Here is a 207930-nt window from a genome sequence, read left to right on the forward strand (position 1 = left end):
GGTGTGACTCACCAGAGCATCTGAGGGAAACAACTTGACCAGAAGTGCAGTTGTTCCTGCAAAACAGAGGTACCAACAAGAAGTTGGGCAGGGGCCGCCCTGCAGCCACACACATCCAAGGACGTGAAGAATGGGGGAGGCTGGTGGGGGTGGTGGACAGTTCTTAAGGCTGTCAAGTAGCCACAGCCTGAAGAATACCACCATTTCCTTCCTGCCCCTACCCAAACGCTCAGACCCCTCCTCATCACTGGTCCCCAGGACAGGAGCACACCTCTTGCCTAGTCTCCCAGAGGGCAACAGAAGGACTTCATGGTCCTTGCAGATCAACTGGGACATAGCGTGTTTACAGATAAGAAAGCCACACTGTTCCCACTAAGTGTCCTGAATGAATACACACTCAATGAATGAATGAACGGATAGGTGAGTGTGTGCGTGACTAGGGTTCTTCACCCCATGCTCCTTCCTAGGTGTGCTGTATTCTCCACCCTTGTCCCTCTGCCTGGGCCTTGCATATTCATATTCTTTCTCTCCTCTTTCCCCTCTTTTCTCTTAGCTCTTAGTTCCTTTTTTGACCAAAACTCTTTTCTCTTTCTTTACTCGCCTCTTGCCCCTAGCAGTCCAATGTCTAGACCCACTTAGTTTCTCCTAGTTTCCCAAATCCACAGCCCTCCCGGCTCTCCTGGAGAAGTCACCCCCACCCCTACTTCCATTTTCCCATTCAGGTATCCAAGACAAGAACCCTGCAGAACCTTCCCAACTCCAGCCACATTCCTGAGCACAAGAGCTGGACAGGAGGGGCCTGAAGGAACAGTTCAAATTGGAAATGTGGTAATGGGGGTGCCCACCTTTCTATCCCAGGAGGCTGATAGGCATCTTGAGGAAGACTAGGAAGGCACAAAGACCCTCTCTGCTTGTGCCCCAGTCATACCAGACCATCCCCAGAATCTGGGGAAGGGGCTGCTCCATTCCACAGCCCTCTTCTCTAGGAGACTCTCCAGACTACAAGCAACTTTTAGCCAGAGCAACTCAACCATCTGTCTCCTGAAATATCCGAATTATCCAAATAATGTGTGGCAGGATTCAGAGAGCACTTAGCTTGGAAAGAGGAGCCTGGTTTCAAGGCTTGACTTGGCTGCTTATTACTTATGTGACGTTGGACAAGACTCTTTAACCTTATTAAGCCTCAGTTTCCTAACCTGTAAAATGGCGATGAGTACCATTTCAAATCTTGCGACAATAATAGCCAACCTTCCATTTCTTGTGAAGAACAAATAGCAGATGTGAAGTGGTGACAGATAGGGCTCATGTGAACTGAGTTTGTAATTTCTAACTAGGAGATGTTCCTCTTTGTCCTCCTATCTTAGGCCACCAGTGTCCTCACCACTGGGATCCCAAGAAAGGAGATTTTTGCTGGACTGACCACTAGGAAGTAAGGGACGCCACTCACCTAACAGCCTCAGTAGTCCTACCTGGGCTGCCACGCCTCCTCCAGGAAGCCTCCCAGTCTAGGAGAGAGCTGAGCAAACTCCTGGGAACGGCTGAGTTTGATGTCAGTGAGGTTTACTCCCTTGTGGTGAGTGAGTCTTGGCAGAAGAAGGGAACAGAACAGGAGGAAATCATAACTGGAATGTGTACGAGATATAATACCAGTATAGTGACCGCAAGACTGTGATAATGACTACTGCTGGGATTTATGCTTGTTAAAAAGCAGTAATACTCCAAACGGAGAAATGGGCTGGGGCACCGTTGTGCCCAGAGGCCAGAAGATGGCCAAAAAGACCTGTTGACATTTCCTGAGCACATTGACCAGTGATGGGCAGATAGAGGTCTCCAACTCCCGTCACATGCCAGCCAGGCCTCCCCCTTCACAGGACCCACATCTAACTCCTGTTACCTGAGATGCCCAAGGCTCCAGCAGATCTGCAGCCCCAGGGTGGGGCTCCAGCCCTCATGGCAGACCAGGAGCCAGCCTGGCCGATCCCTCACTTGCACTTCCAGCAAGAAGTCTTCGCTGTTTATTCTGAAAGATACTGAAATCACAGCATGAAAACCACATGGAAGAGGATGGTGGGAGGGTGGGACAGGAAGAGCTGGACCCAGGACTCTGTAGTACTTGAAGAGGCCTTAATGACAGCATCTGGGTCACCCAGTGCCAAGTTCCCTGCTCCCCGGGGAGTGAGACCAGTCCCAAGAGCAGTATCACCCCTTTTGGTAGAGCATTTCAGTTTTCTATTTTAACCATGTGTTTTTAAGCGTGGTCTACCACTCATTGTCACAGAAGCCCTGTGCAATGAGTACTGCCATCCTCTCCATTCTGCAGAAGGAGAACTAAGGCATGGAATTTAAGCAACTTCCCCGAGATCACAGGGTCAGGAAATGATGGATCCAGGACTTAAGTCCAGTTCTTCTGATTTCAAATCTTGTGATAATAATAGTTACCGGTTGTTGAGTGTATGCTTTTCCCAGGCTGTTATGGACTGACTCATGTCCCCGCCCCCAAACACACACACACACACACACAAATTCATATGTTAAAGCCGCAACCCTCAATGTGACTCTATTTGGAGACAGGGCCTTTAAGAAGGTGATTAAGGTTAAATGAGGTCACGAGGGTGACACCCTGATCCAATAGAGCCAATGTCCTTATAAGAAGAGGAAGAGACACCAGAGAGCTCCCTCTCCCCTCAAGAGCAGAGGAAAGGCCCGGGGAGTACACAGGCAGAAGACAGCCATCTACAATCCAGGAAAAGAGCTCTCTCCTGAAACCGAATTCCACAGCACCTTGATCTTGGACTCCTAGACGCCAGAAAGGTGAGAAAATAAATGTGGTTTAAACCACCCGGTCTGTGGTACTTAGTCACAGCAAACCAAACAGACTACTACACAAGTTCTGCGCTAATATCTTCTCTTAGATTAGTTTGTTTTATCCTTAAAAAGTTTGTTCAGTAAATATTTGTATTTCCATTTTATGGAGAAGGAAACAGAAGCAACAAGAAGTAATGTGCCCAAAGTCACACAGTCAAAGACAGACTCCAACCTTATTCTAATGAAGTTATTCTAAGCCCCAGCCTCTGGACAGCATTGTACCTTCTGATCCCCAACTCTTACCTGGAGGGGAGGGGACAATCAGGAGAGGGAGAGTGGGGATGAGGTGGGCTGATGTTCCCAGGTCCCTAGGTGGCCCTGCTGGTCACACACTGGCTCCCACACACACCTGATCCCTCCTCCCCCATGTCCCTGGCTCACTCTGCCCCAAATGGCAAGTTTCTATCCCTCCTGCCAGCCTGGTCTCCAGACCTTGCCCCAGCTAGAGATCAGGACAGTCCTCAGGGAGCACTGAAAGCCCCAAATCAGAGATCACCTCTGCAAGGTAACACCTTGTCACCGCCCTCACACTAGAGGAGGGAAACACATATGGTTGGCAGTGAACAGATGGCCCTTCAGTGTGGGTTCTCTTGCCCCCAGCTGTGACATGTCCCTGCTGGGGAGGGAGGCCCATAGCCTTAGGGGTGCAGCCCACCTGTTTTGGGAAGTGCAGGGAGCAGAGCTTCCTCACCGCTGGCCTCTGAGCAGCTCAAAGTTATCTCCTCATCCTGCAAGGTCCCGGAAATGGGCTGAGAGGCAGCAGGACACAGATACAGCACTTTAGAGAAGAACAAAGAGAAAGGGTCTGATTTCCAAAGGAGGGGGTCAAGGTGCTGTCTCTCTCAGCCTCAGCCTCTATCTCTGCCTCTTTGACTCTCCTTTCTTTCTCTCTCTCTCTCTCTCTGTCTCTCTCTCTATATATATATCTGTCTCTCAGTATGTCTCTGTCTCTGTCTGTGTGTGTTCCCTCTGTGTCTGTCTCACTGGGAAAGATTTCCAGAAAAAGTCTGACTAAGGCCTCCTTGGATCATACACTTTGTTCTTCTTTATGTAGAGCCTAGATCCCTCCTGCTGCAATTTCACCCTTTCTCCCCTTGTCTGCACAGAGTAGTTGAGGAAGACACTTGTCCCATTTATCTTTAACACCTGCTGAGCACCTGCTTCTCCCTTCCAACCTCCCCCACACCAGAGAAGAGCCCCCAGCACTGACCTAGGAGCCATGAGCCAACACCCGCACCGGCCAGCAGCCCCAGGGCTCCCAGCACTGCACAGCCACGTCGCCTGGAACGCCAGCACACTGCCTGAGAAACTGTGGGAAAGGGCAGAAGAGTATCTGGGTCCCCTGCTCCTGCCAGCCTGTCTTACTTCACCCTAAGTCACCACCATGGGGCTAGGCACCCACAGAGCTCCAACAGGACACCTCCTCCTGCCCCATCAGCCCAGATTAGGGAGGGAGTGGGGTGCAGGAGAAGATGGAGAGGGCCTGATCACTGAAGCCCACAAATCCCACTCAATCCCTAAAGTGGGAAATGGGGAGCAGAAGCAGGTCTGGGGATAAAGAGTGAGACAGCCTCTCACCATCAATCATGTGGGGCTGACCCCAGGGAGGATCCGGGGAATGTAGGATGACTGCCCTCCACTGTCCCCACCCTGTCATTCCCCTATGGCCCAGTCTGGCCTACTGGGATGCTGCTGGTCTCCAGGCTCTTCTCTGAAGATCCCAGGTCCTGGGCCCTCCTCTGCATACTGGGCCTCCACAGGGGGTTGGTCATGCAGCATCAGGCTCTGGGGAAATAAGGGCCAGACACCCAGGATCCCCACATCAAGGACTGCTAAGAGAAGTCACAGCCCAGTCCAAGTCCCCATTCTTTAACCCGAGTCGTGATTCCATTGCCACTTGTAAACCTCTACTCATCTTGGAGACTCCCTGTATATTCCCACAAATACCTTGCCAGGCTCCCCTGTGCCCTCCTGGGGCCCCTAACCCCACTGATCTTACTCTCACTTGGCCAGTAGCAAACATTTGAATGCAGATTTGGCCCACTCCAAAGCCCGCACTCCTAGCCACTCCTTCGTCTTCCATAAACATTGAAGGCATCTGCTAAAGTCCCTCAACACCCTCCTTCAGCTTCAAGATCCCACCCTTCTTCATTCCCTCCTATCTCAGAGGAAGAAGTGCCCCTCTACCATGCACCCACCCACCCATTCATTCATTCCATAGATATTTGGTCCAAGTGCACAGGTCACTATGGGGGACACTACAGGGAGTTCAGAATAAACCAACGTGGACCACTCCCCACTCTGACTGCGTCAAAGAACCTGTAGTCTGGTCCTGAGGATAAGTCATGTAAAGCACAATATGTTAAGTGACAGAAGGAAAGTTCAGCTAAACCACCTGATATGGTTTAGCTGTGTCCCCACCCAAAATCTCATCTTGAATTGTAATCCAAATTGTAATCCCCATGTGTTGGGGTAGGGACCTCGTGGGAGGTGATTAAATCATGGGAGTGGTTCCCAAATGTTGTTCTCATGATAGTGAGTGAGTTCTCATGAGACGTGATGGTTGTATATGGGGCTTTTTCCCTCTCCACTCTGCACTTCTCTCTCCTGCCGCCATGTGAAGAAGGATATGTTTGCTTCCCCTTCTGCCATGATTGTAAGTTTCCTGAGGCCTCCCAGCCAGGAGCTGTGAGTCAATTAAACCTCTTTGCTTTATAAATTACTCAGTCTCCAGTAATTCTTTATAGCAGTGTGAGAACAAACTAATACAGTAAATTGGTGCTGCTGTAAAGATACCTAAATATGTGCAAGTGACTTTGGAACTGGGTAACAGGTAGAGGTTGGAATAGTTTGGAGGGTTCAGAAGAAGACAGGAAGATGTGGGAAAGTTTAGAACTTCCTAGAGACTTGTTAAACAGTTTTGACCAAAATACTGATAGTGATATGGACAATGAAGTCCAGGCTGAGGTGGTCTCAGATGGAGATGAGGAACGTCTTGGAAACTGAAGGAAAGGTGACTCTTGCTATGCTTTAGCAAAAAACTAGAAGCATTTTGCCCCTGCCCTAGAGATCTGTGGAACTTTGGTGGGTTTTTTTTGGGGGGGGGTGTTTTGTTCAACTTTATTGAGGCATAATGCACATTCAAAATATTACATACATTTTAAGTTCTCAGATCAAAACTTTGACAAAGGTATACACCCACATGACCAACACAGTCAAAATATAGGACATGAAGGTCACCCCAGAAATGTCCCTTCTGCCTTTTTGCAGTTAACTCCTCCCCAACCCACAGCCCTGGAAAATCACTGATCTGTTTCTCTCACTGTATATTAGAGTTCCCTTTTTTATAGTTTCATATAAATGAAACCATGTGACATATAGTCTTTCTTTTTTTTTATTTTTTTATTTTACTTTAACTTCCAGGATATATGCACAGAACTTGCAGGTTTGTTACATAGGTATACATGTGCCATGGTGGTTTGCTGCACCCATCAACCTGTCATCTAGGTTTTAAGCCCCGTATGCATTAGGTATTTGTCCTAATGATCTCCCTCCCCTTGTCCCCCACCCCCAGTCAGGCCCTGGGGTATGTTGTTCCCCTCCCCATGTCCATGTATTCTCACTGTTCAACTCCCACTTATGAGTGAGAACATGTGGTGTTTGGTTTTCTGTTCCTGTGTTAGTTTGCTGAGAATAGTGGCTTCCAGCTTCATCCATGTCCCTGCAAAGGACATGATCTCATTCTTTTTTATGGCTGCATAGTATTCCATGGTGTATATGTGCCACATTTTCTTTATCCAGTCTATCATTGATGGGCATTTGAGTTGGTTCCAAGTCTTTGCTGTTGTAAATAATGCTACAGTAAACATATGTGTGCACGTGTCTTTACAGTAAGATGATTTATAATCCTTTCAGTATATACCCAGTAATGGGATTGCTGGGGCAAATGGTATTTCTGGTTCTAGATCACACTGTCATGAGATCTGTGGCTCTTTGGACTTGAGAGAGATGATTTAGGGTATCTGGCAGAAGAAATTTCTAAGCAGCAAAGTGTTCAAGAGGAAACAGAGCATAAAAGTTTGGAAAATTTGTAGCCTGTTGATGTGATAGAAAAGAAAACCCATTTTCTGAAGAGAAATTCAAGCCTGCTGCAGAAATTTGCATAAGTCATGAAGAGCTAAATGTTAATCACCAAGACAATGGGGAAAATGTCTCCAGGGCATGTCAGAGACCTGCAGAGCAGTCCCTTCCATTACTGGACCAGAGGCCCAGGAGAGAAAAATGGTTTTGTGGGCCAGGCCAGGACCCCCTGTTCTGTGCAGCCTGGGACATGGTACTGTGTGTCCCAGCTGCATCAGCTCCAGCCATGGCTAAAAGGGGACAAGGTACAGCTCAGGTCATTGCTTCAGAGGGTGCAAGCCCAAGCCTTGGCAGCCTCCTTGTGGTGTTGAGCCTGCAGGTGCACAGAAGTCAATAACTGAGGTTTGAAAACCTCCACCTAGATTTCAGAGGATGTATGGAAACACCTGGATGCCCTTGCAGACGTTTGCTACAGGGGTGGAGCCCTCATGGAGATCCTCTGATAGGGCAGTATGGAAGGGAAATGTAGGGTTGGAGCCCCCACACAGAGTTCCCACTGGGGCATTGCCTAGTGGAGCTGTGAAAAGAAGGCCACCATCCTCCAGACCCCAGAATGGTAGATCCACGAACAGCTTGCACTGTGAGCCTGGAAAAGTTGCAGCCCATGAAAACAGCCAGGAGTGGGGCTGTGCCCTGCAAAGCTACAAGGGCAGAGCTGCCCAAGGCCATGGGAGCCCACCTCTTGCATCAGCGTGACCTGGATATAAGGCATGTAGTCAAAGGAGATCATTTTGGAACTTTAAGGTTTAACAACTGCCCTATTGGATTTCAGACTTGCATGGGGACTATAACCTCTTTGTTTTGACCAATTTCTCACATTTAGAATAGGTGTATTTACCCAATGCCTGTATCCCATTGTATCTAGGAAGTAACTAACTTGCTTTTGGTTTTACAGGCTCATAGGCAGAAGAGACTTGCCTTGTCTCAAATGAGACTTTGGACTTTGACTTTTGGGTTAATGCTGGAATGAGTTAAGACTTTGGGGGACTGTTGGAAAGGCATGATTGTGTTTTGAAATGAGGACATGAGATTTCGGAGGGACCAAGATAGAATGATATGATTTGGCTGTCCCCTCACCCAAAATCTCATTTTGGATTGTAATTTTGAATTGTAATTACCATGCACAGAGGGAGGGACCTCATAGTAGGTGATTGGATCATGGGGGCAGTTCCTCTATGCTGTTCTCATGATAGTGAGTGAGTTCTCACAAGATCTGATGGTTTTACAAGGGGCTTTCCCCCTTTACTCTGCACTTCTTTCTCCTGCCACCATGTGAAGAAGAGTGTGTTTGCTTCCCCTTCCACCATGATTGTAAGTTTCCTGAGGCTTCCCCAGCCATGCAGAACTATGGGTCAATTAAACCTCTTTCCTTTATAAATTACCCAGTCTCAGGCAGTTCTTCATAGCAGTGTGAGAACAGACTAATACACTACCATCATCATTCAAAAGAATAAGAGCTTACTTCTCATTGAGGTGATCACAGAAGGCTTCCTAGAAAAAGCGGCCTCTGAGACAGGCCCACAGGGATGAAGAGGGTTTGAGCTGATATAATGGGCATTGGTCAGTCCAGACAAAGAGGATTGAATCAGCAAAGGCATGGGGATAAGAAAGCGTAGAGCAGAGTAAGTCATATGTGTGCCTGAAGCTCATGAACCATGAAGAGGAGTAATGAAAATAAGATCTTAAAAAAAACACCAGACAGTTCAAAGCTAAGTGTGCAACCTACTATGTGAACTTGGACAACTCAAGACAGCACAGACGTCACTTCTCCAGGAAGCTTCCTTCTATGCATACGGCACCTGTTGGGCCCTATATTGTGCTCATTTACTTCCTTCTCTCTCCTTTCTCACTGGTTTTTCCATCCCAGGGCTAAGCACAGGGCCTGGCACAAAGTGGGAATTCAGTTAAAGTACATTAAAGGAGGGAAGGAAAGAAGGGAGGGGGGAGGGAGAGACAGAGGGAGGTACAAATAAGATAACGTGAATTAAAATGACTTTAAAAATTGTAAAGCCCAATACAAATGTTAAGTATAATAATATTAATAAGAACTACACCTAAGCTATGGATCCTTCCCCCCAAAATTTATAATCCAGTAGGGTTGATAAGATCTCTCAAAACTGAAGCAACTCCCATTTCCCCTGCAGACTACTGTCTCCCCTGCATCTTTCCCTGTCAACACATAGGGTTGTACCCAGTGAGGATAAAAGCCTGAAACGCTGACTCCAGGACAGTATTGGCTTAAATGTGATTTTCATGTGTCACATGAAATGTTCTTTTCACGCCAAAACCTCGCCAGTCATGCCTTCGTACTCCACTGAACTGTCTTCCTAACCCTCCGGCAGGAGGAAGGAAAGACTTTGTCAGACTCACCTAGGTCAATCACCTCCAAATTTCCCCGAAAATCATTCCACTGGACCCAGAGCACCCATGCCAGTTCAGCTCACAGACAGGGCAGCAGCCCCAACATCTTGCCTATAGAAAGAGGTACCAGCCCCACCTCCCTATTCCCTACACCAGCCACAGCCCAGGACCTATAGGACTGGACCTCCCAAGAGCTGCAGGCCTTGCTTTTCCAGGAGAAACAGAGGTCATGGTTTGTATCAAACCACACACATTCTTTCTTGTGCCTAGAGATGAGACTCACAGGACACAGGCAGTGAGGCTGGAGGACAGCAGGCTTGGGAGAGCCAGTCAAGCACCCATAAGATAGTAGAGAAGCAGCAACAGAAGGTGAGGTTTGGATTTCTTCTCTGGGGTTGTGTGATTGCTCTTGAGCTGATGTCTCTCTGAGTGGAGAGGCAGGCGTGATCTAGAGAGAATTCCAGGGCATGGCCAGTCTTTTCTTCTGCCTCAGTACCAAGGAAGCTTGGCTTTAAACCCAGCCTCTGAATAAACTGGCCTCACCTCATGTACTGCTCCACCTCAAAATTCAACTGCCCAAGCTCATGTGCTAGCCTAGAAAAAAAATGGCCTTTAAAATTATAGGACTCCTTGCTCCTCTTTTTGAGTGGAAGTTCAACGTAATAATGATTTGTTGAGCACCACGTATGTGCAAAGCACTTGATAGATCTAAGAGGGACAAAAGAGGATAATAAAGGGCAGTCCCTGGGGAGGAAACAGGAAATTGGCCACACAGGGCCCCTGCTAGGATCCAGCCCCTGTACCAGAGCTGCCTCAGGAGGCTCTGTCCACCAGCCTAGAATCCCAAGGGCAGAGGAGGGAGAGAGAAAGAAAGAGAGAGGCCACAGCAGGGATGGCACAGAGGCGTAGCCTTACCATAGGGGCCAGTGGCACTGTTGTAAAGCCTCAGGGTCTACTAGGCAGTGTTCTGCTTCTGTTCTCAGGCCAGCATTGATTAAAGCTAGCCCAGCAAGCTTGGTTGGAAGATGAGGTCTCCCTGGTTCGCACACAGCCCCTCCCTGTATCCCTACTCCAACACTCACACAGACACGCGCCACAGAGACAATGGACTCTGCTGAGGACCCATGAATAGGCCCCTTGTTGCAGGAAAAAGGGACAAGGGCTGGGCTGGGCTAGGCAACCCCAGCCCCTCCCATCTGCTAACTGGAAACTCAGAAACAGAGGAAAAGGTTGTGGGGAGGAGGGGAGGCCAACTACTGTTGCTTAGCAACAAGGTCCCTTGTGCCAAAAAGTGTGCCCCATGCATGCATGCTGGCAGAATTCTCCCTTCCTGCGGACAGAGCTGTATTGGAGAGACCGATATCAGCATTTGTTGAAACGTTTCTGAGCCCTCTGGATTTTCTTTCGCCTCCATGTGGGTTGGCTTTTCTAGCAGTCTGGGGCTGTCACCATGTTGGAATTGTTGGGATGATGATGGAAGATCTTTGTCACCTCTTGCCCGAGGGCTACATCTGTCACTCCAATGCCAGGGAAGTGGGGCCTCTACCCCTGTCTGCCCTGGGAGCCAGTTGCAGCAGGAGCCCTCAGTGCTATCTTGTTTCAAAACACAAGGTGACCCAGGTGAGCCCACATGGGGCTAAACACACCTGGGAGCAGGCACATCTCTTTAGACAAGGAGGCAGAATAGGTCCTAGGGAAGGCAAACACAGGTGGGGCTTCCTTTCCTCCAATTGGCTGCTCAAAAACCCCTCAGATGGGACAGTTAAGAATATAGGCTTTAGAGTCAGGCCTTCATCCAACCTCAGTTCTCCCACTTCCCTTACTCAGCCTCACCTGTAAAATGAGGATAATAGTACATACCTCATAGGGTTGATGTTAGAATTCATTGAGATATTGCCTATAAAGCCCATATCCTGGTGTCTAGCACAGACTGTATTCAGCAAACAGTAGCTGCTATTGTTGTTGTTGTTGTTGTTGTTGTTGTTGTTGCTGAATGTCACCCACACAGGATTTAACTTTTTGCTCCCTATTTTCCTCATACACTGTATTGTCAATTCTTGCACTGCTATAAATAAATACCTGAGACTGGATAATTTCAAGAGAAAACAAGTTTAATTGACTCACGGTTCCACAGGGTGTACAGGAAGCACAGTGACTTCTGCTTCTGGGGAGGCCTCAGGAAGCTTCCAATCATGGTGAAAGACAAAGGGGGAGTGAGGCCTCTAACATGGCAGGAGCAAGAGCAAGAGAGAGAAGGGGGAGGTGCCACACACTTTTAAACAACCAGATCTCATGAGAACTCTATCATGAGAATAGCACCAAGTGGATGATGAATCATGAAGTTTTCTTGATCATGAAGGATCCACTCCCATGATCAAATCACCTCCCATCAGAGGCCACTTTTAACATTGAGGATTATAATTTGACATGAGATTTGGGTTGGGACACAGATCCAAACCATATCATACACTCAGTGTGTCAATCTGAACTTATGGTCATCACACCAGAGCACACATAAGACAATGAAGAGACAGAGGCCAGCTGTGAATTATAGAAGGAGAAGGAGAGAAATGGTGGCTGGAACTCAGAAGCCCTTGGCTAGGCTCTGAGGTCTCCTAGGACAATACTCTTCAGACTACAAACCTGAATATCTACTGTGTGTCAGAAACTAGCCTGGGCATGGGGGATGAACAAGTCACAGACTGGGTGCTTACAGACTGGAAAAAGGGATAGAAACAGATGTATATACCCAAAGGTCTATAAATCATGCTGCTATAAAGACACATGCACATGTATGTTTATTGTGGCACTATTCACAATAGCAAAGACTTGGAACCAACCCAAATGTCCAACAATGATAGACTGGATTAAGAAAATGTGGTACATATACACCATGGAATACTACGCAGCCATAAAAAATGATGAGTTCATGTCCTTTGTAGGTATATCTATATAGGGACATGGATGAAATTGGAAATCATCATTCTCAGTAAACTATTTCAAGGACAAAAAACCAAACACTGCATGTTCTCACTCATAGGTGGGAATTGAACAATGAGAACACATGGACACAGGAAGGGGAACATCACACTCTGGGGACTGTTGTGGGGTGGGGGGAGGGGGGAGGGACAGCATTAGGAGATATACCTAATGCTAAATGACGAGTTAATGGGTGCAGCACACCAGCATGGCACATGTATACATATGTAACTAACCTGCACATTGTGCACATGTACCCTAAAACTTAAAGTATAATAATAATAAAATAAAATAAAAAAGAAACAGATGTAAGTAATTGTTATTATGAAAAGTGAAATAACAAAGGCATAAACCCAGAGGTATAGGAGAATAGAGGAATAGCTGCCCTGAGGATACAAAGAAGAGGGCTTCGCAATGGAGGAGACATTTGAACTGAGTTTTGAGAAGTGACAAAGCAATCACAGAGAAGGGTAATTAAAATATATTGCATGTAACGTCAATGAAAATGGTAGGAATAAAATCCTCTGAAAATTCCCTCCTCCCTAAGAGCAATGAGAAAAATGGCAAAAAATGGTGAGAATCAATTTTTTCAGAACTCTGGAAATTAATCAAAAGTTTATAGCAATCTGGGAAGTCTTCGTTCAAGAAAAAAAAAATGACATAATTTTAGAAAGGAGAGTGAGCCTTGTGGCATTTTAACTTGCTCCAATTCCATCCCCCTCACTCCAACTCTGCAGTAGCTTTGAAAACCAACAAACCACAATCACCATGGAAACCAGCAGCCTGGCAGCTACAAGAAAGGGTAGAACAGCCTTGGAGTTCCTTCAAAACCTCATTCCCAGAGAGTTGTAATTATTTGACCTGTCTAGTGGTTTCCTGGAAGATACCATTTGCAAGACTGTCTTTATTTCACCTGTCTCAAAGCTTGCCTGGAGTGAACAGCTTTTTCCTTAAGGGTATTTGTTGAAAACAACTAGAGACAATTGTTGGACTTTGTGGCTGCCTAAAACAATGGATAACAGTTGAGGCACAAAAAAAATAGGCTAACCAAAAACCTTAAAAAGAAAATGTGGGGGAATAAAATATCTATAAAGGGCCTTGAAAGGCTCTGAAATATCCCAAGAAATATAGAAAGCCCATATGTATGCACAGGAGGGTGCACATGCCCAGGGCTGTGCACATGTGCAGGAAAAACTAAGGAAGGTCCTGAGCTCTCACCCTGGGCTAAGCTTAAGGCTCTGCACAAGCAGGAAGGCTAAGGTGGAGTTGTCAGTGTCCTGTCTGAGAGTTGAAGGCATGTCCCAACATACACACAGAGCCACTCTGCAAAAACAAGGTGACTTATTGGTTTCAAACATCAAGGCACTCTCTGTCTAATTACTAGCTGAACACTAAGCAGAGATTTCAGTGACCACACATGACAAAAAATACAGACTTTGCAGAATTAGCTCAGAAAAGTCACTAAACACACAAAGAAGCAACATCAACAACAACAAACCCTGAGGAAGGGAGGCAATCTTATTTCCAAAGTTGCTGTATTGTATTATGTTATTTAAAATGCAGTTTTCAATAAGAAATTATGAGGCACACAAAGAAACAAGAAAGTAAGGAACATACACAGGGGGAAAAATAATTGATAAAAACTGTCCCTGAGGAAGCCCATATATTGAACTTATAAGATGAAAACTTTAAATCAGCTATTCTATATACACTCAAAGAAGAAAAGAAAACCATACACAAAGAACTAGAAAAAGGTATGAGAATAATATCTTATCAGGTAATGAATATCAACAAGGAGATAGAAATTATATATTTTTTTAAAGAACCAAATATAAATTCTGGAGTTGAGTAGTGTGATAGCTGAAATGAAAAATTTACTAGAGGGGCTCAACAGCAGATCTGAGCAGGCAGAAGAAAGAAACTGTGAATTAAACATATGTAAGTTGTATTATACAGTCTAAGGGATAGAAAGGAAAAAAGAATGGAGAAAAATGAACAAAGGTTCAGAGACATTTGAGATAACATCAAAAATATGTAGCGTGTGTGTGTGTGTGTGTGTGTATGTGTGTGTGTAATGAGAATCCAAGAAAGAGAAGAGAGAGGAAGCAGAAATAATATTTGAAAAAATAATGACCAAAAAATTTCCAAATTTGATGAAAAATACTAATCTGCACATGCAAAAAAACTCAATAAACTCCAAATAGGATACATCAAAGAGATCCACACGTAAACACATCATAATCAAATTGTTTAAGGACAAAAACAAGAAAGATTCTTGGAAGCAGCATGAGGAAAGCAACTTACCACATACAAAGGGATCCTCAATCAACAGTTTAACAGTTAAGAGTTGGCTTCTCATCAGAAACCATGGAAGCCAGAATGGCATATTCAAATTCCTTAAAGAAAAAGATTGTCAACCAAAATTCTGTATCTAGCAAAACTATCCTTCAAAAGTGAAAAAGTAATTTAGATAATCTCAGATAGACAAAAACTAAGAGAATTCATTGCTGGCAAACCTGTCCTACAAGAAATACAGTCATATGCCACATGACTGTCAACAGTGTACCACATATTCAACAGTGGTCCCACAAGATTATAATGAAGCTTTTATACTGTATTTTTAATGTATCTTTTCTATGTTTAGATACATAAATACTTAGTATTGTGTCACAATTGCCTTCAGTATTCAGTATGGTAATATGCTATCCAAGTTTGTAGCCTCAGAGCAATAGGCTATGCCACATAGCCTAGGTGTGTAGTAGGCTATACCATCTAGGTTTGTGTAAGTACACTCTATTTCACACAATGACAAAATCGCCTAACAACACAGTTCTCAGAATGTATCTCCATCGTTAAGTGATGCATGACTATACTAAAGGGAGTCCTTTAGGCTGAAATAAAAAGATATGACAGTAACTTGAATCCATATTAAGAAATAAAAAATGTTAGTAAAGGAAAGTATATAGGTAAACATAAAAGACAGTATAAATGCATTTTTTTGTTTGTAATTCTTTTTGTTCTCCCATCTGACTTTAAAGACAATTGCATAAAGCCACAATTATAAATCTGTATTGATGGGTATATGGTGCAAAAATATATAATTTGTATGACAATACAGCACAAAGTAAGAAAAGAATGGAAGTAATAAGAGCAAAGATTTTTATACTATTAAAATTAAATTGGTATTAATCTGAATAGATTGTTATAATTTAAAATATTAATTGAAATTATCAGGCTACTAAGAAAATAACTTTTAAAATGTATATAGTAAAAGAAATGACAGAGGAGTTAAAATGGAACACTAGAAAATAACTGTTTAACACAAGGCAGAAATGAAACAAAAACATATGACATAAAAAACAAATAGCAAAATAATAGACATAAATCCTACCTTATCAGTAGTTATGCTAAATGTAAATGGATGAAATTCTTCAATTAAAAGGTAGAAATTGACAGAATGAATTTTTAAAGCCATGATCAAGCTATATGCTATATATAAGAGACACATTTTAGTTTTAAAGACAAAATACGTTGAAGGCAAAGGGTGGAAAAAGAGGTTCCATGTACACAGAAACCAAAAGAGAGCTGGAATAACTATAATAATATCAGACAAAATAGACTTTAAGACAAAAATCATTGTGAGAGACAAAGTAGGACATTTTATAATGATAAAAGAGTTAATCCTGCCAGGCACGTTGGCTCACACCTGTAATCCCAGCACTTTGGAGGGCTGAGGTGAGTGGATCACTTGAGGTCAGGAGTTCAAGACCGGCCTGACCAATATGATGAAACTCCTTCTCTACTAAATATACAAAAATTAGCCAGGTATGGTGGCATGCACCTGTTATCCCAGCTACTCAGGAGGCTGAGGTGGGAGAATCACTTGAGCCCAGGAGGTGGAGTTTGCAGTGAGCTGAGATCGTGCCGCTATACTCCACGCTGGGTGACAGAGATAGACTCCATCTTGAAAAAAAAAAAGTCATTTTCTGTGGGGCACTGCCTGGTGGCTCTGGCCCCGCGGGGCCGTTGGCCCAGCCTGCCAATCCCTGAGCTCCGGTGGCCCGTCGCTGGAGGAGCTGTTCGCCCAGGGCGGGCCCTTGCAGACCTTCCTCAAGCTCCAGGCGGGGTCTGAGGCCCATTTGAAGGTCAGGAGGCCCGAGTTGGTGGCGGTGGTCAAACTGCTGAACGAGAAGGAGCAGGAGCTGCGGGAGACCGAGCACTTGCTGCACCATGAGAATGAAGATTTAAGGAAACTTGCAGAGAATGAAATAACTTTGTGTCAAAAAGAGATAACTCAGCTGAAGCATCAGAAGAAACAGATGAAAATGATTTGATCCTGGAAGTAACTGCAGGAGCTGGAGGTCAGGAGGCAATGTTGTTTACTTCAGAGATATTTGATATGTATCAGCAATATGCTGCATTTAAAAGATGGCATTTTGAAACCCTGGAATATTTTCCAAGTGAAATAGGTGGCCGTAGACATGCATCTGCCAGCATTGGGGGTTCAGAAGCCTATAGGCACATGAAATTTGAAGGAGGTGTGCACAGAGTACGAAGAGTGCCAAAGACAGAAAAGCAAGGCCGCATCCATACTAGCACCATGACAGTAGCAATATTACCCCAGCCTACTGAGATTAATTAATTGAATTGATCCCGATTATGTAATGGCCTTCTTTGTCTCTTTTGATCTTTGTTGGTTTAAAGTCTGTTTTATCAGAGACTAGGATTGCAACCCCTGCTTTTTTTTTGCTTTCCATTTGCTTGGTAGATCTTCCTCCATCCGTTTATTTTGAGCCTATGTGTGTCTCTGCACGTGAGATGAGTCTCCTGAATACAGCACACTGATGGGTCTTGACTATTTATCCAATTTGCCAGTCTGTGTCTTTTAATTGGGGCATTTAGCCCATTTACATTTAAGGTCAATATTGTTATGTGTGAATTTGATCCTGTCATTATGATGTTAGCTGGTTATTTTGCCCGTTAGTTGATGCAGCTTCTTCCTAGCATCGATGGTCTTTACAATTTGGCATGTTTTTGCAGTGGCTGGTACTGGTTGTTCCTTTCCATGTTTATTGCTTCCTTCAGGAGCTTTTGTAAGGCAGGCCTGGTGGTGACAAAATCTCAGCATTTGCTTGTCTGTAAAGGATTTTATTTCTCCTTCATTTATGAAGCTTAGTTTGGCTGGATATGAAATTCTGGGTTGAAAATTCTCTTCTTTAAGAATGTTGAATATTGGCCCCCACTCTCTTCTGGCTTGTAGAGTTTCTGTTGAGAGATCTGCTGTTAGTCTGATGGGTTTCCCTTTGTGGGTAACCTGACCTTTCTCTCTGGCTGCCCTTAACATTTTTTCCTTCATTTCAACCTTGGTGAATCTGACAATTATGTGTCTTGGGGTTGCTCTTCTCGAGGAGTATCTTTGTGGTGTTCTCTGTATTTCCTAAATTTGAATGTTGGCCTGCCTTGCTAGGTTGGGGAAGTTCTCCTGGATGATATCCTGAAGAGTGTTTTCCAACTTGGTTCCGTTCTCCCCGTCATGTTCAGCTACACCAATCAAACATAGATTTGGTCTTTTCACATAGTCCCATATTTCTTGGAGGATTTGTTCGTTTCTTTTTACTCTTTTTTCTCTAAACTTCTCTTCTCATTTTATTTCATTAACTTGATCTTCAATCACTGATACCCTTTCTTCCACTTGATTGAATCGGCTATTGAAGCTTGTGTGTGCATCACGTAGTTCTTGTGCCAAGGTTTTCAGCTCCATCAGGTCATTTAAGGTCTTCTCTACACTGTTTATTCTAGTTAGCCATTCGTCTAATCTTTTTTCAAGGTTTTTAGTTTCCTTGCAATGGCTTAGAACATCCTCCTTTAGCTCAGAGAAGTTTGTTATTACTGACCTTCTGAAGCCCACTTCTGTCAACTTGTCATTCTCCAACCAGCTTTGTTCTGTTGCTGGCGAGGAGGTGCAATCTTTTGGAGTGGAAGAGGTGCTCTGCTTTTTAGAATTTTCAGCTTTTCTGCTCTGGTTTCTCCCCATCTTTGTGGTTTTATCTACCTTTGGTCTTTGATGTTGGTGACCTACAGATGGGGTTTTGGTGTGGATGTCCTTTTTGTTGATGTTGATGCTATTCCTTTCTGTTTGTTAGTTTTCCTTCTAACAGTCAGGTCCCTCAGCTGCAGGTCTGTTGGAGTTTGCTGGAGGTCCACTCCAGACCCTGTTTGCCTGGGTATCACCAGCAGAGGTGGCAGAACAGCAAATATTGCTACCTGATCCTTCCTCTGAAAGCTTCATCCCAGAGGGGCACTCGCCTGTAGGAGGTATCAGTCGGCCCCTACTGGGAGGTGTCTCTCAGTTAGGCTACACACAGGTCAGGGACCCACTTGAGGAGGCAGTCTGTCCTTTCTCAGAGCTCAAACACTGTGCTGGGAGAATCACTGCTCTCTTGCCCAGACAGGGATGTTTCAGTCTGCAGAAGTTTCTGCTGCCTTTTGTTCAGCTATGCCCTGCCACCAGAGGTGGAGTCTACAGAGGCAGCAGGCCTTGGTGAGCTGCAGTGGGCTCCACCCAGTTTGAGCTTCCCTGGCCACTTTATTTACCTACTCAAGCCTCAGCAATGGCAGACGCCCTTCCTCCTGCCAGACTGCTGCCTCGCAGGTCAATCTCAGACTGCTGTGCTTGCAGTGAGCAAGGCTCTGTGGGCGTATGACCCACCGAGTCAGGCATGGGATGTAATCTTCTGGTGTGCCGTTTGCTAAGATCATTGGAAAAGTGCAGTATTTGGGCAGGACTGCCCCGTTTTCCCAGGTACAGTCTGTCACAGCTTCCCTTGGCTAGGAAAGGGAAATCCTCTGACCCCTTGTGCTTCCCAGGTAAGGCAATGCCCCGCCCTGCTTCGGCTCCCCCTCCATGGGCTGCACCCACTGTCCAACCAGTCCCAATGAGATGAACCAGGTACCTCAGGTGGAAATGCAGAAATCACCCATCTTCTGCATTGATCACGCTGGGAGCTGCAGACTAGAGCTGTTCCTATTCAGCCATCTTGGAATGGAGAAAGAATATAGCAGCTTAGTTCTTGACAAGTTTGGTCCTCTGTCTGCCCCTTTCATCTAGATTCTCCCTCAAGAAGGCTGGTAGTGGCTTGGGTGCTTAGTGGGGAGATCTCATATTACTTTTACGCAAGTCTTGGCAGCCAGCATCCTCCCTAACTCAGCCCCCAGCTCTGGCCATTCTCATCAGAATCAGAGAGAATGGCTGTGACTTAACCATTCTGGAGGAGGCTGTATTCAAACCTTTGGTTTCTAGTAAAACATAAGTTATCCTAGAATAGGCCCTATTATACCCCTAAGTTTCTAGGTTTCTAAGGATAATATAGCAATTTTTATGTAGATTCTAATTTCTGTTAACCTGGGTAATGAAAATGGAAAGGGGTCACTAAAGACTCCAAAATAATGATTAAAACAAAGTACAGCCAACTGTCAATTATCCAAAGATGAATTAAAACATGGAAAATATGAATACATTGTAGTCCCTGCTCTCAAAGGAGTTTATAATCCAGTTGAGATGACAAACAAATACACCAACGGGAGTGACCTGAGAGGATAGGTGGTAAAAGTAGATAGTGTGGGCTCAAATAGAATCAGCAGCCCTGAGTTCCACAGTGTCATGCTGAGGTCATGGTTTACAGTGACCGTATTGAAACGCTAACCCTGGGAATAGTGCATGGTAGCATCTGCAGGCTGACAGTACCTAACCAGGCCCTGAAGGAGTGGCTCAGAAGTCAGGTTCTGCTGGAGGGACAGGGTTTGGAAAGGGCTGGCAGAGGAATGACAGAAGGTCACCAGGGAAAGGAAGGCTGAGACAGGCCTATTTCCAAATTTTCCAGGGCAAGCCCTAGCCAGTGAACCCTGAGTTTGCTCTGGACTTGGTTTTTCCTATTGAAGATACCCAAGAAAGCATCAGGCAACATGACTGATCTTTTTCCTCACAGTTTTGGCCCCCAGGCCAATCGCTCTTAACCCTGGGTGGTTTACTGGAATCCCCTGGGAAGCTTGATACTAAAACAGTCATCCCTTGGCCCTATTTGAAACTCCCTGAAACATCACCCCTGTAAATGGGGGTCCTTGTGTCTGTTTTTACCCTGGTGATTCTGGGGAAGCACCATCTCAGCTAAGCTTCTCAGTCTTCTTTAGGCCTAGTAGCTGCAGCAGGAATTGGAGGAGGGAAAGTTGTGTCACAAAAGAGTTATTTTTAAAATCATCAGTTACCCTGAGTATCTTTCCATGGTACATGGTGTGCCATTACCTTGGACAGACTTACGTCATCTTTGTAAAAAGAGCTGTGTTTCTCCATCAGCTGCCACACAGCCAAAATTCTACTCAAAGAGATCCATTGTGTTGGAGTGAAGCATTGTGTCTCCAGTGTCTAGCACAGTCTGGTACATATTAAGCGTATAGGCCAGGATAGGCCAGGTTATGCTGTAGTAGTGAGCACCTCCCAGGTCGCAGTGGCTTAAAACAACAAAGGTTTATTTCTTACCTATGCTTCAGGTTCACAGGGATCAAGCTGGGGACTTTTGTCCACATATCCTCAGTTAAAAACCCAAACAATAGAGTAGCCTCCATCTGGAATGTTACTGGTCACAGTGGCTGAAAGAAGGAGGGTTCTGGAGGGCTTCACACTGGAAATTAAATGTTCTGGCCACTTGCAGTTCATTAGCCCAAGATGTCACATGCTTCTGCCCAACCATGAGGAGACCATGAATATGCAATCCTGCAATATGCAGCAAAGCACAGAGCCAGAAATACTTGGTGAACAGCACTAGTAACTACCACAATGGGTATTCAATAAATATTTGTAAAATAAAATAACAGATGAGCAGAAATCACCTTACAAGACAAGGTCATTAAGTCCACCTTTACCCCACAATGGCATTTTTTTTCCCCTGAGCTAAGAAAGAGGTAAGTGAAAGCAGGACTAAATGATTGAGCACACAGCTCTCCACCATCTCTGTCGCCCTGGTTGGCACAGCCCTTAGGGACTCTGGCTGGCTCTCTTCTCTCTGCAAGAGTCCCACTTCTGGAAAAAGGTAGCTCAGTTGCCCTGAGCCTCTGTAAGTCATGTCTGAGTAGTGTGAGAGTTGGCTCTGGTGTTGCGTGACAGTGGAATACTCACAATTATAGGGAGATCAGGAGCTGCTGAAACCAGCTCTGCTCTCCTTCAAGAGCAGATTTTAGATTAACCAGAGCTGGTTTATTTCTGCCTGACTACCCAATTCAATGCTATCCCTATCAAGCTACCATTGACTTTCTTCACAGAATTAGAAAAAACTACTTTAAATTTCATATGGAACCAAAAAAGAGCCCACATAGCCAAGACAATCCTAAGCAAAAAAAACAAAGCTGGAAGCATCACACTACCTGACTTCAAACTATACTACAAAGCTACAGTAACCAAAACAGCATGTTACTGGTACCAAAACAGATATATAGACTGATGGAACAGAACAGAGGCCTCAGAAATAACACCACACATCTACAACCATCTGATCTTTGACAAACCTGACAAAAACAAGCAATGGGGAAAGGATTCCCTATTTAATAAATGGTGTTGGGAAAATTGGCTAGCCATATGCAGAAAACTGAAACTGGACCCCTTCCTTACACCTTACACAAAAATTAACTCGAGGTGGATTAAAGACTTAAATGTAAAACCCAAAACCATAAAAACCCTAGAAGAAAACATAGGCAATACCATTCAGGACATAGGCATGGGCAAAGACTTCATGACTAAAATGCCAAAAGCAAGGGCAACAAAAGCCAAAATTGACAAATGGGATCTAATTAAACTAAAGAGCTTCTGCAAAGCAAAAGAAACTACCATCAGAGTGAACAGGCAACCTACAGAATGGGAGAAAATGTTTGCAATCTACTCATCTGACAAAGGGCTAATATCCAGAGTCTACAAGGAACTTAAACAAATCTACAAGAAAAATATAAACAAACCCATCAAAAAGTGGGCAAAGGATATGAATAGACACTTCTCAAAAGAAGACATCTACGCAGCCAACAAACATGAAAAAATGCTCATCATCACTGGTCATTAGAGAAATGCAAATGAAAACCACAATGAGATACCATCTCACGCCAGTTAGAATGGTGATCATTAAAAAGTCATGAAACAACAGATGCTGGAGAGGATGTGGAGAAATAGGAATGCTTTTACACTGTTAGTGGGAGTGTAAATTATTTCAACCATTGTGGAAGATAGTGTGGCGATTCCTCAAGGATCTAGAATGAGAAATACCATTTGACCCAGCAATCCCATTACCGGGTATATACCCAAAGGATGATAAATTGTTCTACTGTAAAGACACATGCACATGTATGTTTATTGCAGCACTATTCACAATAGCAAAGACTTGGAACCAACTGAAATGCTCATCAATGATAGACTGGATAAAGAAAATGTGGCACATATATACCATGGAATACTATGCAGCCATAAAAAAGATGAGCTCACGTCCTTTGCAGGGACATGGATGAAGCTGGAAACCATCATTCTCAGCAAACTAACACAGGAACAGAAAACCAAACACCACATATTCTCACTCATAGGTGGGAGTTGAACAATGAGAACACATGGACACAGGGAGGGGAACATCACACACTGGGGCCTGTCGGGGGCTGGGGGGCTAGAGGAGGGATAGCATTCGGAGAAATACCTAATGGGTATTGGGTTGATGGGTGCAGTAAACCACCATGGCACATGTATACCTATGTAACAAACATCCACATTCTGCACATGTATCCCAGAATTTAAAGTATAATTTTAAAAAAAAAGTTTCTTTTCTCTTTCTCACTGCTACACCCTTCCATTCTAGATGATCTATTTTGGTTTGCCCTAGCCATTTCTCTGGTTTGGACAGAATAACCACTCTAGGATAAGGGGAGCCTAGATGCAGAATTGAAGGACTTACTCACTAGCAAGTGGAGTGCCAGTACTTGAATTGTCTAAGAGTGAGGCCTCCTTAAATTGTGTGCCCTAGAGTGCCCTATCTTAAACTTCCCAAAGCATAACTCCTCTGAATGGGGGCCTTGGGGTCTGTATTGTCACCCTGGTGATGCTGATGTAGCTTCACTCTAGTCCTGGCCCTGCTCCCCTGCCTCCTCCCACTGATGACTCCCTGTCCCACCAGGCCCATCTGTGGATGAGCTTTGAAATTCTTGCTTCCTCTCCTCCTTTAGTCACTGTTTCGGTATTTTCAAAAACATCAAGGCTTTTTCTCAACTGTCCTTCAGATGGACCCTGCCATCTTTAAACAGGTCACAATGTCTTTCTCTTCCACCCAAGCAGAAATACCCAAGTTCTAGTTCATACAGAATTATCAGACTTGCAAAATTTGTTGACAGAGACCATTGAATCCACCACTTCTCCTATCAGAGAAAACTGAGGCCACAAAAGGTGAATATGCCACAGAAATGTGGAGGCAATTCAAGTCCAGGTCTCCTGACTCCTAGTCCAGGATATTTTCCTGTTTTCATCTCACATGCCACACAAGTCATGTATTCACTGAATAGGCACGCTCGAAGAGAAGAAATTCCACCTGTGGACCACAGCTCTGGCCAGTGCCTATGGAGTTCCATCCTGCTCATGATCTTCTCTTCCTATCTGTCAGTGGACAACAACTTCAGCCCTTGTCTGTGGATTCAAGGTTGCCCATGACCTTCCCCATCCTGATTCCCTGCACTTTCTGACTTGCTTAGACAGCCCCCATAATCACATGAACCTCTTGTAATCTCTCTCTCTCTCTCTCCCCCTGGAAATGTTGGAGGTTGCTGCTCCAGGTGGTGGTGATGAGAAAGCATGGGTCTGAGGAGATGAAAAATTGAGAATCTGAAAGCTTTGTACATTGCCCTTGGTCCCATGCTATTTCCCCATTTGTTTTCGTCTCTATCAATAATGTGTCCCTCATTATGATCTAGTCTCTATCTGTAGTAAGGTCCTCCTGCATCCACAATACCCCAGTCCCCTCAAACAAGTCCCCAGCCCCTTCAAGTTCAGTTTGTGTCATCCCGCTTGGGTTAGTTTAAGCCACCAGACCCTCTGCTGTCTTCCCACAGCCTGATGGGGCCCGACCATACAGTCTTTCCATCCTACCTTCTGGAGAGTGGCTTTCTCAATGAAGAAATGAATAATTCAGAAGTCTAAGAAGAGAAAAGCTTTAAGGAATGAAAAATTAGGAAAATATTCAATCCAGTTAACTTATTCCAGATCCAGACCATTGACTGCATATTTATAGACAGTGAACAAACCCCAAGTGACCGTTGCCATTTTACTTGCTTTAAGTACCAAAAAATGGATTAAAGTTTATTTAAAATGAAAAGAAAAATTGTGTGGTCTCATATAGTAGTGAGCTGCCTTGATTAGCATATCACATTCTTTCTTTTTCAATAGTTTTGGGAGCAAGTGGTTTTGGTTACATGGATAAGTTCTTTAGTGGGGATTTCTGAGATTTTGGTGCACCCATCACCTACCCTCAAGGAACTTATAGTCTAACTCAATCAAGCCAACAATTCTAGTGCAGTCTCTGATGGCAGAAGAACAAGGTGTCCTTAGCATGGCATGAAAGGTTCTTTCTAGGCACCCAACATACTTTTGTCCTCATCTTTAGCTCCCCTCCATTAGCCAGCCACTTGTTGTTCCTAGAATATCCCCAAAATAAGCCACAGCCCCTTTGCTCATGCTGCTCCCTATTTCTGAAATACCCTTCTGTATTAGTTGTTCTCACATTGCTATAAAGAACTACTTGAGACTGGGTAATTTACAAAGAAAAGAAGTTCAATTGACTCACAGCTCTGCAGGCTGTACAGGCAGAATGGCTGGGGAGGCCTCAGGAAACTCACAATCATGGTGGAAAGGGAAGCAGAAGCAGGCACATCTTACATGGCCAGAGAAGGAGGAAGAGACAGTGAAGGTGTTAACACTTTTAAACAACCATATCTCTTGAGAACTTTTATCTCGAGGCAGCACTAGGGGGATGGTGCTAAACCATTAGAAACTACCCCCATAATCCAATCGCCTCCCACCAGGACTTACCTCCAACACTGGGGATTATAATTCAAATGAGATTTGGGTGGGGACACAGAGCCAAACCATATCACATTCCTTCTTTAGTTATTTTACTCCAGCAGCCAGTCAATATATATTTATTGAGAATATTCTATGTGCCAGGCACTGTCCAACACTGAAGACACAATGGTGAGCAGAGACATTCATGAAACAAAGGACCACATAAATGCAAATTTATGACTTTGATAAAGTGCTATGAAAGACCAGTACGAGGTGCTAAAGAGAGTACATACTAGAAGTCTGACTGAGTCTGAAGACTCAAGAAAGACTTCCTCAAGGAAGGTAGATTCAGCTGGAATTTGGGAGAGGACAGTGAGCTCCAGACAAAGGCAAAGGCAAATTTTCTGTGTCAGGAGAGAATGTGGTGCCTCCAAGGGACTGGAAGCAGCAGAGCAGGACAGCAAAGAGGAGATGGTGGAACAGAGGCTGGGGCAATGAATGGGCCAGGACAAGCAGGGCCTTTAGTGCAGCGGTAAAGATCAGTCTTTGTCCCCAGAAGAATGGAAACCATTTTTAATAAGCCACCTAAAGACATAATCAGCTCACCACCATCCTTTAAGACCCAGGTTAAATGTCCCTCTCCCTTCCCCAGTGCCCAAGGCAACCCTCGCACTGTATAGCCCCCTCTGGAAAAGCATGCACCATGTCATGGTACATGGTGAGGGTTAACTGTGTTTGGCTCAGTCAGTGGTAAGTTCTCAAGAGCAGACATCCTATCTTCTTTATCTTTGTAGTCTCAACTGCACACAGTGCCCAGAATATGGCAAGCATTCCATAAAGGTTCGTTGAATCAACCAACTGACATGTGCAGATGCTAGTCTGTTTTCAATTTCCTCCCCTCTCTCTTCCTGCACATTCAGGAAAGTTCCATCCCCAACCCCTCACCCCACTGCCAGCAATCTCCCTGCCTCCCTTCTCTCTCCAACACCACCCATCCCCCATGTGGCTACCAGGTTTCCTTCCTAAACAGGTCAGAGCAGGCCACTCTACTCCTTACATAAGTCTTCACTGATTTCGCCATTGCTGGCAGGATCAAATTCAAATTCTTCAGGCTAATTATCCAATGCATTCATGACCCAATCCCAAACTTGTCTTCTTGGCCTCATGTTTCATTGCACTCTTTCTTCCCTGTACTCTATGTTCCAACTGCAAAAAAGCTCTAGAATATTCCTCAAGTCAAACACCCACTCCCACCTCCATGCCTTTGCTTAGGCTGTGCTCTCAGTCTAGAATGCCCTTCCCTCATGCTTCCCTAATTAGAAAATTACTGGTACCTCAAGATACAGCTCAAACACCAACCCATCCCAAAACCTCTCCTCTCATCCCCCAAATCCAGAATTCATGGCTTCTGTTTGTATAGGTATATTTATTCCTAGCACCTTTCCTAGGTGTGTAAATGGCACATCATAGTTCTCAAATTAAAAAACAAAAACAAAAACAAAAAGCCCCATTCTGTCCCTGTGCTGCAGTCTCCCTGCACCTGCCACCATGGCAGCAACAAAGAGTGGGAGAAATGGGAAAACAGCTTTCTCCTCCCACGCGGGAGCGTGCATTCCCAGCAAGCAAGGGAACACAAGGCTTCCCTTGTTACAATATACAGACAAAAAGTGACCCAAGTTGTATTCTAGGAAATTATCTCTAAGCCTACAAAGAACCATCCATTGTTTCTAGACTATTTTTCTAGCTCAGAGATAAAATATGAAGTTTATAATTTACATACTATAAATTAAAATGCTCCCCCCCAAATTGCTCATTTTGTAAAGCAGTTTTTTACTTTGTTTAAAAACCAGTTACTCTGGGAGCCTTTCAAGTTTATATGTAAAGACTTAAGCTTATAAAATACTCAGCTGAATATGGACTATGAGAACAAATCCCCACAGTCAGTGGTGTCAATATCAAACACACAAGACATTTTTTATCTGCTTTAATTAAGACACAAAGGAGCAGCAAAAAAATATTAATCATGCGGTTGATTAAAAATAACTTCCTAAACATTTGCTCTTGGTAAATAATAGCTATCGAATACTTTAAATCAATGTTTAATGACTGGCATAAGTGTAAACCCTTTGTGACTGATATAAAATAAGTCACTCCATGTGCAATCTTCTTAGATACCCCCCTTTTCACCCACTGGTCTTTTCTTTATTCTCCAAGACTGGCTTTCATCAATCATTCCAAGTCTTCTATACCTGTTTGCATACAGTGCAGGCTGGACCTTGGAGAAAGTGCTCTGTACTCCTGGAATTCACAGTCTGACTCAGACACATACATGCAGAGCATACAGACATCAAAGTGATCCCACTCATATGGTAAATACAATACAAGCAAAATCAGTTTTCTTCGTTTTTCCATCAGCTTGTGCTAGGGGCAGCTCCACTGAGGTTTGCTCTGTCTTCATGGCCATCCTGAGAGGCAAGCAAGCCAGGGATGCCCATGTCCATTTGATTAGTGACCACACTGAGGGCAGAGAGGCTAAATGGTTTGTCCAAGCTGACACTCATCAGTAAGTGACAGACCAAAAATGAAAACTAGTTCTTCTGAATGCACACCTAGAACTCTCTCCCCTCCTGTGGGAAGAACAGTGATAGCTTGATAAGGTCAATGCTCCCGGGACTGAGAGGTGAGTCAAGGACTAGGTTTTAGAAGAAGGAGGCAGGCAGAGATTGAAGGAACTCTAACAGCTTGGCTGGGTGGGATGGAAGCAGCTGACAAACCTAATGTATGGGCCATGGTTTGTAGTGAAGGAAATTTTCAGGACACTTTTAAATTATGGGAGAGCTGAGTTGATACATGGCAAGATGAGGAAAGAGGGGAATGAAGCTGCAGGGCCTTGACTTTTAGTCTATTTTCCACTTAATCTCAAAAGACACATCCAGGACAGAAAATCCTAAATGCCCCTTCAGCATCCCTCTGTTTTCGTGCCAGAACAGGAGCAAAGTTTCTAGGGCCTGGGGCAGCATCAGCAATGCCTGGAATCAACAATGAACTCTGCCAGTCCCATCTCTGTTCTCTGCCCGTCTGTGAATCACAAGTTACAAGGCAGCTGTCACAGTAACGTGGCTAATTAAATTAGAGCCCACTGAATGCTTTATTGACCTGATGCTCATTCCAGTGAGCAGGCTCACTTTGAAGGTGACTAAATTCAAGGCTGTTAGTTCACAGATTAAACAACATGGACAAAAACAATAAGGGGCCATCGGAAAAGTCTCTTCAATGTAAACACAGTGTCTAAAGCACAGCTGCCAGAGTGTGTGACCTATAGGAGATTTATTTGGTATTATGGGTTGAATTGTGCCCCTCAAAATTCATATGTCAGTGTTCTCAATCCAGTATCTCAGAGTGTGACCGTATTTGGAGGTAGGGACTTTACAGAGATAAACAAGTTTTAAAAAAAAGATCATGAGAATGGGCCCAAATCCAATGTGACCAGTATTCTCAGAACAACAGGAAATCTGGACACAGAGACACAGGGGGAAGGCCACGTGAACAGACACACAGAGAAGATGAACATCTACCAGCCAAAAATGAGAGGCCTGGAGCAGAGCCTTCCCTTTGAGCCCTTACAAGGAACCCATCCTTCAGAGACCTTGTTTTGAACTTGTAGCCTCCAGAACTGTAAGACAATGCATTTCTGTTGTTTATGCCACTCACTTTATGGTATTTTGTTACAGCAGCCTAGCAAAGCAACATCTGGAGATATATAAGAGGCAGAAAGAGCCCTGGATAAGGAGGACTTTTTGTGAGAACAATGAAAAGAGCATTAGTTCTAGAAGCAAACAAACCTGAGTTGAGACCCTGACCTTGCTATTACCCACAGTGTCCTCAGCCAAGACACCTAACCTGTCTGTGCCTTGATTTCTCCTCTGTAAAATAGGGATGATAACATTTTCCTCACAGGGGTGTTCTTAGAATAAAACATGAAAACCTACAGTCTTTGGCTTATGTAGATCCAGGTCCCATAAGGCCCCTCACAACCAGTTATAGTCACCACTGTAAATTCTGACCACCTACCAAATACTGACAATAATGAACATGAGTCACTTTTGTAAAATAACTACAAAACGCACGCTGGCCTGAGGCTGCCATGCCCTCTAGGGGATTCTGTACGTGTTATGATAAACACTTCCATTCTCAGTTCTTTCTGCTCCACTTAATTTATCACTTGCTCTGTCTCTCTGACTGGAGACCTCAGTTTTATGCGTAGAAGTCCCTCTTCGCCATTTCTTCTGCCAAACTTGGGCCAGGAGGGGATGGTCCATTCAGTAGCCCTCAGGGCCTGCCTCTCACTACCTCACTCTCATGCTCACGCTTGTAGACAGCCATATAGACTTTGAGACAAAAACTGCACTTCTGTCTTTTTGCACTGCCTGGTTTAAAAAAAAAAAAAAAGGTTGTTACTTAAGCTCTCCTATTTGCACTCAAAAATGGTAATAATCCTAATAAAACCAAATGGAAAATACCTCCCGTGACAATAAAGCTCTATTTTGTCCAGAATTGTGGGGAAATTGGCTATTTTGGTTAACTGCCCACTCCACTTAGAAGTTACCCTATCGGAACTAAGCCTAACTTTTAAAGAATTAGAATGTAAATCAAATACACCGAATGCCAAGAGGCTGGGATGGCTGGGTCTTTACTTGGTTCTTTAATGGTCTTGCAGAAATTGACGGTGTTTTGGGGACACTGTGAGGGCCTCAGTTATTGCTGAAGTGTTCTAATAACAAAAACTGGAGGTGATTTGTGCCTCCTGGTGGTATGAATTCTTTAAAATACAGGTTTTTAAATAGATATGCAAAGATAAATATCCATACAGCCAAGGGGAGGCTCTCCTGGAACCCAAAATCAAATCCTTCTCATGTTGGAGCTCTCGTGGGTTACTTTCAAGGATGCCCAGCTCACACCACAAAGGGACCCCCATTCTTTTCTCTTTATTTGGGTTGCATTGCCACACATTGTATGGAGTGACCTCAAATCAGCCCATATTTATTAAGCTTCTCTTCCCAGCTCCACAACAAGAGAAGCATTAGACGCTATTCCTGCCTTCCAAGGAGCTCCAATTTAGTTGGAGAACTACCTATGTTATTAAATTATGCATTGTGTGCGCTGAGCTTGAAGTGCTGAAGAGTTGACTTTTATGATCCCTACCCTGTGCTGCATGTTTTACATAGATTACCTCACTTAATCAGCTCATATTCTGAGTCATATTATTATCCTCACTTTACAAATGAAGATTCTGAGTCTTGACAGAGAATATGTAACCGGCCAAAGGTCACAGAGCTAAGTAAATGTCAACTTAGGTATGAAACCCCAGTCAGCACGACCCCATAGCCCGCTTCACCCCGCTAACACTGCCTCTTTCACCTGTCTGCTTATCTAAGTCCTGTAGAGCAGGTAGCCACAGCAAAAATCCTACAAAGGATCAGAACAAGCTCCTTTGTGCCTTTTTTCCCCTTCCTTTTTTCATCCCCACATATTCCACCCACAGCTCCTACCAATCTCTCCCAAGATTAGATTTTTAAAACACAGAGAACTAAGAATAAGGGCTTCTCAGGAGCCCTTTTCTCATACTCTGAAGCAAACTTCATCGCAAATTTAAAAAGAAAGTGTTTGCTATCTTTGCTTTACTGGAAGAATAACATTTTCTCTCAATGAGATCATAACTTTGTCTTTATTTAAAAAAAAAACAAAAAAACGCTGTCATATAGGTCTGCTTCTCCTCCTAAATGAACTATTCTTTCCTTCTTACTGCTTTGCTGGCAGAAATTAGTAAAAAAAAAAAAAAAAAAAAAAAAAGCCAAATAAAAACTAAGAATCTGTTGAGTTCTCAGGGATCCCAAGTTAATTTCTCACAAGTTGATAAAGTGAACATTAAACAACCAGGCACTTGGGGTGATTAGAAACAAACAAACAAAAAAAGAATCAGAACTAATACTTCCATGTGCATGTACTGCAGCACCACCCAGCCAGCTAGAAGAGGTGGCTGATATTTTTCTTAAATGAACAAAAAATTGACATAGAGGATTTCAGTTCTCCGTAAGTTAGCTAGAGGTCCCACTCTGCTAAAATCAGAATGTCCAATGTGATTTTTAATTGCCTTGCTAATAACCACCTTTCAGAAAATCAAAGAAGAGGGAATTTTTTATCCAAAATATCAGTTAGCAAAATATCGCAAATTTCACAATAGGTGAGGAAGACATGATGTGGCGTAGGCATAGGCCCCGGCTTTAGAAAACCATGTTTCAAAGAGCACAGAAAAATGCCAAGAATAATCTCACAGGCATAGAAAGACATCGTACTATGGATGAAAAGGGGAGTGAGGAGGGAGGTTTTCAAATGGAAAATATGACCATAAAATAAAATATGATGATACAATAAAAAGCAGAAGTGCAGCTGCAGATGGAAACCAGCAATAAATTCTATAACATTCTATGACAATATAAACAAGACAACAAACAGTCCCTTTGTAAGCAAAACCGTAAGAATAGCCTGAACGTGGAAAAATAATAACAGGAAAATCAAAGGCCAGAAAAGCATTATTTCAAGGAATTTGGGGTGGGAGAAAGGAGTATGGTCAGTGAAAGAAGAGGAACAAGAAAGAGATTATGCCTGAAGTTGATGACTTGATGTTAAAAAAAAAAAAAAAAAAAAAAAAAAGGAGATGCCAGAGGCCTGGTAGAGTGGCTCACTGCCTGTTATCCCAGCAATTTGGGAGGCTGAGGTGGGAAGATTGCTTGAAGCCAGGACTTCAAGACCAGCTGGGCAACAAAGCAAGACCCCAGCTCTACCAAAAAAAAAAAAAGTTTTAAATTAAATAAAAAAGTTTTAATGACAGAAAGCTGAAGGGCTCAAGCAGTATTTTCCTTTTATATTCTCTATAGAGAATGACCTTCAACTTGAAAAGGCTAGAACAAATGTAGTTGAGAGGAAAATGAAGCCTAACATAAATGAAAAGATAGGAAAAGAAGCTGGGCACGGTGGCTCACGCCTGTAATCCCAGCACTTTGGAAGGCCGAAGCGAGCAGATCACGAGGTCAGGAGTTAGAGACCAGCCTGACCAAAATGGTGAAACCCCGTCGCTACTAAAAATACAAAACTGAGCTGGGCATGGTGGTGCATGCCTGTAATCCCAGCTACTCAGGGGGCTGAAGGAGGAGAATTGCTTGAACCCGGCAGGCAGAGGTTGCAGTGACCTGAGATCGCGCCACTGCACTCTATCCTGGGCGACAGAGCGAGACTCCGTCTCAAAACAAATAAATAAATAAAATAGGAAAAGAGAACCTAGGTTTTCAGTGAGTTCACAATACCAGACCCAGAGAAATTATATCCTATGGGACTTACAAATAAAAAAAACTGCAAATGCAATAACAAAACCATGTTCCATAGTCCTTGAGATGAGCAAATACTCTAATTTTCAAAAAGGGGGCAAAAGATCTACTGTGACTTCAGACCAATGCAACTGAAGCCAATTTTACGAATGATCTTAGAACAGATTGCTACATAAATAGTTGGTAAGCAAAAGTTCTAATTTTTTTAGTTTTAAGCAATAATGTAGACACAGATATGGCAAACTAGACTGTGTTTAGGAACAGAGCTTAGTATTGAAATTAAATGAAATTTATAATAGTAAATGACATACTTAATGTTATACATAATTATCATACTGCATGGTAATCAAGCATAAATGGAACTCTTCATGCAAATAGAAATGATTCGTATTCTTTTAAAGCACCATTTCTAAAGCAGGGAATGGGGAATGGGAAACAGAAGCCAGCCAGTGGCTGCTCCACTACCAACCATTCCACTGAGACAGATCTTAGGGAAGGGGTAGCTCTGCCTTAAACCAAGCCAGACCCAGACTCCAGCCGCCATCAAGTCCTAGGACTCAGTAGGTGAAGCTGGGTAACCATGCCTTCTGGGATTCTCTGTGAAAGCAACCCCAGATAAAGTGGTTCTAAGAGTAGAAGGGATATACTCTCTGATGAAACAATCAGTAAGAGGAAAGCCTCCCGTGCAGATTTTGAACACCCAGAAGCCATGGGATTGGGTTAGGTAGAGCAAGTGGCTGAGGCAGAGGAAAGGAGCAGACAAAGGGGAAGTGGAGGCATGAGTCAGCTGTCAGCTGCTTTGGGGGTGTCTGTTATTTAATACTGAATGTTCAGGGAATGGGAGTGGAGTGGAGATACTAGGATGAGCCTAAGTGGAGAAGTGCGGTTGGGGGCAAGAGGAGGAAGGAAGACAGCTCCTGGGAGCAGAGGCAAGGGGGAATGACAAGAGCTGAAGGAAGGATGCCACAAGAGAAAACTGCACAAGAAACAACATTCAGACTATGGAATGGGTCCTGAGTTTCAAACACACTGCCTGGCCTTTGCTTCAACAATCCGCTGTTTGTGGGTTCAGGGGAAGGGAGGCAGAATAGGCACGATGAAGCATGACTGGCCGCGTGATAATAATTGTTGAAGCTGAGTAATAGGTACACGGGTTCACCATACTACTCTAATTTTATGCTTCCATTTTTTATTGTGTTTTTTTTTTCCTAAGCTACTAAGGGTTTACCATTTAACTCAGAGTTTAAAAAAAAAAAAACATAAATTCTTACACTGGTCTGTAAGGTCTGACAAAATCTTGCTCCTCTCTTCCTGTTACTGCTCTAGCATCCTTGCTGCCTACCTGCTCCCTCACTCTCTGCTATTCCCTGAGCTCACCAGACATGCTCCTCTCACCCCAGGCTTTGCAAGAATTGGTCTCTCTCCCTAGCATTGTCTCCACCCAGACATCCACACAGCTTACTCACCTTCTTAAGGAGATGCACTCTGCCCCGCCTATGGAGAACTGCAGCTCGCCCCTCTGCTCCACCTTCTCTGGAACTCCTAATCCTCATCACCCTATGTTTACTTTTTCCTAGCACTTATCATCTTCAAATGTATATATATATATATTTCATGTTTATTTTCTTTCATCACTGGAATTTAAATTACCAGAGGGACAGGAAATTTTTGTTTTGAGGTTTTGTTTTTTTTGTTGTTTTTTTCTGGTTGTAGTTCAGTGACTAGAATGCCTGGCACTCAATAAATGTAAGTAGAATGAATGTAGAAAGTTTAAGAACTACTTAGAAGCCTGTGGCAAGGGAGGGTGTAGGTGTCTTTGGCCTTGTCTTCTTCAATAGCTAGAGTAGCTAAGACCCAACTACTCCCACCCTACTCTCCTGAGCTAAACAAAAAAACTAGGGCACCCAATTTCTGAAGAGGAGTGAAAAACTTATACATAGCTCATCAGAATTATTGCCCTCCTCCCCAGCTTCTAGGCAGAGATTTCGTAACTTGATTTTGAGACATCTAAGGCTATTTCCAGCTATAGCTTGTGATATCACAAAATTCTTAACCAAGCTCTTCATGATAAAGTGAGGAATCTGTCTAAACTATAAAATAATTGGAAAACTTCTCAAAACCAGAGCTTTGTAGTTTTTTGGAAATTTTAGGCTTTGGCAAAATGCCTATTTTTAAGAGAAACTTATCACATAACAAATGTTTAAAATTGGTTTTGTGATTAGGGAGAATGTGGGCATCAAAACCCAATTTAGAACTACCTGGTGCCAAGACTTTTTGTACATGAGACAATTTCCAATAGGCTTATCCCTCCCTGCATTGACAGCTATGTCCCACGGCTAAGAAGTTACTCCTACACATCTCCACAAACCAGCTATGGAGTTGAACAAATTACTTCCTTGAGCCGGTTTTCTTATGATCACAAAAATATTGTGTGTGTGTGTGCACGTACACATCCTCACATATTTGTGTGTACCATTCTACTTTCAGAAGACGGACAAAATCTTGGGAAATCAGATAAATAATAAAATAAAACCCACCCCCAAAAAGCTGGGAATCATTGTCTTAAGTGATAGCATAAGCATTTGTAAGCATGAGAAAGGGATTATCCAAAACTCCTTTAACAGTGTTATTAATGAAAGAAAATACTGTTTGATCTATTCACAAGTGATTGCTGAGCAATGTGCTGCAGCATATAGTACAGATGTTGTTCAGAGTATGGATGACCTTTCCAGAGCTGACCAAGGTCAGAATATAAGCTCAGGGTAAAATGGTCAGGTTTCTCTGGCTTGCATTTCCACACATCAGGTCTAGATGCCTTGTGAGGCTCCCAGGCTGAGGTAAGAGTGCCATCTGGAGGATCTCCATTTCAGAGAGAAATGCGTTTGCAAAACTGACCATAAAACAGGTCACCGAGTCAGGATCCACATAGAAACAGGAACCATTATCAAATAATTGCATGGATTTACACTGTTTGCACACTTGCCTTTTTAATAAAAGCTTTCCTTTGGGAAACCTTTCTTGAATTTCATCTCTCAAAGTCATTTATATAGTTCTTGTTGCTCTTTAGGAAGGAAGTTTCTTCTACTTGGCCCATAGATCCACTGAGTCAAGCCTCTTACAGTTCCCCTTCTCCCATAATCTACACACTTTTCCTAAAAAAAGTAAGTTTGATTCCCAGGTGGGACAGGTACCCTCAAGATCCCAAGGAACTCTCAGGTTCCCCATCAGAACAGGTACCCTCAAGGGTCATGTAACAGTTGCCATGCCAACTTCCACATGCTCAATTAGATGACTCATCTCTAACCAGAATGAACATGCACTTAATCAGCTATCAATTGCCTTGACCTGGGAAGAGGATAGGGTCTGCCTACTCCATGTGCCATAATACATTACTTTTAATGGCAAAAATTGCAATTACTTTTGCACCAACCTAGTATAAACTATTCATTAGGTGAAACAGTCCCGAGGGACTGCATCTGCATAGGCTAAGAAGAGCTGCAATGCAGTTTTCTGTGTTACTGTGAGGAAGGAGTGAAAAGCATGCTTTTCAGTTACAAGAGATCCTACCTCCAAATTGCTGTACCTGTCAGGAATAGCTTCTATGAAGAAAAGAAATCTGTTGTTCTGTGTAATAGCCCTGTGATGCATTTATTTCAGTTCTACCCTTAGTTCCCCATTCTCTCAATTGCTGAGAAAAGTAATGCTACCTGAAATTACATGAATTTTCAAAAATGGGTATTTTCTTCACCTGTGAAAATGGGCCCTTCCTCCTCTCTTAGAAAGCCAACTTCTTTGTTCCTCAAAAAAACAAAGCTGATTCAGACAATTCTTTTCTGCGTTCTCATAATAGGACATGCAGAATATAGATAAATATCTTCTTGTTAACGACAGCTGAATTCTTTCACAAAAAGAAAACCAGTCTTCTCTCTTAATAGTTCTTGTATGACCCTTAAATAGGAAAAAGAAAGACTAGGCAGCCAGAATGACATGATTAAAGGGGCCGAGCCAGAACTAAGAAAAAGGTTAAGGGCAGGAGGAAGAACAGTTTTGTTCCATGTCTGCAAGGAATTGGAGGACCGTCTGCCTGCAAGGCTGAGGACTAAGGAAGCACACCCACTGGATTAGCAATTTTTTTTTTTTTGGAGACAGGGTCTTACTTTGTTGCCCAGGCTGGAGTGCAGTGGTGCAATCTCCGCTCACTGCAACCTCCACCTCCCGGGTTCAAGCAATTCCTCTGCCTGAGCCTCCCGAGTGGCTGGGACTACAGGAGCCCACCACCATGCCCGGCTAATTTTTGTATTTTCACTAGAGATGGGGTTTCACTATGTTGGCCAGGTTAGTATTAGCAACTTTCTTCAGACCGCACCTACCTCAAGAGAACCTAAAGGTCATACCCCTTATCCTCTTTTCAGGACAGAAATTGTATTTCAGTATGAAGAGATACAATCCAGAGTCCCAGACAGGTCCAGAATAACCTTAACATAATATATTCCTCCAATGGCTGCAAGGAGTTAAAAACATAAAAAGCTGAGTTGAAGGATTACCTATGTCCACCAAATAAAGGATTAGGCTATAAAGACCAGGGTCAGCATGTCATGGCACATACATTCCAAAGGAACATTGGCAACTTAAGACCTTTGCCATTTGACAGGATAAAGAAACAGTGTTGAGAAGGAGGAAAAGTCCAAGAAAATAAAATTTAGTTGAAATAGCAAAAAGTGCCAAAAATGTGTGCTTAAACAAAGTCCTAGGAGTCCCAAGAATTCTGAGAAATTATCAGGTAGTATTATGATGAATGAAGATGACCAGTCAGTGAGTCCTGTGTGACGGTCATATACCTCAATAAAAAGGATGGCATAGAACGTAAGAAATCTCGTTGGTCTCTTTTGTCAAAGCTCCCATGTTATTAAAGACACTCACCCTTAATTGTAAAAAGCAATATTTATTGGAAAGAAATATTACGAGAAGTCTCCTTAATTCCTGCAAGGCCAAATATGGTACCCCATTCCTCCCTTCCCCTCCCCCACACCCCTAAAATATCTCCCATTTGCTCAGAAATTCTCTACCCTGACCCCTGGAATCTCCCGATTCCTCACTCCAAAGCTAGCGCCTGCATTTACAATGTATATAGTTCCCAGAGGGCTCTGGAAGCAGCATGAAATAATGCTGCCTGACAGTTTGTTAGCTAATCAAAGGAAGATGGCTAGAAAGTCAATGAATTGAGGTGCTTTACTTGACAATTTATCTAATAAACAGTTCTTAAACAAAGCCTCGTACAGGCCAGGAGGTAAAACGTTCTTCTGTAAAGTCAAACTTCCAAGATATACTGGTTCACCAAAACCAATGGGCGATTCAAAGAAGTCTTTAAGGGAGTAATTATGCCAAGGGAAGAATCCACATATTCAAGACATAGCTTTCTTAAGAAGATGGAGCTATTTAATTTTAGCAAGGGCAGCTGCTCTTCTTTCTGTGTTCTGAAACAAGGCACGAATTAAAGCTTTTACTTCACTGGAAGAGAACGCAGCTGCCAGGGGTCCTTTTCCATCTGCCCACCTGCAAAACGAAAGATAGAGTTCCATTTCCTATTAGGTCTCTGAAGTATAAGCAAGACTTAAAAATTGCCTATTTGATCCAAATGCTTATTTGCTTGAAATGGAAATAAAACAAATCCTGGGCATCTTTCCTCTTCTTTATAGAACTACCCCTCAATGTGTTTGATCTCTTTGCTCACCCACTACAACTGGTTATCAGCACAGCCAGATGAAGAGACCAAGTGAGGAATATGAGACTATTCTCTCTTATTCTATACCAAGGCCTCTTTGAACTAATAATGATGACCATACTCTCACGCATTAGGCTCTATAACTGTATTACAAAGTAAGCCACAGGCAACCAATTTTAACTGATGAAGGACTAGTATAAAAATATATAAAGAAGCCCCATGAATCAATAGTGAAACCACAAACAACCTATTAGAATAAAGGGCAAAAAAATATGAACAGGCATTACATAATAGAAGAAACATGAATGACCAATGAAAAGATGCTCAACATCATTAGAATTTAGGGAAATGCAAATTAAAATGACAATAACCTATCATTGCATGCCAATTAGATCAGCTGAAATTTTCCAGTCTGACAATTCCAAATACTGATAAAAATCAGACTAAACAGGACAAATAAACTATGAATATTTGTACAATGGAATGATACGGTGGTGAAAATGAACTGCAGCTACACATACCATCAAGAATGGATTTCAGGCCAGGCGTGGTGGTTCACACCTGTAATCCCAACCCTTTGGGAGGCCAAGGCAGGCAGATCACATGAGGTCAGGAGTTCAAGACCAGCCTAGCCAACATGGCAAAACCCCATCTCTACTGAAAATACAAAAATTAGGCGGGTGTGGTGACGGGCACCTTTAATCCCAGCTACTCGGGAGGCTAAGGCAGAAGACTTGCTGGAGCGTGGGAGGCAGAGGTTGCAGTGAGCCAATATCACACCCCTGCATTCCAGCCTGGGTGACAGAGTGAGACTCTGTCTCAAAAAAAAAAAAAAAAAAAGGAATAGATTTCAAAAACATAATAATAATATTGAACAAAAGAAGCAAGTTACAGATGATTCTACTTATACCAAGTTCAAAAAAAGGCAAGTCTAAACTTTATGTTATTTAGGATACATGTAAATGTGGTAGAACTATAAAGAAAGGCAAAGAAATAAATAACATAAAAGTCAAGATAGTGGTTACCCCTTATGGAGAGCATTTGGAGAAGGGGATTCGTGGGCCTTCAAAATACTGGTATTATTTTTCTTAAGTTGGGTAACAGGTACATGAAATTTATTCTTTTTCTTTACATTATAAATACAGAGTATATCTACTGTATTCCTTCATATGTATATTTTACAACTTTAGCCTTATATTTACACAAATCTCTGGGGGAAAAAAATTTTCTAGGCAGTAAAAAGAAGTTGAGTTATACTAGTGTTAAAATTTTTCTTATAACAAGGAATTAATGATCACTCTTAGACTGCAAGAAGGCCCTTTAACAACAGAAAGAAAAATTCTTATCTGCTGCCCTCTGGAGCCTATTACTTAAAGGTGTCTTTGTTACCCACTAAGGACTTGTAAATAATATATGAATAAATCTAAGCTTTGTAGTAAATGTGATTGGAGGTATTCTGATGTGATTTTTTTCAAGCAGAGATCTCGTTTACATTGTACAAATGACTAATATTTGCAGCAAACTCAGACACATCTAGGATGACTGGTCTAATATAACCAGACATCTGTAGTAAACCAAGCTAAAGCAGATAGACAAGTACCTATAGGGATGGAGATGACCTTAAGGCCTCTACAGAGAGTCCTCTATGCAAGGTATACATACTGACCAATAGTCTACCAAGACAATATAAAATCATCCATGGATGTGTATGTAACTGACCCACATCTATTCTGTTTTGTGCAATGGCCTCTGCACACTACGATATGATATAGCATACACTCACTGGGAACAGCAACATTAACTGATGGTGTTGAGAGAAAACAGCATCCACTGCGTTTGAGAAAAGATGAATCTCTTCTAGGTATATGGTGCTTAACCTCTAAAACTACTGCACTGCCTGCAGAAAGACTGCGGGTCAATCAAACAGTAGTTTGATGCTCAATATTTCAGACAGATAAAAGTCACTTCTCTGTTAATATATCAAAGTAATTCTGAAAATGCATCCAGGCTGGCTGCAGTGGCTCATGCCTGTAATCCTAGCACTTTGGGAGGCCAGGAGTTTGAGACCAGCCTGGACAACATAGAGAAACCTCGTCTCTAAAACAAAACAAAACAAATAAATAATAAATAAAATAATAAAATAAAATAAATTAGCCAGGTGTGGTGGTAGGCACCTGTAATCCCAGCTACTCAGGAGGCTGAGGTGGGAGGATCCCTTGAGCCCACGAATTTGAGGCTGCAGTGAGGAATGATTGAGCCACTGCACTCCAACCTGGGTGACAGAGTAAGACCATGTCTCAGAAAAAAAAAAAGCATCCACTGTTCCTTAAAGTGAGCAACAATTTCCATCCAGATGTCAGAAGGCTATAATTCTTACAGTTGCCAGATCACTTGTACAGCATGCCAAACCACATACTCAAGACCAAAATAATATGGATGAGAAGTCTTTATGCTATCAAATATGGGAAAGTGGTAATGAGATCTGCATTATAATAGATCATGAAAAGGCCCCAGCTACTGCTACTCAATATGAAAGTCTTACACGAGTAACATCAGGAAACAGGGAAAAGCCCTGCTATCACGGGCACTATTACTCTCTTGTATCTATGGAGAGTTATATGCCTCTATATAAGGGTTACACATACCGATCCCCAATTTCTTGCAAGCTGGCTTGTAGCATCATCATCAATTCCTTGAATGGCATCCATTTTGGCACATAGACTGGAACCTCTTCCTGATATTTCTTGTTCTTGCTTTCTTCAGATAAAGGCGCAAATACTTGGGGTCCTTCATCCATCACTGTTTTGCATAAGGAATATAACCTATCACCATCTTCAGTAGATATGTCCTGGTTTTGCACAGAGGAAACACAATAGAATAGAATTGGGCCAGCTCAGAAGTGGGGAAAGGGCAGCAGATCTTTGATGCATGCTGTCCAGGTGGGTCAGCTACGACATGTTTTCCAACCAATTTGGAACAACTTACTAGACACTACATCAGTTCTCTGACAATACTTCTATATAAGAATGACACAAAATACGTTTCAACAGATTGTCAGTAATTTAGTTTGCCTGCATGAAAGAGCCTGTTTCTCCAATAGAATGTTGCACAGCTTGTTGCAAAGCAGGGGATGTGATTACAAATAGGGATTTAGTCAATCTATGATTTAGAGGCATCAGCTGGCCAAGTCCAGACAATTCTGAAGAATCACATGTAAAATTTAAACTGCAACAGTGTGTTGGAAAAATGGAACCTGCACAAGACTGCATTCACTTTACTAAATCAAATTATTGAGTTTACATGCAAATTAAATGACGTTACACTATACAACGCATCTCAGGACCACTACCCAGTTTCTAACTTCCTCATTCATAATCTAGATGGTAGGCTGAGAAACAGTTCAATCCTACTTTCGTATAAAAGAGCTTAACCAGTTTCTAGCAAAATAGATATAAAACAAAACTGAGAAAAAAAAATAACAGCATGAGTTAGACATAAAACATGAACAATTTCTTCAACATCACTTTCTTAGCAAAGTCACAGTCTGGGACATGAATTGCATCTCAAGGCTGGTGTAGCATCTAATGGCCCTTACCTCTAGGGCAGTAATTTTGCCAATGACCTCAGAAATTGCTGTATTGAGTAAAGTCCCCATAGCCTTGCAATATATATTCACTGGCAGGACATCCTGCCACACAATTCCAAGTCTCTTTAGTTGGTGCAGTACCTGTAGAAGAATACAGCTATTTACATGGAAGAAAGATTATTGTGACTCATATTTTCCAGATTTACATTTATCATTTGTGAGTTTATGGGGAAAGTGGCATTATGCCAAAATGAGGTAAAGTAACTAAGGATATATGCTTCTTGAACATTTAACCATAGTGATATCCCTGGTAGATGAAAAGCAGACTCATCAACCTGAGGATAGGAAAACTGCAGCAAAAAGATAAATCACTTAAGAAAGGGGAGCATTAAGATAAAAGCCAATATTTCAAATTCCCAAATCTAAGTTCAGGAATCAACTACTTGCCACAACAGACTTTCTAGGTAACAAGTTGCAATTACTGAGTCAATGAAAAGATAGTTTCCTGTTGTCTTGGTGGGAGAGGGGAAGAAAAAGTTCTTAAACATGATTGTAAAAGGTATCTAGATTTTCCAAAGGTGGGGGTGCAGGGAATCAGCTGAGTACTTGTTACATATTGTTTCCAGCTTTAAAAAAGCAAACAAAAAAAAAGGCATCTAAGGATAGAATACAAATTTCAGTGCTAGCAAGAGCCTCCTACCTGCCGGACTGCTTTACTTGCTGCAGAATAATTCTCTTCATCGTCCATATTTGAAAAGTTCCTAGCACTTGATAATCTTTCCAGAAGTTCACCTTTCTGTGCCCGCATTTGGGCCAAAAAGCATTCTGTCCCTATGATGGAAAAACAGAATAAAAAATTTTTAAAGCTGTTCAATTACACACTGCAAAACCAGGATAGACAAGAGATGCATAAACCATGTATCTGTTCTGCCTATATAAAAATAATTGCTAGATAATATCATAAAGCTGCCCTAAAGCTACTAGAAACAATCACTTTGAATACATTAGCCTGTTCCTCAAACCCCACCCTCCAGATAATAAATCTTTTCCAGTAATTTGCTTAGAGCCCGAGTCAGCTAAGAAAAATTACTATAGAAAAAAGAACTACTTATTATTCTGATATATCTCTACCACCTAAGGGAAAAGTCAAGAATTGAAAAGCTAAGTGAAACCATATAGATTCTCTGCTATGATCAACATATTGATTTACTCCACATTTCATTTCTTTTGACTTTTAGTAATCCCAAGTAAAACTAAGGGAGATGTAAGATGGGGGAGCTGTCTTGGGGTTTTGCAAAAGAACTAGCAATGACATTAGTGAGCTCTTACCAACAATACAAACAAAATTGTCACAATACAAATCCTATTATGTGAATCCTGACCTGGCAAATTCAATGCACACTAGGACTGCAGTTTGGAACTCTAACATACTACGAAATCATGTTACAAAAAAGTAAAAAAGTCTCCCACAAAGACTACAGTCACCTTATAAAATTATATAACTGGAAACACTTGCAAATTAAATGCCCTCCCACTTTCTGATACAGCTCAGGACCACCACCTAATTTCTAATTATCTCATTCAAAAACTATAAAGATACTATGTTGACAAGCTGCATAATCCATATGCTTTCCTACATTGAAGGTATCAGTTACCAAGTCTCCTGAAGCCAGGTACAAGATCCACAAAAGTAGCAGTGCCATCACAAAGAATGGGGGCAAGACGCAATCTGAACTGATGCCCGAGGGTCAGCAAGTGGTGAGCAATGTACATACAGTTGTTGTGATGAATAGCGGCCAACTGGGGAAGTTTTTGAAGGTTCTCCCTAGGCCAGAAGGAGGGGTAGAAAAACAAAGCAACCACCTGTTACTGAAGCTGGGGTTGATGAAAGTCACAACTTCTCTAACGTATTTCTAGGCTTTAATAACTGTCTAGTTTCTAAATGCTATACATAACAAGATACAATCTCATCACTCCCACTCCCAGAGGGAGGCTGTTCTGCCTGAATGGGATTTTATCCTATAAAACTATCCTGGTGATTAACCATAAAGAAAGATTAAGGGAATCAAGATGTTTGCCTGAGTCAACTTTTTGCACTGAAAACCTAGCAGAGCTATGCATAATAATGTCCTTGAAATTTTACACGGATACATCTATGGAAATACAGGTTTACTTCACCTTTCTCCAAATTCCTACTTCAGTTATATAATGAAGTGTTCAATTATTTTCTCATTCACTAGTTTTCAACAACTGACTAGATTAGAGTCATCTGGGAATTTTAAAAATACACAGATGTTTAGACTTTACCCCAAACAAATTAAATCACAAGCTCTAAGAGTGAAATCACAGCATTTATACGTTTTAAAATCTTCCCAGGTGATTTTAATTTTCACCCAGGATTGAAAATCACTACTTTAATTCTTCTACACATATTAGTCTTATCTACCCAGCTTGGGAAGAAATCTTGTCTTATATTTCTGCTATCTACCCACTAACAGTCATTCAATTAACAGTTTCTAGTTTGCTACCTCAATATAAAACTAGGATATACAAGTCAGAAGCCAACAATCTAAGATAACTAAGATAGTCCTCATTTCCGGCTACACATCAGAATCACCTGTGGGGCTTAAAAAAAAAGAAAAAAAAAACACGCCTGGGTCTTACATCAGACATAAATCAAAAGCTCTAGGAAGAGGGTAAATATGTATATTTTTAAAGCTCCATAAGTTATTCTAAAATACTGCCCAAAGTCTGGCCGGTGCAGTGGCTCACAACTGTAATACCATCATTTTGAGAGACCAAGGCAGGAGGATCACTTGAGCCAAGGAGTTCAAGACCAGCCTGGGCAACATATACAGACCCTATCATTACAAAAATAATAAACAATGTTAGACAGGTGTGGTGGTGTGTGCCTGTGGTCCCAGCTACTTGGGAGGCTAAGATGGAAAGATCGCCTGAGCCCAGTAGGTCGAGGCTGCAATGAGCCGTGATTGCACCACTGCACTCCAGCCTAGGCAACAGAGTTAGACTCTGTCTCAAAATATGAAATTAAATGAATGGAATGAAATTGAAATGAAACGAAATAAAAATACTACCAAAGCTGAGAACCATTATCTAAGGACAGTGGTTCTCAAAATGTGGTCCCATGACAGGCAACATCAGCATCACCTGGAAATTTGCTAAAAATCCAAGCCCCACTCCAGACCTACTGAATCGGAAACCTTGGGCATGGATCGAGCAATCTATGTTTTAACAAGACTTCCAGGTGACTGTGATGCACACTAAAGTTCCGAGGTTATACAAAGGAGAAAGAGAGGCAAATCTAACTCCACGACAGTGTGAAGAATGTTTCCGAGCCATGAAATGTCTAAGCCAACTGTCTTTAAATCCCCAGGGACAAGGCTGACAGCTAACACAAATATGTTTTCTCTTTTCTTTTGCTTGACTAAGTAAAAAATGAAATAAGACTGTTAAACCACAGTAAAGAGAATACAAATAAAACTAATAAGGTTCACAATAAGCTTTTATAATAAAAACAACAGGTGAGCCTAGTTAAAAACATCCCAATTATTCAAAAATCTGAACTAAAAAATACTTAAATAGTAAACGGCTTTTGTTTTTTTTTTTTTGGTTTTTTGTTTGTTTGTTTTAATTAGAGACGAGGGTCTCACTATGTTGCTCAAGCTAGTCTCAAACTTCTGGCCTCAAACAATCCTCCCACCTCTGCCTTCCAAGGTGCTGGGATTACAAGTGTGAGCCACTGTGCCTGGTGGATTTTTGTCTCTGAAATTCAGAGTTCTTGGCTAAGGAATAGCTCTGTTAACATGTTATCAAAGATATTTATAAAAAACATCTAAACATTTTAATTCAAATAACAAAGAAAACTGAACTAGAGGCTTAAAGTTAAGTAAAACAGTTCTGAAAATGCTTAGCATCAAAACAAGGTAGTTCTTTTGAGTTTTAAAATGTGCATCACGAACTACACTGCAAGATTATAATATCCTAATTAATTTAGTAATAAATGACCAAATCCTTTAAATATGCATTTTAAAATGATTTACTGCATTTTAGTGTGAATGTTAGTAATCAAAATATCTTTAGTGGGAATATAAAATATTTGTTTTAACTTAACTTCCACATCTTAGACATACAATTATTATATAGAAATGAGATACAGTGGTACTTACTTGTGATATGTTGGTACAACATCATGGAACAAATGGAAGATATTCCTCACTGAGTAGAAAAGTTGAACAGCACTAAAAAGAAAACATAGACTTAAGAGAAATGCCTAAGAATACACTAAAAATAAGAAAAAAATTTAAACTAAGTGCATCTTCCGTGAGAGTCACAAGCTAAAACTACAGTTGCAGAGAACACCTGCCTTGGTTGCTGGAAAACACCATTAATCTAGATGGAAATATAGTCTCAACCAGTATTTACTAACCAGACTACAATTCTAAACACCTGGATGCATTAATGATTGTTAAGAAGAGGAGCATTCAACCCAAAGCCTCTTTTCTATTTATCAATTTCTGTTCTGCCAGTACCCAAAGTATCCCTTCAGTAACAAATGGAGCTAAGCCTCAAGCAAATGTCACCTACTCACTGATGCACTCTGCAAAGGGCAAGGTATCAATAAAAGCACTCGCTTGGTTCTTTTGGAATCAGTCTGACTTTCAGCTTTCACCTTTTCTCCTTCTTACCTCAATGCAAGGAGGTGAATCAACATTCCTAGGATAGAATCTAGCCCTCAAGATTTTTTGCCCTTTAAATCTAGCCTTAAAACACCTACAGATTATTATGAAAATGCACTTTTAAAAGGCAAACATAAGGTTTGTGTAACTTACCTCTACATAAGAATATCTTAAGCTATGTACCTTAAAAGCTTACAGGGATTTCATAAATATTTAGGAAAATAAGTCACACCCAAAAACCCTGTTACTATTTGTTTATTATAATACCTGATTAAATTATTTCATTTTTGCTGCAGGAGCTGCTGTTTGAGTTTGATAATGAAAAAGGGGGTTGTTGTATTGTAGCTGTGGTTTTGTTTGTCCTGTTAAAAACTATTACTTTTAGTGGAAAGAATGTCCATAGTTAGTCAGTATAAAAATACTGTTTGGTGTTTTGTGTTCTCAAAAAATTTAAGAAATATTGCCCTCATCTCTAACTTCTGGTCTGATATATTTCAGGAGAGTGCCATGTGAAGAAACAGTCTTGTATTCATTTTGCCAACCGTCACTCCTATATTCATTTCTTCCTTCTTACAATTAACTTTGAATGGACATGTGAATGTAATGATTCATTAAAGCCAGGGAAGTATCTTGGGAGACATGTTCTTCCTAGAGCAGAATAAAATAAAGAGGTTTGCTCATATGTGAGATAAAAATTAAACTTGGGAAGTCCATCTAAAGATGCAATTTGATTGGGCCAAATCCTAACTGAAACTGTTTTCTCTATGAGGATAGGAAGAATGAAATTGCTAAATGCAGATTCAAACTAAAGAAGCTTTTATAAACCTGCTCTGCAATCAACTTGGTCCACGCTCTGCCATTTTCTTCTCAATTTAGTCTAGGAGTAGGGAAGAAGCTTATTAAACAAAAACAGATTCCGTATAAGATAATGGAAGAGAATGTAATTTAATATGAATGCAATATAGATTAGAAGTCATCTTGAAAGAGTGAAGCCAGATCCTTGGCATGTTCCATTCTTTTCCTTCTACCTTTGGCTGCCTAACAAATTGTTATTGCTTCAAATATAAACATTTAAAATATAAATGAATTAGGGACTGGGTTTCAAAAGGTAAAAAGAATGTTAAGCTAAAGAGCCTGAGCAAGCTGGAATAGAAAATATGACTATTATCCACTGCCAACACAATAATAAACATTTGAGTATTAATCATTTTCCAGGTAGGATTCTAAGTTCTTTGCATGTGTTTTCTCATATAATATCAGTCAATTCAAACAAAAAGTAAAAATTCAACAACAATTGAAGAACTTTTTGTTAAAAAGTGATTAACAATTTTTAATGTCAAAAAAATCCATTTGTCCATCCATACAAGGGCATCTACTTCTTATACCTTGCTCAAACATCTATGCTATTGCAAATAAAAGTCAGAGATAGATATAAATCTGTGTGATGCACTGGGTTTTTGTTTTGTTTTTTTTTCCAGAAAAAGCATTAACTTCTAGGATATGAAAACCCAAAGAATTCCAGCTAATTTTCCTGATAAACATTTAGTTAGATATGCATTTAACCAAGTCATTGCCATTTTCACACAACCCAGAATTCATACCATTGGTCACTACTGGTTGTTGCTTCTAGTAAAGTCTGATAGGCAAGTTCCATTAATTTCTTCACAGATTCACTGATACGGCATGTGGGCAAGGAAAAGGAATGTTGGTCCAATGTATTTTCAGGCTCTAAATTCATCACTTCATTGTACTGAGTATTGGACACTTTCTGTACTTCCAGTTTGTTATCCTCATCAGGAGTGGGTAACTCCGGCACATTTATCTTAGAATCAGGAATAATCTAAGATTCAAACACAAAAATATAGAAAATATGTTTTCAGAATAATTCAAATATAAGCACATAGCCGGGCATGGTGGCTCATGCCTGTAATCCCAGCACTTTGGGAGGCTGAGGCGGGCAGATCACGAGGTCAGGAGATCGAGACCATCCTGGCTAACACAGTGAAACCCCGTCTCTACTAAAAATACAAAAAATTGGCCGGGCGTGGCAGCGTGCACCTGTAGTCCCAGCTACTCGGGAGGCTGAGGCCAACCCGGGAGGCGGAGCTTGCAGTGAGCGGAGCTTGTAGTGAGCTGAGATCGTGCCACTGCACTCCAGCCTGGGCGACAGAGCAAGAATCCGTCTCAAAAAAAACAAATATAAGCACACAGTGAAGAATAAGATACTGCTTGCTTTCATGATACAGCTACGGCTCTACAGAGTAATTGAAAGATTTCAATAAATATGACAATATTTTAATGACTGCTGAATCCTAGATGAAAGCATGTCATAAGTGATAAACAATTCCCTTAATCCCCTTTACTGTGACATTCTTCTAAGCACTCTTTTTGAGACAGGGTCTTGCTCTGTCACCCAGCCTGGAGTGCAGTGGCACAATCATAGCTCACTGTAGCTTCAACCTCCCACGTAGCTGGGACTACAGGCACCCACCACACCCAGCTAATTTACTTTTATTTCTAGTAGAGAAAAGGTCTTGCTGTATGGCCCAGGCTGGTCTCGAACACCTGAACTCAAGTCATCCTCCTCCTTGGCTTCCCAAAGTGCATGGATTATAAGCATGAGCAAACGCACCCGGCCCCAAGCATTCTTAATCTTGGCTGAAACAGCGAGGCTGTGCAACTGGCCTAAGATTTCAGCTAAATAAAAAGACCTTCAAAAATCATGTCTCATACTAGACTATTAGTATTACAGAACAGCATAATTTGGGGTTCCATTGTCTAGATTCTTGAACAAATTATTTTGTACTAGGCACATGTGTTGGCTTAGTCTAAGAAATAACTCATTCAAACTAGCATATCCTCCCCTTATTAAAAAAAAAAAAGAAAGCTTCAATCGAAAATTTCCTTTGTTGGGACTAAATGAAAGAACAGTAGGCTGTGAATGTGAAAACAGTAATATTTTTTACCCTAACTTTTAACAAAGTCATTTAACCTCTCTGGATCTCAATTTTCTCATTGTAAAATAAATAATATACTAATAATGGCTTTCGAACCTTGTTTCTCAAAGATGCTTCAGGGATTAAAAAAAAAAAAAGATTAAGCATGTAGAGGCAGCAGGCAAGAATAACAACTTTGCATATACTGGACTTTGACAGAGATTTTCTGGCAGAAAATGTTCAAAGTCTAATAAAACTATTTAAGTCAGTGGACTTGGCTTTCTAATCTGTAAAATGGTACAATAATATCTACTTTAGAGAGCTGTTATGAAGTTTAAATGAGAATACAAATATCAGGAACTGGGTAGTCAAAAATTATGGCTAAGATTAGAATGATGATGAAAAAATTTACTTACAGAGATGATTTAAAATGCTAATCTTTGTCTGAAAAATAGTGGGCCTGCATACATAAGAGTCGAAAAGGTAACTTCATGACGAGGGCAAAGGAAACTAAGACAGAAGAACGTTAGACCTAATAAGATGTCTCTTAAGACAAAATGTAAAAACCAAACAACAACAAAAAACACAACTATAGATCTTTTGGGAAAACAGTGAGTACACATAGGGGAATAAAGAGAATTGAGAAACAGACCATGAAAAGCAATTAAGTTGAAAATGTTTTTTAGAAAAGGGAAGAGGAGCTTTTTTCAAACTTGGGAAGTTTAGAAAATCTAATTCCAGGCCCTAAATGCCAAGAGAAAGAACCAGCTGGAATCTAAAGCAGTGGTTCTCAATCAGGCACAATTCTGTCTTAAAGGGGGCATTTGGCAATGTCTGGAGATATTTTTGCTTGTCACGACTGGAAGAGGTGCTACTAGAATCTAGGGAACAGAGGTCCGGGATGCTGCTAAATATCCCATAGGACAGTCCCCCACAGCAAAGAATTATCTGGTCCCAAATGTTAACACTGCCACTGCTGAGACGTCCTGACCTAGAGGAAGCTACATTAGGATTTGATTACTCAGGAAAAATGCAGTTTTACAAACTCTCAAAATTACTTGAGTAGGAAACTCAGATTATCTAGTTCAATTCTCTCACAGTACAGAAGAGGAAAATGAGGTTCAACAAGGTGAGAAGATTAAGCCCAGAGTCACAGAGCAATTCAACAGTAATGCTGTTTACATCAAGGAGTTGTGAGATATATATGAATTCATTTATCAAAGGTAATCAGTAAGCACATGAGCACTGAGTACATAGTAGTAGTATGTATGTACCAGGTATTTTCTTAGAGCTGGAGATATAACAGTAAACAAAAGAGTCAAAAAAACAAAACAAAACAAAACAAAAACAAAAGTCTACCCTCATGGAGCTTACTTTCTCGAGGGAGAAACAATAAACAATTCACATAAAATGTTGGTTGATGATAAACAATAAAAAGAAAAATACACCAAGGAAGGGGTACAGGAAACAGGGGAGGTTATAATTTTTTTTAAGTGATCAGAAAGTACTTTTTAAAAAGCAAATCATGTGATCTGCGGTAAGAATATTCCATGCAGAGGTAACAAGTGGTTCAGAGATTCTGAAACAAACTAGGCCTAGCACATTCAAGGAACAGAAATAAGTCCAGGGTGCCTGCAGCACAGTGAAGGATGAATGCAATAGAAAATAGAGTCAGAGAGGCAATAGGAGGCAGATCAGATAAGGCCTTGTAGTCCACTGTAAGGCTACTGGGTCTTCTCTAAATCAGATGGGAGGACACTGGACTTTCTGCAGAAGAGTGACATAATCAATTGATATTTATGTTAAAAGAAACCACAGCCCAATTCAAGGTATATACATTATTTCATACATGTAAGATATGAAAAAAAAAAAGGTCAAAGGTCCACTGCCTTTACAGGTAATTATTTATATCCTTTTTATTTACCTTTTTATTATTTTAACTTTAAAACTAGTCTCTCTATTAGATGAAATCAACACTTTCATAATAGGATATAATTTCTGGACATAATGTAGCCCAAGTGTACCTTCACAAAGTTGTGTCCTAAAACCTTCAGAAATAAAGATGAGAATAATCTACTGTCTCACTTCAACAATAATAATCCATTACATGTATGTAGACTTTTTCAATTTATACAAGGCTTTCATGTGCATTATCTTATCTGCACCTCACAATACCCAATAGAAGAGATGGAGATTAGGACCACTTTAAAGGGGACAAAACCAATGTAAAAAAGATTAATAACTTGACTCAGCTCAACAACCGTCATCCTCTCTTCCACTTTACTATATGCATCTCAAAATGAGTTGCTTTCTCATATACAATGCAATATAACCCTGGTACCTTCACAGTGTTATGAATTTCAGAGGTCATTAGATTTCTGGCTGCCACAATCACATCCTGGCACTTCTTGTTTGCAAAATGAGAATTGATGTTACGAGCGTATTTCAGCAAATCTGTAGTATCTCCTTTTAAAAATCTCATTTCCTTTAGGGCATTTTCAAATTCTTCGGTGGATTGTATGATCTGAGATACACAAGAAAAAAAAGAGAAGAATCATATACATATATTCCATTACAATATTAGAACTTCAAATCCAATGTATAAAAAAATAAGGACCAAGCTGGTCATTTAAGTTTTAGAATGGACTATCAATTACTAGGTATAAAAATATACATATTTCCAGCCTTAAATTCATTAGAAAGAATATCTTCAATAGAAATGTCTGACTCTACTTAGTAAAAATACAAAGATCTTTAAAATAAATATACTTATTTTAGCATTCAAGGAAACACTAAAAAGAAGCAAAAAGTAAAATGTCACACAATAGCTATTTTAGCTGATATAAGTATAAGTGAACATAAAGAAAATATATTCAATAAGAAAACAAACTTCTGCAGTTAAAGAGGTAGGAAGCCAGGAGAAAAATGAAGTTATATGGAATTTGTCTCTATTCCTTATTAATAATTTACTTAAAGGTATAACTAAAGAACAAACTATCTCCAAGGAAAAACAAAAGACAGCAATAACAATCAACAGTGTCTTAAAACCTTCTGTGCTATCTCGGCTCTTTACCTCTTCATATTGCTGTAATTTGCTGCTATTTGTTGGAATCGAATAAACCAAACAGTTTTTGATGAGGTACTCAGACAAGTCCTCCCAGATCATGTCTCCAAGCATCTCAGCCAATGGGACAGTAGATGTTTTTTCATTTTCCAGGTCAGTGTCAAGTGGCAAATCTGAATTTTTTAAAAAAAGAAGTTTTAAACAAGAAACCATTCGCAGTCCTGGAATATTCTTAGGTTTTCTAGAATTCTTTAATTTTAAGATGATGGGGAAGAAAACAGCACAGATAATTCTACAGCCTTCTCAACTGACTGCGTAGGACGAATCATGACACACAATTATTATTATTTTATTTTCACTGCTCAGATGAATTGTCTGTACTATATTACTGCCTGTACTCTGTAACAATGAGGTATTAAGCCATCTACATTATAATCATCTAGTGCTAAGCTGCTGATTTGATTGTATGACAAGCACTCAGAAGTTCTGCATTCTAACTTGAAACTAGTTTAGAATAAAATCTCACTTATTTAATAATGAATAAACATACTTTTTCATCTCTGCATAGAATCTGTTTGTACTTTACAGTAAAACACAACTAGTTTATAAAATAGAATATTTCAATACCTCCTCTACAGTGTATGTTATGGTGCATTTTTCCAACACATATTGAGGATATTGTTTAGAATATCCTATTAATCAATTAAATAATAGTTAAGAACCAGGTGCCAATGTAGAAGGAAGAGGATTCATAAAAGAGACTAGCTGTTATGAGCCTAGTTCTGATTCACAAAGGAAGACTTAGGGGATTAAGGCCTTAGAAGAGCAGGGCACAGTGACAAAGCCATTCAGGAGGCTGAGGTGGGAGGATCACTTGGGCCTAGGAGTTCAAATCCAGCCTGGGCAACATAGCAAGATCAAGTCTCTTTAAACACACACACACACACACACACACAAAGATCAAGTCTCTTTAAACACACACACACACACACACACACACACACACACACACACCCCTTAGAAGAAAGTGAACATATTATCTCAAAGCCTTTAAGATACCTCACAACATCTAAAGTCTAGTCTGCATTGTCCAATATGATAGCCACCAACCACATTTTGCTACTAAAAACTTAAAATGTGGCTAGTGTGACTGAGAAATTCAACTTTTTAAAGTTTTAATTAACTGAAATTTAAGTTTAAAAATAGAAGCAGGGGGTGTGTGCTTATAAAGGGGCAGCAAAAAGGAGCTTTGTGGTTTTGGAACAGTTCTGTATCTTGATTGTAGTGGTGGTTACATGAATTTACACATATGAAAAAATTGCACAGAACTACAGAAACACACACACAAGCATGTAAAACTGGTGAAATCTAAATAAACTCTATGAATTGTACCAATGTCAATTTCCTGGTTTTGATATTGCACTATACTGCACTATATATTACTATATAATATTTAAGATGTTAACACTGTAGAAAATTGAGTGGAGGCATGAGACCTCTCTGTAATTTTTGAATGGAAAAAAATTTTTAAAGCAGCAGTATAAAATACTTTTCCATTAAACACAGTTCCATTGTTTTGATAGAACTACATTTAACTGCAACCACTGCATCACATAAAATGATACTGTTGTATTGTCAAGCACTCAACAGGCACAAATGTCATTTCTAGTATTTCATATGATACATTGCCGAACCAGTCAGTGTCAACAGACTGATTCCAACATGATTTTTTTCTCCAGACTGATTCTATCACAGTTCTTTTCCTCCATGCACTAATATAACATTGTAATGTGTTTATTTGAATATTTTATGCATAGAGCGCAAGTTATGGTGATACCTACATAAATTGTAATAGGTAGTTAAACTGAAATACTTATTTTAGTTATGATATTATTCTTTTTCTAGATTAAGAAAATATGTACAAATTTTTAAGTTTACAACAAAGCATACTATTGATACAGTCAAGTAAAGATGGAGAAGCTGGTAGTACCACTGAAAGAGCAAAGGTAAAAAAGACTAGAAGAAAGTATGTCACAAATTTCACAATCAGTGGCAGCTGCAGTTTGCTACAACAGAGCAAAACAAAAAAAGCTGCTTGCTTGTTGTATACAAAACATTTTTTTTCTTTTTTTTTTTTTTGAGATGAAGTTTTGCTCTTGTTGCCCAGGCTGGAGAGCAATGACGCGATCTCAGCTCACTGCAACCTCCACCTCCCGGGTTCAAGCAATTCTCCTTCCTCAGCCTCCCAAGTAACTGGGATTACAGGCGCCCGCCACCACGCCCAGCAAATTTTTGTATATTTAGTAGAGATGGGGTTTCACCATTTTGACCAGGCTGGTCTTGAACTTCTGACCTCAGGTGATCCACCCGCCTTGGCCTCCCAAAGTGCTGGGATTACAGGCGTGAGCCACCGTGCCTGGCTACAAAACATTTTTTAAGACAATAAAGTGAACAATATTAAGGGACATTTTCAGCAAATACATTAGGAATTTGATGCTTCCTGTGAAAAAAGAATTGACAAAATTAGTCACCTGAAATTAGAATTAAATGTCCAATAAAAAATGTGATTTTAACAGGACCTGAACTTCTAACTTTCACCAGCTATAAAATAACTTGGATTCTTGCACAAAAAAGAAAATCCTTTTTAAATGGGGAGATGGCAAAAGAAGTGATCTTGTTTTGTTTTTTTTTTAATTTTCTTAAAACCTACAAGGAAAAGACATTTTTTTTAATGTAAAAGATTTTCAATGAAGCAACCACAGAATACTGTCCATAAAATATAATATCTTTCTAACAATATCAAAGATCAATTGATTCAATTTCTGGAAAACTGCAAATACTTTTCTTTTTTTTTTTTTTTTTTTTAGTGTTTATTTTATGCACAAAGAGCCATCGTGGTTTTTTATTAGGTAGATGCCTTGGATAATCCTTTCAAGGAAGATCACTTAGTCCAACTTAATGAAACCAATATCCTTCGCATACTGACGGAGACACTGGCGGCACATACTGAGGCCATATTTCCGGATCAGACCATGCTGGCTTAAGCAGACACGACAAAAGCGAGAATCCTGGCCGAATTTTCACCAGTGGCTCCAGTACAGCTGCTGGTGACCTATCTTGCTCTCAGAAGTGCGATGAGATAAAAAGGCCAATACTTTTCTTTAGCTTTAAATCATACTTTTGATACATTTTTTCTAAAGGGACTTCCAAATTTGCAAAGAAATATTACCAATTCACAGCCTAAAAAAATCAATCTCACTGCACAGTTTTTGTCTGTTTTGCATAGGTAATTTTAATCTTTCACATTTGTCAAAGAATTTCAGCAAGATATGAAAAAATTAATTTTTATTACAATGAATAGTGTTTTAGTTCTATGTTAGAGGAAAAAAGTCCAGATTTATTGGAATTTTAAAACAAAAGACTGGCTGGGCGCAGTGGCTCATGCCTGTAATCCCAGCACTTTGGGAGCCAAGGCGGGCAGATTACGAGGTCAAAAGTTCGAGACCAGTCTGACCAACACGGTGAAACCCCGACTCTACTAAAAATACAAAAATTAGCCGGACGTGGTGGCGTGCACCTGTAATCCTAGCTACTCAGGAGGCTGAGGCAGAACTGCTTGAACCCAGGAAGTGGAGGTTGCAGTGAGCTGAGATTGTGCCACTGCACTCCAGCCTGGGCGATAAAGCGAGACTCCATCTCAAAAAAAAAAAAGAGAAGGCTAATGACTCCCTTATTGCTTCACTCTATCACGTGATAGATACCTGTGTTCAGTTTTTTATCTGAAACATACTCTATAAAAAGTTTAATGAACATTGTTAAAAGCATTCAGTTTACATACATGCAAATACTATAAATTATTGCTGGTTAATGGAACTGTTTAAAGAAACAGAAGACAATAAATATGATGAACTTATGTTCTTTGCCAATGCTCATTAGTTGAATCTGGAAGGGTTTTAGAAACATTTACTACACTGTTATCTTCAAGGCTTTGTTAAAACAAAAGAAATGCTTGCCAAATATTCAAATAATCAAAGATAAAAAAATGGCAAAAAACTTTTGTTTTCGTACTTACATCACACTGCACATGAACAAGATGTGTGTGTGGGTGTGTGTGTGTATTTGCCAAATACATATACACACACAACTGTTACGGACTGAATTGTGTCCCTGCCGAAATTCATATGTTGAAGCCCTAGCCCCCAATGTGACTAGATTTGGATATACAGGCATACTTCATTTTATTGTGTTTTGCTTTAATGTGCTTCACAGATACTGGTTTTTGGGGTTTTATTTTCAAATTGAAGATTTGTGGCAACCCTGCATTAAGCAAGTCTATGAGCACCATTTTGTCCAAGAGCATGCGCTCACTTCATATATCTGTGTCACATTCTGGCAATTCTCACAATATTTCAAACTTTTTCATGATTTGACGTTACCATTGCAATTGTTTTGAGATGCCATGAACCACTCATGTAAGACAGTGAACTTAACAAATGTTGCGTGTGTTCTGACTACTCCACTAACCAGCCACCCCTTTCCCTCATACCCCAACTCTTTCCACTCATGTCTCTATCTCCTAGGGTTTCCCTATTCCCTGAGACACAATACTGAAATTAGACCAACTAATAACCCTACAATGGCTTATACGTGTTCAAGTGAAAGAGTCACACATCTCTCACTTTATATCAGAAGCTAGAAAAGATAAAACTTAGTGATGAAGGCATGTCAAAGGCTCAGAGAAGTCAAAAACTAGGCCTCTTGCACCAGTTAGTCAAGTTTTGAATTCAAAGGAAAAGACTGGGTTTTTTTAGTGTAAACATTACTTTTATTTACTTATGTATTTACCTTTACTTTTTTTTTTTAACTTTTATATTAAGTTCAGGAGTACATGTGCAGGTTTGTTATATAGGTAAACTTGTGTCATGGGGGTTTGTTGTATAGATTATTGCATCACCCAGGTATTAGGCCTAGAACCCATTAGTTATTTTTCCTGATCCTTGTCCTCCTCTCACCCCCACCCTCCAGTAGGCCCCAGTGTGTGTTGTTCCCCAATATGTGTCATGTGTGTTCATCACTTAGCTCCCACTTATAAGTGAGGACATGCGGTATTTGGTTTTCTGTTCCTGAGTTGGTTGGAAAAGCTCTTGAAGGAAATGAAAAGTGTATTAAAAGTGTATTAGTGAACACATGGATTATAAAGTAAAACAATCTTATTTATGGAGAAAGTTTTGTTTTTTGTTTTGTTTTGTTTTTTGAGATAAAATCTTGCTCTGTCACCCAGGCTGGAGTGCAATGGCATGATCTCAGCTCACTGCACCCTCCACCTCCTGGGTCCAAGCAATTCTCTCACCTCAGCCTCCTGAACAGCTTGGATTACAGACGGGTGCCACCATGCCCAGCTAATTTTTTTATTTTTAGTAGAGACAGGGTTTCACCATGTTGGCCAGGCTGGTCTTGAACTCCTGACCTCAAGTGATCCATCTGCCCCGGCCTCCCAAAGTGCTGGGATTACAGGCGTGAGCCACTGTGCCTGGCAATTTATGGAGAAAGTTTGAGTGGTCTGTGTAGAAGCTCAAACCCACCACGGCATTTTCTTAAAGCCAAAACCTAATCCAGAGCAAGGCCTTAACTCTCTTCAATTCTATGAAGGCTCAGAGAGGTGAGGAAGCTGCAGAAGAAAAGGCTGAAGCTAGCAGAGTTTGGTTCATGAGTTTGAAGAAAAGAAGCTGTCTCCGTAATATAAAAGCTCAAGGTGAAGCAGCAAGTGCCAATGGAAAAGCTACACCAAGTTATCCAGCAGACCTAGCTAAGATAACCGACAAAGGTCTCTATACTAAACAATAGATTTTTAGTGTAGACAAAATAGCCTTCTATTGGAAGAACATGCCATCTTGAACTTTTATTGCTAGACAGAAGTCAATACTTGGCTTCAAAGCTTCAAACGACAGGCTGACCCTCTTGTTAGGGACTAATGCTGCTGGTGACTTTAAGATGAAACCATGTTCATCAACCGTTCCAAAAATCCCAGCGCCAGGCCAGGTGCAGTGGCTCACACCTGTAATCCTAGCACTTTGGGAGGCCAAGGCAGGTGGACTGCTTGAGGCCAGGAGTTCGAGATCAGCCTGGACAACATAGTGAAACCCCGTCTCTACTAAAATTACAAAAATTAGCTGGGTGTGGTGGCGCATGCCTGTAATCCCAGCTACTCGGGAGGCTGACGCACGAGAATCGCTTGAACCCAGGAGGCAGAGGTTGCAGTGAGCCGAGATCATGCCACTATACTCCAGCCTGGGCAACAGAGTGAGACTCTGTCTCAAAAAAATTCCCAGGGCTCTTAAGAATTATGCTAAATCTACTCTGCTTGTGCTCTAGAGATAGGATAAAGCCTGGATGGCAACACATCTACAACAGCATGGTTTTTCAGGATATTTTTCAAAAACAGCATGTCTTATTTTCTTTTTTGAGACAGACTCTTGCTCTGTTACCCAGGAGTGCAGTAACGTGAACACAGCTCACTGCAGCCTCCAACTGGGCTCAACTGATCCTCCTGCCTCAGCTTCCCAAGTATCACATGCCACTATGCCTGGCTAATTTTTTATTTTTTTAGTAGAGGCCAGGTATCGCTATGTTACCCAGGCAGGTATCGCTATGTTACCCAAGCAATTCTCTTACCGTGGCCTTCCAAAGCTCTTGGATTACAGGTGTGAGCTACCATGCCCAGCCAATAGCATGGTTTACTGAACATTTTAAGGTCTCTGTTGAGACCTACTCCTCAGAAAAAAAGATTTCTTTCAAAATATAACTGCTTACTGGCAACGCACCTGGTCGCCCAAGAACTCTGATGGAGATAAACAAGGAGATTAATGTGTTTTGATGCCTGCTAACACACCATACATCTGTAGCCTATGAATCAAGGAGTAATTTTGACTTTCAAGTCTTATTACTCAAGAAATAAAATTATAGCTGCCACGGTGATTCCTCTGATGGATCTGAGCAAAATAAAATGAAAATCTTCTAGAAAGGATTCACCCTTCTACATCTCATTAAAAGCATTCATGATTCATGGGAGGAGGTCAAAATAGCAAAATTAACAGGAGTTTGGAAAAAGTTGATTCCAACCCTCATGACTTTGAGGGGTTTAACACTTCAGTTAAAGAAGGAACTGCCAATGTACTAGAAATGGCAAGAGAGCTAGAATCAGAAATAGAGCCTGAAGATATAACTAAATTGCTGCAATCTCATGATAAAACGCGAATGTATGAGGAGTTGTTTCTAGTGGATGAACAAAGAAAGTGGTTTCTTGAGACAGAATCTACTGCTGGTGAAGATGCTGTAAACATTGTTTATATGACAACAAAGCGTTTAGAATAGTCCATAAATTTAGTTGATAAAGCAGTGGCAGGGTGAGAAGACTGACTCCAATTTTGAAAAAAGTTCTACTAGGGGTAAAATGCTATCAATCAGCACTGCATGTTACTGAGAAATCTTTCAAGAAGGGAAGTCAATTGATAAGATAAGCTTCATTGTTGTCTTATTTTAAGAAATTGACGCAGCCATCCAACCTTCAGCAACCACCATCCTGATCAGTCAGCAGCCATCAACATTGAGGCAAGACCCTTCACCAACAAAAAGATTATGACTCACTGAAGGCTCAGATGATCGTTAGCACTTTTTAATAATAATATATTTTTAAATTAAGGTATGTACACTTTTTAGACATAATGCTATAGCACACTTAATAGACGACAGTACAGTGTAACTATAACTTTTATATGCACTGGGAAATCAAAAAATTTATGGGACTCGCTTTATTGGGATACTTACTTTATTGCAGTAGTCTAAAACCAAACCCGCAATATCTCTGAGGTACGCTAGTAGTCCCTTTAAGGAGGTAATTAAGGTTACATGAGGTCATAAGGGTAGAGTCCTGATCCAATACAACTGGTGTCTTTATAAGAAGAGGAAGAGACACGAGGATGCAAATGCACAGAGAAAAAGCCATGCAAAGACACATCAAGAAGGCCATCTGCAAGATAAGAGAGGCTTCAGGAAAAACCAGACCTGCCAATACCAGAAGAGCAATGATGATCAGGAGAACTTAAAACTACGTCATTCAAAAAATAAAAATGTTTATACTGGTGATAAGATATAGGGGAAATAACAGCAACTGTAAAGAATTTGAAAATCCATCATCTGTAATAGGAATTAGACTCATTCTATATGGCTCCACATCATAGAAACAGCATCAATAAAGTAGACATTACAGGGTAGTATATTGTGACAAACTTTTAAAATAACTACCCTAAAGATTTAATTTGCAAAACTGGCATTTTCGTAGTACTATTTAAGAGTACAGGTAAGAAATGTGAGTTTTAAAAAACAAAACAAAACAAAAACCTGCCTGGTACTCAGAACTGCCCAGGGGCAGGATAAAATGCCTCAAGGTCTCTCTCACTATAAGTGTTCAGATTGGCTATCTGACCAATTGACGGAATATTATAGAGGAGATTCAGGCATCTGAGATATTTGGACCAAATCATCTCTCCAATTCCTTCTAATCTTTGGATGCTTTGTTTACAACTTAATTTATATCTAGTGAAAATAAAATTGTATTCCTCCCTAAGGGAAGGCTCTGGGAACAAGAAAAACTACCTTGGATTTCTGAAGTTTATGCAAGCCTTAGGATTTTTTTTCTCTGCTCTCATCAAAACTATAGAAAAGTCCTTGCTTTACATATAGATTATTTATACATAAATATACAGTATATGACTGCCAGGAAGGCCCACAAACAATAGGAGCATTTCTTTTTCACTTTAGCCACAGCAAGAATGGTTAGCTAGGCTATTCAATATGACAGCTGAGAAAAGCACATAGAAGGTAAGTCAAATAGACTTTAAAAAAAAAAAAAAGCAGTATTAAAACACAAGAGACTTCACTTTTAATGGTACAACAACCAAAAACATGATTTAAGGAATACAGAAACTGGCTGTTTCTAGTGTGAATACACAAAGATCAACAGGCTGAAATAGAATTTATTTCCTATGTTAAACCAAGTTTGTTTATATCAGATTAATAGGGGTTTTCATGGAAATATGTAAAACAACACTTGGTTCATTTCTTCTTCTCCTATAATTAAAGCACGAGTTCCAATTTGTGATGGTACTGGGAGTCCAGTGAGAGAAGTGCATCCTAGAATTCAACTAAAATAATATTACAAATACAGAATCTTGGGTACCACTGATGGCCCTACTTGTCAATACAGTGCAGAGAAAGAATGCAAAATAGGCAAAAAAAAAACAAGAAGGCAACTCCTTTGCCCCTATGGCACAATTTACTCACTTTTGATCCTACTTTCTCACACATTATAGGCATTTCTACTTTAAAATAATATTTACTTTTAAAAACAATATTTACTTTTCCAAAATATAAAAGCACTGCCTTGGAGATACATACCTAGAAGCTGTTTCTGGAGCACTTCTAGTACCAGTCTGATCTTTGTAAAAACTTCAGATGGTGATGGATATTCCAAGTTAGTCATTATAGATTCAAAACGAATAATAACTATGTTAGGCTGACTTTCTATCACAGCATGAAGGGATGGGCAAGATGCCAGAGGCCTAAGGATATACTTCAGCAGCATCTGACCTGAAAAATCATATGAACATTCATCAAAAAATCACTATAAGACACTTCTAGGCGAGGCACAGTGGCTCACATCTGTAATCCCAGCACTTTGGGAGGCCAAGGCAGGTGGATCATCTGAGGCCAGCCTGGCCAACATGGTGAGATCCCGTCTCTACTGAAAATACAAAAATTAGCTGGGCATGGTGGCAGGCACCTGTAAATCCCAGCTACTCGGGAGGCTGAGGCAGGAGAACTGCCTGAACCCAGGAGGCAGAGGTTGCAGTAAGCTGAGATCATGCCATTGCACCCCAGCCTGGGCGACAAAAGCGAAACTCCATCTCAAAAAAAACACTTCTAAAAAGTAAGCATGAAAAAAAAAAATATGAATCTTTGAACCTAACAACTACAATACATATACCATGACATTACACACCAACCATTATGCAGTGCAGGTTTTACCACTGAAGTTTCCCAGATTGTCTACAGATTTTTATTTAAATTATTCAAAAACCAAATAAAATAGGAACAGTTGAAAAAAAAAAAAAAAAAAACCCCAATCCCTTAAGAAAAAGGATAATATTTAGGACAATTCTCTTTGATGAATCAAGAGGCCAGACCCTATATTAATACTCTGCAGAGAATATTTTATCATCTTTTCTGTCTTCCCTCTAATACTGGGCCTCAGGAGATTTTGTGTAAATGAAACAAAGTAGCATGCCTTACCAAATGATTTAAGCTTGCTGTGTAGTTCTCCAAGAACAGAAAATGCCAAGAGGACAGAACTGATGGGTGGCATAGGGGTCTTCTCCTCTTTGTGTGATTGTTCAGTGTATAAATGAAGTTCAGTTTGTAGGTAAGATTCCAAACTGCTGGTATCTAAGAAAAAGGAAGAAAAATATCAGCGGTCTCACCAATATGAGATGTTCCCACTTCTATTCCTCAGAGCTCATTCTCTGATATTTCCAATGCAGTTCTATTACAATATACTCCTAATGCAACCAAATATGAATTATGACATATGTGTCCTAGGCATCACTTTAAAAAAGGAAATGACTTTTTGAGGTCAGGTGCAGGGGCTCATGTCTGTGATCCCAGCACTTTGGGAGGCCGAGGCGGGAGGATCACTTGAGCCCAGGAGTTCAAGACCAGCCTGGGCAACGTAGTGAGATGCTGTCTCTAACAAAAAATTTAAAAATTGGTCAGGCATGGTAGCATGCACCTGTGGTCACAGCTACTGGGGACAGGGTGGGAGAAGTAGTTGGGGCTGAGGCGGGAGGATCGCTTCAGCCTGGGAGTTTAAGACTGCAGTGAACTATGATTGAGCTACTGCACTCCAGCCTGGGCGACAGAGCGAGACCCTGTTTCAAAAAAAAAAAAAATTGAGGTCCTAGTTTCACAGACCTTCCTTTCTATGTTCTTTCTGCCAAACAAGTTTAACAAGTAGGGTGTGTTATAACAAATAATTCAACACACCTGCCCTCTTCTCTTAACTAATATTCTACTTGAGAACAGAATCTAAAATTTTCAGGATAACTCCCTTCAAATACCTGACACATATACACATATGCACATGTGTGTCTATGTACACACATATGTATATAATGAATTTGTAGGCCAAAGTGGATATAGGAAAGGGAACAGGGGGAGAAAGTTTCTCTTGAAATACACTAAATTTCAAAATCCAATGTTGGAAAATACACCAGGTACAATAGCATGTCCTTTAAATACAGCCTCTGAAGTTTTACTCTCAGGGCGAACAACACACCAAAGAGGGCTCATACCCAGAGGTAGGCAGAAAGGCTGAGAGCCAAGTAGCATAAATCAAAGCCAGGGCAGAAGTAATCCTATTTCTTCACCTTGCAAAGCACTCCCTAGCTCATTATTTTCCCCAAGGACTGGAAAGAAATTGAGCAAGACCCCTCCTCTACCCACAAGCCTACTGATCCATCTTCTTTCCTAAGCAAAAGAGAGAATGGCTAGATAGCTCCTTTACACTTTCCAGCCAAGATAAACCCGCTAGGATTAGGGCTATCAGGAATGGGCACATCCTACAAGGCAATGGAAACTTAATGCGGTCGCAAATTGCTATCACCTCCTCTAGCACACTCTCACCCCATGACCCCAACTACCCTATCATCTTTTCTCACATTTCTAGGGAACGGGACAGCTAAGAGGGATGTAAGGGAAGCAAGGTGAGGGCACTTTAGGGACCCAGATGAGTTGGTCTTAAGAAAGCATCTTGCTAACACAAGCGCTCAATACAGACATGGAAGATTATGAATGAACCCTCATCTACTAATACAAAAATGTAGAATATATTCAGACACTACACTGGTTCAGGCAGATGAAGCAAAGCAGTCCACCTGAGGTCAGCAGCACCTTTTGACGGTGAGAACTTCCATACAATCAGCTTCTGCCACTCTTCTCCAAGGTGATAAAGTATGTTCTGTTTCTGTATTGTGAGCTCCATGCTGAGAGATTTCAATATTTTTAAATCAAAGCATTTTCTGGATTTTAATAACTTCAAGCATTTCTGTGCCTGGTAATGAAATGGAATCACTGTTAAACATTCCATCCGGACTCAGGGCAATTAGAATATATTTGCATAATGATAAAAAATACAAAAATTACTGAAAACAAGAAGAGCACTTATTGCTCATGCTTTGGGGAGAGCATTTAGTACCTCTTCCAGACGCTGAGCACCAGTGACATACTTCTTCTCTGTTAATGCACAATTATATTCTTCAATAGCAGTGGAAAACTGAAAAGTTAAGTATAATATTTTATACATCCTATTATTTCAAGTCTGTTTGCTTTTAAATATTAAGAAATGCTCCCACTTTCCCTCCCCCTCCCCCTCTCAAAAAAAAAAAAGAAAGAAAGAAAAGAAAATATGAAGACAAAAAAACCCATTATAGTCAGGAGATAGCCATTGAATAATGAGACCTTCCCACCACCAAAACACTAAGGTTCAAGTTGAGTTTACTGACCTCCTGCAACTGTTTAAGCAAACTTAGGACAATGGAGTCTCTTTCCAACTGCTGCTTTAAGTCTGTAAATTCACCGGTTGATACATGAAGATCCCGGCGGACCTAATTCACACATCAAAAACAAGTACTTTTAAGCTATACCATATCTAAGAAATAAAAAATTTAAAGCAAATCAATAAGCTTTACTAGGTCAACATAATTCATGTTGAAATTTAAATGCTAGTTAAGACTGGAATAAAAATCACAGAATGTAGTAGGAAGATACCTTAGAGGTCCAACTAGTCCAAACCCTTATCCTATTGCAAGAATACCCATTCCTCTCAACATAATATCCTCATGTCACCATCTATTCTTAATTTAAGCAGATATCTTTCATCAGAGAGCTCATCCACCTGGATTACTAGAAAGGTATCCCCACTGCCAAGTGATAACTCATTCTAGAGTCAGACAGCTCTATTAGGAATTTCTTTTTTTTAATTGAAACAGGGTCTCACTCTGTTGCCCAGGCTGAAGCGCAGTGGTGCAATCTCAGCTCACTGCAGCCTCAACTTCCCTAGAATCAAGCAATCCTCCCACCTTAGCCCTGCCGAGTAGCCAGAACTACAGGCACGCACCACCACGCCTGGCTAATTTTTGTATTTTTTGATAGAGTTGGAGTTCTGCCATGTTGTCCAGGCTGGTCTTGAACTCCTGGACTCAAGCGATCTGCCCACCTTGGCCTCCCAAAGTGCTGAGATTGTAGGCATGAGCTACGGCACCTTGTCAGAAAGATTTAATATTGAGGCAGAATCTACCTCTCATTCTGTCCCACCTTATCAACGACTTTACATGATCAATTATTCCCTCTCTCCTAAAATCTCCAATTAACGTCCCCTAATTTATCTTCACTCATTCGTGAAATATATATTGACTGAATGCCTATAAGTGCATGGCTTATCCCATCAAATTTAAGTATGTTAAAATTTCTCCCATCTTTCAGAAAAAATTCCCTCCCCCTCACCAACCACCCTATTGCTCAGTAACTGCTTTATTTTTCTCCTCCCTCTCACAAACAGCTTCCTGAAATAGTGATCTATATTCATTGTCTTTACATTCTCAACTCTCACTCACTCTATACCTCACTGTGATCTGGTTCCTAACTGTTCTTGCCAAAAAAAAAAAAAAAAAAAACAAAAAACCACTAAACTCCTTGTTGCTAAATCCAAAGCAAACATTACTAGTACAGTCGTGTGTCACTAACAATGGGGACGCATTCTGAGAAATGCAGTTAGGTGATTTTGATGTCATGCAAACATCACAGAGTGTACTTACAGAAACCTAAATGGTATGTCCTACTATGTACCTAGGCTATATAAAACTATTGCTCCTAGGCTATAAACCCATACAGCATGTTACTGTACCATTTACACAATGGTAAATATTTGTGTATCTAAACACAGAAAACATACAGTAAAAATACAGCATAAAAATGATACACCTGTATAGGGCACTTACCATGAATGGAGGTTGCAGGACCAGAAGTTGCTCTGGGTGAGTCAGTGGGTGAGTGGTGAGTGAATGTGAAGGCCTAGGACATTAGTGTACTCTACAGCAGACTTTATAAACACTATACATTTAGGTAACACTAAATTTATTTTTAAAAATTTTCTTTCTTCATAATAAATTAACATTAGCTTACTGTAACTTTTTTACTTAATAAACTTTTTAACTTTTTTTTTTTTTTTTTGAGGAGTCTCACTCTGTCACCCAGCTGGAGCGCAGTGGCGCAATCTCGGCTCACTGCAACCTCCACCTCCCAGGTTCAAGCAATTCTCCTGCCTCAGCCACCCAGGTAGCTGGGATTACAGGCACCCACTACCATGCCCAGCTAATTTTTGTATTTTCAGTAGAGATGGGGTTTTAGCATGTTGGCCAGGCTGGTCTCGAACTCCTGACCTCAAGTGATCCACCTGCCTCAGCCTCCCAAAGTGCTGGGATTACAGGTGTGAGCCACTGCACCCAGCTCAACTTTTTAACTCTTGTAATAACACAGCTTAAAATGCAAACACACTATACGCTGTAGAAAAGTATTTTGTGTGTGGTTTTATTTCTTCTAAAAAAAATGGGATATATGTGCAGAACACGCAGGTTTGTTACACGGGTATACATGTGCCATGGTGGTTTGCTGCACCTATTAACCCGTCCTCTTAAGTTCCCTCCCCTCACCCCTCGTCCCCCAACAGGCCCTGGTGTGTGTTGTTCCCGTCTTTGTGTCCATGCGTTCTCGTTGTTCAACTCGCACTTATGACTGAGAACATGTGGTGTTTAGTTTTCTGCTCCTGTGTTATTTTGCTGGGGATGATGGCTTCCAGCTTCATCCATATCCCTGCAAAGGACATGCTCTCATTCCTTTTTATGGCTGCATAGCATTCCATGGTGTATATGTACCACATTTTCTTTATCCAGTCTGTCATTGACGGGCATTTCGGTTGCTTCCATGTCTTTGCTATTGTAAACAGTGCTGCAATAAACATATGTGTGCATGTGTCTTTATAGTAGAATCATTTATATTCCTTTGGGTATATACCCAGTAATGGGACTGCTGGGTCAAATGGTATTTCTGGTTCTAGATCCTTGAGGAATCACCATACTGTCTTCCACAATGGTTGAACTAATTTACATTCCCACCAACAGTGTAAAAACATTCCTATTTCTCCACATCCTCTCCAGCATCTATTGTTTCCTGACTTTTTAATAATCGCCATTCTGATTTGCGTGAGATGGTATCTCATTGTGGTTTTGATTTGCATTTCTCTGATTCAGTGATGTTGAGCCTTTTTTCATGTTTGTTGGCCGCATAAATGTCTTCTTTTGAGAAGTGTCTGTTCATATCCTTTGCCCACTTTTTGATGGGGTTGCTTTTTTCTTATAAATATGTTTAAGTTCCTTGTAAATTCTGGATATTAGACCTTTGTCACATGGGTAGATTGCAAAAATTTTCTCCCATTCTGTAGATTGCCTGTTCACTCTGATGATGGTTTCTTTTACTATGCAGAAGCTTTTTAGTTTAATTAGATCTCATTTGTCAATTTTGGCTTTTATTGCAGTTGCTTTTGGAATTTTTGTCATGAAGTCCTTGCCCATGCCTATGTCCTGAATGGAATTGCCCAGGTTTTCTTCTAGGGTTTTTATGGTTTTGGATTTTACATTTAAGTCCTTAATCCATCTTGAGTTAATTTTTGTGTAAGGTGTAAGGGGTCCAGTTTCAGTTTTCTGCATATGGCTAACCAGTTTTCCCAGCACCATTTTACTGAATAGCAGATCCTTTCCCCATTGCTTATTTTTGTCAGGTTTGTCAAAGATCAGATGGTTGTAGATGTGTGGTGTTATTTCTGAGGCCTCTGTTCTGCTCCATTGGTCTATATGTCTGTTTTGGTACCAGTACCATGCTGTTTTGGTTACTGTAGGCTTGTAGTGTAGTTTGAAGTCAGGTAGTGTGATGCCTCCAGCTTTGTTCTTTTGTCTTAGGATTGTCTTGGCTATATGGGTCTTCTTTGATTCCATATGAAATTAAAACAGGTTTTTCTAATTCTGTGAGGAATGTCAGTGGTAGTTTGATGGGACAGCATTAAATCTATAAATTCCTTATGGCCATTTTCATGATACTGATTCTTCCTAGCCATGAGAATGGAATGTTTTTCCATTTGTTTGTGTCCTCTGTTATTTCCTTGAGCAGTGGTTTGTAGTAAAAATATTTTATTTAAATTCATCTTCTATAACCTTTTTTCTATTTTTAAATTTTTTGTTTTAACTTTGTAAACTTTCCTGTTAAAAACTAAGACACAAACACACACATTAGCCTAGCCCTACAAAGTCAGGATTATCAATAGGTGACAGGAACTTTTCAGCTCCACTATAATCTCACAGGACCACACTTGTATATGTGGTCTGTGGTCGACTGAAATGTATTTAACAGTACTGTGTTAACTTTCCTTCCTTCTGAAACATTCTTTTCTCTTAGTTCCATGATACTATTCTCTACCGATTTTCCTCTTAGTTCTCTAGCCCTTCCTTTTTCACTCTTTTGGGAGCTTCATTTTCTGACCACTCCGTATATATTGATACTCTTTTCTTCCTGATTGTCTTACTCCAAACCAGTGGTTTTTAACAGGAAGTGATTTTGCCCCACCCTCAACCAGGGACATCTGGCAATGTCTGAAGACATTGGCTGTCACTGGTTTGCACCATGAGAGAGTTCTATTTGCATCTAGTGAACAGAGGCCAGGGATACTGCTAACACAATACGATGTACAGGACAGACCTCTACAACAAAGAATTATCCAGCCCAAAACATCAATAGTGACAAGGGTGAGAAACCCTGCTTTATATACTCTTTCTGGGCAATCTTGTCCATTCCCATGGCTTCAATTACTAAGTGCTGCTATCTCAAGTCCACATTATTTTCCTCACGTCCAAACATGTATATGGGTAAGATGATGTGGAAACTGTCCACTAAAATCCATTCTCCTTTTTTCCACATTAATAGCACCCAACTAGATTATATATTTTAGCCTCCTTCACAGTTGGGTGAGACCATGTCTAAGATCCTACCAATGGAATGTAAACAGAAGTAATGTGTACCACTTCCAACTCTGAATCTTAAGAAAATAGACGTGCCCCCTAAATGCCCTCTTTTCCCTTTATCTCCAGCTTTAACCTGGATACCAAAAGAGACCAGATTGAATCATGTAAATAATGACAAAACCCTGAGAGTAATACTTCTCAAACTGTAATGCATACACATATCACTCAGTGACTCTCAGTAAAATGCAGATTCTGATTCACTGGGTCTGGATTGAGGCCTGAGATCCTGCATTTCTAATAAGCTATCACGTACTGCCAAAGCTGCTGCTCTACAGACTTTTGGAAGACAATTCTCTAGAGGTCTCTCACATTTCTGCACTATCTTACAAGTAAGGCAATTACTGTCTTTAGTTCTGGGCTATCTTTTCAAGAATGTCTATACAGTAAACAGCCTTGGAAGACAGAGATGGTGTCTCCCTCCAAAGCAAAAGGGAGGTATGCTTGCTACCCATTAAAAAGATTCAGGTTCCTTAAACTCAGGAGTCCTTTTCTATTAACATAAAGCAACCTACTGCACAATGTCCTACAGGGAGCAGGACTGGGCAACTGACGCAAAAATGCATATACGCTGGCTACTGCTGTAAGTAATAAACTGTCCTTCATCTCTCACCAAGGAGACTCACGTCTTCTACAAATCCATGAAACTTTCCAGGCACGGTGACTCAAGCCTGTAATCCCAGCACTTTGGGAGGCTGAGGAAGAAGAATCACTTAAACCCAGAAGTTCAAGACCAGCCTGGGCAACATTGTGAGACCCTGTCCCTACAAAAAAATTTAGCTGGGCCTGGTGGCTTATACCTGCAGTCCCAGCTACCCGGGAGGGTGAGGTGAGAGAATCAAATGAGCCCAGGAGGTTGAGGCTGCAGTGAGCCTTGACTGTGCGACCCCACTCCAGCCTAGGCAACAGAGTGAAACCGTCTCAAAAAAATAAAAAATAAGAATTTTTAGGCTGGGCGCGGTGGCTCACGCCTGTAATCCCAGCACTTTGGGAGGCCGAGGCGGGCAGATCACGAGGTCAGGAAATCGAGACCATCCTGGCTAACATGGTGAAACCCCGTCTCTACTAAAAAATATTTTAAAAAATTAGCCAGGCGTGGTGGCGGGCGCCTGTAGTCCCAGCTACTCTGGAGGCTGAGGCAGGAGAATGGCATGAACCCGGGAGGCAGAGCTTGCAGTAAGCCGAGATCGTGCCATTGTACTTCAGCCTGGTGACAGAGCGAGACTCCATCTCAAAAAAAAAAAAAAAAAAAACAAAGAAAAAAATTTTTTAATTTTTAAAAATTAAAAAAAAAAAATCCATGAGGCCGGGTATAGTGGCTCATGCCCGTAATCCCAGCACTTTGGGAGGCAGAGGTGGGTGGATCACTTGAGGCCAGGAGTTTGAGACCAGCCTGGCCAACATGGTGAAACCCTGTCTCTACTAAAAATACAAAAATTAGCCAGGCATGGTGGCACACGCCTGTAATCCCAACTACTTGGGAGGCTGAGGCAGGAGAATTGCTTGAACCCAGGAGACAGAGGTTGCGGTGAGCCTAGATTGCGCCACACACTTCAGCCTGGGCAACAGAGTAAGAATCTGTCTCAAAAAAAATTTTTTTTGAAAGAATCCATGAAACTTTAGCAGGCTAACTTACCGACTTTCAAGCAAGTTAAAATCCTAGATCCCCTTCAATTCTTGACACAGACTATACTAGACTAGCTGGGCCTTAGATTGTGGAATCAGCCTGCTTACCAAACTACGATGATTTCAAAAAAAAAAGGATCTTGTTTGAGCCACTGCATTTCAAGGTATCTTTTTTTATTTATTCTTTTTACAACAGTCTAGCCTTCACCTTAATATAATCCAATTGCCTGTGAAACTCCATTTGATATCACATAGACACCTTAAATTTAAATTCCTCAAATCTCTCACAAAAACCTGCTTTCTCTAGATTCTCTGTCAGTGAATGGAATGAAACCATGACCTAGTTCCCCAGTTATCCCTGACTCCTACATCCTTCACTCCCCACATCAACAAGTCCCAAATATCCTCTCTGAAATGTCACCAGGATCTATCAATTTTTCTCCATTCCCACTGCCACTGACTTTAGGGAAAGTCACCACCCTTTTTTTTCCTCGATTATTTTAACTGCCTCTGAACATTTTAACTGCCTTCTCATATCCTGGACTCATTTCCCTCAAGTTCTTTCTTCAAACTGCAAGCAGAATAGGATTCCTGAAATTCAAATCTGATGTCACTCTCTTGCTTAAAAAACCTCTATGGGTTCCACAGTGCCATCAAGATAACGTCCACACTCTTTATCATGTTACTACTAACCTGATATGCAAGGCCCTTGCTTACCTTTCTAATTTCATCTTATGTCCCTTCCCACCAAAATCCCACATTTGTCTTATGGAATACTTGTAGCTCCCCAAAAGTGACATCTCTCTATTACCTCCATGCCTCTGACTACCTAAAACTTATGGCTACTTACAACACTCTTCCTTCCCCTGTTGCCTATCACTTCCCGTCTTGGTTTGGATGCCATTTCCTATAGGAAGCCATCCTTAGCTATATCTGCTCTCTCTAACTGTATTACTCCTATTTATTGCTGTGTCACACTATTACCAGGCACGAGATTCACACCTTGAAATAAAAAACATTCTTATTCAGCAACTACCACAGTACCTGGCACCTTTTAAGTGCACAATAAATATACCAAATGCCTGAATAAACTTCTAACATACACCTATTGAAAAAATTCTCTATTATGAACCATAAATTTGAATATTTCTCCCATATGACAGAGCTTCAAATATTGAAAATGCTTCTTCCCAAGGCTAAACATCCTCAGTTTATTTCACAGTTCTTCAAATGGTACAGTGTTCAGGGCTAAACCTTCTCATCCAGACCAGCCATCTTTCAAAATAACAACAACCAAAACTAAATAAATTTCAACAGCCAGGGTGTGGCCAGTAAAAGGTACAGAGAGCCAATTACTGTCTTGCTCCAGACACTCCATTTCTAATAGCAGTCTAATGTTGCACTATTGATATTGACTCCCTAATCAATCAACTAATTACAAATACACTCCGGGGATATTTTTTGAACTGTGCCAGAGGTACAAAGTAACAAATTGATCCACTCGCTTTGGCCACCACAAAGTGCTGGGATTACAGGCGTGATGCACCGGGCCTGGTCAAATTTTCTTCCATAAAAAATAAGTTATTTAAATTGCACTTCTGGAAAACATTTCTATTTCAGAATTGAAGTCATCCTACAATCATTTAGCTCAATCTCCATTTACCAATCAGAAAAGTGAGGGTTTAAAAAGTTGTACACAATTAAGCTGTCTTGGCAATCAAGAAGCTGAACCACCCCCCTACAAATCTACCCAATATAACAAATTATCCTTACCTCACTCTCTATTCTGGATTTCAGCAGGTCAATGTCTTCAGATAGCTTATCCACCTGGGTAATCAGGCCCTGCGCACTCTGCATGCTAGGCAGGAATTCACTGTACTTCTTGCTAATCATATTGCACACCTCACCCTAAAATATAAAACAGAATTATAATAAAAGACAGTGAAATGAGTAGAGAACTCTGATAAAAATATATTCATCTTCCACAAGGCATTTTCCATGTTAGAACCTTCTTGCCAATTGCCTATACCCATTCACTTTCCCTCCAAGTCAATGAGTTTCTTTCAAAAACACATTTCTCCCACCATGAGGGGTCTCATAACATTATTAGGGTGAAAGAAGACAACAATACCAAACATCACTATGTACTCCAAGAGTATGTACAACTATTACTGGTCGATTAAAAAATTAAAAAAAAAAAAAAGAAGACGATCACCAAACCCCAACAGCACCCAAGACTTGTACAAATGCTGGAAAAGAGAAAAGGTGGAGCCAGAAGTTCTCATATTGAACTCTATCAGACTGTGGTCACCAATTTTAATCATAAATCTAATAGAAAATAAATGGATAAATTAAATCCATAATCTGTATTTCTCAATCAATTTCTATTTTCTTGCCTATAATATTTTATGGCCTGATCTTAAAACCCTCCATTGATTTGACTTTCATCATCTCCTTTAATGCAAACTAACTTAAACAAAGTACTGAATACTGTGTATTGAATTATTTAATACCTTGAAAGATACAAGAATAAATGATGGGTCCTTCTCTGGGGCGGTCGTGCAGGCAGTCGATGTGGGAAGCCGGACTCCAGGCATCATGGGCTACAAATTGAGTGGCTTCACGTTCTAGTTGGTGGGAGCATGGATGTCAGAGGCCTATAGCCCACAGGGATTAAAGCCTGTGGTTTCCACAGAAGCACCACCTATCATATTTGCCATACCAACTAAGCTGACCTCTGATTCCACTGCATATAATTTTGCTAGGAAAAACAAAGTTCCAGAGCTGCAGAAGTTTCTCCAGAAAGCTGATGATGTGCCCGTCCACCTGAAATGAGGCTTCCCTGACCAAATGCTATACTGGACCACCATGGTGCTGACCGTGGGTGGGATACTGCCTGATCACCCTCTACATGGCTTCACAGCCCCAAAACAAATGAGTTAGCACCAATACAAATGAGGACTGGTTTACTTTTTGGCATAAACCTTTTGAATTTTCTTTTTCATTGTTTCTGTTAAATTTCTTTTTTTTTTTGAGATGGAGTCTCGCTCTGTCACCCAGGCTGGAATGCGGTGGCAGAATCTTGGCTCACTGCAACCTCCACCTCCTGGGTACAAGCGATTCTCCTCAGCCTCCCAAGTAGCTGGGACTACAGGCATGTGCCACCACGACTGGCTAATTTTTGTATTTTTAGTAGAGACAGGGTTTCACCATGTTGGCCAGGCTGGTCTTGAACTCCTGACCTCAGGTGATCCGCCCACCTAGGCCTCCGAAAGTGCTGGGATTATAGGTGTGAGCCACAGTGCCCAGCCTAATTTTTTTTTTTTTTTTTTTTTTACTCGGATGATACATGTTTGCAAGAAAAACAGACAGATATGAAGACAGTATTTTGGCTTGCTCATGAAATGGCATATGGCTTGTCAGAGCTCATTCAACAGTTAAAGCCATTGTTTAAAGAAATGATGCATCCCGGCATTGTAGCTCACACCTGTAATCCCAGCACTTTGGGAAGCCAAGGCAGGTGGATCACTTGAGGTCAGGAGTTCAAGAATAGCCTGGCCAACATGGTAAAAACCCATCTCTACTAAGATACAAAAAAATTAGCCGGGCGTGGTGGTGGGCACCTGTAGTCCCAGCTACTTGGGAGGCTGAGGCAGGAGAATCACTTGAACCTAGAAGGCAGAGAATGCAGTGAGCCGTTAACTCGCCACTGCACTCCAGCCAGGGCGACAGAGCGAGAGAGACTCCACCTCAAAAAGAAAAAAGAAAAAAAAAAGAAATGATGCTGCACTCTGTGTTTGTGCCTCTGATTTCCCTGGAGCTTCTAGATGAAGGTTGCATACAGGCTCATTAACGTCATTCTGTACATCCTCAAGTCAGGGACTTGAGGATGCTTTTTTTTTTTTTTGAGACAGAGTCTCACTCTGTCGCCCAGGCTGGAGTGCAGTGGAGCAATCTCACCTCACTGCAACCTCCACTTCCCGGGTTCAAGCGATTCTTCTGCCTCAGCCTCCAGAGTAGCTGGGATTACAGGCGCCCACCACCACACCCGGCTAATTTGTGTATTTTTAGTAGAGAAGAAGTTTCACCATGTTGGCCAGGCTGATCTGGTACTCCTGACCTCGGGTTATCTACCTGCCTTGGCCTCCCAAAGTGCAGGGATTACAGGTGTGAGCCACCACACCTGGCCGAGGTTGCGTTTTTGAGCACAGGGTACAGAAGCCTTTCTGGATTTGGATGTGGCTGAGGAAAGAAGACAGAAGCCAAAGCCATGCACATAAAATGAGGGGTTTGAGTTAGTACTCACCTGGGCTGGAGGGGGGGTGGGGGGTCCATCTTGCAGTAAAATCTTAAAAGAAATTATTTTTAGCCTGTCTCTATTCCTTGGGTGGTTCATTTCAAAGGGTTATTTGCCTCATCTCATATCTTCAGTGAAATTTTATGTGTAATTGTGTGTATTTATTCCACCATGGGAAAAGAGAACACCTGTTTAGTGTTGCACTTTAGATTGGTGTCTTGTTTGGTTAATGCAGCTGTGCCACAAATTCTCCTTCATCTTTTAAAAATGTTATGACTTTAAATTGATTTTTTTTTGCTTTTTGAGATGGAGTCTCACTCTGTCCCTCAGGCTGGAACACAGTGGCACAATCTCGGCTCACTGCAACCTCAACCTCCCAGGTTCAAGCCATCCTCCTGCCTCAGCCTCCAGAGTAGCTGGGATTACAGGCGCACACCACCACGCCTGGCTAATTTTGTTAAATTATTATTTTGACAGTGGAATAAATACATGAATTTAAAAAAAGAACAAATTATGCTTGCCCTCAAATTCACAGGTAGTAAAGATACTATATACTTGAGCAACAAGAACACAGGACTGAAATGTAATACAGCAACAAAGTTACAAAGCCTTCCAGGAGCACAAATGAGAAAGAGATCCCCTCTCCCTGAGGGAAGATAAAGACTTTTTTTTATGCAGGAGACATTTGAAATGGAACTTGAAAAATGGGTAGAAATACTACAGGTAAAGATGGACAAATGGCAACATAAGCAAAATATGGGATTAAAAAAAGGCAGGAGAGTAGAGAAAGTAATTCTCAATTGGCTGAAGATTCAAGTTGGTAAAGGAAACTAGTGAAAGGAAAGAAAGGCAGGTTGGGTCCAGAACACACAGGAGCTAGGGTAGCTTGCCATGCTAGAGTAACTTAAAAACCTGTCCTCTTTCCATCACATTAAACAGTGGTGAAAAATCAGAAAGCCATATTAAAGAAGAGATGTCAGGGATATGACTACTTAAAATTCAGGAAACTACTTCTGTAAAATCAAGAGCTGTTAGGAAGGAAGAGTTATACCTGTGCCCTCATGGTGTGTGCCAAACTTGCCCCCTTGAAACCCTACTTGACTCAGATACACAAAATTTTAAATGAAAGCAACTGAAGATGTGGACGAATACTGGCAAGGTAACAATATCAGTACAAAGCAAAATTGTGTGTGGCTACGTGCTTCCAGTTTTTGTATCAACCTCAAGGCAGCACCGTCTACGTAGGTACCACTGACACTCAGCACAGCTTCATGTGTTTGTAGATGAAGAAGTTTTAAAAATACATTAAGAGGCCAGAGACGGTGGCTCACGCCTGTAATCCCAGCACTTTGGGAGGCCGAGGCAGGTGGATCACCTGAGGTCAAGCGTTCGAGGTCAGTCTGGCCAACGTGGTGAAACTCCGTCTCTACTAAAAATACAAAAAAAAAAAAAAAAAAAATTAGCCAGGCATAGTAGCGCGCCTGTAATCCCAGCTACTCGGGAGGCTGAGGCAGGAGAATCGCTTGAACCCGGGAGGCAGAGGTTGCGGTGAGCCGAGATCACTCCAGCCTGGGCGACAGAGCAAGACTCCATCTCAAAAGATGGATGGATGGCTGGAGGGATGGAGGGATGGAGAGATGGAGGGATGGATGGATGGATGGATGGATGGATGGATGGATGGATAGATAGATACATAAAAATAAAAACATACTGAGGGTTTGAGGGTTTTTTTTAATGTCGGGGAGGAGAAAGGTGCAATCCTCCAGGCCATTTTATTCATCAACAAATGAAGGAGTGGGTGGAGGAAATAAACACTCATCGATGGAAGAAGGGGAAGAGGGATCCCGTCTTTTCTATTCCGCTCCTGCGCTCGCTCCCTAGCTTCCTCGGAGCTTCCAGCTGCTCCTCCCGCTCTGCTGGTCTCTTCAGTCTCCCTCTTCCCACGGCACACCCCTCCCCAACATAACTCCACTCCCCAGTGCTCTCCAGCCACCGCCTCTTCGTCCCCACAGTCCCAGGCCTCCTCGCCTCCTCAGTTCCCAGCCCCTGTCTGGGCCCCCCTCCAAGATCCCTCCTCAATCCACACACTCTGGGCCCCCCCACTCCTCATTCAGCCCCCACAACTAGATTTTCCCGACAGGCCCCACTCTGCTGGTCCCCACTCTGTCTGCCCTTAGCCCCTGACTCCTCTCTCCAGTCCCTTCACACAAGGACCCGGCGTCCCCTTCCAGTCAACAGACAGCTGCCCCGCTCTCACCTTGATCTCCTCCACCCGCCGGGTCAGGCGGCTGATCCGGGTCCCCAGATCCTCCTTTTCCAGCCTCCCGGAGTGTGCCAAAACTTCTGTCACGAAAGAGGCCATGGCCAAGACGGGAACCAACACTGACTGGGTCACTCTCGTAGCCAGCGCCGCAGCTCCCGTCCCGCCGGCCGTCTTGACGCGAGGCCTGCCGGGAAACGGAGTCTCGCGGGCCTCAGACCGCCGCCCGGAAGGCGAGGGGCGCACTACAACTCCCAGCAGGCACCGCGCCAATCCCGGGATGGGATTTCCACGGTGTCCCGTAGTTGGCAAACCGTAAGCAGACGCGTTTTCTTCCTTAGTTGTTTTCAAAGTTTGTCGCTTCCCGCCCGTTTTTCACTGGAGGAAATTAAACGTTTTTAATAACCAGGTCTAACTGAATCTTTCTAAATTTCAAAAGGCTTACTTGTAAAATTTTCTAACTGAAAGAGCCAACGAGCCCATCTCGATCTTTTTTCCTCAACTTTTATTGGGCCGCTGTGGCACCAGAATCTATCAATGGCGCCCTCTGGAGTTGTGTAAAGAAGTGGCGTCACCTCATTATAAATAAAAGGTTGCTTGTAATTGCATCTATGTACATATATTACATCTACGTGATACATTACACATTTACATTACCTACATTACATATTTATATTACTTAGATATACATAATATTAGTCCTGTGTGAACAAGATACTTAGTACTTTCTGTCAGATTATAAATATGTAGATGTGTCAAAAGCTTTTAAAAATGGTTTCATTATTTTAATGCATTGCATACAGAAAGATGTTCACAATATTCTATGTATAGTATGATTCCTTTTCAAAAACTTAAGTCTATAACCATTGGTCAGAAAACAAAAAGTATGTAAGTATGTATGTAAAGGACAGACATCAAATTATCCTATGGGTGGTGGATTTATGGCATTTATTCTCTTCTCTGCCCTTGCTTTCTCTATTTTTCTGCAGTAAACATACACAGTCCTCCCTTGGTATGGGGGAATTGGTTCCAGAAACCTCCCCTGCCCCAGTAGCAAAATCCATGGATGCTCAAGTCTCTTACATAAAATGATGTAATGTTTACAAGTAACCAGCACACATCCTCCCCATACACTTTAAATCATCTCTTGATTACTTATAAGACCTAATACAAATCAATCTAAATGCTATATAGTCGTTATATTGTATTTTGATTTGCATTATTTTTTGTTGTTGTATTGTTATTTTTTATTAGTTTTTTCCAGAATATTTTTGATCTGTGGTTGGTTGGATCCGTGGATACAAAGAGCCAAATGTACTGTTTTGATTAAAAGGTTTTCTGTTTTTTAAAAAGATATATTGTGAGGATTGACCCCAAGTAGGCATTGACCCTAAGATCCCTGACAATTTTAAGTGTCTGCGAGACAATCTGCTTATCCCAGTGAAGCAAGGGCCAATTCACGTGCCATGAGCAAAGGAAACAAAACTGGGATTGAGAGAGGAAGCACTGAAAACAGCCAAAACATCCTGAGAGACTCCTTTCCTTGGAAAACCAAATCAATTTCTTTTTGGTAGACCTGTCAACTTTACTTTGAATTCTAACTGCAACTAATAATAAATGCCCAATGACAAAGAATGACTGACAGATGAAAATTCTGAAACTTTGTACTGCATATTTATTAAGCAATTATCACATAGCAGACATTGTGCTAGGTCTGGGGACCCACAACATGTCAATATATAATCACAGAAAAATATGATATTTACTAATTTGTAGGTAGATGAGGGATGGATCTAGATTTAGTGGAACCTAAATCTTATACAGTTGCAGGGAGGGGAAGGACTCTTTAAGAAAAAGAATATAAAATAATGAATACAAAATTAGATGCCAGCCTTAGAAGGGGCCTGTGCAAGTAATGAGCCCTGAAGTTTAATCTGCCCCTGAGGAAGGTGCAAATGGCAGAGGAAATATTGGAGGAGGAGCACCCAGTCTCTGACTGAATTAGAAAGGTTTCACAATGTTAACATTTACAGGAGGCCATTGCTTTGGACTGAGTTCCTGCACTAAGCCCAACAGACCAAACCAAAATGGAGTCACTCATGCTAAAGCTCTGCTTCACCAAACCAAAACTAAGCTGTCTCTCTGACCTTCTGAGAAATCAGGAGAATGAGAGATAATCACCAAATTCCCAAACCTGCCAGTCTCAGTCTGCATGATAACGAAGTTCCCTCTGTTTTAATTCTTACAAAAAAGTACCTGAACTAAACTGACGCCAATCAATCAGTTATTTTTCTATTGTTCTGTTTCTCAGCTCCCACCTTACAAGGAAATTAAATTTGAAACACCCAATCTGCTTTTTGTTCTTAGTTTCTCCTTTCTTCAGCCTTTTTCTTTCTGTAAAACCAACCTCCTCTGTTCAGCTCATCGGGACACTGATTCTACTTTATGGAATGAAGTGTTGCCTGATTCTAGAACCACAAATAAAGTGGATTAAGAAGATCTTTAAACTAAAGTTTAAAGTGAATTAAGATCTTTAAACTAAACTCGTTGTAATTTTGTCTTTTGACAATGCCAATGAGAAATCTGAAGTGAGAATAAAAGGAAGTGCTACTTTGAGGTTGAGGTTCTGGGACCTCCCTCCAGAAAACCTGTGTACAGACCCACAAAACACAACTGCCTAAGCTCTTGCTTCTTCCTGAGCAGAGAGACTACTGGGTAAGGTGAAGACTGTTCCTCAAGGTCCAAGGAAAAGTCAGGGAAGAGCCAAAGTTAGGCTGAGAAAGGAGAAGAAAGAGTGTGCAGCATGGACTGCGATGGCTACACACGGTCAATGCATACAGCAATGAATGAATCTTGAATTTAAAAAAAAGAAATTAATAAATGCATGTGTTCTGTATTCCCTCAGTAACCTCACCTTCTTCATAGTTCACATTTGTCATGGCTTATATGTCTCCCAATTCACAGATGTTCACAAATCATCAGGAAAAGGCAAGGAAGTCAGGAGGAAAGTCTGAAAGGATTCCTCCTGGCCTATCATGGCTCACATACACATGACATACCTGTATTCAAGAAGCAAAGTAGCAAATGCATATTTCTGGCAGAGGACAGTACAAGCAGACAGCGTTTCCAAGTTTGCACAGTATTTGCCATCATGTTGCTATAAAAGCAGCATAAGGTGCCTACAATTTGAAAAAGCAACCCATTTGCTTCAAAATAGTATGAAAGGGAAGGGGTAGGTGCAGGTAGAAATGAAGCGAGATTGGGATGAGTGGATAATTTTTGACGTGAAATGATGCAATATGGGATTTCTTTATACCATTCATTCTACCTTTGTATATGTTTGAAGTTTTCTGTAATAAAACATAACAGAGAAAAGAGCACTTCAGATGATTCTGTGTGCCTTCCTCCAAATCCTCACACCGCTGATAAACAATGGTATACCAGATGTCTTAGGTGTTGAGCTATCAGTTAGACAAAGTCAAGATTCTCCTTTCTCAGGAGATGTCTCTTCTGTAGGGAAAAGAAAGAGAGATCAGACTGTTACTGTGTCTATGTAGAAAGGAAAGACATAAGAGACTCCATTTTGAAAAAGACCTCTACTTTAAATAATTGCTTTGCTGAGGTGTTGTTAATTTGTAGCTTTGCCCCAGCCACTTTGACCCAACCACTTTGATCCAATCTGGAGCTCACAAAAACATGTGTTGTATGAAATCAAGGTTTAAGGGATCTAGGGCTGTGCAGGACGTGCCTTGTTAACAAAATGTTTGCAAGCAGTATACTTGGTAAAAGTCATCGCCATTCTCTAGTCTCAATAAACCAGGGGCACAATGCACTGCGGAAAGCCGCAGGGACCTTTGCCCTTGAAAGCGGGGTATTGTCCAAGGTTTCTCCCCATGTGATAGTCTGAAATACGGCCTCGTGGGATGAGAAAGCCCTGACAGTCCCCCAGCCTGACACCCGTAAAGGGTCTGTGCTGAGGTGGATTAGTAAAAGAGGAAAGCCTCTTGCAGTTGAGATAGAGGAAGGCCACTGTCTCCTGCCTGCCCCTGGGAACTGAATGTCTCAGTATAAAACCCGATTGTACATTTGTTCAATTCTGAGATAGGAGAAAAACCGCCCTATGGTGGGAGGCGAAACATGTTTGCAGCAATGCTGCCTTGTTATTCTTTACTCCGCTGAGATGTTTGGGTGGAGAGAAACATAAATCTGGCTTACGTGCACGTCCAGTCATAGTCCTTCCCTTGAACTTAATTATGACGTAGATTCTATTGCTCACATGTTTTTCTCCTTATTATCACCCTGCCCTCCTACTACATTCCTTTTTACTGAAATAATGAAGATAATAATCAATAAAAACTGAGGGAACTCAGAGACCGGTGCCAGTGCAGGTCCTTGGTATGTTGAGCGCCGGTCCCCTGGGCCCACTGTTGTTTCTCTATACTTTGTCTCTGTGTCTTATTTCTTTTCTCAGTCTCTCGTCCCACCTGACTAGAAATACCCACAGGTGTGGAGGGGCAGGCCACCCCTTCATCTTCCTTTCAGGAACACCTTTGCTTTCACTTCATATCTACCACAGTGTGGAGCAGGTTAATTTGTGAATAGGGAAACACATGAGTCAGACATTCATGACTCCAGCAGAATAAATCCGTTTTCTTCTCTGTCTTGCTATAAAGACTAAGCCTCACCCACATGCTGTGTCATCAGTGTGCAGGGGCAGCTGCTGCAGCCTGGGGACAAGAACATCAAATGTCCCAGTCTGAGCTGCCTGGTTCATGTTGGATCTGTTGTTTACCAGCTGGGGGACCTTGGCAAGTTACGTAACGTGTATCACACAGTGGCAGTGTGGAAATTAAATAAGGATAAAGTATCTAGCCAAAAGTCTGGCATTTAGCCGTACTCAGTAAATGCAAATTATTTCCTTTCCTGTCAGAACCTGCTACTTGGCAGCAGCAACAAATAGGAATGGAAGCTGGTATGATTACCATCTATTTATAGGTGCTGTCCCAGCAGCAAGGGGAGCCTGGGGAGGGAGCACCTCCCTCTGGTGATATTCTGGGTCTGGGTAGGTTCCTTGGATTGAGGAATTTAAAATTATTTTGTAAAATTAACATTTGTGGGCTTTTTGTAATAAAAATATTGTGATAAATGTATAAAATGTGTAAACTGCATAGGTAAGAGCAAATAAGGAAATAAAAACTATGCATAATTTTATCACCAAAATAATCATGTTAACATTTTGTGGTCTACACATACACACACACACACACACACACACACACACGCACATAGTTCTATATATTCTTTGTCTTTTTCTTTTTTTTGAGATGGGGTCTCACTCTGTCACCCAGGCTGGAGTGCAGTGGCGTGATCTCGGCTCACTGCAACTTCTGCCTCCCAGGTTCAAGAGATTCTCCTGCCTCAGCCTGCTAAGCAGCTTGGACTACAGGCATGTGTCACCATGCCCGGCTAATTTTCTTCATTTTCTTAGTAGAGGTGAGGTTTCGCCATGTTGCCCAGGCTGGCCTCGAACTCCTGGCCTCAAGTAATCCACCCACCTCAGCCTCCCAAAGTGCTGGGATTAAAGGTATGAGCCACCGTGCCCGGCTGCATTCTGTATATTCTATATACTGTTTGGTCACTTGCTTTTCTCACTTAACAATATATCAAAAATATTTTTCAAATCATTAAAATTCTTTCTACAAAATCACTTTAAAATGGCTGCCTAGTATTAACAAAAGCTGACAATTCTTAACAATATTTCAATGGACATTTTCATAAATCTTTGTACATATTCATGATACATTAGGTAGATTCCTGGAGATAAGGTGCTGGGTCAAAGTATGCATATGTTTAAAAATATGAAACGTAAAGTCATGTTGCCCTTCAGAAAGATTACATCAACTTATATTTCCAGAACATCAATCATTCTTGTGTTCTCAGAGCTGAGGAGTGATTTTAGTTTATGAATTTATTCATCAAATATGTATTGATGTCTCCCTGTATGGCTTTTTTGCCTGTCATGGGACCCTCCCCCAGATTTCACACCCACATCTGATATTGGACACACCCCCTAAACCCAAACATTGCCAATTCCTGGCACCTGCCTCAGCTGCTGCTCAGAACACTGAATCAAGAGCCCTCTCCCAATGTGAAGGATCTTCCACTCAAGCCTCCCGAAAAGTAGTCCCTGCTAACCAGTCACTGACCCACTCGTGCTCCTTTTCTTTTTGCATCTGTGGTGGGAGTGACTATGGCCTGGAGTTTCCATGGGAAAGTCCAGCTAGGGGGGCTACTTGTCTCCCTCCTTGGCTGGGTCTGCTCCTGTGTTACCACCATCCTACCCCAGTGGAAGACTCTTAATCTGGAACTGAACGAGATGGAGACCTGGATCATGGGGATTTGGGAGGTCTGCGTGGATCGAGAGGAAGTTGCCACTGTGTGCAAGCCCTTTGAATCCTTCTTGTCTCTGCCCCAGGAGCTCCAGGTAGCCCACACCCTCATGGTAGCCTCCCATGGGCTGGGCCTATTGGGGCTTTTGCTCTCCAGCTTTGGGTCTGAATGCTTCCAGTTTCACAGGATCAGATGGGTATTCAAGAGGCGGCTTGGCCTCCTGGGAGGGACTTTAGAGGCATCTGCTTCAGCCACTACCCTCCTTCCAGTCTCCTGGGTGGCCCATGCCACAATCCAAGACTTCTGGGATGACAGCATCCCTGACATCACACCTCGGTGGGAGTTTGGAGGTGCCCTCTACTTGGGCTGGGCTGCTGGTATTTTCCTGGCTCTTGGTGGGCTACTCCTCATCTTCTCGGCCTGCCTGGGAAAAGAAGATGTGCCTTTTCCTTTGATGGCTGGTCCCATAGTCCCCCCATCCTGTGCTCCAGTGGAGGAGTCAGATGGCTCCTTCTACCTCATGCTAAGACCTAGGAACCTGGTCATCTAGGACTGGCTTCTGCCAAGGATCTCTGGAATAAAGGAATGTCCGTAGACTCCTTTCTCACTCTAGGTTTGTTTGCTTCATTTTGGGGGTGGTGGTCACTGTCCCACTTATCAAGGATGTGATTGTCTTGATGATATGGTAGTCCTCATTTCAGAATAAAAAATCAGGGCACAGTGTCTAACAAACATATTTTTCTGATTTGAGATTTTATTTAGATAAAAATGCTTTAAAACTCATAACCTTAATTACATATTTGATTCTTTTATTACTAAGGAAAAATATATTACAAAATTGCAACCATCAGAGAAAATCTAGTGTGAAGAGGCACTTACTGTTCTGTATAGGTTACAAAAATAAAACTTGAAGAAGGGGCCTTGGCAAAGGGAAATGAAGGCCCAGAACAGCATCTTAGGACAGAAATTCTCTGTGTCCATTTTCAGCCTCAGGTGTATAATTTGAAAGACAACTTCACAATATACCTTTGCTGTTTTATAGATCCTTAATATCCCAAAGAAGAGACATAGTTTTGTTTCGGCTACATCATGAGGCGATGAGCAGTCTACTCTGTCTTCCCCACCTGAAGGTTAACAGTCAGTCTGAGTGAGTGGTAGGGTGACCAACCCTCCTGGTTTGCCCAGAACAAGATACTTTCAGTGCTAAAACTAGGAAAGTCCCAAGCAAACTGGGACACAGTGATTACCTTAGAATGACTGTGTCCAAATACTGCCCAATGTGGGCATGTATATGAAAGAGGTAGCTTCTCAGAAATGTCTTCTACCATGTGCAAAATCACAGTATAAACTCCTTGAATTTTTGTTTTGCTGTGTTTTTTTGTTTGTTTTTGTTTTTGAGACAGGGTCTCACTCTGTTGCCCAGCCTGCAGTGCAGTTGCATGATCATAGCTCACTGCAGCCTCAAACTCTTATTAGGCTCAAGGGATCCTCCTGCCTCAGCCTCCTGAGTAGCTGGGACTACGGGCATGAGCCACCAAGCTCAGCTAATTTTTAAAAAATTTTTTGTAGTTGTTCTCACTCATAGATGGGAATTGAACAATGAGAACACATGGACACAGGAAGGGGAACATCACACTCTGGGGACTGTTGTGGGGTGGGGGGAGGGGGGAGGGATAGCATTAGGAGATATACCTAATGCTAAATGACAAGTTAATGGGTGCGGCACACCAGCATGGCACATGTATACATATGTAACTAACCTGCACATTGTGCACATGTACCCTAAAACTTAAAGTATAATAATAATTTTAAAAAAAAATTTTGTAGAAATGGGGTCTCGCTATATTGCCCAGGCTGTTATCAAACTCCTGGCTTCCTCTTAAATTTTAACCTGAGTGTCAGCAGACCTACACAGGTTGTGGCTACAAATCAAGTCCCTTCCATAACAATAACCTAAGTTCCTTTGCTTGCTCTGCCTGCAATGGCAGGCTCTCTCCTGACTACCCCACCTCAGGTCTTCCTCTGGCATTTCTGCAGGTACTCAAGGAGGAGCCTCCTGTTGCTCATGAACCTGTTTATCAGCTGCAATCATCCTGCAGCATCCACCTTGTTCCTCTCCCTGCCACCTGTCCTCCACTCCTGTAATCAGTTCAAGAATCACCATTGGCCCTGCCAACAATTCCCTCAGGAGAGCAGCTAAAGGGGATGTCTCCTAATGCCCCAAGTAGGTCACTTCTCCAGGTTCAGAGGTGTGCTGCATTCCTCACAGTACCAGGGACATTCCTCCCTCCCCAAGCTGGTGCTGTGCTTTGTCAGCTCAGCTCTGAGGTCTCACAACGCCTCTCGCCTCCTGATAAAATAGCCCCAATATCACGAGATAGCCATTGCTCAAGCAAGAATACACACACTACGACACAAGAGTAAACAAATTTGCCAAAGTAGCCCAGAACAGTTCCCTCCTTAGAAAAATACCATTTTTTTTTTTCTGCAGAAATGGAGTCTGCACAGGTGCAACTTCATCTTCTGCAACTCTTACCTTCTTACCCAGAGCAGATTTCTCTGGAAGTCACAGTTTCTCCAGAAAGCTCCTTCTCCTTTTATGCCTGTCCTTTTGTGTATGTCTACTTGGCACGCACAAATCAAAATGATCCCTAGGCAAATACATCTCTGAGTACAAAGCGCCAGTTTGCATCAAAGGTGTATTCTGGCTTTCTGTGTCTGGTAAGTCAGAAAATGGTTTCCAATGTCTGTTTTATTAGCTACTCTTTCTCAATAAAGTTTCAAAGCTCTTTGGACAAAGTTTCAATCAGGGGTGAGGCTCAATTATCTAAGCATTTTCTTGACCTTCCAGGGTCTACATGAAAGAATAATTTCATTATTCATCCATCTGATCATTTATTCACTCACTTAACAAATATTTATTGAGCACTGACCATGTGCTAGGAACCAGGATAAAATGGTGAGACAAAATATATTCCTGTCCCTCATTCAGGCAAATTAGGGAGACAATTTTTTTTTTTTTTTTTTTGAGACGGAGTTTTGCTCTTGCCCAGGCTGGAGTGCAATGGTGCGATCTTGGCTCACTGCAAACTCCACATCCCAGGCTCAAGCAATTCTCCTGCCTCAGCCTCCCAAGTAGCTGGGATTACAGGCGTGTGCCACCACACCCCACTAACTTTGTATTTTTAGTAGAGACAGGGTTTCACCATGGTCAGGCTGGTCTCGAACTCCTGACCTCAAGTGATCCACTCACCTCGGCCTCCCAAAGTGCTGGGATTATAGGCGTGAGCCACTGCACCCAGCCAGGAGACAAATATTAATGTAAAATCACTCAAATAAATGTAAATAGTAACTTAGACAACCTTTAAAAATTTGGAAAGGTACATAGTTCTATAAGATCATGCAATAGTTTAATCAACTTTTATGAATGTAAAAAAGAGAAAAATATATATACATAAAAAAGATCATGCAACAGGAGGGATTTAACCTAGTCAGTAATTCATGGATTCGTACTCAAAGGAAGCGATAACTGGCTGAACAGTAAAGGGTGGGTAGCAGTTCCAGATGAGGAGGGGAGAGGAAGATGCATAAGGTGAAGCTGGCAAAGTAAGAAGAAGCCAGACCTTATAGGGCCTTGTAGGCCTCAGTAAGGAACATAGTCTCTATTCTCAGGACCACGGGAAGCCAAGCACGTGGTCTGGGAACAGGAGCTTGGCTTCCAATTGACTACAGCAGTAACCTTCTCTCCCTTTTCTAATGACTTGTCTCTGTGAAATTTCCTTATCACACAGTTGTGTTGGGCTTACAAGTTTACAAAGCACTCTACAAATTTTGGTAGTTTTACTGAACATATCTTGAAAATTTTTTGAGTTTTGGAAGAGCAGATATTATTAGTTTTGCTACTGAGGAAAATGAGATTCCAAGAATTTAGGTGACATGCCCATGGTAATTAACTGAGTCAAAACTTGAAGCCAGGGTTTGGCACCATGGCAGTCTTTCTTCACCTCATCCTATGGCCTCATAGGATGGGTTGCCTAGACAATCGACCAGACCAAAGGAAAAACTCTCGCTGAAGGCCAGGCGTGGTGGCTCATGCCTGTAATCCCAGCACTTTGGAAGGCCGAGGCAGGCAGATCACCTGAGGTCAGGAGTTCAAGACCAGCCTGGCCAACGTGGTAAAATCCTGTCTCTATAAAAATACAAAAATTACCTGGGCATGATGGCAGGTGCCTGTAATCCCAGCTACTCAGGAGGCTGAGGCAGAGGCTGCAGTGAGCCGAGATCGCGCCACTGCACTCCAGCCTGGGTGACAGAGCGAGACTCCATCTCAAAAAAAAAAAAAAACTTCTCACTGAAATCGATGGAAAAACCAAAGACCTTCAAATAAAACCCTCCTTTGTGCTTATGTTGAGGTTTAAACAGGGTCTTTGTTGCCAGGTGGCTCACCTGCTCCTGCTGGTAGCTTGCAGCCCTCACCTGAATCCCACATTTGCAGGTGCTGATATTTTTTCATCAGCAAGTGATTGTGGCTTCCTCTGCAGAGAAATGGACACTAAAGATTTGTTAAGAAAATATTCTGTCTTCCCAACTCTCTTTATAAAGGACCAAAGGAATTTTTTAAATGGGTGTGGGTAGAAACTCTTGATGACATACTGGCCATATAGCCAACAGCATGTCCTTCCCTGAAAGGGAATGTGATCTGCATTCTAGTGGGAATCCACATTTAGAGAAAGAGTTTGAGGAAGGAGATGCTGTTCACCTAAAACTACCACTGTTTTTAGCCACCTGCTTTGAAGGGGGAAATAATGAGAAATAAAAATAGAACTAATTAAATCACAGCTTCAACAAAGTTTTTTCTTATATAGATCCATGGCAGATTATTCTCAAATCAAAAACATTTCTTTATTGTGGTTACACATGGAGAGGTGTGTAGTCATATGTATCAGAAAGAGAAAGAAACATAAATCAATCAATATTTCAAGCCAGAAGTATTGTGCAAGGTAGTGGAGGAAAATAGGTGCAAGGTAGTGGAGGAAAATAACTCAGGGACTCAACAAATTTGATGCAGTTAGAGTTTAGGAACTTGGTGCTATCTTCTCCATCAAACTGTCTTTGGGGTTGAAAATTTCACCATTGGGAGTGAAGGCATTCCAGAAGGTCTCTATTAAAATACTCATCTGTAACCCTTCTGAGCTTCTGAATTAGCTCTAGGGAAAAGTCCTAAGGTAAACTGATTTGGGGATGGGAAAGAAGTTAGAATAGTTTCATGGGCTTCTGGCCAGGAGATGTGTCCTCGCAGCCAGGATTAGGACAATAAGAAACTCAGTTAGGAAAATGTTTGTTTGCAGTCACTGGTCTCACAGGGAACTAAAAGAAGATGTAGTTTCCTTTCTACTCCATCAATTGATGGATTATTTTTTAACCCAGTTGTTTTTGTCATGATCCCATCTACATTTATAGGATGTGGAACGAACTTTTCTGTTGTCCAGAGTTTTGAGTAAAGCCTCAAAGCCTTGTCCCATAGGTGATAGTGCCTTATATTCTAAAGAGAGGGGCTGCTAAGAGGTGTCCAAACTGGTCCACCTTCACTCCCAACATCCTACAGGAGAGAAGAGTCCAGACTCACTAAGGGAGGATTCCTGGAAGGGAATTCATAACAGTTTAGAGTATTATTATGTTCTCTGTCCTTCCTAGTGAGGAATGGGATGGAGGTGGACCTTGAGAGAACCACTTGCAGATCCAAGTTGTTCCCAGGAGGGAAGACTGGCATCTGAGACACCCCCAATCCCAAACCTGCTGAGCCGCAGAAACTCCGTGGGCCCGCTTCTGCTGCAGCCAGAATGGAGCCCAAGAAAGCTCTTGGGAAAACCTAGGCAGAGGCCTAGAGGCAGGTGTGTGACCTCCACTGAAGCAGCCTGAAAGCAGGAGGCTTGTTGGAGTGGGAAAGCAGCAGCACCTGCACTTCTGCCTTTTACTAGGACAAGGTGGTGAACGTCCTATACCCAAATGGGTGCTGAAGAAGGCAACTGGGGTGATGTTCCAAACTGCCATTGGAAAGTGTGGATGACTAGGGCAGGACCCCAGAGGAATGGTAAGAGGTCAGCCAGAAAACCCAAACCATCAGGGAATGAATGGCGTGTGAAGGTTTTCTACAGGGCTCTCTGAAGAGCCCATAAAATGCCCCCTACAAGACCTAGTAACAAGACCTAGTAATTGGGTTCCTGTCATAATAAAGGACATTGAATCAAGAGACTATTATAAATGACAGGGTTTTTTTAATTTAATTTTTATTTTTTAACAGAGGCAGGGTCTCACTATGTTGCCCAGGCTGGCCCTGAACTCCTGGGCTCAAGTGATCCTCCCACTTCAGCATCCCAAAGTGCTGGGATTATAGGCATGAGCCACTGCATCTAGACAATGACAGTTTTTTTGTGGTTTTTTTTGGTTTTTTTTTTTTTTTGAGATGGAGTCTCGCTCTGTCGTCCAGGCTGGAGTGCAGTGGTACAATCTCGGCTCACTGCAAGCTCCACCTCCCGGGTTCATGTCATTCTCCTGCCTCAGCCTCCTGAGTAGCTGGGGCTACAGGCACCTGCTACAATGCCCGGCTAATTTTTTGTATTTTTAGTACAGACGGGGTTTCACCGTGTGAGCCAGGATGGTCTCGATCTCCTGACCTCGTGATTTGCCCGCCTCGGCCTTCCGAAGTGCTGGGATTACAGGCGTGAGCCACCGCGCTCAGCTGAGTTTTTTAAGTAAAAAATGCCCTTTGCTTTTTTCTCCTATAAACTCTCCTCCCCCAGGCTCTGAGGGAACCAAATTGGGGGTGAGCCGAAGGAATGGGGGAGGGAGAGTGAAAGAAATCCTACATCTCCTTCCTTACTGCTGGTCTCGGAACCACAGACTGAGGCCTGAACTAAGGACAGGGGAGAAGCACTGAAATGAATGAGAGTGAATTTAGATTGAGACTAGTCTGGGCTCTTTCATACATGAAAATAATTCTGTTTTCCTACTCATACATGACAATAAACCTTTGAGATCTTTTTTAGATGCTATCAAGGAGCAAGGAAGGGAAAGATCATTTTGCAAGTAATAGTGGGCCGGGCGCAGTGGCTCCCGCCTGTAATCCCAGCACTTTGGGAGGCCGAGGCAGGCAGATCATGAGGTCAAGAGATCGAGACCATCCTGGCCAACATGGTGAAATCCCGTCTCTACTAAAAATACAAAAATTAGCTGGACGTGGTGGCAGACACCTGTAGTCCCAGCTACTCAGGAGGCTGAGGCAGGAGAATCGCTTGAACCCAAGAGGCAGAGGTTGCAGTGAGCTGAGATCATACCACTGCACTCACTGCAGCCTGGGCGACAGAGTGAGACTCATCTCAAAAAAAAGAAGAAAAAGGTCGGGCACGGTGGCTCACGCCTGTAATCCCAGCACTTTGGGAGGCCGAGGCGGGCGGATCATGAGGTCAGGAGATCAAGACCATCCTTGCTAACACGGTGAAACCCCGTCTCTACTAAAAATACAAAAATTAGCCGGGTGTGGTGGCGGGCGCCTACAGTCCCAGCTATTGTGCCAGCTATTTGGGAGGCTGAGGCAGGAGAATGGCGTGAACCCAGGAGGCGGAGCTTGCAGTGAGCCGAGATCGTGCCACTGCACTCCAGCCTGGGCGACAGGGCAAGACTCTGTCTCAAAAAAAAAAAAAAGTAGTAGTAAAAACAAAAATAAAGCTGTCAACTCATCATGCCCTATCAATCAAGTTTAGGCCATTCAATAAGATGACTAAAGAAAAATATATCTAAAACAAGATAAGAGTCAGATCTGGATTTTTTGTTTGTTTGTTTTTTTAAGAGACAGGGTCTCCCTCTGTTGCCTAGGCTGGAATGCAGTCGTGCGATCATAGCTCACTGCAACCTTGAGCTCCTGAGCTCAAGCGATCCTCCTGCCTCATCCTCTGGAGTAGCTCAAGCTACAAGCATGCACCATCACACTCAGCTCAATCAGATCTGAAATACTGCAATTTTTTATCAAGCATAAGCCCCAATCCCTTCAATAACACTGTTTTCCAGTCACACTGGCTAATATGAACACATCCACTTGCCAGAGGCCCATAGCTCCCTGGATACCTTGATAATAAACTCCAATTATTTAAAACCCACCTGTGGGCCCTATGCAGGTCAGGATAACCCTTAAAATTCTTGCCCAGATGATGAATTTCCCTGTGAGAACTGCCTTTGCATCTCTGCATCTGTACACTGAGTCATTGCTGTCTATTCTTTTCTTTAACCCTTAAAACACAGCCCCCAGGTAAATATTTTCATTTTATAGACCAGAAAAAAAGGTTCAGCCAGTATTTGAACTCAGATCTGCCAGATTCCAATGTCACTATTCTTTTCATGGAACCACAACTTATAAGACATACTAATTCAGTAATGACTTATCAGGAAAGCTGTAGAACTGCTTAACCTATGAATGAGCTCTGGCTATTCCATAAGTAGAGATAGTCGAGATGACTTTGTGAACGACAATACTACTTTCAAGTCATCACTAGGGATTCTGCCCTGGCTGTTAAAATCTAAGTGCTAATTTGGGAAGATCGTCTTCACCATGCAGTGAAACATCCAGCCCATCACCAGGACTCTAGATAGAAAACCAACCATCCCTCCATGAATTCTACTCATATCAGGACCAGCAAATATTTAATTTTGAGAGCTCACTATTGGCATTCCTGGGTACCACTTTTGTGCCAGCTTATCAATTCCAAGTCATCTAAATTCTTCAGATGGTTTCTAACCTCTACTTGTACTCAAAGTTAATATTCCTACTCATTAATTATGATAATTTCTTGTCCTGCTGGGATAGCAGGGATAACCCAGGCTTATCTTCTTTTGAAAAAGAAAGAGGCGAGGTTTGTGCCTTGTTGGACCCATTCCTGGAATAGATTCTATTCTCTTGTCTATAAATGGCAATCAGATAACACAACAAGGAGATTGAGGGGTCATCATAACTAGCCAACAACTTAATGGGCAATGCAGCAATCAAAGGTGCTGTTTTGTTTTGAGACAGTCTCACTCTGTCCCGGCTGGAGTGCAGTGGTGCAATCTCGCCTCACTGCAACCTCCGCCTCCCGGGTTCAAGCGATTCTCCTGCCTCAGCCTCCCAAGTACTGAGATTACAGGTGCCCACCACCACACCTGGCTAATTTTTGTATTTTTAGTAGAGATGGGGTTTCACTGTGATGGCCAGACTGGTCTTGAACTCCTGACCTCAAGTGATCCACCCACCTCAGCCTCCCAAAGTGATGGGATTACAGGCGTGAGCCACTGTGCCCAAGCCAAGGGTGCTAAAAGGAAGACATGTTAACATCCTTAAAATCTCTTAATTCTCACCTATGCTTGTGTCCCTTTACTATACACACACACACACACACACACACACACACACCTCTCTTAAGCCAGTTCTACTCAGACTTATAGTAAATCAATGTGTCAGTTTATTGTTCGACAACTTAAGAAGGTAGAGAATTTTTTTAAAGGCTCAGGAAAAAGTAATGTAATGAATGATTAGCTCAGAACTTCAACTTACGAGAAAACCTTAAGGAACTGATGAGTTTTTGGTAATTAAAGGAAAGGCTAACTATACAGAAAATTATATACATATTTCTATATCTCCATTAGAGTCAAGTTTAACATGAAGAATGTGCAGGAGATAAAAAGTATTAATTTAAAAGGTATGTAACCTTTAATCTATCATTGAAGGAGGTTCTACAGACTTTTTATAAAACCATAAAGTGTTGATGATAATGTAAAATCCTTTTTTTTTTTCCAGTAGGTATAGAAGTTCTATAGGCCAGGCATGATGGCTCATGCCTGTAGTCCCAGCTATTCAGGAGGCTGAAGCAGGAGGATCACTCGAGCCCAGGAAGTCGAGGCTGTAGTGAGATATGACCATGCCACTGCATTCCAGCCTGGGTGACAGAGTGAGACAGTTTCAGAAAAGAAAAATAAATAAAGTTATATGAATAAGTAGGTCTCAATTGTGACTGTATATCAGAATCACCTGTGATGCTTTTTAAACCATAAAAGCATCGATGGCCCAGACCAAGTCTAACAACTCAGTATCTGTAGGGTTGAGGCCTCAGCAGCTGTATTTTTTAAAGTGACACAGCTGATTCTGAATCAGAAGCCAAGGTTAACGACCACCACCGAAGAGTTTTTTTTTTATTAAAAATGCAGGAAAAAGGGCTGGGTGCAGTGGGTCACGCCTGTAATCCCAGCACTTTGGGAAGCTGAGGCGGGTGGATCACGAGGTCAAGAGATCGAGACCATCCTGGCCAACATGGTGAAACCCCATTTCTACTAAAAATACAAAAATTAGCTGGGCATGGTGGTGCGCGCCTATAATCCCAGCTACTCAGGAGGCTGAGGCAGAAGAATCGCTGGAACCTGGGAGGCGGAGGTTGCAATGAGCCGAGACTGCACCACTGCACTCCAGCCTGGGCGACAGAGCAAGACTCTGTCTCTAAATAAATAAATAAATAAATAGTCACAAGATAAAATTATGAACTTCCTGTAAATAAAATTTTAATTTTAGATAAAATGGACACACTTCTAATAATTTTCCAAAACTGATACAAAGAAGCAACCAGAAAGATCTGAAAACCCCACATATCTGAAAGAAACTACATCTATAATTAAAAGCATTCCCACAAACCAAAATGACAATTCCAGGCTCAGATGGCTTCAACAATGAATTCTTCCAATCATCAAGGAAGAAATAACCCTATTTTACCCACACTCTTCCAGAGCATAGAAAACAAGACAACTTGCCAATGCATTCAATAAGGCCAGAATAATCTTGACACCAACACCTTAACAAGCACATTATGAGAAATGAAAATACAAGGCCCATCTGTCTTATGAATATTCATGCAAAAATCCACCTACATATAAAAAATATCATGGTCAAATTTACTTTATTCTGACAACGCATGGCTGGTTTAATATTGGAAATCAAGAAATGTAATTCACACATTAACAGAATAAAGAAAGAGACCTATGTAATCATCTCGACATAAATAAAAGCATTTGATAAAATTCAAGCTTAAAAAAAACTCCGCAAACTAGTAACAGAAGGAAACTTTTTCTACCTAATAAGTGGAATTTACAACAAACCTACAGCATACTTAATGGTGAAATATCGAACCCCCCTCCACCAGATACTAGGGAACAAAGATGCCCACTTTTCACCATCTATATATTCAGCATTGTACCAAAGGTCCTAATAAGTGTAATCAGGCAAGAAAAATAAAAATTGTAAGAATCTGAAATAAAAGTCATCATTTGCAGATCACCTAATTATGTATATAAGAAATCTTCTGAAGTCTATAAACTATTAAACATCAATTCACTTCTAGATATGAGAAGAAATAAAAATGCAATCTGAAAAATGACATTTACCCAGAATGTCAAAACTTAAAAAAACCCAGGAATAAATCTTTTGGAAGAGGTGGAAGACCTTTATATAAAAAATTAAGAAAAACCTTTAAAAAATAAGATATGCCATGCAGATATCAGTTTTTCCCAAATTATCTCTGGTCATTGTAAACTTAATCAAAAATACTTGGCCAGGCGCGGTGGCTCACGCCTGCAATCCCAGCACTTTGAGAGGCCGAGGCGGGCGGATCACGAAGTCAGGAGATCGAGACCATCCTGGCTAACATGGTGAAACCCCGTCTCTACTAAAAATACAAAAAATTAGCCGGGCGTAGTGACGGGCACTTGTAGTCCCAGCTACTCGGGAGGCTGAGGCAGGAGAATGGCATGAACCCGGGAGGCGGACGTTGCAGTGAACCGAGATTGCGCCACTGCACTCCAGCCTGGGCAACTGAGCCAGACTCCGTCTCAAAAAAAAAAAAAAAAAAAAAAAATACTTGGAGATTTGTGTGTGCATGTGTGAAACTAACGAACTGATCCTAAAATTTATGCCAAAATGCAAAGGATCAAGAATAGCCAAGAGGCCGGCCTCAGTGGTTCATGCCTGTAATCCTAGCACTGTGGGATGATCACTTGAACCCAGGAGTTCAAGACCAGTCTGGGTAATATAGTAAGACCTCCATCTCTACAGAAAATACAAAAATTAGCCAGGTGTTGTGGCAAGCTACTGTTGAGGCCTACTCAACAGGCCTAGATGGGAGGATCACTTGAACCTGGGAGGTTGAGGCTGCAGTGAACCATGATCATACCACTGCACTCCAGCCTGGGTGACGAGACCCTGTTCAAACAAACAAAAAATGAATAGCCAAGACAATCTTGAAGTACAAAACTGGAGGGAAGTTTTTTTTTTGTTTTTTTTTTTTTTACCAGAAATCCAGAAATAGACTTGTTACAAAGCTATACGAATTAAGAAAGTGTGAAGGCAGGGCGCGGTGGCTCACGCCTGTAATCCTAGCACTTTGAGAGGCCAGGGTGGGAAGATCACCTGAGGTCAGGAGTTCAAGACCAGCCTGGCCAGAATGGCAATACCCCATCTCTACTAAAAATACAAAAATTAGCTGGGTGTGGTGGTATGTGCCTGTAGTCCCAACTATTTGAGGAGGCTGAGGCAGGAGAATCACTTGAACCCTAAGGCAGAGGTCGCAGTGAGCCGAGATCGCGCCACTGCACTGCAGCCTGGGCGACAGAGCAAGACTCCATTTCAAAAAAAGAAAAAAAGTGCAATATTGGTACAAGCAGACAAATAGGATAATGGGACAGGCAAAAGAGCCCAGAAACAGACCGCTGTGAACACATCTGATTTATGACAAAAGTAGCAGTGCAAGGCACTGGAAAATGGATGATGTTTTCAATAAACAGGGCTTGATCAATCAACTATCAAAGGTGAAACCTGGCTGGGCGCGGTGGCTCACGCCTGTAATCCTAGCACTTTGGGAGGCCGAGGCGGGCGGATGACCTGAGATCAGGAGTTCAAGACCAGCCTGGCCAACATGGTGAAACCCCATCTCTACTAAAAATACAAAAAGTTGCCGGGCATAGTGGCACATGCCTATAATCCCAGCTACCTGGGAGGCTGAGGCAGGAGAACCGCTGGAATCCGGGAGGCAGAGGCTGCAGTGAGCACTGCACTCCAGCCTGGGTGACTGAGTGAGACTCTGTCTCAAAAAAAAAGGTGAAACTTCCGGAAGGTAACAGAGTAACTTTATGACCTTGGGTAATAATTTCAAGAGGACATGATAAGCACTAACCATGAAAGAAAAGATGAATAGATTCAAATATATTAATATCAAAAACTTATTTTCATCAAGACACCAAGAGTGAAAAGCCAGAGTGGAAGAAGATACATGCAATGCATACAACCAATAAGGGCTCCATAACTAGCAGATAAAAATAACTCCTATAAATCAATAGGTTAAAGACAATAAATCCAACAACAAAAATGAACAAAAGACCTAAATAGGTATTTTACAAAAAATAATGACCAAAGGAGATGCTCGATGTTGTCAGAATTCAGGGAAGCGAACATTGAAATCATGAGATTGTCACTGCACACTTTCCTGAATGGCTACAATTAAAAAAACTGATAAAACCAAATGTTGACAAGCATATGGAGCAACTGGAACTCATAAACCGATGGTGGGATCAAACTGGTATAACCTCTTTGGTTATATGACCTGGTAATTTTACTTCTAGTTATACACCAATAGAAATGCATTCATGTGTGCATCAAAAGACACGTACAATGAATGTTCTTGGTAGGATTGTGCATTAACAGCCAAACATGGGAAGCTCAAAGGACAATAAATGGTGAATATGGTCATACAATGAAACCCAATAAACTAAGCAAGGAAAATGAATAAACTAACAGCTACATGACTTCTGGCACAATTAATTCCCCCTTCTATCCTACCCTTGCTACATTCCCAGCACTCCACTTGATCCCTCTTATTCATTTAATTGTTTTGTTGTATGTTATCTACCTCGTATGTTCTTGGATAGGGTAAAAATGAGTTGGTATGCCTGCTAGTTCTTAAAGGAGCTAACAAACCCAAACAGAAGATGATTGCAATTCCAGTTAACCCAGTCTAAATCCAGTCTCAAGAGAATTTACGCTGAGGTGAAGTATCCCAAACTCTTGAATCATTTTGGGTAAGGGTCACATAGGTTTCTTCTTCCTCATATCCTTATTCTTCTCAATCCTTTAAAAAGATAAAAACCAGGCCACACACAGTGGCTCACGCCTGTAATCTCAGCACTTTGGGAGGACAAGGTGAGGCGATCACTTGAGCCTAGGAGTTTGAGACCTGCCTGGGCAACACAGCAAAACCCTGTCTCTACTAAAAATACAAAAATTAGCGGGGCATGATGGTGCACAACTGTAGTCTCAGTTACTTGGGAGGCTGAGGTGGAAGGATCTTTTGAGCCCAGGAGGCAGAGGTTGCAGTGAGCTGAGATTGTGCCACTGCATTCCAGCCTGGGGGACAGAGTGAGACCCTGTCTCAAAAAAAAAAAAAAAAAAAAAAAAAATGCTTAGCCTGACAGCTGGGAAACAAACAAACAAACCAGTCTGAGACCTTAGTTTGTGGAGGCCTTTGGTTGTACCTATAAAGGCAGCCAGCTACTGTTAGGAATAAGAAACTATTAATAGTTCTCAGCACTCCCCCTGGTGGATCCAAATGATACAGACTACTCAGCACCCCACACTCCAGATGTCCATCCGTTCCTTTCTTGGCCAACTGTAGATTCCCAATAGCTGATCAGGAAATAACTACTGTGAAGGAGACACAAAACAAAATATTTCACACGATTACCAAGGACAGTTGAACAGCTGTTAAAAGCACAGGCTATGAAGTCAGACACACGAAGCATTTGTGTCCTAGTTCTACCACTTACAAGATCTATGACCTTGGATAAATCATGGTCCCTATTGTCATCCCAGGGTTAAGTAAAATAATACAACTGAAGCACTGCACACAGGACTCAATATTGACAGGGATTAAAAAGTGAAAGGCAAATGGTGGTACACAGAATGTTAAATTGTAAAGGGTAATCAGTAAGAAAATTGATCAACTTCCCATGAAACAAATCTTTGCGATGAGTTTTAAAACACTAAAGCACCTCTGAATATCTGTAAAGCATGGCCTACCATTAATCAAAATACAGTTTGACCCTTGAAAAACACAGGTTTGAACTGCATGAGTCTCAGGAGGATATTTGGTTGAAAATAGAGTATTCACAGAATGTGAAAACCCAAGCGTATGGAGGGTCAACTTTTCCTATATGTAGGTTCTGCAAAGCCAACTACAGAATTTGAGTATGCATGGATTTTGGTATATGCAGGGGTCCTGGGAGCAATTGCCAGTGTCTGCTGAGGAATGATTATATAAGAAACTCCATTCTAAGAAAATTGCTGTTTTTGCATTCTAAAATTTGACAAATTACAAAGTAGATAAGCTTACATGCAATGCAAATAGCCAATGAGATTAAAAAGTATCAGTTACCACTAGGTACTGCTCAAGAATTGACTGTTGCCTTTTATTTCAAACACTGGCGCTTCAGTCACCATCCAGTTTATCAACTCTTTAATCTGCTTTTTGGTTTTAAAGAAGAAAAATTGGAACAAGACAAATACCAAGTATGTCCATTTCCCAAATGGAAAATATATATTTAAATAAAGACCATGCTGCACACCAAAGGTAAAACAAATACTTTTATTGCACATTTATAAAATCTGCATAGTTGTATCAATTTTTTTCCCTTTCATGATTCCATTAATCTTTAAAATTTGGTTAAAACACAATATCCAATCAGAAGCCTTTTAAAAATGATCAACGGGAAGTATTTTTCTCTACATATACATATATATATATAATTTTGCATATGTATGCTGCTTTTTTCTTTCTTTCCCCCCCCCCCCGCTTTTTTTTTTTTTTTTTGTACAAACCCACATCCCTTACTTTTAGGGGCAAAAAAGAAGGCCGGGTACAGTGGCTTGTCCGCAATCCCAGACTTTGGGAGGCTGAGGCAAGCAGATCACTTGAGGCTAGGAGTTAGAGATCAGCCTGGCCAATATGGTGAAACCCCATCTCTACTAAAAATACAAAAATTAGCCAGGTGTGGTGGTGCATGCCGTAATTCCAGCTATTCGGGAGGCTGAGGCACGAGACTCACTTGAGCCCAGGAGACAGAGTTTGCAGCGAGCTGCAATTGCACCACTCAACGCCAGCCTGGGCGACACAGTGAGACTGTCTCAGGAAAAAAAAAAAGAGCAAAAAAGAGGAGGTGGACCAAAATGGTCTTTGGGCCAGCAGTAGCCCTACTGACTGTTTTTTGACAATTTTTAGGTATTAGAAAATTTTACCTAAATGCCTAATAACTATTAATGCATGATCTTCAGTCAAGTTACACGATGCTGTTCTGTCTAAAGTCCTTAATACTTTCTTTCACTGAGGACTGAGTATGAGGTTTTCTGGTTTACTCAAAGATAGAAAAGAAAGGAGAGAGACAGGTCTCTTGACTTTTCAACATCTCACTGCCATGTGAGCTTATATTCTACCCACATGTAAAAGGGTGCAGTTCATCAGCAACCCATTTTGTTATCTCCTGGCAAGAGCCAGGCAAGGTTTATATTTCTAATCTCTTGTAGTTAAGAATTTTTAAATGTCATCTGTATTTGATAAAATAACTAGTAAGCTGTTCATCTGGTTCAGGTTCTCATGAATCATTCTTCTATTCTGCTGTCAAAAATATTTATGCCTGAAGGATAATTTTAAAAGTGGCAAGGGCTTAGAAAAGCCTAAGCATTGTTGTAGGTACAAGGCATTTCAGGTATTCTGGCGTAATTCAACACCTTAATACACTGCTTTCTGCCTTTTCTAGTGAAATAGCTTTTATGATTTTGTACCTTAAAAGTGCAATTTTATTTTCAATCCTTCTTTACACATGCAGCATGGTTGTGGTCTGAATCGGAATCTTATGTGCCCACCTAATCCTTTTCCCAAGGTGAGCACTATGACAACGAACTTCTGTGCAAGAGGCAGGCAGCCAGGAACCAGAATGGGCCTTGAACATGTGGGAGCTTATTTCACTGTCACAGTTGAAACTCCTTGAATTGACTCCATGACAGCTGCAAATCGGCTACATAGGTCATAGGGAGAATTGGGTCGAATAGTTGGAGGCTCTTTCAAGACAATGATTTCTGCAGAAGGATCTAGAAGTCTGGGTAGAAACTCCCCTAGGCACAGCTGCAGATTTTCTGTGGAGGGAAAACAGATGGTTACAAACACAGCTAAACAGATTTCTGAGTAAAAGTGAACAAGCCTTCTATTAGCCCCTTACCTAACCTCAAAGGTCAAAGCATTATGCTGGCCAGCTACTAATAAATGATCATTCCTTCAGGCCAAACCAGGAGCAAAGGCAAATAAACCAAACTTTAGCTCACTGCTATATAACACTATATAATTACTTTATTATGAAAGGGTCTTCTAACCAATTGTCTTCTTAAAATACAAAGAAGTAGATATGATACTCTAACATAGATATGATGGTAATTATTTTCTTTCAAATGTTTACAATATATCAGTGTATACACATGGTTTTAAATCAGGGGTGTCCAGTCTTTTGGCTTCCCTGGGCCACACATGAACCTCACTAACAATAGCTGATGAGGTTAAAAAAAAATTCATAATGTTTTAAGAAAGTTTAGAAATTTGTGTTGGGCTTCAGGTTGGACAAGCTTGGTCTAAATAAAAACTGAAGACAGTAAAGGGAAACACATGGCAACTAGCTATTACAGGATTTTTAAATAAATACTATCAACTTAAACACTTGAACAAGTCAATGGAGTATCTTTTTTTTTGTTTTTGAGACGGAGTCTCGCTCTGTCGCCCAGGCTGGAGTGCAGTGGCGCCATCTCGGCTCACTGCAAGCTCTGCCTCCCAGGTTCACGCCATTCTCCTGCCTCAGCCTCCCGAGTAGCTGGGACTACAGGTGCCCGCCACCACGCCCGGCTAATTTTTTGTATTTTTAGTAGAGACGGGGTTTCACCGTGTGAGCCAGGATGGTCTCGATCTCCTGACCTCATGATCCGCCTCCCTCAGCCTCCCAAAGTGCTGGGACTACAGGCGTGAGCCACCGCTCCAGGCCTTTTTTGTTTGTTTGTTTTTTAAAGATAGGGTCTCACTCCAAGCTGGAGTGCAGTGGTATGATCTTGGGTCACTGTAGCCTCGGCCTCCCAGACTCAAGCAATCCTCTCACCTCAGGCTCCTGAGTAGCTAGGACTACACTATACCCAGCTAAGTTTTCATTTTTTGTAGAGGCAAGGTCTCACTATGTTGCCCAGGCTGGTCTCAAACTCCTGGGCTCAAGTGAGCCACCCACCTCGGCGTCCCAAAGTGCTGGGATTACAGGTGTTAGCCACTGTGCCCAGCCCTATCAACAGAGTATCCCTATGTCAGTGAGAAGCTAACAAAGAGGATTCACATCAGAATATATAACAATTTTCCAAGTCTACTGAACTCACCTAAAACAACCAGCTTTAGGTTCCCTCCTCAAGATGCTTTAAACAAGCAAGGATATTCCACTGATTAATCTTGAAGTCATCAGTTAATATGCTATATAACTTCAAGCCACAGAAAAAATTCATCAAGATTCATCAAGGCACCCCTCCCATAACCATACTCTGCATGATTTTTTTATTTTTATTTTTATTTTTTTTGGATATGGAGTCTCATTCCGTGGCCCAGGCTGGATTGCACTGGTGCTATCTCGGCTCATTGCAAACTCCACTGCCCAGGTTCAAGCGATTCTCCTGCCTCAGCCTCCCAAGTAGCTGGGATTACAGGCGCCCACCACCACACCTAGCTAATTTTTGTATTTTTAGTAGAGATGGGGTTTCGCCTTGTTGGCCAGACTGGTCTTGAACTCCTGGCCTCAGGTGATCCGCCCACCTCGGCCTCTCAAAGTGCTGGGATTACAGGTGTGAGCCACTGCGCCCAGCCAGATTTTGATTTTTAAACTACAAAAGAGTTCATCTTTTGGCACATGAGAGAGTAATGGAAGTCTGACATTCCTGGAGAGCAGTGACTTTTTTCAAACCAGGCTTGTTGGTTGCCCATGGAGGTGATTTGGCAGTCATGGGGAAGCTAAAGGGAGGTTAAGAGGGGCAGAGGCCCAGGCTCCCTCCTCTTGTTTCAATAGAGCAGATCCATTTTTAATTTACTTATATGCTAGAAGGTTCCAATTCCTTAAAAAGGTTTGGCAACCAGTGCTATCAAGTGAGAACACTGCAATTTCTAGAATTCTCAAAACCTTAGATTATTATTAGCAAGAGCATATACCTGCAATATCTTGCCCAAGGTAAGAGCACCAATGGTTTCTCATGACCTCAATGGCATCCAGATCATCCTTGGAAATGTCATTATTAATGATAAGGTGAATGCAGGGGATGATCAGTTCATTCATCACATTAATGCCCTCAGTTACAGAGTGATCATCATTTGTTTCAAAGAGAGAAGCTGCTTTGGCATTCAGCTCCTACAGATAAAAGGTAGAATTAGGTGGGAAAAAGTCTGAAAAAGATAAATATCTCTTTAATAACAGTCTAAACAAGTGGTTCCCAAACTTTACTGCACATTGGATGTACTTAGGGATCTTTAAAAACTACTGATGCCTGGTTCCCACTTCTGATAAGCTGATTTAATTAGTGTTTAGATGACCGGGACATTGGGATTTTATGAAAGCTCCCAAAGTGATTCTAATGCTGTGAAGTTTATGACCCATTGGCCTAAACTTGTAAGTCAAGGTCATGCTTAACACCTGTTTCAACCAAAGACCTATTCACTGGTTCTCTATCTCCTCTGAGCATCAGAATCACCTGCAGAAGACATACTGACGCCCAGGGCCCTTCCCAGGGATTCTGGTTTAATTGCTAGGGAGAGGCCTGAGCTTCACGACTGTCTGAAAGCTCCCTATATGATTCTGATGCACACTAGGGGTTGGGACTCAATAATGGAAAGAGTCTAAATCCCTATAATTGCATTACTTCAGAAGCTGAGTAGGATATTCAAAATGTCAATCTATTTGGTGATTTAAAATATAAAAACATGACTCTAATAAAATTCAGATCCATCAAATCAACAAGATCCCTTTTCAGCTTCAAAGTGGCCCTGCCACACCTATAACTAATACAGATGTCAAAGTATAAATCAGAAAATAAAGCTATTGAGTATATGTCATGACTTAATCTCACCCATTCGGTATGAACAAGGCCAAGGCAGTGGTAGAAATATTGGCCTGACTTCTGTGAAGGGCAAATTTGCTGGGTATTGGTGAAAACACACACAAGCCCACACTCTGAAGGCAGGCCACCCCTTTACAGTTCTCCGGAGGACACACATCACATAAACCCCTGGGGAGGCAAGGGGATGTAGGTCTGCCTTTCCATGTAGTTATACAGTACAAATCAGGCCAGGAGAGAGTTAGTCTTCACTAGTATGTGACAATGATGTTATCAGAACAGCAGGACCAATTCTTACAGTTCCTACCTTTATTTAAAAAAAATGGAGTGTCAGAAGTCACTAAAACTTTAAGTCTACCAGCTTAAATGTGAACATGGAAAAAATGGTGCATTCCTTCCACACACATTTATTACATGCTTCCTACATGACAGGCACAGAGGAAATGGCTGAGTGAGAAAAGGATCTGTGCTCAAGGAATTTACAACCTAGTAGGAAAGCAATGTGATAAAATCTATAATGCAGGCACACATGAAGGGCACACAGAGGGATGACTGATTCTCATCTTAACTTCTATCAGTTATCATTGAAGAAGAATGACATTCACTAAAAGTAACTGAAAAAAAACCTGTTCCAATGTAAAACTGTTCATGAGAATTCTGGGGGGGAAATCTACAACCTGCTGGAGATACTCTGTTTTGAAAGCCATATATTCTCCTGGCTTCAAGGAGCAGAGGTAAACAACAAAAAAACCTTAAGGCTTTACGAACAGTACAAACCAGAAGGCATTTTCTTCGGTATAAAGCAATCACGGATTCTTTGACCCCCCGGCGGGGCCCCTTCATCAACAGGGCGGCATTGCTCTGGTAGGCATATACCAGGTAGGAAAGTGCCTCTTGGTACCTTAGAAAAATGGGAGATAAACAACAGCTGAGTGCTCTTTTACTAAAATCTAGGGCTTAGACCTCACTTTTCCCCATTTCAAGAATCTACTTGGCTGCAATTATGAAAAAGTGAAGGGCCAAAGACCGTAGCCAGTCTCAGCTCTTCTACAAATTGGCCTAGCCATCCAAAGCAAATATGAAACTTCCCTAGGCCTCAGCTTTTCCCATCTCTAAAACAAGAAATGCTCACTAGAGTCCATGTCAACTCAACAATTCATTTTCTGAGTTCATCTTCATTGATCACAAAGACAGCCTGGCACAATATATCTCTCGGCTAATACATCTCATCATGTGAAGGATGAAAAACCATGTGTGATGTTTAGAGCAAAACCGAAGCACTGCAAGAGAAGAGTCACACTAGTGTATGTGACAAGGGAGGTTATGCATGGCTGTGACTCTTAGTATTCCCAGGTAGGCATCTATAGAGAACAGCATCCTGACTAATAATCTTGGTAAAATAAAAGGCCAACATACTTTCCTTTTTGATAGAGTTCTAGGCCTGTTAGGAGATACACAGACACTTTTCGGAACAAACTATAATCTTCATGCCACTTCTGAAAAAGAATGACAATCATTAATAATTATGATCATAATAAATTGTTAGTGTCCTTTCCATCTAAGTTTTAAATTCATTACAAATATTTACTGAGCACATCTGGCTAGCCACAAAAATAACAAACAAAAGCTTTCAGATAAAAACCTACTCAACATTTAAAATAAAAGTCTACCACTGACCCTAATTTTCAATGTTCTGTTCCTTTCACTTGAGTAACAGAAGTATTTATTTCCTACGAGCTTTGGATTTTATCCTTATTTCTAACAGCTATGTCAAAGACATTCAGCTCTAGCTTAAGTGAATGACCTCTTTGGGACTGGTAAAACCATCCAGATATTGAAAATATAGAAGGACATGGACATTTCTAGTCATACAGAACAAGTTCAAGTTCAGTAAGTGTGGTGAATACACCTTGGGTGGTATATAACATTGTTTTACATAGGATGCAATTGAAAACATGTGTAGCTATGTATTTTAATCCGTATTTTTAAAACTGTACCATTTAAAACAAAACAAAAGCATGATTTCAAGAATTTTACTGCCTAGGACAAGGCTAAAATAGGTATTTAAGGGAAGTGAAATGCTGACTCACTCTAATTGAGGAATGAAAATAAAGAGACCTACTATTCTGAGGGCAAGAAAATATCATTTATCCATTCTTTACCAGGATTTTGGGGGAAAAGTGGGAGAACAAGTCAGTTTGTAATAGCACAAAATTGTTCATTTTGCCTCAGGTACCATTTACCTCAGGAATTAATGTTTTTGCTCTATAGACTTAAAGAAAAGACTTTACCTTGTACTCTTCCATATTCATGTCATCTGGACCAATTTCCTTCAGTTTCGCTTGAGCCACCTTCATAATGCTGATTGATCTGTGTGGGAAAAAGTTCAGAAAGCAATTAAAAGGCACAGGGCAAAACTTCCCCAACAGAGGAATCCGTCTAGCCCGACCCAGACCAAGGAGGGATTCACCTGAATATTCTCTTCTCACCTTTCATCATAGCTAAGATTTTTATCTGCAAACTGTTCCAGAAGGGTTCGTTCTACTACCCTTTTGGGTGCTTCATTTTGGAAAAAGTAGACAAGGACATGCTGAAGTCGAGGATCACTGTGAGAGGTGGGGGTCTCTTTGGCAAGCTGATAGAGCCTGGAGTATTCTTCATGGAATGCCTATTAAGGGCAGAATCAATAGTTAGAAAATAGTGTGCTGTGGGCTTCTGCACACAGAAATTGATGCCTAGGAGCTAGGCAGTCTCTTAACTCTAAAAAGACTTCTAAAAAATTCGTATCCAGGAATTACAAAAACAACTATGGAATTTTTAAGTTTCTTACATTTCCTAAGGGATGAAACTCTTTTAGCATTCTGGCACCAAAAACATACTGTTTTTTTTTTTTTTGAGACAGAGTATCACTTTGTCACCCAGGCTGGAGTTCAGTGACATGATCACAGCTCACTGCAGCCCTGAACTCCTGGGCTCAGGTGATCCTCCCACCTGCAAGTAGCTGGGACTACAGGCATATACCATCATGCCCAGTTAATTTTTGTATTTTTGATAGAGATGGGGTTTCGCCATGTTGCCCAGGCTGGTCTCGAACTCCTGAGCTCAAGCAATCCACCCACCTTGGCCTCCCAAAGTGCTGGGATTACAGGCATGAGCCACTGCACCCAGCCTACTGTACTCTTAAGAAATTCAGTTTTCTCATAAAGTTCTCAGAAAAACAAATATTTAGTTTTAATTGTTATAAAAGGCAGATCCTTATGTGTCAATGACTTAAACTTTAAGCATCTATACAAATGCAATTTTACTCAAGTATTTTTAAAAACACGGCCTGCTTTGTTATGGCCTCAAAATTACAAAGGCACAATCTAACTCAGTGTTACTAACAGACAACTCCTAACAACAACAATGAAAAGCCAGGCTAGGTGTCACAGAGAATGTTACTGCTAGCCAAGGCTGGGTTAGGGTCAATAGAAGAGAAGTGAACAGCTTGTTCATCAGTTGGACAGGAAAGGGAGTTTCATATTTCACTTCACAGAAGACTTTTTTTTTATTTTTTGGAGACAGGGTCTCACTCTGGAATGTAGTGGCACAATCATGGTTCACTGCAGCCTTGAACACCTGGGCTCAAGTGATCCTCCTGCCTCAGCCTCCGAATTAGCTGGGACTACAGGTATGTGCTACCATGCCCAGCTAATTAAAAAAAAAAAAAAAAAAAATTCCTTAGTAGAGATGGGGGTCTCACTATGTTGACCAAGCTGGTTTTGAACTCCTGGCTTCAAGCAAGCCTCCTTCCTGGGCCTCCCAAAGTGCTAAATTACAGGTGTGAGCCACTGTGCCCAGTCTTTTTTTTTTTTTTTTTTTTTGAAGAGATGGGATCTCATTATGTTGCCCAGGCTGGAGTGCAGTGGTGCAATCACAGTACATTTCAGCCTCCAACTCCTGAGCTCAAGTGAGTCTCTACTTCAGCTTCCTGAGTAGCTGGGACTACATGCACACACCACCACACCCAGCCTTAACCCCATTTTTTCCCTTCTTATAGAATTATTTCCCCAATATTATGATGCCTATATTGTAAAAATTAGAATTTTAAAAACAGAGATACCTTAATCAGCCCTGCTTCAGACCCATCTCGGTCAAAGGTCTGACGGGCTTTAGCTATGGCCAGGATGACCCCTTGCATGGCAGGGCTCAGCATCACCTACCACAAGGGGGCACAAAACACAGAGAGAAAGGAGAGAAGAAAGGTTCAGCAGAAGACTGTATGAAAGCAGGCTGAACAGAGTGCTAAAGGGCAGCAGAGCAGTGTGCTCTTTGGCCAGCATGTATTATTGCAAGCTGAGTTTCACACACCCATTCCTATGTGCACCCACTGCCTCTGTCCTTCTATATAATGTCAACACCCTGCCCAAGACAAGCTATTCCTACACTATATGTTCTAATTCAGTAGGATGAAGAAAGATGTACGCCTAAAAATATCTCCCAATATGGCACTGCTGAAGAATTAAATTAAATTATAGTTCTCAGAGGGGAAGTGTCTAAGGTCAGAATTCCAATTTAGTTCTGTACTTTGGGTGTATATCTTAAACACACAAATACTTTAGAGTTTTACTAGGATAAACAGTACATTTAAAATAGTCTGGAAACTAGCGACTATACAAATATGACTCCATAAAGTAAAAACTTTTCAAGGACTTTTGGACCTTTTTTTTTTTTTGGGAGACAGAGTCTCGCTCTGTCGCCCAGGCTGGAGTGCAATGGCGCGATCTCAGCTCACTGCAACCTCCGCCTCCCGGGTTCAAGCGGTTCTCCTGCCTCAGCCTCCCAAGTAGCTGGGATTATAGGTGTACACCACCATGCCCAGCTAATTTTTGTATTTTTAGTAGAGACAGGTTTCACCATGTTGGCCAGGCTGGTCTTGAACTCCCGACCTCAGGTGATCCACCCGCCTTGGCCTCCCAAAGGGCTGGGATTACAGGCGTGAGCCTCCATGCCCAGCCTTGTCAATACTTTTTTGTTTTTTAATACCCCACAGAAAAAAACCAGAAATCTGAGAGAGACAGAAGTCATTATTGTTTATGTGCAGTGCAATTGAAGAGGAGACAGACAACAAATAACTTGGGGTTCTATAGCTTCTTCCTATAGAATTCCTTTACAATTAAAAATAACTTCAATCCACATTTGTTTAGCTCACTGGACAACTGAAAAATTTATATCTGGAGGTAAAACAATGGACTAATATCCAAAAAAAGATTCCCTACTTTAAATTAGAAGGCAATCTTTTGTCCATAATACCAAAAAGGGAACTTAATTTTACTTTTCTGAGCAATCTAGACTCTGCAGTGGCCCCATTAAGTATAAGCCTGGGTAGATATACATATGCTGGGAGCGCTATACAATAGAAACATGGCTATCTTTTAAATAATGGTAACTAAGGTCAAAACCAAATAGGCTTTCTTGACAATCATTTTTTGCAATGAGAAAATATCAGCTATTGGCAGATACCTTAATATAGTCACAAGAGAAGGAAATATAAGACTGACAACAAACAACTATATCCTGCACTCATCTCTGTACCTCCTCATCATATCCATCTGCATCAGATCTAACCAGAATCCTTCCCACACTGGGAATCTCGACTTCAGAGACCTCAGAATTAGGCTGGGCAGTAGACTCTGCATCATTAGCCTTTGGGGGCTGTTCTGACTGCTCTGCAAGGTTTGTTTCCTGGGGCATGGGCTTCTTGGGTTCAGCTTCTTTAAGCTGTGGCAGCAGAGTGGGGAGAAAGAGTAAGAAAAAACAGGAGAAATAAAAAGGGGTTGGTTAAATGCAGCAGAGACACAGAATAATAGAAATGTGAGAAAACTGGCCATTGCTGCTGAAAGCCCGGCTCTCCTGAACTTGGGCTTCCCAGTCATTCTCACCTCACTCAGTGCCGCTTCTACACCGCTCTTCTCATAGGCACGGGCTGTGTTTGCAATAGCCTGGGCAGTTTGCTCCTTTACAATCACAGCATGCTCAGATGACAAGCAGCGAACCCCATGAGAAGAGGCTACTGAAGGCTCTGATAAAGAATTGTACAAAGGTCTTAGCATCTAATGATAAAGTCTAGAACGCTCAGCTAAAAAGCAAGCAGAATGTATACAGTTTAATATACAACCCTGTTAACATAGCTTTTTACAAAGCCTATGCAGATCTTCCCTAGAAATTAATAACTATAAGAAATGGCTACTTCAGCAAGAACTCTATTGATAAAGTCTGTAAACTCTCAACCCACAGATGATTCTGTAAAATTTAATGCACTCCCAACTTTGTCATATTTCTATCCATTAAGAAAACTTTCTACAAACAAGCATCTTTTAGGAAGATCACCTTTGGAGAATGGTTTTCATAAAGTCTACCTATTAATCCTATCATAGTTTCTCCCATAACCTGGGTAATAAGCAAAACTATACACACAGTGAAGGTCACAGGTAGTTAGTCTTTCTGATACTGCTTCTGTTCATCAGAAATCACATTCTAATGCCACAATTCATTCCATCAGGTTGTACCTGGCATACCAACCGTATATGAAACATACTGTGAAGACTGTGGCATCACCTAGCCAGCTGAAGGGTGTAGGGCTGGCTAGGGGAGTACAGCATGAGATGTTACTGGATCACTGGCATAAATGCCTTCTCAGATACCTTGTGATGTAGAGAAGTCCTGTGATGAAGAGTTGGTGGAGGACTCCATTTGAGGGATTTTGCAAGACTGCTCTTCTTCCCACTCCTCTACTTCCTGCTCAAACCTCCAGTTATCCTCCTGAATGTAATGCTTGAGTTCCACAGATAGGGCTTCCACTTCTGACATTTGATCTGATTCACTCGGGGCTGCCTCTGAGGAAAAGCAAAGATAGAGTTAAAAGGTCAAAAGGAACCAAAACATCCTCTTTAGAAAAGAAGAAAGCGGGGTATTTCATCTTTATCTTACTCCTAACTAAAAATACATACACATAGAATCCATCAGAAATGCAGGCTGAGTATCTCTTATCCAAAATGCTTGGGACTAGAAGTGTTTTGGACTTCAAATTTTTTTCATATTTTAGAAAATCTGCACCATTAGTTATAGTTGAGCATCCCAAATCCTAAAATCCAACATCTGAAATTCAAAACGCTCCAATGAGCATTCCGTTTCAGCATCATGTAATGAAAAAGGCTCATAAAGTTTTGTGCATTTTGGAGCATTTGGGATTTTGGATATTCACATGTGGGATGCTCAACCTGTATGGACAATGTAAGGGCAACAATTGATAACAGTGCCTGACATTTAGTAAGCACTCATTAAACATCTGCTAAGTGAATGAATAATACAGAGTTAAAGATATGGAAAGTGGGCCGAGTGGCTCACGCCTGTAATCCCAGCACTTTGGGAGGCCAAGGCAGGCAGATCACTTGAGGTAGGAGTTCAAGACCAGCCTGGCCAACATGGTGAAACCCTGTCTCTACTAAAAAAAATACAAAAATCAGCCAAGCGTGGTGGCGCATGCCTGTAATCCCAGCTACTTAGGAGGCTGAAGTGGGAGAATCGCTTGAACCTGGGAGGCAGAGGTTGCAGTAAGCTGAGGTTGCAGTAAGCTGAGGTTGCGCCACTGCACTCCAGCCTGGGAGACAGAGTGAGACTCCATCTCAAAAAAAAAAAAAAAAAAGATTTGAAAACTGGTCACTGTCAATCACTGGATATACCAATCATTTCAGGGAAATTCAGAAAATCATTAATGCCAATAAAAATTTCAAGCTAAACAGTTTTATCCATTTAACCACTGCATTTGGTGGATAAGAATGCCCATTTCAAAAAGGTTAGAGATGAATTTCAAGACATTTATACCATTAACTTTCACACAATTCGGTACTATGAGAAAGCAATTTGATACAATGGTGAAATGGTCAATAATATCTGGCTTTAATGGCAAGGATATCAATAACATATTAAATTTCATTTGCTAACCCTGTGACCAAAACAATTTAAAAAAAAAGTCTATAGCAGATTAACACATTCACTTACTGGTTGCCATTAATCAGCCTTTTCACTAAGCAAATGACAGTTTCCACTTGTTTGTTTCTATAATATAAAAATAAACCATGCATGCAATAACAACGCTCCTATATACTACCAACAGCTAGTACATTCAAGCAGCTATTCATTCCTTCACAGCACAAATATACAATTGTGAATATCACTTACTGTTCAATGATCATCCTCTCCATTCCCTAATCCCCAACCACACTAGCAAATCAGAAAGATAACGTGCTGCCTGGACAGAACACCTTACATGTTTGTTTTTTTGAGACAGTCTCACTCTTGCCCAGGCTGGGTGCAGTGGCATGATCTCAGCTCACTGCAACCTTTGCCTCCCAGGTTCAAGCGATTCTCCTGCCTCAGCCTCCCAAGTAGGTGGGATTACAGGCACATGCCACCACGCCCGGCTAATTTTTGTATTTTTAGTAGACACACGGTTTTACCATGTTGGCCAGGCTGGTCTTCAACTCCTGGTCTCAAGTGATCCGCCCGCCTCAGCCTCCCAAAGTGCTGGGATTACAGGCGTGAACCACCATGCCGGGGCGATGTTTTCTTAAGCCACACAGTAAAGTTTGAATACTAAAGGCAAAAGCTTTCTATTATCTTACTTATAAAATGCTCATCATAAGACCTCTCATAGAGGATGTGAAAGAAAGAGAGAATAATGTAAGTTGAAAACACCACAGAATTTGGAGAATTGTATTTGAATCTTGGGACAGTTGTGGAACTGTAATTCCCAGCACTTTGAGAGGATGAAGCAGGTGGATCACCTGAGGTGAGGAGTTCAAAACCACCCTGGCCAAGATGGTGAAACCCCGTTTCTACTAAAAATACAAAAATCAGCTAGGCATGGTGGTGGGCACCTGTAATTCCAGCTACTTGCGAGAGTGAGGCAGGAGAATCACTTCAACCCAGGAGGCGGAGGCTGCAGTGAGCTGAGATTGCGCCACTGCACTCCAGCCTGGGCGACAAAGCAAGACTCTGTCTCAAAAAAAAGAGAAATAAAAAATTTAGTTATTCTCCAAAGGGTGCAAAAATATATGTACTATCAGCACCATGAGATGGGGCAGGAAAAAAAAAATGTCACTAAAAACAACAACAACTAGAGAATTAAAGTCTATTTACGAGTAAATTTTTAAAATATGTGTATTCCACACAATGAATTACTATATAGTTGTTAAACAGTTAAGATTCTTTTTCTAAAAATATAGAGATTGCTAAATATTCGATTAATGAAAAAGGTTCAGAGTTGAATGGAAAAATAATCTATTTGGGGAAAAGGGGGAGGGGAAGATACAGATAAATAGAATCTAGCATATGTATACAATGTGTCTTGAAGACTACATAAGAAACCTAACATTGTATACTTGTTGGGGAGTGGGACCCATGGTCAAGGAAGAAAGTAGTAAAGCAAACTTGTTTTTCCTTTTCATTTCCTTTTATACTGTCTATATTTTTTAAATCTATTATTATATAATAGTAAGTTGTAAATTTTTTTAAAAGCAGTACAAGACTGTTCTTCTCCCTGAGCAGTACAGATTTTCCCCAATCTATAGATTCTGCCAAGATATTTTTACCTGCATTGAAGTAGGGTAGTTTGTCATTAATGTACATCAGACAGTAAGCACTAACATTTCTCAGGCCTCCATAGGAATCTCTTTCAACTTCTTCCCAGGAAGATTCGGTAACAGAGATGTCATTGTACTTGAGCCAGCTCTGTCGGGGCTGATTATAGATATAGGCCCAATAGTGTCCAGCATTTGCTTGTCCTTCATGAACAAGAACTGCATGCAAGCGATAAGGCACCTGTAAGTCAGAATGTACATTCCCCAGTCAGGTGAAGCAAAGTAATCTGATAAAGTTCAGGTTATTAAGAAATTACTGTTTATGATGTGATTAATGTGGGGTTCATATTAAAACATCTTGTTGATTCAAGATGTAGTCCACAAAAACACAGCCTTGGAATGGATCAATTATGTCTCAGTTCCCAAATCTTGAAAACCAGATCGCTGAACTACATGACCTCTCTGAAGACTTTCAACTCTAAACTCCTCAGATCTAAAACGAAACATAACCTAAACATATGCATCCTTCTAATTCAAAACCCTGTTTATCTAAAAATAGAATCACCTTGACCACTCACGCTGAAAATGCTTAGCATATTTGGGACCTACAAAGGTTAGCAGCTATTTTGTTCCATGCCTATTTTATTTGGCACCAAAATTTAAGTTAACATATTTAATTCAGCCACATGCTTCTTAGAGTTAAGTGATCACTTATCTATCTGGAGTGAAGCCCCTTTTAATGACATACTTGTTTGTTACAACATTTGAAAAGCACATTTGTATATTTTCAGTATGGAGAACATAGAGCAATGCTTAAATGCTAACTAAATACTGGTAAAAGAGATGAAAATCAGTCACAGAATCAAATTAAATTTACACTTACTTTGACCTATTTTAATTACTGGTGAAGATTTTTGAATTAACACAGAAGAAAAAATGGGGAAGCCTGAGTTTTACATGGTGCATTCCTGTTAAGCAATGGGACTGTGCCTCAATGCCATTCTAGAAACAGGGCTCTCCTCCTACAGCCATTCTGCCCATTCCAGTCATTCACACAGAAGCCACTGAAAGTCCATGCCCCTAACCAGAATAGGTTGAGAGACACTCCTGGAGGCTGCTTACCCCTCCATTCCCAGAATTTATTCTAACAAATACTTCTGTGGATAGTTAAGAATTTCTGTCCTAACTCTCTTTTGGAATTTATTATTACAGAAATAAAGCTTGAAAGCATATTGTTAAATTAAAGATCTCGAAGAATCATGGAACTTTGGGAAAGAAAAGATAACTGTTCTCCAGCTCAGTTTTTCCCACTGCACTACTTAAAGTACCATTCTGTAAGTAATTTTTATTAGTATCTGACAGCAAACCTTTCTACAATATGAAAAAATTCCATGTGGCAGAATTCAAACAAGTATGTGTTAGGTCCTGTTGTTGGTAAAAGGTATATTGCTTTCTTTAGCCTAAAATAAAGAAACAGAACAACATCAATTTATATCTTAAGTTTATTCTTATATCTTACGGGGATTCCCATTGGGTTTAAAAGAAAACTATCAAAGTTTATTTTTGTATCTACCATTAGCACATGCCTTGACTACTTTCCCATCAATTTTCATTCTACCTGACGAAGGAGAGGATCGCAGTACATCTGTTCAATAGTCTGAGTAGTACTTGCAATACAATTCTTTAAATCTGTTTGGAAAAAGAAAAAAGCTTCATTAAAATGATCTCATTCTATGTCACACAGGCTACTTCAACTAAGCAAAGAATATTGCTAAAGTCCTAATGATTTCAGCTTCCCTCTATGAACCACGAAGCAGTATACAGTTTTAAAGCAGCTAGTACTTTAGGTTATGAAGGCTTTTTAGTTCAATATAATTATATTAAGGTTTTAAAAAATTATTTTTTATAATTGCCAAAATTTCTTAAAGAGTAAGCTGTTTAGGAAAAGATCTTAATGGATCACTTGGCTGTAAAATGTATGCCTCAGACAGGATCTGAAATGAGAAAGCAGAACAAAGGGTAAGGCTAAATTTCTCTGAATAGGAATCCGGGAAGAATCTGGAATTTCCATCATCTTTTTGTTCCCTAGACAAAAGGAGAAAGGAAGGGGGGTAAGGCTAGTCTGAGCAATATGGGCAATGAGGTCAAAGGGCTTTTTAAGAATACAATGCTGAATAATCCAATTTTACATTGTGCATACTGCTCAAATACTCTGCCTCATTAACCTTCAGTAAAGCATGCTTCATATAGAAAAGGCTGAAGAGTAGAAGTCCAGAAAAGCTAAATCTGGGTCAACCTAAGCTGGAGTTCAGATAATCTACCACAGAAACAGAAATCAGTTGATGCAGAAAAATCTCAGCAAAGGTGATCATTTCCCAGAAATTTTGAGGGGGAGATCTTTCCATATCTGTATAATAGGGGTATGTGAGCCAAGCTTACAGGGCACTAAAAGTGCAAAACAAGTCACAATTACCATGTCAAAATTCCATGTCAAATCAAAAGCATGGGCCAGGCGTAGTGGCTCACACCTGTAATCCCAGCACTTTGGGAGGCCAAAGCAGGCAGATCAGTTTAGGTCAGGAGTTTAAGACCAGCCTGACCAACATGGTGAAACCCCATCTCTACTTTAAAAAAAAAAAAAAATTCAGCCAGGTGTGGTGGTACATGCCTATAATCCCAGCTACTTGGGAGGCTGAGGCATGAAAATCACCTGAACCCGGAAGGTGGAGGTTGCAGTGAACTGAGATTGCACCACTGCACTCCAGCCTGGGTGATAGAGTGAGACTCCATCTCGGCAGGGAAGAAATTCTGTAGCATGTACAGTAATGTCAGGAAGTGTACCGAGGTGCTTAACCTCCAGATAGTCAAAAAACAGAAAAGGCAAAGAGTAACTGACAAGTTTTAAAAGAGCCAACCTTGTATATCTTGTTCAATCTCATTCCTCCACCTCTGAAGACAGGTCTTAACAAAATTTATCTCCTCATCTGTGACTGTTCGCGGAGCTGGCTGTGAAGGCATTTCCATGGAAGACCGAGAAGACGTCAGTGGTTTAGACTTGTGTAAAGAATCTTCAGGAGAAGAAAAGGTACTTTCAACATCCTGAGAAGAGCTTTCTGTACTTGTACTGAGGAAGACAAAAATCATGCTCATATGATAATTTCCAAAAGATACCTTGGCCTAAATTATGTACTTTGGAAAGCAAGATGCTATATGAAAAAGTACAGGCATTCAGTGAGCATTAACTCTATAAAGGTACGGAGTCAACCTTTTTCTCTATCATCTCATGCACCACAACTGGCCTGTGAGGTAGATACTTTTCTATCCCTATTTTACCAACTGCGAGCCTAAGGTTTAAATAAATTAAGCAACATGCCCAAGTTCACCAAGCTGGAAGGTAATGAAAATGAATCCAAAGCCAGATCGGCCAGAGTCTTTAGCTCATGTTCTCTGATCACTGATTATTCCTTCCCATGAGGATGGGAAGAGAAGGAAAATGGAAAAGAGAAGACTAGGCCTGGAAGAATCAAGGAATCAACTACAGAGTTTACAAGATGAAGCCAACTAAAGTGACACTATCCTTCCTGGAACAAAATATACAGAAGCAAGAAAAAGGAAGCATCAGCTGAACATATAACTCACAGGAATACACACTAGGTGACACCTTGGAGAGTTCTGAGAGAAGGGCTTCAAGTCAAATAGTCCTAGCTCTACTACTTTAGCTAAATACCCAAGGAAAAAAGTATTACTATCTCATCTACAAAATATAAATGTTAAATTCTTTACGTCTTTTCTGTAAACTAACAGAGAATAAAGCATATCAAGTAAATGTTAATTTCTCTATTGTCAGAGTAAAACTGCAGGTCAACAAACCAGCAGGAATATAAAATAAGCTTCTAATTATAGTTAGGTTTCTCTTTTACACCAAAGCTGAAGAATATAAACTTCCTTTACTTTGACTTTAAAAAAAACTCTCACTCCTGCCGGGCGCGGTGGCTCACGCCTGTAATCCCAGCACTTTGGGAGGCTGAGGTGGGCAAATTACGAGGTCAAGAGATCGAGACCCATCCTGGCCAACATGGTGAAACCCCATCACTACTAAAAATACAAAACTCAGCTGGGCATGGTGGCGCACCTGTAGTCCCAGCTACTTGGGAGGCTGAGGCAGGAGAATCGCTTGAACCCAGAAGGCGGAGGTTGCAGTGAGCTGAGATCACGCCACTGTACTCCAGCCTGGCGACAGAGTGAGACTCCATCTCAAAAAAAAAAAAAAAAAAAAACCCTCACTCCCTCCTCCTCACTCTCTCATGCACAAAATAATGGAGGAAATCTCTTTTCCCTAAGGTCCGTACTTATGGAAAAATAAGTCCAACAAGAGAACAGATATCTCAATTTTAGAGGAGATTACACACATACACCTACCTGTAATTTTTAAATCTAATACCAAGCACTATTATTTTATTTGATTAAATAGCCTGCCGAACCACTTTTTAAAAATTAAAACTACTTACATTTCATAATATACATAAAAAGATTCTATTTTTTAAAAAATTAAAAAATGTAAGTAGAATATAAAAAGTGAAAGAGCAGCCCCACTCCTATCCCCAGACTCATGTCACTCCTTAGAGATAATCATTCTTGACATTTGGTATGTTCTATCCAAATAAGCATTTCTATGCATACATGGATGAATAAATATTAATATGTGGGGCAGTGGCAGGGGATGTGTTGGGGAGAATAGTTAAGATTTTTTGACAAAAAAGTCTAACTTTTCATTGAGTATTAGTGTTTTTATTAGCCAGGTAACACATATCAAATGTCCCAACTACCTTTCCTGGCTCCTCTAGGCAATAAAGATTGTTGCACATGACTGGATGGAATAAAATCAGAGGGCTCCTGTGACTTTGCCTCCCTCTGTCTTTACTAGAGAATCCCCTCTAAGCTGTCCTCTTATTTCTAGCCAGTTTTCAAGTACTAATTTTCTATTCAAGAATAAGTCTCTCTTTCCTTGATGTTTCTTAGTCATGCATACTTCAAGTGTGCGAGCATGAGATGTTTTGGAAGAGCAGGCCTTGAGGTTTCCTCTGAGAAAGGCCTTTAATGGCAGCTGGCTTATAGTTCAAAACAAGGCATCACTGGGTGGAGCCTGAACACTATCCTGAACAGTTTGAGAAGCCTCTGAAATAACCCAACCATTCTACGGATAAGACAAATGCACTGGTGGGCCCACTCCCATCCAAGTGACAGTCAGCAAAACCCTTCCCTTTAAGACAAAGAGCTCACAGCTCCTGTGCTCTTATAGGTGAGTGTGAATCAGGTATAAAGATGGTGCATAGTTTAAATTATACCAGAAAAACAATACATACCATTTAAAAAAATGTTTTCATTACCTTTCCTTGGATGTCTGGTCAGAAACCGAGCAGTGCACTGAAGAAAGTGGTAATGTCACATGTGTGTCACTTTCAGGTGGACAGCTTTCTGAGGCAGGTTTTGTACTAGCAAATTCAATAACATATTTCAGCATGTCCGGGAGCGGAAACCGAGCTGGGCCTGAGCCATATTTCACATACCTAAGTGACAAAGACAGTGGTACTCTACTGCCCAAGGCTGTTTTGTATTTTAAGAGTCGCTGACAAAAGATCTGTTTATCACAGGGAGTCAATGGAAAGGCTTATTCCTAGAGGCCATACAATATTTAATAGGGTCCTCAAACAATCTATAGGGTAAAAATTCTCTAACTACAAAACTAAAAATTGCCAACAATCTGAAGTTTTATATCCGGCAGGAAACATTTCGAATGGGCTCCTAATCAAAGTCATGCCAGTTACACTTTCTCATGATGTCATATTACACTTAGGCTTTGGTCATTTATTTATTTTTTATTTTTTTATTTTTTTTTGAGACAGAGTCTCCCTCTGTCGCTCAGGCTGGAGTGCAGTGGCGCTATCTTGGCTCACTGCAAGCTCCGCCTCCTGGGTTCACGCCATTCTTCTGCCTCAGCCTCCCCAGTAGCTGGGACTACAGGCACCGCCCACCACGACCGGCTAATTTTTTGTATTTTTAGTAGAGACGGGGTTTCACCGTATTAGCCAGGATGGTCTCGATCTCCTGACTTCGTGATCCGCCCGCCTCGGCCTCCCAAAGTGCTGGGATTACAGGCATAAGCCACCGCGCCTGGCAATTTTTAAGTCATCATTTTACAACTTTAATTCTTCCCAGGTTTGCTGCATTTTAATACAATACTTATACTAAATCCCAAGAAAATTTTTTCTTTAAGAAACTTATCTTCAATTTTATGACATAACAATTTTCAGCTGGGCATGGTGACTCATGCCTGTAATCCCAGTACTTGGGGAGGCCAAGGTGGGTAGATGGCTTGAGGCCAAGGAGTTCAAGACCAGCCTAGGCAACATGACAAAACGCTGTCTCCACAAAAAATGAAAAAAATCAGCTAGGCATGATGGCACACTCCTGTAGTCTCAGCTCCTTGGGAGGCTGAGGCAGGAGGATTGCTTGAGCCTGGGAGGTTGAGGCTGCAGTGAGCCAAGATCATGCCACTGTGCTCCAGCCTGAGTGACAGAGTGAGACTCTGTCTCAAAAAAAGCAAAACAAAACACCAAAAAAAAAAGAAAAGAAGATAAGACATAATCATTTTCATGTTCATCTACTGAATTCCTTTATACAACTTTTAGGACCAACTACTTCATACAATGTACACCTCTATCAGTTTAGTAGAATCAGAGCAAAAGTGGTTAAAAAAAAAGATGTCTATACTATACACAAGAAATTCAATTTTTAAAAATATATCAAGGTTATTTTACAGAAGAAGAAATAGTGAGCATTTTTATTCTTTTTTTTTTGAGACAGAGTCTCATTTTGTCACCCAGGCTGGAGTGCAGTGGCATGATCTCGGCTTACTGCAACTTCCGCCTCCTGGGTTCAAGCAATTGTCCTGCCTCAGCCTCCCGAGTAGCTGGGACTACAGGTGTGCGAAGCCACGCCCAGCTAATTTTTATATTTTTAGTAGAGACGGGGTTTTGCTATGTCAGCCAAGCTGGTCTCGAACTCCGGATCTCAACTGATCCACCCACCTCAGCCTCCCAAAGTGTTGGGATTACAGGCGTGTGCCTGGCCAGCCACTGTGCCTGGCCAACATTTTTATTCTTAAACTGTAAAAGTAATGCATCTACCTGGTACGAAAATTCAAATACAAAAAAGTATAAAACAGACCATAAAAGTCATCTACCTCCATCTCAGTTCTACTACCTAATGGTATCCATTAACAGTTTCTTTTATATTTTCCCAGGACTGTGTCACACATATACAAGCAGATATGTGTAACCTTAAAAAAAAAAATCTGAAATTTATAATCATTTTATTTTTTCCATTATAAAAAGGTATCAAGGGAATAATCACAATTTTTAGGGGCTTGGTTTACCAAGATAAAGACTAAAAACAATTATTTATTTATTTATTTATTTATGAGACAGAGTTTTGCTCTTGTTGCCCAGGCTGGGGTGCAATGGCGTGATCTCGGCTCACTGCAACCTCCGCCTCCTGGGTTCAAATGATTCTCCTGCCTCAGCCTCCAGAGTAGCTAGGACTACAGGCATGCGCCACCACGCTCGGCTAATTTTGTATTTTTAGTAGAGACGGGGTTTCACCATGTTGGTCAGGCGGGTCTGGAACTCCTGACCTCAAGTGATCCACCACGCCCGGCCAGACTAAAAACCATTAACCCATTTATGTGTAGTGTTCCATTACTGGAATGCTAAGCTTGTGGGAGTTATTTAATATCCTACTGCTCAAGGTCATTGCCAAGGTCTTATTTTCCACCAAAAAAATTTGCAACCTCCAGCGTAAATGAGTTAGAAACACTTTTACAAATTCTTTTTTAACCTACCAACTGGGACCTACATGAAATAAATCCTCTATAACCTCTCCAAGCTACTGTCTTACCTCCACTGCCTTAGAACCCTAAGGAGAACTAAACCTCACCTGCGATGGCACCTCTGGCAGTCAAGTAGGAAGAACGAGCAATGTCCTGAAACAGGCTAGATGCAGACTGTGAGCCAAAAGCAGAGGCTGTGTTAGGAATGGGACCATATAATTTATTATCAAACCAGGATACTTCAGAGAGTGAAAGAAGGTGCTGTTAATTACTCAAGAAGAGGCACAAAATGAGCCATATAGCCACTCTAGTGATCAGGCACTTTGGGAAACTACATTTCTCAGTATGCCCTGTCCCTTAAAGTTCAAAATGCTTCGCTGGCACAGAGCACCCTGGGATCTGGGGATAGCACCACGTAAGAGGTAAAAGACACAGGGCTGGTTCTGACATGGAGGCGCCCTCTTTCCATGGGACACTTAACCAGACACGGGACATAACACCAGAGATGGAATTTCAATGGATATTAAATCTAGAGTAGAACCTTTCTCTTGCCAACTATTTTAGCTTCCAAAGATGTGGAACTAGTTGAGATGTCCATTGGTCCACTGCCCTATTTCTCCTGGTGCTGCTTCTGACTCCCCACGTCACCAACATCCCCATTGTCACCAGTCTTTTGGGGAATTCTGGACAAGGTGTTCTTCCCACTTGAGTTCAACCAATTTGTATAGCTCCATGGTGGCCTGGGTGTCTTCCACAGAGGAATGCCTATTTTCCCAACCCAGATGTCCCAATTCAGCAGATTCTTGATGAGACACTTCAAAGACATGGTGACGTTCACTGGGCAATCAGCCTTCCAGTTGGGGAGAAGGGGGATATAGGAGTTGTCACTGGTGAGGGACTTGGGATGAAAGTACTGGGGCTTTGAAATCATTGTGGATGGCATGTCCACCACCATCTTCCCTGTATCTTCAATATATGCCATGAGCAATCTTGAAGAGCATGGCATTCACCATGTGCTGCTTCTGGACACCACTCCACCTGGTCTGGCAGTCCACAGTGTGGCCGAGGAGAAGGATGTACTCATCATGAAGCACATCTCCACTGTAGCTGACAGTGCTACATGGAACCAAGAAAGTAACATGCCTCTTGGGTCCTGTGTCCAGCATCTCACAGCCAATTGCCACTGTTCTTCCTTGGCAACTTCTGGGATGCTCCAAAGCATTTATTCTGAGTGAGCTTGGGTAGAGTTCTGTGGGGTGCTGACCTGAGAGGATTTGTTCTGGGGGCCTTTCTTCTGGGAGTGGGTTGGGTGGCTGTTAATCTTTAGAAGGGCACCTCCAGCAAATCTACTTAGCTGCAACAGAATCAGCATTCTTTGAAGGGGCAGGGGACAGCCAAGACACTGCAGCTTTCCTGTCCAGGGACTCTTCTGACACACTGCTGGTGGCAGCTGCCTTCTTTTCTGGGAAGGGAGGGGTCTTCCAAGTGCCATGCACCCTAGGAGTTTCCTCTTTCTTTGGAGGTTCTGAGTACCACTTGGGTGTCTTGCTAGGGGGCTGGTTTTTATTCAGAAAGCCTCTCTGTTCCAAAAGTTGCCATTTCTTAACAAAATTTGGTGCTTGGCAGTTCCTTCTAATGCCTTTTTGGGAGCAGGTTCCACCAAATCCAGATTGAGGAGTCAGGTAGACATGGGGACAGTGGGTGGTGGAGGGTGCGAGGGTGGGGTGGGGGAGTGGGGGAATACGTTCCCTGGCCCCTCTAGCTTCATGAAGGTACAACTCGAAGGTCTCATTTTATTTTAAAACAAAAGTATTATCATGCTAAGGAAAATGCTCCTATACTCCATTTTAAAATCCAGAATACCCTGTTGTCTCCTGGTAAATTGGTATTTTTGAACTATAAAACATCAGGTATTCTCGTTTCTTTTATGTTATTGTGAAGAGATGGGGTCTCTTATGTTGTTGTGAAGAGATGGAGGCCAGGCACGGTGGCTCACGCCTATAATCCCAGCACTTTGGGAGGCCGAGGCAGGTGGATCACGAGGTCAAGAGTTCAAGACCAGCCTGGCCAACATGGTGAAACCTTGTCTCTACTAAAAATACAAAATTAGCTGGGCATGGTGGCATATGCCTGTAATCCCAGCTACTCTGGAGGCTGAGGCAGAAGAATCACTTGAACCCAGGAGGCGGAGGTTGCAGCGAGCTGAGATCGTGCCACTGCACTCCAGCCTGGGAAACAAAGCGACATGCCATCTTCAAAAAAAAAAAAAAAAATAGAGAGAGATGGGGTCTCGCTAAGTTGCACAGGCTAGTCTCAAACTCCTGAGCACAGGCAATCCTCTTGCCTCAGCCTCCCATATAGCTGGGATTATAGGCACATGATACCGCATCCAGTTGGTATGGTTGGTTCTATAAAAATAATTTAAAATGTCCAGCCTTACAAAGTATCACTAAAACTTAAAGGTTTAGTAAAATACTAACAGACTTAAGAGTCCTGAAAATCACTTCCAGGACAGTATTTGAGGAACTGGTTTTCAGCTAAGTCTCTATTAAGACAAATGACTAGTCACAATACATCTTGTATAAGCTCTTCTGGAGTGAGAGTGGAAGCTGCAGTGGTAGCAGTGGGGATACAGTGCAGGGTCCATCTTAGGCCTGGTATGGAAAGTGCTGCCCTTCAGGGAAATTAATGGCCTAATAAGGGAGTAGGTGGAGGTGGGGTGGTCATAGAAAGAACTGTTAAGTGGATAAAGGGAGGAGAAGCTATTAACTGTGTATGGGATCTTTCTTAAGCGCAAAATCAACAGGATCTATCTAGGCGAGAAAGAAATTAAACTGACTCCTAAGGAAATTACAGAAAATCATTCTACAGAAATAGTGTAAAACCAACAATCCAAAAAGTGAAAATTCCTCCGAATGAGAAAGAACTTTGTATGCATCAGAAATATTAGCCCTTTTAATCAGTTAGCACTGCTCTAGGTAGAAAAGCACTGTTTTTTATCTTTCTTAGACATTTCAGAAACTGCTTTTCCAAAAGTGGACGGGACCATCGTGACACTTGCTTCTCTCATGTTTGTGAAAAAGATGGCAAGAGGAATAGAAAAAAAGTCTATAAAATCAGAACTCATGTTCTCCTTGGTACACTGCAGTAACTAACTGTGTGACTCTGAGCCACTTAAGTAGTCTGGGACTATTATTTACCTCCATGAATAATACTAGCTGATCTTGAAGACTGCTTCACACTTAGACAAAAAATTTTCTTAGCTGTTTTATAAAATATTCTAGTTAATATTTAAACATTGAGTTAATTTTTAAAGAAAAACAAATTATCTGTTTTTAATATTCTGTCTTTTACATTTCTAACCATGAAGGTGTCCAAAACTCACCTTTCCAATTTTTGCTGCAGAATTTTTATTTCCTCCTTCAACTTTCGAATACACTCTCTCTTATTTCGAATAAGCTCCTTGCTCCTGTACATGTACCTAAGTAAATAATCCCACAAACACAATTTATATTATAAAACATTAATGACATAAAGTCTCAATAAACTAAAGATTCAAGGAAACTTCTTCAATCAGATATAGGGCATCTATGAAAAACATACGGCTGACAGCATACTCAAGGTTAAAACTGATGCATTCCCCCTAAAATCAGGAACAAGGATACCCACTCTTGCTACTTCTATTAAATATTTAACTGAAGATATAACCAATGCAATAAAGTAAGAAAAACAAATGAAAGGCATGCAGATAGTAAAGAATGAAGTAAAGCTGCCTTTTAGTTCCACATGATGTAAGCATGTAGAAAATCTTAAGGAACCTAAAAAAACACATCAGAACTAATAAGTGAGTTTAGTAAAGTCAAAGGATACAAAATCAATTTAAAAAGAGAAAAAAAATCAACTGCAATTCTATACACTTGTAAAGAACAAATGAAAAACGAAATTAAAAGCAGGAATTAGAGATAAATTTAATCAAACATGTCCAAGACCTGTACACTAAAAATTACAAAACACTGTTGAGAGATATTAATAAGGACTTAAATAAATCTCTATTAACTTATTTAATAAATGGAGCTATACACTGTTCATGGATTGAAGGACTCAATATTATTATTATTTTTGAGATGGAGTCTCACTCGTCGCCCAGGCTGGAGTGCAATGGCGCAATCTCGGCTCACTGTGACCTCCGCCTCCCGGGTTCAAGCAATCCTCCTGCCTCAGCCTCCCAAGTAGCTGGAATTACAGGTGCCCATCACCACATCTGATTAATTTTTGTATTTTTTAGTAGAGATGGGGTTTCACCAGGTTGGTCAGGCTGGTCTCAAACTCCCTACCTCAGGTGATCCACCCGCCTCAGCCTCCCAAAGTGCTGGGATTACAGGTGTGAGCCACCATGTCCGGCCGAAGGACTCAATATTATTATTAAGATGTTGGATCAGGTGTGGTGGCCCATGCCTGTAATCCCAGCACTTTGGGAGGCCGAGGCAGGCTGATCACCTGAGGATGGGAGTTCAAGACCAGCCTGACCAACGTGGGAGAAACCCCATCTCTACTAAAAACACAAAATTAGCTGGGCGTCGTGGCACGTGCCTGTAATCCCAGATACTTGGGAGGCTGAGGCAGGAGAATCACTTGAACCTGGGAGGCGGAGGTTGCAGTGAGCCAAGATCGCACCATTGCACTCCAGCCTGGGCAACAAGAGCGAAACTCCGTCTTAAAAAAAAAAAAAAAGATGTCAATTCTCCCCCCAAACTCATCTGTAAGTTCAAAACACAACCAATCAAAATCCCAACAGCCACTGGGTAGAAACTGACAAGCTGATAAAAATTTACATAGAAATGCAAAGGACCAGAATACCTAAAACAATTTTGAAAAAGAACAAAGTTGGAGGATTCATACTATCTAATGTCAAGATTTACAATAAAGCCATAGTAATCAAAACAATATGGCACTGACATTAGACCAGACAACAGACAGAACAGACTCCAGATATAGACCCCCATGTATATGTTCAATTAATTTTTGACAAAGTGCCAAGATAATTCAATGGGGGAAAAGGAAATATAAATCAAAGGAAAAATAAGATATTCCTACACACCCACTAGATGGCTAAAATTAGAAACACTTATAATTCCAAGCACTGGCAAGGATGTAGAGCAAATGGAGCCCTCACACACTGCTAGAGGGAATGCAAAACTGTATAGTCACTTTGGAAAATAGTTTGGAAATTTCTTATAATGTTAAATATACACTTTTCATAGAACCAAGCAATCCTACTCCTACATATTTTACCCAAGAAAACTAAAAACTATGCCAAGGATTATATGTGAATGTTCATGGCAGCTTCATTCATAATAGCCTAAAACTAGATACATCACCAAATGGTGAATGGAAAAAAAAACTGCACCACATATTACAATAGAATATTACTCAGCAATAAAAAGGAGCAAATTACTTATATATGAACAACATGGGTGAATCCCAAAAACATTATCCTAAAGAAAGGACAACCAGAACAGGGTACCTACTAAATGTTAATGCTACTAATGCCACATTCTAGAAATGGTAACATTATAGGGTCCAAAAACATTAAGTGGTTGCCAGGACCTGGGGATGGAGAGAAAGGGATTGATCACAATGGAACAAGGAAAACTTTTTGGGTGCTGGAAATGTCCTACATATTGACTGTGATGGTGGTTATTTGACTGTATATTTGTCAGAACTCACTGGTTATATGCCTAAAAATAAACCATGGGATAAGAATGACTACATAAAAAATAAGTAAAAGAGGCCATGGCTCACACCTATGATCCCAGCACTTTGGGAGGCGGAGACGGGCGGATCACAAGGTCAGGAGATTGTGACCATCCTGGCCAACATGGTGAAACCCCGTCTCTACTAAAAATACAAAAATTAGCCGGGTGTGGTAGTGCATGCCTGTAATCCTAGCTATTTGGGAGGCTGATGCAGGAGAATCGCTTGAACCCAGGAGGCAGAGGTTGCAGTGAGCCGAGATCGTGCCACTGCACTCCAGCCTGGGCAACAGAGCAAGACTCCTTCTCAAAAAAAAAAAAAAAGAAAGAAAGAAAGAAAGAAAAGAAAAGAAAATCAAGCCACCATACCCAGTCGTCTTTTTTTTTTTTTTTTTTTTTTTTTTTTTTGAGACAGGGTCTCACTCTGTCACCCAGGCTGGAGTGCAGTGACACAAACAGGGCTCACTGGCCCCACCAAGTACCTGGTGCACACCACTACACCCAGCTAATTTTTTTTTTTTTTTTTTTGAGAGACAGGGTTTTGCCATGTTGCCCAGGCTAGTCTTAAACTCCTGAGCTCAAGCTATCTGCCCTCCTCATCCTCCCAAAGTGCTGGGATTACAGATGTGAGCCACCATGCCTGGTCTCAACCAGACTTTTATAAAATTAAAAATCTAGGCCAGGCGCGGTGGCTCACGCCTGTAATACCAGCACTTTGGGAGGCCAAGGCCGGCAGATCACCTGAGGTCGGGAGTTCGTGACCAGCCTGACCAACATGGAGAAACCCCGTCTCTACTAAAAATACAAAATTAGCCTGGTGTGGTGGCGCATGCCTGTAATCCCAGCTACTTGGGAGGCTGAGGCAGGAGAATCACTTGAACCCGGGAGGCGGATGTTTCGGTGAGCTGAGATTGCGCCATTGCACTCCAGCCTGGGCAACAAGAGCAAAACTCTGTCTCAGAAAAAAACATTCTATAGTGTAAGTCTGCTAGGAGCCCCCCTACCCCCGGAATTCAGGTAGTTCCTACCTCCAAAAGGAGGTGGGCTTTCACCTAAAGTCTTGCTTCCAGAGATCAGAAGCAACATGAGCACAACCCTGGGAAGTCTCAGAAAAAGGCAAAGACTCTCAACCTAGACTCATGGAATCCAAATTTGCATATTATCATGACTCCCAGGTGATTCCTATGCACACTATACTTAGTACATACTCATCTCTACTGCTGTAATACATCAGGAAAAAAAAAAATCAGCCAAGAACTCACCTGTCCATATAAATAATCTGAGGAAATTCCAGCTTATTGTGAATTTTCTCTGGCTGCCCAAGGGACTGATTAAACTCAAATCTTGAGAGTTCAAAGGTCAACACTGGAGGTAGCTTTGTAAACCAACGCTAGTGTCAAGAGTAGAAATGTGAGAGAAAGAAAAATTAATTTTAGGAAATAACAATAGCCAGATTTAAAATATCTCTCATCAAACTTTCTTCCTTTGGTATAGAACTTATACTCAAGGCAAACTCATACTAGAACTTTTTTTTATCCCAAACACTAAAGGGAATGAACACTTAGAATCTCATTCTCTTACAGAATATGGTTCAACATTCCTCAAGACTCCAAATTTACTAGCCAGTCAACAGAATTTGACTCAACCATCATCCTCAGAATAAACCACCCTTGAATATGTGAACTGCACTAAGCATCTACACAACTCATTCATTACATCATCAGTATTCAAAAGGTTTAAAAACTTAACAGCTAGCCTAACTACAGAATATGAAATTATGATCGAAGTAGCATGTAGCTAAAGAGACAACTCCATGTGCCAGCTAAAAAGACTCATATGTGTACATATATTACATGCTGTTTTAGTCTATTAACCATAATTTGAATCTCCTTTATATAAACAAAGGAAATTTGAAATAGCCTCATGGCTTTACAATTTCTCAATTTCTAAGAAAAATCCCTGAATTTCAAAAATTTACAGAGGTCTCATAAAGAAGCCAGTCAAATCAACCTACGATGTTACTTGAGTTTCAAAGGAAGGCACTGACATAAAAAAGACTCAACAGTCAGGGATCACAGGTGAGGAAAAGCTAAATCAGATTTGGCTTTCCTATTCAATTCACCTGTATGTCTGAGGTTCCTGTCAACAGCTTTAAAATGTTTCCTTTACCACAAGTGCAAGCAACATTCCCTTCAGATACCCTGTCAGCATAATGAGGTGAATTCAGACAGCCTGTGAGACCACCTCAGGGTGAAATCTAAATGAGCATGACAATTTTGTTGTTTTGTTTAATTTTTATAGAATTCCCATCCTGGAACACAGGTCTCCACAGGCCTAAGTATAGCTGGTGAACATTCCCTTTTTCGTAAGAGGATGCACCAGGTTTGCACAGATGGTACAGATGACATAATTCCTCCATTAGGAATCAGTTTTTCCTTGAAAATGCAGGGAGGCAGTAGCTCTCTGAGTTCCAACACTGCTCTACAGTGAATGTATTTTCATATGGCTCATGTTAGGCTCCCTATTTTAATTTAGGAAAGCTCCACTGTCTCCTATAGTAATTACTGAGTTGGAATCATATATAAGCCACAGTTTTGTCTCAAAATGTATGATCAATGGAGAACAATCCCAACTGTGTAAACAATTATGTTACAAATGCTATTCACTAATTCTTAACCTAACTGGAATACTGAGATGTTAACTACCGATGATCTCCCTTTAACTTCCCCCCTTTCTTTCCAACCCAGAAAAAAAAAACACATAAATAAACAAATGAAAATTAAATTTCAAAAATGTTAAAAGCAAAGGCAGAATTTACAATTGAGAACAGTAAATACTATAATAGGGAAAATATTCTAAATGGCATACCATAGGAGTTAATCACTGTACTTTTACCCTCCGAAAATATGGAGGCAGTGGGTTCTCCCTACTCAGGTACAGGTAGGCTTCAACAGAAAGAGAGAAACTTGATCATACTTAAAACATCAGAAGCAGCATACAACCTTTACACGAGTAACTCAAATTCATAGTTTTAGTAAAAATTTTATTTATCAAAGTACTGATACTCACTGACTCACATCAACTGATGAGAGACTTAAGACAAATTCAAGTTCTGTTAAGTGTAAAGTTACTTAATATGTGATGGGAAACTAGTCTGCCCAAAAGCTCACTCTTACTTAACCGGCTTTGTCACTGGCACAGCAAATAAAGATCTCCAACGTACCTCTTGTCCATACTTCACCAAGTGATCAGAGGGAAGAAGCTCAACATCACCCTCCACCATGGCCCCTTCCAAACACTCGTCTAAGTTGCGATAACCGTTTACCTGAAGAGGATACTGGCCAAAGGTCTCATTGTTACAAAAGGGTTTTCCTAGGCAAAGAGAGAGACTTTTTAAAAAAGACATCACTATGACTATCTAAAGCCTATCTTCTGGCTCCACAGAGACAACATTTTAAATTCAGCAACTTCCTGATAGCTGGTTAGGAATGCACTTAAGCCTTTATAGCAACCTCTAGTGAGCCAGTCAATCTAGACACTGAACACTGAAAACCAGTAACACTGGAAAAAGGCCAGGGGCGTGGTGGCTTATGCCTGTAATCCCACCGCTTTGGGAGGCCAAGGTGGGAGGATCACTTGAGGCCAGGAGTTTAAGACCAGCCTGGAAAACACAGTGACACCCCTGTCTCTACAAAAAATAAAAATTATCCGGGTGCAGTAACACACGCCTGAAGTCCTGGCTACTCAGGAGGATAAGGTAGGAGGATTTCTTGAGCCCAGAAGTCCAAGGTTACAGTAAGCTATGATGATGCCACTGCGCTACAACCTGGGCAACAAAGCAAGAACTTGTCTCAAAAAAAAAAGACTGCAAAGACAACCAGACATTATGTACTTCCTAATCAAAAGTTTTCTCACCACCTGTGAATAGTCTTGCCAAAAAAAGCCTTACCTAAGTCTAGTCAAATCTCTAGATCCAACTACCAATTTATAAGAGGAGGAATAGAGAGGAACATGCGGTTATGTTAAAATATGTTAAGTATGTATCAGAGGACGTACAAACAGCAAAATTTCCGACTGTGGGAAATGCTACAGAACAAACAACCCAGTTTCTCCAAAAAATACATTTCAAGGAAAAAACGATGGAGGGGGAGCCTACAAATATTCAGTCATAAATGAATCACGCACTGGGTCCTGATTAAAATAAACTCTAAAAATAAATTTTCTATTTTTTAAAAATTATGAAAACAAATTAGGAATCTGAACACTGACTAGATATTTGATAGTTTAAAATGCTATTTTTCAGAGTCATATTGGTATTATCAGATTGGTAAGAGTGGGGTGAGATGGGGAATGACTGGCTGTGGGCTAAGGCTGGGTTCATGGAGGTTGTAAAATTGCTCTATTTGAATGTATTCTAAATTCTTCATAATTAAAAATAAATTATGTGCCTAGCATGTAGCTTAGATAGGTAAGCCTCCAGAGTGAAAAGCCTCTAGTCTAGAAAAACATTTTTGGCAGTCTCACTCAATAAAACCTTTTGAGATTAGGTATTATATTAGAATAAGCAACACAGATAAAACTGAGTAAAATCACTATCTGACATTAATGTCAGATTTGGGCTGTGCAAGTATTAATATGACAAATCTGAGATAAAGATTGTGCACATTTTACAGATGAAGAGACTGAGGATCCAGAAGCTCCCATAGTTTATCCACGGTTAAACAAATACCAAGAGGCAGAACCAATATTCAGACCTGGGTACTGCTGACTCTCAAGCCTATTCACTATACTGCCTCCTCAAAGGGACACAGTAATAAAGATATGATCAAAGGTCTAGAATTAAAATTCAGAGCAGAGAATTTACCTTCACGAACCCCTTCAGTCAGGAAAGTACCATAGAACAGCTGCACCATTGGATTTTCAGATTTGTTCCTGGGACTGCTGCTTTTAGGAAAAGGAGACAATTCTGGATTGTTTGGATTAAGATATGCGCTACATAAAATCCAAGCATCATTCAAAAGTAAAAAATAGTGCATTTTCATCAACCCCCAAAGAGCCAGGTATGATCTAAATAAGTAACAATTAGTTCAGTTCAAATATTTATTGAACACCTTCTTTCGAGCAAAAAATAGTGCATTTTCATCAACCCCCAAAGAGCCAGGTATGATCTAAATAAGTAACAATTAGTTCAGTTCAAATATTTATTGAACACCTTCTTTCGAGCATTGTGCTAAACTTTGAAGACACAAAGACAAGAAGGCCCAATCCCTGGACTTAAGGAGCTTAAAGCCTAATAGTGGAGTCACACATGCAGACAAATATGCTTTCAGTCTATACAGCTATATCCAATGACAGATGTATACAAGGTATAGAAGTAGTATAAAGGTAAGAATGAACTCCGTTGCATAGTTTTACAAATAAATACAAAAAATTTTTCTCCATGGTACAACAGAAATAAAAAGTTTCTCCTCACAAGTCCATCTTAAATTGCTATGTTGAGTTGCCGTTTCCAAAACTATTTTATAGTTACAATTCTTCTACCTAGAATTGAAACCATTTAAAGCACAGATTTCTCAGAGGGATATCTATATCGTGCCCTGAGTTTCACTTATCTCAGTGACTGAAATGACTATAACCTATCCTCTACACATTCTAAGTAGACCTCAAAAGGGATCTTAAATTTAAGTATCCATATTATACCATCATGTTCACAACAGAGGTTGATTTGTCCTTTTTACAAATATATTTTACAGCACATGCTGAGTTTATTAACAAAGTTAACAGTTACAGTCCTTTAGTTAGAAAAAAAAAAAAAAAGCTGCAGGATAAGATGACTGCTAGGCTATATCCTCAGAGGGGAAAGATGAAGGCGACAGGGATACACGATGAGGACTACCTCAGTGGTTATCCCAGGAGGTATGGTTAAAAACCAGCAATTTCTAGTTAAGGAGAGTAACTTTCCAGCATATAATTCTCACTGGCCCACTGTGAGTCGGAAGGATGTACAAACAAACCCTCAACACTCACTTAACATTAACAGCTAGCTGGAATGCGTCCTCTAGCCAATCCAGGAGCTTGTGTGTGAATTCACTCACATCTTGCTATAAGAGAGGCACAAATTGCATAAAAGTTAGATGCAATACTAAGAGAAATTAAAATTTATCCTTATCCCACCAATGAATTAAGATTATACTACTATAAAAGCATTTCTTTTTTTCTTTTTTTTGTTTTGAGACAGGGTCTCACTCTGTCTCCCAGACTGGAGTGCAGTGGCATGATCTCAGCTCAATGCAGCCTCCACCTCCCAGGTTCAAGCGATTCTCCTGCCTCAGCCTCCCAAGTAGCTGGGATTACAGGCACATGCCACCACGCCCGGCTAATTTTTGTATTTTTAGTAGAGATGGGGTTTCACCATGTTGGCCAAGCTGGTCTTGAACTCCTGACCTCAAATGATCCACCTGCCTTGGCATCGCAAGTGCTGGGATTACAGGCACCAGCTATTGCGCACAGCCTGAAAGCATTTATTTTTTGGGGCTGAATATCATGAAAACATAGGAACACTGAAACCCAGCTACTATACATAAAAAATAAGGTGCATTAAGCAATCTGTAAGTTGTAGCTAGAAGGAAGCTGGAACTCTACTACTTCCAGCCACATCTATTTATGACAAAGAAAGAAAAATAAACAAAATCTTCCAAGTAGGACTTTTTAAGAAAAAGGCCCAAGGAACTCTAGAACAATACAGAGATCTGAATAAAGAAACAAAACTTCAATGTTTTGAGAATTTTGTAGAACTGTAGGACCTTCAAATAGAGAAAGAAAAAAAAATCATATGAGGAAGAAGCTGATCTAATTAGTGACAGCTTTGTTTTTGTTTTTAAATTATTTTTTCAGAGACGGGGTCTCACTCTGTCACCCAGGCTGGAGTATAGTAGCTCAATCACAGCTTATTGCAGCCTCAAACTCCTGGGTTTCAGGGATCTTCCTGCCTCAACCTCCCGAGTAGCTGGGACTACAGGTGCGTACCACCATGCCCAGCTATTTTTTAATAGGAGGTAGGGAAAGGAAAGTCTAGAAGACAGAAGTTGCTGAGAAAAGCTCCTGAACTCAGATTTAGATAGTTTTAAAGATACAATTTCCATCTGGACCATTCCAAGACAAAGGTGCAGACAAAGGACTACTTTTCTTGGTATCCCTTTTGTTATAGCTCATTGAGGTATTTTCCAATCTCCTCCTTTCTACATCAATAGCCCCTGTATAATTCCACATTCTTTCTACTACTATTTCTTCTTCTCTTTAGAACTGCCAGCCTCCGTGCAACACACACACACTCTCTCACACACACATGCTTTCTCTCTCACCACCTGTTCTGTAGGCAAAACAGAAGTCAGAAACGAGCCTCCATAGTCCTGCTTAGTCATGTTCACAGCTTGTTACGCAGTTGAAATAAAGCAGTACCACATTAACACTGACAAGGCATGACTTCAAACTCAAGAACAAGGCTTCTTTTGTACCTGCTGTTCCTCAGATGATCGGAATGCTCCCTTTAATAGATCCAGGGCTGCAGACGGGTCTACAAATTTTCTATTTGATCCCATCATTAGAGCAAACAAATACTGAAGCTCTTGCATAAACATGATATTTCTCTTTTCCTGTAGAAAACACAGCACATATACTCTTACAACATCTCATTTAGAAAATCAGAACGTGTGAACAAAAAAAAGTTTTCAATAATCATGCCCTCGTTTATATTTACCTAGATCTAGGTCAAAGTTACAGGGCTATGTGTGTTACAGGGACTCTGGTAAGGACTGTACTCTAAACTGAAGAATAACTATGTAGAAGCCAGAGACAGCACTGTTGGAAAAACAGAAATGTCCACTTTCTGAAGCTGCTGCCCTCCCTCTCATGAGGAAAATGCATTGCGCCAAGGTGAAATCCTGGGAAGGGTTAAATTGCTAGGAGGAGGCTATGACCTTTGGCAAAAACAGAATAAAATAGACTAAGGCGGCTCAGGTCTCTGGCATCAGGGCATCTCTCCAGCAACACATCGCCTGAGCAGCTCAGGAAGAGAAAGGATACAACAAACACAACAGGTATTCAGGGTCTCCCCACCCACATATTCTTGGAGCTGTTTTTCTCATTTTATTCCCACTTAATTTTACATTTTTGCATACCCTTATATGTTATCCCAAAAAAGGAAAATGAGCCATTTAGAAATGAAAACAAATATTAGCACAAGCCAAAGAGTATCACGGATATCAACTTTAGGCAAAAATCTAGAAGCCTTTGGGACGAAAGGGACTAAACAACAGTGAAGAAATTCCTTGACACCAACTTACTGTATGACTTCGACAATTTTCAAGTACATTTTGTGGCAGACTATAACTGAGAACAAGTCTTCGAAATTCAGGCAATTGAAAGAGAGACTGAAATAAAGAAAGAAAGGGATTCATAGCCTTTCCTGAAAATAACTGCAGCAACATATATATTTTTCACTTCAAATATTGTATTTCATATTTAAAAGTATGCAAAACTATCAACCTGGCAATTCAACTTATGTTATTTCTAAGGAAATAATGGTTGTGCACAAAAAATTAGCTCAAAGAATATTAATACTTTTAGGTAAAAAATAGAAACAACCTAATGTCTAACAAAAGGAGTAGCTTTTGTTTTGTTTTGTTTTGTTTTTGTAGAGACCGGGTCTCCCTATGTTGCCCAGGATGGTCTCAAACTCCTGAGCTCAAGTAATCTGCCCACTTTGGCCTCCCAAAGTGTTGGGATTACAGGCATAAGCCACCAAGCCCAGCCAAAAGAAGTAGTTTATATAAACTATATTACATTTATACAATAGACTATTAAGCAGTCATTGAAATAATATTGTAAAAAGTGTTTATAAAATGACCTACTATATAAAGTGAAAATGAGAAAAACATGAGCTATGTGTATCAACATGGATAAACCTCAAAAATACATTTTGAGTGAAAAAAAGTTACAGAAAAAAAGTATTATACTGCTTATATTAAGTTTAACAACATGTAAAACAATACTACATATTGCTCAGGGATACATCCACGTGTGGTTATGATTGTGGGAAAGGGAGGATGTCACAACAGGAACTCAAAAGAACAGAAATTTGTAACATTAATTTTTTAAGCCAGGTGGTTAGTATAGCAGTGTTTACTATTCTCCACTCCTTGTCATAATATTGTATTTTTTAAAAGTTTAACAGCAGATGGTAGAACTGGAGAGAGGGATTCTTTTTATTATTTGCAAATCACATTTTTCTACTATGAATACCTTTCATAAGTTAATTTTCTTTAAAAATATCTCCTGTATGAATATACAACTCCTCATCCCAACATGCTCCTCAAATGAAAACCCTCTCAGGCCTGCACGGTGGAACTCTTGAAGAAGCATCCTAGGTAGATAATAGGCAAAACTTTGGAATTAGAACTAAATAAAACAGCTTCTTGGTATTCTAAAAGCCCCAGGTATATTTCCTAATGTCAACCAAAGTATCCAAGTGTTGGTACTGACTAGAGCCCATGTGCACCTCTCTGGCTTCCCTCACTCTAACACAAGCCCTGGCGGGATTCAGCCAACAGGGTGAGTGTTCGCCTGGACTGAAGCATAAACCCGGGTCATGCTGCACCAAAGTTCTCTCTGGAACCAGGGCTTGGCTGGTGAGCTCTATCTTCAGCCACTCTCTTCTCTTCCACCTCACCTGTCTACCTAACACACTTGCATTCCTACTCTGCTGGTTACCCTGTGACATTCTTGAGTTTCTATTCTGCTGTGAGAAAAATGGCTTTACATTCTCAGCCACTTAACTCCACCTCTTCGCCATCAGGAAAATCGGGCTTTGCCATTATTCTTAAAAACCACATTAGGCTGGAAGTGGTGGCTTATGCCTGTAATCCCAGCACTTTGGGAGGCTGAGGCGGGCAGATCACCTGAGGTCAGGAGTTCGAGACCAGTCTGACCAACATGGAGAAACCCCATCTCTACTAAAAATACAAAATTAGCCGGGCGTGGTGGCATGCCTGTAGTCCCAGCTACTCGGGAGGCTGAGGCAGGAGAATCGCTTGAACCTGGGAGGCAGAGGTTGCTGTGAGCTGAGATCGCGCCACTGCACTCCAGCCAGGGCAACAAGAACGAAACTGTCTCAAAAAAGAACAACAACAAAAAAAAACCACATTAAGTGTGAGCTAATACTATTCACATCTCCCAATTTATTCCCTACCCAACCGCTGCTGCTTCTGTGTTTTCTGCGTCACTTCATTACATCCTCCTCCCCCAGTCACCAAAGTTTAGAACTGCAGAAAAATCCCTGAATCTTTCTCCTAGCCATTCATATCTAGTAAGCAACAAGTCCCTTGGCCTCTGACTCTGGGTGTTCTTTATAACCTAACTGCTTTCTCCCCATCAGCGCCCCATCAGCTGCTCTAATCCAACTCCCATCGCCGCTCACTTGCACATGGTCTCTCTGCTTCCAGAACTTCCCTCCACCAGCTCACACTTGCTCACAACTGCCACACAGCTCCTTGTAAGTACCTCGCTAATATGGCGAAAATAAAGCTTCTGATTCACTGAAGACTGTCATCTAGTAACAGCTTTCCTCACTCTCCCAAGTCCTGACATCCTCCTAGGTGACTAGAGTCAACATCCAATCCCTGAGGACATCCTGTCAGTGCTGCCTTGAGAATATATCAAGAACGCCAACTCTTTTCTATTTCCAGGGCTACCAGTCCAGTCCGAGTCACCATCACTCTTCATGGATGACAGCCATGGGTCTCTCCCTGTGCATCCTTGCCCCTCCATCCTCATCTCGCCACAGGAGCCAGAGGGAGACTCTTAATACTTGAGCCAGAGTTGATCAGTCTGCCACTGGGGACCTTCAGTAACTCCCTGTCCACTCAGACCCTCCTCTCCAGTGACCCTCCCTTTGCTCTTAGCATCCAGCCACTTGGACTCCAGCACGTTCCCTGAACACACCAAGCCCATTCCCACCATGAAGCCATTGCTCTATGTGTTCCTCTACCTGGAATTTTTTTTTATCCCAATAGCTGCCTGGTTGGTCCACTGCCTTGCCAGTCTCACCCCCTTCCCCACCTCAGTGAGGATCATCCAACACCACAGTTAATACTGCAACCTGTTCCCACCTCTCCTGCAGTTCCAATCTCCCTAACCTTGCTCTTTTTTCTACTGGACCAATCACAGTCTAATGTATTATACACATTTTATTCAGCTAGTTCATCATTCTGTTAGTTTTTAGTTTACTGTTCATTTTCTATCTCACCTCATGAGAATTTACATTCCATGTGGGCACAGTTGTCTTTGTTTTGTTCACTCCTACATCAAGGGCCTAGAACACTGCTAGACATAGAGCAGGTGTTCAGTTGTTTGCTGAGGGAACTCGCATGCATCCAGTCTGGAGATCTCTCAGCTTCTTGGGCATCCCATCTCTAATGACACATTCCTCCACTCCATCTCTATCTACACCCACATCCCAGGCTGCACCCAAAAATACACCAACACATGAAAGGTGTCAGTTCGCAGATTACACGTTCAGAAAAGCTCACTCTGGGACCATTACATGTCTTCTTTGTGTCCAATTACCTGCAGGATACATGTTCTTTGACTTCAGCAGGGGCCCAAGCAAATTGATCTCTTTCCTGGCTCCTTAACAATCAGTTCCTTCCTATCTTCATTTCTTTCTCCATCTAGCTTTGATGCTATGGTCTTAACTACCCTTCAATAAATTCACAGAGTGCCCTTTTGTCCTTTGATCACATACCCAGCAAATGCTCCAAATTAAATGAGTTGAGTTTTCCACGTAAGAGGTTCAAAGTGCTGTCAAGAGGATATCCTGATAGAAACTGAACATTTTTGTATCACTACACATTTAAAGTCAACAATTTCAAGCAGATCTTCAAATTTTTGGAAATCCTACTACTGTACTCTGGTGCCAACTGGTTCTCCCACCATCTCCAACAACTATTTCAAACTTTCACTCCCTTTAAAATCTGACTCTGTCACTTCTCCACTGTCTCAAAAAATAGCTGCTTATTTCACAGAGGAAAAAAAAGACTAGACACTACTTCAACTCTAATTTGCAGTTATCACTTCTTCCTCTTCCCTTCCCATTACTCTCCTGCCCTTTTCCTTGTTAAGGCCAACTCCTCAGATATACTTTCTACGCTGTCTGCTCATGCTGTCCCAGAAGACTTACTCAGCTATCTTCTCCATCTGCTGGCTCTTGTCCACCCGTCCACCCTCCACAGGAGTGAAGGCTAATGTAGTGGGGGGGGAGATGAATCCAGGGAGCATTCTCTTTCTCTCTCTCTATTCTTTCAGATAGGAAAGAACTGACAAGTTCCACATTATCTTCCTACGTTCTATTCTCAATGTTCAATTCTCCAGTGATCCTTTTAAACTGGAAGTACGATCATATCACTTCTCTGCTCCAAACCTTCCAATACATTCCTATTTCATCTAGAATTCCCAAATCTTCATCATGACCCCAAGCTCTCCCACTCCACCTCCACCACCTTTCCTATCCCACTGCTATCAGTTCTGGATCACTCCGTCTTAGCTATTTGCTATTTGTCAGACACATTAAGCAAGCTCCTGAACCTCAGTCTGCTTATTTGCTGTTCCTTGTCTGAAATGTTCCCTATGTAATTCAATAGCTCATTCCCTGGCCACCCTCAGACCTCTGCTCAAATTCCCGCCTCATCAGAAAGGCCATCCCTGACCCTCTGCCCTCTCCAGCTGAACCCTGTCCAGTCCCCCAGACTCATTCATTCATCTTTACACTTGTCACCTCCTGATGTTTTGTTCACTGTCTGTGCCACTCTTTCCAAAGTAAACCATGAGAGTACGGGCTTTGTTTTAGTCACTGCTGTTTCCCCAGAGCCTAAGACAGTGGCAGGCACATAGAAGCTGGATGTAGTGGATGTGCAGAAAGGGAGAATTCCATTTTTTGGCTTGAGCAGCTGGGTAGGTGCCATGTACCATGATGGAGAAGACTGCTGTGGTGAGCACCAGGGGTTGCATTGGGGCTATGTAAGTTTAAGATGCCTGATCGATACTTCTAGAGAGCCACTACCCTCTAGTGAATTCATTCACTCCCTTGGTTTTATTGCCATCTATATGGTACTGATTTCCAAAACTGTATCTGGAGCCCAGCACTTTTTCTGAAGTACAGATTCATATAATTATCTGCCTACATGGTATCTCCTTAAACTCAACTCATTTAATTTGGAGGATTTGCTGGGTATATGATCAAAGGACAAAAGGGCACTCTGTGAGTTCAATGAAGGGTAGTTAAGACCATAGCATACATAGGCACAGGCACCTCAGACTCGGCATATCTAAAACTGAACTGATCGTGGGGCGTGGTGGCTCACGCCTGTAATCCCAGCACTTTGGGAGGCCAAAGCAGGTGGATCACTTGAGGTCAGGAGTTCAAGACCAGCATGGCCAACATGGTGAAACTCCATCTTTACTAAAAATACAAAAATTAGCCAGGTGTGGTGGCACATGCCTGTAATCCCAGCTACTTGGGAGGCTGAGGTAAGAGGATCCCTTCAACCAGGGAGGCAGAAGTTGCATTGAGCCGAGATTGCGCCATCTTGTCTCAAATGAATAACTAAATAAATAATAAAAATAAATTTTAAAAATGAAGACACTGTGCCAGGTGCGACGGCTCACACCTGAAATCCCAGCACTTTGGGAGGCTGAGGCGGGCGGAACACCTGAGGTCAGGAGTTTGAGACCAACCTGGCCAACATGGCGAAACCCTGTCTCTACTAAAAAATTAGCCAGGCGGCCAGGCGCAATGGCTCACGCCTCTAATCCCAGCACTTTGGGAGGCCAAGGCAGGCAGATCACATGGTCAGGAGTTGGAGACCAGCCTGACCAACATGATGAAACCCCGTCTCGACTAAAAATACAAAATTAGCCAGGCCTGGTGGTGCATGCCTGTAGTCTCAGCTACTCCAGAGGCAGGAGAATTGCTTAAACCTGGGAGGCGGACGTTGCAGTGAGCCAAGATCGCACCACTGTTGCCTGGACAACAGAGCGAGACGCTGTGTCAGAAAGAAAAAAAAAAACCTGAACTGAAACCCACTCTTAACACATACCCAAATTATTCCTCCTCCAGGGTCAAATGGTACTATAATCCACCTGGTTACTTGAACTAGAAACCTCACAGTCTTACTCAACCACTGCAGGCATATCCTGCATCCAACTGCCCACCAATCCTGTAGATTTGATCTCCTCAGCGCCTCAAGAATGCATTCACTTCTCTCCTTCCATGACTTCTGCCACTTCTCTACTCCAGGCCACCACTGTTGCCTACCTGGATAGCTATGATAGCCTTCAACAACTGATTCCTCCTTATTTACTCTCACTGCTATAATACAGTATTCACTAAATGCTTATCCAAAACACCTATTCAATATATTTACAATCACAGCAGATTTCTTTTTCGTACTGCCCAACTTAGACATCAAAGCATCTAAATCCAAACACAATAATGCCAGAAAAACTCCCCAATTTTAAATATCTGTTTTTATCCTTTGAAAGCTATGTTTCTACATTTCAATTTAATAAATTACAAAGTTATTTCCAAAAGACACAGTTATCTCTTAAAAATATCATACCTGAATAACAGCACTAAACCAACATGTATTGCCAACATTTTTCAGCCCAACTGGCCAACCATCAACTCTCCTCCAGTCATTGGGATTGGGGTTTTCTCCCCAGACTTCGCAGCGTTTTCTCTTTGAGCGTTTAGTTTCTGCAGAGGTTGCTTCGTGCATCCTATATTGTGCAGCGTTCCACACATCAAAAAAGAAAATAGTTAAAGAATAATATAGCATATGGAGTATGCTATAACCTTTCATGGATAATTCAAAACGCCAGAAAAAGTATTTACTGGATAATCCCTAGCTATATAAGGAACTGTAAGACTGTAATGCAACTGAAAAGCAAGATTTATACACAGAAATGTTAATCCTTCCACAACAGACATTATTACTAATAAGGTCCAAGATAGAACTGAGTTGAAATTCAAGCCTATTTAAGGCTACCATATTAGAAATTTTAGATTTCAACACAGTGTACTATCTAAGACCTCACCATCAAATAGGGCAGGAGAGACACTGTGCTAAACATAAGAGCCTCCAAATTGCCCAGGACATAAAACACAGCCCTATGTTCCCTGAAATAAACATCTCAGCAGTGTGAGGGAATAAACATGTCCAGAAACTGATAGGCCACCACTGGAACTGGATGTTGGTGAACAGTACCAAACAATCACCCAATTAGTACCAGTTCAAAAAAATAGATTCCTTGATCACTTATGAGACAGGGTAGTTGAATAACTTTCACTTAAAAATATGCAACAGCATAGCCCTCAAAGTTTATAAAAGAGAATATACATTTATCAGATACCTGGACTAGGTTGTTTTTAATTCACCCTAGCAATTGTAAACTGAAACACCCTGCACACTTCTACTCAAAGACACAGGATGCAATAAGACACCTTTCGGTTTGGCTTTTTCAAAAGTGAACCAAAGAGTAAGCTAATGCGAATTCAAAATTTCTCCTAAAAGAAATTTCCTTCAGGTGCTTAACAGAATTATTCCTGAGTGGCATTCACAGAGCTATTGCCTTTGACATACACACAAATGTGGGGGCAAAGATTATAAGTTAAATCAATAACCTGTTAAGATCTCTTCCATCAGCTTGAATTTTGGGAGACTCCAGTAGACTCAAAGCAATGGCAGCCTGAAGATCATCTTTGTTATCATGAGTAAGGTCTATCACTTCTGTAAGATAAACAGAAATTTCATTAGTCTATATATAGGAAACACTGCCCTTCTGTAATATAAGAAAAAGGTAAAGACATACTCCCTAGCTTTCACTACAACAATGGCTCAACTGTGTAACAATTTTATTACCCTACTGCATAGTCGAATGAGTAACTTCAGCTACACTGTAACCTTAGACTAGCCCACAGTACAGAAATAACAAGCTGCAAAAATCAAATGAACCAAATACCCTCTTCTGTATTCTCACTCCACAAAGTCAAAAGTAGATCCCATACATGTGGGTTAAATAGTCTCTATTACCACAAAACATCAGCCAAATATCAAACATCCAGGGAACAGATATTTTCAATCTCATACAAAATATTCCAGAGAATAGGGATATACCCCTCAACTAGTTAAGAACGGTAAGAGAAAGAAAAAGTGAAACTCACATGTGATACAAAATACTCACAGATACAAAATACCTAAACAAAATATTAGCAACTAGAACCCAATAATATAAAAAAAAAATTACATATTAAGACCAAGTTGGCCGGGCGCGGTGGCTTACGCCTGTAATCCCAGCACTTTGGGAGGCCAAGGCGGGCGGATCACAAGGTCAGGAGATCGAGACCATCCTGGCTAACACAGTGAAACCCCGTCTCTACTAAAAATACAAAAAATTAGCCGGGCGTGGTGGCGGGCGCCTGTAGTCCCAGCTACTCAGGAGGCTGAGGCGGGAGAATGGCGTGAACCTAGGAGGTGGAGCTTGCAGTGAGCCAAGACCACGCCACTGCACTCAAGCCTGGGCAACAGAGCGAGACTCCGTCTCAGAAAAAAAAAAAAGACCAAGTTGAGTTTACTGCAGGAAAAAAATGAGTTAATACTAGATGGAGCAGTAAAATTCACTGTCTTAACAGTTAAAAGAAAAAATGATCATCTTAACAGATACAGAAAATGTATTTGATAACATTCAACTTTCTTTCAGGATAAAAACTCAAAGCCAACTAGGAAGAGAAAAAAATATCCTTAGGCTGAGAAAAAGTATCCATGAGAAGCCCATAGAAAACTTTTATACTTAATGGAGAAACGTTAAGTACATTTGCTTTAAAATCAAGACTAAGACAAACACATCTATTATCACTGCTTTTATTCACCATGGTTCTGGAAGTTCTAGGCAGGCAATAAGAACTTTTGGGCGTGGTGGCTCACACCTTTAATCCCAGCACTTTGGGAGGCCAAGATGGGAGGATCAGTTGAGGTCAGGAGTTTGAGAACAACCTGGCCAACATGGTGGAACCTCATCTCTACTAAAAATACAAAAAATTAGCTGGACGTGGTTGTACATGCCTGTAATTCCAGCTACTTGGGAGGCTGAGGCAAGAGAATCACTTGAACCCAGGAGGCGGAGGTTGCAATGAGCTGAGATTGTGTCACTATACTCCAGCCTGGGCGACAGAGTGAGACTCCATCTCTAAGAATATAAAGACTGGAAAATAAGAAGCAAAGCTGTCATAATCCCGGATAATAATCACCTACAAGGGAAACCCAAAATAATCCACAGCTACTCTGGGCACACTGCCTATGTGGTAGCCCTGTTCCACAGGAGCAGTTAAAAAAAAATAAAAGAGGCTGGAAGCGGTGGCTCATGCCTATAATCCCAGCACTTTGGGATGCCAAGGCAGGCAGATCACCTGAGGTCGGGAGTTCGAGATCAGCCTGACCAACAAGGAGAAACCCCTTCTCTACTTAAAATACAAAAGTAGCCAGGCGCGGTGGTGTATGCCTGTAATCCCAGCTACTCGGGAGGCTGAGGCAAGAGGACGGCTTGAACCCGGGAGGCGGAGGCTGTGGTGACCCAAGATCGTGCCATTGCACTCCAGCCTGGGCAACAAGAGTGAAACTCCATCTCAAAAAAAAAAAAAAATTAAAAATTAAAAAAAAATTTTTTTAAATAAAATAAAACACAAATATTACAAAACTGTAGTAATCAAGACTGTGTGCTGCTGGCATAAGGAGACATATACATCAATGGAATAGAATTTATAGTCCAGAAATAAACTCTTACATTCCCAGTCAACTGATTTTTGACCTAAGTACTAAGACAACTCAAGAGGGAAAGAATATCTTTTCAACAAATGGTGCTGTGACAACTGAACACCACATGCAAAAGAATAAAGCTGAACCCCTACCTAGCCCCATATACAAAAATTAAGTCAAAATGGATCAAGTCCTCAAGATGAGAGCTAAAATATAAAACTAGAGGACGACACAGGTGTAAATCTTCATGACCTTAGGTTAGGCAACGGAATCTTAGATGACACCCAGAGCATAAGGAACCAAAGAAAAAATACATTAAAAAATCCTTTGGGCTTCAAAGGACACCATCAAGAAGTAAAGAGACTGCCGGGCATGGTGGCTTACATCTGTAATCCCAGCACTTTGGGAGGCCCAGGCGGGTGGATCACGAGGTCAGGAGTTAGAGACCAGCCTGACAAAAATAGTAAACCCCCATCTCTACTAAAAAATACTAAAAATACAAAAAAATTAGCCCAGCGTGGTGGCAGGTGCCTGTAATCTCAGCTACTCGGGAGGCTGAGGCAGGACAATCGCTTGAACCCGGGAGCAGGGAGGCGGAGGTTGCAGTGAGCCGAGATCATACCACTGCACTCCAGCCTGGGCGACAGTGTGAGACTCCGTCTTAAAAAAAAGAAAAAAAAAGAAGAGACAACTCACAGAAATGGAGAAAATATTTGCAAAACATGCATCTGATAAGAGATCTACACACAGAACATACAAAGAACTCCTATAACTGAATGAAACACACAAATGATTTCAAAAATGGGCAGAAAATCTGAATTGACATTTCTCCAAAGAATACACAAGATAAATGACCAATAAGCATAAGATGCTCAACATCACTAATCATCAGAAAAATGCAAATCAAAACCACAATGAGATATAATTTCACACCCATAGGGACAGCTATCAAAAAATAATATTAATAATAAAACTGGCAAGGATGTGGAGAAACTGGAACCTTTGTGCACTGTTGGTGGGATTTTAAGATGGTGCAACTGGCCAGACGCGGTGGCTCACGCCTGTAATCCCAGCACTTTGAGAGACCAAGGTGGGCAGATGGCTTGAGCTAAGGAGGTCAAGATCAGCCTGGGCAACGTGGCGAAACCTTGCCTCTAAAAAAAATTCAAAAGAAATAAAAATAAAAAATAGCTGGGCATGGTGGTGTGTGCCCATAGTCCCAGGTACTTGGGAAGCTGAGGCGGGAGGATCACTTGAGCCTGGGAGGTCAAGGCTGCAGTGAGCCCTGTTTGCACAACTGCACTCCAACCTGGGTAACAGTGAGACCCTGTCTCAAAAAAAATAACAAACAAAATAAATAAAATACGGCCAGGTATGGTGGCTCATGCCTGTAATTCCAGCACTCAGGGAGGCCGAGGCAGGCAGATCACTTGAGGTCATGAGTTCGAGACCAGCCTAGGCAACATGGTGAAACACCATCTCTACTAAAAATACAAAACTTAGCTAGGCGTGGTGGGACATGTCCATAGTCCCAGCTACACAGGGGGCTGAGGCACAAGAATCACTTGTACCCGGAAGGTGGAGGCTGCACTGAGCTGAGATCGCGCCACTGCACTCCAACCTGTCTCAAAAAAAAAAAATTAATAAATAAATAAAATAAAATAAATGGTGCAACTGCTACAGAAAACAGTATGGAAGCTATTCAAAAAATTAAAAATAGAACAACCATATGACCCAGTAATCCTACTTCTGGGTATATATCCAAAAGAATCTAAAGCAAGGTCTTTTTTTGAGAGAGTCTCACTCTGTCACCAGGGGTAGAGGGCAGTGGGTACAATCTCAGCTCACTGTAGCCTCAACCTCCAGGGCTCAAGGGATCTACTTGCTTCAGCCTCCCAGGTGGCTGTGACTACAGGCATACACCATCACACCTGGCTAATTTTTCTATCTTTTGTAGAGACAGGGATTCACCATATTGCCCTGGCTGGTCTTGAATTCCTGGGCTCAAGCTATCCACCTGCCTCAGCCTCCCAAAGTGCTGGGATCACAGGTATGAGCTACAGTGCCCGGCCTAAAACAGGGTCTTGTAGAGATATCTGTACATCCAAGTTCACAGCAACACTATTCACAAGAGCCAAGAGGTGGAAACAACCCAAATGTCCATTAACGAATGGATAAACAAAAGATGGCATATACATACAATGGAGTATTACTCAACCTTAAAAAGCAAAGAAATTTGAGGCATGCTGTACAATGAAGTCTGAAGACATTCTGTTAAGTGAAATAAGCCCATTGCAAAAGGACAAACAGTGTATTTCTACTTATACGAGGTTCTTAGAAATTCACAGAGATAAAGAGTAGAATGGAGGAGAGACAAAATGGGGGTTACTATTCAACGCATACTAAGTAAATGAAATGTTCTGGAAATGGATGGTGGTGACAGTTGCACAACAATATGAATTTATTTAATACTCCTGAACTGTACATTTAAATAGTTAAGATGGCAAACTGTACGTTTTACCAAAAAAGACTGGAAAAAAGAAGAAATACTGTCACATGCTACAACATTGATGAAACTTAAGACAGATATTATGCCAAATGAAATACGCCAGTCACAAAAAGACAAATACTGTATGAATCCATTTATATGAAGTATTTAAAGTAGTCAAATTCATAGAAACAGAAAGCAAAATGGTAGTTACCAGGGGCTGGGTATGGAGTGCAGATTTGCAATATGGTAACATTCTGGGGGTTGTTTCACAACAATTTGACTATTCTTAACACTACTGAACTCTACCTTTAAAAATGGATAAAGTATTTAAAAATCGAATATTTGAGATATCCTTAGATTTTATGTAATGTGTTTTTTACTAAAATAATAATTTCAAGTAATAAATTATCCAATTATCAGGCTGGGCACTGTGGCTCACACCTGTAATCCCAACACTTTGGGAGGCCGAGGCAGGCGGATCACCTGAGGTCAGGAGTTTGAGACCAGCCTGGCCAGCCAACATGGTGAAACCCAGTCTCTACTAAAAACACAAAAATTAGCTGGGTGTGGTGGCATGTGCCAGTAATCCCAGCTACTCGGGAGGCTGAGGCAGGAGAATAGCTTATACCCAGGAGGCGAAGGTTGCAGTGAGCCGAGATCACACCACTGCACTCCAGCCTGGGTGACAGAGCACGCCTCTTTCTCAAAAATAAATAAATAAATAAATAATCCGCCGGGCGCGGTGGTTCACGCCTGTAATCCCAGCACTTTGGGAGGCCGAGGTGGGCGGATCACAAGGTCAGGAGATTGAGACCATCCTGGCTAACACGGTGAAACTCTGCCTCTACTAAAAATACAAAAGATTAGCCGGGCATGGTGGCGGGCGCCTGTAGTCCCAGCTACTGGGGAGGCTGAGGCAGGAGAATGGCGTGAACCCGGGAGGCGGAGCATGCAGTGAGCCAAGATCAGGCCACTGCACTCCAGCCTGGGTGACAGAGGGAGACCCTGCCTCAAAAAAATAAATAAATAAATAAATAATCCAATTATCACTATAACTATTCCAATTACCATAATTATGATAGAATATTACCATTCTATTTCCATTTATTTTTACCAAAATAATGAATCTAGGTAACAATCATGAATGGCTGCTGAAAATGCTAAGTGAGAAACTTCATAATAGATGAATTAAGCTGACAATACCTAAATACAATTACGATTTTAACAGCACAAAGAGGGGAACCAGACATTATATGCTTCTCAATGAAACAAAATAGAAGATACATACACAACACTACCTATGACACAGTCATGCCAGATAAGCATCTACATTTATAGGAAAGACATGAGACAGAAAAATCCATTGAAAGATACCACAGTAATACAATCGCCAAACTCCAAACTCCAGAATGTGTGAAAACTGACATAACAAAGGACTTGATTTCTTTGGATATTGAGCTGCAAGAAACGGGGTGGGGGGTGCAGATTTATAAATAAAGAGAGTCTTAAAAGACCCTTCAAACATACTTAATGTTCTAATTTTTTGGATCATTGTTCTTAACAAAAACTGCAAACACTGTTAAGGAGATAACCAGGGAAATTTCTACAGGGGTATTTGATGAGATTAAGGGATTACTGATGATATTAAGGGATTATTTTTAGTGTGATAATGTTGCAGTTTTAAAAAATAAAGTCCTCTTTTAGAAATGTTACCCAAAAAGCTAAATATAGAATTATCATATGACCCAGCAATTCTATTTCTAGGTATATACACAAAAGAACTGAAAATGGATACTCAGTGAGATAGACACTGGCTTTATCATGACAGGGCTATTCATTCACTGAATATGCCCCTTACCCAGGCCATGCTGGTTAAGGACACCCCTTCAGTGTGGACCCCTCATACAACATGACTGTAGCAAAACTGACAAACAATTCTGGAAGCCTTATTAGATTTGCTATCTCAACTTCCTCTCATGGGTCTTACAGATGCTAATAAAAAAACAACAGGTTCATTAACAGGAAAATGGTGAAAGGCAGACGGGAAAAGTCAAAGGACAAAGGTGGAAATGTTTAAAGGATTATTAAGGAAGTGAGTAAAGAAAACACTGATGGGGTGAAACTAAAGGGAAAAAGAAATTCTGAGATAACGCAGAATTGATACTGCAGATCAGTGGGGAATTACAGTCTTTCAATTAAACATACTGATTAAACATTTTAATACAGCACTACCAAAGGTGGGTGGACCAAAGGGAACTCTGCTGATTAACCAACATTAAAGGGCTTCAAACAAGTTTCTTGCATTTACCCCAGTTTGGAGAAACTTTATAAGCTGAAAGGCAGAGACCACAAAGAGAAAGATGATCAACAATTGTGTGGGGCAATGTTGAGGCAGGCTAAACAAAGAGCCAAGAGTACTTTGGCTCAATCCCTTGCTGGGGACCCAGAGCCTAGTGGTGAAGGGGTCAGGGTGTGGAGTAGAAACCTTTCTGGGGCTTCGTGACACAGAAGCACAATGCACTGTGATTTCAAAACCTGTTGATAAAGTCCTAATGGAGGCTATACTTAGGAAATTAAGGGTTGATGGAATTAGGATAAAATTTTATAGGCGAGTTGGCATATTTGAACCTGCTTCAATGTGAAGTGGTTCCATCTTTTCGACTTGATTGTATTATGGGGATGGATACTGTATCTGCCTGGAGAATGTTCCCTCTACCTACTCCTGTAAAACAGAAGGCATGTAAACTTGTCCTTCAAGCAATAACAATTAGACATGCTAAATGGGAACCAGAAAGATTCCCTGAGCCTACACAACAGAGAATTGAAGCCGAAGTGCTGGTAGGGACAAACTGATTGCAGAGCGTTTACCAGGGCTTATGGCAAAAGTCTGTGAGTGCCTCCCAGAGACAGCTCCTGAGACTTTGGACTAGAGAATTACCACTTGAGGGGCATTTATTACCTTGCTATGAGACATTAATTGAAGCTACACCTATAATTGAGGACATGAAATAAACTTGAAATGAAATACTCATGCTGTCTTGCTGGGGGATGTCAGAGAAACACTTCAATGAGGATGGCAGTGCCCAAGAGAGTTCCATAATAAAATGGAAATGGTTTATACAGGCTCTTGCTACCTGGAAAATGCAAGGAGGTCTCTGCATTCCCCAGGTAGCAGAAAGCCTCTTTTCCCCTAGGACTGACTCTGGAATTGTGTGAAGAGCTGCTGGATCCTATCCACACTCGGACAGTTTCCCAATAAACAGTTCCCGATAGACCAACAAAGAGCTGCTTGGTTTGCAGATGGCAGTTCCAAGGTGAATGGACAACATCCTATTTGGAAGGAAGGACGCCAATGGGATCAAAGAAGGTAAAAACAAATCAGCAGCATGTGTTGATTGCATGCTGTTTTTCTAGCAGTGATGGAAGAATTGAACAGTTATAAAAGCCTGTGTTAGGCTTTTTACTCACTCATGGGCAGTGCCCAGTGGCCACATGATCAGGCAGGAGGGCAATGGAAACCTGGCCTATTAAAGGGATGTCCATATGAGACATGGCCCTATGGAAATTTGAAGGGCACATTAAAGTAGGACATGTCAATGCCAACCAGAAGAAATCCCTTAGATGAGTTGATATGGGGGTACTGCAACAGTGCAGAGATGGGCTGAGTCTAGACATGTTCCTTTTCCACCCTCTCAAGAACAAAACACCAATAAGAACTGTTCTGTCTGCCAGGAAGAGAAAGATACTGCCGACAGCTATGGGGAGATTCCCTGGTGGCAAGGCCCTGAACGCTGCTGGCCAGTGAGACTGATGCTGGTAACCCTAGGGGACTACAAATGGGTCCTGACAGGCATAGACACTGACTCTGAACTGCGTTTTACTATCCCAACAGACCATGCAAATGCTTTCAGTGCTAAAGAAAAACCGCAACAGAACCATTTAAAAATTTCCACCTTCCTGGAGTGAGCCCTTTGACACTCCCCTTCCCCATTCTTTTGTTAATTAACCTAATGTTTTTATTAGCATCTGTAAGACCCATAAGGGGAAGCTTCCTTCTCATGAGAAGGAAGGGTGACAATTTCCCAATCTAAGATAACAAATTTGAGAGCAATGGTTACTCTCAAGCCCTGTTAAAGAGAGTATAAATAGGTAAAAAATTATTTTGGAAAAGACTGTCATTACCTATAAAGTTGAAGATAAGCGTATCTTAATACCTACCAACTACATCACTAGATATATACACTAAAAAAACTCTTGCATACAAGGACAAGCAGCATGAATCCGAACAGCTCACAGCAGGCTTGAATAGCAAAAGCTTGAAAACAACCCCAAAGTCAATCAACAAATACATACAATGCGGTGTATTCAGACCATGGAATACTGCACACCAGTGAAAATGAATGAACTACAGTTATAACCCTCAGCATGGGTGAGTCCAAAAAGAACAATGTTGACCAAAAAAAGTTGCAGTGTGTACCAAGAGAAACATAAGAGAATACTCACAGCAGCATCATTCAGAATAGCTCAAAACTGTTAACAGCCCAAATGTCCATTAACACCACCTCACCTTCCTCCCAGGTTCCAGAAAGTTCTCCTTGGTCTCTCCTCCCAGAAGCCTCTGTGGCTTCCAGGGTCCCATTCTCCTGGCTTTCCCTGGGCACTCTTCACCTCCCCAGACCTCTGAACATAGGCAGCAACCAGTGCTTAAGCTGCAGAACCTTTTCTTTCTCCTATACCCACTCCCTTGGAGAACTCCTCAGTCTCACAGCTTTACAGAGCATTTATAGGTTATGATTCCAAGTCCACCTACCTCCAGCCTGGACCTCTCCTCTGAACTGCGCACCTGGGTCTCCACCATCTTTTTGACATTTCTGCCGTGAATGTCTAACAGACATTTCAAATTTAGTATTCCCAAAACTGATCTCTTCATCTACCGTCCCAAATCTGCCCCACCTACAGTGATTCCCATCTTGGTTAAATGCTTCAGTTGCTTAGGAAAAAAATTTTTGAGTCACCTTTAACTCCTCTCTCTCTCACAACCCTACCTCCTCAGTAAGTAAATCTTACTGCCTTTACCTTAAAAATAATATATGCCGGAATGCCAGCACTGCTTACCCTCCACCACAGCAGCCTGGCCTGGGCTCCCTGATCTGCCCCATGCTCGTCACTACCTCCTCCCCCACATTCTGTTCTCCACACCACAGTCAGAGTGATGCAAAATGGAAATCAGTTTATATCATTCCTTTGCTCCAAACTCTTCAAAGGCTACCCACCTAACTCACAGCAAAAGCTAGTACTTAGGAAGGTTCTGAATGATCCACCTCCTTCTCTTTCCATGGCCCCATCCCTTTCGGCTCTCCTCACTCACTAAGCCTTAGCCCTGGCCTCCTTGCTGTTCCCTGAGCAAGCCAAGGTGCACTCCCATCTTAGGGCCTCAAATGACTTACTCCCTCACCTCCTCTGCACATTCTTAAAAGTCCATCCCAGCCAGGCGCAGTAGCTGACACCTGAAATCCTAGCACTCTGGGAGGCTGAGGCGGGTGGATCACCTGAGGTCAGGAGTTCAAGACCAGCTGGCCAACATGGTAAAACCCCGTCTCTACTAAAAATATAAACAATTAGCCAGGCGTAGTGGTAGGCGCCTGTAATCCCAGCTACTCGGGAGGTTGAGGCTTGAACCCGGGAGGCAGAGGTTGCGGTGAACCCAGATCGCGCTATTGCACTCCAGCCTGGGTGACAGAGTGAGACTCCATCTCAAAAAAAAAAAAAAAAAAAAAGTCCAACCAAATGGAAATACAGTCCCCAGCACTCTTTTTTTCATTGCTTTCATTCTGTCCTTTTTCTCCATGGTATTTATCACATTCTAATATATTAATAATTTATTTATTTGTTCATCTTCTCCCACTAAAAAACAAGCTAAATGCAGGCAGGGCTTCAAGAGTGCTTGGCACATAATTGGTCCTCACTAAATAAATGCTAAACAATGAGTAAATGAACAAATGAAACTTTTTTTTTCTTTTTAAGAGATGGTGTCTTGCTCTGTCGCCCAAGCTGGAGTGCAGTGGCGCAATCTCGGCTCACTGCAAGCTCTGCCTCCCAGGTTCACGCCATTCTCCTGCCTCAGCCTCCCCAGTAGCTGGGACTACAGGTGCCCGCCACCACACCCAGCTAATTTTTTGTATTTTTAGTAGAGACGGGGTTTCACCGTGTTAGCCAGGATGGTCTCGATCTCCTGACCTCGTAATCCGCCCGCCTTGGCCTCCCAAAGTGCTGGGATTACAGGCATGAGCCACTATGCCCGGCCGAAACTTTTTAAGTGCTTAGAATTGTGCCTGCCACATAGCAATAAGCTCAGTAATAAGCTGTTATTACTATTATTTTCAAAGGGCTGATGTGATTGACAGGGAACTCACATATACTTGGTTTGTTATTTTCTGCTAGTTCAGCAAAGGACCAAGACAGGATATATGGTACCTACTTGCTAATACTTCCTTGTTGGCAGCACTCCCCTCTACTTCAGATGGTTCTGTAGCAACAGTGTCTTGACTGGGCTCCTTAACTCTCTCATCAGTGAGAAGGCTGACTGCCTGAGTAATGTCACCATTACTGGCCTATGGGAGAAAAAGACAATAGAAATTTCAAAAGTAATCATCATAGAATTTAAAACCAGTTTTGAGTATTAACTTTATTACCCTGGTGACACACTGAGTACTTTTAGGCATAATTCTAGGGTAGAATTATGAGACTATGGTGGACAGTAGGTCTAATGTGCTTGAAGCGTCTGTTAAATGCCTCATTACAGGAGGGAGTTTCCACGCTCTGACTTCCCACAACACCCAAACAAAAGTGAAATCTCGATGGAGATTTGTTCCCATTGCTTCAGATACTACTACTCATGATTTCTCTGAATAGTCTAAAGCACGATGTGTCAAAAAACAGGGCTGGCAATTAACATAGACATTCTAAATGAAGTCAGCCCTACAATAAAAATGCCAAGCAGGGCAGGTGCAGTGGCTCACACGCCTGTAATCCCAGCACACTGGGAGGCCAAGGCGGGCAGATCGCTTGAGCCCAGGAATTGGAGACCAGCCTGAGCAACTTGGCAAAACCCCGTCCCTACTAAAAATACAAAAACTAGCCAGGCGTGAGTCCCAGCTACTAGGGAGGCTGAGGTGGGAGGATCGCTTGAGCCCAGGAGGCAGAGGCTGCAGTGAGCCGAGATCACACCACTGCACTGCAGGCTAGGCAACCGAGTGAGATTCTGTCTCCTGTCTCAAAAAAAAAAAAAAAAGCCATGCAATTACCTGTTTTCTAGTGGTGATCATTCTTGTTTTTAACGTTTTATGAGGAAACATTTCTAACATATATACCAGGAAAGGGAATAACAGAACCCCAGGTACCTATCACTTATCTTCAACAATTACCTAGTCACTTAGTCATAACCTTTCTTATTTTCTCTAAACCTCCTATACCCTCGTAGATATTCTGAATCAAATCCTAACCATCTTATCACTGGTCAACATTTCAGAATGTATCTTTTAAAAATATAACCCATGGCCTGGCATGGTGGCTCAAGCCTGTAATCCCAACACTGTGGGATGCCAGGTCGGGTGAATCACTTGAGGTCAGGAGTTCAAGACCAGCCTGGCCAATATGGTGAAACCCCGTCTCTACTAAAAATACAAAAATTAGCCAGGTGTGGTGGCGCACGCCTGTAATCCCAGCTACTCGGGAGGCTGACTGAGGTGGGAGAATCGCTTGAACACGGGAGGGAGAGGCTGCAGTGAGCCAAGATTGTGCTACTACACTCCAGCCTGGGCATCAGAGTGAGACTCCATCTCAAAAAAAAAAAAAAAAAAAATATATATATATATATATATATATATATTTTAAGAGTAACAACAGGTTTTTTCAATATCAGATAACCAGTTCAAACTTCCCTGACCCAAATATTATTTAGTTTGCTGGTTTGGATCAGGAAATATAAGGCCTAAACAGTAAAATTGGTTGATGTTTCTTAAATCTCTTTTACCCTGCAGGGTTACCTGAACCACAAATCTCCCCCAGCCCCTTATAATTTACATGTTGAAGACATTGGGTCAGTCATCTGACCTGTAGAGCTTCTGTCCCTATATGTGCTTTAATTTGGGCATAGAAATAGCTTGAACTGACATAACTATAATAGACAGCTGCTTTAAAGCCTCCTGACTAACAGAGATCTGGAAACCAACCTTCAGAGCTTCATGGAGGAAGGAAGGGTCCTGAATGCCTGTGATTTCTCTCAGTTGATTTAACAGCATTTGGCAGCTCTATATTTGCAAAACAAAAAAACCACAAACATGTCAGTCAGAAAGTAAACCTGGGTACATTTAAAGAATAACTAAAAGCATCTTGGATAAACAGGCCTGAGGCTTGCCCAGGCTGGAGTGCAGTGGCCCCATCTCAGCTCACTGCAGCCTCTGCCTCCCAGGTTCAAGCTATTCTCCTGCCTCAGCCTCCCGAGTAGCTGGGATTACAGGTGCATGCCACCACGCCTAGCTAAGTTTTGTATTGTTAGTAGTGACGGGGTTTCACATTGTTGGTCAGGCTGGTCTCGATCTCCTGACCTCGTGATCCACCCGCCTAGGTCTCCCAAAGTCCGCTGGGATTACAGGTGTGGGCCAACACAAACAGCCCTGCATTTTTTTACTCTAAAGAACCAACAAGCTCCAAGAAACAAGGTACTGGCTGGCTGTCAGAAATATTCTGAAATGCCAAATCTATTTCTCTTTTAAAAGTTCAATCATGGAAATACCTTTGGTACTTATGAAAGAAATAGATGACAGTAAAATTACAAATATATAAAACATTTAAATGTAATATTCTAGCCTTAATGGACACTTAAAAGTTTCCCACGTTTTTCTTTTGGTAGGCAGTGCATTAAGTAGGGCATATAAGGAGTCCGGGGAATTTGCATGGATATAAAGATGTGCTATTTTAAGCTTTCCTGCACATGCCATTAGTGTGTATCATTTTTCACTGCCAATAAGTTTCCAATGGTGTAATTAACCAATGATAACACCAACATATTTAAAACTCTGTGTTTGATTAATTAAAAAGTACAGTTAAAGCTAGAACTTTCTCAATTAAATAAAATATATACTTTCAAAAGGTTTTCTCTTCATTAACCTAAATCATGGAAAAACCTAAATTGTTAACTTCCAGCTAACACAAAATCAGTTTACAACCCTTCAGTCTTAACATCTTCACTCTACCATTTTATCCTGCTTTACACAAAGACAATACAAAACACTGATTTGCAAGTACAGCTCAATCTAAACAACTGGCTGGCCCAACTTGAGACACAATGATTTTTTCAGATGAATGTTGAAAACAAAGTAGTTCGAAATTAATTCAGCAACAAGAAATCTAATTTATACCATTCCTAAGATTATGCTTAAATTAAGTTAGTAATATGTCTCAGAGAGATAGTCTACATTTACTCCCAGCTATAATAGAAACAGTATCTTACGTTCTTCAACAGCTGTGGGCCCAATGTAACACTAAAGTATTACACAACTAGAAATAACTAACTGAAACATCCCTCTAAAGTCCTGAAGTGGTGGCTCATGCCTGTAATCCCAGCACTTTGGGAGGCCAGGGTGGGCGGATCACTTGAGGTTGGGAGTTCGAGACCAGCCTGACCAACATGGCCCCGTCTCTACTAAAAATACAAAATCAGTTGGGCGTGGTGGCACATGCCTGTAATCCCAGCTACTCAGGAGGCTGAGGCAGGAGAATTGCTTGAACCCAGGAGGTGGAGGTTGCAGTGAGACAAGATCGCGGCACTGCAACTCTAGCCTGGACAACAAGAGCACAACTCCGTTTCAATAAATAAATAAATAAATAAAGTCCTCGAAGAAGCATCAACAGTCATTCTGCTGTAATCAGACTATAGTCATAGGCCACAAGTGGAATCCTACCCTGCTGAGACCAGCAGACTTTCACGCTATGAGTCTTGACAACTCCAGTCATTGCCTGTGCACTGGGAGAGTGATTATCATACTAAAAGGTATCCAGATTCAGCCTGAGCAAAAACTAAAATCTCAAGGCATGTAATTTGTAGAAAAATTAAATACTAGTTTTTTTAAACTAATTCTAATTCCATTTTACTGTATAAAAGTGGTATGAATCTATGTATCTCACACAAATCACACATAATTTTCTAAAAGATCAACATCAATATACCCAAAAAAGGGTAGAATAATTGAGAGGGGGAATCAGTAGTGTATTAATACCAAACTAGCGTCAAGAAGGTAACAATAGGATAATCCCATCTTCATTGGGAATTATTCCGTATAAAAATTAACATTTATGATTCAGAGAAAATAATCCTAGTGAAAAGTAATAGCTAACATACACTGCTTACTTTTAGCGAGGTGCTGCTATAAACACTTAGCAAGTATTAACTAATTTAACTCACTGAACCCTCATAACAGACCTGTTACATAGGTATTATGCCTGTCCTACAAAAAGCTGAGGCACAGGGAGGTTAAGTAACTTCACACAAAGTTACTGCTGATAAGGGATGCACTATACCACGCTGTACCTGAGAAGACAAAAAGATAGGCAAGAATACCTATCTAATGCAAAAAAATGCAAATATCTTATTCTTGTATTTTTTATTTATTTATTTTTATTTATTTATTTATTTTTGAGACAGAGTCTCACTGTGTCGCCCAGGCTGGAGTGCAATGGTGCAAACTCGGCTCACTGCAACCTCCGACTCCCGGGTTCAAGCAAGTCTCCTGCCTCAGCTTCCTAAGTAGCTGGGAATACAGGCACCCGCCACCACACCGGGCTAATTTTTTGTATTTTTAGTAGAAACGGGGTTTCACCATGCTGGCCAGGCTGGTCTCCAACTCCCAACCTCAGGCGATCCGCCCGCCTCAGCCTCCCAAAGTGCTGGGATTACAGGCGTGAGCCACCGCGCCTGGCCAGTTTTTTCTTTTAATTAATTTATTTATTTCTCACACTGTCGCCCAGGCTGAAGTCCAGTGGCGCAATCTGTGGCTCACTTCAACCTCCACCTCCCGAGTTCAAGCGATTCTCCTGCCTCAGCCTCCCAAAGTGCTAGGATTATAGGTGTGAGCCACCACACCCAGCCTATTTTTATATTTTGACCTTGATCTTTGCACCCTAACAAGTTTATTTTAAAAATTTGCTTGTCCTTATACAATCACAAGTTTGATTACTTAGTACTGCAATCTGTTCTAAACCAGCTATCATCAGAAGTAGAGAGGTAAATATTACATTTGACTAAATCTAAGGTGCCATCGGTTACAAACAAAGAAAGGAAAACTGCTGCCACTTGAACTATGACACAATGTCTTAACGGCAGTCCTGGGAGACATATAAATAAGTCACACTAGCTTCTTAAATCTCTGAACTTTTTCATTTATGTTGAGGAATATAGCAATTTCCCCTGCTTCCAGGTGCACTGCTTGGCATGTGACAGGCAATTCTTTCACGATTCTCGGCAACAAAACTTAACACGGCATAATACATCTATGGTATCTTTCCTTCTGGGTTGCATAAAGCACTTGACTGTAGCTTTGCAAGAAAATCCGAAACTGCAAACATTCCTCCAAAGGTAAATATTTTGCTTCATATAAAATCAAATTTATACCCTGCCATTCTGCTTCCATGCCTTTCTCCATACACAGGTTTTTTGGTTTTTTTGTTTGGTTTTCATCTCAATGTTGAATCACAGTGTAAATTTTTAAGTGACATACACAATGGCAAGTAAACCATGTGGTACTAACAGTACATATAACTCGACTGTCATCTGTTGTTATAACAATAGTAACAGCTATGACCAAGTTCATACAAGTGCAGACAATGACAACATCACATCTGCTACTTGGATGATAGTAAAAATGTTAAGAACATCAGAGATCTCAGAATGCCAAATAAATGTGAATCAATGAAATATAGTATTCAAATACTAATTTACTATTTACATTTGACCTTGGATTAAAGTCAGTTACACTGTAATATTACCATTCCTCTTTCTCCATTTTGTAATAGGTAGCAGTGGACATTAATATATCTGGGATAACACAACCAGGAAAGGAAAATAGACTCTCTCGTTTCCTTTTTTTTGAGACAGGGTCTCGCTCTGTGGCCCAGGCTGGAGTGCAATGGCATGGTACAATCTTAGCTCACTGCAGCCTCGGCATCCCAGGCTCAGGTGACTCTCCCACCTCAGCCTCCCGAGTAGTTGGGACTACGGGTGCCCACCACCACGCCCAGCTAGTTTTCCTATTTTTAGTAGAGATGGGGTTTCTCCATGTTGGCCAGGCTGGTCTCAAACTTCTGGCCTCAAGTGATCCACTTGTCTCAGCCTCCCAAAGTACTGGGGTTACAGGCATGAGCCACTGCACCTGGCCTAGTGACCTTTTTTAAAGGCTACTGGGTAGAGATGACAACTATGTAAAATTATTTTGTATAGCTCCAAGAACAATGTTCTACATGGAAATTCAAATCCAAATTCCTCATCTTGCCATTCAAAGACCATTACCTGATCCCCCCTTAGCCTGTTCCACCTTTTCTCCTCTCAGTTCCTTACTGCAAACTCATTCTCTCATGCATAGACTGTTGTTCCCAGAATCACTAGTAATATCACATTATTAAACTATGGTATGCCAACTACATTCAAGGGTTATATTTGTCTTACCTCCTCCATATGAAGTCCTTCTAAGAACTCTGGCCCATACTGTTCTCTCTCCTTTCTCATCTCCCATGTTAAGGAAATGAATACGCCTGTGACTGAATGTGGCTCACTGTCTTCACTTGACATTCCTCATCATGTGGTTCTCTAATTGTTTTATTTTATTTTATTTTAATTTTTTTTGAGACGGAGTCTTGCTGTCACCCAGGCTGGAGCGCAGTGGCGTGATCTCAGCTCACTGCAAACTCCACCTCTCAGGTTCAAGCGATTCTCCTGCCTCAGCCACCTGAGCAGCTGGGATTATAGGTACCCACCACCACGCCCAGCTAATTTTTCTATTTTTAGTAGAGCTGAGGTTTCATCATGTTGGCCAGGCTGGTCCCAAACTCTTACCTCAAGTGATCCACCCACCTTGGCCTCCCAAAGTGTTGGGATTACAGGCGTGAGCCACCGCGCCAGGCCTGTTCTCTAATTGTTTTAAATATGAAATTCTTGCCTTCTTTAAAGCAAGAATCATGCAATACACTGCCTAATTTGAATCATCCATAGGACAGTGCTGATAATAATGACAACTAACATTTATTGAACAACTACTTTAATTTTTTTTTCTTTTTGGAGATGGAGGTCTCGCTATGTTGACCAGGCTGGCCTAACTGCTGGACTCAAAGGATCCTCCCACCACAGCCTTCCAGGTTGCTGGGACTACAGGCACACATCACCATACCTAGCTTAACATATGACAGGAAACAGGCGCCTCACATGCTTGTAATCCTAATAACAAAGGTAGGCACTGCACACATTAGGAAATTAAGGTTTACAAAATCTATTTATCATCAAATGACTTGAATTAAAAGCTAAATCAAAGATAGCTATAAAACATAGCTATTAAGGGTCTAAGTGCTTGCTTGAGCAGTACATTAACTAAAATTGGAACAATACAGAGATTAGCATGGACCCTGTGCAAGAATAACATGCAAATTCATGAAGCGTTCCATAATTTAAAAATAAAAATAAAATGTAAAGAGTATGAATAACAAATTTCACATGCATTATTTATATACATATACAAATGCTATGACATGACCCAGTCTTGTAAAGATTTAGCTAAAGTTCTCAACAGAACCCACACTCCAAATCCTCGTACTATATATATGTATATAAATTTTACTGTAACACTAAACCCATCAGGATCCTACCACATTACTAACTCACTTCACCTGAACTTCACAGAAAGAGGATTTAAATATTAACTTCACTCTACCTTGCTATATGTAAAGTACACACCCAACGAGGAGACAAGACAAAGCCTGTACTCCTCTCACAATGAAGTCAAATAAGTTGCAAGAGCCAACAGGTTTGCATTTCCTGAGCTAAATTCACATTGTTTTCACAAAACAAAAAGTACTCCCTTTTCTTGCCCAGAGGCAGTAAAGAAAGACAGGCAAACACAAACCTTTATCTGGAAGGAACTCAAGCTTTTTGACCTCACTGCTACTCAGTGGTTTTGGTGCAATACAGCCCACTTCTCAGGAAGGAGATTTTCTTAAAGCAAAAATAACTCACCCACAATCAGCAATTAACAAGATTATTCAGACACTAAAAACCTTAAGCTATTAAGTTTCTGTAACAAACAATACCTGGCCTGATCCTACAGTAACTAGGTTAAAACTCTCTGATGAAATAATGCAAAATCTTTCATTACTAATCGTTAAAACTCCTAATTTAGCATTGTGATGAGAAGCTTTATAGGTTATTCCATTCCTTCAAACAGTGATGCTATTTTCATCATTCTGATGCACATATTTCCTGATCTCAATTATCTAGTCTTACGAAGACATTTCTAAATTTACAGCTAAGTCAATAATTAATAAATGTTCCCTTAATAAATGTTCCCTTACTCCAAAGAACTACCAAGGTGTGCCTAATAAAATTCTTTCCAAAGCTAAAGATCCAGTTCGCAATTGTAAAATAAAACTTAAGTGTCCAAGGGAAGCAAAAAAAAAGAAAACACAAAAAACAAAAACAAAATCAACTGAAGAGTCAAAGAAAACATATAGCATCAATGCCAAAAACTCTAGCCAGGTGCGGTGGCTCATGCCCATGAGCCCAGCACTTTGGGAGGCGGAGGCAGGCGGATCACAAGGTCAGGAGTTCAAGACCAGCCTGGCCAATATGGCGAAACCCCGTCTCTACTAAAGGAAACAAAAAAATACATAAATTTGCCAGGCATGGTGGCGGGCACCTGTAGTCCCAGCTACTCGGGAGGCTGAGGCAGGGGAATTGCTTGAATCTGGGAGGCGGAGCTTGAAGTGAGCCAAGATCGTACCGCTGCACTTCAGCCTGGGCAAGAGCAAGACTGTGTCTCAAAAAAAAAAAAAAAAAAAGGGCCGGGCTTGGTGGCTCACGCCTGTAATCTCAGCACTTTGGGAGGCCGAGGCAGGCAGATCACGAGGTCAGGAGCCCGAGACCATCCTGGCTAACACGGTGAAACTCCATCTCTACTAAAAACACAAAAAATTAGACGGGCATGGTGGCAGGCACCGGTAGTCCCAGCCACTCGGGAGGCTGAGGCAGGAGAATGGCGTGAACCTGGAGGCGGAGGTTGCAGTGAGCCAAGATCGCACCACTGCACTCCACTCCAGCCTGGGCGACAAAGCCAGACTACGTCTCAAAAAAAAAAAAAAACCACCTCTGTCTGGACAACAGAGATGGTTGCTAACCTTCCCAACCTCCATAAAACAAGGAATGGCCCTCAAAAGTCTTGGTATTTTTTCAGTTTTTCTTTCAGCAACAATGCCCTGCTGATCCAATTTATTCATGGAATAGAAACCTAAAGTAGCCGTAAGAATATGACTGTCTAAAAAAGACAAACAGCAGCTTTCTGTGGACACAGCTAAATTCCCTGAAACAGACTACCTGATAATTTTTGTGAATGATGCAAATGTCAGTACATGATGAAAATGCCTGAGTTTATCAACTGGCTTAAAGTTTTTAAAAACCATTAAAAGCGTTTAAAATTTAGCCACTGTTACATCATGTAGAGGGGTTTAAACTGGGACTTAAAAACAAGAAAAAAAAGGAACTAATCATTATTTACTTTTTAAATTTTTTCCATCTCTTTCTTCACGTGTACTAAGAGATTCCAATAGTACAAAAGAGTATAAAATGAAAAGGAAATCACCTTCTTCCCCACCTAGTTCTATTTCCCAGGGGCTACTACCATTAACAGTTTCTGTTATCTTTCCTGAAATTGTCTATGCACATGAATATGTTTTTTCATGATACATAATGTCCTATACCTTGCTTTTTCCTTATTTTAGAATACATTAAGACAATATTTTTCATTTCTTTGAATACATGTTCCAACTAAATATGAGAAATGAGGCTGACAAACATATTGAACACATCTCCAAAAATGAAGGAAAATACAATTTTTAACAACATATTGGTAGGACTAATTGAAAAACTGGGAAAATATCAGGGAAAGATATGAGAAATCAAATTTACATGCTTATAGTTTTAGAAATACAGCAATGGTAAAATTTTAAGTTATTACTAGCTGGGTCTTCTTGTGTAGTTTCTATTTTTAATAAATAACAGAGATTGCTGGGTGCGGTGGCTCATGCCTGTAATCCCAGCACTTTAGGGGGCTGAGGCGGGTGGATCACCTGAGGTCAGGAGTTCGAGACCAGGCTGGCCAACATGGTGAAACCCCGTCTCTACTAAAACACAAAAATTAGCTGGGTGTGGTGACAGGCGCCTGTAATCCCAGCTACTTGGGAGGCTGAGGCAGGAGAATGGCTTGAACCCAGGAGGCGGAGGTTGCAGTGAGCTGAGACTGCGCCACTGTACTCCAGCCTGGGTGACAAGAGCAAGACTCTGTCTCAAATAAATAAATAACAGAGATCAGAGAGGTGATGTGGGATTGGATTACAAAGGGCTCTAAATGCCAGGAAGAGTTTAGGTTTGATCTGATGAACAATGGATAATCACTGCAGGTTCCTCAGCAGGGAAGATACATGAAGGAAGAAAAGGCATTTATGTGGATTAATCTAGCCCATGTGAACAACTGGTTCAACGTAGGATGACACTAGGAAAAGAAAGCTTGAGTTACAGGGCCACTGAGTAAACGAACTGTGATGAGAGAGGCAGGATGCTGGTAGGCAAAACATCAAAGTAGGACATACTCTGAACATCTCAAAGCATGAAGAGAGAAAGCTTAGTCATACATTTGCAATGGATGCCTAAGAGAATGCCGTTGCCAATAACATAAAAGGAAACCAAACAATGTGATATACCACACCAACAGAATGAAGGAGAAAAAAAACAATGGTCACCTTGATTGATACAGAAAAACATTTGACAAAATCCAACACATATTCATAATAAAATCAATCAGAAAACTAGGAATAAAAGGTAATTCCCTCAACATGATACAGGGCCTTTATAAAAAAACCAAGAGTTAACATCATATTCAATGGTGAAAGACTGAAAGCTTTACCCCTAAAATCAGGAACAAGACAAAGATGCCCACTTTCACCACTGCTATTCAACACTGTACTGGAAGTTTAAGCCAGAGCAATCAGGCAAGAATAAAAAATAAATGGCATCTAAATTACAAAGGATAAAAAAGTAAAACTGTATTCACAAAGTGACATGATCCTATATATAAAAAATCCCAAAGAATCTGCAAAAAAGTTACCAGAGCTGGTAAGCAAATTCAGCAGCTTCAAGGTAAACAGGCAAAATTCAGTTGTGTTTCTGTAAAACAGCATAAGAAATCAAAAACGAAATTAAAAAAAAATTACATTTACAATAACATCCTAAAGAATAAAATACTTAGGAATAAATTTGACCAAAGAGGTAAAAAACCTGGACCGGGCACAGTGGGTCACTGCTGAGGCTGGGTGCAATGGCTCACACCTGTAATCCCAGCACTTTGGGAGGCTGAGGCGGGCAGATTGCTTGAGCTGAAGTGTTCGAGACCAGCCTGAGCAACATGGCAAAACACATCTCTACAGAAAACACAAAAATTAGTCGGGTGTGGTGGCACATGCCTGTAGTCCCAGCTTCTCAGAAGGCTGAAGTGGGAGGATTGCTTGAGCCCCCAAAAGATGGAGGTTGCAGTCAGCCAACATTGTGCCACTGCACTCCAGCCTGGCAACAGAGTGAGACCCTGTCTCAAAAAAAAAAAAAAAAAAAATTGCTGGTCACAGTGGCTCATGCCTGTAATCCCAGCACTTTGGGAAGCTGAGGTCGTGGATCACCTGAGGTCAGGAGTTTGAGACCAGCCTGGCCAACATGGTGAAACCCCATCTCTACTAAAAATACACAAAATTAGCCAGGCATGGTGGCACATGCCTGTAGTCCCAGCTACTCGGGAGGCTGAGGCAGGAGAATCCCTTGAACTCGAGAGGTGGAGGCTGCAGTGAGCCAAGATCTCACCACTGCACTCCAGCCTGGGCAACAGAGTGAGACTCTGTCTAAAAAAAAAAAAAAAAAAAAAAAAAACTTAAAAAAATTGATGAAAGAAGTTAAAGACCTAAATAAATTGAAAAACATCCAGGTTCATGAACTGGAAAACTGTACTAGTCAGAGTTCCCCAGAGAAACAGAAGCGAAAAGAGATAAATATAGGCAGTGAGATTTATTATAAGGAATCGGCTCACATGACTGCGGAGACTGAGAAGTCTCAAGATCTGCAGTTAGCAAGCTGGAGAACCAGGAGACCAGCGGTGTAGTGTTAGTGTAAGTCTAAGACCCAAGAACCAGGAGAGCTGAGTGTGTAAGTTCCAGTCTGAGTCTGAAGTCCTGTGAACGAAGAGAGCTGATGGTTGTCTAAGTTCCAGTGCCAGGACCAAGGAAAATCAATGTCCCAGCTCAAGCAGTCAGGCAAGCAAAGTTTCCTCTTACTCAGCATTTTTGTTCTATTCAGGTCTTGATTGAATGAGGCCCACTACCCACATTAGGGAGTTCAAACTGCTCTACACAGTCTACTGATTCAATGTTAAGCTTATCCAGAATCACTCTCACAGACAACCTAGAATAATGTTTGACCAAATGTCTGCAAACATACCTCATGGCCCAACCAACTGACACATTAACTTAACCATCATGAAGACAGTATTTTTTTTGGAGATGGGGTCTGTCTCTGTCACCCAGGCTAGAGTGCACCTCAGCCTCCACCCTATAAGCTCAAGTGATCCTCCCTCCTCAGCCTCCCAAGTAGGTGGGAACACAGATGTGTGCCAACTAAGATTTTTTGTATTTTTGGTAAAGGTGGGGTTTCACCATGTTGCCCAGGCTGGTCTTGAACTCCTGAGCTCAAGCAATCCACCCATCTCGGCCTCTTCCCAAAGTGATTACAGGCTTAATACTGTGAAGGTGGCGATGCTACTCAAAGCAATTCAAAAGTTCAATGTAATCCCTATCAAAATTCCAATGGCCCTTTGTGTGTGCGTGTGGCTGGGCGTTGGGGGGACCTCTAGTGAAAATCAGAAAACCTGCTAGACAAATTCTAAAAGAGCTGCCAACACTTTGGCCTTTCTTGCAGAAATAGAAAAGCTGATCCTCAAATTCACACAGAATTTCAAAGGACCTGGAAGAACTAAAACAACATTGAAAAGAAGAACAAAGTTGGAGGACTCACACTTCTTATATCAAAACTTAGTATTAATCCAAAGCTACGGTTATCATAACAGTGTAGTACTGGCATAAGGACAGATACATAGACCAATAGAATAGAATTGAGAATCCAGAAATAAACTCATATCTATGGTCAACTGATTTTCAACAAGAGTGCCAAGACCATTTGATGGGGGGAAAAATCATGTCTTCAACAAATGGTATTGGTACAACTGGATATCCACAGCAGAATAATCACACTGGACCCCTACCTCACACAATACACAAAAATTACTCAAAATGGATCGACAACCTAAATAAAGAACTAAAACTATAAAATTCTTCAAAGAGAACACAGAGATAAGTCTTCGTGACCCTGGATTTGTCAATGGATTCTTAGCTATGACACCAAAAGCACAAGCAACAGAAGAAAAAAATAATAACACTTTTGAGCCAGGCATGGTGGTGTGCACCTGTAGTCCCAGCTACTTGGGACACTGAAGCGGGCTGATGTATTTTTCTTCATTAAAAGGCATTATCAAGAAAGTGAAAAGATAACCGGTATACAAATTCAAGAAATACATACATCAAGAAATACAACAAGAAATACACAGTGCTGGCCGGGAACAGTGGCTCATGCCTGTAATCCAAGCACTCTGGGAAGCCAATGTGGATCACCTGAGGTCAAGAGTTCAAGACCAGCCTGGCCAACATGGTGAAACCCTGTCTCCACTAAAAATACAAATATTAGCCAGGTGTGTTGGCGCGCGCCTATAATCCCAGCTTCCTGGGAGGCTGAGGCAAGAGAATCACTTGAACCCAGGAGGCGGAGGTTGCAGTGAGCCGAGATCATGCCACTGCACTCCAGCCTAGGCGACAGAGTCAGACTCTGTCTTGGGAGGAAAAAAAAAAAGAAATATACAGTGTACAAATTATCAAGAAAGTGAAAAGACAATGGGAGAAAATACTTTTAAATCATTTATCTGGTAAGAGTCTAGCATCTAGATGATATAAAGAACTCTCTTTGAACTCTCTTTAAGTCAACAACCAAAAAACAGACAACCCAATTCAAAAATGGACAAAGAACTTAAAAAGATATTTCTCCAAAGAAAATATATAAATAGTCAGTAAGTTTATGAAGACACTTAACATTAGCCATAACATTAACATGGCCAAATCAAAATCACGATGAGATGCCACTTCACACCCATCAGGATGGCTATTATCAAACAAAAACAAAAAATAACAAGTGTTTGATGAGGAAAGAGAAAAACTAGAACCCTTGTGTATTGCTGGTGGGAATATAAAACTCCCCCAGCAACCTTGGAAAACAGTCTGGCAGTTCCTCAAGAAGTTAAACATAGAATTACCGTATGAGTCAACAATTCCTTCTAGGTATATACCCAAAAGAACGGAAAACAGGTACTCAAGTACAAGTATATGAATATTCATAACAGAACTATTCATAATAACCAAAAGGTGTAAATAACTCAAATGTCTGTCAATGGAAGAATGGACAGGCAAAACATATCTATACATACAGTGGAATATTACTCAGTGATTAAAATGAAAAACTAATACATGCTACAACTTGAACAAATCTCAAAAACATTACAATAAATGACAGATGCCACACATAATAGGTCACATATTGTATGATCCATTTAGATGAAATCTAATGGACAGAAAGTAGCTTGGTATTGCCAGGGGTTGAGGGCATGGGGGAATAGGGAGTGACTGCTTAATGGTTACAAAGTTTTCTTTCAGGGTAATGAAAATGTTTTAGAACTAGACGGAATTGGTGATTGCACAATATTGTGAATATATTAAATGTCACTGAACTTGTACACTTTAACTTTTTTTTTTTTCGAGACAGAGTTTCACTCTTGTCACCCAGGCTAGAGTGCAGTGGCACGATCTTGGCTCACTGCAACCTCTGCCTCCCGGGTTCAAGTGATTCTCCTGCCTCAGCCTCCCAAGTAGCTGGAATTACAGGTGCTCACCACCACATCTGGCTAATTTTTGTATTTTTTAGTAGAGATGGGGTTTCACCATGTTGGCCAGGCTCGTCTTGAACTCCTGACAGCCCCACTTTAAAATAATTTTATGTTACATAAATTTTGCCTCAATTGAAAAAAAAAATCACCTGGGTGCAGTGGCACACACCTGTAGTTCCAGCTTTGCAGCAGGCTGAGGCAGAAGGATCACTTGTGCCCAGGATTTTCACTTGTGCCCAGGATTTTCAAACAGTAGTACACCACGATCATGCCTGTGAATAGCCACTGCACTCCAGCCTGAGCAACACAGCAAGACCCCAACTCTATGAAAAAACAAATGAATAAGGAAACCTGTATACACATCCCCACACAGAAGGAAAAAAGGAAGGAAGGAAGGGAGGGAGGAAGGGAGGGAGGGAGGGAGGACACCAGAAAGTACTAACTTGGTCAAGAAGATTGAAAAAGAAAATGTTGTTTAGAAAACGTTCTTTAGAAAACCTTCTTAGGGTTAAAGTGCCTACCAGCCATCATGTAGCATGCAGCTGGTACTTACTGAGGCAGATCTTTAGTTTGGTTCTGTGTGTCTGATATTTTGACCCGTTTCATGTAGAAAGCCTAGATGCTGGAAATAGTGCCATGCAGCCCAGACTCCAGCACACATCAGCCTCCTGGCAAATCCCAATCTTCCTCAGCATCAGTTTCCAGAATGGAAAATGAAGTACACCAAAAGCTTTGACAGCCCTGTATGACTATCAAAGGAAGTATTGCAAACAGAAATTGTTAGCAAAATGAAGAAATGCAATAGAAATGAAAAATACTGGGACTTGCCTGCCCAACTAAACTCCTCTAGAGTTTACAGTAAAAATACTGATATCCTGTGTTATAGTTTTGGTTTTATCACTTACTCGCTGTGTCACTTTGCAAATTCTACTTCCTGGTCATACCAAATCTTCTTTCATAGAGTGCCTATGAGGGTTCAATGAAAAGTTATTAAAATTATTAAAGTTATTAAAGTGCTACATAGTCAAGTGGTAAGTCAGAAACTTTGGTTTTAGAAAGGCTTCTACTAAAGTCGGAGAAATGTTATGCTTCAAGTCAGAATGGCTTGAAGCCACAGCTCTGCTACTTATAATTTAATCATGGTCATAAGCTGCATTTCTCATCTGTAAGATAGAAGCAAACAGACTTCAGTTTAAAATCTCATACGAATAAAGAAGAAAAAGAGATAGGTACCATGGCTCACGCCTGTAATCCCAAAACTATGGAAGGCTCAGGCGGGAGGATCACTGGAGCACAGGAGTTCAAAACCAGCCTGGGCAACATAAAGAGACCCCCCCATCTCTACAAAAAATAAAAATATCAGCTAGGCATGGTGGCACATGTCTGTAGTTCCAGCTACTCAGGAGGCTGAGGTAGGAGAACTGCTTGGGCCCAGGAGGCTGAGGCTGCAGTGAGCCATGATAGAGCCACTGCACTACTCCAGCCTAGGTGACAGAGTAAGACCTTGTCTCAGGAAAAAAAAGAAAAAAAAAGACAAAAGAAACAAAAGGAATAAATAAATAAAATAAACCTCATATGAGGCCCTTATAAGGCATACTAACATCTGAGGTCGGGCACGGTGGCTCATGCCTGTAATCCTAGCACTTTTGGAGGCTGAGGCAGGATGACTTGGTTCATAAGTTTGAGACCAGCCTGGGCAACACAGAGAGACCCCATCGCTACAAGAACTTTTAAAAGTAACCAGAGGCTGGGCGCGGTGGCTCACGCCTATAATCCCAGCACTTTGGGAGGCCAAGGCAGGTGGATCACCTGAGGTCAGGAGTTCAAGACCAGCCTGGCCAACATGGTGAAACCCTGTCTCTACTAAAAATACAAAAATTAGGCGTGGTGGCGTGTGCCTGTAATCCCAGCTACTTGGGAGGCAGAGGCAGAAGAATCACTTGAACCCGGAAGGCGGAGGTTACAGTGAGCTGAGATCACGCCACTGCACTCCATCCTGGGCAACAGAGCGAGGTCCGTCTCAAAAAATAAAATAAAACAAAAGTAGCCAGGTGTGGTGATGCACGCCTGTGGTCCTGGCTACTCAGGAGGCTGAGGTGGGAGGATCGCTTGAGCCTAGGAGGTCAAGGACAAAGTGAGCTATAATCACATCGCTGCACCCCAGTCTGGGTGACAGAGGGAGACAGCCTGCCTTGGAAAAGTAGGCTGCTGAGCAGATTCTGATTACATAAAACCACTCACTGCCTTTCAACCTAATCTGCTGCTGCCTAGTCAGTCCCTCTGCAGGCCTCTGAACAATCGGCCATTTGCTGGAGCCCAGACTGGTCCACACGGCCATCTCATTATTTGGCTTTTGCAGAAGCTGTTATTGCCACCTTAAGCTCTGTAGCAGAATCTGGGAACCAATCTCCCTCAATCTCCTGTCAGCTAAGAGTTAGTCTTGCTCAAGTCTGTATTTTCCAAGTTTTGTATATTGAGTCTGAATACATTGTCACTGGAAAAGTGTTTTAGAAATGAAACAGGTGGGGTTAGAAACTTTGTTCCAAAAGCAAACAAAAGGAGGAAGGTGGAGATAACAGCTGGACTGGGCAATAGACACTTTTGTTGTTGTTATTTGGTTTTAAGATAGAGGACAAGTGCACGGTAAAATGGAAAATGCAAATTCTAAATGTAATATGCAAATGAATCACCCAAGAATCTTGTCAAAAGGCAGAAACTGATTGAATAGGTCTAGAGTGGGGGTACAGGCAGTGGTATGCTGATTGGCAGCGTATGCTTGTTTCCTTGGTATAAATATTCCCACCTTGGCACAGTTATCAACATGAGGTCATTGAACGCAGAGCTGGAAAGAGATGTACAAAATTAGCTGGAGGGGCAGAGCAAGCTGGCTCTAGCACACTCAACTTTCTGCATTTCTAAATCCTAAGGGATGTGAATGCCGCTGGTCTGTGGACCACAATATGAGTAGCAAGGGAGAAGACAGTGAAGGTGTCTGGGGGTTAGACTAAGACTAAGGAGAAGGGACATAATAGAAAGAGAAGAGAGACATCATCTAGATCAGAGTTTGTCAAGCTCAGCACTATTTTATACAATTTACACGTAACTCTGTTTTGAGGGGCTTACTCCTGTACACTGCAGGATGTTTAGCAGCATTCCCGGCTTCTACGCACTACATTCCAGTAGCATCCTCCCTCCAGAGTCACAATCAAAAAGTCTCCAGACATTGCCGAATGCTTCCTATATTACAAAATCTCTCCCTGGTAAAAACCATTAATCTAGGTTTATCCCTAAGAAATGAAAGCGGGAAAAAGGAAGGGAATCTTTTCCACCGAAATAAAAGAAAAGAGATGAGATGGCGTAGGGAGAGGGGGACAAAACATGAGGCAGGGAGCTCTTTTTAGACATCAGCGAGCTCAGTCAAGTAGAAAAGAAGATTATCTATTTAGAAAGACTGTAGGAAGGACTGGAAGTTTAAAACATTAGGAGAGTTCTAGAAAAGGCATTACAAGAGTAGTGGAAAGTCTGTGATCCAGGGCAATGGGCCCATCAACTATGAGACAGGACCAGGGGCGCCTTGGGCTCTTGGGGTCAGAACTGCCTAGATACAATTCCAACTGTACCATATCCTCACTGGGTGACCTTGGAAACCTCATGGAGTTGTGTCAGTACTGACAGAATGCTATGTTAAGTTCTGAGCACAGAGTCTGGCACATAGTGCATGCTCAATTAGCATTAGCTATTACTATTACCAGCATTATTTTCCTTGGTAAGTACTTGCTTCATTTTACTATTAATTTCTTTGATGAAACAGAACACATGGAGAGATCTCGCCTGGTAAGATGTTATTTGCCAGTAAGTCTTAATACTGTTTGCAGGCCGAGGCGGGCGGATCACGAGGTCAGGAGATCGAGACCATCCTGGCGAACACTGTGAAACCCGGTCTCTACTAAAAATACAAAAACATCAGCCGGGCATGGTGATGGGCGCCTGTAGTCCCAGCTACTTGGGAGGTTGAGGCAGGAGAATGGCATGAACCCGGGGGGCGGAGCTTGCAGTGAGTAGAGATCGTGCCACTGCACTCCAGCCTGGGCAACAGAGCGAGACTCCATCTCAAAAAAAAAAAAAAAATTCTGTTTGCATTTGGGGGCAGAGGGGCATGAGAGTTGTGGAACCAATCACTGACTTACTGATGTTTTAAAAATCAATTAATGAGACAAAGTAAAAGGAAATGAAAGGTCAATAAATCAAGAGAAAGCAAAAAGGACATTAAATTTTCGCTGAAACTGGCAGGTTTTTATAGGGCTTCAGCTGACATAAAGAATGTGTGATGTGAACCCTCAGTACAGCTGCCAAGAATGACAGGTTTATAAGAACCAAACTGACTTCAAGTTGTTTCTCCTGTAATAGTAAACTTTGCTGCTATCGAAGTCAAGAATTGATTAAAATACAGGAATCTGTCAGTATGTAATCTCTTTAGATATTGCTGCTATCGAAGTCAAGAATTGATTAAAATACAGGAATCTGTCAGTATGTAATCTCTTTAGATATTCGAATACCAGTTTGCAGTCTAGAGGATTTAGTGAAATCATACAGTGTCTACTCTTCAGATTCGAGTCCATACTGACAGCATATTTCAAGAGTACTACATATTTCTCTCACTAAAATTCTTGGGAGGCCATAAAGGGTTTTGTCTGTCCTGTGTACAACTGACCAATAAGGAAAGGGAAGCAGTCTAGGCTTTAAATAGCTTCTGAGTGTCAGGGAAGGATAGCTCTCCTCAACTAGAACAATGAAATATCCTTTAAGGAAGGTAGAATGCCTCAGAGAGTTCAAAATAAAAGAATCCATCCTAACATGAAACTTACCAAGATGAGGAAGAAGTTATTAAAATCTTTCCTGTAAGATCAAAAGGTACTTTTCCTGTAAGTTCCTTCAACCTATCCTGTTAACTTTAAGCATTTTATTAGCAAAAATAAAAGGGGCAAACATTATCAAGCATTCCAAGCTTATCAGCTTTCTGTATAGGGCAAATCACTGGGAAGAACAGTAAATGTCATCACTCTGCAGGTGGCCAGGAATCAAGAGTACTCCAGCCAGCCACAGCCACTGGAGTTCCAAGCCTTCCCAAAATAGCTATGACTTACATACAAATGCTCATCAAGTAGCTCACACACAAACTCTCAAATGGAGAATGCTGAAATAGGGTCACTACTCAAACTGCGGCAGAGGTAAATGAAGATGCCACTGATTAATAGGCACATGGTCTTAAATGACTGAGCCACGACAAATTTAAATCTGACTTCTCTCCCTTAAAATACTCTCTTCTCTAAATCAATATGATAGTCTCCAAACTAAAATTTTCCCATGTTTTTAAATCACTGTGCTAAAAACAAATAGAACTGATCTCTGAAGCCAGAAAAAAATCTTGACACATTTCAATAGGCACTTGTGAACATCTAACAATAATATTTCCATTAGAAGTCAGTGCATGATACTTTCGTTTCGGAGCCCAGAACCTGGAAGTATCTTTTTCTATGAGTTTTAAAAAGTGCATCCAGGCTGGGCGCTGTGGCTCACGCCTGTAATCCCAACACTTTGGGAGGCCAAGGCGGGCAGATCACGAGGTCAAGAGATCGAGACCCTCCTGGCCAACATAGTGAAACCCCATCTCTACTAAAAATACAAAAATTAGCTGGGCGTGGCGGCACGCGCCTGTAGTCTCAGCTACTCGGTAGGCTGAGGCAGGAGAATCGCTTGAACCCGGGAGACGTAAGTTGCAGTGAGCCGAGATCGCGCCACTGCACACCAGCCTGGGCGACAAAGTGAGACTCCGTCTGAAAAAAAAAAAAAAAAGTGCGTCCAGACTGGGTGCGGTGGCTCACGCCTGTAATCCCAGCACTCTGGAAGGCCGAGGTGGGCGAATCACCTGAAGCGGGGAGTTTGAGACCAGCCTGACCAATATGGTGAAACCCCGACTCTATTAAAAACACAAAAATTAGCCTGGCCGGTGGCGGGCGCCTGTAATAGCAGCTACTCAGGAGGCTGAGGCGGAGGATGCAGTGAGCCGAGATCGCGCCACAGCACTCCAGCCTAGGCAACAGAGGGAGACTCCGTCTCAAAAAAAAAAAAAGGGCCTCCCTGCTAAATACTACTGGCCTTCCAGACAAAACAGTAAAAAGGTATAAAAGGATTCTCACCTGAGGGTATCTGTCTGCCAGCTTTGTGTGACAAATACAAAGTTTCTCATCTCCAAACTCGTATTTGAATAACTGGCACAGATTTCCCGTTTTCTCTTGAAAAAGTGCAGTACTTGAGGGGTGAGGAGGTGGTGTTAAGTTATAACATTCCCAAGTAACACTAGAAGACATGCTCAAATTGCCCTCTTCCCAAGTTTCTTCATACAGACATTAGCTTTTCTCTCAAACCAGGGTTCTTTCACTCTCACCAGATTCTTAGATCAGAAGTCCTTGTATTGATTTCAATCTTCTTAGACTTCGGGAACAGGAGATCATTATCAGTAGACTTTCTATTCATCACGCAGCTCCTCCCCCTCCTTAAAAATCTAGAGTGATGAAGGCAATAATTGGGGAGGCTGCGCTGTTTTGTTTTTTAAAGCCGGGTGGAGAGGGAGGGAAGTGGTGGTAACTGGGACCCCTGGTCTTATAGAAGACGGTGATTAATTCCGGACTTTAAGTGAGATAACTTCGGTCTGCTTTAACCTTTTAAAAACGCCGCCATAAAACTGATTTAAAAGTCAAAGCAAAACAAAACAAAACCAACCAACGCTGCCGCTTTCGGAAGTTTCTCACCCCGGTCGGGGCCCAGGAGCGCTCACCTTACTGATCCCTGCGGCGGAGAACCCCACGTCCAGCCCTTTATATTTGGTTTTCCAAAATCTGGAAATCCCCCTCCAACTTCAGCTCGCCCACGGACGCGAAGATGCAGTCCTCAATCTCCGCGGCCCGAGCCCCGCAGAGCCCTTGGCCTTCTCACCCACGCTCGCGGGCGCACCCCCTGTCCCGCCCGGCCGGGGCGCCCTCCGCAGCCCGCAACCCGCAGCCCTGCAGGCCCCGCACCCTCCCCTCAGGGCCTGGAGCCCGCCCCCAGCTCCCGCTCGCCGCCGCGGAGCCCACCGAGCCGTGGCCGTCTGCCGCGCCGGCCGCGTCGTCCTGCTGCAGCTCCGCAGTCATGGCCGAGGCGCCCAGCCGCGGGTCACCAGTCTCCCGCCGCAGCCGCCGCCGGCCCAGCCTCTCACAACTAGGCCCCGCCCCCACCCTCCACCCCGCTCCGTCCCGCCCCCGCCCGCAGCGCGCGCCGGAGGCCTGGCCCACATGCCCCGCCCCCGGCATGCGCGCGCACGCAAGGCGCGCGGCCCGGGGCCGAACAGTTCTGCGTGCTCCCGCGCACGCCCGGCTGACCAGACGTCGGTCACGTGACCCCCGCCCCGCCTGTCGCTGTTGGTCAGCTTCACAGCCCGTGGAAGATGCGGGCCGCGCTGCTAGTGCCCGGGAACTGGGTTTGCGAATCTTGGGAGCCGCGTTCTAGAGTGTTCTCCGCTCTCTGCCCTCAAAACCTCATTTCTAGGACTGACCTCTGGCTCCACCCTCCCCACGGGCGAGTTAAAACTGTTCCCCCGCCGTGGGAAACTGCCGAATGACCGTGGAATAAAGGATTTCCCACCAGGCTTTGTAGCCATTTCCAACTCCAGTGACATGAAAAAGTGTTCACCATCTTTAAGGAGAGAAGGAGAATGAATGCAGTCGCTTGTCTAAAGCTAACCAAACGGACCAAAGCCTCCGTTCATGGGTGTCCCGCTTGGTGCCCTTAACCCTGATGCTCTTAACCTGGGCGTGATAAGAAAAATTGCAGTTTTTCCATTTTCGATTTTCAGAAGTTCAAACTAAAATTTTGTGTTACTTTGTTATGTTTGAGCCAGATATTTACGATTTCATGTTAAAAGACCAGGTGCTCCTATTTGTTTTTTGTTTGTTTGGTTTCGGTTTGGTTTTTGTTTTTTTTTTTTGAGACGGAGTCTCACTCTGTCCCCCAGGCTGAAGTGCGGCCGCAAGGTCTCGGCTCACTGCAACTTCCGCCTCCTGGGTTCAAGCGATTCTCCTGAGTAGCTGGGATTACAGGCACGCTGTACCACACCCAGGGTTTCACCATGTTGCCCAGGGTGGCCTCGAATTCCTGACCTCAGGTGATCCGCCTGTCTCGGCCTCCCAAAGTGCTGGGATTACAGGCGTGAGCCACCGCGCCAGGCCTGAATTGTATTTTCAACAACTGTGTGGGAATTGTGATTACTGGACCACGTTTCACATTTAAGATACAAATGTGTCATGATGGCAAACCCACTTGACAGGCTGCTGGGTGTCCCAAATCTGCGTAGAGGCTGAGTGTGGAAGGGCGTCTTTTAAGAGTAGCACCTACACCCTTGCCCTGGTCTGATCTGACTCTCAAGCTACACTTTAAGTGTGAATTTAACATGGACGGTGGCCTTTCCTATACTGCTGGCATTGTTGTCGCTGGGATTGTTATGTTTCACCTGCAGGCCTCCGTAGACTGCATGCGGGCGCAGTTTTTGACAAAAGGAAACAGGTACAGGTCAGGTGCAGCTCCAAGGAGAGGCCAGATTACTCTCTGAGGCCTGAACTAGGACTGCTGCAACTTCCACCATCTGGAGATACAGGAATCCCCTTCCCCTGGCAGATAAACTGGTAGATTAGCATGGTTGCAGTGATACTAACTTGGAATCTTCCACATTCAACAGGCTGACTCTGTGTTTGTGTCTGCAGGTTGTAGGACATTTTATGTATGTGGCTCTGCCATGTTTCCTTTCCTCGTGAGTGACTGTGTTTATGGCCTCAACCTGGGTGTCATTGCAGAACAGGTTGATTTCAGGTTGATGCTGGTTTTCTTTTTTTTTTTTTTTTGAGACAGGGTCTCGCTCTGTCTGAAATACAGTAGTGTTTCTGAAATACAGTAGTGAGATCATGGCTCACTGCAGCCTTGAATTCCTGGGCTCAAGCAGTCCAACTGCCTCAGCCTCTGAAGCAGCAGGGACTTCATGCATGTGCCATGCCCAACTAATTTTTGTGTCTTTTTTGTGGAGATGGGATCTCAGTATGTTGCCCAGGATGGTCTCAAACTTCTGGTCTCAAGCAACCCTCCTGCCTTGGCCTCCCAAAATGTGGGGATTATAGACATGAGTCACCACACCCAGCCCACGTTGATTTCTGAGTCTAGCTTATTTGCAGCATTGCCTATTTCTACACTGCTAGAATGCTTCATTTACCATGTCTCTGGAGCAACCCTTATTTGTCTTTACACATTCATTTTAGGAAATTGCATGTTTATTGTGTGTAAGTGGTGTCAAAACATATAACCCTTTGTATTAGTCTGTTCTGACACTGCTATAAAGAACTACCTGAGCCTGGGTAAGTTATGAAGAAAAGAGGTTTGACTCAGGGGCATAACAGGAAGCAAGACTGGGAGGCCTCAGGAAACGTACAGTCGTGGTGGAAGGCAAAGGGGAAGCAGGCATGTCTTACCATGGCAGAGTAGGAGAGAGAGAACAAAAGGAGAAGTGTCCCCCCCACACACACACACAAAGATCTCATAAGAACTCACTATCATGAGAAATGCATGGGGGAAATCCACCCCATAATCCAATCATGTCCCACCAGGTCCCTCCCCTGGCAAGTGGGATTACAATTCGACATGAGATTTGGGTGGGGACCCAGAGCCAAACCATATTACCCTTATTCATTAAAATTTTCTTTTTCTTTTTTTTTTTTTTGAGACGGAGTATCGTTCTGTCGCCCAGGCTGGAGTGCAGTGGCGTGATCTCAGCTCACTGAAACCTCTGCCTCCCGGGTTCAAGCAGCTCTCCTGCCTCAGACCCCCAAGGGGACTACAGGCGCCTCAGACTCCCCTGGGACTATAGGCATGCACCACCATGCCTGGCTACTTTTTAGTAGAGACAGGGCTTCACCATGTTGACCAGGCTGGTCTCCAACTCTTAACCTCGTGATCCACCTGCCTCTGCCTCCCAAAGTGCTGGGATTACAGGCATGAGCCACCGCGCCCAGCCTTCATTAAAATTTTCTTAAAAGACCAGCAGACCTAGGCCAATCACAGTGGTTCATGCCTGTAATCCCAGCAGTTTAGGAGGCTGAGGTGGGCAGATCACATGAACTCAGGAGTTGGAGACTACCCTGGGCAATGTGGCAAAACTCCATCTATACAGGAAATACCAAAAAAAAAAAAAAGTATTAGTCCGTCTTCACGCTGCTAATGAAGACATATCCAAGACTGGGCAATTTACAGAAGAAAGAGGTTTAATTGGACTCACAGTTCCACATGGCTGGGGAGGCGTCAGAATCATGGTGGGAGGTGAAAGGCACTTCTTATATGGCAGCAGCAAGAGAAAATGAGGAAGAAGCAAAAGTGGAAACCTCTGATAAACCCATTGGATCTCATGAGACTTATTCACGATCACAAAAATAGCACGGGAAAGACCGGCCCTCATGATTCAATTACCTCCCCATGAGTACCACCCACAAACACGTGGGAATTCTGGGAGATAAAATTCAAGTTGAGATTTGGGTGAGGGCATGGCCTAACCATATCATTCCACCTCTGGCCCCTCAAAATCTCATGTCCTCACATTTCAAAACCAATCATGCCTTCCCAACAGCCTCTCAAAGTCTTAACTCATTTCAGCATTAACCCAAAGTCCACAGTCCAAAGTCTCATCTGAGACAAAGCAAGTCCTTGCTGCCTATGAACCTGTAAAATTAAAAGCAAGCTAGTTATTTCCTAGATACAATGGGGGTACAGGTATTGGGTAAATACAGCAGTTCCCAATGGGAGAAATTGGCCAAAACAAAGGGGTTACAAGGCCCAAGGAAGTCCAAAATCCAGCGAGGCAGTCAAATTGTAAAGCTCTAAAATGATCTCCTTTGACTCTAGCTCTCACATCCAGGTCACACTGATGCAAGAGGTGGGTTCCCATGGTCTTGGGCAGCTCTGCTCCTGTGGCTTTGCAGGGTACAGTCTCCCTCTTGGCTGCTTTCATGGGCTGGCATTGAGTGTCTGCAGCTTTTCCAGGCACACAGTGCAAGCTGTTGGTGGACCTACCATTCTGGGCTCTGGAGGACAGTGACCCTCTTCTCACAGCTCCACTAGGCAGTGCCCCATTAGGGACTCTGTGTGGGGGCTCCGACCCCACATTTCCCTTCCACACTGCCCTAGCAGAGGTTCTCCATGAGGGCCCCACCCCTGCGGCAAACTTTTGCCTGGGCATCCAGGTGTTTCCATACATCTTCTGAAATCTAGATGGAGGTTCCCAAACCTAAATTCTTGACTTCTGTGCACCCGTAGATTCAACTTGGAAGCTGCCAAGGCTTGGGGCTTCCATCGTTTGAAGCCACAGCCCGAGCTGTGCGTTGGTCCCTTTCAGCCATGTCTGGAGCATCTGGGACACAGGGCACCAAGTCCCTAGGCTGCACACTGCATGGGGACTCTGGGCCTGGCCCACAAAACCACTTTTTCCTCCTGGGCCTCCGGACTTAAGATGGGAGGGGCTGCTGTGAAGGTCTCTGACATGGCCTGGAGACATTTTTCCCGTGGTCTTGGGGTTTAACATTAGGCTCCATGCTACTTACGCAAATTTCTACAGCTGGTGTGAATTTCTCCCCAGAAAATGGGTTTTTCTTTTCTTTCTTTCTTTCTTTTTTTTTTTTTTTGAGGCGGAGTCTTGCTCTTGCTCTTGCTCTGTTACCCAGGCTGGAGTGCAGTGGTGCGATCTTGGCTCACTGCAACCTCTGCCACCCAGGTTCAAACCATTCTCCTGTCTCAGCCCCCCGAGTAGCTGGGACTACAGGCACCCGCCATCATGCCTGGCTAATTTTTGTATTTTTAGTAGAGACGGGGTTTCACCGTGTTGACCAGGGTGGTCTTGATCTCTTGACCTTGTGATTCACCCACCTTGGCCTCCCAAAGTGCTGGGATTACAGGTGTGAGCCACCGTGCCCAGCCAGGTTTTTTTCTTTTCTATCACATTGTCAGAGTGCAAATTTTCCAAAATTTATGCTTTGTTTCCTTTTTAAAACTGAATGCTTTTAACAGCACCCAAGTCATCTTTTGAATGCTTTGCTGCTTAGAAATTTTTTCCACCAGATACCCTAAATTATCTCTCTCAAGTTCAAAGTTCCACAGATCTCTAGGGAAGGGCAAAATGCCACCAGTCTCTTTGCTAAAACACCTTTGCTCCAGTTCCCAACAAGTTCCTCATCTGCATCTAAGACCACCTCAACCTGGACCTTATTGTTCATATCACTCTCAGCATTTTCATCAGAGCCATTCAACAAGTGAGGTTGGGTGAAGGCACAGCCAAACCATGTCAAAAAATTAGCCAGGTCCAGTGGCTTGTGCCTGTAGTCCCACCTACTTGGGAGGCTGAGGGAGGGGAATCACCTGAGCCCAGGACGTTAAGGCTGCAGTGAGCCCAGATCGCACCACCCTATTCCAGCCTGGGTGATGGAGTGAGACCCTGTCTCAAAAAAAAAAAAAAAAAGAAAGACCACCAGACCTCCTATACCCTTATCTCTGAAAGAGATGTGTACAGGCCCTTTGGTAAATATAGGCCCTGAGTTTTGATTAAACCTCTTTCTGCTGGATGGTTCTAAACAGGGCTCCAGATCTAATAAATATAATTAATTTGGGGCTAGATATGATAAATCCTGTTAGCCTCCTTTAACTTCCACTTGGTGCTGGACATGGTAATCAGCTAGACACACCCTATCCTACCACAGCATTTAATGAGCAAGTCTACATCAGTGCTTGGCCATCAGTTGGCAAGTCTTACAGTGATCAAATATCAAAAGTGGATATCACGGAACGTGCTGTCACCATAGAAAATCCCATCTCATTCCTCTAATGGGCTTATACATGAAGGCTCTAGAATAATTCTATTATTAGTCAATAATCATTTCAAGAGTATCCAGGGGAGAAAATATTGATAAGAAGCAATAATAAACAATTGGTGTGTTTAAACAGGGAATAATTTGCAGAGTATTTTTCCAGAGAGGAAAATGATTTTTTTTTCCTTTTCCTGGAAAACCTTTTGTCCCAATGCTGTTATTTTTATTTTTATTTTTTTTTCCTGAGATGGAGTCTTGCTCTGTTGCCCAGAGCTGAAGTGCAGTGGTGTGATCTCAGCTCACTGCAACCTCCACCTCCCGGGTTCAAGCAATTCTCCTGCCTCAGCCTCCCGAGTAGCTGGGATTACAGGCATGCGCCACCATGCCCGGCTAATTTTTGTATTTTTAATAGAGACGGGGTTTCACCATGTTGGCCAGGCTGGTCTCGAACTCCCCGCCTCGGCCTCCCAAAGTGCTGAGATTACAGGCATGAGCCACTGTGCCCAGCCTATAAGTTATTTTCTAAGTCAATGGATTTTTCTTCTGATTTACTGCAAACCCAAAATACAATTTATATTATAATAAAATGATCTTGTTTGAATGATTGAATTCTTGTGTGGATTGAGGAGCTAAGTGACAATGAAGGGAAAATGTTAGGAAAAGAATAGAGAAAAGAAGAAATAAAGAAATATGCACTTATGTTTCTTCTCTGCTTCACTCTTGTAAATGTTTTTTGCCAGTGGCTTCTGAGCAACTGGATTTGAAAGCCGCAGGCTATGGCTGATTGACAGGTGTGACTGGTCTTTAAGCTATGGATTCCTTTCCAAGAATGATTAGTCAGAAATGTCCTTAAGGGCCAGCTCCTCAGCAGCTAGGAAAATGGCCTTTGGAGGATAAAATACAGATATTTCAGTAATAACCCCTAGATTAAAGAGTTCGCTTATTTAAGGTTAAATTATAGGTGTTAAGAAAATGTTTCAGAAAAGGATCTATGGTTGGTTGAAAAATAAATGGATTTCCAACCTGCCTCAAATGTGTAATGTAGGCAGTGTAGTGTGTGGAGAATTGAAATAGCTTTTGGTAAAGTTAATGAGTTCATTTTAGAAGTACAGTTAACCAGGCCGGCGTGGTGGCTTACGCCTGTAATCCCAGCACTTTAGGAGGCCAAGGTGGGTGGATCACAAGGTCAGGAGATCGAGACCATCCTGGCCAACATGGTGAAACTCCATCTCTACTAAAAATACAAAAATTAGCTGGGCGTGGTGGCGTGTGCCTTATAGTCCCAGCTACTCGGGAGGCTGAGACAGGAGAATCGCTTGAACCCGGGAGGCAGAGATTGCAGTGAGCCAAGATCGCATCACTGCACTCCAGCCTGGGTGGCAGAGCGAGACTACGTCTCAAAAAGAAAAAAAGAAAAGAAAAGAAGTGCAGTTAATGAGTATACACAGGGGATTGATTCCAGAACCTCCACCTGACTCTACCATAATGAAGTCTGCACATACTCAAATTGTGAAGTTGACCCTGCAGAACCCACTTATAGGAAAAGTCAGCCCTCTACATACTCGGGTTTCATAACCCTTGAATACTGTTTGTTTGTTTGTTTTTGAGACAGGGTCTTTCTCCGTTGCCCAGGCTGGAGTGCAATGGCAGGATCACAGCTCACTGCAGCCTCGAATTCCTGAGCTCAAGCGATCCTCCCACCTTGGCCTCCCAAAATGTTGGGATTACAAGTGTAAGCCATTGCACCCAGCTTGAATACAGTATTTTTGATCCATGTGTGTATTTTGATTTGTATATAAGTGGATCCATGCAATTAAAACGCACGTGGACTCTATTTGGCTTTGGTATTCAGAATATGAACTCTCCGTGGCTGACCTTTGTAATTCCAGCACCTTGAGGGGGCTGAGGTGGGAGGATCACTTGAGGCTAGGAGTTCCAGACCAGTCCAGGCAATATAGCAAGATGCCATCTCTACAAAACCTACAAAAATCAGCTGGGTATGGGTGGTGCACACCTATAGTCCCAACTACTCCAGAGGCTGACGCAGGAGGATCACTTGAGCCCAGGAAATCGAGGCAGCAGTGAGCTATGATTATGCCACTGCACTCCAGCCTGGGTGACAGGGTGAGACCCTGTCTCTAAAAAAGAAAATAATAATTTTATTGATCTGGTACTTAACTCTGGAAGAAAAGAGAACTATTATTATTATTTATTTCTTTATTTTTGAGATGGAGTTTCGCTCTTGTTGCCCAGGCTGAAGTGCAGTGGCGCGATCTCAGCTCACTGCAACCTCCGCCTCCTGGGTGCAAGCAATTCTCCTGCCTCAGGCTCCAGAGTAGCTGGGATTACAGGTATGCGCCACCACGCCCAGTTAATTTTGTATTTTTAGTAGAGACAGGGTTTCTCCATGTTGGCCAGGCTGGTTTCGAACTTCTGACCTCAGGTGATTCCACCCCCCACCCCGCCTCAGCCTCCCAAAGTGCTGGGATTACAGGTGTGAGCCATGAGCCACCGCGCCCAGCCTGAGAACTATTTTTAATTGGGAAGCTGAAGTTTGGGGATCACTTGAACAAAGGAGTTCAAGGCTGCAGTGGGCCAAGATTGTGCCACTGCACTCCAGCCTGGATGACAGAAACAGACCCCATCTATAAAAGTAAATAAAATAAAATAGAACATTTTTAGAGGAAGTAATAGCTAACATTATCGAGCACTTAGGTCAGGTGGTTCTCTGAGTACTTTGCACATAGGAACCGATTTTATTCTCACAATACCGTATAAAGTAAGCGCTGTTAGCATTACAGTTGTACCTGCTTTACAAGTGAGGAAACCACCACAGACAGATTAAGTAATTTGCCCAAGGTCTTTCTAAAACAGCACTCTAAATCAAGCATTTAAGCTCTCTCTTTCTATAGCCCAAGGTTAAAGATAAGGAGATTCAGGTTTAGAGAAACCCTAATTGGGATAGATGAATAATTAGAGAGAAAACTGCCTCCAAAGATTTATCTGGCCAGGTGGCAAGGTGGCTCACGCTTGCAATCCCAGCACCTTAGAAGGCTGAGGTGGGTGGATCACCTGAGGTCAGGAGTTTGAGACTAGCCTGGCCAACATGGTAAAACCCTGCCTCTACTAAAATTACAAAAAGTAGCCGGGTGTGGTGGCGGGCGCCTATAATCCCAGCTACTCAGGAGCCTGAGGCAGGAGCATCGCTTGAACCCGAGAGACGGAGGTTGCAGTGAGCCAAGATTGCATCATTGCATTCCAGCCTGGGAGACAGAGTGAGACTCCTGGGGGTGGCACTGAAGCTGAGTTGGCAAAGATAGGGAAAGCTGAGGGGAAAAATGGGAGTTTTAGCACTGCTAAGTTTAGCTTAAAGCTGCCTCCTTACATACTTTAAGTTCAGCCCAAAGGTTTCTCCATACATAGTAGACCATAACTAACTGGATATGTAAATAGGCTGTTACGTACTCTTTTTTTTTTTTTTTTTGAGAGGGAGTCTTACTTTGTCACCCAGGCTGGAGTGCAGTGGTGCAATCTCAGCTCACCACAACCTCCGCCTCTCTGGTTCAAGCGATTCTCCTGCCTCAGCCTCCTGAGTAACTGCGATTACAGGTGCCTGCCACCACACCTGGCTAATTTTTGTATTTTTAGTAGAGATGGGGTTTCACCATGTTGGCCAGGCTGGTGTTGAACTCCCGACCTCAGGTGACCCACCCACCTCGGCCTCCCAAAGTGCTGGGATTACAGGCATGAGCCACTGCCCCCAGCCTGTTACCTACTCTTGTACCAACCAGATAGTTTCAGAAATCACAGGCAGACAACTGTTCAAATCATGTTCAAATAAGGCAAACGCCAAGCTGCAACCAATCCAGCTGTTTCTGTACCTCACTTCCCTCACTTGTTTTCTTTTCTTTCCTTTTTTTTTTTTTTTTTTTTTTGAGACAGAGTCTCACTCTGTCGCCCAGGCTGGAGTGCAGTGGCACAACCTCGGATCATTGCAGCCTCCACCTGCTGGGTTCAAGCAATTCTCCTGCCTCAGCCTCCCAGATAGCTGGGATTACAGGCATGCCCCACCACACTCGGCTAATTTTTGTATTTTTAGTAGAGATTGGATTTCATCATGTTGGCCAGGTTGATCTTGAACTCCTGGCCTCAAGGGATCTGCTTACCTCCTTGACCTCCCAAAGTGCTGGGATTACTGGCGTAAGCCACCGGGCCCAGCCTCACTTCTGTTTTCTGTAGGTCATTTTCCTTTGTTTGTTAATAAATGTTATCGAGGCCGGGCCTGGTGGCTCACACCTGTAATCCCAGCACTTTGGGAGGCTGAGGTGGGCGTATCACGAGGTCAGGAGTTCGAGACCAGCCTGGCTAACACGGTGAAACCCCGTCTCTACTAAAAACACAAAAATTAGCCGGGCATGGTGGCACATGCCTGTAATTCTAGCTACTCAGGAGGCTGAGGCAGGAGAATTGCTTGAACCTGGGAGGTGGAGGTTGCAGTGAGCTGAGGTTGAGCCACTGCACTCCAGTTTGGGCAAAAGAGCAAGACACCATCTCAAAAAAAAACCATAATAAATAATAAATAAATAAATATTATCTGATCAGGTAGCAGCCCTGGAGTTACTCTGAACTTTTTCTGGTTCAGAGTACTGTCCAATTCTCGAATTGTTCTTTGCTCTGTTAAACGCTGTTAAATTTGTCTGAAGTATTTTCTTTTAACAGCACTCAATCACAAGACTAGTTACAATTAGAGTAACCACAGGTTCCAGTTTGCCTGGGGCAATCTGATTTTCCCCTGTTTTCCCAGTATGCTTATCAGTAACTCCTCTTTTCTCAAATTTCCAGATTTGAATGATAAAGCAGTTTCATCTTAAACTTAAGCAAAGGTCCTAGAGAATATTGACATTGTATTCCCAAAAGTCTTTCCCCGCGCCCCCCCCCCCCACACCCCAAGGTGGAGTGACCCATGCTGGAGTGCAGTGGCACAATCTTGGCTCACCGCAACCTCTACCTCCCAGGTTCCACCTCAGTCTCCCGAGTAGCTGGGATTACAGGCGCCTGCCACTACGCCCGGCTAATTTTGTATTTCTAGTAGAAGTGGGGTTTCACCATGTTGCCCAGTCTGGTCTCAAACTCCTGACCTCAGGTGATCCACCTGCCTTGGCCTCCCAAAGTGCTGGGATTACAGGTGTGAGCCACTGCACCTGGCCCCAGAAGACTTATAGATACAGCAAAAATGCAAATTGTGAGCCAAGTCTGAGAAATATGCTTTATTAACAAGCACTGGTTAATCCGTTTCTAAAGAGCACAGACGGGAAGCAGAGGGCACCTCTCTGAGAGTGGATGGGATCATTTATTGCCATAAGTTTCATTTGCTTAAAGGACTGCAGCTTTTCCACTTTTGTAAAGGATTGTAAACCAACAACTATTGGCATTTAAGATTAGGATTTAAGGACGCCAGATGGCCATCCCTTGGGAGATAGAGATGATGTGGAGTTGGAAAAAGAGACAGTATTTGATGGCCCCTGCCAGAGGGGTAAAATGCTAAGGACTGAAGTTGAATGGGTCTTTTTTGTTTCCATTTGTGAGGAGAGTTCAGAATTTCAGAACTGAGATGGCCATGGAAGAACTCTGAAGTCCTGGAATCATTGTTTTTTTGTGCTATTTGTAGTCTCCTATACTTCTCCAGGAGTAATCCATAGCAAGAAACTTAAAACCAAAGGAACAGGGTGATTAACAGAAAGACTGTTTGGACTTTTCCACCATTTTTGTGTAGAGAGGGTGTCAGTTGCTCTAAGGAGAACAAGTATTGAAATCTGGAGACAGCAGATCAGAGAATTAGTCTATGCAAATGAAGACTTTCTGGTAACAAAGAATAAAAAGCTTTAAAAAAGTACTTCAGGGCAGGGCGAAGTGGCTCACGCCTGTAATCCCAACACTTTGGGAGGCAGAGGCAGGTGGATCACCTGAGGTCAAGGAGATCAAGACCAGCCTGACCAACATGGTGAAACCCCGTCTCTACTAAAAATACAAAAATTATCTGGGAATGGTGGCGGGTGCCTTTAATCCCAGCTACTTGGGAGGCTGAGGCAGGAGAATCGCTTGAACCTGGGAGGTGGAGGTTGCAGTTAGCTGAGATCAAGCCATTGCACTCCAGCATGGGTGACAGAGTGAGACTCTCTCAAAAAATAAAAACAAAAATATAAATAAATAAATAAATAAAATAAAAAAGAACAGTACTTCTGCTTAAAATTGCTAGCCATAGGCCGGGCACAGTGACTCCTGACTGAGGTCAGGAGTTCGAGACCAGCCTAGCCAAGATGGTGAAACCCTGTCTCTGTTAAAAATACAAAAAAATTAGCTGGGCGTGGTGGCAATTGCCTGTAATCCCAGCTACTCAGGAGGGTGAGGTAGGAGAATCACTTGAACCTGGGAGGCGGAGATTGCAGTGAGCCAAGGTCGCGCCTTTGCACTCCAGCCTGGGCAACAAGAACGAGACTCCATCCCTAAATAAATAAATAAATAAATAAATAAATAAATAAATAAAATTGCTATCCATGGGCCCAGCACAGTGACTCATGCCTGTAGTCCCGGCACTTGGGAAGGCCGAGGTGGGTGGACCAGACCAGCCTGGTCAACCTAGTGAAACCTCATCTCTACTAAAAATACAAAAATTAACCAGGCGTGGTGGTGCATGCCTGTAATCCCAGCTACTCTGGAGGCTGAGGCATGAGAATTGCTTGAACCCAGCAGGCAGAGGGTACAGTGAGCTGACATTAGGCCACTGCACTCCAGCCTTGGTGACAGAGTGACACTCTGTTTCAAAAACAAAACAAAACAAAATGCTAGCCATGTTATTTAAAGTGGAGGAGTCTCAACTTTTATTTCCTCAGCTTTGTGGAAAGATGAATAGTATTACCAACAACTCTTCTATTATACTAAATATTCTTATTTCATTGGCAAGACAGAGAATGGAATGATGGCAAAAACCAACCCTATCTGACTTGATCATGATGAATCTGAATGATCTAGTTATGAGCTTATCTGAAGAACATAATGAAAATATTTTGAACATTATGTGTTGGCACTTGAATACTTTTTAATTTTAATTTTAACTTTGTTTTTTGGTAGAGACAGGGTCTTCCTATGTTGCCTAGGTTAGTCTTGAACTCCTGGCCTCAAACTATCCTTCCACCTCTGCCTCCCGGAGTGTTGGAATTGCAGGCCATGAGCCAATGTGCCAGCCAAGTTTTTTTTTTTTTCTTTTGACGGAGTCTCGCTCTGTCGCCCAGGCTGGAGTGCAGTGGCACAATCTCGGCTCACTGCAAGCTCTGCCTCCCAGGTTCACGCCATTCTCCTGCCTCAGCCACCCGAGTAGCTGGGACTGCAGGCGCCTGCCACCACGCCTGGCTAATTTTTTGTATTTTTAGTAGAGACGGGGTTTCACCATGTTAGCCAGGATGGTCTCGATTTCCTGACTCATGAGCTGCCCGCCTCGGCCTCCCAAAGTGCTGGGATTACAGGCGTGAGCCACCGCGCCCGGCCTGGCCAAGTTTTAATTATTAAATTTAAAGAAAAATACTAAATATGCATTGCTCAAACTGGAAAGAGTAAAGAGCGACTTTTCCATCCCTTTGAGGACACTACTGAATAAGCATACACATTCAGAGCGGATTCTGGGGATTGCCAGAGGGATTTCTTGGAACAAAATTTGTTTAACAAATGTGACACTTTTGTATCATATGAGAAAAGCTATGACGTATCTCTTGCCTTTTCTATCCATGTACACAGGTGTCTTATTCCATTTGTGTTGCTATAACAGAAATGCCACAGACATGGTTACTTATAGAGAAAAGAAATTTATTTCTGACAGTTCTGGAAGTTTTTGTCCAAGGTTGAGGTGTTGGCATTTTGCGAGGGTCTTCTTGCTGAGTCATCTCATGGCAGAAGGCAAAAATGAAAAGGAGCTCACATGAGAGCAAGAGTGGGCAAGAGGGGCTTACCTTGCTTTTTATCAGGAACCCACTCTTGTGAAAATGCCATTAATCCATTCATAAGGGCAGAACCCTCATGGCCTAATCACTGTCACTCAGGCTGGAGTGCAGTGGCCCAATTTCACTGCAACCTCTGCCTGCCAGGCTCAAGTAAGGTTCCCACCTCAGCCTCCCAAGTGGCTGGGACCACAAGTGTGTGCCACCACATCTAGCTAATTTTTTTGTATTTTTTTGTACACATAGGCTTCACCATATTGCCCAGGTTGGTCTTGAACTCCTGGGCTCAAGCGACCCACCTGCCTTGGCCTCCCAAAGTACTGGCATTACAGATGTGAACCACTGCACCTAGCCTGTCCCATCTGGGTGAGCCACTGCACCCAGCCATTACCATCACAATGGCAATTAAATTTCAACCTGAGTTTTGGAGGGGACATTCAAACCATAGCAAGATGTTGGGGGTCTCTGTGTTGGTTTTCATAAAAACTAAAAATCTAGGCCGGGCACGGTGGCTCATGCCTGTAATCCCAGCACTTTGGGAGGCCAAGGCGAATGGATCACCTGAGGTCAGGAGTTTGAGACCAGTCTGGCCAACACGGAGAAACCCTGGCCAACATGGCAAAACCCTGTCTCTACTAAAAACCCCAAAATTAGCCAGGCGTGGTGGTGTGTGCCTGTAATCCCAGCTACTAAGGAGGATGAGGCAGGAGAATCACTTGAATCCAGGAGGTGTAGGTTGCAGTGAGTGGAGATTACTCCGTTGCACTCCAGCCTGGGCAACAAGAGTGAAACTCTGTCAAAAAAAAAAAAAAAAATCTAAAAATCTAAACCACTTTATTGATATAATGCCTCATCTGTGTCTTGAATTCCTGGCCTCAAGCAGTCCTCCTGCCTTGGCCTCCTGACGTAAGTGCTGGGATTACAGGCATGAGCTACCATGTCCAGCTGAGACCTCATCTTCATCTTTAACTGAGCTATAAAGAGCTAATTTTCCCTTTTATAAATGACAGATTGAAAACAGTTTTGTTGGGCCAGGCACAGTGGCTCATGCCTATAGTCCCAGCACTTTGGGAGGCCGAGGGGGGCAGATTACGAGGTCAGGAGTTCAAGACCAGCTGGGCCAACATGGTGAAACCCTGTCTCTACTAAAAATACAAAATTTAGCTGGGCCTGGTGGCACACGCTTCCAATCCCAGCTACTCAGGAGGCTGAGACAGGAGAATTGCTTGAACCTGGGAGACAGAGGTTGCAGTGCGCAAAGATCGAGCCACTGCACTCCAGCCTAAGCAACAAAGTGAGACTCCGTCTCAGGAAAAAAAAAAGAAAAGAAGAAAGAAAGAAAATAGCTTTGTTCTCACAAAATAATTGAAATTTTTTGTTTGTTTGTTTTTGTTTTTGTTTTTTTGAGACAGAGTTTCATTCTGTCGCCCAGACTGGAGTGCAGTGGTACAATCTTGGCTCACTGCAACCTCTGCCTCCCAGGCTCAAGTGATTCTCATGCCTCAGCCCCCTGAGGAGCAGGGACTACAGGCGTGTGCCATCACGCATGACTAATTTTTTGTTTTTTGTTTTTTGTTTTTGAGACAGAGTCTCGTTCTGTCACCCAGGCTGGAGTGAGGCTCGCTGCAGCCTCTACCTCCCGGGTTCAAGTGATTCTCGTGCCTCAGCCTCCTGTGTTGCTGGGACTACAGGCCTGCACCAACACGCCCAGCTAATTTTTGTATTTTTAGTAGAGATTGTGTTTCACGATGTTGGGCAGGCAGGTTTCAAACTCCTGACCTCAAGTGATCTGCCCACCTTGGCCTCCCACAGTGCTGGGATTACAGGTGTGAGCTACCATGCCCGGTCTAATTTTTTTTTCTGAGACAGAGTCTTGCTTTGTTGCCAGGCTGGAGTGCAGTGGCTCGATCTCAGCTCACTGCAACCTCCACCTCCTGGTTCAAGTGATTCCCCTGCCTCAGCCTCTCAAGTAGCTGGGATTACAAGCACATACCACCACGCCCAGCTACTTTTTGTATTTGTAGTGGAGACAGGGTTTCACCATGTTGGCCAGGATGATCTGGATCTCCTGATCTCGTGATCCGCCCCCCTCAACTTCCCAAAATGCTGGGATTACAGGTGTGAGCCACCACGCCCAGCCAAACTCAGCTTTTAATTGTTGGTTAATCACTCTCTGTTTATCTTTTTCCTGAGTTCAAGTCAACTCAATAGCCATACCCACTCAGTTCCACTGTTTTTTTTTTTTTTTTTTTTTTTTTTTTGAAACAGAGTCTCGCTCTGTCACCCAGGCTGGAGTGCAGTGGTGCAATCTCGGCTCACTGCAAGCTCCGCCTCCCGGGTTCACGCCATTCTTCTGCCTCAGCCTCCCGAGTAGCTGGGACTACAGGCACCTGCCACCACGCCCGGCTAGTTTCTTTTGTATTTTTAGTAGAGACGGGGTTTCGCCGTGTTAGCCAGGATGGTCTCGATCTCCTGACCTTGTGATCTGCCCCCCTTGGCCTCCCAAAGTGCTGGGATTACAGGCGTGAGCCACTGCGCTCGGCCAATTCCACTGTTTTTGTAGTTACTATTACCCCCATAAATCTCAAATACCTGATATATTACACCAGCTAATGATAATTCACCACCAATGAAACTGCACTTCTGCTTTGTGCGGGGGCTGTTTATGAGTAATCATGTCCTCCTGCCAGCTGGACATCAGGTTATAACACTCCCAGCAGCTGGGGAAATGAGTCCTTTATTCCTGTATAAGGGTCTTGGTAATACATCATGGAGGCAAAATACCATCTTAACATTTTTTTTTTAATTATTATACTTTAAGTTCTAGGGTACATGTGCACAACGTGCAGGTTTGTTACATATGTATACATGTGCCATTTGGTGTGCTGCACCCATTAACTCATCATTTACTTTAGGTATATCTACTAATGCTATCCCTCCCCACTCCCCCCACCCCACGACAAGCCCCAGTGTGTGATGTTCCCCACCCTGTGTCCAAATGTTCTGATTGTTCAATTCCCACCTATGAGTGAGAACATGTGGTGTTTGGTTTTCTGTCCTTGTGATAGTTTGCTCAGAATGATGGTTTCCAGCTTCATCCATGTCCCTACAAAGGACATGAACTCATCCTTTTTTATGGCTACACAATATTCCATGGTGTGTATGTGCCACATTTTCTTAATCCAGTCTATCACTGATGGACATTTGGGTTGGTTCCAGGTCTTTGCTATTGTGAATAGTGCCACAATAAACATATGTGTGCATGTGTCTTTATAGCAGCATGATTTATAATCCTTTGGGTATATACCCAGTAATGGGATGGCTGGGTAAAATGGTATTTCTAGTTCTAGATCCTTGAGGAATTGCTACATTGTCTTCCACAATGGTTGAACTAGTTTACAGTCCCACCAACAGTGTAAAAGTGTTCTTATTTCTCCACATCCTCTCCAGCACCTGTTGTTTCCTGACTTTTTAATGATTGCCATTCTAACTGGTGTGAGATGTTATCTCATTGTGGTTTTGATTTGCATTTCTCTGATGGCCAGTGATGATGAGCATTTTTTTTTTTTTTTCCTGAGACAGAGTCTTGCTCTATCGCCCAGGCTGGAGTGCAGTGGTGCGATCTCGGCTCACTACAACCCCCACCTCCCTGGTTCAAGCAATTCTCCTGCCTCAGCCTCCTGAGTAGCTGAGATTACAGGCGCCCCCCACCATGCCCAGCTAATTTTTTTGTATTTTTAGTAGAGATGGGGTTTCACCATGTTGGTCAGGCTGGTCTTGAACCCCTGACCTCGTGATCCACCTGCCTCAGGCTCCCAAAGTGCTGGGATTATAGGCGTGAGCCACCGCGCCTGGCCAATGAGCATTTTTTCATGTGTCTTTTGGCTGCATGAATGTCTTCTTTTGAGAAGTGTCTGTTCATGTCCTTCGCCCACTTTTTGATGGGGTTGTTTGATTTTTTCTTGTAAATTTGTTTAAGTTCTTTGTAGATTCTGGATATTAGCCCTTTGTCAGATAGGTAGATTGCAAAAATTTTCTCCCATTCTGTAGGTTGCCTGTTCACTGTGATGGTAGTTTCTTTTGCTGTGCAGAAGCTCTTCACTTTAATTAGATCCCATTTGTCAATTTTGGCTTTTGTTGCCATTGCTTTTGGTGTTTTAGTCATGAAGTCCTTGCCCACACCTATGTCCTAAATGATATTGCCTAGGTTTTCTTCTAGGGTTTTTATGGTTTTAGATTTAACATTTAAGTCTTTAATCCATCTTGAATTAATTTTTGTATAAGGTGTAAGGAAGGGATCCAGTTTCAGCTTTCTACATATGGCTAGCCAGTTTTCCCAGCACCATTTATTAAATAGGGAATCCTTTCCGCATTGCTCGTTTTTGTCAGGTTTGTCAAGGATCAGATGGTTGTAGATGTGTGGTATTATTTCTGAGGGCTCTGTTCTGTTCCATTGGTCTATATCTCTGTTTTGGTACAAGTAAGATGCTGTTTGGTACTGTTTTTACTGTAGCCTTGTAGTATAGTTTGAAGTCAGATAGCGTGATGCCTCCAGTTTTGTTCTTTTTGCTTAGGATTGTCTTGGCAATGCGGGCTCTTTTTTGGTTCCATGTGAACTTTAAAGTAGTTTTTTCCAATTCTGTGAAGAAAGTCCATCTTAACATTTTCTGTCTTGGACCACTCTTAGAACCAAATGTCACATGTTGAGTTCCCCAGGAAACAAACTCTGAGAAGAATCTAGTGTGCAGGATATTTTATTAGGAAATGTTCTTGGGATCAAGAGGGTGAGGCTGGGTGTGGTAGCTCATGCCTGTAATCTCAGCACTTTGGAAGGCTGGGGTAGGAGAGAACTGTTTGAGGCCAAGAGTTCAAGACCAGCCTGGACAACATAACAAGACCCTGCCTCTACCAAAAACAAACAAAATTAGCTGAGCATAGTGGCATACATCTATAGTCCCAGCTACTTAGGAGGCTGAGGTAGGAGGATCGCTTGAGCTCATGATTTTGAGGCTGCAGTGAGCTATGATCATGACACTGTGCTCCAGCCTGGGTGACAGAGTGAAACCTTGTTTGGAAAAAGAAAAAAAAAAAAAAGATAAGAAGAAAGGAAACAAGATTGAGCAGAGAAAGACATTGAACTGCAATGTAGTCACAACAAAGACCTCAGCTGATCCTACAGCTGCAGTCCAGCCTGGTGACAGAGTGAAACTCCATCTCAAAAAAAAAAAAAAGAAAAAAAGAAAAAGTAAGCCTCAGACTAGGATAAAATATTCACAGTACATATATATTATAAAATGATTCATAACCAGAATGTATGAAGAACTTCTATGGATCATTAAGAAAAAGATAACCCAATTTAATAATGGGTAAAAGACTTGAACAGATACTTTATAAAGTTAGATATGTAAATGGCTAATACGTCATTAGTCGTCAGAGAAACATAAATTTTTTTTTGTTTTTTTTGAGGTAGAGTCTTGCTCTGTCATGCAGGCTGGAGTGCAGTGGCACAATCTCTGCTCACTGCAACGTCTGCCTCCTAGGTTCAAGCGATTCTCATGCCTCAGCCTCATGAGTAGCTGGGACCACAGGCATATGCCACCAAGCCCAGCTAATTTTTTTGTATTTTTAGTAGAGACAGGGTTTCACCATGTTGGCCAGGCTGGTCTCAAACTCCTGTCCTTAAGTGATCTACCTACCTTGGCCTCCCAAAGTGCTGAGATAACAGGCATGAGCCACCACGCCTGGCCTGGGAAACACAAATTAAAATAACAATGCGGTACCACTATACACCCACCAGAATTACTAAAATTTAAAAGACTTTATAAAGTGTTGGAGAGGATGTGGAGCAACCCTGCTGTGGTCTGAATGTTGGTGTCCCCAAAATTCATATGTTGGAACCTAATACTCTGTGATAGTATTAAGAGATGGGGTCTTTGGGGAAGTGATAGGTCATGAGGGCTCCACCTTCATAAACTGGATTAATGTCCCTATAAAAATAGGTTGAAAGGAGACACCTTGCTCCTTCTGCCAATAAGGACGCATAGAAGGCACCATCTTGGAAGCAGAGAGCAAGCCCTCATCAGACATCAAATCTGCTGGCTCCTTGATCTTTGATTCCCTACCCTCCAGAACTGTGTGCAATAAATTTCTATTGTTTATAAACTACCAAGTCTAAGGTATTTTGTTACAGCTGCCTGAATGAACTAAGATGAACCTCACATACATTGCTGGTAGAAGTATAAAATGGCATGACTACTTTGGAAAACTCTTTGATTCTTTTTTTTTTTTTTTTTTTTTTTGAGACAGAGTCTCACTCTGTTGCCTAGGCTGCAGTGCAGTGATGTAATCTCGGCTCACTGCAACCTCCGTCTCCTAAGTTCAAGTGATTCTCCTGCCTCAGGCTCCCAAGTAGCTGGGATTACAGGCGCCTATCATCACACCCGGCTAATTTTTGTACTTTCAGTAGAGATGGAGTTTACCATGTTGGCCAGGCTGGTCTCGAACTCCTGATCTCAAGCGATCCACCTGCCTCTGCCTCCCAAAGTGCTGGGATTACAGGTTTGAGCCACCGCGCCCAGCCTCGATTGTTTTGTAAGTGTTAAACACATACTTATCCTAATGCCCAGCAATCCATTCCTAGGTTTTTACCTAGAAGAAATGACAGTGTGTATCCATGTAAAGACTTATACAAGAATGTTGGCTGGGTGCAGTGGTTCATACCTGTAATCCCAGCACTTTGGGAGGCCGAGGTGGGCAGATTGCTTGAGCTCAGAAGTTCACGATGAGCCTGGGCAACATGGCAAAATCTCATCTCTACAATTATTAAAAAAAAAAAAAATTAGCCAGGTTTGGTCGCACACGCCTCTGGTCCCAGCTACTTAGGAGGTTGACGTGGGAGAACAGTTTGAGCCCTGAAGGTTGAGGCTGCAGTGAGCCATGATCATACCACTGCACTCCAGCCTGGGCAACAGAGCAAGACCTAGTCTCAAAAAAAAAAAAAGAAAGAAACAAAAAAAGATTCATAGCAGCTTTAGCAGCTTTATTTGTGAGTCCTGGCCAGGCATGGCAGCTCATGCCTGTAATCCCAGCACTTTGGGAGGCCGAGGTGGGTGGATCAACTGAGATCAGGAGTTCAAGACCAGCCTGACCAATATGGTGAAACCCTATCTCTACTAAAAATACAAAAATTAGCAGGGCATGGTGGCATGCACCTGTAGTCCCAGCTACTCAGGAGGATGAGACAGGAGAATTGCTTGAACCCGGGAGGCAGAGGTTGCAGTGAGCCAAGATCGCACCACTGCACTCCAGCCTGGGCGAGACAGCGAGGCTCCATCTCAAAAAAAAAAAAAGAGTCCTAAATTATAAACAACCCACATGTGCATCAACAGGAGATCAGATAAACAAATTGTGTTATATCCATATAATAAAATATCATTCAGCAATAAAAATCAATGAAGTATTGATATACGTAACAACATGTTTGAATTTCAAAAACATTAAGTTGGGAGAAAGAAGTCTGATATAAAAGAGTACATACTGTATAATTCTATTATATGAAGCTCTAAAACAGGAAAAGGACATGAAGGAAATTTTCAGAAATGCTTTATATCTTGATTGGGGTGTTGGTTACATGAATGTATACATTTTTCAAAACCCAACTGCCATGGTTTGAATGTGTCTCCCAAATTTTGTGTGTTGGAAACTTAATCCCCAAATTCATATGTTGATGATGTTTGGAGGTGAAGCCTTTGGGAGGTCATTAGGATTCAATAAGGTTATCAGGGTGGAGCCTGCATGATGGGACTGGTGGCTATATATATATATATTTTTTGAGACGGCATCTCGCTCTGTCACCCAGCCTGGAGTGCAGTGGTGAGATCTTGGCTCGCTGCAACTAGGTTCAAGCAATTCTCTCCCTCCGCCTCCTGAGCAGCTGGGATTACAGGGGCCCACCACCACACCCGGCTAATTTTTTTATTTTTAGTGGAGATGGGGTTTCACCATCTTGGCCAGGCTGGTCTTAAACTCCTGACCTCGTGATCCACCCGCCTCAGCTCCCAAAGTGCTGGGATTACAGGCGTGAGCCACCGCACTCAGCCTAACAAAATCTTTTTAATTGTGAATAACGGAAACCAACACAAGTAGCTCTAAGTAAAATTAGAAGGGAAAGTGATTTTTTTTTTTGGAGGCCACAGAGCAGCCTTATAGTGTAGCTGGGCCACGCAAGCTGTAAAGCCAGTTCCTAGAGAGTCATCAGAAATCAAAATTGCTCCTTTCTTTGGGGCCACATGTAACTTTTCATCTTTGGTCGCTCCACAAGCTTGTTTTCTTTTCTTTTCTTTTTTTTTTTTTTTTAGATGGAGTCTCGCTCTGTCACCCAGGCTGGATTGCAATGGCGTGATCTCGGCTCACTGCAACCTCCGCCTCCCTGGTTCAAGCGATTCTCCTGCCTCAGCCTGCTGAGTAGGTGGGATTACAGGCACGCACCACCACACCTGACTAATTTTTGTATTTTTAGTAGAGACGGGGTTTCACCATGTTGGTCAGGTGAACTCCTGACCTTGTGATCCGCCTGCTTTGGCCTCCCAAAGTGCTGGAATTACAGGCGTGAGCCCATAGGCCTGTTTTCTTTGCATTTTCTGTAGCCAGTGTTCTTTGTTTCTCTGTCGAAATGGTGGAAATTGGCATCGTCCCAGCCCTGGGTCTACAACACTTCTTGTTTCACAGTTGCAGCACCGTTAATCAACTGGCTAGTGACTTACTATCGTGGTTCCAAGTTTTGGGAAAGAGTCTAGTAGTCCATTTGGACCAGGTGTCCACCCCTTGTCCTATTGTCTTTCATCAGAGGAGGCTGAATAACAGTACATACATGGCCAATGAAGCTGGAGAAAAAGAAAATCCTCAAAGAAGGGAATTATTAATAGGGCAGGCATCCCAAAAATTTCCTTTTACAAGCATCAAAATTGAATTGAATAATAATGGAATGAAAGGAAATTCATTCCATCCACCGGCAAATGAATCTATTTATTTGCATTGATTTAGACTTGTGGTTTTCAAACCTAGTTGCACATTAGATTTACCTAAGGAGTTTCAAACACATGCCAGAGCCTGGGTCCCATCTTGTACCATAACATCAGAATCTATACAGGTGGGACCGAGGTCATTTAAAAATACCCAGTGAGCCTCATGTGCTGCCATGCTTGCAGATTACTTGCTTAGACATCACACCAGTATAACTTAGACTTCAGATTTTTAAATTTCATATTTCATTCTTAAAATATGTGGTCAAGATAGGAACCATGTGACTCTGCTAAAATTATGGCAAAGTCATCAACAAATATTTGGGGAGAGAGCTTTTTCCAGGAGGCGTAATGTTTTTTTTCTTTCTTTCAGATGGAGTCTTGCACTGTTGCCCAGGCTGGAGTAAAGTGGTGTGATCTCGGATTACTGCAACCTCCACCTCCTGGGCTTAAGCGATTCTCCTGCCTCGGCCTCCCAAGTAGCTGGGACTACAGGCAGGCGCCACCATGCCTGGCTAATTTTTGCATTTTTAGTAGAGATGGCATTTCAACATGTTGGCCAGGCTAGTATTGAATTCCTGACCTCAAGTGATCTGCCTGCCTCGGTCTCCCAAAGTGCTGGGATTACAGGTGTGAGTCACCGTGCCTGGCCAGGAGGAGTAATATTAATTTGAAAAAAGCAATGCCGGGTGCGGTGGCTCACACCTACAATCCCAGCACTTTGGGAGGCCAAGGAGGGTGGATCACGAGGTCAGGAGTTCGAGACCAACCTGACCAACATGGTGAAACTTCGTCTCTACTAAAAATACAAAAATTAGCCGGGTGTTGTGGTGCACACCTGTAATCCTAGCTACTTGGGAGGCTGGGGCAGGAGAATTGCTTGAATCTGGGAGCCGGAGGTTGCAGTGAACCGAGATCGTGCCATTGCACTCCAGTCTGGGCGACAGAGCAAGACTTTGTCTCAAAAAAAAAGAAAAAAAAGCAATAAACCAGCCTGGCCAACATGACGAAACCCCATCTCTACTAAAAATACAAAAATTAGCCAGATGTGACGGTTGTGATCCCAGGGATGCCTGTGATCCCAGCTACTTGGGAGGCCGAAGCAGGAGAATCACTTGAATCCAGGAGGCAGAGGTTACAGTGAGCCCAGATCGCACCACTGCACTCCAGCCTGGGTAACAGACCGAGACTCCGTCAAAAAAAAAAAAAAAAAGAAAAAAAGAAAAGAAAAGAAAAAAGCAACACAAAAATTAGCCAGGTGTGGTGGCATGAGTCTGTAATCCCAGCACTTTGGGAGGCTGAGGTGGGAAGATCACTTGAGGTTAGGAGTTGGAAACCAGCCTGGCCAAGATGGCGAAACCCCGTGTCTACTAAAAATACAAATATTAGCCAGGCATGGTGGCGGGTACCTGTAATCCCAGATACTTGGGAGGCTGAGGCACGAGAATCGCTAGAACCGGGAGGCGGAGGTTGCAGGGAGCTGAGATCGCTCCACTGCACTCCAACCTCGGCGACAAAGTGAGACTATTTATTTATTTATTTATTTATTTATTTATTTTGAGACGGAGTCTCGCTCTGTCGCCCAGGCTGGAGCGCAGTGGCGCTATCTCCGATCACTGCAAGCTCCGCCTCCCAGGTTCACGCCGTTCTCCTGCTCAGCCTCTGGAGTAGCTGGGACTACAGGCACCCGCCACCATGCCAGGCTAATTTTTTTGTATTTTTAGTAGAGACAGGGTTTCACCGTGTTAGCCAGGATGGTCTCAATCTCCTGACCTCGTAATCCGCCCGCCTCGGCCTCCCAAAGTGCTGGGATTACAGGCGTGAGCCACCGTGCCCGGCCCAGAGTGAGACTCTTGTCTCAAAAAAGAAAAAGAAAAGAAAAGTGTTAATTATATTTCTGTATGTCTGGGCTCTGCAAAGTTAATCATCAGGTTCCTGGAAATTTAATTGTCTTCTTTTTTATTTTATTTTATTTATTTATCTATTATTATTGTTGTTATTTTGAGATGGAGTCTCGCTCTGTCACCAGGCTGGAGTGCAGTGGCACAATCTCGGTTCACTGCAACCTCTGCCTCCCGGGTTCAAGCAATTCTCCTGCCTCAGCCTCCCGAGTAGCTGGGACTACAGGCGCAAGTCACCATGCCCGGCTAATTTTTGTATTTTTAGTAGAGACAGAGTTTCACCGTGTTAGCCAGGCTGGTTTCGATCTCTTGACCTCGTGATCCACCCGCCTAGGCCTCCCAAAGTGCTGGGATTACAGGAGTGACCCACTGCGCCTGGCCTATTATTATTATTATTATTTTTTTTTTGAGACCAACTCTTGCTCTATCGCCCAGGCTGGAGTGCAGTGGCACAATCTCAGCTCACTGCAGCTTCCGCCTCCTGGGTTCAAATGATCCTTGGGCCTCAGCCTCCCCATTAGCTGGGATTACAAATGCATGCCACCATGTCCAGATAATTTTTGTATTTTTTGGTAGAGACGAGGTTTTGAGGCCAGGCGTGGTGGTGCACACCTGTAATTCCAGCACTTTGGGAGGCCGAGGCAGGAGGATCACTTGAGGTCAGGAGTTCGAGCCAGCCTGGTCAAATGGCAAAACCCCATCTCTACTAAAAATAAAAAACTTAGCCGGGCATGGTGGCAGGAGCCTGTAATCCCAGCTACTCGGGAGGCTGACCCATGAGAATCGCTTGAAGCCAGGAGGTGGAGGCTGCAGTGAGCTGAGATTGCTCCACTGCACTCTAGCCTGGGTGACGGAGTGAGACTCTGTCAAAAAAAAAAAAAGAAAGGAAGGAAGGAAGGAAGAAAGAAAAGAGATAGGATTTCGCCATATTGGCCAGGCTGGTTTCGAACTTCTGACCTCAAGTGATCCGTCCGCCTCTGTCTCCCAAACTGCTGGGATTATAGGCATGATACCATGATGCCTGGCCTTAATTGTCTTCTGAAGGAATAAGAAACTCAGTGCCTCCCATGTGTCTGTGCTGTCTCTGAAACAGAAACTGATAGTGGTCTTTCTAGATCTTTTCAGACCTCCGTTCCTCTTCTGCACTCCCTCTCTTGGCTTTCCTGCACTGTGGCTTCCAAGACCCACACCTAGGACTTTTGTTGGAGACTTCTCCTTGGCTACTAAAGCTTTGTCTGCTCAGGAAAAGACCAGGAAATATCTGGGAGTTCACTCCCTGTTCCCCTTAGCCAACAGCTGACAGGTGGGAGTGAGAGTGCGCAGGCCAGCTTCTCTTGTGTGGCTTTCACTGTCAAGTTTCCCTGAGGGTTCAAGCCGAAACCACCCTGCTCTTTCCCAATTTCTATTGGGAGTATTTCTAAAATCGATTGCTTGTACACAAAGCCTTATTACAGGTATGTTTCAGGGAAACCGAATCTAAGACAGTCAGCGTTACAGAGTTTTATCCCTCCTGTCAATATTAAAATTTGATATGGCTTTTAATTTTTTTAAGTTTTAATTAAATTTTTATTTGACCAAGAAAAAACTGTCTAGAATTGTGTGACATTTAAAATCCACTTAAACAAAGCAGATTACCACCTTCAAGCATCACAATTATTCAGCATAAAGAACCTTTGTTGAAACATCTTTCTCATTTATTTAGGAGGAAAAATAAATGTAGAACAGAACCAAACAAAACTTTTATATTTTTATTAAAAAATTCCAATTCCTTAAAATACCGTGAACCATCTACTGAAACTGTACTTCAACAAGGGGCAGGATTTATCTCAAGGCCATGTTCACTTGCAACCTGCTGATGAATCTCTTTTAGAAAACTGAAGTGGCTCTACTGCAATTATTGACTTGTGTCTGCTCCACTTGACTGTATGCAGATCAAAAGCAAGGTTGGTGCCTTCATAATCTCTAAATCATCTGTTTTTTTGTTTTTTTTGAGATGGAGTCTCGCTCTGTCGCCCAGAGTGGCGCGATCTCGGCTCACTGCAAGTTCTGCTTCCCGGGTTCAGGCCATTCTCCTGCCTCAGCCTCCCGAGTAGCTGGGACTACAGGTGCTTGCAACCACGCCCGGCTAATTTTTTGTATTTTTAGTAGAGACGGGGTTTCACCGTGTTAGCCAGGACCGTCTGGATCTCCTGACCTCGTGATCCGCCCGCCTCGGCCTTCCAAAGTGCTGGGATTATAGGCGTGAGCCACAGCGCCCGGCCTCTAAATAATCTGAACACGGAAGCTCGTATACTTCTACTCCCGTTCCCTGGGGCATCCTCTGAAACCTGATACACCAGCCTGCCTACCAGGACACTGTGTTACTGGCCCGCCGGGTAGCCAGAGACGAGCCTTACTCTACTCGAAGAAGACGCAGGTAGTCCCTCTGGGGTCCTATCTTCGTAGTAAATCCCTGATATGGCTTTTAATAATATTGTTTATAACTTTTCAGATGTGGAGAAGACTGATTCCCATTCTTAGGAAGACAGTAGGAAAGTTACACTGTAACTTTCACCCGTCCACCCTCTCCTCACCCAGCTGAATATCAGTACTCAGCACAAATGCCATTTGTGAAAAGTCACTGAGGCTGGGCATGGTAGCTCACACCTGTGATCCCAACAATTTGAGAGGCTAAGACGTCTCAGGAGTTGAGCCCAGGAGTTCAAGACTAGCCTAGGCAACACAGGGAAACTGAAAAAAAAAAAAAAAAAAATTAGCCAGGCATGGTGATACTTGTAGTCCTAGCTACTCTAGAGGCTGAAGTGGATCACTTGAGCCCAGTAGGTCAAGGCTGAAGTGAGCTACGATCACAACACTGCACTCTAGCGAGACCCTGTCTCAGAAAAAAGAAAAAGAAAAAAAGAAGTTACGGAGTCAGTTTCCCAGGAAACTTGGGAGCTCCTAGGGACCAAGAGTTTGGAAGAATTACAGTAAGGAGGTAGGAGGAAGGAACTGGCCGGGCATAAGCTGTGTGAAAACAGATCGGATGGGTTGGTGTGGATTGGTGCTGGTGAATGCAAAGAGGAGAAGTTACAGCAAAGACGAATAGTGGTGACATGAATAGAGGCCTGAAATGACTTTGAAATCATTTGAAAGTGCACTGTATAATAAAACTTAAAATAAGTTGTGTGTAGTTTTCTGGGGCTGCGCAGAATTGGTTAAGGCAGGCACGATGGCCACCACAAGGTGGTGCTCTGACTATATTCACAGCCACCAACTCGAATTTCCTCAGAGCTTTACAGTTCACCACTCCGCTCTCAGTCTTTTTGGGCTCTAACTAGGGGTCTGTCACACTCCAGCCATACTCAGCCAGCCTGCTATTAGTGCCAAGCCTTCCTCCTGGCGCAATGACAGTGTAAATTTCAGCAATGGCAGAAGAGAGACAAATACAGCTGTTGTGCATTTTAGAATAATTGCTGTAGGCCATTTGGAGACAGATTTATAATAACAGCACTTATACAGACTTATACAATATTTCACTTTCCTATTTTATCCCCATTCAACACTCTGCATCATGAACTTTTGAATTCTTTCAACTCATGTGAGTCTAGAATTATCTTCCCCTAATTTTACAAAGTGAGGCTTGCACCCTCCCCCCGACCCCGTTCCCAGAAGGCACTATGCACTCTCATCTCAACCTCCAGCCCTTTCATGTGCAATTCCTTCTGCTGGGAGCTCCGTTCACCCTCTCCCCACTCAGCTGAATATCAGTACTCAGCACAAATGCCATTTGTGAAAAGCCTCCACCTACTTCCACTCCAAGTCTGGGCTCCTTTCTTTGCCTGGGTCTTCTCCAGTTCATCCATCTACAGGCATTTCTCTCAATGATGTCTTATCTGTCACCTCCAATCCACCTCTCCTCAGCTTTCTTATCCATAGATTGTCAATGTCTATCACAATTTCCTACTTACTAAGTGGATGAATGAATGAATAAATAAATAAAGTTCTAAAGGATCAAAAATCTTTCCTCATCTTGAGTCATAGCAGAGATGGAAATATCCAGAGATTTACACCTGAACCAGAACATCTCACTGGCTGCAGTAATTGACTGCCTTTCCCCAGAAAACGCCTAAATGGTCTAAATGGAAACATTGGGGGCCCTACAGTGAGCCATAGATCAGGGGAGATCCCCCAGTGCTGGCACAGCAAGACTTCAAGGCCCATAATCTGTGCAGAAGATCTGAACAACATAGTGTACAGGGTAAGACTGTCTGTCATATATTGTAGTCTCACTAAGCGGTTTCTTGGAATTGATGTCATTGGGAGCATAAACAGAAGCAGCAAGCTTCTGTGTTGCTCCAGGTTCCTTCCACCTTCTATTTTCCTCTAGGTTTTGGGGAACATCTTACCCCCAAGGACTGTAAAATCTCTGAACTTGGGGTACCCTCTGAGTGAGTCAAAGGGACTCATGATCTGCCTGCACAGGTGTCTCATGTTTGTCTTTTGCACTAATTGCTCCCTGGTTCTGGAGCAAACCAAATAAAGGCAATCTTGCTTCAAAACCAAGTTGTCATTCTCACCCATCCTTTGTGAAACAGGTGGTGAGTGTATCTCATCTTGGATGTGGTTATGAAAAGGCTGGATTCCTCTTGGCATCATCTTTCTGGCATAAGCCAGAATTATTTTCTGTTCATTTGTTAATTCTTTCTTCCCTGTTTTCCTCCCATCTTTCTGGAACACTCAATGAACATTCACTAGGTGCCAAGCTCTACGATGGAGATATAAAGCTGAATAACACAACATTGCCCCACCTTCAAGGTATTCACCAAATTCTAGAGTGACAGAAAAGTAAACAAATACTTATAACACATCTGAATAAGTACTGTAATGTAGGAATATATGAGGCCTTGTAAATCAAGGGAGTGGCCACAGCATGTGGTCAGATGTTTTGAAAACAGCTGGTGGGAGGGGTCCTGGTGGGAGTGTTTGCTGATTTCCGTGTGACAAATTTTGTCATTATGACTTTTTCTTTCTTTCTTTCTTTCTTTCCTTTCTTCCTTCCTTCCTTCCTTCTTTCCTTCCTCTTTCTTTCTTTCTCTCTTTCTTTCTCTTCTTTCTTTCTTCCTTTCTTTCTTTCTTTCCTTCTTTCTTTCTTCTTTTGAGGCAGAGCCTCACTCTGTTGCCAAGGCTAGAGTACAATTGCACAATCACAGCTCACTGCAGCCTTGACCTCCCCAAGCTCAGGTGATCCTCCCACCTCAGCCTCCCAACTAGCTGGGGCTACAGGCACGCACCACGATGCCCAGCAATTTTTTTGTAGTTTTCATAGACACAGGGCTTCACTATGTGACCCAGGCTGGTCTTGAACTCCTGGGCTCAAGTGATCTGCCTGATTTAGCCTTCCAAAGTGCTAGGATTACAGGTGTGAACCACTGCTCCTGGCTGACTGATTTCAATTTACCAACCGATATCACTGGAGATAAATTTTAAAAAATGGCTTTTTTGATCAGTGAGAGCTGGCTCCAGCACGTGACCATGATTTCAGCCTTGTGACACCCTGAGCAGATCCGTTCATTCTGTTCCTGGACTTTTGACCTACAGGACTGTGAGCTAGATGAGTGCTATTTTAAGCCCATAAATTTGTGGTAATTTTTAATGCAGCCATAAAGAACTAACTCAATGCTGTTTAAACCCTCTTTAAGGATGTGAAAACTAAGGCTTAGAAGCAGTAAGGAGTTTGACCAAGGCCATGAGCATCTAGCAAGTGATGAAGCTGGGATGCACAATGAGATGAGTCTGACTCGAAGGCCTGGGACCTTGTATCTTATGCTTTATGACCTCCCATAGAAAACCATGACACATAAACCACAAAAGGCCAGAACTATGAGGGACTCCATTCCCTTATTTATTTGTTTACTTTTTTGTCTCTTTTGATCTTTGTTGGTTTAAAGTCTGTTTTATCAGAGACTAGGATTGCAACCCCTGCCTTTTTTGGTTTTCCATTTGCTTGGTAGATCTTCCTCCATCCTTTTATTTTGAGCCTATGTGTGTCTCTGCACGTGAGATGGGTTTCCTGAATACAGCACACTGATGGGTCTTGAGTCTTTATCCAATTTGCCAGTCTGTGTCTTTTAATTGGAGCATTTAGTCCATTTACATTTAAAGTTAATATTGTTATGTGTGAATTTGATCCTGTCATTATGATGTTAGCTCGATGTTTTGCTCGTTAGTTGATGCAGTCTCTTCCTAGTCTCAATGGTCTTTACATTTCGGTATGATTTTGCAGTGGCTGGTACCGGTTGTGCCTTTCCATGTTTAGCGCTTCCTTCAAGAGCT

The 207930-nt window shown here is 42.1% G+C and overlaps 4 protein-coding genes, 1 long non-coding RNA gene, 2 other non-coding genes and 4 pseudogenes across 35 annotated transcripts in view; 4 read left to right on the forward strand and 7 right to left on the reverse strand.

Moving 5' to 3' along the window:
- TMPRSS5 (transmembrane serine protease 5) overlaps positions 1-12485 on the reverse strand; it is a 21347-nt gene extending 8862 nt beyond the window's left edge. The window contains exons 1-7 of one of the 2 annotated variants that reach the window (XM_002822493.5): positions 10282-12485; positions 4548-4650; positions 4076-4174; positions 3521-3643; positions 1895-2030; positions 1470-1583; positions 13-56 (exon numbers count right to left, since the gene is read on the reverse strand). In XM_002822493.5, the coding sequence (XP_002822539.2) occupies positions 13-56; positions 1470-1583; positions 1895-2030; positions 3521-3643; positions 4076-4174; positions 4548-4650; positions 10282-10284 (622 nt within the window). In that variant the 5' untranslated portion in view covers positions 10285-12485. Of the gene's footprint in view, positions 1-12; positions 57-1469; positions 1584-1894; positions 2031-3520; positions 3644-4075; positions 4175-4443; positions 4651-10281 lie in introns of those variants that run through there. The other variant, XM_002822494.4, reaches the window with a different exon arrangement.
- Positions 12486-12850: 365 nt separating this feature from the next.
- On the forward strand, positions 12851-16987 carry LOC100444876 (peptide chain release factor 1-like, mitochondrial; annotated as a pseudogene).
- Positions 16988-18449: 1462 nt separating this feature from the next.
- LOC129048776 (uncharacterized) lies at positions 18450-31190 on the reverse strand. Its single transcript, XR_008511392.1, has 2 exons — positions 20879-31190; positions 18450-19381 (listed from the first exon to the last, which is right to left on the reverse strand). It is a non-coding gene; the product is annotated as an uncharacterized LOC129048776 (long non-coding RNA).
- A 6525-nt stretch (positions 31191-37715) lies between these two features.
- ZW10 (zw10 kinetochore protein) lies at positions 37716-78348 on the reverse strand. Its single transcript, NM_001131136.2, is given in 16 exon segments — positions 37716-38346; positions 41161-41363; positions 42111-42242; positions 42802-42932; positions 43757-43926; positions 46289-46360; positions 48400-48638; positions 52076-52258; positions 52808-52971; positions 62252-62443; positions 63146-63298; positions 64802-64961; positions 65106-65183; positions 65413-65514; positions 73432-73566; positions 78213-78348. Coding segments are annotated over 16 exon segments (2340 nt in total). The 5' UTR covers positions 78318-78348; the 3' UTR covers positions 37716-38225.
- On the reverse strand, positions 52978-58388 carry LOC129048546 (small ribosomal subunit protein uS14-like; annotated as a pseudogene).
- LOC100444152 (cytochrome c oxidase subunit 7A-related protein, mitochondrial-like) lies at positions 74257-74488 on the forward strand (annotated as a pseudogene).
- Positions 78349-84465: 6117 nt separating the features above from the next.
- On the forward strand, positions 84466-85155 carry CLDN25 (claudin 25). The gene has a single exon (XM_024254869.2). The coding sequence runs from the start codon at positions 84466-84468 to the stop codon at positions 85153-85155; it is 690 nt and encodes a 229-aa protein (XP_024110637.2).
- A 15137-nt stretch (positions 85156-100292) lies between these two features.
- USP28 (ubiquitin specific peptidase 28) lies at positions 100293-177057 on the reverse strand. 28 transcript variants are annotated; one of them, XM_054525103.2, is made up of 26 exons: positions 176914-177057; positions 156680-156757; positions 154927-155059; positions 143830-143935; positions 142766-142925; positions 136436-136522; positions 135608-135745; positions 134121-134194; positions 132958-133037; positions 131317-131465; positions 129356-129483; positions 125726-125821; positions 119840-120019; positions 117368-117576; positions 116071-116141; positions 114465-114693; positions 111516-111707; positions 110754-110893; positions 110407-110592; positions 108935-109030; positions 107322-107500; positions 107124-107202; positions 106249-106328; positions 105610-105733; positions 103934-104129; positions 100293-101850 (listed from the first exon to the last, which is right to left on the reverse strand). In XM_054525103.2, exons 1-26 carry the CDS (start codon positions 176968-176970, stop codon positions 101675-101677), a joined length of 3423 nt encoding a protein of 1140 aa, XP_054381078.1. In that variant the 5' UTR covers positions 176971-177057; the 3' UTR covers positions 100293-101674. The 28 variants fall into 28 exon arrangements, with proteins under 28 accessions (XP_054381078.1, XP_024111421.1, XP_054381082.1 ...); XM_024255653.3 differs by having other exon boundaries at positions 132958-133034; positions 176914-177051; XM_054525107.2 differs by lacking the exon at positions 176914-177057 and adding an exon at positions 176616-176807.
- Positions 121857-124030, reverse strand: LOC112135482 (interferon-stimulated 20 kDa exonuclease-like 2; annotated as a pseudogene).
- On the forward strand, positions 162058-162161 carry LOC112135575 (U6 spliceosomal RNA). The gene has a single exon (XR_002916841.1). It is a non-coding gene; the product is annotated as a U6 spliceosomal RNA (small nuclear RNA).
- LOC112135604 (U7 small nuclear RNA) lies at positions 167635-167697 on the reverse strand. Its single transcript, XR_002916864.2, has one exon. It is a non-coding gene; the product is annotated as a U7 small nuclear RNA (small nuclear RNA).
- Positions 177058-207930: the final 30873 nt, after the last annotated feature.

Source organism: Pongo abelii, chromosome 9 (assembly GCF_028885655.2).
Source record: "Pongo abelii isolate AG06213 chromosome 9, NHGRI_mPonAbe1-v2.0_pri, whole genome shotgun sequence".
NCBI lineage: Eukaryota > Metazoa > Chordata > Mammalia > Primates > Hominidae > Pongo > Pongo abelii.

Coding starts and splice junctions, on each gene's coding strand:
- CLDN25 (XM_024254869.2), top strand. CDS start 84,466: ATGGCCTGGAGTTTCCATGGGAAAGTCCAGCTAGGGGGGCTACTTGTC.
- USP28 (XM_054525101.2), bottom strand. CDS start 176,148: ATGTCTTCTAGTGTTACTTGGGAATGTTATAACTTAACACCACCTCCT. Junction 135,746..136,435: donor AAAATTGTCGAAGTCATACA/GTAAGTTGGTGT, acceptor TGTTTTCTACAG/GAAAAGAGAAATATCATGTT. Junction 101,851..103,933: donor CCTTGGGCAAGATATTGCAG/GTATATGCTCTT, acceptor TTCCCTCCACAG/AAAATCTGCAGCTGTGCCTA.